Source organism: Acomys minous, assembly GCF_964271855.1.
Source record: "Acomys minous genome assembly, chromosome: 1".
Lineage (NCBI taxonomy): Eukaryota > Metazoa > Chordata > Mammalia > Rodentia > Muridae > Acomys > Acomys minous.
Window position 1 is genome coordinate 36072079 of NC_140483.1, and position 276488 is coordinate 36348566.

At 45.5% G+C, this 276488-nt stretch overlaps 3 protein-coding genes, 2 long non-coding RNA genes and 2 pseudogenes across 15 annotated transcripts; 2 read left to right on the top strand and 5 right to left on the bottom strand.

The window, feature by feature from the left end:
- Window positions 1-69691: 69691 nt before the first annotated feature.
- LOC311602674 lies at window positions 69692-74104 on the bottom strand. Its single transcript, XR_014780816.1, has 3 exons — window positions 74022-74104; window positions 72215-72945; window positions 69692-70941 (listed from the first exon to the last, which is right to left on the bottom strand). It is a non-coding gene; the product is annotated as an uncharacterized lncRNA (long non-coding RNA).
- Window positions 73689-116121, top strand: FAM20B (FAM20B glycosaminoglycan xylosylkinase). 2 transcript variants are annotated; one of them, XM_084790878.1, is made up of 8 exons: window positions 73689-73969; window positions 87448-87943; window positions 93790-93876; window positions 98186-98295; window positions 105038-105209; window positions 108019-108210; window positions 109234-109293; window positions 112510-116121. In XM_084790878.1, exons 2-8 carry the CDS (start codon window positions 87567-87569, stop codon window positions 112739-112741), a joined length of 1230 nt encoding a protein of 409 aa, XP_084647004.1. In that variant the 5' UTR covers window positions 73689-73969; window positions 87448-87566; the 3' UTR covers window positions 112742-116121. The 2 variants fall into 2 exon arrangements, with proteins under 2 accessions (XP_084647004.1, XP_084647003.1); XM_084790877.1 differs by lacking the exon at window positions 73689-73969 and adding an exon at window positions 74282-74437.
- Window positions 89457-93073, bottom strand: LOC311602714. Its single transcript, XR_014780820.1, has 2 exons — window positions 91679-93073; window positions 89457-89980 (listed from the first exon to the last, which is right to left on the bottom strand). It is a non-coding gene; the product is annotated as an uncharacterized lncRNA (long non-coding RNA).
- Window positions 116122-120595: 4474 nt separating the features above from the next.
- Window positions 120596-138202, top strand: TOR3A (torsin family 3 member A). Its single transcript, XM_084772671.1, has 6 exons — window positions 120596-121287; window positions 121750-121863; window positions 122732-122997; window positions 125028-125206; window positions 136672-136796; window positions 137270-138202. Exons 1-6 carry the CDS (start codon window positions 121041-121043, stop codon window positions 137518-137520), a joined length of 1182 nt encoding a protein of 393 aa, XP_084628797.1. The 5' UTR covers window positions 120596-121040; the 3' UTR covers window positions 137521-138202.
- Window positions 138203-143091: 4889 nt separating this feature from the next.
- Window positions 143092-235034, bottom strand: ABL2 (ABL proto-oncogene 2, non-receptor tyrosine kinase). Of its 8 annotated transcripts, none has more exons than XM_084772266.1 (13): window positions 233882-235032; window positions 171589-171651; window positions 170069-170239; window positions 165279-165574; window positions 160954-161226; window positions 159592-159676; window positions 158862-159039; window positions 158270-158454; window positions 157105-157257; window positions 155001-155090; window positions 151385-151558; window positions 150848-151084; window positions 143092-150538 (listed from the first exon to the last, which is right to left on the bottom strand). In XM_084772266.1, exons 1-13 carry the CDS (start codon window positions 234036-234038, stop codon window positions 149364-149366), a joined length of 3237 nt encoding a protein of 1078 aa, XP_084628392.1. In that variant the 5' UTR covers window positions 234039-235032; the 3' UTR covers window positions 143092-149363. The 8 variants fall into 8 exon arrangements, with proteins under 8 accessions (XP_084628392.1, XP_084628393.1, XP_084628395.1 ...); XM_084772267.1 differs by having other exon boundaries at window positions 150848-151081; window positions 233882-235031; XM_084772269.1 differs by lacking the exon at window positions 233882-235032 and adding an exon at window positions 176403-176629 and having other exon boundaries at window positions 150848-151081.
- Window positions 184283-185405, bottom strand: LOC311592371 (large ribosomal subunit protein uL10-like; annotated as a pseudogene). Its single transcript has one exon. The product of its transcript is annotated as a large ribosomal subunit protein uL10-like (transcript).
- A 14890-nt stretch (window positions 235035-249924) lies between the features above and the next one.
- LOC311606355 (large ribosomal subunit protein uL2m-like) lies at window positions 249925-251000 on the bottom strand (annotated as a pseudogene). Its single transcript has 2 exons — window positions 250326-251000; window positions 249925-250078 (listed from the first exon to the last, which is right to left on the bottom strand). The product of its transcript is annotated as a large ribosomal subunit protein uL2m-like (transcript).
- Between the last annotated feature and the right edge of the window lie 25488 nt (window positions 251001-276488).

Consider the following 276488-nt stretch of genomic DNA (forward strand, 5'->3'; position numbering starts at 1 on the left):
CAGTGCCTGGAGCTAGAGCAAAGGGGATAGATAAAGGGGTACAATTCAGAAAGAGACAGCAAAGCGTCCCTGTTTTCAAATATTTGTTCTCAACACTTTCTGCACAGTGACAGATTGACAGGTTCAAATTTAACATACTCAAACCAGTAGATTTTCTATATACAAAGACAAGCATACTGAGAAAGAAACTAGGGAAACTATCCCATTTACAATGGCAAAACAACAAAAACAACAACATAGTAAGCCTAGCCAAAGAAATGAGCTACTTCTTCAATGAAAACACTGAAGGAAAAAAAGTAAGACACCAGAAGATGAAGGGACCCACCCACCCACCCCCATGTTCGCAGACTGATAGAAAATTACAATACTACAATCTACAGATTCAATGCAATTTCCACCAAAACTCCAATGCAATTTTTCACAGAAATGTAAAAAATATCTTAAAATGTACATAGACGCTTAAAGGACTCTAAAGAGCCAAAACAATTCTGATCAATAAAATATGCTGGAGGTTTCTCCAGTCATTATTTCCATGACACCACAAAGCCATCGTAGTAAAACTTGCATGGCTTTGCTAAAAACATCTACCATATGGCCAGCTGCACAGTTCCTGAGCATATCCCAAGGATTCTATATCCTACTACAGGCACATGATCGATGGAATAAAAGTTAGGATCCAGATAAAATCCCATGTGCCTATACCTACCTGAACTTCTACAAAGATGCCAAAAATATATGCTGGAAAAAGAACAACTTTAACAAACGCTTAGAAAACTGTATCCACATGCAGGAGGGTGAATACTTATCTGTTATCCTGCATAAAAATCAATTCCTACTGGGTCAGAGGGTTCAGAGTGTTAAAAGTCTGAAACTTCTGCAGGAAAAAGTGGGATGTACACTTCCAGAGAGAGCTCCAATAAGGGCTTTCTGAATAGGACCAACAATTGAAATAGAGGCCAAGTGTGGTGATGTGCATCTTTAATCACTGTATTTGGGAGGCAGAGAGAGGGAGGGCATTGTGAGTTCAAAGCCAGCCTGGTCTACATAGTGCATAACAGGCCAAAAATAGAAGGAAGAGGAGGAAAAGGAGGAGGAGGAGGAGGAGGAGGAGGAGGAGGAAGAGGAAGAGGAAGAAGAAGAAGAAGAAGAAGAAGAAGAAGAAGAAGAAGAAGAAGAAGAAGAAGAAGAAGAAGAAGAAGAAGAAGAAGAAGAAGAAGAAGAAGAAGAAACAGATCTATCATATGACCAGCTATACGTCTCCTGAGCATTTATCAGAAAGACTATATCCTTCTGCAGAGCTGTATGGATGTCATTGCTTCTCTAGTCACCATAATCAGGTAATGGAAGCAGCCTACATATCTATCAACTGATAAATAGGTGATGAAAATGTGCTACATATACACAGTGAAATTTTATTCAGCTGTAAAGAAAAAGGAAAACATAAACTTTGCAGGTAAAGGATAATACTAGAAAAAATTATACAGTGAGGTAATCCAGACTCAGGAAGACAAAAATACAATGTTCTTATATGTGGATCCTAGCTGTGAATCTTTAGCATTGTGTGTTTAACTTGGAGTATCTGTATAAGTCAGGAAACTGAAAGGGGCCTATTGAAGGGAGGAGGGGTAGCCCTCCAGGGGAAGGATGGTAGAACACATAGCACAAAGGGCTTAAGTGAGGAGAGAGGATGAACGGGGCAGCAGGAGCAGGGGTGTTGTTTTTAACCAAATCTCATTGATTCAATTTTACCAATAAAGACTCGAGACCCAGATGCTAGGATGAAAGCCTGCTAGCTGCACGCAGCTGACCTTCCTCCTCAGCCAGTGTCCCAGAAGGAAAAGGAAAAGGAAACCTTTCCCACAGCCTCAAAAAAACCTTAAACTGAATGTCCCTCTCTCCTATTTCTCGTGCGTCACTCTATCCACCCTCCTGACTTCCTCTCACTCTCTATGGTTTTTTCATACGTTCACTCCCTGTCAACGGGTTGCTTGTTCCGCCTCCTGACCTATGGTTGATTTTATTTAATTCAAGCAGGAAGCTCTTGGGTTAAAGGTGTGTGCTAGGGCTGAGCTACACTACAACTAGAAACAGGTTTTTTTCCAGCAAACAACACAATGTCGGGGTTCACAGTGTGATCAAATATTCTGCAACAGGAGTATGAGAGGGATAACTCTTAAGGACGTTTGAGAAAGCCACATGGAAACATTTTATAGGTTTCCCAAGAGGCAAAATATGTCAGACACATTTATGTCGAGTTAATATATACACATATTTATGTATATCATATATGTGTGCCCAGTACCAGGTGTGAGATATTGTTTTTCAAATTGTTTTTGGTGAGGGAGTTCTTAAAGACCCTCAAAACAAGGATATTGTCTACAAGAACTGGCTGGTAAGGCCCTGTTACTGAAGATACTACACACCTTGATCTTAGGACATGGATAAAGCAAGCCAGTATTGACCAGAAAGTTTCTTCCTACTTGGATAGTACCAGAAGGTGCTATGCTGAGTTCTTAGAGAAAAAAGCTATGAGCCCTGCAAGCTATAATAACCACCAACATGGCCAGAGAGCCCATAGCATCAACAGTGGCACGAATGTTAAAATGGTAACCAGTTGCTCCTCTGTTGGATTTGAAACCCACCCCGCAGAAGGAAACTCATATCTAATACTATAAATCTGGCCAGGAATCTGTGGCCCTGGGGGAGGACCTGCTATTATTATCGTGCTAAATGGACATAGTGCCAATCTGTCTTCTTAATATTCCTCTCTTTACTCATCAATTAGTGTGGCTCTCAGTTCTTGTCAGGATTCTTTCGGCAGTGGATAGGATTTAATACAGAGACTCACAAAGTGCAGAGAATATGTGTCTGTGGACTGTTCAGCCATAAATGAGACATCTGTATCTCATACGTGCATACACATGGAGGGACGGAGGGAGAGAGAGAGAGAGAGAGAGAGAGTATTAAGGAGGTAGAGGAAATATTAGGAATGAAATGTGGGGGGATATGAAAGAATTTGGAGAATAGGTGAATATGATCAAAAACCATTGTAAATATGAAGAGTTAATTTCCAGTTACCTCAGGTGAGCTGAGCTGCTCTAGGCAGGAAAGTTGACTTGACTGATGAAACCTGTGGAGGCTTCTGATAAGGAGATCCACATAACAAACCTCCTGGTATCTACCACTTCTAGACTGGGGGGGGGGGGGTGGTTAGCATGCAGACAGACTCTGCTATCCTGAAAGTTTTTTCTTTTCCCAGTTCTATAAAACCCCAAGAATTCCAGCCACATGTGCAGTCTGATTGAGAGAGCAATTCTGCTTTGGAGATATCTGTCTACTTTCTTTTTCTCCAAGTTGCCTCCATCAATTCCAATCTAACAGTATACATACAGATATGATTATCAAAGACTAAAACAGATTTTTTAGAGTGCCAATCTAATATACACACTGGGGGGTGGGGTGGGGTGATTTTTCATTTGTTAAGATATTCAGCCACCTGGATTAGAATGGGGGCAGGGAGGGGGGCCTGCTTTAGATTTGGAATGTCACCCCACATCAGCTGAAGCAGGAGCTGGGGACTGCCTAGTGTACACAGAAAGCAGTGTCCCTGGATCTGCCCTCAACTCACGTCGAATGACCGCATGGCTGAGTTTTCTCTGTCTCAGCCTAGTTGTGAAAGCCAAGCTCGTCAACCATTTAGTCTCAGAAACCAACATCTGTGTTAAGCCGCTGCAGAAGAAACACAAACAAGTCAGCAGCTATTTTTGGTGCCAGGAACCACTCTGAGATGTTAATGTGAAAACAGGGCCAGTTTACCTTCAGACGTAGAAGAAACGCTCGGACTGGCAAGCAGTGAACTGTAGGTCTAATCAGTGACCCTCTTCCAGGCGTGGTCCTCTGGGGACATGTGTTATGGCTTATGTAACCTGAATCATGTTCAGCCACACAAACATGAGGTTATAATTTCCATTTTAAAAGACAAATAACTACACTTGTGTGATCATGTCTGCTTGAAACTCTTGAGTTCAGAAACAATCTAGAGTGTAGATGAATTGAAGTCCGAATCTAGCCTGCCTTGCATGTCCAAACAAGGTAATTAGATGCATCTGGGACGCATACCTTCTACTCAATTCCTTTCATGTGTGCACACACATGTTCCCATTTCAGGCCTGCACATACACAGGTGCCTTCCTCAATTGCTTCTGCATATTATTTTTATTTGTTCATCTACTTTTATTTATTTTATGGAGGGTGGTGCATGTACCATGGTGCATGCGTGGAGGTCAGGGACTACTTCAAGGAGTTAGTTTTCTCATCCTACACCACATGGGTCCTGGAGCACGCACTTAGGTAGTCAGGCTTGGTGAGAAGCGCCTTTGACAGCTGGGGCAGCTTGCTGAGTCTGCGTCTTACTTTTGAGACACGCCTCTCACTGAATCTGGAGCTCATTGGTTGGCTAGACTAGTAGGCCTCTCAACAGGCATCTGGCTGTGTCCACATCGGCACCTTTGGGATTACGTGGGTACCGGGATGTGAACTCGGGTCCTAATGCTTGCATACCAATCACTTTTTCAACTGAACCGTTTCCCCGTCCCTCCTTGATTTTCCTCTAATTAAAACGTCTTTCTGTCCAGTATTTTGTTTTTCTTCTTTAAAAAAAAAATGAAGCTGATATTCTGTTTTCACGGTTAACTAAAATGGCCCTCGTGTGTTTTTGTTTCTTTAATCTGGTAGCGGGGAGGCCTCTGCGTTCCAGACACTTCCGTAGGACGCATGGGGCTTTTGCCTCACGTGAAGCCCCAAGACAACTCAAGCATTATACCTCCTTCCGGCATCTGAACTCCCAGAAGCCGGGGAGGACCGAGAAAGAGACACACCACTGATGAGGATGTTACATCGCATATCAAAGCAGTGCGGAGGATTTTTTTTTCTCCAGGGGCGACAGCACTAAGAAGTCTAGGTATGTGTTCCCGAAGGAGGCGAAGCAATTTCCAGCTTCCCGTAAATCGTGGGAGGGAAATATTAGCCCCAAAATCTAACCCAAAGAGACTCCTCTGTTTCTATTTTAGAGTGCGCTCTATTAGCATTTTTTTCCCTTTTTCCATTCTGTGTTAGTGTGTTTCTACTTGAGCTTTGATGCTACAGTTCTCTCCCTGAGGATTTATTTAGATTACTGGTTCTCAGCTTCAGCTTTGAATCACCGGAGGAACTGGGTCCTGGGTGCACAGCGGACCACAAGCATCAGAAGCAGGGAGCCGGGACGGGACCTAGGAATTGCTCGGATGTATAAGCTCACTGTACGACTTGAAGGTATATCTGGGAGGAGAACCCTCAACTGTCCGTCTCTAAACATTCTCGCGCTTTGTATAAGACAGAGGTTCCCAACTTCAGATGGCACCAGCAGCCCTGAAGGGCTGCCGGCAGCTGTTCACTGGGTCTCCCACCCAGGCTCTGATTTAGTAGGTTTGTGGTGGAGTCTACCCAGATTAACTTTCCTAACAAGGCTGCAGGTGATGCCACTGAGGAGGGCACTTAGAGAACCACCGGAGATCAGAAATGAGTTAACAAGGGCCTTGCTAAAGTAGCCACCCTGCTGGGAGAATGTAAGGGGGACGGGAGCACCATGGAGAAAATCATCTTATGAGCTGGTCACAAGGACACAATAGGATAAACCCCCACCCAGTTTTTGTTCCACTAGGGACTTGGTGGTGGTGACAGAGCTGAAGGCTGGACAAGGCAAATTGCCCCCCAAAGCAATGGAGACCCAAGAGGAGACCTGACAAACCCTGTACCCTGTTGAACCTCAGCGGGTCACCTCACTTCATGATGGACCCGCATAACCTCTGCAGAACTTAAATGAGAGCAACACCTCAGCTGTTTGCAACCGCAGACGTGAAGGAGCCCTCTCAGAACGGCAGTGAGTGCTGCACGCTGTCCTACAACAATATCTAAACATTCTGAAGCAATGGTGCAGGGGGCGGGGGTAGGGATGGGGGGGGGGACACGGTCTCTATTTGAATGCTTTGCACGGGACCATTCCAGCTCTGCATATTCATTACCACTGTTTCCTCACCAAACGAGGTGCTGAAACGCCATGCCTAGAACCAAGACTCCACTTTACAGACAAGAGGGAAGTCAGCGCATGTGCAGAGCCGGTCCTGTGGCAACAGGAGAAAAAGCTGGAAAGAGCCTCGGTCCTCAAGTACTCCCAAACGCTGCTAAACGAGCCACATGGGAGGGACCTGTATCTGGCTTTTCAGATGTCATGGTGTTCTTTTTCTAAAGAGGGTGAGAAAAAGAAAATGAAGGAAAGGGAAATGGGAAAATGTGAAGAGAAAAAAGAAAGAAAGAGAAAAGGAAGGGAGAAGGGAAAGCTTGAAGAAAAGGAAGAAAAATAGCAGAAAGGCAGGCTGCTGTAAAGAAGTTTACAAATCTGGGGCCTTGCAAGATGGCTCAGTGGGTTAAAGAGACAGAGGTCAGGGAGGGCTGCTGCAAAAACTGCATCTTCCGGAGACAACAGGGAAGTTGCACACGTGAACTCATGGCCCCTGTGACTGCACAAACGAGACCTGCACAAGACCAAGCCAGTTAAAACCTAGCGTGGAGAGGGGAGGAGCTCAAAAAGTCCAGCACCTGGGTGAGGTGCTGATGGCTGCTGGGCATGGAGAGTAGTGGGGGGGGGGGGAGGCGTGGGGAGGGAGCCAGTAATTTTTAGGGATTCAGTTCCTGAGAGGGCATCCACACGTCAATAGATGTGCCTATATCCATGAGCACCAAGTGGACTCGGTAGGGGAAGAGGAGGAGGAGGAAAAGGAAAACAAAATTGGGGAGGCAATCGTTATGGTAAAAACGGGGGAAGAACTGGAGGAGAGGGAATGGGGTTTGAACGTGACCAAAACACACAATGTTATATACATATTAAGTTCTCAATCAATAAAAGAAATCAACAAAAGGAAAAATAACAACCTACAAATGTGAATGCAGGCAAGAATGCTCAGTGGGTGAAAGCACTTCCTATGCAAGCCAGAGGACCTGAGTTTGATCACCGAAACCAACTCCAACAGTGACATGGGAGATGGAGATGGAAATTGCCAGAAGCTTGTAGGCCAGCTAGCCTGCAGAACAGCAGACTGGAGAGAGCCTGCCTCAACTCCTGCCCAACAGTTTCTCATGCAACTTCTACCTTTATATCCCAACTTACTAATTTTGGAAAGCATAACCAATTAACGTTGATTTATTGGACACAAAATAAGGGAAAGAAATATCTATTCCGTATGATGTGTTATCGATATTATTACTTGTTCTTATGCCCACAGGCCGGTGCAGATCTCACTGTTCACCAAAGAAGCCTCCTCGTGCAACATACTGAGACTGCTCCAGAGACCCCCAGCTGGCCAAGCTGCACCCTTGAAATCCCAACAATATGGTGATGCATAATGACAACACCAGGTGACAATCCAGAGTCAACGGGGGAAATTTCACATGGCCACGTCTCCTGATGAAGAAATGCAGGTAATCAGTATCTGGTGGGAAGGGAGAAGCGTCTTCCTCAGGGATGGGTCTTCCTGATAGGTTATCCAATCCCATGTGGTACACACACACACACACATACACACACACACATACACACACACACATACACACACACACACACACACGTATGAGCAACACTAAGTGGACTTACCAAATTTATGTGTGCGTGAGTGTGTTTGTGTATGTATATAGTATGTGTATATATGTATATATGTGCATGTATATTTTATGCAACAATAATTGAAGAAGTCATAAATTTGAGAGTAAGTTGGGGGACATGACAGGACTTTGGAGAGGGGAGATGTGGTAGAAATATGCCTTATTCTGGGTGTCCTTGGGTAGTAGGCATTCATGTTTACATAGGCATACATTTTAGGAAAAATACCCATACACAGTACATACATACATACATACATACATACATACATACATACATACATACGTACATGAATAGATAGATGAAGGATAGATAGATAGATAGATAGATAGATAATAGATAGATAGATGAATGGATGGATGAGAAGGCTGACAAAATGGCTCAGCATGTAAGTGTTTGCCACCAACCCTGACAGCTTGAATCTGATCACCTGGAATCCAAATAGGAGGAGAGAACTGACGCCCACCCATGTGGCATAGTGTGTATACAGCACACAAATAAATAAAATAGAAATATTTTTCAAGGAGAAGAAATACGATTTTTTTTTTTTTGCAGAATACAAGAATGAAATTTTCTAAACCAAACAGATACACTGGAAAAACTACAGGACTCTGGCCAGGCTGTCTCCTCTGCCACCTGCAGTGGAGCTAGGGAGCCTTAATCTACCTTCTCCACCAGCGGGGGCAGTTCAGCTAGAAAAGGAACTCTGTGCTTACTTTGGTCCTTCAGAGCAGGTTCTGCTGGTTTCTGATTCACTTGGGAGACAGACATGCTGCCCCTAGTGGTCAGGCAGGGCAGTGGCCAGCTGCTCTGCTCAGTCCTGTCCTGTTCCTGTGTTCACAGCTCAGCTTGTTCAGCTGTGCTAGGTTCTCCCACAGGGTTAAAGTCCGATTGTTCCTCTCTTCACTTTTGTTTTGGTGTTCTTAACATAATTATGCTTTTGCCACAAAGTATTTCCACTCTCTGCTACAGGCTGAGTGGCACCTCTCCCACAGCACACCAGGGCAAGCCGCTACCAGGGCATCCAGTAAATAGTTCCCAAACAAAGCCAGTCCTGCTTAAGTAGGAGACGGAGCTCTCCTTTGTACTTGTCCTTCTGTCTACACTAGCTATGTAATTGATGTCAAAACTGTGCTCTCTGAGCCTCCCGGTAGGGTTTAAGACAAAGCAGCCCCTCACCCCATTGCCAAGGATTTCTTTCCAACATTTTAATTGTCCCTTTGCTTGTTAGAATGTCTGTCCTAGAGCAGTGGTTCTCAACCTTCCACTTAATACAGTTCCTCATGTTGTGGTGACCCCCAGCCATAAGATTATTTCACTGCTGCTACTTTGTAACTGTAATTTTGCTACTATTATCAATTATAATATACATATCTGATATGCAGGATATATAATTTGTAACCCCTGTGAAAGGATTATTCAATCCCCAAGGGGGTCGTGACCCACAGGTTGAGAACCTTTTCAAGAAAGCCCTGTTTCATATATTCTTAAAAATTATGTACATTGATATATCTGATAAAAATCAAGATATGGAGCTGGGTGCAGTGGTGCTTGCCTATTATCCCAGAAATCAGGAGGTAGGGGCAGGCAGATCTCTGTGAGTTCAAGGCTAGCCTGGCCTATAAAGTGAGTCCAGGATGGCCAGAGCTACACAGAGAAACCCTGTCTCAAAAAACAAAGCAACAACAACAAAAGATGTGGAGCCAGGGAAGATGGCTCGGTGGGTAAAGTGCTTCCTACACAAGTATGAGGACTTGAGTTCAAATCCCCAGCACCCACTCAAAAAAAGAAAAAAAAAAGCAAGCAGCTGAGACTGACAGTGCATGTCTATAACTTCAGGCCTGAGAGAGGACAGAAACAGGAAGACACGTGACCCTCACCTCTGGCCTCTACATTCACACATCGGCATGCACACCCATGAATACACACATGCACAAATGCGCACACACACTGTGATGAATTCTGGCCCTGTGGCAGATTCTAGGGAATTTGAAGTCAGGGTCTCATAGACTTTGGGAAGCAAGACGGTAAAGAAGCAGCACCTAAGGAGTGAGTGGGAGTGACGGAGCTCCCTGCCAGAGCCCACAGGCATAAGAGAGGCATAGTTAAGAATAAGGAAAGGAGGGCTGGAGAGATGGCTCAGTGGTTAAGAGCACTGTCTGCTCTTCCAGTGGTCCTGAGTTCAATTCTCGGTAACCACACGGTGGCTCATAACCATCTATAATGTTATCTGATGCCCTTTTCTGGCATGCAGACATACATGCAAATAGAGTGCTCATGTAAAATAAATAAATAAATTTTTAAAAAAAGAATAGGGAAAGGATAAGTTAGTTTGAAAGCTAGAATAAGATAGGATGGAAATCAGGTGAGAGGTGCAGACAATTAAAGCAGATGTTTATTTAGCAGAACAAAGCAAGCTCTCTAGACAGAAGTGAGAGTGGGCTCCCGCAGAGAGTGGGCACAAAACAATGGGTCCTTTGTTGTGGGTCTTAAAGACATTGTTACGAGTTTTAAAGAGGTGGAAAGCATATTCATTGGGTAAAGTGAGTTTTTTTTTTCACCTCTCAAATCGTGATGGATTGCCCCTTCCCATGATCCTCTAGAAAAGGCCACATTTCACTAGTGCACACATAGGACAAAATGCCTGGGCACCTTAGTTTCTGACAGAGTGGCAACAACCAATCTATAGCCCCAAGGATGTTTAACCACAAAGGTCTGCCCTGGCTGTCGGGAGACACAGCGACACAGCGACCAAGACGCAGCAGAGGTTTTCTTTGTAATCTCATAACTGACCCTTTTTGAGACTGCTCGGGGCCCCGTAGTGATTTCCTGGCTATCAGGTGAGAAACCTGAGACTTTATCATGAAAGCTAGAGCTGGGTTTCACAACCGACCTGTGGGCTGCGCAAACAGGAAGGGGACCCGGACTGTCTGTGGTTCTCCCTTCTCCTAGCTCCAAGGCTCAGCTCCCTCATCTGCTCAAGCTCACTGCAGTGAAGGTGACTAAGAAGTCGGTCACCTGCCCACCTGACCTCTAGGTCCCTCCAGATGCCGTTTAGTGTCCCTGGTGCATTTGATGAAACTTAACCAGTTTAATTCAGTACAGTCAACGAGGCTGTGGCGCTAAGCTTACTCGTCTTATGCGCAATATATTATTTATTCCTTTCAATGACCTTCTGGAGGTATTGTTCCTTCTTATGATACAAGGATTGTAACTTTAAAGCTCAGAGAGTTCACCACTAGCCACCCAGAAAACAGGTAGAGCCAGTAGTCTCTGAACCTCAGAGAACAGCGTCTTTCAGAGTTGTCGCTTGTGGATGAGCCCAGCCTGGTTCCATGTGGCCCTGGGCAAGCAGAGCAAACCAGAGTGGTCACTTCCAGCTTTAGTGCCCAGAGCTAAGTAGTTCACTCCTTGTGATGGATTACAGAACTTAAGGGACAACCCAGATGCCTCCTGTGCTGAGCGCTTGCTAAGGACACTTTCTTACTGAAAGACCATATGGATGCTGTCAACAATGTCTAAGTGACTGTTTTTCTGTCTGTGCTGGGGCACTGCCTCCCTGTGGGCCTCAACCCATGCTGCAGCTGGACCCTGGCATCTGACAAGTTCACTGTCAACACAAAGCACAGAGTGCACACAGCACAAACAGTCCCAAATTGCTGCCCACATCAAGCAAGGAAGGTCCAAGCTTACCCAGGCCACGTGCTGTGGCCTAAAGAGGCGGAGAGGCTGGAAGGAAGAAGGGAGCTTTGAAGCTGGTGAGCAGAGCAGACTGCAGGAAGCGGAAGGGTGTGGTTGAGGTTGAAAAGGATTTACATTGATGTGGCCCAACATGAGGTCGGGAAAGGAATTAGAGCCCAAATTGCTCAGGACTTCATCTGCCAGGGTGAGGACTTGGGGAAAGGGTGCCGCGAAGCAGGCTGAAAGTGACTGAGGTCCAAGGGCCTGTCCCCACATGAGATCAGTAAAGAAAAAGATGACAGCTGTTGGGATTTGGCCTAGAAGCTTCTCAAAGGTCTTTCCTCTCCCTTCATAGCTGCTGGAAAGAAACTGCAGGCCACCTACTGTGGCTATCTGTTTTCCCGTGTAACCCTCACTTCCTCAAAGGACCTTCCCTCAGCTCCCTCAGCAGTTACAGCTCCAGGTGACATGGTCCCTAATCTAGGCACACATGAACCAAAGAGCTGACTCTGTCTTCTTTCCCCCTGCTGTCTGGGATGCACAGGCAGCCTGATTGCAAACCCTGGATGTGGGCTATTCATCAACTGTGTGGTATGGACCACCCCAGCCTCTCTGGAACCTGTAGCGGACATCCCTGCTTTGTTTTGGGGCCCAGACTCTTCAGAACCTCTGTCATGCTGCCTTCTCTGGCCTCAAGATCTCCCTAATAAATCTGTTACCCACAAAAAAGAATTTGCCCCAATGTCCCTGTTGAGCCCCTGATCTGGAAACTTACACAAGGCATTTGAAGGAAGAACATATCTCTGACCCACATGCCCAGGAGCAACTGGTGCTGCTGACTCGCCCATCTGTTGTTAGGATGCCTAGGCCCTTAAAGATTACACAGTGCCCAGCTTGGAGAAAGGGCAGGACAGTCCCACCCACACTCCCAGTAGCCCCTCCTTCGTCACACATGCCATTCAATTCCTCCAGTCTCCATTCCTCACCTCACTGGCCTGTCTCCTCATCTATAGAAACTGCACCAAGCAAGAAAGTTCCTCCTTCCAAAAGTGACAGTGAGGTCGACAGTGGCGCGAGGCCTGCAGCTGCAAGGCCCACAGCAGATGGCAGTGCCAGCCTGAGATGTCTACCCCTGGGTCAGCAGGAACTGACACCCATGGCGCCATCAGCATGTTTATGAGGAGCTGCCATGATTAAACAAACGTGGCTACTCTGCTCGGAAAACAGCTGCAGGAGAAACCCAGCAAGTCTGAAGTGGGGTCATCCTTTGGGGGGGGAGATAAGTGAGAAGTTCCAACAGAAGGGCCAGGAGCTGCTCCGCTGTGACAGCACAGCGTGACTCGTCATCGTCCTTGATGTTATGACTCTGCTGTCACAGACTCCTCCCTCGCTGAGTTCATACTCTGGTGTCCCGCATCCATATTGCAGTGGAGGCCTGGATGGGCATCCCGGGTACCATTGGACTGCTGCAGAAAGAACTGATAACTGGAAACGCTAGGAGGACCACTCGCACAAGCACCCCATCATTCCATCCCCCTGTGCACTGGGCATTGAAAGCAGAAACTTTAGCGTGTCCACATGTGCCAGACAGCTGTGCATTTTGACATATGCTGTGGTATCCAACCCTCACGCCCATCCCATAAAAGAGGAATGGCTGTCTACATACTTACAATGAGAAAATAGTGTCTTGGTTCAAGAGCTTTGCCCAAACTCATGCATTTGGCCAGTGCTTCAGTGGAAAGTGGTACTTGGCTGAAAGCTCCGTTTCCTAGACACCCCCCCTCCTACAGCCTTGAGGTAAGCCCACTCCTGCTCTTACACAGACTGCCAAGATCAGCATTTCTTTTTCCGCAGTGTGATTAAAGGTGCGTAGTTCCATATGGTGATCAGCTATAATACTTGCCTTTAACTATGTAATTGGGAATAAATTTAAGCACTGCAAGCTCTAATCATCCTGAAATGGCATCATAACTAGAGGCAAGTGGAGGACAGTTAAATAAAAACAAAAGACGTAGGTCAAAGCACAGAAAGGTGTGGCCCCTGGTATTTTATGCTTGTTGCTAAAGAAAGTATTATGGGATGGAAAGTCCAAAGTTGTACAGCACAACACAACAAATGGGTTCTGTTTTAGCTTTTTACAGTTTGGAAAGTAAATCAATTTTATTGGCACTTTTCACCCCACAGATATTTTTGTTTACAATGCTATTGCATTCAGTGCATAGCCCTGTGGCCAATAAGCGGCTCAATTAACATATAGAGGGAGGAGAGAGCGCCCTGCAGCAAACTCACCTTCTGGGAGAAGAAAAGGCAGTATATAGGAAAGGCTAAAGATGTGCAAAGTCATTTCTCGGGGGTGGGAACCATGGTGACTGTGAGTGAGGGTGGGGTGGCAGAGGTGACGTTCTTGGCCAGCACTGCCAGATCAAGTGAGTCTCAAAAGGAATCTGTGCTGCCGTGCAGCTCCAGAGCCATGCCCGGCTGTTAACAGTCAAGTTTCAGAAACCCCAAGCAGTCAGTCCTTACAAGATTGACCAGGCTCAGAGTAACAGATTCTTGACCAAACCTGTGCCTCAGGATGCTGGGAAAATGAGCCCTAGAACTAATGGATACGGGGAAGGAGTCTTTCCAATGCTGCTGTCTCGGACTCTCTTTCCAGTGCATTCCAAAGAGGAATCAAGTCACTTGGAAAACTGTTTGTTAGGCAGGAATCAAAGAAAAGGTACTGGGGGCTTAGGGTCACCCCCAGCTCAGCACCAGCTAGCATTAGCCTCCACCTCTCTGATGTCTGCCCAGGGTCGTCCGTGTGCAGCCACTTTAACCCTCCCCGGCTTACACAACTCACACCTCATCTCAGGCACCATCTCTTCATCTCTTCATAAGCTTGGCACCATCTAACCCTGATGGAGTAACCCATGAAATGCATTCCCAAAGCCTCCTCAAGGACGGGGTGTGTCTGCAGGTGGTTGATTTCAAGTCTACTGTGAGGACTCTCTCACCCTCTCCCTCCAAAGACAGACACCCTTCCGCCTCATGCCCAAATGCCAGAGGCGCTGTCAACGGCAACAAATGGTATAGATTGCACAAGTACTGGAAGAACCTGGAAGGAAGAAGAAATCCAATTCCTATTGTGTGAAACAGAATGTGCAGCTGAGCTTGGCCCACGATAGGGATCAAGTGTCCGCAGCTCAGCTGTGTAGGCAACTCGTTCTCTAGCACTGGTGGTAAAGGGGGGGGGGGGGGCAGCCTACTTTACTATGGTCTTAATCACCTAAGGCTGCTAATACAAAATACCAGAGGCTGGATTGCTTAAACAACAAAGGAGGTTCTCATGATTCTGAGTATTGCAACTTCCAAGCTCAAGATAGCGGCCAATCCTGTTCAACTAAGGTCTTGTTTCTTGGCTTGTAAGTGGTCATCTTCTCTGTGTCTTTCCATGATGGGACAGAGAGTTCTAGACACTTCTTTGTCTGAGAAGGACACTAACTGGGGCCATGGAGAGGCCTTGTCTTTGTGACTCCATCTAAACCAAAGACTCCACCTCCAGTACCATTGTGGGCTTCAGCCCTTTAATTGGATGGGTTATAAGTACTCACTCAGTAACAACCACTGACTTTCTTCGTACCTGAGACTCTCTGCTAAGTGGGGGAAGGGTGAGCAGTTTTCCATAGAACTGGTTTGGGATGAAGCCCAGATGGCAGAACCTAGAGAGGTGTGTTTGTTTGTTTGTTTGTTTGTTTTTGTTTTGTTTTCTCAAGACAGAGTTTCTTGTGTGGCTGTCCTGGAACTCACTCTGTAGACCAGGCTGACCTCAAACTTATAGGGATCAGCCTGACTCTGCGTGCTAGATTAAAGATGTGAGCCACCATGCCTGGCCCAGTCAGGAGTATTTGAGCAGTTGGTTATCTGAGCTTCTAGCAAGGAGTAAAGGGGGAGTAACACCCCTCATGCTGGGACACTGTTTTCCTGAGAACTGTACAGGGTCCTTTCAGGCCGCAATTAGACCTAAGACCAGACCTTTCCATCCCTCATCTGCTCTGCTGGCCTCTGAAGCACCGCCCGCCTCCAGAAAGGAAAATTAAAAACAAATTCTCCAGTGGGTTGCTAGTGTGTTTCAGCAAAATTTTACTTTCCATTAAAAGCCAGCAGCTGTCATGCGCTCGGCTCTGAATGGAAACTACTTACTTGCTCTCAAAGAACCTTTCTCGGTTGATGTCACTTAGGGGTTTTATTTTCTTCTAATGAAAAATGGATTTGCATTAGGCTCTCTGGAGTGACAGGAAGCCCCTGGACACAGGCCTGCCTGCCTTGGTGATCTGCCTTGCCCTGAGGAAAACTAATTGCTCTGGCAGCCAGGTTGGAAGATTGACACTGTGGTCAAGACAGGGCATGGCGGGACAGAGGGAGGAAGGCGATAATGGGCCTGTCTTCTCAGTGACAGCCCCACAGAGCTTCTCCCCAGCAAAAAAAAAAAAATGGTTTCTTTCAATAAACACTGCTTTTAAGTGTTGCGGAGGAGGTCTTGGAAAGGGGAATGAATAGTTTAACGTGATTAACGACTTCCAAGGAGGCAGTTTTTCAGAGCCTCAGACACTCGTGTCCACACGGCCTACTGCTAGATCCCCAAACGAGAGCTCTGCTCAAAACAGGCCCCTCAGTGGGCCCACTGTGCGCAGTCTTCCAGGGTCTCTGGTCTCTGGCAACTGGGATGCTCTCTTCATGGCTCTCAGAAACTAAACAAACCATGTGGTGACTGTCATTCCCCCGCTCAGGAGGTTTAAAGAGAAGAACTGAGAGATCAAGGCCAGCTTGAACTAGACAGGACCCCTTCCCCCCCCCCCAAAAAAAAAATCTAAAATAAATCAAAGCCAGAGCAGGAAGACAAAACAACAGCAGAAAGACAAAACAAGCCCCTAGGCTGAATTATGCTGGCCATGTGGCAGGGACTGTGAGCCGGCTGCTGAGCAGTCCTAACGGCAGGGGGGAACCCGGTGCTCCCAGAAGACCAGCTGAGCTCCAGAAACGTGACAACAGACACTGACTCCCACCCTGAGCCCCCAAGCCCAGAGCCTATATATAAACTTGAAACAATACTCAGAAAGGTTCTTGCCCCTCTGGCCCCTCCAGATGAGAGGGGCCTCTTATACACACAACCACTGAGCACCCGTCTCTTAGAGATCTCCGTCTCAAGCTCAGGCTGTACCCAAGCGCCAGGCCGGTCCAGGCAAAAGCTCCCACCCCCCACCCCACCCCATTCCTCTCTCCAGCATGCAGCAAGGCCTTAGACATGTCCAAGACTTTGTGAATAATGTTTCTGACAGACACCACAGCCTTTTCCTCCTCCTGCGGGTGGAGAGCTCAGGCTGCCCCCAGGGAAGACTCCCCTGGCAGCTCCCAGCCAAGCAGCTGGCTCCGGCTCCGGGAACACTAAATTCTGGCTGCGTTTCCAGCCAGGCCTGGTTACTTTAGAATCCCTCTCCTCCCCGACTTTTCAAGCTGGAGCCAGCCAAGGTATTCGTCATATTCCCGAGCTATCTGCTGTTTGATTTATATACACGCAGGGCAGAGGCCAGGAGTGGAGGAGCAGGAGTGATGAACCCTTCAGTCACCCCAGGGGTCACCAAAAGGGTGAGCCTCAGGATCCACCCTTCTCTCAGCTCAGGGCTGAGGATGGCCCAGGGAGCAGACAAGCTCTTGCTTTCATTCTGTGTGTTGAGATGTCTGTTAAAGGCGAATAGCTGTGTGTCTTTTCGCGGGCCTCCACCTAAAGAGCGTTTCTGAAAGGAAAGAAAAAAAAAATCCAGTCTTCTCCTTCAGGACACTGGATGGCGTCTCTTTGGCCATAGAGAAAACGAATAACAGATGAAGTTCCCGTGGACACACAAGGAGGCCAAGACCGAATGTTAATCACCTCCAAATATGTGCTGCTCCCTCCAGCCTCCCTGGCTCTCCTCAGAAGATCTATGATTGGAGACCTTTCCCAGGGGCTGGGGGACTGGCCGCAGATATTCGGGAACTCACCAGAAGGTCTGATGGCACTGACAGCATAATTGCTAGGCAGTGTGTTTAATATGCCTGCGGGTGATTTTTGACTGGCCGGGACACTACCGGCTGCTGCTCTAACTTAGACTTAGCCTTCCGCCCTCCCGAAAGATCGACTGATGTTGTCATCCAAAATGAAAAAGAAAGGGGGGGGAAAAGCCTTTTTATTCCACTGCATATGAAAGCATGAGCTCATTGGAATATATTCGGAGCGAGACTTGGCAGCCTGTGCATGTTTACAATTCCTGGACTCGGGGTCCTGGTGTGGATCAGAAACACTCTGACATCTTTACCTTCTCCATGAAGGTGAACCGGTTCCAAGAATCCAAAGTCCCTTTCTTGGTAGGTAGTACCCAACGTTGACTCTGCTAAGTGACTGACTGCATCCTCAAGGCCAATGGCCAGAGGGAAAGCCCGAGTCTCTGGGTGCCCTGGTACCTGTGTGAACCGTAGCGGGGCTCCCCACCACGCGTCATCAAAGCCGAGGCAGCCGACGGGCCTGAGCAGACATCAGAAGCTCCGAGCTTGCACTGTCCTTCCCTCCACCACCACTCCGAACTTTTGGGTAGAAAATGCCGATGGTCCTTGACTGGTTATCACCAATCTGGGATTCCTTCCAACGCCTTCCAAAACAGTATGGATGCAACATGGGCTGCCTATACTCCGTTCCAGGCACTGTCCCACCTCTACGGTACCTGTTCCCAGAGCCACAAAGAAACTTTAAAACACACTGGTGCCTGGTCTCTGGCCCCAAGGGATTCTGTCTGGACCAAGCGGAGGTCCAGCCAAGCAGTGGAAGCTTCACAAAGAGTTAGACTTTTTTTTTTTTCCTATTTTTAAATTACATTTGCATTTTTTTAATGAGGAGAACATTCACAAATATATTCGTGGACCATCTCCTGTATGTGGCTGCATCCATACCTACTTCCCAAGCACTCAGTCACTGAGTGACGCAGTGAGGCAATAATATTGGTTCTTTATGTATATGTAGCTCTGTATAATTCTCCAAAGTATCTTGTATGTGTGTTTGGGGTTGTATTTTGTACACGCATCCTCCTTACAATTGCTTTCAGAAGCATGCCTGCACCATGTGCATTCTCACTTTGGCCCTAGACAGAGCTGGGAGTCAGAAGAGATGGCGAAGATATGGTCCAAAGTGATTAGGGGACCCTGTTGGCCCTGGCCTCACAGACATGCAGGGAAAGCTCAGTAGGCCTGAACCCTGAGCTCTCTCGCTTCATTCCTCTCACACACTAGCATCCTTAGCACCCTTAGGCTTAACCTAGAGTGTGTGCTGGGCTTTGCCCACATAGAAATGGGGATTGTCAACCCCTTAAATCCTGTCTTCTTCCATTTTTTGGACACATTTTCAAGCCAGGAGATATGACATGGAAGCCATGGCTCTGTGTGGATCAGCTGCTCCAGGCCATACAGGCTTCTACAGGAACATTTTCTAGTGAGGAGGCTGACTTGATATATGTAAGTTTCCAGCCTCTGGAAAGAGCAGAAACCCTTCCATCCTCTCTGCTTTAATCAAGCCTTGGAGGGGAGGGCTGCCAAGGGACCTTTTCCAGAATGTAATGAGCTGAAAACACAAAGCCACCTGCTCTCTGACTCACTGGCCCCCTGATCTTAGACCTTTCACAAGGCAATGACTAAACCTGTGGCTCTTGTCTCTGCTGATGAAGCCATATTAGAGGGACGTTTCTCTTCAGTCAAATGGCACGAAGTGGGTCCTGTCCCTGGTCCATCTGTTGGCCATCCTCATTTATTATTCCACTCCATCTGACTCAAAGAGGACTCCTGCCCACTCAGGAGATAAATCCTTTTTAAAATGTCCTTTATACATCATATTTATTTTTTATTGAAAAATAAAATCATTCATATTACACTTCAGTTGCTATCCCATCCCGTACATCCTCCCATTCCTCCCTCCCTCTCACTTTCACCCCATTCCCCTTCCCTATGACTGTGACTGAGGGGGACCTCCTCCCCCTGAATATGATCCTAGGGTATCAAGTCTCTTCTTGGTAGTCTGCTATCCTCCCTCTGAGTGCCATCGGGCCTCCCCATCAAGGGGACATGGCCAAATATGGGGCACCAGAGTGAGAGATAAATCCTTATCACACCTTTCCAGGATCATGCATGGGGCGGGGCTGTGAAGGTTTGGGAATTTCCTGCCCACCCCACTCAGATTATTCTACAAGCTAGACTGTCAAATACTGGCAGGCGCTGCCCTCCAGGAGGCAGGAAGTCACGGCAGAGTTCAATGGCTTTTAACCAACACCTACACCATGGCCAGTTGCCACGTCAGGTAAACAAACATTAACCATGGCTCCCTGATCATACAGAAGCTTGACTCTGCATGTACACAAACCAAGATGGCTAGAAGAGGATGACAAGGAATACAGAAAAAGGGCTACAGAGATCCAGAAAATATTGTTTCCAGTTGGAAAGCCAGCTGGCTTTTTGGAGAAGGTGGCAGGATTCAAGGTGAAATCTGAGTGTAAGGTTTGGATAGGAAAAACTGCTGATTAGAGTAAGGAAAAAAATGTGACCAAGCCAGGGAAGATCCTCCAAGTAGCTGTGACTACCAGCAGGTTGAGTGCCTGAAGCTGCCGATAGTTTATTGGTTTGGCCCCTGTGATGGCTAGTTTTATGTCAACTTGACACAAACTAAAGTCATCTGAAAGGAGAGGACCTCAATTTAAAAGGTGCCTTCATAAGATCCAGCTGTAGGCAAGCCTGTGGGGCATTTTTCTTAATTAGTGATCCATGGGAGAGAAACCAGCCTATTGTGGGCGGTGCCGCCCCTGGGCTGGTAGCCCTGGGTTCTATAAGAAAGGAGGCTGCATGGTGGCACACGCCTTTAATCCCAGCACTTGGGAGGCAGAGGCAGGTGGATCGATGCAAGTTTGAGGCCAGCCTGGTCTACAAAGTGAGTCCAGGACAGCCAAGGCTACACAGAGAAACCCTGTCTTGGAAAAAAAAAAGAGAAAGAAAGAAAAGAAAAGAAAGCAGGCTGAGCAAGCCGGTAAGCAGCACCCCTCCGCATCAGCTCCTGCCTCCAGGTTCCCACCGAGTTTGAGTTCCTGCCCTCACTGCTTTTGATGATGAACTGTTATTTGGAACTGTGAGTGAAATAAACCCTTTCCTGCCCAAACCCTTTGGTCATGATGTTGCATCACAGCAATAGTAACCCTAACTAAGGCAGCCCATAATAAGTGACTTCAGAGGAGCCAATATAACACTTAGCAGCTACAATGGGGGCCCGTGGAGAAACACAGACAGCAGAGAGAAAACCAGGCAAAGGTGAACCAGCCTGTCAGTAGCGGCTATATGTTACACCAGCCTTATCCTTTGGAATGGATGGATGGATGGATGGATGGATGGATGGATGGATGAAAGAAAGAAATTCCGTAGGAATGGCGCTTCCTACTTTTTTCGGTAAGGAAGGTACTGTGCTGTCTCTTGTCCATAGACAGGCCAAGTTAGACTTTGGGTTTTACAGTCTGACTCAAAGATTGCACTTTTTAATCACAGGAAGGCAGGATCACGCCTGGACTCTGAGAGATGTGTGTTTAAATCTCAGCTCCACCACTTACAAGCTCTGTCACCAGCTCCATAAATCTCCGAGTCTCACTTTCCCATATGAAAGATAATCTTAATGATAATTCCTCAAGTTGGGTATGGTGGCGCATGCCTGTAATCACCAGTACTTGGAAGGCAGAGGCAGGAGGATCACCACACGCTTGAAGCCAGACTCGTCTTCATAGTGAGCGGACTGTGACCTGTTTCAGCACCTACTCCATTCCTGAGTAGAGAAGCAGGGAAAAGCCATGAGAGTGTGGCGCGCAGCTTTCTCCAGCCAGAACAAGGCAAATAGGAAGTGCCGCGTGATCCTCGTAAACCACGGGCTGCTCTCAGCCCTGGCCTGCACCACTAAGGAGTTCCGCATGGGCAGGTCTGGCCTGGCAGCTGGGCCTGGCTGCGAGGTGGATTCTTTCTGCTACCTAGTCAGCCACAGCGAAGCGGTTCCCAGGAAAGCCTTGGTTAATCGGCAGTGGATACCGGAGGTTCAGGAAACACAAGCTCTAGGCTTTCCAGGAATTGACATTTTGGCAAGCCCCGGCAGTCTAAAATCTGAGGTAAGTGCGTCCGCTGATAATGCCAGTCCTAATCCAGAAAGCTCGGCTGCTTCTAGATTCAGGAGGCTAGATTCTACATCGGGGGTTCTCACTCTGTAGGTCACGACCCCTTTGGGACCATCACGGGGGTCAGCTAAGACCATCAGAAAATACAGGTTTTTACATTACGACTCCTAACAGTAGCAAAATTACAGTTATGAAGTAGCAATGAAAATAACTTTATGGTTGAGGGGGTCACCACGACACGAACTGTGTTCAAAGGGTCACAGCATTAGGAAGGTTGAGAGTCACTGTTGTAGAGGACCAAGGCAGCTGAGTTTATTCCTCAGGAAGCACTTTTCCTGCTGGGGTTGGGGACAGTGTCCTACACCACTGTTAGCAAGACCCGCTAAGAAAGTTCAACTGCTATTTAGATTTAAGGAAGGATTTGTGCTGTTGCCTTCTCAGGAGGAATCTACTCAGCCTATAATATATTAAGCCACTTTTGTCTCTTTATCTACTTTCATGGAAGGAACTGAAAGAGGAGGGGGCGGAGCTAAAGGCCGTGGGCCAGCATCAGTTTGAGGAAGGTGAAAGCTTTGAAAAAAATCCTCACTAGCAGCTGTCTTCATTGCTGCCCTAAAAAAAAATGATTCCTCCGGTTTCAACTTTTGGTTCAAGTAGCCATTTCTAGTTCTGCTGACAAGGTGGAAATTGGCCCTGCCTGGGGACAGCATCAGGGACAGCTGGTGGCTGAGGCTTCAGCCTCGCGTGTTGACACCTAGAGACCAGTGCACGCTGTGGGGCTGCGCCTCCCTCCCCACCAGACCTGACACTGGCCAGAGTTCTTGTCATATGGACTGGGACTTCAGGTTTTAGCACACACTCAGGAGTAGGAGGCCTCTTCAGCCCTGTCCTTGTCAGCAGGCTCCTCTCTTGAGTCACCTCCCCTCACCACAGAAGTTCTGCAGTTTTTCCTGACCTCTGATTTGTGATGTCACCACCACTGACCTTGCAACACTAACCCACTCTCCTGCTCTCTAAGCCATTTCCACCACCTCGGCTTTGGGTGCTTGCTTTGAAGCCACTCTCTGTAACCTTGGCTCATCTCCTCTTCCCCTTGACATACCTCTCCTGGGTGCTGGGAAGATAGCTCCTCTGGTAAAGTCCTTGCCGTGCAAGCATGAAGACCTGAGTTCAATACCCAGTACCCACATAAAAAAAAAATTGAGTGAGCTGGGCGTGGTGGCACACGCCTATAATCCCAGCACTCAGGAGGCAGAGGCAGGTGGATTGTTGTGAGTTTGAGGCCAGCCTGGTCTACAAAGTGAGTCTAGGACAGCCAAGGCTACACAGAGAAACCCTGTCTTGAAAAAAAAATTGAGTGTGGCAGTCCAAGGGCACAATTCCAATACTAGAAAGGGAGAGGCAGGTGATTCCTCGGGTTTGCTGGTCAGCCAGCTTAGCTTAATGAGTGGACCTCTCATTAAGAGCCTGTCTCAAATCCAAGATGGACAGCTCCTAAGAAATGACCCTGAGTTTTACCATACATGCACACACACACATCCCATAAATGTGTGTGTACACACGTGCGCGCGCGTGCGTGTGTGTGTGTGTGTGTGTGTGTGTGTGTGTGTGTATGTGTGTGTGTGTGTAGTTTGGGGTTTTGATGAAGAAAGATGGTTGCTTTATGTTTGGTTTTTGAGACAGAGTCTCACAGTGTAGCCCTGACTAGGTTGTGGAGCCCTGAGCTTGCTATGTAGATCAAGCTGGCCTCAGACTTTTAGCAATTTCCCTGCCTCTGCCTTGACTGTGCTGGGATTACAGATTTACACAACTACAACTAACTCCTAATTACTATTTATACCTGGCTTAATCTTTTGACTTTCTACCAATCAACCTTCTTTTTTTTTTTTTTTTTTTTTTTTTTTTTTTTTTTTTTGGTTTTTCGAGACAGGGTTTCTCTGTGTAGCCTTGGCCATCCTGGACTCACTTTGTAGACCAGGCTGGCCTCGAACTCACAGCGATCCACCTGCCTCTGCCTCCCGAGTGCTGGGATTAAAGGCGTGCGCCACCACGCCCGGCTCCCAATCAACCTTCTTAATCAACCTTCCTGTAATAATTATACACATAGCTAAATAAGATAAATTTTTACTCCAACTCACATTTCTAAATATGGACAGAATCTAAACCACCTGGTGGCAACAGAGGTGGAAACAACAAAGACTTGTGGTCATTACTTGAGAAATGCTGAGGGGTACAGCCATTTTGGAACACGGCAGAACTAAATACACATGTACAAAGGACCCAGCAGGCTGGCTCTAAGATTTACCCTAATGAACCGAGAACTTTTATAGACACAAAGACCTGACAGAGAATGTTTATCACCATTTGTACAGACGCGTGCAGAACTGTCAAAACTTAGAAGCAACCACCATGCCCTTTAAGTAAATAAGTAAACACGCATGCTACGGGATATTATGCAGGAAGAAATGAACCATCAAGCCACGAAAGACATATATGGTGCTTTGACTAGGAATGGCCCCCGTAGGCTAATATGTTTGGGTGCTCGTTTCTCGGTTGGTGGAACTGTTTGAGAAGGATTAGGAGGTGTGATCTTGTTGGAGGAGGTGTGTCCTAGGAGTAGGAGTTGAGGTTTGAAAAGCCCACACAATTAGTTCTGTGAGCCTCGTGCCTGTGGATCAAGGTGTAAGCTCTCATGTACCCCTCCAGCTCACGCCTCCTGCCCGGTGCCATGCTCTCCGCCACTGTGGTCATGGACTCCAATCCTCTGGAACCGTAAGCCCAAAATGATCGCTCTTATAGGTCGTGGTATCTTATCACAGCAATAGACAGGCAACTAAGATAACATGGATAAAACTTACATATATTTTCCTAAGAGACAGAATCCAACCTGAAAAGACTTCCTGATGCAGGGATGCAGGATGCAGCTGTGTGTGACATTCTGGGAAAAGCAAATGGTGAGCAAAGTTAAAGGGGGGGGGGGACTAGGGGAGCTGGGTGCGGTGGCGCACACCTTTAATCCCAGCACTTGAGAGGCAGAAGCAGGTGGATCTCTGTGAGTTGGAGGGCAGGCTGGTCTACAGAGTGAGTTCCAGGACAGCCAAGGCTACAGGGGCTGGTAAGGGGAAAGAGTGAGTAGGGGACCTTTCTAAACAGTGTTTTAGGGCACAGAAATAATTTTGTGCGATAGTACGTGGAGAACACATATCATCACACGTTTGTATAAACCCATCGCGTGTACTCCGAGAGTTCACTTCTGTGTGAACTATGGACTCTGGGAAATAAGGATGTTTTGTCTAGGTACCACTGTGGTCAGGAATTGTGGGAGAGGTCATGTGCCTATGAGGGTAGGGGCATTTATAGTAACTCTCCCCATGTCTACTTAGTTTTATTATGAACCTAAAGCTGTTCTACTTAATTGTTTGGAATTTTTTACTTGTTTTGTGTGCTAAGATATAGTTTCGGTGCATAGCTCTAGCTCATCTGGAACTCAGTGCATAGACCAAGCTGGCTTTGAACTTGCAGCGCCTCTGCCTCTGTGTGCTGGGACTAAAGATGTGTGCTACCACATAGGTGCTCTTAAAACCGCTCTACAATATAATCCATACCAGGCCTGGTGGCACATGACCATAATCCCAGCACTCAGGAGCCTAGTGCTGAAGGATCAGAAGTCCATAGCCTGGCCGGGCTACATAAACATAGAGAGATGGAAGAAAAAAAAAAAAAAAGGAGGGGGAGGAATCTATTAAAAATGTCATATATTCAGTAAATTGAATTTTCACAAATATTTAACATTTATTGCCAATTAAACACCTCCAAACATTTAATTAAATTTATAAATAGCCATTTCTCTTAAAGACTTGAAGTACATTAAACATATAAACAAAAATACCATGATTCATCCCAAGCTGTTTAATACCCTTGTGCCATAAAACTCCTAAGGCTGTGTAGATTTCACCCTTTCTTATCCTAAATTCCACACCTTCCCGGGGTGCCAATTTTAACACCTTCCTAGGATTTCAGTGACTTTTACCAAATACTATTTTTTGCCTTCTTAGGGATTTTTAACAACCTTACCAGACCACAAGAAGAAAAAGAGCCACCTCAAACTGTTGGTGCTGCAGAGTCTGGGGCTCTGGGCTTCTGGTTTGGCCTCAGGGTATGAAGCTGGGCTGCAGAGTCCAGGGAGGGGCCACCTGAGGAGGCTTCCTGTATGCAAGCAAACATGGTTGCTTCAGGAAGACTTTTAAAGTCCCTGCCTCTGGGAAGGTCTTGGTAGCCCTGCCTATCCCCCATGGAATGAGGTTAGTAGACTCTGGTTTTGCCGCCATCTCTCACCCATTGCACCGCAGTCATGGTGAACTCGAAGGCTGTTAGCGTAATTACAGCGGAGTCTCTTTTGTGGGGTTGCATGTAACTCACAGGGCTACTGTGAACTAACAGCCTAAGAGAGGAGGCAGGGTATCCATCTGGGTCTCTAGGGTTCCTTGTAGCCCCCTGGAAACTCACGAAGGACCCCTCTTTAGTCAGCAGATCCCCAAGGCTAAAAAGCCAAACTGCTAACTCAGGATTCCTTAAATTAGTTCTCCCCTGCTTTCAGACAGAAACAAGATTCTATCCTTGATTTTTTTTTTAAAATGTATATACTAGGTTTTAATGTATATACTAGGGTATATACTGCTTTAACCAGGTGTGGTGGCACACATCTTTAATCCCAGCACTCAGGAGGCAGAGATAGAGGCAGAGGCATGTGGATCTCTGAGAGTTCGAGGCCAGCCTAGTCTACAGGGTGAGTACCAGGGCAGCCAGGGCTACACAGAGAAACTCTGTCTTGGAAAAGAAAAAAGAAAAGAAAAGAAAAAAAGCAAGTCCTAATTTCTATGAAATGTCCCATGTATCAAAATCAGAACAAATTAATATACCCCATTATATCTGGGCTCCTTTTAGCCTGTCCCCACTTCTCTGTAGAGAGGTTGAGTATTGAAATGAATTCACCATCTTTCTATGGCTCAACCTTGGCCAATTAATGCCCAAACTGTTAAAGTTTGACCTGCAGGCTCTGGTTAGCTCCTCTGTCCTTGCAAGACTGCCCCTGACATTCTCTCCCTGCCCTCACCACCCCACCCCATCTCTCAAAACTGTACGTATTTTATCTTGTTTGTATAAGTGTTTTGTCTGCATGCACATACGTGCACTGTGTGCATGAAGTCAGAAGAAAGCCTCAGATCCCCTGCAACTGGAGCTACGAATGGTTGTAAGCCACCATGCGGGTGCTGGCACAGGGCCTGGCTTCTCTGAAACAGCAACAAGTGCTCTTAGCCTCTCAGCTGCCTCTCTAGCCCCGTTGCCTCTGACAATCTAGAAAGCATCCTGAAGAGCAGTAAGGAACACATCCCAGGCTCATCCTGGGTTTTTTTTTTTCTCCACACTGACACATGCAGTCAGCCATTCTACAAGGAGTCCTGGGAGCTGGGAGAGGGCTCAGTGGTAACAAGCTTGCTATACATGAGCACAGTTCAGACCGCCCAGCAGCCGCGTAAAATGAGGCATGCAAGTGTATAGCTCCTGCGCTGGGGTGAGGGGAGGTAGAAACAGGTAGAAACAGGCAGACCTTGAAGGTTCACTGGCAGCCAGCCAGGCTAACGGAAGCAGCAAGCTCCAGGTTCAATGAGATACCCTGCCTGAAAAAGTAACATGGAGAGCAACAGAGGAAGATACCCAAGGTCTACCTCTGCCTTCATACACGCACACATGGGCATACACATGTATACACACATATGTATATATGTATATATGCCACACACCCCGAAAAACCAAAGCTGGACATTCTGGGTATCTGCTGGTGCTGTGAGCAGGAGAGGATGTGGATGGATGCTGCCAGGCGGGTGACAAGGGCTGTTTGTCAAGGCCATGCATCCTATTTTTATCAATGACTTAACGCCCTGAAGCTCCCACTGCTTTTCTTACCGAATAAGCATCCAGTGACCTCTTGATACTTTGTCTACGCTGACCTATACAATCCACCACAGACCTAAACAGAGCCTGCTTTCCCCATCCTTGGAGCTGTCCAAGTCTGCCTCCTAACCAGAGCAGCACCACCTTTCAGAAGGACACACCCCGCGAGGCTTTAGCTTTCTTTTTTTTTTTTTTATTATTTATTTAGTTAATTTATTCAGATTACACCTCAGTTGTTCTCCTATCCCTTGTATCCTCCCATTCCTCCCTCCATCCCGCTTTCACCCTATTCTTCTCCCCTATGTCTGTGAGGGGGGGGGGCGGGACTTCCTCCCTCACTATATGATCGTAGGCTGTCAAGTCTCATCTTGGTAGAGGCTTTAGCTTTCAACTGTCCCCTCCAGCACACACTGTGAGAGAATGGGAAAAGGGACAATGACCCATGATATATTTAGAGTCTTCTGGTGCAGAGGTTTTGAGGATGGGCAGGGTGTAGGCAGGAAGATCTCGGAAGTCCTTTGTGAGTCTCCTTCTGAACAACAGTTTTGAGCCCAGGAAGTAGAACCAGAGCTAGGGCGGTAGGCTCGGCACTGGGGAGCGCTCTGTATCTGGCACAGAGCCGAGGATGCATGCAGCAGTCGGGTTCTGTTCTGTGTGATTGTCCTGGAAACTCAGATGCACATGGGGCCTGGGGAAAGTTTGCGTTTGACCTGTTGCGCACGAGGTGTTTCCTTTCAGATGGAAACGTCCAGGGCCTGTTGCACGCATCAGTTAGCGTCTCTAACATGAACCACAAGCAGAGGAAACTTCCCAAGGCGCGCAGGTGCCGCGGGCTGCATGCTGCCAGAGGCCGCTCCGGAGGGTTCCGCGTCTCAGGCCGCTGGCTTCTACCACTCGGGAAGGCTCGGAGCCTCTTCTGTTTTCCTACTTCTCATTCTGAGTCGCTGCCAGGTTTCCCCTGATGTTTTCACTTAATACCAGAATTCCAACCAAAATTAGCAAATAGCCCAGGAGGCCGGGCCCCACAGTAGGGGCTGACCACTTCCTCCCGTTGCCAGCCCTAGAGAGCGGGAAAGGGTGGCAGATATCTGGAGCTGAGGCTAAAGGCTGCAGAGGCCCTTAAGAAAGTCCTGGCCATTCCAGAAGATTGTCTTTACCCTTCCCCCCGTCGCCCTCAACTTTTTTCTGGTGGATTCTACAGTCTCTGGACAGACAGCAGAGGCCATGGAAAAAGGAAGCTTCCCAAAGAAAGCCTTCTCTCCCGTCTCCCAGCAGTCCCCTGGGCATCTGTGGGGCATCACTGGCCTGATCATCACTTGCCACAGGGAGCCAACCTCACCTCAGGCAGTGACAAGCCCTGTCCTCAGAGAAGACCACAGCTGCAAAGGTCTGTGCTCATCTGGGATGACACATTTGAGCAAGAGAGCGAGGCCATCTGTTTTTACTCAGGGTTTGGACCCAGCAGCCTGGATCTTGCTTGTTTACCTAATTCAGCGTTAGGTTATTCTTCTTCCTCCTTTCTTGATTGCAAGGGGGTGCCAACTGCAATCAGCCCTGCCACAGCACCACTGTTCCTTCAACGGAGCCAGAGAAAGTAAGCCTGGAAAAAAAAAGTCACTCCCCCAGGCTAAGGCTACGCCAAAGGCCAGGTCTAAAGCTTTATTCCTGTTCTGGACCACGGACCCCACCCGCTGAGTTCAGCCTTCTGACACACTGTGTCCCTTCTCACTTGCAGCTTGAGTTATGCCATCTCTGCCTGGGGGACCGGGGGACTGCCATCATGTCTACCATGTAGCAATGGAGTACTGTTCCTCAATCCTCAAGACACAAGGAAAATGTGACTCGGGTTCTGCAGTCCAGCACCTTGCTTGCACAAATGGAGGCAGAAAGTGCGCGTTAAAAAAAGACAATTGCCTCACCACGAAGAAATGATAGACACTGGATTTAGGACACATTTGCTCTGATCAGAGCTTTACATAATGAACTCGTGTGAGAAAACATCACACTACCCATAAGCATGTACAGTTTTTATGTATCAAATGAAAACAAAAAGAGAACTCCAGTTGGGAGAGGAAAGTTCTTGTGTACAGTAAGGAAATCTTCAAGTGAGGGGGGTCCCTTGGTCCCCTCAATTCTCCCAAGAGCCTGTCACCTCACTATCACCTCACTACTACCTTGCCACCCCAGTGTCCTTCACCCAGGGATGGAGTATGAGTCCAAGTTGACCCCAGTGTGCTAACTGCTTCCTGGCATTGTCCAGAAATGACACTTTTGCTATGTGGCCTCACTCACAAGGGTCAGAGTAAGAGGTTAGTACATTTTCAGCTCCCCATACCTTTTTCTGGAAAGGACATGGGCTGTTGTAACTCCCTGGCAGCGTCATGTTATCCGTTGCCAACAGTGTGGGGGTCCCAGGGTTCTGGGCGTTAGGAGTCTGTCTGTGGTGTTTTTAGGATGGACCATGGAGCTACCTGTTGGCGTTCAGCTCTGGGGAAGAAAGGGTAGGAAGCAAGGCTTGAGGAACTTGTCCTAAAAGGATGGGAGGCATTGAGTTTCTGGGGAGTCCTGCAGGAAGGCTGTGGCAAGAGCAATGGGGTAACTGACTACCTGGTATGTTTGGAGGACCCCCAGAAGCACATCACTGCAAGCTACTGGGCTCTGAGGCCACATGAGGTACAGTACAAAGACACCTCACCATCCAGTGTCCCCGGTCCTTTCCTGGCCTCCAAGGACCTCTGGGCAGTGAGCAGATTTGCAGGGACCGGATACATGTTGACTCTCACGGATGCTGAGAGTTGTAGGAGTTTCTTGGTGGTGGGTGGAGACCCACGGAGAAGTGCTGTCCATCCTGTCGCTGTGACCTTAACTGATCATACTGCAAACTCGCCTGCCTGGAAACTGGATCACCAGGACAAGGCTCAAAGCCCTGAGCATGCCATCAAGGCATGACTGGGTCCTTTTTGTCCTTTCTGGCTACCTCCCCCTCCTGCCACCATCTACAGCTCTGTCTCTTCGCCCAGCCTGCTATTCTGCCTGTGTGCCCCTTCTCACTGCCTTTCTACCTGCCAATCTCCCACACAGACACTTGGTACATAGGAGACACGGCCTTCGAGCCTCAGCATGGGCTCCAGACGCCAGCTTGAGCTCTTCTGCACTGCTTCAATGTGATGTACCCGTCACTGCCTGTGAGGCAACCCACCCCAGCAAGTACAACTAGCTCCTCCAAAGCAGGGACAGCATCCAGTACAGGGCTGGCAGACAGTTTGATGAGTGTCGGTGAGGAGCATGCATCAAGTAAATAAACTAAAGAGAGAATGCCATCTGGCCCAGCTATATCGCCACGGTATATGTCTGAAGAGAGCTAAGACAGCATACCATACCCACGTTTATTTCAGCACTAGTCACAAGAGCCAAGTACAGACTCTGCCTTATGTCCCTTAACAGATGAACAGGCATAGAAAACGTGATGTGCATACACAGTAGAGCTTGATTCAACACGATGAAAGAACAAAATTATGCCATTTGCTGGGAAATGGAGGCAACTGGAACACATCAAATTCAGCGAAATAAGCCAGACTCAGAAAGACAAAAGTCATGTTTTCTCTCATTTGTGGATTCTAGACTTTGTACGGACACATAAAATCATATATATTTGTTTACATACACACACACAAACACACACACACACACACACACACACACACACACACACACACACACCATGCAAGCACAAGACAGACTACGTGCAGGAAGAGGGCTAGTGGTGGGGAGGAGTAAGGAGTAGAAGGGAGAGGCCTGAGAGGGTGAGTGTATTTATGCAAACCATCGCTCACGGTGCACAATGAATATTCACCAATTCACACACTCTTCTCATGTGAATTATAAACTGAGCACAGTGGCTCACACATATGGGACGCTGAGATAAGAGGCTCATTGGAAATTTGAGGTCACAATTGTATGCAGGACTACAATGAAAAAGCAAAAGATGGGCTGGGGTGATGGCTCAGTGGTTAAGAGCACTGGTTGCCCTCCCAGAGGACCAGTGCTCAGCCCCGGCACCCACATGGCAGGTCTCAAATTCCAGTTCCAGTGGATATGGTGCCCTCTTCTGGTCTCCAACAGCACTGCATACACAGACAAACATTTCTGGCACCCATACACACAAAATAAAGTAAATTTTAAAGCAAAATAAAAATTAGAAGTAAGTCCACAAGAGGAGGAGGAGGGACTTCCCCCAGGATTCCTCAGCATCAGAGTCAGCAGATGAGCAAAGTTTCATGCCTTTAGTGTCTCTCTGCTGATGATGACCCAGGCATATGGCCCCACAAAGCTGGCTGCCACTCATTCTGTCTCAGGCTGGCAGGGCAAAGACACTTGGGATGTTTCACTACAGACAGTCCCATCGACTAAATTTAGTAGAGTTTACTTAGCAAAACAAGAATGTGCTAGCTTCAGAACCCCTGTAGGTCCTGAGGACTCCAGGCAACAGTGTCTTCAGGCGGCATCTATAGGAAAATGGCGGGGAGGTATAGAACTACTTACCTTGCTACAGCTTGGCTAGCCAACCAGTTACCAGTGATAGCTACCACACCCTCTCCTTTCTATCCCTTGGCCCTCAGTTCCCCTTCTTCATATAGGGGAACTTCATATAGCCTGTCTTTTGTTTTCATACCATACACACACACACACACACACACACACACACACACACACACACACACACACACACCACCACCACCACCACCACCACCACCACCACCAGCAGCAGCAGCAGCAGCAGTTACACCTTTGCAGTCTACTATATCTCCTGCAGGCACCCAAAGCTTAATCACAATTAAACCCCACACAGGCTTTGCCCGTTAGGCTGAGCATGGCAGTAGCTAGTTCATGCTGATGGCTTCGGCCGTTTATTTCACAGATGACATACATGGAGGCTCCACTTGACCATTCGTTTCACAGTACAGGCCTGTTTAGGCCACAGAATCACCCTTGGCTTCATAGAGCCCTTGATCACCTGTTCCCACATGGCAAGGTCCCTGAGGGAACAGACTTAGTTCCTGTGACGCCGATCACAATACAGATGGGAGCATGATAAAGCACGGACTTGCAAGGGTTAAAATCATAAAGCAAGAATGTTGGGGGGGCAGCTGGGCGTGGTGACCCACACCTTCAGTCTCAGCACTTGGGAGGCAGAGGCAGGCAGATCAATGTGAGTTCAAGGCCAGCCTGGTCTACAGAGTGAGTCCAAGATTACACAGAGAAACTTTGTCTCAAAAAAACAAAACAAAACAAAAAAACAGGAAAGGAATGTTCGGGGCTACACACCCCTTCCAGGACCTGCCCCCTGGGGTTCTTCTGCACACTCCTTCCAGGACCTGTCCTCTAGAGTTCTGCTCCTCTTTTTTTCTTGTCGTGGCAATGGGCTCAAACCCAGGGCCTTGGACATGCTAGGCGGTGCTCTATTGCTGGGCCACATTCCCAGCCCTCTGTGCCCCTTGCCATGATTCGCCCTTTCCATGCCTTCCATCCTGTGCGTCACCGGGGACGCCACGGACTTGGAAAGAGCCCTGCCTGGGTTTCCTCCCAGCCCCACCAAAAAGACAGTGCCTCTTAGATCCTCCACTGCTTCCCATAGTCAGGTGGGAATCACTAAATGTCCATCTGACAGAAGGAAAAATGAAGGCTGGAGAGACCATTGACTTGTTCTGAGACACCTGGCTGGTGTGCCTGCGATCTCCGCTCCTCCTCTGCTGGAGCACGCTGACTCCCAGCCTGGGCCTCACCTCTGTCACTTCTCAACCTTCTGCCTTCTCTCTCCCCTTGCTGTTGTAACCTACACGACAGCTTGGACTGACCCTGCTCCAGGAAATGAGGCATCCAGACTGAAAACCAGGTGCCACAGGCCGTTGGCCCCTGGGATAAGCCTAGGAAAGCATGAGGGTTTGTTTCTTCAGTTGTGTGTCTGGGGTCTGTGAGAAAACGTGACAGGAACTGGTTTGCACCCCCTCAGCCTGCATAAGACCCCATTGCCCGATAGGAGGTCTCACGGGGCTGGAGAGATGGCAAAGCATCTCAGAGCACTAGCTGCTCTTGCAGAGGACCCAAGTGCACTTCCCAGCATCCACAGTCCAGCTCCCAACCCTTCATAACTCCAGTTCCAGGGGATCCAAGGCACACATATGGTGCACATACCTATGTTCAGACAAAGCACATAGGCATAAACTCTTTTTTGAAGGGGGTCCCCTTCCCAGGACGGCTTCCCAGGAGCTGTCTTCCTGACCGAAATAGACAAGCAGGAGAAAGTAACCTGAAGCTGTGACGTACTTGACATGAACTTATTGGAATGAGACAGTTGTGTGTTGCTTTTAATTTTATATGACATTTTTATTGACATGACTTTTACAATAACACTGGAGGAGCTTAAAGGAACAAAGCCAATGTGTAATCCTACCTGTTCCTCTTGCACAACCGTTTTCATTTCTCCCTACCCCTTTGTAATCTTCGGCTGGAAATACACATTTTTTACTTAGTTCTAATCATAGTGTTTATAAGTAATTTTGTATTCTGTTTATTTTACTTAGAACTAGCTTGTAAACATATTTCCACACTCCTGAGAGTTCATGTTGGTCCCTCCTAACATCTGTAGTCTTTTTAATGCCTTGGTTTTGGGATGTGTGTGTGTGTGTGTCTGTCTGTCTGTCTGTCTGTCTGTCTGTCTGTCTCTGTCTCTGAGTGTGAGTGTGTCTGTCTGTCTGTCTGTCTCTCTCTCTCTCTCTCTCTCTCTCTCTCTCTGTGTCTGTCTGTCTGACTGTCTCTGTCTCTGAGAGTGTGTGTGTGTGTGTCTGTCTGTCTGTCTCTGAGTGTATGTGTGTGTGTGTGTGTGTCTGTCTGTCTGTCTGTCTCTCTCTCTCTCTCTCTCTCTCTCTCTCTGTGTGTGTGTGTGTGTGTGTGTGTGTGTGTGTGTGTGTGTAATTGTGCTATGGATGTCTTTGTATAGATATTGTTCTTTTTCTGGAATTATCTTTTTCAGCGGGTCAGACTCCAGGACACTAAGATTTAAGCATCAAATGAGATCACTTCCACAACAGCACTAGTGGCTGTTAGCCTCTTATAGCGTCAGCGACATTGTCTCATGAGACTCGTGACTGTGAGGTAGGCACCACTGTCCCTGGTCACAGATGAGTGGACAGAGGCTCAGACCGATGCAAGCATTAGTCCAGCACATGGATCTAGGACAAAGCATCTGAATCCAAATTTCCTGGTCCACAGAGTATTGGCTACATCCAGCTGCTGACAGCATTTCTAAAACTATGAAGTGCTATACAAAAGCCAGGCATTAATAGTTATTATTACTTCCACCTCCTGGAGCTTGGCTTGGACCCCTGTGCAGGCAACACCTCAGTCCTGCTACACTGCACACTTGGCCTTTATGAAGGGCCTTATTGGGAACGATTGTGAGGCCCCTGGGCCCAATCTCCAGTTTCCAACACAACGTGAGTCTTGATCAGATTCCATTGGCTGCCCCGACGCCGTGAGTGTAAAAAGACAATGGAGCCCCGAAAACTGTTCCCACGCAACCCTCGTAGGGTAAGGCGCTCCGGCTTTTCTGACCTGGTATAGGAATATGGGAGGTGACAGGCTTTAGGAGCCTCTTTGGGCTTGTTGATGGCTCAGAGCCATTCAGGGCTGTCAGGCTATAACCTTAGTGCTGCCCTGGAGGTTTGCTTGAGCCAATGTGAATTCCTGGCTTTAAAGTGTTAGGAGAAAGGAGATGATGCTGGAGACAGAGGGAGGAAAGTAGGGGGGGGTGGAGGGGGAGGGTTGTCTAAACTTTCTGGAAGTCAAATACTCCCCAAGAAACATTTCAGTGTATAAAAGGCTGAGAAACATATGGATTGAATTTTCCCAAAGAATATACATGGATTCAAAAATGTAAGGGTGAGGGTGGGAGTTGGATTCTGGTTTGATGATTGGTTGTTTTTTTTCCCCCAAAGCACATTGTGGGGAATTTTACTTTACTGGCAGCCAAACAGCCAAGACATCCAGAGATGTTAAGCAGACATGGAGTCGTCCAGGTGACCTAGCACCCAGTGTGCCGTGCTAGTGAGCTGCCTAGCCTGTCTCTGTTGCAGAGAGCACATTCTTGCTCACCCTGTGCACTCTGTCCCAAGATAGCACATGTGTCCCGAGAGGATGTCATCAAGGCCTCACATTACTGCACACCTCCACAGTAGCCTCCAGAGGCCGCTTGCCTGGGGTCACCACCGTGAGCTGTAGGTGATGATTAAAGTTAAATGGGGTCCGACTCTGACATTAACCTCTTCGCTTCTTTGGATCATGGCTTCTTCACCTGGAAAATGGGACGGGTCACTGATCTGGGGTTGTATCATGCCCAGAGCTGTGCCTTGCAAACCTCTGAGTACATAGCACTAATCGTACTGGGAGACAGCCAGATGGCTCAGCAGATAAAGGCACTTGATGTGCAAGTCTGGAGACCTTACCTCAATCCCCAGACTCCACGTGGAGGTGGAAGGAAAGAGCCAACTCCACAAGTTGACTCTGACATCCATGGGCATGCAACATCTTACACACACACACACACACACACACACACACACACACACACACACTGGTGCATGCCTACAATCCCAGCACTTTGGAGGCAGAGGCAGGTGTGTCTCTGAGTTTGAGGCCAGCCTGGTCTACATAGTGAAATCCTGTCTCAAAAGACAAAAAGGTAATTATTATATATATGAAGTATACATCAATAATTAGCTTGATTGGCCGGGTGGTGGTAGCATATGCCTTTAATCTCAGCACTGGGGAGGCAGAGGCAGGTGGATCTCTGTGTTTGAGGCCAGCCTGGTCTACAGAACTAGTTCCATGACAGCCAAGGTGACACAGAGAAATATTGTCTCAAAAAAATAGCTTAAGTGGTACTTTTTAAACACAGGAGTTTTAGGTATTAAGGACCTACAGCATCAATTAAGGCAAGCAAGTTATTCCTCAATATCACTGTGACTCAAAGAACTTCTCCTTGCCAATCAGTGCTCCCCATGCATCTCAGGTGCAGGGGCTCTGCTTGACCAGCCTTTACTGAGGGACAAGGGCTGATAAAGCTGCCACCACCCAGGGAGGAGCTGCCAATCACAGTGTGATGATGAAGGAAGGTAGCCTATTGGCGAGTGCCGTACCATCTCCCCAGTGCTCCTTTGGATAGCAGTACACGCTGCTTGTGTGTTTTGTTGGATGCCGTAGATAGTATGCTTGACTTCAACAAAAAATATGGCAGAGAAGGTTGTAGCTATCTCTGAATACAGTATTAACTATGATTTTACAGGAGCATGTGCCACTCTTAGTTACTGTTCCTGGCAAAGGATATAGTAAGTTCAAAGGCATTAAACACATACACACGCACACGCGCACACACACAAACAAAAATCTAGACGTGGTGGCATACACTTTAAAAGAGCATAGTGTACTGCCACAAGCCATTAATCCCAACACTCGGGAGGCAGAAGCAGGCAGATCTCTATTACTTCAAGGCCATCCTGGTCTACATAGTGAGTTCCTGCCCCAGCTATAGTGGCACAGTGAGACCTTGTCCAGATAGATGGATGGATGGATAGATAGATAGAAAGATAGACAGGCAGACATGAAATGAAGGGATGAAGGTACTGTAAGTCAGACTCTATTCTGGAAGTCAAAGCAAGTGACATGAGCTGTGAGCTCTTCTCTTTCCCGTTTCACTGTAACAGGTCAAGCTACACTGCCACAGCCATGCCCCTGTGTAATTCTGCAAATTAATTCAAACATCAAATGGGATAAGAGTCACCCCACATACCTCAGTTTAAGTCCATCCTGATCCTTGCCACCCATGACAGAGTCTAACAACTGCTCCTTAGGAACATCCTTTGAAGCAACGACAGTGCCATCTAACCAGATAGCAACTGGACTTTTTTCTATTTCAACCTCAAGTTGGTGACAGTCATATTAGAGTCCTTGAGTGTAACCGCTCCTGTGTCCTCCAGTCCGATGGCTCTACTATTAAAGGAAATGAGACCATCACCAAGGTTGGCATCTGTCTTTGGACTCTTTTGTTGTTGTTGTTCCCATTTAAAAACACTTGGGTCAACATCTGCAAGGCCCCTGGTTATCTCCTTCCTTCTCCAAGCCTCCTCCCCAAAACAGTGGGAGTTTTAGCGCATATTATTTGTGGGCATTTTACCCATGTGTCTATCTGTGTACTCCAATATCAGAAGATTGTATTGGATCCCCAGGAACTAGAGTTACTGACAGTTGTGAGCTGCCATGTGGGTTCTGGGAACTGAACCCAGGTCATCTGAAGAGCAGCCAGTGCTCTCAGCCTTCTCTCCAGCCCCAGCAAGGTAACTTTATAAAAAATATATTTACCTTTATTTTATGTACGTTGGTGTTTTTCTGCCTGCATATATAGTGCTTATGATAGTGTCAAATCTTAGAGCTACAGACAGTTGTGAACTGCCGTGTGGGTGCTGAGATTTGAACCCAGGTCCCTTAGGAAGAGCAGTTAGTGCCCTTCACCATTGAGCCATCTCTCCAGCCCACAAGGTAACTTCTTAAAACTTGACTGTGAGTGTCCTCGTGCTAAAATGTGCTGCCAATGCCACCAACATGTAGTCACTCATAAGCCATTGGGGGAAACACTTAACCTAGGGCAAGGGAGAGTGCTCAGCAGGTAAAAGCAACACTACTACGTCACCTGATGACCTGAGTTCAGAACCCTGACACCCAAGTCAAAGCCAGACACAGTGACAGTGGAGGGCACCTGCTATTCTAGCACTCGTCCAAGGAGGTGTGGGATGGAGACCAACCCCCTGGAAGTCGAGCACCAGCTCTCCTGGAGTATGTAAACAATATGGGAGACTGCCTCAAACAGGGTACCAAGTGAGGACCAACACCCAAGGCTGTCCTGGCAGTGGCATGAATGTGCTCTCACACACAAGCATGTTAACACACAAAAATGAACACAAAGGCATGCACACGTGCATGTGCACACACACACAGAGTTGTTGTTGTTGTTGTTGTTGTTGTTGTTGTTGTTGTTGTTTTTCAGTTCAACTTAAGATGCTAGGAAAGGGACTGGAGAGATAGATGGCTCAGAGGTTAAGAGCACTGGCTGTTCTCCCAAAGGCCCTGAGTTCAATTCCCAGAACCTACATAGTGGCTCACAACCATCTATAATGAGACCTGGTGCCCTCTTCTGGCATGCAGGCACACATGCAAGCAGAATACTATAAATTTTTTCTTTTTGTAAAAAGTCAGTTTTTTTTATTAATTCATTCATATTACATCTCAATAGTTATCCCATCCCTTCTAACCTCCCATTCCTTCCTCCCTCCCACTTTCTCCCTACTCCCCTCCCCTGTGACTGTGACTGAAGGGGACCTCCTCCCCCTGTATATGCTCATAGGGTATCAAGTCTCTTCTTGGTAGCCTGCTATCCTTCCTCTGAGTGCCACCAGGCCTCCCCATCCAGAGGACCTGGTCAAATATGGGGCACCAGAGTTCATGTAAAAGTCAGTCCCCACTCTCCATTCAACTGTGAAGAATGTCCTGTCCTTTGGCTAGATCTGGGTCAGGGTTTGATGTTTACTGCACGTATTGTCCTTGGCTGGTGCCATAGTTTGAGCAGAACCCCTGGGCCCAGATCTGCCCATCATAATGTTCTTCTTGTAGGTTTCTAGGACCCTCTGGATCCTTCTATTTCCCCATTCTCCCATGCTCTCGCCTAAAGTCCCAATAGAATGTCCTCCCCTCTGTCCCACTTTCCTGATAAGTGATGACTTTCATGGGACATGCCCCTTGGGCTAGTGTGCAGATATAAGTGAATATATACCATTTGACTCTTTCTGCTTCTGGGTTAACTCACTCATTATGATCATTTCTAGTTCAATCCATTTGTCTACAAATTTTGGGAATTCCTTGTTTTTAATAGCTTGAGTAGTATTCCATACTGTAAATATACCACAGTTTCTTTATCCATTCTTCTACTGAGGGACACTTAGGCTGTTTCCATGTCCTGGCTATTATGAATAAGGCTGCTATGAACATGGTTGAGCACATGTTCTTGTTGTGTGCTGGAGCTTCTTCTGGGTATATTCCAAGGAGTGGAATAGCTGGGTCTTGAGGAAGCCCATTTCTCAGCTTTCTGAGATAGCACCAGATAGATTTCCAAAGTGAATACTATAAATTAAAGGGAAAAAAGATAAAAGGAGAGCTAAAAACAACTAGAAATTTGAAAAAAAAATACAACAGAATCAAAAAGAAGAGGAAAGGACATCATGTTGGAGGTAGACAAATAAGAAAAAAAGGAAATAATGAGAAATATGATAGAAAAAAATACACAAGGAAGCCCTGCAGTGGTGCATAGCTGGGTGCCACTCTAGGTTGGTGGTCAGGGAAGAAAGTTGTAACCAGCTGAGACACAACAAAGAGTTTATGCGCCGTGTGAAAGGCTTGGAGAGCCAGGCAAGAGTGGCAGAGGAAAGGTTCAGCTTACTCCTACTGGACAGAGTGTGGGATTCCGGCACAGGGGTGACATAGGTGAAGGGCAGGTAAGAGGGGACCCACGGTGGTCTAGAGTAAGACCATGACGGGAAGTGGGGGGAGAAGAGGCATAAAGAATGTGGACTAGACAGGACTTTGGGTGACAGTAAGTGGCAGAGGAGGAGCAGGGAACAGCAAGGGAGTGTCAGGGAAGAATGGGTTTTGGTTAGGGGAATACACAGTTGTGACATTGTATTCAATATAAAGAAGGCAAGAAAAGGAGAGAGATGCTGCTAACGGAGGATGGGGCGGGGAATACAAACCCTCCTCTAAAGGGTTAGTGCAGCACCCGACTTGGTGGCACCCGACTTGGTGGCACACTGGGGACAGCTGCCTTTACACTTCTTCCCTCACGGTGTACGGAGGCTCCACAGGCTCATAACACCTGTCATTGTCTCCTTCCCTTTCTTATTGCGCTAGGCATCCTTGTAGGTGTGAAGTTGTGTTTTCCTGTGATTTGACTCTGCTCATATGCTTGCTGACCGTTTGTATACTCTCTGGAGCCATGTCTATCCAAGACCCAGATTTCAAATACCCAAAGCCTCACAGCCACACTAAGGCTCATAGGATTGCCACATGCTTCTTGAGGAAGAAGCCGAGGCGGCCTCAGCTTCGATGAGGAAGCACAGTCTGCCTAACCCCCCCCCCCACCTTCATGCCCTCCTCCCAGACTTTCAAGCACACAGGTGCAAATGCCAAGAAGATCCAGGGTGTGGGTATGAAATCTGACTCCCAGGGCTGGAATGGGGAAGAAGTTCCACCTTCATTTGGAGTGACCCAAGGATGCGCAGAGATGGTGAAGACCGTGCCAGCAACAGGAAGCAGAATGGTCCATTGAAGGGGACCCTTTCAGCCAGGCCTGGATCTGCAGCAGGGAAGGATCTAGCTGGTGTGTTCAGCAGGTCCCCAGGGTTGAGGTCATTCAGGTTTTGTGCTCCCGACTCCCTTGTGCCCTAGGAATTCTCCCAACTTGGCCACGCTCTGCTCCAGCTGCTGTTTCTAGGGCAGGACTCAGACAGACCCTGCCTCACCCAGGGTCACACAACTAGCACTGTGCGTCTGTGCCCCATACAAGGAGCCAAACCAACAGCTGCAGGAAACCTAGAGGTGAGGCAGTTTGCCTGTTAGGCTGTCAGTTGCATCAGAAATTGGTTCCAGAAAACGGCCCAAAGCTCAGTGTGTGTGTGTGTGTGTGTTGTGTGTGTGTATGTGCTCTGACACCATCACAGGCTCACCTGAACCCTAAGAGCTGCAAAGCGAGGTTGAGAGGGAGTGGGTGCCAGGAGAAATAGTGCTGATGATCTGAGGCTGAAGGAGAAGTCAGGCACAGAGCTGCCTTCAGGCCTTGGCAAGCAGCCTTCACCTCTGGAAATGAAGCTCAAGTATTTCTGCCTCTCTTCTCCTGGGGTTTCCTGTTTCCTATTTGGTCTCTGGTTTCCAGGCAACAGCGAATACCCCCCAAACTCCTGACATGCATGGGTCCCTCTTTCTGAGGCTTGCATCTCTAATGAGTTTCCCATCTGCCAGGTCTCCCAGGGCAGCCCATCCATTCTGCTGTCCCCGAAGGACAAAGGCAATAGAAGAAGCCTTGTGGTTTAGCACTGTGCACGGTTTTCCTTTTCTAAGTTCCTCCAGTTTAATGACTCTTCCTGCAAAGTCAGTTTGGCCAGTGTGGGGGCCAGGGGTGGAGGAGTTAGTTAGGGGTTCTGCTTTGATTTGGAAAAGCACTGAATCTGGAAGGTACTCCCAGCTCAGAAACAAAGTGAGGGAGTTCACATGGGCTTACCCCACTGCGAAGCTGCTGGCTGGCAGCTTCTCTCTGAGAAGAGGGGAGAAGAATGGCTTTCTGGATGCTTCTGGGAGTCTTAAGGTGACTCTGACGCTGTCTTAGGTGCCTGGTGACCTGGTTTCTGAACACGAAGGGCGTGGTGGGAATGCAACATAAAATTATGGGGAAGCAGAGGTTTTGAATAACTGGCATTCATTTTTATAGTGCTATACAGTTATGCATAATTTCATAGTTTCCGAGGTTAAATGTTACTTCAAAGCATGAAATACAAACAGCAGTCTCGGTGGTGCTGTCCCTCTGTGAGTCAGCTCCAGGGGCAGCAGCCTCCTTTATTTCCTCTACCTATTCTTAAGTTTTTTAACTGCATACTGAAAAAGGCAATTGATCTTGAGCTAGTTTTCATTTTAGACATTCTTCATTGAATGTTATCAAAAAAAGATGAAGATTTATCTCTCTCACATACAACCTTCCTGCTTCCCAGACATAGTAGAGAGTGGAGAACAGGTTTCAAAGCACAGTTGGTTGGGTATGCGGATCTAACGTTCTGTAGCATGACGGAACGATGCAGTCATTAATTATGCATTTCAACAGATTACAATGTGCGTGTGCTTGTGTGTGTGTGTGTGTGTGTGTGTGTGCACCTGAGCATGTGCATGCGTGCAGGTGTGCAGTGCACCTGTGTCTGTCTGCCTGTGGAAGCCAGAGGTCAATGCCTGAAGTCTTCCTCAGTCGTGCCCTCCACCTTATTTTGGTACAGGGTCTGGCACCGGGCCCAGAGCTTGCTGTTCTGGCTGGCTTGGCTACACAGTAAATCCTAGGGGGCTTCCCGTCTCCACCACCAGGTCCAGCACTGGGATTATTGGCATCTACTCTCACGTCTGACTTTCTTTTTCAAGTGAGTGCCTGGGATCCAAACTCAAGCCCTTTTGCTTGCACAAGTACTTTATGGACTAGGCCAGCTCCCAAGCCCCAAATTAAAACATTTCAAAATTAAAAATAGAAAAAAAAAAGTAAAATATTCAGTATACATTGTACTAAAACTAACTATGCCCAAATACATATAATTAGGCCATATCAGTCAAAAAGTAACGCCAAATAAATAAAAACCAGTATTTAGTACTTATTTTGTTTCTAGGTAAATACTACTCCAAGCTAAACCCCGACTCATTTCCTTCCTTGTTGAGTCTCCATCCCTATCCCATCCCCTCATTAAGGATTGCCTTTATGCGACTAGAGAAAGGGCTCAGTGGTTAAGATCACTTACTGCTCTTCCAGAGGACCAGAGTTCAGTCCCCAGCACCCGTGCCAGGCAGCTCACAATCTCCTGTAACCCCAGCTCCAGGACATCTGACCTCTAAGGATGCCCATACCCACAGGGCACACACAGAGAGACACACCACATGAGGAAAGATGAAAAATAAAAATGAACCTTAATCTTTAAAGATTGCCTTTATTGGTCTGCTTTATTCGCCATGTACTCCAGCAGTGATTTCTCCCCATGCCACTGCCCCCGAGACCCAGCTCCCAGTGGGATGCTTTTATTTTTTTCTTACAGACACCTCTCTCCCTAGCTGTCTTATTCACTATTTGTTGATTTCATAAGACACCATTCAAGGCAGCTTACAGAAGGCTTACATTGGCTCTACAGTTCGAGGGCTTATAGTCCATCAAGTAGAGGTGCACGGCAAGAGGCAAGCAGGGCTGCAGGAGGCTGAACCTCACATCCTCAACCACAAACATAAGCTGAGAGGGCAAACTGAACACTTGCAAGGCTTTAAGCTCAAAGCCCGCCCCAAACAGCGCCACCATCTGGGGACCCAGTGCTCAAATGCCCAAGGCTAAACACATTTCTTCTCTTTTCTTTTTTACAGTTTTTTATTAAATATGTTTACATATACATTTATATTATTACACACACATACAATAAACTACCTACAGCAAGAAGAACCATGAAACAATCAGGAATTATATATATGTGTGTGTGTGTTACATTCACAGTTTTAGCTCTTTGTATTTGGCACCCTTGAAGAAAACATCTTTCCAATCTTGGTTAAGTCTAAAATTCTGAATGTAAATAAATATCTATCATTATCTCTTATTCAAACCACTGTGCCAGCTGTCAGCCTCTTGCTCTTATCTGGACCTGCTATGCTTCCCTTCAGCTTTATTCTGGAGAATTCTATGCCTCTCCCACGTTCCTTTTGGTCCTGTTTTTCTCTATCTTGATCTACTCATTTTGGAGTTGCTGTTCACTAGGGCCCCTGAGGAAGAAGGGTGTATAAGGCTAAACCATCAGGTCCCAAAACACCTTCTGTTTTCACAAGGTGCTAAGCTCGGCCCGGCCTGGGACTCAAGACTGGAAGGCATTTCCCTCACTGTAAAGGCACTGTTCTTTCTCTCTCTGTTTCTCTCTGTCTCTCTGTCTCTTTCTGTCTCTCTGTCTCTCTGTCTCTCTGTCTCTTTCTCTGTCTCTTCCTGTGTGTGTGTGTGTGTGTGTGTGTGTGTGTGTGTGTGTGTGTGTCTGTCTGTCTGTCTGTCTGTCTGTCTGTCCTTGCTTCTGTGCTGGGTCTATCCTCACTGCACCCAGCTCATGTCTGTGTTCTGTACTCAGACAACTCAAGATTAAGTACCTGGCTGTGGGTCTCATTTCTCCACACCTTCCGACCAGTGATTTATGCACTTGGCACTGAAAATCTCTTTGGTGCTTAATTGATAGCGTGCTCTCCTTCTCTGGTCTTTCCCACTGAAACTCCTGCAGTGTGCCATTTGACCTTTCTTATTTTTGTTTTACTCCTGGGAGATTTCCACAAATCGGTGTTCACAATCCCCTGTGGGACAGAACTGTTATTAGTTTTCAAGAGTGGCTTCTTATTCAGCCCCACCCCTTTCTTTAAATGGCACCTTTCTCCTCTAAAAAAACAAAAGAAAACAAACAAATAAAAAAGAAAAGCCTGGGCCTTAAGCTGGGCATAGTAAGCAGGTAGATCTCTGTGAGCAGTCTGATCTACACAGTCAGGGCTACATAGTGAGACCCTCTCAAAACACCAACAGAAAAACAGACTGGACGGGTTTGGCACATGCCTTTAATTTCAGCACTCAGAGGCAGATGGATCTTTGTGAGTCCAGCCTGGTCTACAGAGTGAGTTCCAGGACAGCCAGGGCTACACAGAGAAACCCTGTCTCAAAAAACAAAAAACAAACAAACAAAGACAAAGAAAGAGAAAAAAGAAAGAAAAAACTGGCCCTTGATCTTTCTAAGGATCACTGTAATTATTTAGATGAGCTTTTTCGTATCTTACATTTCCTTCATTTCCTGGATTCCTTTCTCTGTTTATTTTTGTTTGTTTTGGTGTCTGTCTTTAACACTGGAAGTTGTGTAACATGGTTTTAAAAAAATAGAAAAGCTGGAGGGGACACACACAACCAAATATAAAAATCCTCTCTTCAGGGAAAAAAAAAGTATATAAGTTCCCCTTTAAGGAAACAAAAATCTGGTCTTTTTTTTTTTTTTCTTAACTCAGTAAAATGCTTTGCTAGGTAAACTCATTATTATTATGTTAAAAACCTCAAATCAGATTGCATTTTGCTGTGTACTGTACTTTCTGGACTATAGTTTAGAAGCTCCTGGTACCCCAAGAATAATAAAGAAATTAGTTTGCATTAAATCTTGTTTTTACTATAAAAATTGCATAGCAGTACTTCCATTTGTAAAACTGATAGCAGTTCATTGAAAGGAAAGAGCCTTTTCCTGCTCTTAGAGTTTAACCTGGTCGCTGGGGTCCCTGACAATCAAAGCCACCCAGAGCCAGTGGATCCCGGGTTCCTTGTCTCATACCCAAGGAGAAAAAGGAAACTCAGGAGTAAGCCCAGTGAATATAGGTTTACTCAGGAAAAGTGAGAAATAACTTGTCATGTTTAGTTTTAAGGTGACACAAACCTAGAGTGACCCAAAAGATCCTCTCAACTGAAGGATTGCCTCTATCAGATTGGCTTGTGGGAAGTTTTCTTAATTGCTGTTTGATGTAAGAAGGCTCAGCCTGCTATGGGTGAATCCATTCCTAAGCAGGTCGGTGTGGGCTGAATAAGTGTGTGTGTGTGTGTGTGTGTGTGTGTGTGTGTGTGTGTGTGTGCGCGCACACGCAAATATATATGATATGGCTGGAGAGATAGCTCAGCAGTTAAATGCACTTGTTGCTCTTGCAGAAGACCCTGGTTCAATTCCCAGCACCCACCTGGCAGCTCATAACCATCTGTAACTCCAGTCCTGGTGGATCTGATGCCCTCTTGGGGGCTCAGTGGGCACCAGACACACAGTGGCAATCCAATACATGCAGACAAAACACACATATACATAGGATAATTTTTAAAACATTTTAAAACCTGATGTACAGTATTACATTCAATATAAACCCACAGCTGTGAATAATCTTAATGGTTTCTCATAAGAATGTTGAATTTAGAGCCCGGCGTGGTGGCACATGCCTTTAATTCCACTACTCGGGAGGCAGAGGCAGGCAGATCGCTGTGAGTTAGAAGCCAGCCTAGTCTACAAAGCGAGTCCAGGACAGCCAAGGCTACACAAAGAAACTCTGTCTTGAAAAACCAAAAAAAAAAAAAAAAAAAAAAAAAAGGAATGTGGAATTTAGAACTCAGTACATAGTCCTGACATCTGTAAATTCTACTTGCTCATTTGTGCTGCAGCAGGGTGGTGGCTGTGTTAAACTTGAACATTTTGGTAAAGCGAAGTTTGGTTTGCTGCTTTGTTATGCTTTTCTCCCACGCTGGAGGCCCCGGGCTGTCTAGGGTGCTGAGTGGGGCTGCTCTAAGCATGGGGACAGGGCATGCTGGACTCCTGTACAGCCTGACCAGTCCTGACGCCTGCTTGTTTTGCTGCCTGAATCCAGATTTCAGTAGCTACAGATCCTTTTCTCTTCAGCTGGCCAGTTTTCCATAAAGAAATCCTACAATAGCTCTCTTAGACAGTAGCAACCAGGCTCCTCCACGTAAAGATGGGAGAGAACCAGGGCAACAAAGCTGTCTTTGACCTGGCACAAGTTGTGGCAGGTACACAGGCGAGTAAGACCAGAGCCCTCCCCAGCTCGTCTGCACCATCGCGCAGGTTCTGTCTGATGCAAATTATGGCCTCCAGGGATGCTTGGCAGTGTGTGGTCCTCCACCCTCTCTATTGCGCCTGCGCCCTGGATGCCAGCTCTATCTGGCCTGTTTCTCCGAAGGACAAACTTCCTGTCTCTTCCACACAAAAAGAGGGGAGGTGGCCTCTGCTGCTCCTAACCCACCCTTGCTCCTCTTGGCCTCTTGACTTCATTGCCTGCCACCTCCGTTCCTCAGTTCTTAATGGCCAGTTCCCTCTCTCTCGCTCCACTCCATCTTCTAAGCCGTGTTGATGTCTCCTGCTTGGTCCTTGGGAGTTTACATCTTTCTTATTTTTTTTAAATTTCTCAGACGGAGTTTGGAGAAGAAGGAGAAAGAGATACACGTTCAATGCACTCTGCTCAACGCAGCCGGCTAGTTTCTCTCTTGTGAAGACTAGCGATGAGGCTCGTGCTGGGCTCTAGTCCCTTTCGAGAGCCTTGCAGAGTGCTCATCCACTCTGCTCCGTTCACTTAACCAGTGTTTCCTTAGTGCCCCACCCTGTTCTCACAGCCTTTGGAAAACTTGTAAACAGACCTGTCAGAGTCTCTCAAGAAGCAAGATAAGGCTTCTAATCAGCAGATCCCAGAACCCAAATCTAGGTTTTAAAATCAAGTCGAGAATCCTTTCTGTAAGAAAAAATTATAGTCTGCAGCAAGCCTCTTGACAGCTGGGGATCAAAAATTCCAACACAAAAAGCATTTTCTTTGAAGGTTACTGACACGGGGATGCTATTTCTTTTATTCAGGGACATTTTCAACTGACAATAATAAGATAGCTGTGAATTGTGACTAAAACCTAAGCCATATATGGCTTTTGTCCTTTCTCACCTGTAAAGCTGGAATTTCCTAGGAATATCACAGGAAAATCCCATTTACTTATAAAACCACGCCTTACCCCTCTTGTAGAACCCTTGTGGCTCACAGTTTTATCTTATCAGATTCTGACCCTAAGGAAGAGACCGGCACAGCCTCCCTAGAATCTCATTTACAAAAAAGGAGGGGGGAAGCAAGTAAAGTGCCTTAGCAACACTTTGGGGTGCAACTTAAGAGCCACCAAGATGGTACCTATGGCTGATAAGATGCTTAAGCTTGATCGCACTTGCCCCAGCAGCCGCACCGCACTATGCTGTCCACTGTGTCTTGTTTCCCGGAAGCTCCGCCTTGGGAGGAGGTGGGAACTGCTGGGGCATCATGGGTAATGGAACATCGACGTGGGTATCTGTCATGGGTGCTCTAGCTGACCCTCGGGATCTTCTCCACTTCCCAGCTCCCTGATTCTGTGATTTGAATCTACCAGTCCAAACTCCAGTACGTACTCAGGCCAGGATATCCTCGGGAACAGTACTTTCCAGGAGACACTGAAGTGGACCAACAAAGCCAGCGTCTTTGTTGCATTAAAAAAAACTGATTTGCTCTGTCTGTGATTCAGAATGGGACCTTCATGGAGGCTGGAGCAAACTTTCCAAATCTCTCACAGATGCCTCCCTCTGGGAATAAGAAATCAGAACTCCTGGGAATTCTAAGAAATTCTCCCAAGTCATATTATTATCAAATACTTCCACTATTCCTCATAAACTTTGCATATATATATATATATATACACATATATATGCACATACATACATGTACATGCACATGTCTTAGTGTGTATGACATGTAATAAATATTAAGCTTAGGGTATTTATATGGAACTGTTCCTGTAAGGAAACACTCAGACACTGGAGGAAGGCAGTGAACTCTGGGAAATACCATTCAGATCTCCAGCAAAGGAAACAGCAGTAGACAGAGTCATAGTTTGGAACTCTCAATCTTGCAACTTTTTCTAAACTACCTTCTTCTTCTTCTTCTTTCGTGTGTATGCATGTGTGTGGGAACACGTGCCGTGGCATGAGTGTGGAGGTCAGAGGTAACTTGCAAGAGTCAGTTCTCTCCTTCCACCACATAGGTCCCCCCAGATTAAACTTGGGTCATCAGACTTGGTAGCAGTTACCTTTACCTATGGGGCCATCTTTTGTTTTCAGCTTTCATTGTTTCTTGGAACTCCATCAGTAGGGTTAAAAAACAAAACAAAACAAACAAACAAAAACAAACAAACAACAACAGCAGCAAAACAAGAAAACTAGGGATGCTAGGCAAGGTCTAGCACTGAACTGTATACCCAGCACATTATTATTTTTAAGACAGGGTCTCATTTAGTAGGCCAGGCTGACTCTGAACTCACTTTCTCCCCGAGGCAGGCCTGCTAATTACCAATCCTGCCTCAGCCATCTGAGCAGCTGGGATTCCGAACCTGCACCATCAGACCCGGACCACCTATGGGACCTGGAGTCAGCAAATATAAACATATGACCATTGATTTCACTCTGACAATAGCCCCCGGTACCAGGAGAGGTCACAAACACTCATACTAGTGCAACAGAGAGGATGCTTGTAGAATGAGCATCTCTCTTCCATGTACCTTTGTCACTGTTCCCAAAAGTGTCAGCATTAGCCTCCAACTCCGAGTTGTCGGCATTTTGTTGCTGCTGAGGACTGAGTGTTGGCAGAATCCTGTCTGGTCTTCACAGAGAACCCCCAGGGTAACCAGGGCTACACAGCAAGACTCTCCCTCAAAACTCCACACAAAACAGAACAGCATCATGGATGAGAACATAGATGAAGTCGCCTGCGCCCCCCCCCCCCCGCGACTCCCCCTCCCGCTCCCTCCCTCCTGCTCCCCCTCCCCCGCCCCCAGGGCCAGGGTATCACATACCCACAGCCACGCACATACCTGGAAGCTGTCACTCTCCCACCCCTGTTCTACTTTTCAAATCCAGCACTCATCAGGTACCGTCTATGTACCAAGAACTGTTGGAGAGATTGGTGACACATAGATCAGTAAGGGACAGCCTCAAAGACCGCTGCGTCAAAGGAGCAGTGAGGGGCACAGCCTGATGGGGCCTAGGGAGGTGGTATCCATGATCCCAGTCTCTCTCCCATCTCTTCCTACTAGAGCTTCAGCCCCACCTACAAGGATAAACGCTGATTTCCTCTGAAAGGTGACGACAGTCTCTAGCCATCCCTCTGTCCAGAGCAAAAGATGCGGCGTCTCCCCCTGTGTGAGCCACTGTCATTCCGTGGTACGCAAAGGAGAAGAAGGTGAGAGCGGGTTAGACAACAGTGTGGTGCTCTGTTCTGCACTGATCTCTGGCTGTGCAGTCTCTTGAAAGCTTCACATCCTGGGAGGAAAAGGCAATGACTTAGAAAGGCTGGGGACTGAGATTTGCTCTGTTTTCTATTTGAAAAGAGAGGAAACTCCTTCCCCCAGAGGCCCTCAGAGTTGGGCAGCAGAGAGCAAAGACGGTGGGTCAGTTGCTGGAGGAGGAAGGAAGGGGAGGGAAGGAGGCGAGACGGTCCTGTGCAATGGTAGACTTTGCACAAAGCTAAGAAGGGTCAAGTAAGCCTGAAGACACCTCACTTGCAAGGGCCCTCCTGAGTTTCCAGAGACCCCAAAACGATTGGTTTTACACTTACAAAATTTGGAAATGAAAAAAAAATTGGAAGTGTAAATACATTATCCACAGTGCATTCTTGTTCCGTTCTGACGTCCCTAGGTCACACTTCTTCAGATTGAATAGATTGGAAAGGCTGTAGGTATTTTTTTTTAGCCTCTGGCTAGAGAGAAAATGAGTTAGAATACATTTATTTATATGATGTACAGTAATTTCTGTCAAGCTAAAATCATTCCTGGTGGTGCCTCTGTATGTAAGTCATTACATAACAAACTGTAACCTAATTTTGTTTGTTATCCCAAAGCTAACTCAGGGGTCCACTGAGTCCTGGTGGCAGCTTTGGTTGGTCACAGGTGGCTTCTGGTTTGAATATGGCAAAATACCAAGTGAAAACAAATAAGCTGTTTTTTGTTTTTGTTTTTTTTACATCACTTCTCTTTCTGTCCATTCGGTGTTATCTGAATATATTATAGACCCAGAATTCTGATCTTGAGGTCCAGCTAAGTATAGAACCAGGAACAAATACTGCCTAAGATCTTTAAATTGACCTGAGTGGCGGTGGCACAAGCTACCAGTCTCAGCACTCGGGAGGCAGAAGCAGGTGGATCTCTGTGAGTTCGAGGCCAGCTTGGTCTACAGAGCAAGTTCTAGGACAGCCAAGGCTACACAGAGAAACTGAAAGACCCTCGAAGGGAGACCCTCACTCAAGCCTCGGGATGGCACGCACCCAAAGACACACAAACGACTGTCTTGCTGTAAACACATGAGGCAGTTTATTGGCAGAACTCCGGGTCGACACGTATCTCACGCAGGAGACAGAGGGGTCGACCCAGAAGCCCAGGGGTTAGGGGTTTATATGGGCAAGGGTCGGGGGGGAGTGGGAAGTTTTGGTGCGACCACACACGATTGGTTGTTTCAAACATTTGAACATCAGCAAATTGCATAGGCAGATCTGGGGTAAGCTCAGACTTAATCACATGGGTACAGTCCTTGGTCCCTGTCTTTCTTGGAACCCGAGGGTAGATGTTTATCTGAGCTAACGACACATCTGGTTAAACTCAAACCTGGAACATTGTGTGCGGGCCTCAAGGGGGGGGGGAATTAAGCAGACACCATAAGATCGGATGAAGGGTCTTGGCTCATTATTCACTCGACCATATCCGGTACCTGTTTCTCTCAGGAATTTGTCCTTGTGTATTCTCCCTATCTTTTATGGCCAGCCGGTCCCTGGAACACTCAGTAGGCCTCTGTCTCCTATCTCCGCATTCTTTGTGACTTATCATCTGGGACCTTGGGCTAGCATACCTGTCGACCTGCACTTATGAGTTAGAGAGCTCTGCTGTTCTGGTTGCTTTAATGCTAATTAAAAATTTTCCCTTTCAAAACCCTGTCTCCAAACAAACAAAGATCTCTAAACTGGTTGTGATTTTTGTCTTTTGACACTCTGTCACAGTAGCCTCCCCCTCTCCCTTCAGCACATGAATGACTTCTAGGCCGGTCCCTATTGGCTACAGCCTATGAAGCCAGCACAGTGTGAATACGACCTTCCACGCCCAGCACCAGAAGTGGATGGGACGTGTGAGAGAAACAAAGCTCAAAGCTGTCCTGAGTCAGAAGCCAGTTTGTGAAAAGTATTTTCATCCACCATGACTGTAAAAGCAAGGTGTGTCCTGCCAAGTTCATCTCTGGTCAGGCACACAGTGTACACAGGTGAGCACAGCACACCTTTTCCCCCCTAGAGCTGACAGAGCACAATGTTCTGGATCTTCTTCATTTGTAATCAAACTGTAAAGCTACAGGTTTAAAACCAACATTACATAAATGTTTTATCATCTTGTAGAAAAGACTGCACTAGTTAGCAATTCTTTTTATCTTTTAAGTAGAAAATGACATTGTTGGCATATGAAGTGATGATCAAAGCCTATACATCCAAAAACAAATGGGAACATACCACAAATGTGTGCCAATTTAAAAATGTTAATTTCTTGATTTTATGGTGTTTGATTTAAAAACCTATAAGTCAATATGAAACGTTCTTTCATCCCAAAAAGTGTTCACTTTTACACCTAAGTTTTTATTTTTAATACGAGGCTTGGGTTCTGTTTTTAAAGATTTATTTATTTTCATTTCTACATCTATGGGCGTTTTGCCTGCGTGTGTATCTGTGCATCATGTGTGTGTAATGATGCCTGAGAAGGACTTAGAACTGCAGTTACTGACTGTTGCCAGCTGCCACGTGGGTGCTGAGAGCCAAACGTGGGTCCTTGGGAACTGCAACAAGTGTTCTAATCCCTGAGCTGTCTCACTAGTCCTGTGTTGGTTTTCTTTCTTTCTTTCTTTCTTTCTTTCTTTCTTTGTTCTTTCTTTTTTTGTTTGTTTGTTGGTTGGTTGGTTGGTGGGTTGGTTGGTTTTTTGTTTTTTGTTTTTCGAGACAGGGTTTCTCTGTGTAACTTTGACTGTCCTGGACTTTCTCTGTAGACCAGGCTGGCCTTGAACTCACAGCGATCTGCCTGCCTCTGCCTCCCGAGTGCTGGGATTAAAGGCGTGCGCCACCATGCCTCCCCTGTGTTATTTTTCTTACAGAGGCCTCCAAACTTCAAACTCAGCAAAATCTAGACCTGTTTCTGGCCCAGGCATTGGCCACAGCTGTATGCCAACAGCCAATCCTGGCCTTCAGTGCTCCACCTGGTCCCTAGCCCACTCCTTCTCACGGCCCCTCCCTACCCTAGTCCTCATCTCCCGGCCCTGGAAACCATCATCATCTAAAGGAAAGCTTGTTCTTGGGCACATGGGCCGGTGAGACATCCATTAGCTTGGTGGACCCCTAGGTGTTTTCCCTCCAAAAAGCTCGATGTGGCAGCGTGGGTGCCATGGTATTGGCACTGCTTGCTAATGGCCTGGCTAAAGCCATGGCACCAGCAGCACTTGGGCTGGGTCTCCTGTACTCATTTAAATCGGGACCAGAATCTTCAAGATGCCTCAGTGGATAAAAGCACTAATGATGAGCTGTACAAGATCCCTGGGAACCACGCAGAAGCGGAAGGAGGGAACCAAGTGTCTTCTCTCACATGCACACAGAGAAGGTGCTAGATGCTAAAAACAATCAGACAAGCCAGACAGTGGTGATGCACACCTTTGACCTAGCACTTGGGAGGCGGAGGCAAGCAGATCTCTGTGAGTTCAAGGCCAGCCTGGTCTACAGAGTGAGTACAGCCAAAGCTACACAGAGAATCCTTGTCTCAAAAACAAACAAACAAACAAACAAACAGGACCAGCAAGAGTGGTCTGAGGTAGATTGGAGCCCCTAGGTGTACCGTAGGGGCAGATGGCTGCATATCTCAGTCTTCCTGTTGTGACAGACCTGATGCCTGCCTAATGGCAGCCCACGTGAGTGTGGATAGAGCCAGCCCATGCGTGCAGCACCTGTATTGCCCCTGTGTCCTCTCAGTTAAGCCACGCTATTTACCACAAGCTGTCCTCCCTCGCTCTCACTACTGGTCCCTCCCACCTAAGGGGGCCACATTGTTCCCAGTCTCAGGGAGGAGTTTGCAGTTATTCCACATATGCAAAAAGACATCAGAGGAAGCTACGGAGCCCAGGACTGTCCCCTTCACAGTTCTCAGGGCCAAGCCTAAAAGGACACTGACCCCATGTGGCCACATGTAGAGGTGCAACGAGGAGAGAAAGAGGCGGGGGAAAGGCCTCAAATAGAGTTCTTCCCCCTTTACCAAAGCCAAGTGGCCCCTTCAGTTTTCCCTAACCCACCCAGCTGTGTTCCTAGTCATGACACGGAAGCCCTGGGGAAAGACCCACCCCCCTCAGGGCCTGCTGACCCCTTCTCTGGTGACGCGTCCCCACCGACACTTTCAAGCCTGAGCTGGTTCGGGGCAGTGATTTGGCAGGGCTCCTGAACTCGTCTAGGTGGGCAGCTTTGAGATGAGTTCTAAGGACACAACAGATTTTGACAGGCTGAAGGGTGACAGTGTCTGTTTCTCACTCACGTTCAGGCCTTCGTGAGAGCCATGTCCCACATTTAGAGAGGTTCTACTAGTAACGTGGAGTGGGCGCGTGTACGTATTCCTGGACCGCAGGTGTTGGCTGGGCCTGCGCAGGGGTAGGATGACAGCGCACAGGAGGGCAGAGAAGACAGCCGCTGCGCAACAAGGGTTTCGCCTGGCGGAGCACTGAATTAAATGTTCTAGAGGTGTGAGTCTCCAGCCCTAATCCTGTGCTCTTTCCCTGACCACAAGAGGCCTACAAGGAAGCTGCTGTGAGTTCTACAATCAGGACTAGGAGTCTGGTGAGAAATAAGCAACTGTCTCCTGTCTGACTCCACTTCATTCCTAGCACATTTTGTCTGTTCGCATTCTAGGCGTTCTGTTTTCTCCAACACTGTGATTAAGCTTCGATAAGAAGATGCCATGCCAGGGACCGATGAGGAAAGCTGGGCCCATGACGTTCTAATAGCTGTGTCTCACATCACAGCCACTTGAGATATAAGAAGCCAAGCTGGGGCTTGAACAATACAATGAAAATACACACTGGGCCACGCCATTGTCCCCAGAGTCTGTCCGCCTGCCTTGGCAAGCCACAGCATCCAGCCAGCTCCAGGATTGCTCCTGTCCTACCTACCTCAATTCCCAACACACCACACACACACACACACACACACACACACACACACACACACACCTCTGCCACCCCTGCTTAAAACTTTCTCCATGACTTAGTGCAATGGCACAAGTCTGTAATCCCAACATTCGGGAGGCAGAGGCAGGTGGACCTCTGTGAGTTCAAGGCCAACCTGGTCTACAAAGCAAATCCATGGCAGCCAAAGGCTACACAGAGAAATCCTGTCTGGAAACAAACAAACAAACACAAAAACAAAACAACCTTTCTCTGGCACCAAAATAAAAACAGCACGATTGTTTTCACCTGAGGCTTCTTGCGAATTTGCCTGGGTTTTTTGTTTGTTTGTTTGTTTGTTTGTTTGTTTTATTGAGGCATGGTCTCGTGTAGCCCAGGCAAACCTTGAACTGTCAATCCTCCTGCTTCAGCCTCTGGAATACTGGGATTGTGTTAGAACACCGGCCTGTATCTTTAGGTCAGATCCCGAAACTTGAAGAGGGCCACACCTCCCTGCAGTTCGCGCTGGGGCAGAGTTAAGAAACAATCTATGCTGTGACTTGACAGCTCCTAATTTATAATACCTGGCCCTTCCACAGACTTTGCCATGTATGTTATGTTGGACTAAATCATGTGATGTGAGGCTTCTTGCCACTTCTAAAAGGCTATAAAGGTCATATTTTGTTTGTTTCATTCTTGGAGTTGGTCCAGAGAAGTCTCCTCAGGGGGCTTTACTCAGGAAAAGAATCTGAAGGCTGCTATCTGAGGAGGCTCTGCCTCTCCCCAGCCCCACCCACCATCCTCCTCAGTGACTCTGTCTCTCGCTCTCTCCCTGTCTCTTTCATTCTCTTTCTTTTTTAAAGATATGTTTCTATTACCTTTAATTATGTGTGTGGGTACGCGCACGGGGCCCTTGGAGGCCTGAGGTGTCCGTTCCACCAGGAGCTGGAGTTACAGGCTGGGACTGGGAACAGAAGCCAGGTTCTCTGTAAGAGCCACGCACGCTCTTGGCCCCTGAGCATCTCTCTCACCTCCTTCTCGGGTTTCACTGTGTAGACCAGGCTGGTAAAACAAGCAGAAATAGAGGAAATGTCATGATGTCTTGGATTTGTTTTTTCAAACTGGAGAAAGAGTGTGGGCAAGAGAAATGAAACACGAATGGCAAAATCCTGGTCATTAGCTGGGAGAATGTTCACTAAATCTCTCTGTACTAAGTAGCCTTCAATATTTGCATATGCATGGACATTTCCCCCCCCCCCAAAAAAAAACTGTTTAAAAGTCTGGGTCAGGTGACTCTTCTGTGCTGCTTGGGTGCCTGTCCCCATGAGTCCCCTTGTCCAAACTCCAGCCTTTATAGCCCTGGCTTTTATCAAATTGTCACAAGGAAGAGCTCACCAGCCTCTAGCACAGTGCTTGGCAAAGAGAAAATTCTAATCATATTTTTTAATTGAAGAAAAATCCCACTAAGCCATGGCCCTGAGGCAGTGGGGGAGTGTGTATGCCCGTGTTAACACCAAAGGCCATGAGGACACCTGGTCTGGGCTGCTGCCTGGGGCCATGTTAATGTCTGAGGGCTGTGCAGAGCTGGCCCTGCCCCTCACCAGCTGTGGCACTCAGAAGAGCTGGCCCCGCCCCTCACCAGCTATAGCACTCAGACGAGCTGGCCCTGCCCCTCACCAGCTGTAGCACTCAGAAGAGCTGGCCCTGCCCCTCACCAGCTGTAGCACTCAGAAGAGCTGGCCCCGCCCCTCACCAGCTGTGGCACTCAGAAGAGCTGGCCCCGCCCCTCACCAGCTGTGGCACTCAGAAGAGCTGGCCCCGCCCCTCACCAGCTGTGGCACTCAGAAGAGCTGGCCCTGCCCCTCACCATCTGTAGCAGTCAGAAGAGCTGGCCCCAGGTTCTCCTGCACTTCAGTGGCCAGGGTATGGGGGAGATGGCCACTCCCCTCACCTGGGCAGCATAGTAGAGCTTGCCCTGGTGGTGTGGGTGCCTGAGAGCTGGCACTGGAGGAATGGGTGCAGAAGAGCTGGTGGGCTGACCAACTCAGCTACCGCCCATGCCTAGATCCAGGGCTTTGAGTTGGCCCACCGCAATATCTACGTCATCTATGAAGTGCTAGAGTGTGTGAAGGGGCCGGTCCTGCAGAACCAAGGCTGCAGGATCTCCAGGACACAGGGCAACACCAGGATATCTGAGAGGAGTCCTGGTGAGGATACAGTGTTGCTGTTGTAGCAGAAGCCAAGGCCTGGAACCAGACAAATGACTCATTGCAATGAACATTTATAAGTAAAACTGTTTGGGCAAAAAGGTATACTGTGTGACACACCATAACACACTATCGGTTCCACAGCAAGATTTTGTTTGTTTGTTTTCTTTGGGGGGGGGAAGGTTGCAAGAGGGAAGGGTGGCTGTGGAAGGATGGGGAGGTGGGTGTGGTTGGGGTACATGATATGAAATTCACAAATAATCAATAACAAGTTTTTTTTAATCTTACTAAGCCATTTTTGTTGGCAGAAAAGCAAATAAAACAAAACATATTGTCTTGACTGGCATACGGCTCCAGGAATCCTCAGCAAAGGTCACTGAGTTTCAATAAACTGGCTCTTGAGGAAGCGCCAATGGCTAATAGGAAAGCAAATTTAGACACTGGGTCTCTGGGTAGGGAGAAGGAGGAATGGGCACGTTGATTTAAAGATGTTAAAACATGAAGCGGAGGCTGGATCATTCACTTACCCAATTGATATCATTTCAGTGTCTCTGTGGGATTTGTCTGCCATATTGAAGATGCCTTTTCTCCAAAGAAGCTGCTAATATGAGCCTGGGGAGTGGAAGCGTCTGCTTGCTGGCCAAGTGAAAGAGACAGCGGTGCTTGTTGAGGCTCCGCACAAAGGAGGAAGAGAGAAGAGGGCAGTAGAGAAAATGGCAGGAGATCTGGCCCTCATCCCAGTGAGGCTTAAGGGTAAGACCTTCTTTTTTCTTCTTTTATTTTTATTGCTTTTATTTTTTTGTGTGCTTATGTTCTGCCTGCATGTTAGTGATGCCTGAAGACTCCAGAAAAGGGCATCAGAAGAAGCTCTGGGTCTGGAGTCACAGAAGGTTGTGAGCAGCCATGTGGGTGCTGGGAATCGAAGCCAGATCCTGCTGAAGATCTTAATCAATGAGCCACCTCTCCAGGTAAGTTCTTAATTCAAACTGGATTCAACCCAAGTGTCCAATTAAATATTACATATATGGAGACATACAATGTAGACCCTTCCATTCTGCAATACAAAAGGCACTACACTGTAGCAGCACACAGCCGCCTGGATACATAGTGTTGATCTATTAGTTCTAAGATAGGGAGCCCTTGGCATTGGCCTAGAGCCAAAAGAGTGCACATAGGAAGTTCTCTGGGCCACTGGAATTGTTTTTATCTGCCTGAACTGACATTTACAGGAATCCATGTGTACAAAACGCATGTCATGCACGCCAGAAGGTTAATTTTCCTATATGTAATATATATATATTTTAAAGATTTATTTATTTATTATGTATACAGTATTCCACCTGCATGTGTGCCTGCCCACCAGAAGAGGGCACCAGATCTCATAGGTGGTTGTGAGCCACCATGTAGTTGCTGGGAATTGAACTCAGAACCTCTGGAAGAGCAGTCAGTACTCTTAACCGCTAAGCCATCTCTCCAGCCTCCTATGTAATATATTTTGATCTTTAGTGTTTCTATACTATTTGAAAGTTGTTTTTTTTTTTTGTAGAAACCTCATATAGCCCAAGCTCATCTCATCCTATGTAGCTGAGGATGACCTTGAACTTTTGACTTCTGATCCACCTGCCTCTACTTCCCAAGGACTGGGGTTACAGGAGTATGCCGCCACACCTGGGATGCAGCCCAGGGTTTTATACATCTTAGGAAGGCAATCTGGCAACTGTGTTACCACCAGAGGCACACTTTTTTTTTTTTTAAAGAAAAACTGCATACAACCCAACAGAAAGCTCTGTGTGTCCCTATGGGATCTGATCTTCACTCTCTGAGCCTCAGTGGGAAAGACAGAGGGTGGCAGAGGCCTCCTAAGAGCTAGGCATGCCCTGTCATGAAGCAGACAGTCATAAACTTAGTTCCTCAGCCTTCTGTCCTTGTGGCTGTAGTGACTGTTGTCCCACGGGACACTCTAAGCTTACCACTCAGTCTTGATCTTTTGCTTTTCAGTCCTTGGACCTCATCACTCAGAAATATTTGGGGTCTGCCATATGACTCCCCAAGGTCATGGCCAAGCTCCTGCCACTCTCCCAACCCTTCCTAGACATGCCCTGATAACCCTATGAACACAGGCCCTCTGCTCTTCCATCCCACTACAACCCGTGGGCCTGGGTCTCCTTCCCACTGCTCTCAGTCAACACTGACTTTCTTTAAGGTCCTACTCCACTGCCACATAATCGGTGAAGCCTTCCCTGACCATCACACCCTCCTTTTATTGGTCCCAAGAGTAGTCATTTGTCTAATAAGTAGTCAGCATCCTTGCTTGAAATCAAGACAGTGAGTGATGGAGGGCTTTGCCCTTTGGGAGCTTCCATCGTCCTGGGAAAGGTGCCACGTAAACGCAGAGGCAGCTTCAGGGTAATTAAGGTGAGAAGCCACAAGACGGACACAGGGGCTCACTGAAGCTGTCACTCTCCTGAGTGCAGCACTGCAGCACCCCCATGCCCTGACGCCCACTTCATACCGCACTGGGCCTAGAACCCAGGGGTTCTGAGTGTTAGGCATGCATTCTACAAACTGAAGCACATCCTTGGCCTCATACTTTTTTTTTTAACCAAAGACTTTTTAAAGAATACATTTTACAAATACACCAGAGAATCACAAAATGCTGCCTGTACTAGATGCAGTCCTGTACCATAAGTCTGCACATCCTGCGTACTTCAAAATAAAGATACCCCATCTTTTCTTTCTTTCTTTTTTTTTTTTTAATTTATTTTTTTTTAAGACAGGGTTTCCTCTGTATAGCCTTAGCTGTCCTGGATTCACTTTGTAGACCAGGCTGACCTTGAACTCACAGCAATCCACCTGCCTCTGCCTGCCTGAGTGCTGGGATTAAAGGCGTGCGCCACCATGCCTGGCTTCCATCTTTTCTTCTAGATGACTTTCATTGTCAAAGGGCCACTACTAGATGTGCCTTCTTTCTTCATTCTCATTTGCCTTTCTTAACTGTGGCCTTTACCATGTTGCCCACACCAATGGCCAGAAGTCTGTCCAGCCATTTCTTGATTCCCTTCACAGAAATGATGTACAAATTTTTGGCTCCTGTATTGTCAGCACAGTGGATCCCAACTCCTACCAAAAGACCCAGGGAAATATGGGATTTCACTCCAGAGGACCCAGCATGCCCTCTCTTCAACATCCTGGATACCTGGAAAGAGTCAGAAAGGACTTGAGGACAAGGGACCCTGGGATATGACTTCCATACTTTGTATCCTTAATGATGCCCTGGGTAGGCTTGCCAGAACTAGCCTATGAAAATTGCAGAGGATATTCCTGTTTAAAAGTACCACGCATGTCTGAAATTCAAGTAGCCTACTATGAGCATACCACTGCCCTGTGAGTTCTGAGAACAGAGACGCAGCGCTTGAGGCCTGCTGTCTACAGGTGCTCAATAGACCCAGAAAGACTGGCAGAGTGAGGGGCTCTCTGGTACTGGCACACCCTACACACGCCAGGCCTATGAGAGGATTCTGTCGTCTGCTACAGCCCCTATCAGGGCCAGTAAGATGGCTCCATGGGCAAAATGCTAGTTGTCCCAGCATGAGAGCCTGAGTTCAGACCTCCAACACCCATGTAAAAAGCTTAGCATGGGAGCAGAGACAGGCAGATACCAGGACTCACTGGCTTGCCTGACCTATGGCCTGTACACGTGCACACATGGGCACATGTCCTCCTCATACATAGCAAAGACAGAAGGATGCAGTGTGGTGAGATATGGAGTAATATGGAAGCTGGCATTTTCTCAGTCATACGTGCAGGACATAGATGAAAGTGTCTTTGGAGAGCACATCCCTGTCTCTAAGAAGGTACCCCTCCCGGATGCCCTACCTGCCCCATTCCCACCTGGCAGGCTCTCCAAACCTGTCCTCTGTTGAAACCATGCAGCTGGCACAAATGGCTGGCCCGTAGGTGTTTGTTCCGTGAGCAGTGAGTGACATGAAACCAGTCATAGTGAAACCAGGAACCCCGTGTCTCTTGCTCGCTCCTGAGGGACTGGGGTCCTGGAAAGTTGGCACCAGCTCAGAAATGAGTTGCAAATGTCTCAGGAGCAGCAACAGAGACTCAGGATCAGCGAGCTCCCATCTCAGCATCCCCCACCCCCACGCCTCACCCCTACCCCGTAGTGGATGCTGGGTTCAGACCCACATTGCTCTCCAGAGGGTGAGCAAGCCCTCAGGGCCCCACCTCTTCCAGGATTGTAGATGGAGCCCTGGAGGGCACCACGTACCACTGTTCCGCAAATCCCATGGATAAACTCAGTCTCCACTCCAGTTCCTGAAAGGAACACTACCCTGGACTGCTCTGGTCCCTGCTGCTCTCAACCCCAAAGACCTTCTTTGAGCTCTGACAAGGACAAGAAAGGCTCTGTATGCAATGTTTGGCTTGTGGGTGGGTTTTTTTTTTTCCACGACTGCAAACTATCGGCCTGTTGAAAAGTTTGCATTTACTTGTGAATTGCCTGTCTGTGTTTGTGAGTGGAGGAGGGTGAAGACTTAAAGGGTCAAATTTGTTTTCAGTTTCTGTGTAAGTTTCTCCAGTGTTTAACATCTCATTGAGTCTCCCATATTTATTTCTGCGCCATTACGTCATTGTTTGGCGCATTTTATAACCAGAGGTGTAGAGAGCTGCCTCCCCTTCCTGTAACAAACTGGAGTCAGAGGGTAAGGCAGCAAGGAACACCCAGCAGACGTTAGAACATGATGCTGGATGAGGCCAGCTCAGCTCTGAGGAGGAACACAGAAGCACTGTGTGGTGTAACTGTGACGAAAACAAGCCCAAGGCAGAAACTCACTTCTACACACTCTTTCCTTGTAAGCAGGAGAAACCTGTAACAGATTTATCTCACAGATCAAAAGCAAAATTTGATGTTAAAGTTCAACAAAGAGAAAAGAGAGGGCTGGCAAGATGGCTCAGTAGGTAAAGGCACTTGCCTAAAGCCTGAGGGTCTGAGTTCGATCCCCAAATCCACTCAAAAGTGAAGCGAGAACAAAGTCCACAAAATCGTCCTCTGATCTCCAGACATGTGTCGTCATGGCATACATGTGTACACACACACACACACACACACACACACACACACACACACACTCACACTGAAATGCTGGACACATTGACGATAATTAGCATTGCATTCCCTCGCGTCCACTGCTGCTTAGCAGGCCTTTCGGGTGCTCTGCCCTTGACAGCTGGGTAGGGAATCAAGACAGATAATTCCAGTTGCTTATGAATTCTTTGGAAGCCCTTGGGAGTGAATTGTGCTCTGTGTGACAAGCTGCCGCTGTGTTACTCCTGGGAGGGCACCTCCGTCTCTAGGCAGGCCTACCCATGACCTTTATAAAATTCTCAACAGCAAGCAAGTGCAATCAACTTAAATGTCCAATAAGAAGGCACCTGTTAAATAAATCCCATCGTAGCCTCAGCAGAAGCTAGCAAAGACCTTTTAAAACGTGGAGGCAATTTAAGAAAACATCATAATAAACTAGGCCTGGTAGGGCACACTTGTAACCCCAGGATTTTAGAGCCTGTGGTTAGAGGATATGAATTTGAGGACAGCATGGGCTACCCAGTAAGACTATCCAGAGAGAGAGAGAGAGAGAGAGAGAGAGAGAGAGAGAGAGGAGGGAGGGAGGGAGGGAGGGAGGGAGAGAGAGAGAGAGAGAGAGGGAGGGAGGGAGAGAGGAGAGGGAGAGATCACGAATATGTATGACTGATATTCTGTTAAATTAAAAAATCAAAAGTAGACTTTTAGGACTGGGGGTATTAGTCAGTGGTAGAACACTTCCCTAGCATGTAGCCTTAGAGCCTATCCCTAGCACTGCAAAATAAAAATAAACAGTAAGTTTCAAAAGAATGCATACAGGACTCCTGGGGAAGCCCCCAGAATAAACACCTGTGTACCTTTGGCTCTTCTCCAAGGCTCACACAGATAATCAAATAAGCCTTTGTTTCTTTGCTTGCTTGTTTTGTAACTGTAGCCCAGGGTGGCCTCAATCCTCCTGCTTCGGCTCCCCACATGCTGGGATTAGAAACATCTGCCAACTATTTCCAGCATCAAAGGATATTTATGAAAGTATACACCTGCAAAAAAACAGATGTTTGGGGTTTTTTGTTTGTTTGTTTGTTTGTTTTGTTTTGATTTTAAATCTTCCTGGTGCCAGGTATGGTGGCACACACCTGTAATCTCTGCACTTGAGAGGCAGAGTCAGGAAGATCAGGAGATTAAAGGCAGTCTGGCCTACACATGACCCTGTCTCAAAGCAAACCAAACAAGACAAGAAAGTTAAAATGTGGGTGTGCATGGGTGAAAGAGCCACACAGAAAGTTCCAGCATGCCACTGGAGGCAGACCCCAGGTGAGGGTCGTGCAGAGTCATAGAGGATGGCAGAGAGCCCCGTAGGCTTGTCAGAAAGTGCCAAGAAAAAGCCTGCTTAAAAAGGTGAAATCGGCAGGCGTGATGGCACGCTCCTATAATCCCAGCACTTGGGAGGCAGAGGCAGGTGGATCTCTGTGAGTTTGAGGCCAGCCTGATCTACAAAGCGAATCCAGAACAGGCAGGGCTCTGCTATGCAAAGAAACAAACAAACAAACAAACCAAAAATAAATAAATAAATAAAAAAGACTCACTGGAGCATGAATTACAGAAAACAACTTCTCAGATACTGGAAACTTTGGTTTGGGGATTCAAGAACACATCGATCTGGGCATCAAATACGACCCAAGCACTGGCATCTCCGGCCTGGACTTCTATGTGGCGCTAGGTAGGCCAGTTTTCAGCATCGCAGACAAGAAGCACAGGACAGGCTGCTTTGGGGCCGAGCACAGGATCAGCAAAGAGGAGGCCATGCACTGGTTCCAACCAAATTACGATGGGATCACCCTTCCTGGCAAATAAATTTTATCCAAACGGCCAATAAAAATTCCTCAGAGGGGAAAAAAAAGACTCAAAATGGCAAAATTGTTAGAATAAGTGATGTTTGAGTTTGTAGGAAGGAGCTATAGTCAATTGGCTCCACCAATCAGATGGAAATGGTAATGACAGAAGCGCCACGAAAAACAATTAACAACTCCCTCTGAAACTAACTGAAAGCATATTAATTAAGCTTCAATTGGAAACTCCAGACCTTCCTCCCACCTGCCCAGGGCTGAGCTGCGCACGTTGGAGGAGGGCCCAATCCTGACAGTCCTAGTTCACTGAGCAGCAGAGAAGCCAAGGTGGGACACGGATGGTTGAGCATGCTGGAAATCTTAAATGTACTTAAAATCCACCCTCCGGGATACCAGAGAAGACCACCGATGAAGAGGTGACTCAGCAGAGGCGTGAGGAGGACGGACACTGGGGAGGTGACGGGACAAACCTGGCACTAGAGCACTGAGTGCGGGCTTGCTGGCTGTCACAAGCCCTCCAGAGCTAAAGATGGTTCTGCGCGTGGTGCCTCTCTAGCGCCCTCTACTGCCAAGACTTAACATGGTGTTACTTAGCATAGCGTTAACCAAGAGTGGGTCAGAAAATTCAGGAAGTTACAATGTGTGCTGAGCATGTGCAGACTTTTTCTCGTCCTTATTCTATAAATAACACAACTACTTACATATTAATTTTATGTATGTATGTGTGTCATATAATTGCATTGTATGACATAAAATACATGTGTAGGCCTTTGAAATTCGATATCCTTTTATAAAAATAATTTGAACATCTGCAGCGTTTGGTATTCACATTCTGGCACATGAGGAACAGAGGGTCTTGCCTACAGACACCAAGTGATGACTCTACTTCTAAGACCCAATATAATTTTTATTTTTTTCTCCCAATATCATTTTCACAGAGCAGATAATACAGGGTACAATTGGAGCTAAAGGGGTAAGAGTAAAAATAGGTGCAAGATCTTCTAGGTAAATAGAAAATGAGATAATAAACATCATATCCTTGGCCCAGGCCTTGTCGAACAAATGAGTTCAGTTTGAGTCACTATACTGGGTGATGACTTGGCCAAGGTCTTTTCTCTTTCTGCCTTTTGGGGCAGCTGAATCGAATTCTTAATGAAGACAACAGCAGTTAACTGTTGGATTTTTCTGGAAGACCACAAAAGTTTGACTGGGATGTACACCTGGCAATTGGTACTGTGGGTGGTCCGAAGGCTGGATGCCAGTGGGGAGGACGTCAGGTGAGACTGTCCATCAGCAGAGTATTGTGCTACTCCGGGAGAGAGTTAGCAAGCCTAGATGAGTGGCAGCAGTGGCAAGTGGGAAGGAGCAAACTATGAGCCACTCCCAAAGAAGTCACCTGGGCCCCACCCACACCCACCATCCTCAGCCGTGGCAGGGAGTCACACACCAGGCTTGAAAGGAGTTAGGCTGCAAAAGCCGATGACTTTCCCTTCTAGAATGCCCCATTAGTTAGGGAACCTCTGCTGCATGTGATAGAAACGCGCTAGCAACCGCCTAAGCACCCAACATGAGTTAGGAGTTCTAGAATCAGTTTTTCAGTAGCTAAGAAGGACCCAGAAGACAAAAACATGAGGCACTGCATGTTGTATGTTAGCAGTGTGTGTCTAAATTGGCATCTCCACTTTGCGAAACTGTCTCAATCCTCTAATGGTGAACAAAGACATACCCCGAGACCCAACGCCTGAGTGCGCCCTAGCATTCCTCATAGCAGAAGTCGCTTACAGCAGCACCAGTTTTAATAGCTGAAATTATGAAACTATCTACATGCCTGTCCAGAATCAACATGTATAAACTACAGCATGTTCTCCAAGTAAAATTGCGTTCCGTGGTGAGAATGTGTGATCTATAGCGATAGAAAACATGGATGAATCTCACAGACATATTAAAAGAAAGATACCAGATACAGAGGAGAACTGTATGCTTAGGAAAGGGCTGTGTCCATCAGGACCAACCAGGTTCCAACCTGTGGGCCATGACCCCCTTGAGGGCCTCATAGCAGACCTTCTGCATATCAGATATTTACGCTATGATTCACATCAGTAGCAAAATTACAGTTACGAAGTAGCAACATACTAATTTTATGATTGGGGATCACCACAACGTGAGGAACTTCAGCAGGAGGGAGGCTGAGAACCACTGGCTCTGTACGAAGTCTCAAAGCAGGAAAAGCTGTCTGCAATGTCGGATGGTAAGACAGAAGCTACTCCTGGGTACAAGCAGGAATGAGAAGGCCACCATGCCTGACCTCAATGTATTCTTTTAGCAATATTGATATATCCGCAATGCTAAGCAGCCACCATCACTGGCCATCTCCACAACCTTTTTTTGCAAAACCAAAACTCTGTATCCATTCACCTTCATTCTTACCTCTCCCCAGCTTCTGGTAACTTCCATTTGACCTTCTAACTCTGAGGTTTGGGTAACTCTAGGTTTTCATATATAAGTGTCATTCTTCTTGTATATAAATATATATTGGGAGCCAGGTGTGGCGGCGCACGCCTTTAATCCCAGCGCTCGGGAGGCAGAGGCAGGCGGATCGCTGTGAGTTTGAGGCCAGCCTGGTCTACAAAACAAGTCCAGGACAGCCAAGGCTAACACAGAGAGACCCTGTCTCGGGGGAAAAAAAAAATATATATATATATATATTGGTCTTTCGAGACAGAGCTTTTCTGTGTAGCCCAGGCTGGCCTTGAACTCAGAGCACTGTACTTGCCTCTATCTCGTGAGTGCTGAGATTAAAGGTGTGCACCACCACCACCTAGCTACTCTTCTCTTTAAAAAAAAAAGATTGATTGATTGATTATTTATACAGTATTCTGCCCACATGCCAGAAGAGAGCACCAGGCCTGTGAGCCACCGTGTGGTTGCTGGGAATTGAACTTAGGACCTTTGGAAGAGCAGGCAGTGCTCTTAACCTCTGAGCCATCTCTCCAGCATAGGCCAAGAGATTTAAAAGTATTCGAGCTTGTTTTCTGACTACAGTGACAGATAACTTGAGATCAATAACAAGAGGGGGAAAAACTGAAATTCACATACATGTGGAAACTAAACAGCACACTCCTACATTAGTGGCGGCTGGAGAATAAATCTCCAGCAAAATTGGAAGCTACTTTGTGGCAAATTAAAACAAAAATCACAAGATACCGAAATGTGCAGGATGTAGATAGCATAGTTCATATAAGAAACTTTGGCAGCTGGAAATGCCTATATTTAGAAAAGGATGAGCCGGATCAATATAAAGGAGAGGGAAACACAGGTTGCTAGGGGAATCGAGAGGCGGGGCACTTAGCTTTTCAGCAAAGATGACATTTTAAAGGATGAGTAAGGCTGGAGGAAAGTGGGAAGGGAATTCCTAGCAGCACCAAGAGCCTTAGCGAAAGCACAGGGACGTGAACTAGCATGCAGTTCGCAGTGCTACACAAAGTTCAGATGCCTGGGGGAGATCAGGTGGATGAAGCCCACCCACACTGTGGAGAGCTACCTGCTCCGCTTGGGTCATTCCTTCCAAGACAGACCCAGAAACAATGCTCCTCTGGGTGTGCTGTGGCTCATCAAGTTGGCACAAATTGAACCATTAGTATAATTCAAGGAGAAGAAAACGGGGTGAACTTAGCACTGGTGGGACGGTGGGGAGGGAGGAGCTGGCTTCAAACACCTTTCAAGTTCTCAAGAGGTCTTCCTCCCCCTTGCTCACTGCTGGCTGTATGTCTCTAAAGAGAAGTGATTGGCTTCTCGTAGAGGTCTTCCAAACGCCAACCCGCTTATCCCGAAAACAGAAACCAGCCACCCATAATTGGCTTGAACTATCTATAAAGTCATCAGTTCAATTTGTCTTTGTCCTATAATGATGCCAGTCTTGCATGGTCAGGCCTGGGAACATGATCCTGACTTAGTCGTTATTAAGACAATGATTATCAGCTTCGGTTACATGGTAGACTAAATTGGGGGAAGAAATCCTTTTAGGATCCAACCCATGATAATTAAATTCTAAGATTTGAATATGAAGACAGGTCTGCCTATGCAGCCTGCTAGAGAAGTGTATCCCTAGAACATTCCAAAGGGTCTATAAGAGAGGCTCAAGGAGCATCTGCTGGACCACGTTACTGTTCATGGAAGATGCTTCCTGGCTTTCAGGACAGATGAAGAACTCAGAACTTCCATGTAACTGCAATAACCTTATGCAGTAAGTTGAGTTCATAAAAAACCAACGCGTTGGCCGGGCGTGGTGGCGCACGCCTTTAATCCCAGCACTTGGGAGGCAGAGGCAGACGGATCGCTGTGAGTTCAAGGCCAGCCTGGTCTACAAAGCGAGTCTAGGACAGCCAAGGCTAACACAGAGAGACCCTATCTCAAAAAACCAAAAAAAAAAAAGAAAAGAAAAGAAACCAACGCGTTTAGGTGGGAGCATAACGGTGCACACCTTTAATCCAAGGGCACAGAGGCAGGCAGATCTCTTGTGAGCTCGAGGCCAGTCTACATGGTGAGTTCCAGGTCAGCCAGGGCTTGTTTCATAGACCTGCTCAGCTTCCTCTGCATAGGCATAGCAGATGTTAAATAGTCAGAGCATGTGGTACCATCCTGGCCATATTACAAAATGGCTGCCTTTGAGAATTGGCAATAGGGATTTGTAGAATTATCTCTGCTCCAACTGCAGAAGAGCCATCTGTGGCACTAGAGAGAGTGTTCAAAGATGTGACCCTGGACATTTACTGAGGCATGCACATCACAGCACAGTATACAACTTGGTCATTAAACTGCTGTTGCCATGCAGGGCAATTAAGGAAATCACAGCTGTGACAGCCATGCTCCTCAGGGTTCTCCCTAACCGGAAGACTGTTTTATTATTGTCTTTCTTTCTTTCTTTCTTTATTTCTTTCTTTTCTTTAATGTACCACTTGCTCCCTATAATATTTTAACTATTTTCTAAACACTGCTTCAGAAACTATTTTCTAAACACTGCTTCTAAAAATAGACCTAAACAAATTTTACAGTGAGAAAACAAAACAAAACAAAACAAAATGGTCCATACTATCTTGGGAGTGATGATAAGACTGTAAAATTCAGATATAATAATGTTGACTCAACTCTGTAAATATTCTAAAAGGCAGAGAATCATGTGGTTTAAGCTGGTGAATGTATGGGGTAAACTAGCGAATGTATGGACTGAGTGTTATATCTCAAACCTTTTTTTTTAAGATTTTATTTATTTATCATAGATATACAGTATTTTGCCTACACGTGTAGCAGAAGAGAGCACCAGATCTCATTATAGATAGTTGTGAGCCACCATGTGGTTGCTGGGAATTGAACTCAGGACCTTTGGAAGAGTAGACAGTGCTCTTAACCTCTGAGCCATCTGTCCAGCCCTGTTATATCTCAATAAAGCAGATCTTCAAAAAAATATTACAAGGCTCGAGCTGTAGAGACGGCTCAATGGTTGAGAGCACTGACTGCTCTTTCAGAGGACCCAGGTTCAATTCTCAGCATCCATTTGGCAGCTCACAACTGTTTGTGACTCCATTTCCAGGGTATCTGACATTCTCATACCAATGCACATAAATTAAATAAATTATTTTTTAAATATTTTATTTAACTTTAATTCATGTGCATTGGTGTGAGGGGGTCAGATCTTGGAGTTAAAGACAGTTGTGAGCTGCCATGTGGGTGCTGGGAATTGAACCTGGGTCCTTTGGAAGAGCAGGCAGTGCTCTTAAGCACTGAGCCATCTCTCCAGCCCATAAATTATTTTTAAAAATATTACAAGGGTAGAAAAAAAGTAACTGGAAGATTTATGCCACTTTCAGAACACATAGGCCAGAATGTCTCAGCAGAGAATCTGCCTGTGTGTGCGTAGGTAGTAGTACATGATGCTGTCTGGGCCATGGATGCCTTGCTCAGACGGTATTGGCAGTGGTGCCCTGCGAAGGGTCAGTTGGGCAGTTCATTGCTCAGGAAGGAGGGGCTGGGAGAAACTCTACAGAGCTGATAGCAAGAGGAAAGGCAGAGCTACTGTCCACAGAGAGCCTCTTGTAGAGGCCGCTGAGAGCAGGCACTTGCTCCTGGCAGGGAATGGCAGAACCGTGTGTACTTCAGCACTCCCTAACCTTCCTTGCCACTCTCTCCCCGGGCTCCTGGAAAGAGTTTTCTGAGGTCTCTCCTCAACCTGTTTGATGTAGAATTCACTTAATCAGTTTCAGGAGGATCCATCATGGTGGGTGTATTACGTAGGTTCAAAGAAATTCTGTGTTGCCTTTGTGTGCAGGTATAGTGAGACTTTTTTGGCATATTTAAAAACGCAGAAATCTTATGGGAATGTGTTTTTGTTTTAATCCCAGGCGTGGGAGATGGATCTGCTTGCGACTGTCCACAGCAGCAGACTGTGGTTTGCCTCGTGCTCTAGCAGGTGCACGATTTTCTGCAGGTGTGTGACATCTGGAATTCTGGGGACATTAAAGAGGGTGTGTAAATGTTTGAGTCCCAAGAGGGGCTGCAGCAGCTCCCGATTCCTCTTTTGCTGCTGCTGCTGCTGCTGGAGGTGGTGGTGGTGGTGGTTGCTGTTGTTGTGGTTTGTTCAGTTGCTGTGCACAAAGAGATAAGAAAAAGAAATTGAATATACTGGTGGTGAAGATCAAACTTGCCCCAAGGAGCTCGACACTCCAAGTCCGCAGGAAGCAGTCCAACAATAACAGCGCCCCCTTTTCCTCTCTCTCCTTCTATCTCTCCTACCTACTGGTGGAGGGCTGGAAGGGGGAATAGGGGTGGAGAAGGGTGGAAGAGAGAAAGAAAAACCCACAAAGCAGCAGGACCTAGGAGAAACTGCTTTCCTAACGCCTAGCATGTGTTGGAGGCCTGGGACTTGACCAATTGACTGAGGCGTGGAGGTTCTGGAGCAGTGTTTAGAAAATAGTTAAAATATCATAGTGAGCGGGCGGCAGGCACCTAGTCCTTCCGGGACCCGCTGTCCTGAAGCTTCTCTTTCAAAGGGCATGTCTACACATCCGTGTACATTGCTGACTCCGCAGAAGACTCAGGAATCAACACAGCAATGCCTTTGACATTGAAAGGCTTTGTACCTGTGGGAACAATGTCAGAGAAATCCCCCAAAGCCTCATTAAGCCATGCCACTGGAGAGGTCCAACCAAAGCACTGGGCTCCCAGGACATTCAGGGAAGGAAACACAGCTCAAAGGCCCATGGAAAACCTCAGGGACAAATGGCATGCAAAGATGTTTAGCACTCCTGAGGCTGGAGAGGGACGATTGTCACTGGCAGGGTAAGTGCACTAGACAGGCATGCTGGGACTGGTAATGCCAAGCAGGAAGGTGGCCTGGTGAACTGTGCAGGCCGCAGGCAAGCCTCTGGTAGAGTTCCACACTTGAGCTAATAATGAATAATTCCCAGCTGAGGGTGCTCTACTGCCCTTCCCGAGAGGGGGCAAACACTTCCAGCTCTGTTTTCAACTCCATGAGCTGCATGTAAGGCATGGATCTGGAGAAAGTGCTCCATTACATACAGTTAAAGTCTGTGGCTTTAAGAAGAGCCTTGCAGTTTGGGGGCAGGAGAGAGAAAAGCCAAGAGGAGATTAGCTAGATACTTACCCACACACAGCACACGCCCCCCCCCTTCCCCCCCCCCCCCCCCCCCCCGTGACTAGGGGAAGGAATATAACCACACAAGCGTTCTGACTTCTGGAGAAGGAACTCCACTGAGCCTGAAAGCTTCAGGGGGATCGGGCCCTCTTCATCTCCAAACGGCTGAGGTTTAGTCTGATGCCTGGCCCTCCATATGCGTTCAGTAGATGAACGGACGTACAAGCGAGCGAGCAAACAAATGAACAAATGGACACATCAACCTGTTCGGAATTCCAGTTGTACCTTCTCACAGTACTGCACAACTTTGGGTTCATGGTGTTATTCTCCGCTCCCCTCCATCCTTCCTCCCAGAGGAGGAAGTTCAGAGTCTGTGCTGCGTATTTCCAGCGCCCTGTCCTCCCTGCGGCTGCCCTCCTGTGTACTAGTGATGTGCGCGCCTTACTGACATGATCGCACCCCTGGCGACACTGAGGATGTCTTGACTGTGGGTGCTGTTACAGGCCTGAGGGGAGCAGAAACTGATGTCATGGAAGGTTAGGCGCAGTGCTGGTGTGGTTCACACAGACACAGGGAGCCCGAAAAATGTAGCCTGGTGACGGGGAAACTGGGAGGCAGGCTAGTTCTGAGTGAACTAGTTCTGAGTGAATCTCTTTGACACAGAGATGCTGAACCCTCTGAGGAAGAAAACTATACAGCAGTGTGTGGGATGGATGTGAAATTAAGCACTTTGACTGGATTGCCTCTATGGACCAAAAGCCCTCCATCTTTTAAAATCCTTAAACACAGAGGGGCATCATTCCCCGGAAGCTGGGCTCCAGGATGAGCAGTGTGACAGGGCCAGGATCCATCCTCAGTGTTGTTAGAATGTTAGAATGACAGAGAAGATGGGACACTTTTGGGCGCAGTGTGTCAGAGGAGCCGTCAACTTCTTCCTTTGTTTCAGGATCTTCTGGTCTGGGAAGAAGAGCTGGCTGCAAGCAGACCCATGCTCCTGTTGGGAAATAAGGCAGCCTCTCATTACCGTCCAGCCAATTTCCGCAAGAATTGTGCACTCCATGGTCAGATAGTGACCCCAGCCCTTTTCAATTGCATCCAGGAAAAGGCTGACACGGGGTGGCCTGTGTACTCCTGGCAGTGAGTAATGCTTCCAGTACTGACTAATGCTGCTTGCTTTCCCTCACTAGGTTATCTGGGGTTGGGTGTCAAGTTCAGCAGTTTCGCTGGGCCTCCTGATTGAAAGCACTCAACACACACACACACACACACACACACATACACACACACACACACACAACTAACAACCAACTTCACACAATAATGTATTTTCTCCACACATTTCCTATTTAAGCCTCCCCACAATCCTGTGAAGTAGGTTCTGTGATTAACTGCCATTTCCCAAGGACTCTCATACTCAGAGGCATTAAATGGCATAGCCAATAGCATACAGCCAGGGAGAAAAAAAAAAAAAGTCAGATCATTTCTTTCCTGCTTAGTCCCCATCCACCCCCATACAAATCGTATCCCATGCAGAATGTACATCATCATCTTTTAGGGTCAGGCAGACTATGTGTAAGTTGACTGTATGGTGAATAATGGATGCATTATACAATGGATGCTGTGTGTGAGAGTGAAAATGACACGCGTTAAGGGGAGGAGCCATCTCATTCACCAGGAGTCTAGTGGGTAGGTACAGGGCACTGGAAACCAGGACGCGTCTGATTTGCCCTCTTCGGGCTTACAGTCCACCGCAAGGGACAAATCTAATACAACTGCTATTACAATAAAATAATCAGGGTTTTGTTAAGTGCTGCTGAAAAGGTTCAGTGGGGAGCTCTGCTCTGGAGCGAAGCTGGAGCGATTCCCAGGCTGGGAAGTCTGGCCTCTTTTGGTCAGGGAAGGACACTTTTAGGCAGCATCTCCAAGGAGAAGTCAAGACAGAAGAGCGAAAGAGAGAAGAAAATCATTTCGTCCGAAGAGAACGTCACCTAGATGACAGCAGGAAAGGAAAAGTAAAGGTAAGAAAGAAGCCAGAAGCTAGTTTATGTAAACGGGCTTGGAGAAACCCACCGACGGTGCCTGTGGAGTTCAGCGCAGCGGGAGTGGGAGTAAAAGGGTTAAAGAGGGCGGGCCGGAGTAGCCCGGTAGTCCCGCCCACCCGCAATGTGGGCGGGGCTGCCCCGAGTGCGCGCTGGGATTGGCCGCGGGGAGGGCGTTCCGCTAGGACCGTACCAACAGCCGGGCTGCGCGGAGGCGGGGGTGGGTGTGGAGCGGCCGGCTCCTCGGGGAGCGGCGGCCGGGGAATGGCCGGGCCGGCGGCGGTGGGCGGGAGCCGCAGTGGCGGCGGCGGCGGCGGCGGCGGCGGCGGCGGCCGGGGGCGGTGAGCGCGGCGTGGGGCTGCCCCTCCCCGGAGGCGGCGGGGGCGGCCGGGGCCGCGCCGCACCGCACCGCGCGGGTGGCTATGGAGCGAGCCTGAGGTCCACCAGGTGAGCGGCGCGGCGGGAGAGGGCGCGCGACCCCCGCCCGGGAGCGGCGGGCTGGAGGGAGGGCGGGAAAGCGCGGGCGGCGGGGGGCGGGGCACCTCCCTCCGGGGCTCTGCGCGGGGCTCCTGGCGTCCCCGCGAGGCTGCGGGTGGCTCGGCCGGTGGAGCCGGCCCTGCTGAGGTGCGGGCGGTCCGTAGTCCTTGCGGTGACCGGGGCTTGCAGAGCACGGTCCCCAGAGGCTCCCAGCCGTGGCGTCGCCCTCCTGTCACGCTAAGCCGGTGTCTGCGGCCCAGGGAGCAGCGCGCTCTCGCTGGGTCCCAACCGGGCCCGCATGGTAGCTGAGGAGCGCGGGTGACCTGCAGGCCCTGGGCCGGAGAGGGCAGCCTTGTCCTGAGGTCGGGCGCTCGGAGCGCGGCGGAGCACAACTTGAACCGACACTGTAGTCCACAGTGGACTGCGCTGGCGGTTTCATTTCCGGGTGTGATGGCCCTTCGATTAAGAGCGAGCCCAGACGTTGTCTTAGTGATGAATGTGAACGTTGTCAAGCTGTGTCCTTGATTGTGGAGTCTGATAAGACATTCTTTTTAATCAGGAACCCCTGATCTTTCAGGCTCCCGATAAAAAGAAGGGGATACAGGGCGTGGATGGTCCTTATACAATTACTTCGTTTAAAGACTGTATCTCCAGTAGGATGGGTAAGGAGTTTAGGGTTTGGGGAAAGGATATGTTTTTACACTGTCGCTTGCTTCTAGAGCGTCATCTCTACTCATCTAGAGGTTTGGTAGCTCACGTTAGAAGGAAGAAATTGCGATTTTTTTCCCCCACTATTGAGGTCTAGGACTTTATAATGCAATCAGCAATCGGGTAAAGTCAAGATTGTCATTTATTAACCAGGCTTATATTGCTTGGCTTGTAATTTCACTGGTCTAGTGATCTGTTTGCTTCCTGTTCCTTGAATTTGTACAAGCCTTTTGCACTAAGCCAAAAGCATTTCTGCGTGGTATTTATCCTCCTGAGAAACAGGTTTGAGTATTAAACTGCTAAATTATTTACATAGGCTCTGAACCAATTTAAGGTAAATTTACATTTAAATTATTACATTAAGTTAATAACTTTCTTGAAGATGTTGCACTGTGTGTCCCTGATCCAACAGTTCCCCATCAACAAGATGCCTGGTCCACGTTTGAAAGTGCTTATCAAAGGAGAACAATGCAAGGGATCAATCCCTGTGCCCCTTTAATCCCAGCACTCGGGAGGCAGAGGCAGGAAGATGTCTGTGAGTTCGCGGCCAGCAAGGGCTACATACTACATAGTAAGACCCTTTCTTAGAAAACAATTAGAGGAAAATAAGAAAGGTACTGGTGGGTAATTCTAGCCCCACTCATTGTAAATAACAAAGATGGAAATGGATGGAGGGAAAGAATAATTTAAAAAGGGGGAAAAAATCTGGCCTGGTGGTGGCAGGGGCAGCTGCAGCAGCCCGTGGGAAGCAGAGGCAGGCTGATCTGAGTTCGAGGCCAGCCTGGTCTGCTAGCGCCATGACAGCCAGGGCTACACAGAGAAATCCTGTCTTGAAAACAAACAAAAATCTGGGATTCATTGCTTTCCTTGTGAAAATGGGGTTGATTTGCTTTGTTTCCTTAGAACTAGTGAGAAAATAAGTGCATTTTATTTTGAAAGCACTTGCTTTGCTTTTTAAAAATATATTTTGAACAAAAGTGTACTTTGGAAAAAGCAAGTCACTGGTGTTTATTTTTCATAATCTTTTGTGTCATAGAATCATTTTATGCTGTTAATGATTATTTACTTTTAGTCACTTTTGGTTTCATAGATTTTTAACGTCCATACATCTTTAAAACTTCTGGGTTTGTTGTTGTTGTTTTTTCAAGACAGGGTTTCTCTCTGTAGCCTTGGGCCATTCTTGACTCACTCCTTAGACCAGGCTGGCCTCGAACTCACAGAGATCTGCCTGCCTCTGCCTCCCAGAGTGCTGGGATTACAGGCGTGCCCCACCATTCCTGGTTTGCTTCTGTTTTTAAAAAAAAATCTTCTGAAATTTTAATTCTTAAATGAAAATTTCTGTTTGCTTTTAGGGCATGAATTAGCTCCTATGACTACCATTTCAGTGCTGTAAGTGTCAAGCCAGGGACTTCAGCCTTCAAATCGATAACTATTTAAGATCTCATAATAGAGACTTCTGATAGATTGCTCACAGTTTTAAACAGTAGAAGGAGCTGTGGATGTCCGGTTAATCTGTGATTGAGTACCAGGGGATTTTTGTGTATTGTGATAGGGCACAATTACCTTGAGACCCTACAATTTTAATTCAAGTAGCATATTGTGGGTGTACATGAATTATTTGTTGGTTGGATTAATAAATGGAAATTAGTGTGAGGGAAGCATCAACATAGTGCAAATACTAGTTTGTTTGGTTTTTTTTTTTTTTAGCTCCCTCCTTCAATCAAAAGGAATAATAAATAAATAAATAAAATAAGGGCCAAGATAATGTGTTTCTGATTTCTGTTGGAAATGTGCTATTAAAGTGGATGTCTGCAAAGGGTCCTGTTTACTGTCTCTGTCTTGAGATTCAGCCCTGTGATTATCTGGTGTGCCAGCCACCTGCAGCCTGTCCGAGCGCTGGTCACAGCGAGCTGCACAGAGTTCCTCCTGCTGCCTGCACTGGCTCACTGAGCAGCTGGGTGGACAGCCAGTGTTTTAGAGTTAATGGAAACCCTCCAGCACCTCACACCTCTCCCTCTTCTGCTTCTTTGAGCCTCTGTGACTAATGAGTTCAATAACGTGGGGCTGCAGAACAGCAGTCTTTCCCTTGCTACTGAAATTCCTGCCTAACTAACTTACAATGCCCACACGACGGCGAGAGCTGCCTAGAGGAGAAGGTAACGCAGAGATCCTCTGCTACGTGCGGTTGGTTACAGAAATTAAACTATTCTGCACATAATGAAAAGATCTTCTGATAGGGTTTTTCCTGCCAAACCAGAAGACGTGCCTGCCTGTAGACCTAGAGAAGCTCGGGGGAGGCGAGAGCTGAGTGTCAGTTGGCGCAGAATGGGGCAGTGTGCTTTGCTATGTCTGAGGTCTGTACTTGGTGGGAAGGTGCTGGCCACGTTGGAGGAGACTTGTTAATTTGGGTACGTTGTAAGAGGAGGCCAGGGAATATGAAATTATGAGTGAGTGCATGAGAAGAAAAGAGCCAGCCGGGCGTGGTGGCACACACCTTTAATCCCAGCACTCCGGAGCCAGAGGGGCAGGTGGATCGCTGTGAGTTTGAGGCCAGCCTGGTTTACAAAGCAAGATCAGGACATCCAAGGCTACACAGAGAAACCCTGTCTCAAATAAAAAAGGAGGAGGAGGAGGAAAGAGCCACATGTGGCATAAGGAAGTCTGTGCTCCCAAATGCTGACTGTGTGCATTGTGTGCATACCTTTGCCTCATTTATGTAATGTTGAGAAATAATTTACTACGTGCTAATTCTTATTTTAGGCATGCTTTTGTAGGTAAGGTCGTACAATATGTAGTGTACTCTGTTTCTTTTTAAACAGTGTAGTCTAATCCTTGTCTCAATTTCAGGATTACTAGCATCCATTACTGACAGTAATTGAACAAGGGTTTGAAGTGATTATGAAATGTAGGCTGCTTGCCCTGGCTTTTTTTTTTTTTTTTGAGACAGGGTTTCTCTGTGTAGCCTTGGCTGTCCTAGACTTGCTTTGTAGACCAGGCTGGCCTCGAACTCACAGCGATCTGCCTGCCTCTGTCTCTCCCTCCCTATTGCTGGGATTAAAGGCGTGCGCCACGGTGCCAGGCACCCTTGCTTTTTTTACTTAGTAGATCTGTTTTTAATAGTCTGCCTGTACAGCTTCTGACCTTCTGTGGAGTAGAAGCCTAGGCCACTCTGTTTCCTCAGGTCAGATTTGAGATGGTTAAGTAAATAGGCTTGTTAACCACTCTTACGGTTGTCCAAAGATCTTTTTAATTCATTTCTTTTTCCTTGGCTTGCATCCTGTATGTGTACTCTAGTCATGTTGTTCTTCCTGGGGACAGAGTAAGACTGGAGAGAAGAAGACTCGGTGAATAAGGTTCTTGCCATGCAAACATGAGCATTTGAGCTCATATCCCCAGCACCCAAGTAAAACCTGAGCACACGGCAGCTTTTAATCCCAGCGCTCCAGAGGCTGAGACAGGGCCCACAGGGCAAGTCAACTAGTCAACAGCGCAGTCAGGGAGCTCTAGGTTCAGTGAGGGACTCTGCCTCAGGGCATAAAGTAGAGACGGATTGAGGCGCTCACACACATATACACCCCACACATATGTGCTTCTACATGTGTGAATACACATATGTGTGAATACCACACATGCATAAAAAGAAAACAAAGAAGTCATAGTGTTGGCTCTTGTTTCAGAACTACTGTAATACTTGAATGTCTGGTTTCAGTCTTATGTATCATTCATATGTCTTTCTTGGGCAATGTCTTCTTCAGTTTTCTTCATTCTTTCTCCTGATATCTCCAGGTTACTCCCAGTTTCAGCCAACGCCAGGAACCAGGTTAGCAATAGTGTGAGACTGGTGTAAGCGTGGTATGCAGATGGTAGTAGCTTAGGCAATTTTAAGTTGAGTGTGTAAAATTGGTAAACATAGTAAATATTTCTACCGTTTTTACTATGTTTCTGAATTCATTATAGATCTTATTTCTCTATGTCCGTTAAAAAAAAAAAAGGCCATCTCTAAACCATGCTTATAGCCATAATAGTCTTTCCCTTGCTGTTCGCTTCTGTTAGGTCCTTGGAAAATACAAAGAAAGAGTGAAACATCTCCTGTACTCAAGGAACTTTCTAGATGGATATGCCAAAAAGGTGTGTGTACATGTGTGCTCGTACACACATATATGCCTCCATACTCTAAAAAGAGATCATACTTGGCGTAACCTAGCCATCATTTCAGCAGCCCCGCTTGAGTTTCTGTTACTTTGGAAAGTGATTTCCTGAGGTTTGAGGGATATATGGGTGAAAACTAAGGTGCTAAGTAGGCCTGGTGGTGTTATTGAAGTCCCAGGTGGGAGGATCATTTGAGCCCAAGAGTTCTAGACCAGCCTGGACTGCAGCAATATACTGAGATTATGTCGATACAGTAAGTAAATGAATAAACATACATTAAGGTATTATTGCAGATACTTACATACCTTTAGGCTAACCTGAGCAGCAGTATATTGAGATTCTGTCTAAACAATACACAAACAAACATTAAAGTGTTATTATTGCAGATATTTACATGCAGTGATTTGCACCTAAAGGCAATTCTAACTTAAAAACATAAACGTTAGAGGAAAATATTTGAAATTCCATATTCCCACAGTATATATGAATAACGTTCTTTAACACAGCCTTAAGTGGTGGTTGTGTACTGATAACTGGAGTAATGAAACACCCAGGACATAGGAAGCCTCGATACACTTTGTACCTTTGAAGCATTTTCCACTGAGTGTCTGGGTCACTGAATAATGCCTGTCTCTGTTGTGTGAAAGGTATAATTGTTTTTCTCCTCCACTTTTTTTTTTTTAAGCAAAAAGACTAGGAAGTTGTCTTGAATTAAGGTTTAAGTGGGAATAGGTTGCAAGGTTTTTTGTTTTATTTTGTTTTGTTTTATGTATTTTTTAAGATAGTTTTTTGTTGCCGTTTTTATTTTAGTCTCACACCTGAGGGCAGTTTCCTTAATGCTTCATTAAAGCCTGGTGGTCATTTTTAGTTGAATTCCTTCACAGGGAGCTGTTAAAAGACCTCACATGGAAGATTCTTGTTTTGGTTTTGTTGTTGTTTTTTGTTTTTTGTTTTTGTTTTTGTTTTTGTTTTTCTTTTCGAGACAGGGTTTCTCTGGTAGCCTTGGCTGTCCTGGACTCACTTTGTAGACCAGGCTGGCCTCGAACTTTCAGCGATCCACCTGCCTCTGCCTCCTGAGTGCTGGGATTAAAGGTGTGCGCCACCACACCTGGCAGATGTTTCTTATTTTATAGATATTGTATGGATGTTTAAATCAAAACAAAAATATTAAGGAAAATATAATAGACCAACTTGGACTGTGTGGGAATTAGGTTTTTTGATTTTTGTTTTTTAAGTTTTAAGACAATTTAGCCTTAAACAGTTAAGAACAGAGGTAGCTTTCTGAGTGAGAGCCCTGTGAAAGGCATGCTGCATTTCTGATTTTTGTGTGAGATAAAATTTAGATCTGTGCTTCCCACCTATTGTAGTTACACTGACCATGGCAGAGTTTTACTTATTGCTAAGGGGCAAAGGATATAAATTCACAGCAGCTAATAATAGTGCAACTCACTGCTGTAATGTCAATGCCAGTTAAAAATCAGAGGGTCAGTACATCAGGGTGAAAGTATTTTTTCCCTCTGTATTAAGGGTTTAGGAGTTCTGCTATTGGCTTTGGCTGAAATACAAAGATTGGACATTATAAGCTTAGCACGTATAGTTGTATGAATATGTGATATTAGCCTTGATTGCACTGCATAATTATATGTAAGGTATGTAGGTAGATTTAGTAAATGATCCATATTAGGGTTGACTAAAAAAACACTCTCCAAAAATTGTATCCTGAAGCTTATGCAGTGCAGTGTTCCTTTCTAGGTGAGGCTCTTAGGAATTGATTGGATTATGAGAGTGCTAATTTTATCCATGGATGAGCTCACAGGCTGGCGGCTATTAGTGGCCTAGCTGGAGGTAGGTCAGTGGGGTGCTTTTGAAGAGTGTGTCTTATCCCTAGACCATGTGGTGAACATCTTTGCTCTGCCATGTGCTTCCTGTCATAATGTTCTGCCTCCCCTTGGGCACAACACCCCTTAGAGGCTGAAACCTCTAAACTCAAGCTAAATGTTTCCTCATTTAAGTTAATTTGTTCAACTATTTATCATAGCATTGAAATTGAGTCACACAGTTAAGATGAGAATCTACTTCCTGTGTTACTTTTAAGAAACTGTTTCTTCTTAAACATCTACAATATATGGCAGGAAAAAAATAAAAGGAGCATCACTTTTACAATAGAAGGCATTAGTAATCATTTATAAATATAGCCTGATATAACTGCTTACCAGTCTGATCTTTATGCTTAGTGATCAATTTAGTGTCACCAGCCCCCATCTCCATGTTGTTTTTATTTTTATATTTATTTATTTGGTTGGTTGGTTGGTTTTTCAAAACAGGGTTTCTCTGTGTAGCCCTGGCTATTCTAGACTCGCTTTGTAGACCAGGCTGGCCTCAAACTCACAATGCTCCGCCTGCCTCTGCCTCCCAAGTGGTGGGACTAAAGGCGTGTGCCACCATACTAGGCCCTCCCAAATTGTTTTTAGCCGTGTGCCTTGCTCTTCTACCCTCCTCCTACCCCTGTATGTTTAACAACACCAAAAGAGCTGATAGGAGACATATTAGAGAAATGATCTATAACTGCTTCAAAGTATATTTGCTTAAGATGGTATCATGTGTTCTCATGTCCTGTGTTCTCAGCTGGTTGGTTACTGCCCACCTGATCCATGCTGGGGTCTCATGGATGGCTCTGTGCATCTCAGAACTCACTGGGACCAGAATGCCTTTGATTGCTCTCCTTACCTTCTGGTATTTGATCTGGGATGGCCAGTCTAGCTGGGTGCATGCTAAGCCTCTTTCCATATAGGTCATCCATGGGACAGTCTAACCAAAGTGTCTTTACGTAGTGCCTAGATCCAAGAAGTGAATGTGGAAGCTGCCAGGTGTCTTAATGCCTAGGCTCAGAAGTGCAGCACAGCCATCTGTATAGCCTTTGATCAAAGCAAGCCGCAAAGAAGCTCAAATCAGGAGGAGAAAAACTAGACCCCACCCTTTGGTGGGAGGAAGTGTTGATGTTTATCTATGGAAATAGTCAACAAGAGAATCCTTAATTAAATTCCAGTCAGGTCTGTCTGAATGTAGACAGCCTCCACAGGGAAAGACACTTGGCTCAAGCCTGATGGCCCGTGAGCTCAGTCCTCAGAACCCACATGGAGGTCCTTTGACTTCCATGCGTGTCTTGGGTATGTTCCCCCATTCATTCATAATAAATATCAAATTAAGGACTTTGCATTGAGATTTTTTTTTCTCCTTATACTTACCAAATTTTCAGTTTTGGTGAAACCAGCACTTTCCAAAGATAACTGGTAAAAAGGGACCTTATAGTGTCTCCTCAGGATGAGAATGTGCTTATAGTGACCCCACACTAGCTACATAAGGTCTCCCCATGCCACACATCCCCTGGTCCTCTGCACAAAATGCCTGTGACTGAATACTTGTTTTGTGGTACTTTACAGTCAGGAGGCTTCCATTTCTGTAGGAAGAGCTTGATTTGACTGGACATTCAAGCAAACAAAACTTATGTTCACTTTTACTAAAACTTTCACTTTTTATTGCTGTGAATAAAAGTTGGGATTATCGTGAAGTTGTCAAATCAGAGGGCCAGTCAAAGGTGCTCAGCTATTAAGGAGGCTCGGAGCCTCCCTGGAGCTGTGACCTAAAGGACCTCCCTGTCCCAAGTAAGTATTGGGCCAGGTGTTCTCAAGGTCCTTAGCTACTGCACATGTGGATTTCAGTTGCAGTTTATAGACCTCTGCATCACTACGATTTTCTGTGTGTCTTCTCTGAAGCATTTCCAGATTCTTGAACAGAGACCTTTATGCTAACATACAACGTTTCCTTCCCTCTGAGTCAGAAGCTCTTGTAGAGCACCTTACAGTGAAAGGTTTGTCCTTCCAAACATACATCAGCACACAGGGTTGTGGTATGTGTGTGTGAAGAACAAAAGTAAATGAGCCTCTGTGACAAGCGCCTCGTGAGCTGCTGAGGAGTGAAATAGGGGTTCCCAGGAAGACTCCCCATAAAGGTCTGCTTTACCAGCTTGGAGCTTGGAGACGTCTGGCAAATGTTCCGCTTGCGCTGCCTCTTTTATATTTAACACTCTCTGAGGTATGTTACCACCCCAAGTCTACTTGTTCTTTGAAGTAGGCTCTGTTCCATATAACAAACGTGAAAATTAATGACTGAGGTGTAACTGGACAGTGTTGCTCTGTGTGAGCATTTACAGCAGGAGGTGGAGACATAAAACAGAACAGGCACACAGTGCTACTTTGGGAATGCTAGGGAGGCTTTCATACCCAGTGACCCTGCTTTTATTTTCTTGTATCTGAAGTGGAGGATCTTAAAACTCCAGCTTGCAGAGTATATAGTTTACTGCTTTCCTCTAATCAAAAAGCATAGTAATATAGCCTGGAAGCTGGGTCTTGGCACCCTTTCTCAAATATAAAGGAACAAGGGGATCCTCCGAGGGAGCCATGTTTCTGATCAGGGAGTTAAGAACCATGTAGGAGGCAGCTTAAGACAGAACGTGGTTATGCACTGGCCAAAAGTCGGGAGCTGCTAGCGGGGTGGGAAGGGGCTAGAAACCCCTTGGAGCTGGGCCCTAAGAGGATTGGGCTGTAAACAAGAGGAGCTAAGGAGAAAAGGTGTTTCAAAGATGTTGCGGGTAAGGAAAGGTGGAAGCAGAGGGCAGCTAGACATCCAAGGGAGAACCAGTGACAGTACCGTAGTTCATTTGGTGGAAGCCAAGGTGGACAGTGAGAGGGCTGCCTCACTCAAAACCACTCAGAGCAGTGCTTCTCAGCCTGCCTAACGCTGAGCCCCCTAAAATAGGGCTCCTCATGCTGTGGTAACCCCACAGCTACTGTTAGAATTGTAATGTAAATGTCTGTGTTTTCCCACGGTCTTAGGCCTCTTGACCCCCACAGCGTCGAGACCCACTACTAGTTGGGCTTTATTGAATCCTGCGGGTCCAGAAAATGTGTTCTTTCCAGGGCTGGGAAGGAGGTAGTGAACACTACAGTGAGCTGGTGCTGGAGTTGTCGAAGTAGAAAAGAGTAGTGAAGGACAGTGCCAAGGCACGGCAGGCACGTAGGCACAGCCTGCAGTCCCACCACTCACCACACTAGGGAGGCAGTGGATCAAGGCCAGCCCAGTGCCACTGCAGTCTTATTTACCTGATGTGGCAACTCATCAGTCACAAACATGAAAACTCACTTCCCTTTTCCCCACATCTGCTCTCTGTAGTTCTTCAAAGATGAATAGTGATAATGTAACAATTGAATTCAGTTCCCCCAACCTAAGTTTCCGCTCTACCTGAATAGATGAATTGTTTGCCGCCCTGAATTGATGAGTATATTCTTCTGAGGCCTTTCCTAAAGGTAATGAGATTTCAAAACTTAAACGCTTACAAACTGGGTTTCGGATTTGAACCTTTTTGTCTTAATTTTGGCACTGCTAAAACTTCTTTTGTGTTGGTGATTAGACAGAAAGACCAGGCTGGGCTGTATAGCTCAGTGTTAGAGCACCTGGGTAGCATTCACAAGGCCCTGGGTGCCATCCCTAGCACAACAAACCAAACAGGCCTGAGCCTGAGGTGATGGGGTGGTCCATGTCTGCAGTCCCTGCAAGCGGGGAGAGGGAAGCCAGAAAGATTGCTTCAGGTTCAAGGTCAGCCAAAGCAAAAACAGGGCTGGAAGTGCTACTTGTGTATAATGAGGGAAGAGTCTCTTTATTCTGCATAAACTGTGCACAACCAGGAGATACGTACTATCAAAGTCTAGTTGACCAGACTGCAGTCCCAGAGTGCATTTTATAGAAGGGAAAAGCCTGTGTAGCTGCCCCCTTTAGCCAGATCTGTCCAGTGTTCATCTGTGACTACTTGGGCTGGATTTCTGTTTCCTGTATCACTGCACCCTGTAATGTGTACTGTTCAACAAATGAATGAAACAACAGTATCATTAGAGCTAATACTGAAATCCACTCTGCTAACACTGCTGTTGTGCGTAATTACCAGGAACTGCTTTTACTGAGTTCCTTGCCAGATCCGATACCGTCACAATTACATTTAGCATAATGAAACCCATTACTTTGTGTGCTAACTTAAAAAATAACTAAATAAAAACAATTACATTTTTAGTTGTGCTCACACAGCTTTTGTTCCAGCTTAACAGTGTGATGAGAAATGGTGCTGAAGCAGAACAGGTGGCTGGGGATAATTGGGACTTGAATTGAACTCTCGCTTTCTGCTTCCTTCATGAAAAGAACAGGAAGGAGTGATTGGCTGTTGAGAGTGAATGGCACATTAGCTGGCTCAGGGCAAGGCATTTTGCTTTTGGGTTGTTTCCATTTGTTAAAGAAAAAAACCTCAAATTTCGATGGAGTGTCTCAGTGCAGTTGTTTGCTCTGTTTTTTGTATTGGTCTTATTTCTTAGATTAATGGTTTGAGTTGTTGAATGAATTGCAGAATGAAGCAACACCCTGTTATCTTCTTGTCATTTATTTTGTTCCATTGCTGTACAGTACAGGCAGTAGGCATATAGCAGAGTAGGCTTGTGCACATTTAAGATGGCTTTGTGGAGCTGGGCAGTGTAGCCCATGTCTATAATCACAGCACTTGGGGGATATTAGCAGGGAGATTATGAGTTCTGCCTTAAACTACAGGAGACCTAGTCTTAAAAGCCCAGTGGAGTGGAAAGCAACTTCTCAGCATACAAATAAAACTGAATTGCATGTTTTGACACCCTCTGTCTTGAGAACTGTCCTGTGTGTGGTGAGCCCACACTGGAAGCAGTACTCATTTTGGTCCATGACATTAGCATCCTTGCTGTTCGCCTCACCATTCAAGACATAGCAGTGTTGCTGTCGTCAGATTGTGAGCTGTCTGATCCTAGTCTATTAGTGGCCAGATGGTTTGGGGAAATGTTTTTCCTTTACTTAATTCATCCAGATTTGATTATCCATATTTTACCAGGAAAAATAATTAGTGGGGGTCTGCTTAAGGTGAGTCCATGTCTGAGTGCTATGCTCAGTCACATGCACACCAGCTGTGGCCTGTCTGCTTGCTGCACACTTGTATTTGAAAGGAGTTATGCCTCTCTCCAGGCATGACAAGGATTCACTTACAGATCTTTTTTTGTTTGTTTGTTTTGTTTTGTTTTTCAAGACAGGGTTTCTCTGTGTAGCCTTGACTATCCTGGGCTCGCTTTGTAGACCAGGCTGGCCTTGAACTCACAGCAATCTGCCTGCCTCTGCCTCCCGGGTGTTGGGATTAAAGGCGTGCGCCACCACACCCAGCTTTTTTTTTTGTTTTTTGTTTTTTGTATTTTGTTTTTGTTTTTCAAGACAGGGTTTCTCTGGGTAGCCTTGGCTGTCCTGGACTCGCTTTGTAGACCAGGCTGGCCTCAAACTCACAGTGATCCACCTGCCTCTGCCTCCTGAGTGCTGGGATTAAATCACTTAACAGATTTTGACCAGTTAAACTTGAGTTAGGAATTTTGCATAGCGGGCTGGAGAGATGGCTCAGAGGTTAAGAGCACTGACTGTTCTTCCGGAGGTCCTGAGTTCAATTCCCAGCACCCACATGGTGGTGTACACGCAGGCAGAACACTGTATCCATAATAATAAATTAATTAATCTTTTAAAAAAAAGAATTGTGCATAGCTCAGAGTTTTGCTTTTCATTTTACCCCCCCACCACCATTTTGATAATTTTTGGAAATACATATAGCAGCCCAAATGGTTCCTGACCATCCTCCTTCCTAATTAAAACAGGAACATGTTTCTTTTTTTTTTTTTGGTTTTTCGAGACAGGGTCTCTCTGTGTAGCCTTGGCTGTCCTGGACTCGCTTTGTAGACCAGGCTGGCCTCGAACTCACAACGATCCGCCTGCCTCTGCCTCCGAAGTGCTGGGATTAAAGGCGTGCGCCACCACGCCCGGCTAGGAACATGTTTCTTATAATTTCCGTGTACCTGGTTCTTCCTTCTTAGGTCTCTCCCACACTGTTTTCAGTTAATGCGCCTTCTCAGGCTCAGTGTTCACAATGAGTCACTAAAAGGGTAAGTAACATATTAGGGGCTTGCAAAACGCAGAGGTAGAAGGACGGGATTCCTGATCAAACTGTGCTTTGACTTTGTCTGCAGGAATTGTGGAGGAATTGCCTGCAGTGAAGAAATATGTAATCATGGATTCGCCTTGCTAACCACCACCACCTGTTCTGATAAGCCAGGAAGTGGGTCGAGGAGAAGGAAAAGGAGCCAACATGAAGCTAAAGCAGCGAGTTGTGCTGTTAGCAATACTCCTCGTCATCTTTATCTTCACCAAAGTTTTCCTGATAGACAACTTAGATACATCAGCTGCCAACCGAGAGGACCAGAGGGCTTTTCACCGAATGATGACTGGCTTGAGGGTGGAGCTGGTGCCTAAATTGGACCACACCCTGCAGTCTCCTTGGGAGATTGCAGCCCAGTGGGTGGTGCCCCGGGAAGTGTACCCTGAAGAGACACCAGAGCTGGGAGCAATCATGCATGCCATGGCCACTAAGAAAATCATTAAAGCTGATGTGGGCTATAAAGGGACACAGCTAAAAGCTTTACTGATACTTGAAGGAGGACAGAAAGTTGTCTTCAAACCTAAGCGGTGAGTCTTCATCTTAGAAGCTGTGCGTGCTGGTTGCTGACTCGTTCAACTTGGGGTTTATATAAGAGCATTCTCCTTGCTGTTCTTTTCAGTAAAGTGACAGAGCTAGACTGGAACACCCCAAAATCCTTCTATTTAAGTCTCTTTAAAAGCCAGGTGTGGGCCGGGCGTGATGGCACACGCCTTTAATCCCAGCACTCGGGAGGCAGAGCCAGGCGGATCGCTGTGAGTTCGAGTCCAGGACAGCCAATGCTACACAGAGAAACCCTGTCTCAAAAAAACAAAAAAAAACAAAAGCCAGGTGTGGTTCAGACCTGTCATCTGCACTCAGGAGAGTGAGGCAGAAGGGTTGTTACAAATTCAAGGGCAGCCTGGACTATAAAGTTACAAACAAACAACTGAACTTTTCAGCAGAGCTAATCTTGATTTCTCTGGGGCTTTGTTTGTTGGGTTGCTTGTTTTGAGACAGTTTCTCTGTATAACCCAGGCTGGCCTCAACTTCTTGATCCTCCTGTATCCATGCCTAGCTGCTCATTTCTAATATACTAAACATCTTCAGTTTGGCAAATATTAGAGATACAAGATGAATAGAGTAGATAAACAATTTAGTGCAACTAAACACTGGATATCCGAAGCTCAGGGATATGGAGTTAGAATGGACTTGGAATGGGGGTGCCTCTCTCAGTGCCGAAGCAGTTTCAGGATCATGGAACAATTAAGGAAGAATACAGATGAGTCCCATTAACTACCTTTCCTTCTAGTTTCCCCCTGTTACTAATGCTGTTCATTAATCCAATTGATGAGCCAATAATACTATGTTAATTAAAGTCCATGGTTTTGGCTGGGCCTAGTGGTGCACACCTTTAATCCCAGCAGTTGGGAGTCAAAGGCAGTCAGATCTCTGAGTTTGAAGCCAGCCTGGTGTACGTCATGTGTTCTAGGACAGCCAGGGCTCCTTGGCAAGACCCTCCTTCAAAAAAACAAAAGACAAACCAAAACAAAAAAGGGGGTTGGGCATGGTTTACATTACAATTCACTCTTTTGGAGGTTATAGTTTGGATTTAGACAAATGTTCCTCACTGTAATATCTTGTGGAATAGTTTCTCCTCCCTAAAAATCATCTGGGCTGCACCCTCTTCCCTCTCTGCTCTTGAACCCTTGACATCTACCAGTTTCTGATGTTTCCATAGTTTTCTGTGAGTGAAATGTGGTATGATGGTTCATATTCATTTGCTGAAGTTAGTCAGCAGTTAATGCTTTCAGAGTGGGACTAGACATTTCTCATCTCTCTGTGAAACGTTTTAGAGAATCATACCTTTTGTTTTCTTGCTAGAGTGGAGGAAATAATATGGGGGCAAGTTGTATAAAATTTAACTCCCCTATTAATGCATTATCCATAGTAAAGCACAGCTGGAGTATGGATCCATTTAGAATCCCAGAAATGGAAGGGGTCGGCGTTTGTCTGGACCTGGAAAACATTGGGCAAGTTAAAAAATGCAATAGAATGCAGGTGTGGTGGTGCACATCTTTAATCCTAGCACTCAGGAGGCAGAGGCAGGAAGATCTTTGAATTTGAGGCCCTCCTGGTCTACATAGTGAGTTCAAGGGCGGCTAACTGTGTAGAGACCCTGTCTCAAAAAGCAAAACAAGGAATGCAGTAGAGCTGTTGTGGTCGTGCAGACCTGTTACCCCAGCACTTCCAAGCCTGAGGTAAGAGTCCCAGTTCAAGACACTGTCTTAAAAAGGAGGAGGAGGAGGAAGAGGAAGAAGAAAAAGTCTGACTGGCTGTTAATGTGGGAAAGTGGCTATGTAGACTTGAGATCTAATTTCTCTTGAGTGCACACCATTTGCCAATACCTTTAATGCATAGTCAGTTCCGTTCCTGTTTCCACAATAAGAAGCTGCTTTGACAGTGGCCTCCTGGTGATTTAGTAGAGCTGGGGCTTGGCACCAGACTGTCAGAATTTTAAACAGCTCCTGTTCTTCCGTACAGTTTGTTTGTTTGCTTCCAGGAAGCTTCATGATGTGGAGGGCCACCTGTGAAAGTCAGACATTATTAGCTTAGGGGTTTTTTTTTAGAGAGAGAGAGAGAGAGAGAGAGTGTGTGTGTGTGTGTGTGTGTGTGTGTGTGTGTGTGTGTGTGTGTGTGTGTGATGCATATGTGCTGTGGTGTGTTTGGAAGTCAAGGACAACTTATAGAAAACAGTTTTTTTCCTTCCACCACGTGGGTCTCAGGGATGGAACAAATGTCGTCAGGCTTGGCGGCAAGGCTTTCACCTGCTGAGCCAGCTCAGTAGCCCACTAATTTAGTTTTGAAGTATAATTCTTGATCTTTTGGGTCATAGCGTAAGGGATTAATAGCATAAGCAGTGTGGGGATGAAAAATTGTATGGAAAGAAATTAGTTCTGACTATCCTGTGTTTAAATGACCCACATCTACTGTTCGTACGCTACAGAACGAACGGCGACCGCGTGTGTTGGAGACAGATATTCCTGGCAGCTGTAGATCATGGGTTTTGCACATGCGCTTGAGATGCTCGAGGAAGGCACAGTGGAGGCTGGAAAGACCAGACTGCTGCGTAGGAGACAGGGCGAGGGACAGCTGCATCAGCCCTACTCACTTTTGCTTCATCTCATAGCTCGTCATCACCCCGCCATTCCTCCACCTTGCTCTCCCAGTTCCTGAATGCCATTCTCTTCCCCTCCCCTCTTTCCTTAGACAGGGTCTCAGCCCTAGCTGACCTGGAACTCATGTAGTCCAGGGTGGCCTTTAACTCATCCCCCTGCCTCAGCCTCAGTGCTGGGACTAAAGGCGTGTGCCACTATGCCTAGCTCCTTCATCTTATCACTGTGCGCCCCAGCTTTAAAACACTCAGAGTCTTCTCACTGTGCCCCAGACAGTCTATCCTCCACAGCCTAACAACAGAGGTCCCCGAGTGTGGCCTTCCTGCCTGTGCTCAGCCTTATTCTTCCACTGCTCTTTGTTTTGTCAGGAAAGATAGCCCAGCTCTTCCCTGCCATCCCCTGAACAGCTCGTTTCTGCTCCTCCCCTCAATGTAGATGTATCCATTCTAGAAATAAATTTATTTTTACAGGCAACAACTGCAGTTATATTGGGAAAAGGACGTAAAGCAGGGAGCTAACACTAGATAAAAATGCGTGGATGATCTTAGTACATGCTGAAAGGGCCCTTGGTGAGGAGAAGGAGACCCAGACTCCTAGCTTTTCATATTTCACATGCTAAAGCATGAGCTAAAGATTCAGACCTTGGGCAGGGCCTGGGGGCCCACGCCTTTAATCCCAGCCCTGGAGGCAGAGGCAGGCAGATCTCTGAGTTAGAGGACGGCCAGGGAGACACAGAGAAACCCTGTCTGGGGGTGGGGGGAAGAGGGGGGTGGGGTAGAGGTTGGAGAATTCAGATCTCAGGGCTGGGAGGATGGCTCATTTGGTAAGTTTGAGCCTCAGAACCCACATAAAACCCAACAGGAATGGGCTGGGGATATGGCTCCGTGTAAACTGGTCTGCAAGCATGAGAACCTGAGCTTGGATCCCTAGCACCTACATGAAAAGCCAGGAGTGGTGACTGCAATCCTGATACTAGGGAGGTAGAGACAGGCGATCCCCAGGGCTTGCTAGGTCACAGTCTACCTGTCTAGTCAGGGTTCTATTGCTGTGAAGACACCATGACCAAGGCAACTCTTAGAAAAGAAAGCATTTAATTGGGGGTGTGCTTACAGTTCAGAGGCTTAGTCTGTTACCATCATGGCAGAGAGCATGGCAGCAGCAGGCGTGGTGCTGGAGCAGTAGCTGAGAGTCACATGCTGATCCACAAGCAAAGAGGGGAGCACGGCTGGCACGGGGCTCTGAAACCTCAAAGCCCACCCTCAGTGGCACATTTCCTCTAACAAGGCCACACCTACTCCAACAAGGCCACACCTCCTAATCCTTATAATCCTTTCAAAGAGTGCCTCTCCCTGGTGATGACTAAGTATTCAAATATTTGAGCCTTTGGGGACTATTTTTATTCAAACTACCACACTGGCTAAAGCAACAAGCTTTGGGTTCAGTAAGAGATACTTCTCAAAAATAATAAGGTAGGAAGCAATAGAAGGAAGACATCTCTGCGTCTGGCTCCCCCAGACACACACACACACACACACACACATATCCATACACATACTTGTGAGAACAAAGACAGGCATGGTGATATATGCATGTAATCTCAGTACTGAGGAGACTGAGTCAGGGAGATCCCTGGGTCCCACTGGTCAACCAGTAAGTTCCATGTCAATGAGAAACTGTTTTAAAAGTTTTTTTTTTTAATGGTTTTTTGAGACAGGGTTTCTCTGTGTTGCCCTGACTGTCCCGGGCTCACTTTGTTAGGTGGTACTTAAGGAATGACACCCTGGTTATCCTCTAGCAAAGCTCCCGCTCTACTAAATCACTAGGAGGCCACTGTCAAATCAGCTTCTTACTGTGGAAACAGGAACTGAACTGACTAAGCATTAAGGGTATTGGCAAATGGCACGTACGCATACATACCCATACAGTTAGTGCACATAGCAACCCTACAGACACATACAGCGCAGAATTCCTCCCTCCTGACGCCCATGCGGTTCTTTCACTTAATTCCCGCTCCTCTTGCTCTCGAGCTCATGCCTTTCCTCTGAGCAGCTGTTAGATGTATTGGAGAGGTGTGTGGTGCTTTAGCAGGAGGGTGGGCTGTGCCTCATCACGTACCTTCTTGTGACTGTGCTGGAGTCCTGAAATGTATTCAAGGGTGTTCCCCAGCTGTATGGCCATCTACACCTGTGGTTGGGAGGAAAGTGCTTGTTATAGTCAGCTTTTGCTGCAGTGCTGTGCCTTGAAAATAAGCTTTAGACGAGGGTAATGACATTGGTGGTCATGACTTGGTGTAGTTCCATTTTCCACTTGGTGATGAGTGTTTTAGCACTGGAAATCCCGTGTTCAGTGGGACTGCTTGCTCTTTCCTGAGTCTCAGCTTCTAGTTCACAGTTTGCCCTATAGGTCCCCGTTGGTTCAGGGATGCAGGTGGGCAGCCACAGGTGAGTTTAATATTTTTTTCCTTCCAATTAGCAGATTTAAATTGTATCTCTAAAAATGAGTTGTTGAAAGAAAGGTGCCGGCTTTCCTTTATGTAATGCATGTGGCATATAAAATCATCAGAACGCTGTTTAAGATGAAAGAGACCTTAGAAGTTCCCTCAGTCCAGTCCCTGCTCTTACAGTTAAGGGATGGCTGACACCAGGAACAGAGGCTTTGCTCGAAGCTCTTCTGCTGCTGCCAGTCCAGGGTAAACTTGAAAAGAGGCCTGGAATGTGGCTATTGAAACTGCTGCTTGCAGAGGCAGCTTTCCCTTTCCATGAACAAAACAGGGGTGTCAGGAGGAGCTTCCCCAAGATATTTAAACTTCTCCTACAGCCTTACAACAGGCATTCTGGTAAGCAACAGCATTCTTTATTTATTTTTCCCAAAATGTTAATAAGCATTTTAAAAGACATTTACTAAGCAGCATGAGCCTGGGTGGAGTACCATGCTGGAAATCCTTCCAGAGACTCACCTTGCGGCTGTACTTAAACTACAGCGAATGACTTTTTTAGGCGTAAACCTAATGTCATCCACGATTTACTCAAAGAGTGATTGTTGAGGTAGAAGCAGTATTCTGGTTTTTGTCTCAGCTCATCTCTTCATCTCCCAGCCATCTGTGTTAACACCCAGTTCTCGGTGTTGACAGAAGAGGAGCGTGTGGACCGGCTCAGGCTTGCTGTCACTCCCAGTGCTGATGTAACTCACGTCTGCATCTGTGTTTCCCATGCCCTTTGCAGGTACAGCAGAGACTACGTGATAGAAGGGGAGCCATACGCTGGTTACGACAGGCACAATGCAGAGGTGGCAGCCTTTCATCTGGACAGGTAGGTATGCGTCATCTCTCAAGGGAACTTGGGGACTTCCTCAAGACATGAATGATGCAGTAATAACATGGGCTTGTTCCCTGTTTATAGCTGATGATATTTGTGCTATTGTAGTTCTGTAAGTGCCTAATATTTGAGTGCTGCCTAAAAATCCACAGTAAATTTTTTAAGACATTTATTTTTCTTTGATATATATGGGTGTTTTGTTTGCATGTATGTCTGTGCATCCCATGTGTGTCTGGTGCCCAAGGAGGCCAGAAGGCAGCGTTGGAGTCCCTGGAGCTAGAGTTCCAGATGTGGGCTTCTGTGGGAATGCTGAGAACCAGACTGAGGTTCTCTGCAAAAACAGCAAGTCCCCTGACCAGAGCCACCTCTCCAGCCCCACTAGGGTTAAACACTTGTGACCCCAGACTTTCACTTCCTATTACTTCACTTCATTTTTGGCATGCCTTATGTTGTCAGAGTTGAAGATATTAATTGGTAAATACAATGCCATAATGAAAACAGAAGTTTGAATTCAAATCTCTGTATTGAATTGGCCATTAGTTGGGCCTTATAGTCCTGTCGTTTTCTTTCTGTTGTAATATGGACTCATTCCAAAGCTGAACATATATAGCATGGAATTGAGAATGGATTTTGTTGTTCTTTTTTTTTTTTTTTTTTGGTTTTTCGAGACAAGGTTTCTCTGTGTAGCCTTGGCTGTCCCAGATTGCTTTGTAGACCAGGCTAGCCTTGAACTCAGAGCGATCCACCTGCCTCTGCCTCCTGAGTGCTGGGATTAAAGGCATGTGCCACCACGCCCAGCGATTTTGTTGTTCTTTATACAACATATACACAGCTTCAAAATCAGAATGATTAACAACAACAAAGTCACCAGGAATTCTGTTATAAAGCCAGTAGCTGGTTGTGGTGGCACACACAGTCTATAACCTTTATGAAGGAGACAAAGGCCCTGGGGACTGGGACTTCAAAGCTGGTTTGTCCTACATAGGGTATCTCAGAAAGCTGGAGGTGTGGGGACCCTCTAGAAATATCGATACTGTTTTTACAGGCACCTCTTAGCCAAGTTGTGGTTCCCAGTTCCTCCTCACATGCACTCAGTCTACAGTGACAAACACTAAAAGACATGATTGTGGGCTAGGGAGAGGGGAGGTGGCTCGGGGGTGCCTATCTATAGGTGACCCCTAGCAGTAAAAAGAGAGCAAGAGAAAGAGAAGCTGTTTTTTTTTTTTTAATGAGAAAAATCAAAAAAAGAAAAGGCAAATTTTTGTCTTTTTCCCAATTAGGAAAGAGAGAGAGAGAGACAGAGAGACAGTAGTAGAATATGGATCAAGAGCACAGAGAACAGGGATTGGAGAGATAGCTTAGTGGTTAAGAACACTTTTTGCTACTCTTCCTGAGGACCTGGGTTCAATTCTTAGCACCTACACAACCATCTGTAACCCCAGTTTCAGGAACTTCAACAGACATGCAAGTAAAACATTCAGACATATACAGTACAATAAATACTTTTTTAAATTTTTATTTTTATTTTATGTGCATTGGTGTTTTGCCTGCATGTATGTCTGTGTGAGGGTGTCAGATCACTTGGAGCTGGGTTACTGACAGTTGTGAGCTGCCATGTGGGGTCTAGGATTTGAACCCAGGTCCTCTGGAAGAACAACCAGTGCGTTTAACTGCTGAACTATCTCTGTAGCCCCAGTAAATACTTTAAAAGAGAACAGAGGGAGGGGAACAGAAGGAGAAAAGCTATTACACAGAGAAACCCTATCTTGAAAAACCAAAAAAGAAGGTCTGGAAAGATGGCTCAGAGGTTAAGAGCACTAAGGTCCTGAGTTCAATTCCCAGCAACCACACGATGGTTCATAACCATCTATAATGAGATCTGGTGTCCACTTCTGGCCTGTTGGCTCCCATGCAGGCAGAATAATATATAAATATAAATAAATATTTTTTAAAATGAAAACCTAAAAAGAAAGAAAGAAGCCAGATGGTAGTAGTGCACACCTTTAATCCCAGCACTTGGGAAGCAGAGGCAAGTGGGTCTCTGTGAGTTCAAGGCCAGCCTGGTCTACAAACTGAGTCCAGGACAGCCAGAGCTATGCAGAGAAACCCTGTCTAAGTAAATAACTAATAAGAAAAGTGAAAGAAACACATATAGAGCTGAGCACATAGTGCTCAGCTGTAATCCCTGGGTTAAACAGCTAAGGAAGGAGAAGCAGTTTTAGGCTAGCCTAGGTTACTATATAAAAAGACAAGTGGATAAATATGGTGAGTAGTTATGAGAATAATAGCAGTTATTAGACAGGCTTCTTGACACTAGAAATGTTTTTAAATCCTTTTAAAACCATGGCTTGCTATTTTCACCCACTGAAATGACAGCTTTTTTTTTTTTAAATGTTTTATTGTCAGAAATATATTGAATTCATATGCTGCTTAAAACATTGTTAATTTTGTTCTTTCTGTTAAGAACTGGTTGTTGTTTTTTTTTGTATCAGAAATCTTACTGTTCATAGCCTTTGAAAAAATATAACTACATTTTAGTGCACATATCTAAGATATTTCTAGGAAGTACTATGAAAATATGAAAGAAAAATAAAAAGTATATACAGACATACCTTACTAGCATTTTGTAGTAGAGAAAACTTGGTAGTAACTTAATATCTCTAGGTAGGGAAAAAGGTACATGAGTATTTATAATACTATGGATGTTTGCAGCCTTTTAAAGGAACTCAGGCAGAGTTGCACAAATCCATCTCATTTAATGGCACACTAGAATTAGACTGTCCCCAACCTAGTCTGTCTACTTTCTCCCTCAAGACCTTCTACTTTCTGTTTACTGGACACCAGCAGATCATGAAGGAGCCTTATTTCCTCATTTCTGGGAATGTATACCCAACATAGTAAATTTCATCAGTCTAATGTATTTAGAGCGATATATCTGTATTATTTTATCTTGTAATTCCCCAATTATTGGCAAAATATATCTTTCCATAATGTTAGTTGGTTAAGTAGTGAATTATCCTCTGTATAGATGTGGTTACTAGTAAGCCGCAGTGGTGGCTCACGCCTGTGACCCCAGCACTTGAGAGGCTGAGGCAAGATAACTGCCATGAATTCACAGGTAACTTGGGCTACAGCGAGAGCCTGTTTAGAAAGAAAAAAGATAAGTCAAATGTATGTTATGTTTATGCATACCTGTGTGTTTTTATAAATTTCAGAGAAAATGCTTATGCCAACATGTAGTTGCTAGGCTTGAGAATTAAGGGTGATCCTAGTTTTCTTCATTATCATTTTTAAAGTTCTGCCCCTCTAAATTTTCTCTAGGTAATGTGTAGTTTTGGGAATGTCATTTTAAAAGAAAGTAATAGTTGTGGTGGTGTACAACTTCTTATCTACTTACTTACTTATTTATTTGTTTGTTTTGAGACAGGGTTTCTCTGTGTAGTCTTGGCTGTCCTGGACTCATTTTGTAGACTAGGCTGGCCTTGAACTCAAAGAAATCCACCTGCCTCTGCCTCCCAAGTGCTGGGATTAAAGGCATGTGCTACCATGCCCAGCCAGTGGTACACAACTTTAATCCAGGCCTTGGGAAGCAAAAGATCTCTGAATTTGGGGTCACATGGTCTACTTAGCAGTTCTAGGACAGTCAAGGCTACATATTAAGACTATCCAAAAAAAGTGGGTCTGTCTCCAGGTGCTGGGATTAAAGGTCTCTTGTATGTAGGAAGCCAGCCTGGTCTACAAAGCAAGTTCCAGGACATCCAGGGCTGTTATACAGAAAAACCCTGTTTAAAAAATGAAAAACAAATAACTACAACAAAACAACAGCAAAGAAAATAAAAACAAATAATTTTCTAGTGCCTATTAGAAAGGCCTTCAAATGTGTCTTTATTTAAACTGTCCTGTGGGTGTATTTTTTAGTCAGTTTCCAGTTTGTCAAAATTTTATCAAAGCTTTTAATCCATGTGAGGCTAAGCACAGTATTTTCTTAGTAGTTATTTCGAGTTTGGTTATGAAACATTTTTAGCAGAAGCAGAGGGTACTGTGACACCATGTTCCCGTCCCCTAAGGCTAACAGTTTCTTATATTTTGCCTGACTTGCCCACTCCTTTTTAGCTGAACTGTTGAATAATCTACATCTTGACAAACTCATGAATATATGTACCTCTAAAAACCAAAATTTACTCACCTACCTACCCACCTCCAGAACCTTGGTATCTTTAGCAGGATTGGCCATGGTTTTTGAGATTTACTTAAAATGTGTCTCCAAAGATTTCTCTCTTCTCTCCTCAACCCTCAAAACTAGGATTTTGGGTTTCCGCCGAGCTCCCTTGGTGGTTGGCAGATACATTAATCTGCGAACAGAGATCAAGCCTGTTGCCACGGAGCAGCTGCTGAGCACCTTCCTCACTGTAGGTAAGAGATCAGAGGGTATTTAAATAGGGGGTGATCAGAAGGTAAACAGGCAGGGCATCATTGAGCAAGTGGATTGATCACATCTCTTTTATTCATAAAGAACTCAAAGGAATATAAAAGCAAATATGCAGCGTGGTCTTGTGTTACTGTGGAACTTAGGTCTAACAGTGGGAGTGGGAAGTGAGAATTTATCCTTAATACACACTTCTTGAAGTAAGAAGTGAAGTCATTTACCAGTGGCGAAAATGGTAACTTTATTTCTGCTTGATCTTCCGGCTAAGTCTCAGATGCAGGATTTGGTCTAAATCAGTTACTGTCTGCATATCATTGTCCTGGTTATTTTTTATCTATGTGTTCTCTTGGGAACTGTCTTCTGAGAAGTCAGGACACCCAGGGCTAAGGACATGGCTCAGTCAGTAAAGTGCTTGCCATGCAAGCATGAGGACCTGAGTTTGGATCCCCATACCCGTGTTTGGAAGTGGGCACCTGTAATGCCCGCGCTGAGCAAACAGAGACAAGCAAATCCTTGGAGCTCACTCTCCTCCCAGTGTAGTCAGCTTGGTGGTAGGCTCCAGGCTCAGTGAGAGGCCCTGTCTCACAGAGTAAGGTGGGGAGCAGTTGAGGAAGGCACCTATCAACTTCTGGTCTGCACGTGCGTACCCCTCCACATAAACATAAATAATAATGAGTGGAGGAAACCTGCAGCAGCGCTGAGACGGTCAGAAGTTCTCCTGTAGGATTGCATTTGGCCCATTGCTCCTCCTTCAAGAGTTAGTCCATAACTCATGGACCTGGGTGTGAGTGCCCTGGCCCTGGTTCCCGCTGTCTTTCTGCAGTGCAGGGCATCTGCTCATGCTGTTCTTGTTGTGTGCATGGTAAACAGGAGGAATATGGAGATCCTGTGCTCTCTTGGCCTCTTGGTGGTGATTCTTTTGGTGATTCAGTGTTCTACTTCATAGTATAAATTTTGGAACAGACATTGAAAAACGAACTTCACCTTGCTTTTTACAAGAATGAATAGATTCATATTTTAAAATGAGGTAAAGCAATGCCTGTCTCAAAAAGTAAAATCTTCAAGAATGGTAATACAATGTGGAAAACTGATTTCTTTTAGTGACAAAGTGACAGGAAATTCTAATGGTATGGTTCCGATTGTCATAGTTGGTTGAAACACTAAATCTCAGATAGACATTAGTGAGAATAAAGTTGTAATTTTCCAGTTTACCCCACCAGTCCTCAAGTTAACATTGATCAAGGCTGAGACCAGACGTGCAGAAAGAGTGCGAGCTCAGGTTGAAGGTGCTCGTGGGTTTAGCCAGTGAGGAGAGGAAGGGTTAGGACAGGGTCACTGAAAGGCCTATGTGTCATGCTTGGGTGCCAACACTCCTTAGGCAACGGGGAGCTGCTGGGAGGGGGTAAACAGGAGGCGAACAGATTGGAATTTAGGAGGTGAGGTGTGGCGGTCCTGTAGAGGGTGACCGGGGACGAGGAGAGTCAGGAGGTGAGCGCCAGTGAAGTAGTTCTGAGAGACAGAACTAAGGGAAGGATGGGACAGAACAATTGAGAGGTGTTTGAGGACTGGTGTAAGCAGTGCGGTGAACATCTTAGCTAGGAAGAGCAGCACGCAGAAAGGAAAACTTAAGACTGACTCTAGATTTCTAGGTTGGCTGGCCAAGTGGCTACAGAGCTGAGGGGGTGCAGGAAAGACTGAAGCGCTACAGAAAGAGAGGATGCATCTGATGCTTCAGGATCATCTAAGAGTTTATGTGTAACAGCTAAAGGAGAAAGGCCGAGATGGGGGCTTAGATTTGATAGTTCACCCACGGGGAATAAGGAGAGCTCTGCAATCACATAAGCGGTTTCCGGAGCTGAGTATGTCCACACAGTGGTCAGAGGCCGGAGGCTGAGGCTCACCAAGCATGTTGGGGATACTGAGTCAGGAGAGCACATTTAGTGTCAGACACACAGTAAGCACTGGCACAGACTTGTTTCCCTTTCACCACCTAGTGGTGGAGGAGTGAGCTGCTTGGAGCGCTGTAATTACATGCTCAGCACCAGCCAGCGGCCCCCCCTCCACCCCCCCCCTACCCCCCCACCCACCCCCCCACCCCGGCTGAGATAGTCTATGTTGTAAGGGCTGGCTGTATAGCATAGGCATGGTGGTAGAATACCCGCTCAGTATGCAGCAGTCTCTGCGTTTGATCTCCAGCCCCAACCCCCACATTTGTATTTTACTCCAGAATCTGAATAAACCACAACCTCTTAAGTAATGCATTATACTTCTTTTCTTAAGAAAGACTCCTATTTAGCAAACCCAAGTGTTTGCATTTTCCCCATAGATTGTTTTAGTTGCTTTGTTTTGTGTGTTTTAATTATTTTTGGGTTTTGTTTGTTTTTTTGAGACAGGGTTTCCCTGTGTAGCCTGGGCTGTCCTGGACTCTCTTTGTAGATCAGGCTGGCCTCGAACTCACAGAGAACCACCTGCCTCTGCCTCCCAGAGTACTGGGATTACAGGTGTGCACCACCACACCTGGCTGTGTTTTAGTTTTTGGAATCGGTAATTCATCAGCTTGTTCACATGCTTACACCATCAAAAGGACCTACAATAACACATTCTGGTTCCCTGTTAGCAGTTTATTTCTTTTTGTACATGCACGCTTGTATTTAACTCTTATTCTACGTACTATGTGGTACACTATAGGTGCTTAGCACCATGCGGTCCCCCGACTGAGATAGTTTTGCATTGTATTCTTTGTACTTAGCCTAGCAATAATCTCTCTTAGTAATTGGTTCCTTTTTGTATGACTATAAACACATATTAATGTTTAGGTCTGCCATTCTACACAATCTACAGCTTACTATTCATACTTCTATATTGCATTCTTTTTTACTTAATTATAAAAACCTTCGCATTGTATATTTGAGAACTTGTTCATCCTTTTCTTGTCTAACTAATGTATTATTCAGAGTTCTCTAAATGAACAGAACTAATAGAATGAGTGTGTGTGTGTGAGTGTGTGTGTGTGAGTGTGTGAGTGTGTGTGTGTGTGTGTGAGTATGTGTGTGTGTGAGTGTGTGTGTGTGTGTGTGTGTGTGTGTGTGTGTGTGTGTGTGTGTGTAGGGGATTTATTTCACTGCCTTACAGGCTGTGGCCTGGGTAGTTGAACAATGGCCTCTCTCGATGGAAATGCCAAAGACCCCAGTGTTGTTCAGTCCATGGCGCTGGATGTCTCAGCGGCCCTAGAGGACCCTGGAGAGCTGCTGGCCTTCAGTCTGCATTGGAATCCCCAAGAAGTCAGCTCCAGTCCCAGGGCAGGATCGCTGCAGCCACAGGAGAGGTGAATTGCCAGCAGGAGAAACACAAGAAGGCAAAGCAAAAGATTTTTTCCATCCGGGTGTGGTGGCACACGTCTTTAATCCCAGCACTTGGGCGGCAGAGGCAGGTGGATCTCTGTGAGTTCGAGGCCAGCCTGGTTAACTGAGTGAATTCCAGGACAGCCAGGGCTACACAGAGAAAACCTGTTTTGAGCAAAAAACAGTTTTCTTCCATGTCCTTTTATTTTAGCTGCCACCAGCAGATGTGGCCCAGATTTAGGCTAGGTCTTTCTGCTTCAAACAATCTGATCAAGAACACCCCTACGGGTGTGCTTTGGACCTTGGCCTTTAGTTTATTCCAGAGTTACTCAGGTTGAAGACCAGATTAGCAACCCCAGCTAGTTAGAAAGTATTCTGTTTTAAGTCCCTATAACCAGTCCTTTATTGGACTTATATTACTCCAGTATTTTGTATGTACAACTATTATTACCCAGAATTACTTTGTACATATGCCACTTCATACATGAGTAGAAATTTCTACAAGTTGAAGTGCCAGGGTCATGTGCACCTAGAGTTTTAGTGGGTGTGGTCACATTACCCCTCATAAACACTTAACTAATTTACTTTACCGACGGCAATATGAGAGTGCCCCTGCCCTAGTGTCATTAATAATGCATCCTGAAACTCTTGGGGTTGTTTGTTTTATATGTAGCATCTTTTCATTTGCTTAAGAGCCATTTGTGTTTTTGTCAGTTACCTGTCTTTTTTGCACGTGTGTGTTGTGCACGAGCCTAGTGGGTACTGTTTCCCAGGTGTGTCTTCATCGCTGTGGTCATTGTTTGAGACAAAGTCTTTCCCTGACGTGAAGCTCCACATCTGAGCTGGCTGCCCAGCAGGGCCCAGAGATCTACCTGTCTCTGCCTATTTGCATTTCCAAGGCCAAGCACAGTTTGTACTGCCCAGGACTTAATCAGCTATAGTGCACAGCACACCCACGAGGCTGTGACTACTCTTTACCTTAAGATTCCCTCCTTTCTCTCTTTTATTTTTCCTTTTTGGTTTTTTGAGACAGGGTTTCTCTGTATTGCGCTGGCTGTTCTGGAACTTGAGCTGTAGACCAGGTTGGCCTTGAACTCAAAGATCAGCATGCCTCTGCCCCCTGAGTGCTGGGACCAATGGTGCCATTGCTAGCAACCTTAAGATTTTTTTTAAAATAATTTCAACTAATTGAAAGTAACATATAGGATACTTATAGTTACAACAAATTTATAAAAATATAAATTTAACTTGATTACATTAGAAATACTGACATATTTTAGAGAGAAAACAGACAAGACTCTTAAAGGTCACAAGAAAAAATAATAAACTGTGAAAATGATTCTGAAATTAGATCAAAGACGAAACCTTTTGATTGTTTGGTTGGTTTTCTTTTGGTTTTTCTGAAACAAGGACTTTCTCTATAGCCCTGGCTATGTTGGTACTCCCTATGTAAGCCAAGCCAGCCTCAAAGTCACAATGATCCTCTATTTACCCCAAGTGCTGCATTTAAAGTCCCAATTGAGAGAAAACTGTTGACTGGCTATCAAAAGGTAAAAGGCCTCAACCTCTCAAGGATACTGATGACATGCACTTGTAATCCCAGAGCTGGAGAGGCGCTCTCTATAGATGGGCACTCCACAACCCTATTGATGTCCAGTTGCTTCCCCAGCCCCAACCCATCTTTCAGTATTGGGGATTAGCTCTAGAACCTTGTGTATGCTGAGCAAAAGCTCCACCACTGAGCATCACATCCCAGGCAAAACTATATAAATACTCCATTTCTTTCTTTTTTTCTTTTTTTTTGTCCAAGACAGGGTTTCTCTGTGTAGCCCTGACTATCCAGGACTCACATTGTAGACCAGGCTGGCCCTGAACTCACAGTGATCCACCTGCCTCTGCCTCCCAAGTGCTGGGATTAAAGGCGTGCGCCACCACCACCCAGCTTCTTTTTTCTTTTTGGTTTTTCGACATGGGGTTTCTGTGTGTACCCCTGGCTGTACTGGACTCGCTCTGTAGACTGGGCTGCCTTCCAACTCACAGAGATCCGCCTGCCTCTGCCTCCCTAGTGCTGGGATTAAAGGCGTGCTCCACCACACCTGGCTTAATACTCCATCTCTTATCAAACTATAATCCACAGTTTTAGCACATTGATCATACCATTTGAATCAGTTGTTACGATAGTTGTAAAATGGTAGTTTATACTTCTGCCATTGCCTTATAGACTTATTGGTAGACATTCTGTTCAGACAAGAACTCCCCTCATACATTTATTCATATAATGATGAATTCATTGACTTAACTTTCTGAGTTGTAATTTCTTAGTATTATTTTTTAATGCTGATGTTCTGACTCTAAAGATGAGTCTGTAAGAACCCTACAGACCAGCTCCATGACCTTTGGGAACAATTGCACTGTTCTCTGAGCACTTCCTTACAGCTGGCAGTGTCCACGTGCTCCAGGCTCAACAGTACCTCCCCTGATCAGTCCTGGAGGCAGCTGCTTATTCCACAAGCTGTCTTGTTTGTTTGTTTGTTTGTTTGTTTGATGTAATATTAAAATGTTCTTTAGAGCCAAGTTAGTGGCACATGCTTTTAATTCCAGTACCTAGGAGAGTTGCAGGCAGATAGCTCTGAATCTGAATCCAACCTGGTCTACAGAGCAAGTTCCAAAACAGTCAGATCTACAGAGAAACCCTGTCTTAAAAAAACAAAAAACATCTGGGCAATGGTGGTGCACGTCTTTAATCCAGCAATCAGGAGGCAGAAGCAGGCGGATCTCTGTGAGTTCGAGGCTAGCCTGGTCTACAAAGAGAGCCCAGGATAGCCAGGGCTGTTACACAGAGAAACCCTGTCTCAAAAAACAAAACGACATATATGTGCAAATACATATACACACGGCCGTGTTTTATCTCTGGGTGTATATTGAAACCAGATTCTCTGATTCTAATTCATGACAGGATGTACTTTAAGCGTCGTACTTTCTCTGTTAATTTCCTTTTTCATCTGTGAGAAGTCTAGCTCTCTTACCCTTGGTCTGTTTACTTACCTGCTCCTGCCTGCCCCATATGTGACCAAACTAAGTATGTGTCTGCTCTGTCTCTTAATTATTGTGAGTTGAGAGCAAGACTGTAATGGTAGTTGACTTCTGAGAGAGAGGCCAGGTGGGAAGGAGACAGGAAGATTTGCTTTCTCTAGCCTTTCATTCATTGCAGATTTTGTTACACTGTCTGCTTTTAGTACCTACAGCGGAAAACACCTGTGTGAAATGGACTAACATCAGGATTTTAATTTTTGTGGTGCCTGTTTATTTAGCTGTTCAGTCTTGTTTGGGGAGAATTGGGTTCTTAATTTTCCTTCTTAAAAATGTCTGGCTCATTTCAATCCTGCAGGGAACAATACCTGTTTCTATGGGAAGTGCTATTATTGCCGAGAAACAGAGCCAGCGTGTGCTGATGGAGACATGATGGAAGGTTCTGTCACACTCTGGCTTCCAGATGTGTGGCCTCTGCAGAAACATCGACACCCCTGGGGCAGGACTTATCGAGAAGGCAAACTGGCCAGGTAAATGCTCCTGTGGGCCATGACTTAGTTCTTCACTGTGTCAGGCCAGTTGTCTTCCTGAGTGGAGCAGCCATCTGTGCCAGAATAAGAACAGTTGTGGATTAGGGCAAACCTGCTCAGGCAGGGCCCTGTTATCAGCAGTGCCGGTGTGTCAGCCATCTTTCTGTCACTAAAAAGAGAGATTTAGCTGGATGGCGGTGGTGCACGCTTTTAATCCCGGCACTCAGGAGGCAGAGGAAGGCAGATCTCTAAGTTCCAGGCCAGCCTGCTCCACAGTGAGTTCCAGGACATCCACGGCTGCACAGAGAAACCTTGGCCTGAAAAAAATAATAAAGGAGAGATTAATTTTGCCTCAGTTTGAGAAGGTCACTCCATAATCAGTCACTTAGCCACACTGCTTTGGGCTTCCGGTGGCACAGTACATGATTGCAGAAGCATGTGGTGGCAGAGGCTGTTTATCTTATTGCTCCTTGAAAGCAAAGATAGAAAAGGCCAGGAGCAAACTAGCTAAACAGGGACTCCCTGAAACATCCTCATAACCTCCTCACAGCACGTTCCCGGTGAGTAAACCTTTATCACACCGTAAAGGTCCAATAGCTCCTGAACGTTTCACAGGTTGAACCAGGCTTTAGTACATGGTCTTTAGGGGACATTAAAATATAAACCATAGAGGAGAGGGAGGGACAGAGAGAGGTGGGGGAGGGAGCGAGAGAGAGCAAGCGAGAGAGCGCACGCACGCTTGATCTTGCAAAGGGCCTAAATTTGATTTCCTGCTCTCACATTTGGGGCTCCAGCTTCAGGAATCCAACAGCCTTTTCAGATCCTCACTGGCAACTCTTTCCATTTGGTGCACTTACACACACACACACATACACACACACACACACACACACACACACACACACACACACACACACAACACACACACCTAGGTATGCACACAAGTACAACACATAAATAAAAATAAACTGTTGTTGTTGTTTTTAAAATATAAGCCATAGCGTGTGCAGGTGACCTCTGCAGGCTCATGTATATCTCATGCCCTTGGCCCACTCCAAGAGTTCTCAAGTCTTAACTGTCTCAGTGTTGCTGAGGCCTACATCTAAAGTCTGAGACATTAGGCAAATCTTAAGCTATGAGCCCTATAAAAATTTTTTAAAAGTTATATGCTTGTAAAATACAGTGGCACTGGAGAAGCATTGCCATTCCAACGAATAGGAAAAGAGCCAGGATGGGGCAAAAGCAAGAACAGACATAGGCAGTGAGCCAGCCACTGGGTAAAGGTGCCTGCTATCCACGCCTCAGCTGTCAAAATTCAATCCCCAGCTCCTGTATAAGAAGAGAGAACCAGCTCTACAGATTTGTCCCCTGATCTACACGTGTTCTGTGCCACTCACACCCAACACATATGTCATGAACCCATGTACACACATAATAATAATTTTATTTTTAAAAACTCTAGCTCCATGTCCAGAGCTAAGGGCTGACACTGGTGTAGCATGAGCTACAAAAAGCTTGGCCAGCCCTCTCTGTCCCTGTGGGTGAATCCCACAAAGCTCCTCTCGAGACAGTTTTGCTCGCTACCCATAGCTTTCCTCAAAGGGCAAACATTCCACGTTCCTGGTATCTCAGGCTTTACTCACAGCTTCCTGCTTCACACTCTTAGGCTGTTGGCAGGAATTTCAATTCTGTCTGTACCCTCTCGAGACCGCTCTGGAATCTGAGTAGAAGTGGGTCCACGATCCTTAAATTACATATGCCTGCAGCACTAGCAGCACGTGGAGTGCCAAGGTCTGGTGCTGTGGTGAGCTCATCCAGGTCCTTTTGGACCATAGTGGCTTCTTCGGTGCCTTGATGGTTGAACACAGAAGTTTAGCCTGGCACGGGCAGGATCTTGCAGGCTCCTGAGATGCCTCAAGGTACCTTTCCTACCTTCCTAGTGTAAAGCTCTTGGCTTTTTGAAAGGGCGTTAGTCTCTCAGCAGTTATCTTGGCTTGAACTTTATATGCGTTTCTTCCCTGGTTCAACTACAAGCTTTTCAGATCTTTTTGCTCTGCATTTTGCTTCCACTTCTCACAGTAAATATGGCTAGAAGCAGAAATTCCCACGCTGGTGCCCTCAGGCTGCCTCTGCTGTGTAAGCCGATCTACAAAGTCTCAGCACGCGTACAAGGCAGACAGGTTCTCTTAAGAATGTGGCATGATTAGCATGCTAGCCCATTTCCCAGATAATCCCAAACCTATCAGCTCAGCTTTTGCTCTGTGTTCCAGCCAGCCTCTGAACCCCCCACCAGAACTTCCCAGCAGTCTCTACTTTCCTTAGCATGCTTCTCTAAAATTTTCTAAATTAGCAAACCAATCCCAAAGGCCTCTGAACCTCCCTGTCAGGGATAGTCACAGCAATGGCCCAACTGTCTGCTTTAGCTTCCTGTCTCTAACAAAATACCTAACATTTTAAATGAAGAGAGGTTCTTTTGGCTCACAGTTTCTGAAATTTCAGCCCAGCCTGGACTATTACTTTGGGGTTTATGGTAAGACGGTATCAAGGCAACGCATGTCTGCTGTGGAGGAAAGCTGCTCTCCTCATGGTGGCCAGGAAGCAAACATGAGAGAAGGAAGGCAAGGCAACCATGTCCACTGTCTAGGCTTGCCCCCAACAACTCATCTTCCTACCGCAAGGCCCCACCTCCTACTCACATCACAGGCTGGCAACCACAGTCAGCACCTGGCCTTTGCAGGGCTCTTAGGAGCTGAACTGCAGTCCGGAGTGGTTGGCACCCAGTAACCCCTGTGATGCTGCTTGCCTCCAGGTGGGAATACGATGAGAGCTACTGCGATGCTGTGAAGAAAACGTCCCCCTACGACTCAGGCCCACGCCTCCTGGACATCATCGATACTGCTGTGTTTGATTACTTGATTGGCAATGCTGACCGGCATCACTACGAAAGCTTTCAAGATGATGAAGGCGCTAGCATGCTTATCCTTCTCGATAATGCCAAAAGGTACGGAGCAGCAGGACCGTGGACCGCCCGCGTCTGTGTGGAAGAGGCGCGGTCTCTAGGGCACTGTGCAGGCAGCTGTCACACACTGACATGAGTCAGCAGTAGGAGTAACATGCTCACTTCGGCTCATGCTTTCAGGAGCTTGTTCGCTTCATTGCTTTGGGGCCTGTGATGAGGCAGAATCATCCTCGCTGGAAACACATTTCCGCATCAAGAGTGTATGCCAGATCTAACTTCCTTCTGCTGGGCCCCACCTCCTTAGGCGTCCTCACTTGTAGGTAGTGCTAAGACTGGCCACTAGTGCCCTAGCAGTGGGGTGAAGGACTGGGGACCAAACTGTCCTAGATGTAGTCTCCCAAAAGCCTCACCTCTCACAGCCTCACAGTGGGGATTAAGTAGCAACAAGAGTTTGTGGGCATGTCCTCCTAATGGGGACTTCAGCATAGTGGCTGTTTTCCATGCGCTGTCCTCAGGACTTGGTGATTCTCCAGTCATTTAGGGGAGCAAAGAGGTGGCTGTTTTTTTTTCCAGAGCCACCATTCCTTTGCTAACGGAATACCATTTTTATATCGTCTCAGCCTCAGCCCTGGGCAGTTCTTCTGGTTTGACGCTGCCATCAGGCTGACTTGCAGGAATAAGGTTTTAGTGCCTTTGGGAGACTCTAGCGAGGAGAACCTGAATTTCCTTCCAGACCTTTAGGAAGTGTTACAGGGTTAGGATTTCTGCCTTCTCTCTCTGAACTGAGAACTCACAGTGCGGCCCCACAGTTATGCTCCAGTGTCTTGTCAGGAAAGGGGTCCTTGTTACCTGAGCGTATTTGCTGCTTGATACTTCAGTTCAGGCTGTTAATGGCCCTGTGTCTCATTAGTCGTGCCTGGCTTATTTTTAATTTAGATGATTTGAGCTGTTGGAGCATGAAATTGTCTAGCATCACAGTTGGGTTTTTGTGAACATGTTCTTGCTTTGATGCTGAGAAGGGAACAAATACTTGCGCCTCATTCACTCTCTTAATTTAATTTTCAGCTTTGGGAACCCCTCGCTGGATGAGAGAAGCATTCTCGCCCCTCTCTATCAGTGTTGCATGTAAGTTATGCACAGCAGGTGTGTCTGCCTGCACTTCCTTCTTCAGTTCAGGTACCGGTACATCACTTTTCTTGACCTTAAAGCATCCCAGTTGCTTTTCCTTCTTCTGTAACACAGAGCCCCGTGAACCCTGACAGAGCAGATGGAAAGACAGAGGCAGGTCACCCAAAGCTCAGAATTTATTTTTAATTTTGCATCAATAAGTTTGTAGTATCTATAGTAATATATGTGTGTTTGGCTTAATATCTCTACTACCTGCTAAAAACAGTCTAGCTAGACTTTAACCCCAGCACCTAGGAGACAAAAGCAGACAGATCTCTGTGAATTTGAGGCTACCCTAGCCTACATTGTGAGTTCTGAGACAGCCAGGATTACATTGTGAGGCAATCTCAAAAAAAATTTTTTTAAGATGTATTTATTTATTAAATATACAGGGTTTTGCTTGCCTGTATGCCTGCACACCAGAAGAAGACACCAGATATCATTATAAATGGTTGTAAGCCACCATGTGGTTGCCGGGAATTGAACTGAGGACCTTTGGAAGAACAGCCAGTGCTTTTAACCTCTGAGCCATCTCTCCAGCCCCTACGAAAAAATATTTTAATAATTTAAAAAAATCTGTTACAGCCTGTATTCTCAGCTGCTATATCTGAAACCTGTGGTTTCAAGTCTTCCCATCTGGAGTTTGAATATTTTACCTTGAAATTATCTAAGCAAAAAATAACTTTCTCGGGCTAGAGAGATGTGTCAGAGGTTAAGAGCACTGGCTGTTACTTCCAAAGGCTGTGGGTTCAATTCCCAGCAGCCATGTTGTGGCTTACACCCATCTGTAATGAGATGTGGTGCCTTCTTATGGCATACAGGCACACATGTGGGAAGGATACTGTATCAATAATAAATAAGTAAATCTTTTCTTTTAAAGTGAGATCAAAACCACCCATGCTGGTCTTGAGCTCATTAACAGAAGATGACTTTAAACTCCTTATATTCTGCTTGTGGTGGTGGCGCACGCCTTTAATCCCAGTGCCTGGGAGGCGGAGGCAGGCAGATCGCTGTGAGTTTGAGGCCAGCCTGGTCTACAAAGTGAGTCTAGGGCAGCCAAGGCTGTTAAACAGAGAAACCCTGTCTGGGGTGGGAGGAAGAAATTGTTAAAACAAAAATAAAAAAATAACTTTAAGTATTTAATAAGTGATTTAAATATATTAGAGAATAAAGAAATTGAGAAGCAGTCAAGAAGATGAAGTAAAGCCTGGCGCTAGGAGCTCCTGTTTCAGGTCCCTGCTCCTGGACTGGCTTTGAAGTTTACATATCAAGAATCAGTGGGACGGGCTAGACAGATGGCTCAGTGGCTAAGAACACTGTCTGCTCTTCCAGAGGACCTGGGTTCAATTCCCAAAAACCACATGGCAGCTCACAACTGTCTGTAACTTCAGTCCCAGGGGATCTGACACCCACACACAGACATACATGTAGGCAAAACACCAATGTGCATAACATATAAGTAAATAATCAGTGGGATTTGCCTCATTTGGCTCCTGGTCAGCCCAGAAACATGGCATCTGTGGCTTTGCCTTCTTTCTCTTTTGTTTGTTTGTTTGTTTTTCCACTGCTAAGACTAAATTCAGGGCCTTGTGCCTACTAGGCAAGTGCTTTACTATCGACCTATACCTTAGCGCCTCTCCCCGCCCCCACTTCTTCTGTTGTGTGAGTGCAGGTGTGCATGAGTGTGCACGTGTGTGTGCATAGGCTGGAGGACAGTCTTGGGTGTCATCTTCAGGAACTGTCCACCTCTCCCCCTTTTTATGAGATGAAGTCTTTCATTGCCCGGGAACTCTCGAGGTTGGCCAGGCTGGCCGGTACGCCCCAGGGGTCGCCATCTGCACCTCCATGACTCTGATGTTGCAAGTGTGGGCCGCAAACCTAAGTGCTTGTGCTTGCAGGGCAAACACTTTACTGAGGTATCTCTTCAGCCCACCTTCTGCATCCGTTCTTTTTACTTCCTTCCTTCCCTAGCTCTTTCCCTGCCCCTCCCTTCCTTCTTTTCTTTCTTTCTTTCTTTCTTTCTTTCTTTCATTTTTTCTTTCACTATATAGCCTAAGCTGGTCTCAAAATCCCAGTACCCTTGCCTCAGTTTCCCAAGTACTGGGATTACAGATCTGTACCCTGACAGTTAGCTTTTTCCTGTTTCTTTTTCCCAGTAGGAAACAGGAGTCTTTAGAAAGTAATATTTATCTTGGTTAGCGCCAATTCTTCTTACTAATATTGGGGACTGAAACAGGTACAGTACAGGCAGTCAGCAGCTGGCATCCTGATTTGCAGAGGACGGGATGACTCTAGAAACCCTCTGACCACCTCCGAGGAGCGTTTGTGGGCCTGCAGAGGGAATCAGAGTGGTCAGATGCCAACACTGGTCCTTATGGACCTGTAACCCCAGCACTGGGGAGATGGTGTAGGAGAAGGAGCTCGGTACCATTCATAGCCGTCCTGGGCTACATGAGACCCTGTCTGAAAAAGGACCTCTCTCTGACCTAGAACTTTCTCTGTAGACCAGGCTGTCCTGGAACTCACAGATATCCATCTGCCTCTGCCTCCCAAGTGCTGGGATTAAAGGCATGTGCCACCATTGCTCAGAAAAAAATAGATATTCTTAAAGTAAATGTTTTTCTATTACGAATGGTAGAATTTTTAAATTCAGAAACATTTGAATCATGAAGTTAAAATCCCCGCCCTGAGTATCCAAGGCTAAGTCCTGTTAACATCACGCACTTCATTCTCGTCCTGTAGTCTCACCACTTTAATCATACACTTTGTTTTCCCACAGACAGGGAAGGAAAGTTTTTCTCCCTAACTTTCTCAAATCTAACATAATAACATGACATTTCCCCATGCTATCAGTTGTCAAACCTTTTTAATGGCTGCATGATGTTTCCTGACAGAGTATCCATAATTTGAAGTATCTCAGTTGTTAGACTTTAGATTGATTCAATTTTCTCCTATAAATATGTATACATCTTTGTATGTGTCTAATTACCCCCCAAAATTCACATCGTGACAGTACAGCTTACTTCTAATACAGAGACAAGTCTGAAATAGAAGTGATTTATTTAAAAAAAAAAAAAGGCAACCAAAACACAGAAACTTTTCTACCATGCAAAGCTTTAAGCTGGATTGGATGGTAAGGTGTTATGTAATTTCTTTTAAAACTTTTTCTTCCAGCATTCGGGTTTCTACCTGGAATAGACTGAACTACCTAAAGAACGGAGTGCTTAAGTCTGCCTTAAAATCCGCCATGGCCCACGACCCCATCTCCCCTGTGCTCTCCGATCCACACTTAGACACTGTGGACCAGCGGCTTCTGACTGTCCTGGCCACTGTCAAGCAGTGCACTGACCAGTTTGGGATGGACACTGTGCTGGTGGAAGACAGGATGCCGCTTTCCCACTTGTAACTCAACACGAAGCAAGTGGAACTGATTTTTACAAAGATAGAGAAACAGCACAATGAATTCCAAATGGTATGTGACGGCCTGGAAGCGGCCAGCAGCGGGCTCTGGTGGTAGAAGACAGTGGCCCTGGCAGTGCTTGGGGTTTTCTGCAGTGGAAGCTGCACACCACAGTTGCAGCGGATCACCTGACGTCCTTCAAGCTGCAGGCACCAGCTCCGCTCAGTCTTTATTCCCACACCCAAGGCCAAGCAGCTGTGACACTGGCTAAGGCATTGGTCCCAGAGTGTGTGTCTGGGGTGAACCTTGCCATCCTTTCTCCACACCCGTGGATTCTGTGCAAACATTTTGCAGTTCCTCGTGTCTTTCAAAAACAAAAAACAGAACTAGTCAGAGTGAAAAATGTCCTGCTCCTCCATTGTGGCGTCAGACAAAATAGCAGTCTGCTGCGGGAGACCCATTTTTAAGGTGGATAGAAGCAAGGGAGAGAGCAGGAAGGTGTTGGGCTCTTAGCTGTTGGGTGGTGTGGATGTGACATCTCAGGGAAGGGAGGAGGGAGGACTCACTCTGGAGAACCAGGAGGACAACTGACCTAGTAGCAAACAGCTTCCCGTGTGATTAGGTTTTTAGATGTGTCCAAGGCAGACAGTCACTTTAAGCAGAATCGCCTCTAGAGGAAGTGCTATTACAACCCACCCACGCACGGCCTCGCTGGGTACGACAAGTTTATCCACCTTTTGCCTGAGATAGCAAAGCAAACTAAACTAGGATGTCAGGTACCCGTGATCGCTGCGTCCTCAGTGCTCTTTCCCCTCTCTCAGCGGCATTGTTTATTTTGAAGCAGACTCTTTCTCTAGCCCGTGCTGATCTAGAAGTTACCATATAACCCAGACTTGCTTTGAGGTGGCAGCCGTGCTCCAGCCTCAGCCTTCCACATGCCAGGATTACAGGTATGAGCCACCCAGCCCAGCTCCCACTGCTCTTCTAAGGTGAACTCATACCCTGCCAGGTGAGTGGCCTGTGACGCTGCTCCTCCTAGGAGGTCGATGGCCTGGTCTGTGCCTTTCTCAGGAGAAAGTGTCCTGCTGGTGTCTGGACTAAGCTGTGGTGTGGCCCGCAGGCAGAAGAGTGAAAGATTTTAACCATCTAAGCCTTGAAACAGAGGAGATTATCACAAAGAGCCTTAATATTTTGGTTCTTATCAAATCCAGATTCTGTCGTGTCTGGTTTGGAGTTCTGAGCCCATAGTGTAGTAGAATTCTTCCATTTCCATGTCTGTATTCTGGCAGGGTAACGTACATGGAAAGAGCTGCGTTAAACTACAGGGCTAGGGAACGTGTCTGGGACGACGTCGGCACTCAGAGCTGTGTGTCCCCTCTGCATCTTGTCCAGTTCAAGACTAGCCTTTCAGCATTGTGCTCGACATTTAATGCCAGCCATGGAGCCTGGCTGGACGCAACTACCTTCTGAGTTTATACCCCAGGTTCCTCACATTGAAACCTAGTAGCCTATAACCACTTTTAAGTGGCTTGAAATTAGGAAAGTTTGCACATTTTGTGTACATTTTGAGGTAGATTAAGAATAGGCTGTGTTTTGGGGTTTTTGTTTTAATTTGGCGTATTGAACTTAAGAAAACAAATATTAACACAAAAGGAGGTATTGGAAACTGATGCTGTATACAGCCAAGGAAAGTCACAGTTGGACGCGAGGTTAGTGTGGTTGGCACTTGTGAAAGTGGGAGCCAGTGGAGCAGACTGCAGTGGCCATCCCCTCGGTGCTGACTAAGCTGTGGATAGGCATTCTGTCAGGCACCTTGACACCTTGGTGACGTGAGGAGGAGCTGTTCCCAGACAAGCAGCCTCACTTGCAATGTTGAAGACACAAGATTCTTCTAGGGAAAAGAACAGACAGAAAGCTGCTTTTTAAAAATGTGTCATCTTCAGAGCAGTTACAGAAAAGTCATTTCCCGCTTCATTTTCACCCTCACGGCATTAGGAGGTACTCGGGTCCACAGTGGACACAGTTAGAGTTGAGCCAATAGAGTCAGCTGTGACATGACAACTAGACTATAATTGTGTTCTAGGTTGGGATTGGATTAAGCTAGGAAAGGTGGATTTGGGTGGATCTCGGCGTGCTGCAGGGGTGGGGGCAGCTGGAAGCTCAAGCCCCAGATTTATAGACACGAAGTTCTGTTGAGGAAACAAAAATAGATAATATTTGAAAAATATTGTAACTCTGGCATCTTTGGGGTCATTTATTAGCACTGTTACAATCAAGGCACTAGGGGCATTTGGCCAGCTCTAAGTTACCTTTGCCAGCTGGACATCCACACAGATGGATGCATTTACTACAAACCTAAGAAGCCAGAACCCACTGCTGTCCCCTCATTTCCTCCCACTCCCTAAATACATGTATTCTGAAGTCGAAATGGGGAGATCTTGGTATAGGATTTTATTCTCAAACTGTTCCTTAATCTAAGGCTGCATTGTGCTTTGGGGAGGGCTATAGGCAATCCCCTTTTAAAACAGTAGGCTTTGATTTGCTGAAGATGTTGGGTTTGTTTTTGTTTTTGTTTTTGTTTTTAAGATATGTCTCCCTGTTTGCACTCAGGGTAAAAGTGTCAGACTAAATTTTAAGAAGAAAATAGAGGAATTCAGGTATACTCATCACAGGTTATTTAGCCAAGTGAATCCTGACAGTTTCAGTTTTTCCTAGTGCTGGAGACAGCATTGCCATCCAAAGAAGTTCATGTTTCCCTGAAGACACTCACACTGGCTTTCTGTCCCCTTCCTTCAGCCTCCCTTCTCCTTCCTCCCTGGGTCTCTTTGGTTATCTTGTGATCATAAACAGCTGCTGTTCGCAAGCTCTCTCAGCAGTCATGTGATCTGGGTTTCAGGGTGGCTGGTGGAGGCGTTTGGGTTAGCGTGCCATGTCTGGATGCCGAGGATAATGGTCCTAGTTTGACACAGGAAATACGCTGAGAAAGGACTAGTAAAGTTAGGATGTGCACCAAGCATTGCCTGAACTGTCTGCTAAGCCAGGTGACCTGTCTGAAGCGCACTCCATGGGGGAGGCTGGCCTTTTTTCCCCCGTTTCTCTAGTCTGGGTGTTGAATGGAGGCTGGGTATTGTCTGAAACAAGTTTTTAGGACCTAAGGTGATCCTTACAAACTCTTGGGGGAAGCTGGGAATAACTTACTGGGAAGCTAATTTATTTGTCTAAAGGGTAGTGTAGGCATCACTACCCTCTTGTCTGATCTGTCTAGGATTTCCTCTTGGCGCTCTTGTGTCAACAGAGGTTGTCCTCGGTAAGACATCAAACACGTTTCTCATGTGTTCTATGGGTTTCAATGCTGAAAAATAAAGATTTTAATATATATTATTGTATTATGTTTTCCTATTAATCCTTTTTTCTCTCCCTGGTGCTTCCTACTCCTTTTTTCTACCTGCTGATTTAAAGGGACAGACATTAATTACATCCTTTGCCTCTACTCGAACTTCCTTAGGGATTGCTTCCAGTAGGGGACAAGTCTTTGAAAGGCCCACACCATTGTAGCTATACCAGAATTATATATATGCATTGTCATAGGACTAGTCTTCAGAGCCTCCTTAACAACTGAACTCTATTAGGAATTTATTAAACAAAGGTATCTTTCTTACAATCCGACTATCCTATCAGGAGGGAAAAAAGATTAAGGAGAACACAAATGAAGCCTCTGGGTATCAGTTCCACAAGGCAAATCCTTTGGCATAATTCTCTGGGTTTCTCCTCTACCTGACAGGATAAGTTTGCACACTCCTCACCCGAACTCCAGCCTCTTCTCTGCTGCTCCCTGCACAGCAAGCTCTGATCTCTCTCACTCCGATTCCCCAAAGTCCTCTTCCTCAAGAGGACTTGGCAGCACAGTGCACCGTAGGCAGGAAGAAAGGGCTGTTTTCCCTGATTTGAATTCTTACGGTACCCAGAATGTTTGTTTTGAAAATGGAAGCCCAGTATCTAAACCCTCAGCCAGACTGGCACAGTTGAGATTGCCTCTTGCTTTGCACGTAGCTGCGCCAGCTCTTGACCAGAGCACACGGAGGCCCAGTTCTGGCACTTGTTTCTCCCCAGCTCACCGCATACAGATCGTTCTAGTTTTCTGTTGCTGTGATAAAACACCATAACCACGGCAAGTTATAGAAGAAAAAGGTTATTTGGGTTTACAGTTCAAGTGGATAAGGGCCCATGATGGTGGCTGGACCAGAAGCCGTGGTCTTCCACCTTCAGCCACAAACATGAAGCGGGGCCGACTTGAAATGTCAAGTTTTGGGGTGTTTGTTTGTTTTGGGGGGGGCAGGTTCCAGACAGGGTTTCTCTGTGTAGCTGGTCTGGACTCACTTTGTAGACCAGGCTGGCCTTGAAGTCAAAGCATCTGCCTGCTTCTGCCTTCCTGAGGGCTGGGATTATAGGCATATGCCACTGCACCGGGCTTAGTCTTGAAACTCCTTAACACCAGTCAGTTCCTCCCACAAGGCCCTACCTCCTAAACCTCTCAGACTTCTGGGGGCCAAGCTTCAGATGCCTGAGACTGAGGGACATTTCTCATTCAAATGATTATTGGGGTTTGAAAATCCAAAACAAGTCAAGCAGGCACAAGAATCCAGCAAAGCAAGATCTCTACTTGAATTGGGCAGCAAAAACTGACCAGCGGAGCAGGGCGTGGTGGCGCACACCTGTAATCCCAGAACTCGGGAGGCAAAGGCAGGTGGATCTCTGAGTTCGAGGCCAGCCTGGTCTACATAGTTACCTGGGTGTGTTCTCTCTTGAAAGAACAGTTGCAGACCATGGGGATTCCACAGGTGCTGTTGGCCACTGAACTTGAACATTTTAACAGGTGGAGTAGGAAACTTTCATCCTCATGATTTCAGAGTTTATCAAGTTTGTTTATGGAGATAAGACACTTGAGTTGTTCCCGAGAGATTGTTTTCAAGGAAAATGGTTCTGGCTACCTTTGGTGGGATTAGGAAGATGTCCTTTGAAAAGTGAGGTCCCATCCAGATAAATTCAGTAAGGTACTGAGTACCCATTTTCTCTTATGTTGCTTTTAACAAAATCTCAATTTTACCAATAAAGACTTAGAAGCCAGATGCTGGGGTGAAAGCCTGCTAGTTCAGTGAGGCAGAGAAAACACCCAGCTGCCCTTCCTCCTTAGCTGTCACAGAAGAAATGCCCTTTCTCCCATACAATTCAAACACCCTACAAATAGTGTCCCTTCCACTTCCTGTGCGTCTCTACCCACCCTCTTTCCTTTTTACTCTCTGTGGGTTTTTTTTTTCCTTAATAATCCTATGTTGACTTCCTGTCAGCTGGCTCCTTGCTCCACCTCTTGACCTATGGTTGACTTTATTTAATCCTGTTTACAATTTTCAAGCAGAAAACCCTTGGATTAAAGGCGTGAGCTAGGGCTGAGCCACATCACAACTAGAAACAGGGTTTTCCAGTAAATAACACAATCTCAGAGTTCACAGTGTGATCAGATACCCCGCAACACTCTTAACGTGTACCTGTCACATACATGTGCTGACTCACATGGGGTCCCATACTTCATGTTCTGCATTTATGACACACACTCAGGCAACGCCAAAGCCTCGGATCTCCTCAAATATGGCTGAGCACTCACAGCTCCCTGTAGTTCCCACAGTAGCCTCTAGGTGTCCCCATCACCCATGAGCCCTTCTGGCCTTTACTAGCCAGGGGCCACTTGTCCCAACCCCTGGTCCAAACACTGATGTGTGATTTCTTGTTTCAAGGTGGTACTGACTTCTTGGTGAACCACCTACCTCCAAGCTTTGTTTTGAAAATGCCTTGGAATCAGCCTAAGGATTTCCCAGCTACTTTTATCTGCAGTGAAATGTTAATTCAAACCCAAGCACCTCAGAGATTGCTAGCACTACCCAAAGGTTGCACAGGTGAACCTTAAAATTTGGGTTGTTTGACAAAATTGCTTTTAGTTTTTCATTTTGGTTGAAGTTAGCACTTAAGCAGGCACTCTGTGGAACTCATTTACAACATGCTTATGAGTAAACACTAGTAACTAAAGCCACCCTCGCTCCTTCCAGAATGCCATTTTACACATTCCATATACGTGCCCATACGTGGAAAAAATGTGACAGCCCCGGGTGAAAGTAATCTTGGGGCCTTTGCCCTGTTAAGACACCACTGACATTAGGGCCCAGGGATTGAGGACAGGACCCTGGACTCCAGCCAGGCTATTGTATTGCAATTCGACCATCAATGGAAGGAGGGAACCAGAGGAGAGACTAGGGGTTCTAGCCAGACTGCGAAGAGGAGGAGAAGGAGGCAGGCGAAGAGAGGGAGAAGGCTGGAAGGTCAGACCATGAGCGGTGCAGATTGCTTCTGTGCAGTAGAGGATCCGTGGGCATGCCCAGAGACGCCAAGGGATTCGCCCCACAGAACTGACACCAGGAAGGATTATTCTCGTTCTCCTTAACCTCCTTGCCATCCTGTTGAGGATAGTCGGGTTGTAAGGAAGATACCTTTGTTTAATATATTCATAATAAAGTCTAATTTTTTTTTTGTTTTTGTTTTTCGAGACAAGGTTTCTCTGTGTAGCCTTGGCTGTCCTGGACTCACTTTGTAGACCAGGCTGGCCTCAAACTCACAGAGATCCACCTGCCTCTGCCTCCCAAGTGCTGGGATTAAAGGTGACCACGCCTGGCCCATAAAGTCTAATTGTTAAGGAACCAGAGTCAACATGCATACTTACTACATGAGGGAATAACACTAACCGTGTACTGAGCATGAAACATGCAATTAACTCTTCTCCCCAGGTTCCCTAGGACATGGGGGGGGGGCGGTCAAAGTGTGGAGCAGTCAGATATCACCCAGTCTGATAATCTCTATGGCCAGTTGGTGGTGGCACATGCCCTTGAATCCTAGCACTCAGAAAGCAGAGGCAGATCTCTGCATTCGAGGCCACCCTGGTCTACAGAGCAAGTTTCAGGATATCCAGGGCTACACAGAGGAAATCTGTCTCCAAAAACAAAACAAAAACCCAAGACATAATCAGTATGTTGGATTGTCGTTCATGCTCAGATACTTATTGAGTGAGTTAGTGGTTTCAAATAAGCATAAAGGTGTGCATCAGTTTCCTGACAGATACCGTAGCAAATACCAGAGAGAATTACCAAGGAAATGGTTTGTTTGGTTTGTAAGCTTAAAGGTTTCACTTTACTACTTCCAGGTCTCTGGAGAAGGGAGAGCAGAGCACACTGTGTTAGGAGCAATAAGAACAAAACTGCTCTCCTACAATTCTCTTTCAGGAACATGCCCTCTCCTCTGCAATACCCCCACACATACACACACACACACACACACACACACACACACACACACACACACATGCACACACACTAGGGCTCACCTCTAACTAATTACATCATCTTTTCCATGATGCCAAGCTGGGGACCAAGCCTGGGTTCTTTGGTGCTTTCTAAACATAGATAGGGTCTCACTATGTAGATGTAGCTGGCTGGAACTCAGTATGTTAACCAGGCTGGCCTTGAACTCATAGAGCCTCTGCCTCCTGGATGCTGGCATTAAAAGCCTGCATCGACATGCGCGCCTGATCAGCTTGGTAAACCTAGCTATGAGTGAGTGGGCAATTACTTAGCCTAACTTATGTAATTCTCTCATGATACAATTTCCCCTTAACTCGGGGGTTTCCAGAACTCAAATACCTCCCCAACCCGACTTCTCCTTGTTTCTGGCGGACTGGCACCCGTGAAAGCCTACTTGTTGCTGTTTGATGCTGTTTCATTTCCCTCTCCAGAGGACCAGGGGCGCCCCTGGCCGCCCAGCTCTCCACTACTCATATTCTTTGGGCTGCCTCTCCACGCGGCTGACTCTCCTGCCAGCAAAAAGCTCCCTGCTTGACCGGCTGATTTCATCACCTTCCTCGTTGGCAGAAAGCTGACCTACGAGGGCAGGACACCAAAGGGAGTCCTTATGTGGGAGGTACAGCTGTATGGTTGGCAGTGGCCATTTTAGAGCCCGCTGACACCTTCCTTGAGGCCACAGGCATGCCCCAGAATAGGCTGCGTCCCGAGGGGTGGGCAGGGACTCAAACCGAGTTCCCTCAGTCTGGGACACCAGCTTGAGTTTCGGTTCTGAGAACAGCCGCTGGCCCGGCCTCCTGGAGGGCGGGCTGGTCACCACAGTGACGCCAATCCTGGGCCGCGCCGGCTCCCGGGTGCGGTGGGTCCTGGGTCCGGGACTCTTAGACGCGGAAGCGCTCAAGCCGGTCATGCTTCGTGGTGCGCTCTGGCTGCTGCTGCTGCTGCTACCTTTACGCACCCCGGGCGTGCAGGGTCACCGCGATGCCACAAGCCGGGGGCAGGAGGCCGATGAGCAGGCCCCTTGGCCCGACATCCAACGCCTGAAGGAGCAGCTGAGGACGGCCGGGGTCCTCTCTAAACGGTACTGGGCGCTCTTGAGCTGCGCCGTGTGGCCCGACCACTGTGAGGACCAGGAGACCCCCGTGCCACCGCTGGGTAAGAGCGGCCCGGCTGCCGACCCCTTGCTCACCCTTCAGCTTCACTTTTCCCGTCACGTGTCGCATACCTAGCCAGAGCCTCGGCTCAGGGGGCTCGGCCACTGCACTCCACCTCCGAGCATCTCCGGGTGCTGCCCCCTGGTGCAATAAGAGATCTGGCTCCTCTGCTCCCCCCGCCCCACCCCCCCACCTGCCCGATTCCTCTAGACATTCACGGCTCCCCATTCTTGCCTGCCTCATTGATGGCTTAGGGAAAGTACTTTGTAGACACACTTGGCGACTGTCCCCAGCCCCAGATACATTCGCTTTCTGTGGCTCATGGAGGCAGCGCATGAGCACCCACCGGAACCTGGCTGGGAGTTGGGGGCCTGAATTCTGGTTTGGGTGCTGTCACTGAGAAACCTCAGGGTTGTCTCCTCTCTCATCACTATCTTGTCATCTTATAGCATCTCCTTTGCAGGCTGGAGCCTTCCTTTGTGGGGCCGGCGGTCGCTGGATATGTTCACTGCGTGGTTCTGCCGCTTTCAGGACTGCTGCACCGGCGGGGATTGCAGGATCTCCAACAACTTGACAGGTCGGAGCTTGCTTAGTTTCCCCGGTCCAGGCGTCTGGGGGAGGGGCTTGGCGGCTGTGGAGAAACTTAGCCCTTCTGCAATAAGGGGGAAGTCGGGTCTGCAATTATTTGAGGATCTTTCTGACAAACCTGAACTCTACGCTTTCCAGAAAGGGCACGCCAACATTGATGGTGTCCTTAGCGGGTATTACAGTCTCTCTGTCATGTAGGAACACGTACTCGGGTACTTGCTGTGTGGGTGTTTTCCTAGAGCCAGTCCTCAGACGTGCTAGGCTCCTCAGACGTGCTAGGCGAGTACGCAGTCCCCAGGCCTCCGGGTTTTTTGTTTTGTTTTGTCTTTAAGATAAGCCTTTATTTAGTCCCAGCACTTTAGTCCCAGGCAGAGGCAGGAGGATCGATGTGAGGTCGCAAACTCCTGAACCAGGGATGGGAGCACCTTGAAATGTGGCACGGTCCCTCCACACTAGCCTGCCCACCCAGTATCCAGAAAGGTCTTGTTGTTGTTGTTGTTGTTATTGTTGTTATTATTATTATTATTATTATGTGCTCTGTCTGCGTGTACACCTGCAGGGCAGAAGAGGGCATCAGATCACATTATAGATGGTTGTGAGCTACCATATGGTTGCTGGGAATTGAACTCAGGACCTCTGGAAGAGCAATCAGTGCTCTTAACCTCTGAGCCATCTCTCCAGCCCCTTTGATTTCTTAAATTCTTCAGAATGACTGTTGCCTATCATCTGCTGTAAGATCTGCATTCTTGCTTCTTGTTCTGAGGTCAGATCAAATGATAGAAATCCTGAGGTGTGGGGGCGGAGGAGGCACACACGCGCCCCGATGCCTCTCACTGTGACCTCTTTCCTTTTTCTAGGCTTAGAATCGGACCTGCATGTGCGACTGCACGGCCAGCATCTCGCTAGCAAGCTGGTCTTAAGAGCAGTTAGGGACTACTTAGAGATGCCCCAAGTAGGCAAGGCCCTGGCTCTGTCATTCCACGGCTGGTCTGGCACAGGCAAGAACTTCGTGGCACGGATGCTGGCGGACAACCTGTATCGGGACGGAATGAGGAGTGACTGTGTCAGGATGTTTATCTCCACGTTCCACTTTCCACACCCCAAGTATGTGGATGCATACAAGGTGAGGCTGCAGCGCTGGGGGAGCCCTGCTGGTTTGGCAGGGGGTAGGCCCCTGCTGAAGGAGGTACTGACCCCACAGCAGGGAGGCTGCAGAGCAGCCTAGCACAGGATGGAGACAGGCAGCTGCAGGGACAGAAGCTGTGACAGACAGCCATCCTCCGCTATTGTGGGGCCTGTGGTTCAATATTAAAGATGTGCACAGAGATAGCTATATGGTTTTTATTTTTCTAGACACATTTTTTCTGTGTTGCAGCCTTGGCTGTCCTGGACTCCCTTTGTAGACCAGGCTGGCCTCGAACTCACAGAGCTCCACCTGCCTCTGCTTCCTCTTCCCGTTGTGCTGGGATTAAAGGTGTGTGCCACCACCACGCCCAGTTTTCTGTCTTGGTTTTCAAGACAGTGTTTCTCTGTGTGTAGCCCTGGCTGTCCTAGAACTCACTCTATAGACCAGGCTGGCCTCGAACTCACAGAGATCTGCTTGCCTTTGCCTCCTGAGTGTTGGGATTAAAGGTGTGCGCCACCACCTCCTGGCTCTGAGGGTTCCTTAAATAGTGGTTCGATCCTTCTGCACCAGCCTCCGGAGTCACAGGCATGCACTATGCTCAGTTTTTAAACATGCAGTGCTAGAAGTTGCACTGAAGGCCTCCAGCCTTCAGCATGGCAAGCAGTCTGCTGCTTAGCTATACTGGCAGCCATTTTTAAAAGGCATAGCATCACATATATCACGTGTGACTCCCCGCTTCTTCCTACTACGCTTGTTACAAGCAAGCAAGCCTACAGATAGAATGCTTCTGCTGTTCGGAGGGTTTTCTCACTTACACATGTAGTAAAATTAGCCTGAAAATGAGCAGCACACAGCTGTGACCACACCCATGTGGAGAGTGTGTAAACTGGGAAGATTACTTCAGCCTTCAGGGCAGAGTTTGCCTGAGTCACCTGGTGGTTTTTGCTATGGCTGTGGAGTAAGGGGCTGGGTGTCCCGAGCCTCTGCTGTGCTGTGCTAGTGTCAGGCAGTCAACAGCTCAGCTTTCCCAGTCCTTGACTGCAGCGACACCGCTTGAGAATGCTAGCTTCTCCACTAGAATACCAACATGTACACACTCTCACACACGCGCGCATGCCTGGGTGTGGAAGGGATGAAGACACCAAGGAGGCGGAGATGGACAGGTAGTGTAGGCTTGCAGAGCTGCCTCTGAGAAGCAGCTGTGCCCAGCTCTGAGGCCCATGGTGGCACACACCTTTAATCCCAGCACTCGGGAGGCAGAGGCAGGTGGGTCACTGTGAGTTCGAGGCCAGCCTGGTCTACAAAGGGAGTCCAGGACAGCCAAGGCTACACAGAGAAACTCTGTCTCCAAAAACGAGAGAGAGAGAGAGAGAGAGAGAGAGAGAGAGACATACACACACACACACAGAGAGAGAGAGAGAGAGAGAGAGAGAGAGAGAGAGAGAGAGAGAGAAAGCAAGCTTATGTTCGGTGGAGGGTTCACTGACTTCTTGTGGCGGGGCACCCCACATGGTAACCCACAAGTTACATATAGCCTGTACACCAAGATAGAGCAGACTGGCTCCCTTGAGATCATGGCCCAGTCTGGGTGCCCGTGGGCTCTCTGCTTCAGAAAGGCCAAGGGAAGGTGGCTGGCAGCCTCTGGGCCCTGGAGCCTATCTGCTATCTCCTGGGTTTCTGAGCCCAACAGCCCAACTCCTCTGCCCCCTGGGGAGGGGAAGGCAGCCCTTAGTTCCAGGATGGGACTTGTTAAGTCCTGGAGAAGGCACCTGGCTGGTGCTTGTTCCCCGGGCAGAGAGGCTTCTCTCACGAACTTCCCAGCAGGTTTTCATCCCAGGTGGGGATGCTGAGCGCAGGTACAGGAGAATCACCTGGGCAGCTTGGCAGCATAGTGGGGGCCAAGCCCGGGGCTTGGGTTTGGTGGTTGCGGTGGGTGGAGCACGGCCTTAGGCCTTACACTGCACCTGGGCTGAGGAAACAGGAGGCTGCTCGCCTTCGAGGTCTGCAGCTCCCTTTGTCCTGTGCAGGAGGAGTTGCTGAGGCAGATGCAGGAGACACAGTGGCGCTGCCACCAGACCATGTTCATCTTCGACGAAGCCGAGAAGCTGCACCCGGGGCTGCTGGAGCTGCTTGGACCGCACCTGGAACCGAGGGCCCCCCAGACACGAGGCGCTGAGCCGCCCAGAGCCATCTTCCTCTTTCTCAGGTGAGGCCTGAGCAGGAGGCCTGGGAGGGCAGTACTGACTGGCAGCGGAGGCAAAGCCCTCGGTTTGGCAAGCGATGCTGAGCCCCCCTCTCTGATTCTCCCTGGTCACTTCCCACAGACTCTGGCAGGAACTAGGAAGGAGGAGCTGCCTCGGAGGCCTTTGCAAAGACCATCCGCAGCTTCTTGGTGGGGGTGGGGGTTGCCTTTGTTTGGTTTTGGAGACAGGGTTTCTCTGTGTAGCCCTGGCTGTCCTTGACTCGCTTTGTAGACCAGGCTGGCCTCGAACTCAAAGAGATGCACCCGCCTTTCTCTGCCTCCCAAGTACTGGGATTACAAGCATGCACCGTGGCCCCCGGCAAGAGGTTTGCCTCTTTTTACGTTTTCCTATAGTGTGTTTTGATCATATTCACACACATCCCAACCTAGTTACTGGACCTCTTCCTCACCTTCCTACTCATCCGACTTTGTTTCCTTTTTTAAAAAAAACCTATCATGTCCAATCTGTAATGCCCAAGTATTCTTGGGCGCGTGATCTTCCATTGCGGTTGATTTAGCCAGGGCTACACGAAGGAAAATGGGACTTCCCCCTCTCCCAGTAGCTAATAACTGCCGATAGCTCCTTAGCTAGGGTGGGATTTGGTGCCCACCCCCCAACCCCCCCCCCTCCCCCCCCGCCGTTGAGATTTAGTTTATTTGGGGGCGTGCACAGATCTTGAGCATGCTGTCACAACTGCTGTGACTTCATATGCGCAGCTGCCCTGCCATGTGCAGAAGACACTGTTTCCTCGTCGTCATCCGTGCTCTTCCACTCTTCCGTCTTCCTCTTCCCAAATGGTTCCTGAGCCCTGGGAGGAGACAGTGAGGTATTTCTGTTCCCTCTGAGGCTGGGCCTTCTCCTCCGGCCACCTTGGCTAGTGTGGATCTCTGTGTCAATTACCATCTACTGAAAATAGGCGCTCCTCTGATGACAGTTGGGAGACACATTCACTGTGGGTGTCGTGGTAAGTCATTAGGGGTCCGGTTAATGCTATAGCCCATAAGCAGAATAATAAGTGGCGATTCTCTTGTAGACCCTAGCCGTAGATGCTTGGCCCAGTAATGGTACAGGTTGTTGTTGTTTGTTTGTTCGTCTTCGAGACCTGGTTTCTCTTGTATTCCTGGCTGTCCTGGACTCGCTTTGTAGACCAGGCTGGCCTCCAACTCACAGAGAGATCTGCCTGCCTCTGCCTCCTGAGTGCTGGCGTTAAAGGCATCCGCCACCACTGCCTGGCTTGTTTTTAAATTTTTATTTACTACGTATACAATGTTCTGCCTGTATGTGTGCCTACCTGCCAGAAGAGGGCACCAGATACCAGATCTCATTATAGATGGTTGTGAGCCACTCTGTTATTGCTGGGTATTGAACTCGGGACCTCCAAAAGAGCAATCAGTGCCCCAAGTTTTTGTGTTTCTGCATGACATTTAAGATTCATTTTCTAATTTTTGTGAAGAACTGCGTCGAAATTTAAATGGGGATTGTGTTAAATCGGTAGATTTCTTTTGGAAGGGTGGTCATTGTCACAGTATTAATCCTACTAATCTATAAACATGGAAGGTCTTTTCATCTTCTGTCTTTTTTTTTAAGCCTCTCAATTTTGTTTTGTTTTTTTTGGTTGTTGTTGTTTGTTTGTTTTTTGTTGTTTTTTGAGACAGGGTTTCTCTTGTAGTCATGGCTGTCCTGGACTCACTTTGTAGACTAGGCTGGCATTGATCTCATAGAGATCCACCCGCCTCTGCCTCTCAAGTGCTGGGATTAAAGGCGTGCGCCACCACTTCCTGGCCCTCTCAGAGTTTTTGCTGTACATGTCTTTCACTTTCTCAGATTTACTGCAGGGTATTTTTTGAGGCCTCTGTGAATACAGTCATTTCCTTCATCTCTATCTTGATGTGTTTGGCATGTGTATATAGGAAGACTACTCTGTTTGTTTGTTTGTTTTTTTATCTTACTACTTTGCAGACCATATCGGCTGCTGTATCCCTTCCAGTGGCGCCTTAGAGTCTTTTAGGTGTAGAATCACATCATTGCCAGTAAAGATGCTCTGCTTTCTCCTGGTCTCCTTCCTTTGTCTTACCCCCCTCACTAAGGCTTCAAGCATCATGTGGAACAGGAGGCCACAGAGTAGGCATTCTTGTCCTGTTCCTGATTTTTGTGTAAAATTCAGTGTTTCTTTCTTTCTTTCTTTCTTTGGTGTCTACATGCATGCACAAAACAATTTTATCAATTTCTCTTTCACTGCTTTCAAACTTCAAAAAAAATATTTATTTATTTATTATATATACAGTGCCCTGTCTGCTTGTATACCTGCAGGCCAGAAGAGGGCATCAGATCACATAATAGATGGTTGTAAGCCACCATGTGGTTGCTGGGAATTGAACTCAGGACCTCTGGAAGAGCAGTCAGTGCTCTTAACCTCTGAGGCATCTCTCCAGCCCTTAAGTTTTTAATTATTTCTGTACTTAAGTTTCTTTAAACGCTGTCGCCTGGGACCTGGCTGCTTCAGCATACGTGATGGGTCTTGGAGTCTTCTCAGGGTTCTGTGGCTCTGGGAAGATGCAGGGGAGGGGGGGGGCGGGCCGGGGCGGGGAGGCGGGCCGGGGCGGGGAGGCGGGCCGGGGCAAGCAGCCGGCAGCAGGGCCTCCTCAGGCCAGTGCTTTGGGATGGTGGTCTGCTCCAGGCCATAGAATGGATGCTTCTCTCGGTCGGTTGGCCTTCTGCCTCGCCACCTCCTCACTTCTTTTCAGTCCAGCTTCCACTCTCATTGGTGGGGCGGGGGGGAGGGGGGGAGTGCTGGAGTGCTCATCAGTCTGCCCAAGTCTCATGTCTTGGAACTTGTCTAGGGCCCTAACCTTGGATCCATGCTTCACCCTGGTACGCCAATTGTTGAACCAAATGTTTTTTTTTCCTATGCCCGTTCTAGCTCCCAAATAATGAAGCAGAGACCTATTATATTTATTAATAAGCTTTAGAGCCTATGAATGGGAAGCCGATGAGCAGCTGGGACTTCTGTTCCCAGTCTGGGGTGGCGAGTGAGGGGGTGGTCCCAGGTAGAGAGAGGAGAAGGAGAAGGTCAAGGGCTGTGAGGTGTTGTCATGGAGACAAAGATGGAGCAGGTACAGGCTGGGGAAAGACTACATGACAAGTAGCATGATGCACATGGCTGGGAAGCAGCCAGGCTAGTGTAGATGAGTTAGAATAGATCAGTATCTGCCGGCTGTAGTGCTCGAGAGCTTATTAATAAATGTAATAGGTCTTCATCTCACTTGGGAGCTAGAACGGGCGTAGAAAAAGCCTTTTTATTTTAACAGTATGCCCTTAAACCCAATAGCCATCTCTTTCCTTAGATAAGGGAGGGTTTTTTAAATTAATATTTATTATTTTTTAAATTGTGAGTATGTGCTTTCATGTGGATATGTGCATGTGAGTTTAGTGCCTGCCAAGGCCAGGGGTGTCAGATCCCCTGGAGCTAGAGTTATAGGAAGTTGTGAGGCCCCTGATGTGGGTCCTGGGAATTGAACTCAGTTACTCTCTAAGGGTAGCAAGCACTTTTAGCCACAGGGCATCTTTCCAACCCCGGGGAAGTTTTCTTTTTCCCCCCTCTAAATTTTTGTTGAAAATATTTTCTATGCCTTAATCTAGGTCTCCTTCTCCTTCTGTGCCTGTTATTTGCAGATTTGATCTTTCTTTTTAAAAAAATATTTATTTATTATTATGTATACAGTGCTCTGCCTGCATGTACACCTGCAGGCCAGACGAGGGCATCAGACCACATTATAGATGATTGTGAACACCATGTAGTTGCTGGGAATTGAACTCAGGACCCTGGAGGAGCAGTCAGTGCTCTTAACCTCTGAGCCATCTTTCCAGCCCAGATCTGATCTTTCTTTAGAGTCCCCAAGTTCCTGCACCTTCTGTTCTTTGGGTTGTCTTGGATTTGACATTTTGAGTGGGTGATTGATTCAATTCCTTATGTAGGCACCTTGTCCTGATTTTTTGTTTGTTTGTTTGTTTTTTGGTTTTTCAAGACAGGGTTTCTCTGTGTAGCCTTGGCTGTCCTGGACTCGCTTTGTAGACCAGGCTGGCCTTGAACTCACAGCGATCCACCTGGCTCTGCCTCCCGAGTGCTGGGATTAAAGGCGTGCGCCACCACGCCCGGCTGTTTGTTTTTGAGATGTGCCTTCATCACATCATTGTTGGTAGTGGCTCTCGGTATGGGACACTTGTCTGCTTTGTGGAGGGGGTGTTTGAAGCGCTGCTTTCTGTAACCCAGCTTGTCAGGTATTTAACCAGCTGAGGCTTAGGTTGGAGTCTTGGGGCAAAGCAGTGTGGAGGTTCCAATGGGGTGTCAGAAGTAGCCCCAGCTCAGCCTGAGCCAAGTGAGGGTTGTAAGGCCAGAAGCAGGCCTCTTGTTGAGTTAAAAGATCCTCACAGCCAGTCTTCCTGACTTTTCCTTAAGCAACAGGTACTGGCGGAGTTGGTCATGCAAATATAGAATCTGTACTGAAGGTGAGGTGGGATGTGGTGGAAGACAGTCACAAGATGTGTGGTCCCTGGGCAGATCGTAGAGGTGGGTAGAGCTCTCACTGTGGGTCTAGTGCCCTTGCCTGGAGAGGGGCAGTCCCTGGGTCACCAGGATGAGTAGGGTTGGCAGGGCTGGATAGAGTTAGCATCAGAAGGTCACAGTCCCTGCATAGAGATGGGGTGGAGTGGGGGTTGCTAACAAGAGTCCAAGAGCACCAGGCATGGTGGTGCACGCCTATAATCCCAACACTCAGGAGGCAGAGGCAGATGGATCTCTGTGAGTTCGAGGCCAGCCTGGACGACATAGCGAGTCCAGGCCAGCCAGTGCCACACAGAGAAACCCTGTCTCGAAAAGCCAAAAAAGAGTCTGAGAGCACTGGTTTTCAAGTCAGCTATTTGTTCCAAAATCAAGTAGAAAAACAGTAAGTTGCTCAGGGTTTCCGCTCTGGAAGGGCAGCCTCTTCTCTGAAGGCCAGCTCTCTCACAGTGGAGTGTGTGAGTCTGCTGAGCGGGAGCAGCCCTCTCCAGCATCGATGTGCTTTTGTTCCAGGTACCCAGATCCCCAAAATGGCTTTGTGGAGAAGAAATTTGTCCAGTACGAATGCTTCTCCAAAGCCTCTGGCAGATTTGGAAACCCGTTGCTTACTCCCTGGCTACAAAGCCAATCTTCCTCCACAGGCTAGTACTGCTCACAGGTGGGGGTGAGCTTTTCTAGGCGGCAGGGTGCCCTGGGGAGGTAGGAGTGACTGTTCTCTGGCTGAACTGTGGAAGGCAGGTTTGAACTTAGGGTGGTTCCCTAAGACAAGATGGGACAGATTTGAGCCTCTGCCGTCGAAAGGCAAGGACGGAGTAGACTAAGGATCTCGGGGGGCGCTTAAGAGAAAAGAGGCATTTGTTAACATATCTAGAATGCCAAGGTGAGGGCCGATCCCAGCTCCCACAGTGTTTACCCCCTTCTGAGGCAGCAGGGCCTCAGCTGTCCATGGCATCCTCACATGCAGAGGCTGCTGAGCGGTCCCCTAAGGCACGGACTCTCCTACCCAGCTGCTTCACAACTTGGCAAAGTCTCAGGTGTTGCAATTGCCCAGTGTGACCCAGTGACCCTATCTCAAGGCAAGCATTTTGGTCACTGACCAGCTGGCAGTAGTCCTGCCCTTTTCCCTAGAGACCTGACCTCAGTGGACTGACTGAGGCCACGTCACTGCACACTAGTTCACACGGGTGAAGGAGACACCACCTGAGGGCAGTCAAGCTTGCCTTCCAGGGAGTTCTCTTACCCAGGGGCTCTCACATAGACAAGGCAGTGGTCTTCGATCAAGGAAAGGCTGTGAGCCAGTCTGCCACAGTCCTTGTCCAGTCATGTAGGACCACAGCCACCTGTGCTGAGGTGCATGGAAAGTAGCTACCTCCAACCCCTTCTCAAGCTTCCCTGGTGCTTGAGACTCAAGTCTCTGTACTTGATTTCTATAATGAACATCAGCTTCCCTTTGTGGTAAAGATTCATGCATGTGGGGGGGGGGTGTTGTGTGTTTGTGCGTGTACACACACGCCACCCTGTGTGGAGGTCAACATTAGGTGTCCTGTATCACGATCTTTCTTGTTCATTTTTTTCTTCTTCTTTTTTAAGACAGGGTCTCTCTGCATAGCCCCAGCTGGCCTAGAACTTGCTATGGGGCAGGCCTGTAATTCAAAGAGATCCATGTACCTCTGTCACCTGAGATAATTAAAGGCGTGTGCTACCACCACACTTGGTTCCACTTTGTTTTTTGAGACAGGGTATTTCACCAAATATCTCTCTCTCTCTCTCTCTCTCTCTCTCTCTCTCTCTCTCTCCCCCTTATAATATTCTGCCCACGTGCCAGAAGAGGGCACCAGATCTCATTGTAGCTGGCTGTGAGCCACGACGTGGTTGCTGGGAATTGAACCCAGGACCTTTGGAGGAACAGCCAGTGCTCTTAACCTCTGAGTCATTTCTCCAGCCCCCGTTTCACTGAATCTTGAGAGACTGGCTGGCCATCCAGCCCCCAGAGCTGAAGTTATAAGTGTGTACAGTCGTGCCCAGCTCCTCACATGGTCGCTAAGGACCTGAACTCGGGTCTCCATGCTCAGGCAGCAAGTGCTTTGTCCACTAAACCATTCCCAGCCCCAACACAGCCAATTTAACCTGCAGTTTGTTTGATATTTTGGGGGTGGGTGGGTGGGAGGCATTTTGAGACCAGGTTTCTCTGTATAGTCCTGACTGTCCTGGACTTGCTTTGTAGACCAGGCTGGCCTCAAACTCAGGAGAAATTCTCCTGCCTCTACCTCCCAAGTGCTGGGATTAAAGGCATGGACCACTGCACCTGGCTCCCTTAATTTGCAATTTAATCCTGAAATACACCGGAGAGAGACCTGCTGTTGAAATGAGGTTTTGGTGGCTTTTCTGCCAGCTCTCTTGTGGCACCTGATGGCACACAGAGTAGGTGAAGCCCAGGAGGGCTTGCCTGCCCAACACGGACAAAAAGCCAATTTTACAGTGCTAAGATTTCACAAGAGTAAGCTGACAGACAGTAAACTAGGAGGCAGCCAGGCCTGGCGCAGGACAGAGTGCAGGACTGACTAGCTGTGATGAGTCCACAGAAGCACCTGAGGCAATGCAGTCCCGAGCAGAGGTGGCCACGATCCTGCCCTGGTCCTTCCTGCATCTGCTGATGGCATTGTCTCCATCTCCTCTAGGGTCCCATTCTTCAGGTTCGGCTCATTGGAGACTTTTGGTCCCACTTGGCTCCAGAGGGTGTTTGAGGTCTGGCCTAGAGTTCCGTAAGTGGGTCCTGAGGAGCAGTACACATAGTTTTCAGGGGCAAGGGCAGTACCATTTATGGCTTGGTTTCAGAGGTGCAGTTGAAGTGATCAGGGACTCAAAGCCCAACCCTTGCCTGGCTGGAAGAATTCAGGCACTTGCTATATGGCGACACCATGACTCGTGCCTCTGTCTGACAGTAGAAGGCCCCAGAGTCACATGGCAAAACTGGAGCTGTTGACCTCGCGGGCATGTGCACCTAGAAGAGGGCTGATAGTGTCTGTTTTCTTTGAGCTGTGGGCAGGGATGAACTGAAAGGGCTCTGAAGAACAACTCTGTGGGTGTGAGTTATCCGTGAGCACTGCGTGTGGACTGCACAGTGGGTATTTGGTGCCCTGCCTCCTGAGTATCTGGGCCCAGTTTCTCATTTTACACATAAAGGAAGTGAGGCCCAAAGAGGTTCTGGATTGAGTCTAGCGTAGTTTACAGTTGGTGACAGCTTGTGATATTGGTCTTTTCAGCACGTAGTCAGCAGGGGCCTGGGGAGGGGAGGAACTCAGCGTCTTATCTACTGTAGCATGATGGTACCAGAGTGCAGCCCTACCGAGCTGAGGACACTGAAGGTAGTGAAGGCTTCCCGGGCTTTGTCCTGTGTGAGGTACAACCTGTAATGTGGTGGGGGAGATGGCACTGGTCACAGGCAACACAGGCTGTCAGTTCAGAAGCAAGCTGCATGTAGAGCTGATAAACGTGCAGAACATGTGGACTAGGGCCCCAGGATCACACAGAGAGCAGGCAGGTAGACTTCTGGGGTGAGATGAGACAGCACTGGGGTCTGAGTTCTTGGGGTTGAGTGAGTCACCTCACTGGCCTGCTGCCTAGCCCAAACTGTGGAAACCAGGCTACTGCGGCAAACCCGGATGGGGCAATCTCTGGTGGTAGGTCCAGGCTTGCCTCTGTTGATGCAACTATGTACACAGAAAGCCTCCTGACAGGTTGCCCAGCAGATGTAAAAATCAGAGAAGTGACGTAAGCAATTTCTGCAGGTCTGGACGGTGTGTCTGATGGGAGCCTTGTGTTCCTCCATTAGTGCCACATGGTCCCAGAATCACACTCATATCTGACTACCTGCAGGTCACACAGAACTTGAGTGTTCCCTGCACTGAGCACAGAGTCACAGTGTGTTGTAGTGACATTTTTCCCCCATACCCGTTCTAGCTCCCAAATAATCGACATGGACACCTGTCACATTTATTAATAAGCTTTAAGCACCATAACTGGGCAGATGTAGTTCTATTCTAACCTATCTATCCTGGCTACTTTTCAGCCATGTGCCCCGAGCCATCTAGTCTTGTCCAGGCCTCTCCTGCTCCATCTTTGTCCTCATGGCCCATAGCTCCTCATGGCCTTGTGACTTCTCCTTTCCGCCTCCCCCATACTGGGAATGGGAAACCCACCCTAACTCTCCTGACCAGCTATTGGCTGTTTAGCTTCTTTATTAACCAATCAGAGATAACTGGGGAGTGATTTTTACACGACCTTGACAATACCAGAATCTGTTAGCATTCATTCAGCTAACTGCCACTTCAGCAATTAGCAACCGTGTTCTAGGAAATAAAAAGTGGCTAATAATGGTTATTATTAAATCCTATAATTATCATGGCTCTTTTGTTTAACCTGCTATCAAGCACTAAAAAGACACAGGCACCTGGTAGAATTTTAAATAAGCCTCATTTCACATGGGGCTGGGCAGATATAACCCCCCTAAGCTACCCTGTTACCTCCCAGCCCCACAGCCCATGCCGTCCGCCTTCATCTCCCTATCTGGGCTACTTCCCAATCCATAACTCCATAACACTTGTGCTTTTCATCTGGGCTGCTCTCTCCCACGCCTCCAGTCCTCAGAGGAAGCCCCTCCCAGCCACGTGGTGCCCGCTGCACTACTCCATGGCGGGGCCGCTTCCTCCTCCTCTCGTACATGTCTCTCTCCTTCCCATGATCCTTCTGCCCTCCAAGCCCTCGAACCGAACCTTAGCTCCGCCTCTCCCAGCTGCCCTGCCCAGATGTGTAGGCCTTTTATTTAGCCAATCAGGGATAATTTTGGAGGCAAGGTTATACAGCAACATTTGGGATACGTAATAGTCTGTTCTTAGTAAGAATCTAGAAGGGGAGGGGAGGGGCAAACAGTTAACATCTGAATACATGGTGGCACTAGACCAACCCTCACAATTCCCCCTTTATGTCTAATTTAAAAAAGCTAACTTTGAAGGTGTCTGTGACCTTTTTATTTGTGCTACGGCTAGTGCTTTCTTCTTTGGTTGCTTTATTTTTCAAAATAATATTTTTAGCTAAATTTCTAAGAATATTTTACAATGCATTTTGATAGTTTTAATTTTCTTTTCTTCCTAGAAAATTTCCTAGGACACATATTGACTATGTGTCTTTTTAAAATATTATTTCTTTTTTTGGGGGGATCATAAAATAATTACATCATTCTCTCTTCCCCTTCCTTCCTCAAAACCTGCTTTCTTCTTCCTATCTTTGAAAATCATGGCCATGTTTTCATTAACTGTTGTTACATGCATATATGGATGTATATATACATATGTATTCCTAAATATAGCCTGTTCAGTTGGTATGTTACTGATATATATGCACAAATAAAAAAAATATATAATGCCAAAAAAGCTATATATACAGTAAGAACAATTATGAAACAACTATATAAACCATTAGGTAAGGCTTAGATGTATAATGTCTACTCATATGTATTTGGCTACCTTGAAGAAAATATTACCTATTCTATCTTGGTGAGTCTGAAGTTCTGTACCTAAATTATCTCTTATCATATCTTGTATGTATCAATCTAAAACATCCTTTTAGACTTTAAACTATCTTCTTAGCTCCTAAATAACTAAGCTTAATTGTAAAACTATAACTATTTGGTCTTCAACCTCATTAGAGATTTGAGAAGAAATAAAATTATTATCTGAGTAAGAAGGAAGTGCAGGTTAGCAGCTTCCAAAATAAAATAAAATGACAGAGACAGTTTGATGCCTGGACAGTCACCCAAAATCTCTATAATGTTGGAGTATCTGGCCCAGTACATCTGATAGATATATTTGTGATGCAGGAAGCTTGTAAAATACACACACACACACACACACACACACACACACACACACACACACACAAGCAAGCTTCTCTTTTTGCTTTTTGTTTTTGTTTTGCAAGACAGGGTCTGTCTATGTTAGCCTTGGCTGTCCTGGACTCGCCTCTTTCCTCTGCCTCCCCAGTGCAGGGATTAAAGGTGTGTGCCACCATGCCCAGCAAGCTTCGCTTAAGGTAGCTGCGCCTCTGAAATGCATACAGCTCCTGTTACCTGCTCTTTGGCTAAGAAACTGCCTTTTACCCAGGATTTCTCAGGCTGTAAACTTAGATTCAAGGCCCACGTTGGACACCATGATACTAATTAATAAAGCAACGGTTTTATTTAACCCCACTAGCTTCCAAAATAAGTGACATAGATGAAGAAATTGACACAAGGGGGAAAAACCTTGACAAGCAAAGAGCTGGGCAGGTATCAAACGTCTAAGCTATTTAGCTACACAACCCAATTACTTGCCAATAAGTCATCCTTTCTGGGCTAGATCTGCTCCATCAGGCCACATCTTCTTCCTCCATCTTCTGTTCCTTTTCCACATCCTCTCCCCATGGCCCCCCCCCCCCAAGTCCCAGGAACCTAAAACTCCACCTACCTGTCATCAGCCAAGTCCCAGGCATCAGCTGTAAATTAGATAGCACAAGCTTTACACAACAAAGACAGGTGTACATGAACTCAATGTGCTCATCTGGGCAGCAACCAGGTCTTGGGGGCCAGTAATTAGCATTAGAATACATAGCACCAGCCCAGCCCAGCCCCCAACACAATCGAATGTACAGAGATACACCTAAATACAGTGTGAATAATGGTCACTACCAGTGTTTACCTGAAAAGACTAGGAAAGCAGTGCCTTCCTGCTCCGGCTCCTGGAGCAGCCTCCCGCCATCCAGGAACTAGTACTGGTGTTAGGTACCACGCATGAAGTGAGGATGAGTCAGCTGTTAACAAGAGCGTGTTTCTTTCAGCAACCTTGGGGGCAGTGTCATCAATGAGGTGGTCCTGGGTTTGCTTATGGCTGGATGGTCCAGGGAGGAAATTACGATGCAGCACTTGGAGACTCCCCTTCAAGCTGAGATCATGGAGTCCGCAGGTAAGTGACCAATTCAGACCCGTGCACAGTCCTTGCCGAGGGCCACAGCTGGAGGTGATTAGTGTGTGCATCAACTGTGAGATAGTGAGGGTGTCTGGACAGTGGAGTGCACAGGGCAATCTCAAATTGCCAACTTCTGCTAGCACAAGTACAAGAAGGCCTAAACTCGTTTCCTGAAAACGCCCTCTGAAAAGGGCCACTGGCCCAGCCCCAGAAACAACTGCGGTCTCTGAGGCCCATAGACCAGCAGCAAATCTCCCCAAGAGAACAGTGCAGGTGGCTCAGCCCCCAGCCGGAGGTAGGATGGCTACACCTGTTTCCTGCACCAACGCATGCCACATCCTGGTGGCCGTGCCCTGCCACACATGCTATAGCCATAACTCACCGTGCTTCTCCGTGTCTAGAGCTGCACGGCTTAAGTCTCCAGTTCAGTCCCAGTTCAGACTCCATGTAACTTTGGGTCTTGATTTCAGACAGCAGCTTCGGCTCCAGCCGTCTCGTGAAGGAAAACCTTATTGACCTGTTTATCCCCTTCCTGCCTCTGGAGTACCGTCATGTGAGGCTGTGTGTCCGGGATGCCTTCCTGGGCCAAGACCTCCCGTACACAGAAGAGGCCCTGGATGAAATTGCTAAGATGGTGACGTACGTCCCCAAGGAGGAGCGGCTTTTTTCCTCCCAGGGCTGCAAATCCATTTCCCAGAGAATCAACCTCATCCTGCCTTGAAAGTGACTCACTGTGTTCGCTGAGCAGAAGAGAGGCCTCGGATCTGCAGGGCACACTGGTGTCAGAGCAACCACTGCTTCTAGCGGTGTGCAGCCGGCAGTCCCTAAGAGGCGGTTCTTCAAACCACGGGGTGCCTTAAATACCTGCATTCTAGACATTCTAGAACGTGAGCCAAGAAGTCAGAAAGCAGGCAGGAGGTACAAGTGCCAAAGGGTCCTCAGAACGGTCCCTACCTATGGTCGCCTCACACCATAGCTCTTCCTGGAAGGTGGACTGAGAACGAGCCTGAGGCTGCTGGTGTCTTGGGCTACAGAACAAGGCAGAAGGAAGACCCTCAGCCCAGCAGGAGTGTACTCCAGGATGCAGGCTTGGCTGGCTTTCGGGTGAGGGTGCTGTTGGCTTTTGTGTGTAAGCAGATCAGCCAAAGGCTAAAGGGTAAACCACGCCCTTTCAAAACATGCCAGAGACAGGTGTGGCACATACCTGTGATGCCAGTACCAGAGAAGAGAGCACTCAAGAAACCTGAGCTGCCTTTGAGTTTGAGGCCAACCAGCCAGGCTTGACAAACAAAAAGACACACGTGTGTAGTTATGACATGTTCTGTTCTACAGACTGATTTCTCTTTTTAGGTGCCTTGCTATGAAATGTCGTATGCGTAGATTAAACTGTATTTTTCCAACTATTTTTCTTACTGAGACCACGTAATTGCACTCAGTACTGACGGGAACTGATGGAGACAAGGTAGGTGCTAGCCCTGGCAGGCTGGCCAAGCATGTGCTGGTGTGCCAACTGGCTTCCTGTCCACTGTGGGGCCACATCAGCCAAGGGCAGAGTTGTACCAGCTTCTTACTAAGAGGCTCCCTTGACTGCTTGCTAGCAACACAAGGTCTCCACTCCAGCTTTGACAAGGGAGGCTGTGGTTCCTGAGGCTGGTGCAGGTCTCCACTGGTCTCCATGGCATCTGTGTTCTGCCCTTTACTCAGCCGGTCCCTCCTTCACTTTTGAAGCACACAGTCCTTCCCCCCTTACTAAAGCCCTCCTCAACACTCTCACCTTTAGCTCCTGTAAAATGGACCATTTAACAGTTGGGTGTACACGAGAACTCGCCAGCCATATTGGGTACTCTGTATTCAAACAAAGTAAGTCAAGGAGTGTAGTTTGGAAGCAGGACCTTGAATTGCAAAAGCAGCTCACAGAGTTCAAGGGTTTAGGTGCTTTGCTGCCACCAACCAGGGATGGAGATTTAACAACTCAGATTTCTTAGAAAGCCAGACCACAAGGTGGTTAGTAAGCATAAAATGCACAGTGAGACTTACATTTCCTGTTTAGCTGGGTGGTGTCTTTCATCCCATATTCAGGAGGACAGAGCAGGCTAGGGACAGACTGGACTACGTAATGAGAACCAAGTGAACGGCAACAAGAAAAGCACGTAAAGACTGGCCCTGTGCATCAGCCAGACACACTCTTCTCCCTCTCAGGACAGGTGAGGTTGGGGTGCTGAACAGGTCTAACCTGATCTAACAGGAATGATCCTAGAAATACCTCGTGGTCACAAGGGCATAAAAGTAGAAAAGCAGAGGAGGAGCTTCAGAAACTTACCAACTCCCCAACAACCAACAGGTCAGTGGAGAGGTTAAGTAAGATGAAAACAATCTCAATTTTCTTGAGATTTATTTAGTTTTCTCATAAAACCTATAAGGAGAGCAGTCTGAGAAACGACACCATCACATACATCTCAGGGTAGTACTGTGCCCTAAAGAACTAGGAAAACACTAAGCTCAAAATTAGTGTAACAATTTTGGCAAGAGGCTGTCAAGCTTTAAAAAACCTGGGCTAGCTGGGCATGGTGGTGCACACCTTTAATCCCAGCACTTAGGAGGCATAGGCAGGAGGATCTCTGTGAGTTCAAGGCCAGCCTAGTCTACAAAGTGAGCCCAGGACAGCCAGGGCTGTTACACAGAGAAACCCTGTCTCGAAAAACAAAAATGAAAAGAAAACAAAAACAAAAAAACACAAAACAACAACAACAACAAAACCTGGGCTGTCTAGTGAGTTTGAGACTGGCTGGGGTTATACAGTAAGACCTTGTCTTACTGTTTCTTGCCTTTTTGAGACAATGTCTCCTATAACCAAAAATGTTTTTGAATTCAGTATGTACTGCCTAAAGGACTGACTGTTTTGCCTTCATCTTCCAAGTGCTGTAAGTACAGGCATGTGCCAGTACACCTGGACTTATTTGCTGCTGGGCGCAGGGCTCCTTGCATGCTGGGCAAGCGCTCTACTGACCCTCAGTCCCAAGACCCTGTTTTTAAATAAAGACGTTGGACTGCACACTAAAGACAAAAACAAGGATCAGTAAGAGGGTTGATAGTTCTTCCTTTTTTTGTAAGATAAACATGACCTTTACTAGCTAAGAAAAAGAGAAGCAGTGGGTGGGAGAAGATACAAATAACAGAAAAGGAGATATTACTACTGGTATCACAAAAACATGAAGGATTCAAAAAACCCATTGTGATTAGACACCAACAAGCTAAGTCTTGAGGAAACAGACAGCCTGAACAGACTTTCAACAATTATTATATGACAATAATTAGGAAAAGTCTTATAGCAAAAAAACCCAACAAAACAAAACAAAACAAAAACCCCCAAAAAACAAAAACGCAAGCTCAGGACCTGATGGCTTCATGCTGAAATCTACTTTAAAAAAAAACTTTTTTTTTAAATTTTATGTACATTGGTGTTTTGCCTGCATGTATTTCTGTGTGAGGGTGTCAGATCTTTGAGTTACAGACAGTTGTGAGCTGCCATGTAGTTGATGGGAATTGAACCCAGGTCCTTTGGGAGAACAGTCAGTGCTCCTACCACTGAGCCATCTCTCCAGCCTCCCCTGAAATCTTTTTAAAAAGCTAAAGTCTGAGATGGACATGGTGGCTTATGCCTTTTAGTCCAGAGGAAGTCAGATTTCTCTAAGTTCAAGTCCAGCCTGGTCTACATAGCGAGTTCCAGGACAGCTAGGACTACAGAGAGAAACCCTGTCTTTATAGTAAGTAAATAAGTAAACAAACATAGTTAGAACCTGGGTGTAGTGAAACTCATTAGTAATCCCTGCACTAAGGAGGCTGAGAAAAAGGGTTTAGAAGCTAAAGGTTGGTTTCATTAGACAAACAAGCACTAAATATCAGTTCTATCTGCCCCCCAAATTGGAGAGGAGTACTTCCAAACTCAATCCATGAGCATTACCTCGACAGCAAAACCAGACAAAGATATAAAATAAATTAAGTCCAATAAAACCAACAATAACCCTCCACCCCAAACCCAAAAACCTACAGCCGATATCCCTGATGAATACAGATACAAAAATCCTTAACAAAACATACAACCAAACCGGGTGTGGTTCAACATCTGTAATTCATTATATGCCATCTATCACACTAGCAAAATGAAAGGTAAAAACCACATGGACAGGTCAATAGATGCAGAAAAACCACTTGACAAAACTCATGATTAAACAAACAAACAAACAAACAAAAACTTACTTGGCAGGTGGTGGTGACATACGCCTTTAATCCCAGCATTGAGGAGGAAGAGGCAGGCAGATCTCTTGAGTACAAGGCCAGCCTGGTCTAGAGTGAGTTCCAGGACAGCCAGAGCTACACAGTGAAACCCTGTCTTGAAAACCCAGAAATAAATAAATAAATAAATAAATAAATAAAGCCCAACAAATCAAGTAAAAAAGCAATGCGCCACATGCCTTTAATCCCAGCAGAGGCAGGCAGATGTCTATGAGTTCTAGGCTAACCTGGTCTATAAGACCCAGGACAGCCAGGACTGTTATACAGAGAAACTCTGTTGGGAAAAAAAACAAAACAAAAAACTCAACAAACAACAGCTGGTATGAATGATGAACACATCTGTTAATTCTAGCACTTAGGAAGTGTGGGCAGGATAATTAAAATCAATACTATGTCTATATACTAAGAGCCAACTCTCTGAAAAGGAAACCAAGAAGACAGTCTTATTTATAATAATAACCAAGGCTATAAAATGGCTGTACACTGAAAACTAAAAGTACACAATGATAAAAATGACCGAAGACACAATCATGTTTAAGAGCTAGAAGATTCAACAGCGTAAAGTTCCATACTATCAATGAAATGCCTATAAAGACATTTTTTACACAAATAGAAAAATGATCCCCAAATTCGTATGAAACTGCAAGATCCTTAAGTAGCCAAAGGAATCTTGGGACAAAAATAATACGGCTGTACTATATTACCTGACGTGAAAGTTATTACAAAGCTGTAGAACCAGAACCAACTTACACACATTAAAATTAGACTTTCAAAAGGACTGCTTTAAATAGGCTATAATGTATAATATCCTAGTGTACACCTAATTTGGGGAATATTGAAAAAATAAACACAAACCTCACTACAGGAAGTGAGAACAGAATGTCAGACAGCTATCTGCACTGATGTTCAGGGCAGCGCTCTGCATGGTAGGCATGCAGTGGAGCCAGCCTGAGATTCCACCAGTAGATGACAGGGCCCAGCATCCGGAAGAGGTACATATGCACAATGGGTGACATTATGCTACTTCAGATGACCCAGGCACAGAAGGACAAACTGCATGACCCCACTCGTGTGGAATGTTAAAAAAACTGATCTCATGGAGGCGTAGGAGAGTATACCAATGCTTGGGTTGACGCTGGGGGACAGAGGAGGGACAATGGTGAAAACATCAGTGGCTACCGTGACGAAGCCACAGCCAGGTGAGAGAACTCAAGTCAGGTGTTTTACTGCAGTGGGTGACGACAGTGGTTAATGGTATTGCTGAGTATTTCAAAAGAGCTAATGAATAAAATTCTGAATATTTCCACCACAAAGAAACCAGGTCATGGGTATTGTAAACACTGGTTGTTGCCGTGTGCACGCTAGAGAGACACACTACTCTCAAGGAATGTGCACAAGTGAGCCATAAAGATACCTGGACCTAGGACTGTGGTTCAAGTGTTAAGAGCTGGCTTACCATGGATGAAGGCCCTGGGTTCGAATGCCAGCACCCATATAAACAGCATGTGGCCCTACACAACAGGAACCCCAGCAGGGGATCCTAAGTTCAAGGTCATCTTTGGTTGCATGGCAAGTTTGGGGCCACTTTGGGAAGGAAAAATGAGACCCTGTCTCAAAAACATGGGGGGGGAAAGTTAATTATGAGTAAGACGGTTATTCTTTGAGGATCTATACTTACTATTTTAATACCTGTTTCAAGGCGCTTTAAAAACCTATTTGCAGTTGTGCTCAGGATGGATTTTCAGAGAATTAAATGTCTCTGTGTAGCCCTTTGCCGTTAGACACATATCACACATTACCTACCTGGTATCTGCCAGCCCAGGCTCAAGAAGGTACCGTATGTGCAACACTCATCACAGAATGAGGATTTGTAGCACAGTGTATACTCCAGAGAGCATGTGCCAGAAGGTGCTTACCAATCCTCTGTTGCATGCCTATGAAAATCTGCTTAGCTCCCTGTCAACTCAGTCCTGGGAGAAATACTCCAACTCAAGCTCACTTTGCCGATAAAATATTTCAACCTTTATTTAAAACAAAACACAACTTGCAAACCTTGTGAGACACAGCAGGAAGCAGTCCCTGCCAGGGCATCATTTATTTACATCAAGTTTAACACTGTTAGCAGTTCACAGTCAGACAACAGAGTGAGAGAATTAAATTAGAAAAACAATTGAAAATATATTACAATAACAATTAAGAACAAATACTCGACAACAGTGGTAGTGTGACCCATGACTGACGTTTTTTAGTTAAATCCCATATGGTCTCACTGGGCACTGTGTCCCTTTAGCAATGCACACAGTGCCTACTGTGGGTGTCACCCTCTGTGCACCACCTACGCCTGCAGTGTAACCTTTGGTATAAACATTAGAGTTTTAAAGAGTCTGAATTAACAAGTTTTAGGACAAAGTTCTATCAACCATCACAAACTGTTCAAATTTATTTTTACCAAGCAAGCACAAAGCTGCTGTTTCTCCACTGATAGTCACTACAGAATCAGATTGCAAAGTGCAGGGTCTACAAAGAAGGGGTTTGTGTGTGCCGTGTGCTCAGGGAGCGGCTCAGGGCTGCTCGCTCCCCAGGCCACCATGTCTGCCCTCAGGGAGAGGAGATAAGGAGCTGCAGGAAGTACCTCACCTTCTCATTTTCTCAGGGTCTCAGGAAATACTTCTGGTGAAGTTCAAGTGCTATCGTGGAAGCTGGCCACGGAGATGATGATGACGTGGCCCTGACACCAACACTCTCGCCATTCACAATGCACGGCATGGGTCTTAGCAACACCAACAGAGTGTGGGAACTAATGGCCCTGGAGCACTGCAGCCCACTGCAGGATCCTCACTCAATAGTGAGCTTGTTATTTTGTAACTGCTGAAAACTAGGAACTTACGTATATGAAAATTTTAAGTTCCACTTGCCCTAAATTGTATGGTCACTAAAAACAAGATGTTAAATCCTATTCAGAGGCTCACAAACAAGCCTAAGCAAGCTCCACTCACCGAATACTTCGTTTTCCTTTGACTACCTTGTCGGCATTTGACAATCCCTCTGCTGTGAGCTAAGGGTTAAGGTCTGTGCTCTAACGCTCAGTCCTTAAGATGATGGCAGATGTGCAGCCACCCACTCAGTGTGCCACTCACCTGTCCTCTCTGGCTAACAGGGTTCTGCTACTGTGTTCAGGCATTCAGCACCAGGGAAATAAGAATATTATTACGTAGGAGGGGTAAACAGTCTCAGATTTACAGGTATACATGGAGAAAAGGAAGTGTGTGAGGAGGGGAGGACAGGTCCAGAAGGGGCCTCCTTCCCTCAGCTCATCACACAGGGCTTGAGAAAGGTGCAGCAGCAATCTGCCAGTTTGCATTTCGTGAAAACCATCTTTGAAGGTACAAACCTCTAAGGATGACGTCTGGCAGCCTCTAATCAAGATAAACTGCCCAGACCATATCCTCCAGGGACACCCAGGGAGCTAGTCCAAAAGGAAAGTTATTATCACAATGGAACAGGAACATGTGGCATACAAAGCAGCAGCCTTACAAAGACAACTGGAGCCAAGATCAGCTGCCCGTGCTCTCGAGCACTGCGAGCCGAGCCAGCCTCCTCAGTAGCAGGACCACAGTGAAGTTGGGCCGCTGTGCTGTGCTGACCCATGCAGGTGACAGGAACCACCACTCCAAGCATTACTGACCGCTACGCTGGAAACTCGATGCACAAGACTCTGGAATAGGCCAAGTTTTAGAGGCGATGGCAGCACAGGAGCCATGGGAACCCTTGGGCTGCCTCTGTGAGTCTGTGCACTGGGTCCCTTGGAGCTGCCTTACTCTAGGATTCTGCATGCCCACAAAACCCAAACAGAAACAAACAATTCCAAAGAACTGGGCTACCGGCTTGATGAAGCTAAGGTAGCTGACAGGAAATATAAAAAGTACTGGCCATAGCAGATGCTGAGGGCATAAAGGTGGATCCCAGACGCAGATGGAGCATGCAAGATGATGAAACAGATCACTAAGTACAGAAATAAAGATGACTCTCAACCCGATACCAACTCCCCTCAAGATACAGCCTACTGACGACAATGATATCACCAGCAGAGGTAGAAAAATGACTATGGAGAGGTCAGAGCAGAATGAAGCTGCATGTAAGCCACCGCCACGTGACTGACTTGCGTATGTGATAGTCTAACAGATAATCTAAGCTCAGCTACTTTTTTTTTTAAAGGAGAGATGACAAATGTGAAAGTAATTTATAACTGATAGAAAAATTCTAGAAAGTCTCCAAGTACATCAGTCTTCTACCCCCAACCCTTCCGAGCCCCCAGGACGTGTTTTTAAAAGATACTGTCAACAGGGACAGGAAATGAGTCTGCTCCCACCACAGCAAGGACACCAGGAGCTGAGCATGTGCTGGACCACTGCTCCAGAGAAAGAGGGCCTTCATTTTCCAGTCAAGGCCCGGAAGAGCTGCTGAGCTCCAAAGGGAGTAACAACTACCCTCATCCCCCCAAGTCTCAGTCTGTGGCCCAGGCTGGTCTGGCCTTAGCATCTTTACTGCTGGGATCACGTGCCGTCACTTGACTACTTCTTAAAGATGAGAATTAAACCAAAAAAACTGGTCCCCAATTTTCTGAAGATCTTCAGCTCTGAAGGTTTAGCAACCATTTGCAGTATCTCTACATATTCATTTAGCAGTTTCAAATACACATCTGCACCAGACTAGAGGGGTGATGCTCCAGCTGCTGGTCCAGGCCAGCTCATCCTCTATAGACATTCAGAACACAACTGTTCAGCTTGATTGCATTTGATTTCTCAAGGTGCCTTCACACACACTATCTCATTAAAATGACACTAGTTTCTTTCTAAACAAAAAGGAATGTGGGATTAGGTTTTTCGTTTCTTGTCTTTAAACAACTGAGGTGGTACTCTTCAACTACAAAGTGCAGGTTCTGTGGCTGAGGTCTAGAAGAATGGTGCTATGTTCGCCTCGTAACTAAAGGCTTGCCGGCCACACTGCTCCAAGGCCCTCTTGGGCAGGGCCTGCCTGGGCCTGTGCTCTCAAGTGTGCAGCACTATGCAGAAGGATTGTCTAGCTGAGCATCTCACAAGGCAGCAAGTGTGGAGAGATGCCACAATGTCAGGACTCCTGAGTTCTAGCCGCAGCTCTACCACTGACGCCCCATGACCAGCAACAGCCATGCTCTCTGGCCCCTCTAGAGGACTACTGTGTGCTCCTGGGTTAACACCCACCATGTGCTCACTGGGCACCTTATACAGACGCCATCTTGAAAACGACCAAATCAGTTTCTTACACGACAATCACACAGCGTTAGCGTGTTCAATTCAGTTAAACTCACCCAAAACACATCTTTTATGAAGGGCCAATGTTAAGGTCTCTCTCTGAATGTCACTGTGGGAATCACCTAAAACTGTGAAATATAATTGTACCCAAAGCTGCTTAAAAAAAGCTTCCTGTAAAGCATAATTAGGATATATTCAATATAGAGCACTCCATGTTTAGGTGGGAAGCCCAGCTGAAATCACAAGACTCGCATATGAAAGCAGTCAAGCTGTGGCAATCCAGAGATGTGCACAGACTAAACAGCTTGAGGAACGGCCAGACACCCCTGAACAGCAGCTTTCTCTCTTGCCATCTGCTTTGTTTTTAGGCAATATATTACATTTTTCAGTTTGCAAAAAGCAGTTTTCTCTGCTTTAGATGCAAACTTTTTAATTTGCTGATATTTTTTCTTTTTTCTAAGCTGGTCCCTTGCTGGTAGATACAAGACAACCCTAAATAAATTCTTTCATAACAAGTTGACAGTGCCTCCATGGCCTGAGGCCTCAATCCCTGACAACTCCACAGTTCCTGGTCATGTGGAGAGAGTGTGCCACAACAGTCAACGCTACTCCTGACAGTGCTGAGAGAAAAATCAGTTCAACTCAGGGATGTGGTGAGGACAGGATGTAGTGGGCAGGACAGGACTCGTGAGAACGGCCTTGACTTGGTGCTTCAGACTGAGGAGAGCAGAGCTGAGACACTCAGCGGTGCTTCTCCAAGCCTGTTTTCACAACTCTGAAGGGAAAACCGACAACAAGCAAACAGAACAAGACCCAATCCTGAAAACGACACCCATCCCCTCAGACATCCACATCCCACAAGGGAAACGCTAAAAAAGCAGCATTGACAATGGCCTCCCACTTTAGCTTTCCACTCATTACCTGTACAGAGCTAAGTGCTTAAATAAATTCAAGTTTATGGGTGCATCCAACGTCGGGGAGAGGTGAGGAAGGCGGGAGAATTCTCTTGCAGCGACTACGGGGGCATTAGCCTGTGGAGCACACTAACCCTGCAGGGGCTGTCTCCTCCATCCCCAGCCTCCTCTTACCATGAGCCTTCTGGAGCAGCAGGGATACGCATCCATGGTTCCTTTCTTTCTAATGAAAACTAAATGTCTCCTTTGGTCAGGGATGCTAAATGCAACTTGAAATAGTTTCCCCTTAGGATTCTGTAAGCACAGCAGTTCTAAAGTTTCTTATTTGTGATTCAGCAAAGAGAATGAAAAGTGACCCAACGTAATAACACTAAGTAAAGAGTTTTCCAGAGAGGCTCTCAAAGGGAGCTATATATCAGCCTGCAAAACACTCTTGAGAACGTGGGCTATTATCTCCAATTAATAGATCAAAAGATGGGGCAGCGACTCGACTTGACAGCCGATCAATGACAGTCAGGAAGAAAACGCTGCTCAGTGCTGAATTCCCATCTTCCCACATTAATACTCCGTTGGAAGAAGAAAAAATCACAACATTTTTGTTTTGGGTTCTCTTTAAAGAACAAAAGAGGTGTTCACAAAATTAAAAAAATAAAATAAAAATAAAATCAATAACCATAATTACGCCCAGCACCAAAACCATCAATAATATGTAACCTACTAATGTTCTGTTCCATATTTCTCCATTTGCTCCCATAACTGTAAGCAGGGGAGGGAAATGCCCATTCTTCAAAGGCAAAACCTATTTGCAGGTTAAACTCTTAAGTTTCTGGGTCTAATTGGTGCTCCCTGAAAATAACCTCCTTCTATTATGCACTATTAAAATAGAGATGAAAGGACAAAATAAATAAGTATATACCCAACACACACTCCAAGTGCAACAAGGGGTTGGGGATATGTGAGCAAAGAAAAGGACCATGCGAATGAAACTCTGGAGGCAAGCCCTTAGTGAAAGCGATGCCCCCTACTGTCCACCCAGAGAAGTTTAAGGTATTAAGGATGGGAAAGGTACAAGTAGCCATGTGGATTAAGCAAGCTCCTCTCAGGCCTCTGGGCCAGCCAGTTTCAAAAAGGTACTGTATCTGCTTGGGATTTTAATTAACAAAAGGATACATATAGCTGCTCAAGTGGCCATTATGTCAGTATTCAGGGACCTAGAAGGTCTCTCCTATGAGGACCTGTAGGGACCACTCTCTTCACCATCACTGCTGGGTAATGCCCTGAATGCTGCCAAAAATAAAGTAAGACAGCCTGCCCAGCAAGGGACAGAGAAGAGCCACAAGGCGGCCCCCATGCCCATGGTTTACAGAGAGCCACCCACTAGCAGCAAGTGGACACTGCCCGCTAGGAAGTAGCATGCTAGAAGAGTGGGAGAACTGACTCCATGGAGTTTTGGAGGTGTCAATCGGACTATACTTCCCTTGCACTCTATACTCCTTGCACCAGCACCCCTGGCAAACAGGACAAAAGCAGACGGAATGGGCCATGTTTCTCAGGAGTAGGCTAGCAATCTAATTTGCAGTTCTTGCTACAGCAGCAATGACCCATGGAAGCAAGACCAACAGCCTTGAGGAAAACATCTGCTATGTCCCTCACATTGCTTTCTTCTGTTCCCCAAATTTGCAGGGCAAACTCAAACACAACCAACCCCAGGACCTGCCAGGTGAAGGCCCATTTTGTGACACAGAACTGTGGACCGCCACAGGCCGTTCCAAATAGGAGGGGCTGCGCTTTCTTATGATGTACACATGATGCTCCCTTCCTCCCAGTGCAGTTTCCAACTCTGTCCACACTGCCCTGATGTACCAAATTGACTTCTTATCTACTTCTGTGACTTCCTTTTTGCCATTTTGAGATGAACCTGTAAACGTGAGCGCGCAGGGATTTGAGGTACTTCACACAAACACACTCAAGTATCAGTCTTTCACTTTCGAAAACAAGAACACAGGAAAACGAGTCCCTTCCCTCTCCCCTCAGAATGTGTGCATTTTCCCACCAGGCTGACATGGCTACCTCTGCACCACATCGCTAATTTCCTGTACACATGACAATAAGTTATTAAGGACAGGGTTTGTCCCAGGCACACCAGCAGATGTGGAAGACACCTGCAGCTCCTGTAGGCTAAGTTCCAGTTTGCTCACAGCCTCTCGGAAGGCAAATTTGTTGCGAGTCTGAGGGATGCAGTCCACATACCCTGAGCAGTAGTCGAGCAGCTGGTGCCCAGTGTCTACCAGTTGGCTATTGGGCACAGGTTCCGTGATCGCACTGGACAGTAGGTCGGCACACTCCAGCAGGGCCTCTTTGCTGATTTTGTCAGCTGACATTTTCTCAGCTGCCTGTTTTGTTTTTCTCAGGGCCACCTTAGTACCTGCTGTGCCATTGGCCATTTTGGCTGGCGAGATGGAAGATGTGGGCAAAGGCACTTGGGGTGGAGGCATCACTGGCCTCCCAGGTTTCCCACTGCTGGGCACTGGCCCTGGAGCTGCCTTTTTTCCTCCCTCCTGGGCTTCTGCAGTGTGCTGTCCTGCAGCCGGGGCAGCCAGCTCCTCCTCGGGGTCTGAGCACGTGGACGGATGCTGCAGTAGTCTCATCACTGGTGGTGGGGGTGGGGCACACTTTGGTTTTACACGACGGGGTCGGTCCTTGTCTCCAGAGGATGGGACCTGATGCTCAGATAAGAGCTTGAATTTGTTCCCCTGAGAGTCTGTGCCAATGAGCTGCACATCAGCTGGAGTGTGTTTCAGAGTGGGTGAGATAAGGACTGGCACTTTGTGGTTGTGAGTGGTTGGGAGGACAGCTACAGCCTTGGCTGGAGAAGACCAGCCTGGCTGCTCTCCATCCTCTGGGACTCCAGCGACTCCAAGTCGCGTCCCACCATTCCTTTCCTTGCCTTTGGGCGCAGCTGCCACCCCAGCCACCCCTACCCCTGGAGAGTCACTCTCTGTGGTGGCTGGATCAGGGCCTCTCAGGGGAAGAGCTGTGGCTCCTCTGGGCAATAGTTTGGCTTTTGGTCTCTCCCTGGCTGGAGCAGCACCTTCCTCAGCCTTTTTTGGAAGCATGTCATTAGCCCTGTCCACATTCTCTTCTGGTTGAGAAGAGGTGGACACTGTCCTTTCCAGCTGGAGCTTGGCCCTCTGGCAGTTCCTGGGAAGGGTCATTGCCATCCTATCCTGCTCTGGAAGCCCTGAGGACATGGAAGATGTAGAGTTTGACCTCGGAAAAGGCTTGGAAGCGTCATCACTGGCTGTGGGTTTACCTGCTCGCAAGCCCAGTGTCTTTTTGATTAAGCGTGGTGTAAAGAAGCCTGTGATCCCAGACCACCCACCCCCAGCAGTGCCACTGCCCCCACCCCCACCACTGTCGTCATTACAGAGGTTCCTCTGGGCAAAGCTCCCCCCATAGCACTTGGCTGGCACCAGATTCGACTCTTGCTGGCCGGGAGCGAAAGAGAACCCATCAGCATGCTGAAGAGAAGCAACAGATGAGAAGTTACCCGTGAGTTCGTATTTCTTGTGGGGCTGATTCTCCATTTCTCGAAAGGAGCTGCTGCGTTTAGGGGGCGTGGGGGCATTTCTCTTCTTCATGAAGGAGCTGAAGAAGCCTCCCTTCCTATCCCTGGTGAAGCATGTCTCTTTGGCGTCTTCTAAGAGGCTGCTGGGGGACTTATCCCTTTGCTTTCGAGGCAGAGCTGGGGACCCGCTGGAAGCCTGTGCACTTCTAATGAACCCTGCTGAGAAACGGCCAATCAGTAACAGGAAAGACAAGAGGCAAGCCAGTTAGCATTGCCAAATTAGAAAGCTCTGTCTGCATTTATTAAATGTCAGATTCAGTGACAGTGTTCCAACTGTGTCATATATGGACATTAGTGGTGACACTTGTTGGTCCCTTCTCTAGAATACAGATGCACTGTGTCCTCTACCCTGGAGCTAGGGGTTGAGAACACAGAGCTGGCGGCAGCTGTGTGGGGCCGAGGCCTACGAGCACCACAGCCTGGTTCTTCAGGGGTGCCTTCCGCTCTGACCCCTCCTACCTGGGGCTGAGCTGGAGGCCAGGCTCTCGCAGGCATCAAGGCCGCCATCTACGTTCTCTTTGTTCTCCCCCTGCTTCTTCAGGGTCCGTGTCTTGGAAGGAAGTAGAGGTAATCGAGGCAGGTGTGGGACCACAGATGAGGAGGAGGCAGCTCTCCCAAGCTCCTCAGCTACCTCTGTAAGAAAGATGAAGGCTGGTGAAAAAGACAACTTTAAGACAGAACAAGGCATACAACTGAAAAATGGAAAATGGAGAGCAGAATACTGAAGGACACAGAACAGCCTGCCATAGCCCCAGCTGCTCAGAGGCTGAGGCTGGGGTGGTCCCTTCAGCCCAAAAAACGACACTAGCCTGAGCAAAATGGCAAGATGTCATCTTGAAAACAACAAAAATAAATTATACAAAACAAACAAACAAATTACATAATACATACACACACACACACATGAAGTCAGAGTATAAAATCTTCGGTGTGCACAAGCATTCATACATGTGGATGCCAAGTGTCTTCCCCAATTGAGAAAGGGTCTCTTACCAGCCTAGAGCCCACTGTTTCAGCTAGACCGACTGGCCAGTAGGCAGAGTGAGCTTCCTTGTTCCATCTCCCACAGGTGTGTGCTGTCACGGCCAGCTGTGCATGTGGGTGCTGGAGGTCTAACTCAGGGCCTCTGGCCTGAAAGCCAGCCACGTCACTAACTGAACTACCTTCCAGCCCCAGCTGTACTCGTACAGACGACCTCTTTTACTCAGCGTCATCCCTACAGTTTTGCATGGTATTGCATGTGGCAGGATCTCTTTCTCATAGCCACAAAGTATTCTCATGCATGAGACTAGCAAAATTCATCCACCGGCCTCTTGATGGCTAGGCTGGATGTTTCCTGTTCAGACACTGGGAATACGCTGCTAGGAGTTTCTCGGGTCACAAGTCCCTGTGCATCTAACTGGGTCCTGGGGCGCACACTGATCTTCATCAGGTTCTGACCAAAAGCAGCCATGATGCCTGTCTCCACATTACCAGGAGTGCCTGCTCTGGTTACTCACTCCGCATGCTTGCAAACCTGGAGGCTGTTACTCCACAGCGCATGGACTTTTTCAGCTTTACTCACTCTGGTGGGCGTGTCATGGACTCTCACGGTTTAATCTGTACCTCCTGCTGCCAAGCGATGTTCTTCATGGCTTCACAGACTCACTGGGCATTTGAATAACCTAACTCACTACATGCTATTCAGATGCTGAATAGAGGGGATGCATGTCTGTCTATAGAAATTTCTATTTTTAGGTTACAGTTTTCACTAAAAAAGGAGAGTAATATAAATTTATTCCACTTCATGCAAGTGAAACAAATCAGTGCTCACTCACTCACTCGCGTGCTCTCTCTCTCCCTCTCACACACACACATATACACAGACACCCCAACTAACCAACTACAACAGGCAGAAAAACAAAAACAAAACCAAAAAAACCCCTCAATCTTTTGAGCTGGGGATGTCACTCAGGTGTTGAAGTGCTTGCCTAACATTCATGAAACCTTGGGTTCAAGCCCAAGTAACAAAATTAAAACTCAAAACAACAACCAACCAACCAACCAAAACCTGATTATCAAAATAATACTCATTCTATTGGTCACCCTTGGCTGATTTAACTTAGTGGGTTTTTTTGAGACAGGGTTTCTCTGTGTAGCCCTGGATGTCCTGGAACTCATTCTGTAGACCAGGCTGGCCTCGAACTCACAGAGATCTGCCTGCCTCTGCCTCCCAAGTGCTGGGATTAAAGGTGTGCACCACCTTGGCAAGCTTTGCAGTTTTTGCTGAGGCAAAAATATACTTTATTCTTTATTCCTAAACAGAAATGAAACAATCAATTACATTGTATAATCTTGTTACCACTCAATAAAAAAAAAATTCCCCCCAGACAGGGTTTCTCTGTGTAGCCCTGGCTGTCCTAGACTTACTTTGTAGACCAGGCTGGACTCAAACTCACAGCGATCCACCTGCCTCTGCCTCCAGAGTGCTGGGATTAAAGGCGTGCGCCACCACACCGGGCTTACCACTCAATAAACTTTAATTATACTTATTTGATGTGTGTGATATGACAACTTGAGAGAAGGATGAAAGTATTTTTATTGAAATGTCAATACTGTACTTCTGTTTCCTCTTTCCTCTTATCTCATGTCACTAATCACTAGAGGATGACAAAATTCAACTCCCAATTTCTTCTAACCTTTTAAAACTTTAAATGATAAGATGAACTCTACTCACTTATGAAAGGAAGGTAAACTATGTACAATACTTTAGAACTGTATCATAGTATCTAATAGGCAGATGAAACTAAGAATTCATATTCTTAGCCGTCCAAGGACAGATCACAAAAAGGCAGGTTATTAACTTTGTTAGTCTCATAACGCAGCTCAGGACAGCCTGGAACTTGAGCTCTTGGTGCTTCAGCCTCCTGACTGCTGAGGTAACTGCTGTGCCTCCACACCCTGCTCATTGTTTGAGTCTGTCAGGAGCACTAGACACGAAAGCAAGCAACTTCCTGCCTGTGCCCATATACTTCCTGTATATATCCATTACTTCCTGCATGTGCCCATGTATTTCCTGCACATGTCCATATATCCATTTCTTGAGTAAGAACAGGCTTATCTCTATTGCTGGTCTGATATACTTAAAGATATAATTTAAGTATTCAGTTAATATGTTTATATAATTAAAAGTCTGCTTAAGTTGTTCCTACTTGTTCATATAATAAAGCTATACTCAGATGTCATATCTGTCTAGATAAATCTTGATTATACTGTATATATTTCTAGAAATGGAATTTTATGTAACGGTTTTGTTTTTTTGTCTTGGTCTTGCCTAAGATGTGGTTTAGAGGTAGAATATATATGTATTTTAAAGATTTATTTTTAAATATTACACACACACACACACACACACACACACACACACACACGAGCACAGGTATCCACAGAGGCTAAAAGAGGGTACTGGAACCTCTAGAGCAGTGGTCCTGAGCCTTCCTGAGCCTTCTTAGTGCTATGACCCTTTAATACAGTTCCTTATGTTGTGGTGACCCCAAAAATGGGTTACAGGTATTTGTGATTTGCCCAGAGTGGGTGCTGAGAACTGAATTCTGGTACCATCTCTCCAACCCCTAGAATATTTTCATACTTTTAATCTTTTTTGTATTATGTTATTTAAGAACTACTAGTTACCATTTTCTTTGTAGAGACTGAGTAAATTTTAAATCAAAATGTAATTTCAGTATCAAATATGAAATAAAAAAACTCAGAACTAAAAAAGTATAAAAAAGCAGTAACATGGTCCGGCATGGTGGTACACGCCTTTAATCCCAGCACTCAGGAGGCAGAGGCAAGTGGATCTCTGTGAGTTCAAGGCCAGCTGGTCTACAGAGTCCAGGTCAGCCAGGACTATTACACAGACAAACCCTGCCTCAAAAAACAAAACAAAAAGCAGTAACACAAGAATAAGAAAGACCAAAGGTCAACTTATTATCTTTAAGTAGTCAGAAACTGTAGGTAAGAGCTTCTCAGTTTTGAAATTACATCAGCACCCTGCCCCTGGTCACCCGTCATCAACCCCTGCCCCAGGACTCACCTTCAGAGATGCTGGAGTCATGGAACATCGTTTCAAAAGCCTGGTGGGTTTCAGCAAAAGAGGGCCTGTCGGCAGGACTCCACTTCCAGCCTGCAGAGAAGAGAACTTAAAGCCTGCTTGGCAGACTGATCCAGTGGCACACCACACAATGGGTCCAGCTCCATGGCGTGCGCCTATCAGTTACTGCATGTGCACGTCAACTGTGGGGTGAGTGCCTGCCTCACAGACCCTGCCTTGGAGGTGTGAGTGCTGGTCCTATTTAGCCTTGGTCCCATTCCCATTACCACAAAAATGAGGTAAAGGTGGGGAGAAAGTTTAAAAAATGCCAAGTTTTACTCTATTAGTAAAGTAACTAAGGGGCTGGTAAGATGTCTCAGTGGATAAAAGTGATCGACACCAAGTCTGACACCCAAGTTCAATCCCTGGGTATCACATGGTGGAATGAGAAAATTTACATACAAATTCTCTCTTGATTTCCACTGCAGCACGCCCACAGACACACAGACACACAGACAGACCCATGACTCATAAACAAACAAACAAACAAACGTAATTTTAAAATGAGTTGGCTGGGCTACTGGTAGCATACACCTTTAATCCCAACAGTCAGGAGGCAGAGACTGGAAGATACTATGAGTTCAAGGCCAGTTTGCTGGACACTGTGTTCCAGGCCAGCTGGGGCTTCATGATGAAACATTGTCTCCTTTCCACTGCCCCCACAAATGCCCAAGTGCTTAAAAATTCAGTGTATTAATTTAGAAGTTTAGCCGGGCATGGTGGTGCACACCTTTAATCCCAGTACCCAGGAGGCAGAGGCTGGTGGATTGCTGTGAGTTCAAGGCCAGACTGGTCTACAAAGCAAGTCCAGGACAGCCAAGACTACACAGAGAAACACTGCCTTGAAAGACAAAAAATAAAATAAAATAAAATAAAGTAAAAAGTAAGAGGGGGGTAGCATGAGACACACGTGCTCAATAAGAACATAACAGTAATGTGTGAGCACAAGTACGCTTTCATTTACTACTCACCTTACTATGTCTGTATCTTTAAGCACTCTGATGCTTTTGTTCTCATTTGTAAGAGACCACTTTTTGATTTTTCTGTGTGTAGTAAAGGCATAGAGTGTGTACTTAGATGCCCACATGTAAAGCATGTAGGAGCCAGGGGAAACTTTTTCTACCGTTCTATTGCCTTGACATAGGTCTCTTACTGAATCAGAAGCTTGCCACTTAGCTAAGTATGGTGGTGGGCCAGTGAGCTCCTGGGATGTTTTGAGAGCCCTGATGCTGAGGTCACAGACATGTGCATCTGAGATGGGCTTTTTATGTGGTTAACGGGGATTTGAACTCAGATCTTGATGCTTGCAGAGCAAGTGTTCTTACCCACCAAGCCATCTCCTAGCCCAGCAGAGGTTACTTTAGCAATCACAGTCTCCAATAACCATTCATATCTAGCTCAAAGCAGACATCACTCAAACATATTATACAAACTCAACACCTCACTGTCTTAAAAACATTTCAAGACAGGGTTTCTCTGTGTAGCCTTGGCTGTCCTGGACTCAACTTTGTAGACCAGGCTGGCCTCAAACTCACAACAATCCACCTGCCTCTGCCTCCCCGAGTGCTGGGATTATAGGCGTATGCCACCACGCCTGGCAAAGTGTTTTTAAAATTTATTTACTTATTATTTTACATACATGAGTGCTCCCTCTTCATGAATACCAGAAGAGGGCATCAGATCCCAGTATAGATGGTTGTGAGCCACCATGTGGTTGCTGGGAATTGAACTCAAGACCTTTGGAAAAACAGCCAGTGCTCTTACCCCGAGCCCTCTCTCTAGCTCCTCTCTTATTATCTTATAAAATATACAAATGTTTTTGAGAAATTGGCACTATATTTGGGCCACAACCAACAACTATTCTCAGGATTCCAGTAAGATTCAATGGTCCATCAAACACTATGCCAGCTGGCCAATCAGTGACAAGCTCTATAGCTGTTAATGACACTGGATCCAGTATGACACGGTGGAGAGCAGAATGGTGCCAATTTCATTAACCATCCTATTGCTGGTTCCTTTTCAAAGCTCACACATGCAGAACACTTACATGCTCTCATGAGTTCATACACTTTAGGGGGGCATCCCTCAGGCTGTTCCATGCGGTATCCTTTTTCCAGGAGGTCATAGACTTGAGATAGGTCAATACCTGGATATGGTGACATTCCATAGGTGGCAATTTCCCACAACAGTACTCCAAAAGCTGTGGAAAGGGATTAAAAAAAAATATTTCTATTGGGCCCAAGTCCAAATTTCTATATGGATCTGGTCTATTGAGTCTCTCTAGTTAATTTCTACTTCTCAGGCAGTAGAAATTAGGTCCAGGACAAGGACAAATTCTAAATGAAACATCATCAGACCTTACTTACATAGTGTGTTCACTATGACAAAACTCTGGAGATTAGGTCTGAAATGGACTCTCCTTCAAGGCATGGGCTTCCCCTCCACACTCCCACTAGTAAAGAGGGCTCTGAAGTAGTCCAGGCTAGCCTAGGACTTACTATATAGCCCAGGATGGCCTCTACACCTTGTGTTCCTATTCCTTTAGTCTCCAGAGTGCTCAGATCAGAGGCCGGAACCACCATGCCACGGTCTTTAGCTGTTTACACAGAGTCTCGTCATATTGTCCAGGCAGGTCTCAAGCTTACGGACTCAAAGCATCTGAGCACGTGAGCATCCAGCATGCTGGAACTACAGGCACCCACTCCCATACCCCAGTGGTGGCCCTAACAGCCTTTTCCTTGTTGCTACACGTAACCTGTGCTGGGGATTGACCCAGCGTCTTGTACTCACTACACAAGCACCCCACCACTAAACTGTATTCCATCCCTACGTGGCTCAAGCTGGCCTTCAACGTGCCAAATAGCCCAGGCTGGCCTCACTCCACACTCCTGAGCCTCCTACTTCGGTCTCCTGAGTAAGTTTCACAGGTATACCCACACTCGTCCCCACCTGCTTCCACTATCCCCTCAACTTACTTTTTCAAAAATTTGAGTACCATAAAAATGCTGAAAAACTAAAGGAATTACTTAGGCATGGTGGCACGTGCCTGTGGTTCTAGCATTCAGGAGGTCGAGGATGAAGAGCTGCCCCAAGCTGTGCCCTAGACTATGTAGTGAACACCAGGCCAGCCACAGCTAATGTTAAAAAAAATTATTTAAGACCATGTACAAAGAAAAGAAAACAATCCATGAGAGAAATTATGTCAGCCTTACCCCAAACGTCAGATTTAATTGAGAAGGTGTTGTAGGCCAGACTCTCGGGCGCGGTCCACTTAATAGGGAACTTGGCTCCAGCATGAGCAGTGTAGGTGTCTCCAGTCATCAGTCTACTGAGACCAAAGTCAGCCACCTTTACCACGTGGTTCTCACCCACCAGGCAGTTCCGGGCCGCAAGATCTCTATGAGAAAGAGACCACTGCATTACTCCAGCTGATGGCGAGGAAGATGGGTGTGAACGCTCCTGCATCTCTGTGCTATAGGCACAGTAGGTTAGGGAATGCTAATCAAGCCTGCAGTACTTTATGACAACCAGAATACAGATATTGGCAAAATGAATCCCTCTTTTAAAGTACAATGGGGTAGCAATAGGGCCCTTCCAGAAGGCTTTAAAACATTTTCCTAAGACAAAAGGTAACTTTCAAAATGTGGCCACTAGGTGGAGCAAAGGACCTGGCAAAACAGCTTCCAGGCTGGTGACTTTAACAGAAGGATTCTCTCTGTGAGAAGTTCTGCCAAGTGTTCCCTTCCCCTTCAGGTCAAGAAAGACAGTGTGTGGCTAGTCAGAGGCACAGCCAGGTTCACACACCTGTGGATGAAATTCTTCTTCTCCAAATACTCCATTGCAGAAGAGATCTGAGTGGCCATGTAGAGCAGCACAACTGCAGTCACCTCCTCGCGGCTGCACTCCCGGAGATAGTCAAGCAGGTTCCCGTACGGCATGTACTCAGTCACAATGTAAAATGGCGGCTCCAGGGTACACACACCTGACCAAGAACAATTGGACAATCTTCACCACATTCTATGAAATAAATACAACAAAAACTTAAAAACAGGTTGTTGATAAGGGTGCCTGTTTCCACCATCCTGTTCTCTGAAGCTTCAGTGAACTTTTTCAGCATGCCTGTGAAGCAGAAACAGTTTCTTGTACTAACCTGACAAGGGGCAAGGCCAACATTTCTACAGTTTGTATGTGCCCACATTCCCCCTCAACTGTGTGTGACCCACATAGATTTAAAGTAACAACACTTAGGCTTATGGTGAAGTGGACCTCCTGACTCTAAAACTGTTTTCATAGGCAATGATTTCACTGATAGATGTTTGTGTGTATGCACGTGTGCGTAGCACTAAGCCTCACTAGGACGTGATGCTTACTAGGCAAGTGCTCTACCACTGGGGTGCATTACTGTAGCTGACTACATCTAGCATCCCACCACGGTGCTAAAACAACACAGAACAATCTGCAAAACCACGACCTGAAGAGAACAAGGGCCTGGGACGGGAGCATGGCCTAGGAAATGTATGGTTTGGCTTCTTACCTAACAGCTGTACTAAGTTAGGATGCTTGATTTCCTTCATCACTGCAGCTTCTTTGAGGAACTCTTCTACCTCCATGGTATCTTCCTGTGAAAAGTAGAAAGTAAGACAGACAGGAGGTCAAACCTGCCTCTTATTCACTTAAGTCAACTCAAAAGCCTGCGTCAGCTATAAAAGTAAAAGGAGGATGGAGAGGCTGCACGGAAGTTATGAGCACCAGATGTTTGTAGAGAGGACCTGGGTTTGGCCCCCAGCACCCACATGGCAGCTTACAATCCCCTGTACTTACAGGACTCTGATGCCCTCCTCTGGCTTAGTTGCAGCAAAAACACTCACATACATGTAATAAAAATATTTTTTAAAAAAAGTAAACAATCATCATTTGAGTATTTTAGCATATTTCCTTTAAAAACTTGCCTACAATTTATTATGCTCTATAGAAGAATAACTAAGAATAACAGAGTAGATGGAAATTCAGTTTTCTGGTAGTTTTGTTTGATCTTCCGATGAAAGAACAAAGCACATTACAAGTGGTGGCGGCAAACCCTTTAATCCCAGCACTCAGGGAGGAAGAGGCAGGTAGATCTCGAAGTTTGAGGCCAGCCTGATCGACAAATAGAGTTCCAGGATAGCTAAGGCTACACAGAGAAACACTGTCTTGACTGCCCCTTGCCCACAAAACAACAAAGCGCATTTGCAAAGCTTCACTGTGTCCATCACATTCAGAATACGCTCAGTAACCAGGGCTGACGACTACCCATGAGGAGAGCTCATAAGAATGCCACACACTCTGTGTGGCAACTCTGTGATTTATACCAGGAGGCTTAAGAAAGAGACAGTAAGATCAGGAAAAGCACTTGTGTGAACTTAAAAACAAGAGGTGATCTAGTTGGGCGTGGCAACGGCACCTGGAAGCCCAGCACTTGGAGGCTGAGGCAGGAGGATTATGACTTGAAGGCTAACCTTGACATCTTAGTGAGACCCTGTCTTTTCTACCTTAACTAAAAAGGGTGTCTCTGCAAGGAGGAACAGGGGGAGGGGCAGGAGGGCAGAGACCAAAATAGGGAGCTCATGATTCGTAGACTGCATGAAGAATTCTGTTTTCAGCACAACTATAATTTACTTCTACGCTGAGCTCTGTATCAACAGCCTCCAGAGACAAGCCTCTCCACACGTGGGCTGCACTGCAGTGAATAATCTGGCGCTGCTCTGTCAGCAACAGTACTAAGTTAATCACCACAATTTGCTGAAGTGCTTGGCACCCGTGGGCGGAAAATGTTCCAAAGTTGAAGAAGGGCACGCCGATCTTTCCGAGTGATTCAGTGCACACAGAGACGCCTGGAGATTAACTCTCAGCAACCCACCTTCAGGGTTTTCACAGCAACTGTGAGGCTGTATTTCTTCCAGACGCCAACATAAACCTCTCCATACTGACCGCCCCCAAGTTTGTGCTTCATGGTAATATCTGTTCGTTCCATTTCCCATTTGTCATGGATAGGAGACACGCCATAGACGGTTGGCTTGTTACACTTGGGAGCTGGGTAGTGCAGTGTGGTCACCAGCCCATCAGCAACAGTAGAGTGGTGGTGAACAAGCTCCGCCAAGGTGCTAAAGCGGCTCTCTGCAGTCACGTACACCTGGTGAGGAGAAGCAAAAATGTGAGGAAAGAGTTACTGTATTTTTAAAAGATTATTTGTATAATTTATTTATTTATTATGTATGCAGTGTTCTACCTGTATGTACACTGACATGCCAGAAGAGGGCACCAGATCTCATTACAGATGGTTATGAGCCACCATGTGGTTGCTGGGAATTGAACTCAGGACCTTTGGAAGAGCAGCCAGTGATCTTAACCCCTGAGCCATCTCTCCAGCCCAGAAGAATTACTTTTAAAAGCATACATTTCACTGGCATGGAGACTTGAAGACACAAGAGTGTTTGTTTTTGGGGCAGGGTCTTAACTATGTAGCCCTAGTTGTCCTTGAACTCGGAGATCCACCTGCCTCTGCCTCCAGAGAGCTCAAATTAGAGATGTGCGCCACCACACCTCGCCTGTTCTGGGTTTTTGTTTTGTTTTTTGTTTGTTTGTTTGTTTGTTTTGAGACAGAGTCTCCATTATGCAGCCCTAGCTGGCCCTGAACTCGGAAGCTTCTCCACCTTCAAGGCACAAGGATTACAGGTGTATACTGTTGCTGCTAGAATCCCAAGAAATGGTCGTAAGTAAGTGGTAATGCTCAGGACAAAGGATATGGCCTCATCTAATGTTAATCATCTTTCCTACTCTTTCTAAACTGGCCTCGAAGGAGATGTTGAACAGCTGCAGGTACATCAAGCATCTAGTCCTCAGAACATCTTTAAGCGGCAAGACTGCAGAATGTGTAAACCAGGACATTTGGAAGCCTCTGGAGGAAGAACACCAGGACTTACAGGTCAGCCTAGGCTAAAGCCAGACCCTGACACAAACAAACAGACTGTGCAACTGAACCTGAGAGAAGGAATTAAACAGGCACTCAGGCTCTGCCTCCTAAGCTAATGCGTAGGCCCTCACAATCTATGCAGAACATAAACTGACAGACACTAATTTATATATTGGGAGGTTAGTATGAGTGTAACTTTTATTTAATATCACATAATTAATTATAAATTGTATTTATTTTTACAACACCCTTTTTAAATGTCTAGGCCATTAAAACAGAGACATAATTGGATTTCAGAGTTATTAACAAGATGCTTGCTAATTTGTGATAATTAGAAAGAAGTGTTATATAAGATAGCGGTCTTTGGCTTTATCCTCTAAGGGAGTATGACTTAATTACTGACTGGTTAATTTACCCGGAGTCCCTCTATATAACCTAGTCTGGTCTCAAACTTACGATTTTCTTGCCTCAGATTCATGAGTACTATGATTGTAAGGCATGCGCCACTGTGCTCAGGCTACTGCTTAAATAAATAAGCAACTGTTTAAAACAAACAAATGAAGTCATTTTATTATATATAAAAATTACATAATTTTTAAGTAGAGAATCTGGTCTTTTACAAAATAAACTCCCCCACAGCATCACTCGCACCCAGAACCCTCACCAGCTGCTTAATGCTACAAAGGTTTCCACTTCCAGCATGTGGGGCTAGTTCTGTCAAAACTGCATGTACAGGAAACCATACAGTATGTGTTGGCTAGTGTCTGCTTTCTGTCAGTTCTCTTTATTAATCTATAATTCACATGCTATAAATTGAGTATTTTAAAGTATACAGTTCAGTAGCTTTCAGTACATTTACAAGGCCCACTAATCAACCACCACTATTTAATTCCAGTGCAATGCTTTTTATCATTCTCAACAGAAAACCCACAGCTGTCGGCAATCACTCCTACGCTCCTCTCCATACAACTTTCTGGCAAATACTAATCTGTCAATCAACTTTATGTGTATGAGACTCATCTATAGGTGAGGCCAGAAAAACTCTCTGTACAGGGATGGAAAACAGGTATCTTAGCCTTGAGGCTATAGAGAGGGCTCTGTAGCAACTGCTCGGGTCTGCTTAGAAATAGAAAGTAGCCTCAGATGCTAAGAAACAAATAGACATGGTGATATGGGCAGCTAGTAGGCCACAGCTTCCTATGGACTTTTGTGTAGAACATTGTGTTCATTTGTTTCTGTAGGAGACTCTATTTTAACAATATACTATAACTTATTAGTCAATCACTCTGCATGGGACTACCAAAATACTGTTGCTGTGAATCAATGTTCTCGAATAAGCCTGGCACATATGCACGCACATTTCTGTTGCATAGGTGTAAAGTGCCCCCAAAGCCCCATGCTAAAGAGCTGGTCTTCAGCTGGAGGCTTCAATCAGTACGCATCTTCTCTCTGTTCCCTTTCTGGTAGCTATGAAGTGAGTGAGCAGCTGTGTTCCACCATGTGCCCACCATGATGTTCTGTCTGACCACAGCCTGAAAGCTGCAGAGTCACTGGCAGTAGACTGAAGTCTTTGAAACCAGGAGTTAAAATGAGTGTTTGGCCAGGCACTCCCAGCACTCAGAAGGCAGAGGCAGGTGGATTGCTATGAGTTCGAGGCCAGTCTGGTCTACAAAGCGAGTCCAGGACAGCCAACGCTAACAGAGAAACCCTGTCTCAAAAAACCAAAAAATAAAATAAATAAATAAATTAATTAATTAATTAAAAAAAAAAAGATGTTTGACTGTTTCTCTCTGAGACAAACAATAGCAAAACAACCAACAACTGCCGGGTCTCTTCTCACATAACAAACTCTGGTCCCATTCACTTGGGCCACAGACAACACATTATGCTTGTACATCAGTACAAAAAGAGAAAGAAAACTAGTAATATATTTCCTATTCTGTAATAGCTATTATACTTTACAAAAATTGTGTCATTTAGTCCTTACAGTAATCCTACAAAACAGAATTTAGTAACAGACAAGGAGGAGACTGAAATCATAATTTAGTGGTTAAGAGTCCAATTCTCCTGAAGAGACTAGAGTTGAGTCTCCAGCACCTATACAAGGAAGTTCACAATTCCAGTTCCAGGGGCATCTGAGGCCCTTTTCTGGCTTGTGTGGGTACTGCACCCACATGCACAAACCCACATTCTATATACACTGTTAATAAAAATCAAAAGTAAATGAAAATAATAGCAGACGATAAATATCATAACCACGGCCCTCTGAAGACAGGCAGGATGGTTGCTACAAGCTCACACTCAGCATGATCTATATGACAAGTTCCCACAGGGGTGTGCAGAGACCCTAAATCTGTCTAAATCAGCACCACCACCACCAAGCCACCACCAGGCAAACTGAGACTTAGGTAAAGTCTCAAGAGTTAATAAACACAGTACAAAGCACAGCAGTTGTGCCTGCTCTAAGGCCCATGTTTCCCTCCTAGTGTGTACATCATATAGAGGGACGAAAGGGGGCTCAACTTAATGGACCACTCAATGCAACAGCTGTCCTTAGTTTCATTTTTGTTTTAAAATTTAATTACTACTATTGTTTTATGTGTGTGGATGTTTGTGCACCACATATATAACCGGTGCCCATGAAGGCCAAAAGAGGGTACTGGACCCCCGAGAACTGGGGTTGCAGATGGTTATGAGTCACTATGTGGGTGCTATAAGTCAAGCTCAGGTCCTCTGCAAGAGAAGTCAGTGCTCTCAACAACTGAGCCATCGCTCCAGCCCTATACACTTCCCATCTAACATTTCAGTCTACTCAGAGGGAGTTTCCTAACATACACGCGTCTAAGAAGCTGGGGGAATCTACTTAGAACTCACACTAGTGACAACCCCCAGTCTCCGAACTCTGCTACTCTGTGAACGTTCTCCTGGAGGCCCATCTCCTTACCAAAGGCTTAGGGCTGACTTGTAACTTCTACCTCTATGTACTTGGTGAGCTGCTGTATGTGCTGATGATTAAACAGCTAACCTGTATACATCTCTCATTCCTCAACTTCAAATATGGTTTAGCCTTAATTATCTCTAATGTTTAACCTGTATTACTGAGTTGTTTTGAAAAAGGCAAGCTCTAACATGCTAGAAACCACAAATTCACAAAGTGAGGTAATACTTTATTTTTACATCAGACTAAGAATGATTTTCTACTTTATTCCTGTCCAGTACATTTCCACTGAGCAGCCAGTCCCTACGTACAGGCGGTTGCTGACAGGTCTTACCTTGCTGTCTGTGGTGGTATTGATCCTGTAGTGATACACACGACCCTCATACCTGAGTGAGATGGACAGCTGCCCAGGGCTGCTCTCACTCTCCCGTACCAGGAAACTGCCATTGATAAGGCTGCTGAGGAGATACTCTGCTGCGCTGCGGGACACAGGCCCATGGTACCAGGAATGCTTCTCCAGGCTGTTCACTGGAGTGATGTAGTTGCTAGGCACCCAGCCCTGTCCATTCTTGGAGCGAACTTCACTCCACTCGCCATTCTGGTTGTAACCAAGGACTCGTAGCTTTTCACCTAGCCATGAAGTCATCACAAAATGAAAGAAAAAAAAAAGTTAAGACTCTTTCAGACTCAAGCAGTATAGTGTTAACCCTGTGTGTGTGTTCCAGAAAAAGGTGTTGGATCCCCTGGAACTGGAGTAACAGGCAGTTTGAATTACCCAATACGGGCACTGGGAACCGAACTCCAGTCTTCTGAAAGAGCAGTAAGTGCTCTTAGCCGCTGAGCCGTCCACCCAGCCCACCTGCCTACCCTTCTTTTGTGGGAGTCTCACTTAGCCTAGACTGGCTAGCCTCAGACTCATGACTTCTTCAGTCTCCCGAATGCTGGATTAAAGACATGTTCTAACACTGGGATAGTACTCACTCCTCAAAAGAAAAGTACAATGTATTTTCACTTAAAATAGATATGACAAGCCGGGCGTGGTGGTGCCCGGCTTTAATCCCAGCACACGGGAGGCAGAGGCAGGTGGATTGCTGTAAATTCGAGGCCAACAAAGAGAGCCCAGGACAGCAAAGGCTGACACAGAGAGACCTTGTCTCGAAAAAACAAAACAAAACAAACAAAAAACCAACCCCCCCCCAAAGAAACCTGAAAAAAAATGACATACATACATACATACATACGATTCAGGTTAATGAACAAGACTTGTTACTTAGATTTTGAGATGATACCAAGGCAACAAAGCTGTCAATGTAAGCAAACACCTCCCACCTCCAAAACTCCCAAGCTCCAACACAAGGAGTTTTCAGGAAGAGAACTCTTAAGAGGAGGCAGCGGGAGGGGCTGGTGAGGACTCTCAAAGCTCAAGTGTTTCCAGGACTCAAGGTTTAAACGTTCCATTTTCTCAGTTTCTTCCTATTTCCCATAAAGAATGAATCACTCTTTTCCATTCCTCTAAAATTAGTCTGCTGAAACAGAAAAGAGCACTAAAATTGGAACCCCAAATCCCAACCACTTGGTAAATCTTTCTATCAGCTTCAATCTCTCTTTCCTTTTTTTCTGAGACAGGGTTTTTCTTGGCTGTCCTGGACTTGCTTTGTAGACCAGGCTGGCCTTGAACTCAGAGGTCTGCCTGCCTCTGCTGGGATTACAGGCATGTGCCACTGCACCCTGCTCCAGCTTCAATCTCTTGATATTGTTATTAAAACTGAAAACATCTAGTGTAGACTTCAATATACACTTTGCCCCATACTTGCAGCACGGACAGTGACATAGAACAGTAACCTAAATGTCCATCTATGGACTCTGTAGTACTAGAGGATCTTCTTTCCAAGAGATATGAACTTTTCTAGAGAGTTCCCAGCTGCTATCAGAGCTGGAGAGCAGAGGGGAGCCACCTGTGTATAGGGCTCAGGAGACACCAGGTGTCTCACCATTTCACCTGAGACACCTAAAGACGAGAGAAAGTACCCAGAGGCCTATGCAGGAGCTCACATATGTATGTATTACATGCTGTGCATACATAGTAAGACGTGAGTATCTGATACTGTGGTGGATATCCACAAATGTGTATAGTAGGTAACTATGTGTACAGAAGAAAGGAACTTGCTAGGAAACTAAAGGTGTGTACAAGGGTAGGAGTTTATGCACATGCATGTGTGCACACACATCCACACTGCTGCTCCCTTACACACTGGAACCGAACTGCTAACACAGGTCATTATAATCAGGAGATCCAAAACCTCTTGAGTTTTGTGCTTTGTGCTTTTTCCCCTTTCTTCTTCTTTCTCCCCCTCCCCTTAAATAGACTCTTCTCTGGAGGTCCTGACTACTATGAAAATGGACAGGGACGCAGACATTGTACATGTCAGCACAGGACAGAGTTTCACTCTGGCCAACAGTGTTTCTGCTTCAGTATCTCAAAATGCGGGGATTGCAAATGTTCAACACAGAACTTTTTTAAAAAACCTATCTTATGTGTACAAGCACTCTGCCTGTGTGTAAGTATGTATACCGTGGTGCCTGAAGAAGCTAGCTGAGTAATGAGATGGAGTGGTCACCACTGGTGGCTGAAAACTGAACCAGCATCCTTTGCAGGAACAGCACATGCTCTTAACCACTGAGGAATCTCTCTAGCCCCAAAACTTTTCTTTATTTAACTCAAGCAAACTATCACCTTCAAAAAAGTAACTAAGTATTATTATCATCATCATCACCATCATTTTTTTTTTTGAGACAGGGTTTCTCCGTGTAGCCTTGGCTGTCTTTGAACTCACAGAGATCCACCTGCCTCTGCCTCCTGAGTGCTGGGATTAAAGGTATGCGCCACCACTGCCTGGCTAGGTGTTATTTTTTTTTAAGGTTTTTTTTTTCCCTTAAAAATGTGAAAAGAAAGGCATGATGTCAAGCACCTCTAATTCTAATACTTGGGATATAAAGATAGGAACATTAGGTGTTCAAGGCCAGCCAGTTTCATATCAAGATCAAGCCTAGCTTACATGAGACCCTGCCCCATTAGCATTAACAACAATAACAACAACACAGCTTTAGCATGACATCTTTTTATTAATAAGAACCTGATATAAAAACCAGGTATTTCATGGCTTTTAGAGGAACCATTGTCAACCATGATATAAAGGCTGGAAGCCCCAGGTCCCTGAGCAGCACACTAATGGCTACTGTAACTAATTAGTAAGGCTTGGTCAATGTTTCCCAGGTGAGTAGACTATCTTGGAAAATAGTGCTGAGGAAATTTTACCTAGCCAATAATGTTCGCCAAACACCCTCCACTGAATTATCATGCTAGATACCAGAGACCCAGCCATGTAAAGAGCTACCACACAACACAACACAGCCAAGAAGTCCTTTGCTTTAGCTTCAAACTCCACATAAAAACTGTTGTTCTGTGCACACCCACGCCCTCCACACGCATTCTTATCCCGACACTGGCACCAATAAACAGCACCCTCCTGGCTGAGCAGAGGAGGGCCTGCATGTCCCCTTTCCCTGCGTCTCTGGTGTACACACTCACCCTCTCTGAACAAACATACCTATACCGCAGCCAGAGAAACTCGGTTTGGGGGCTGGAGAGAACACTGGCTGCTGTCCAGAGGACCTGGGCTAGGTTTCCAGCACCCACACGGTGGCTCACAACCATCTCTAACTCAGCTTCCATGAGATACAGCCGCTCTTGTGATCTTCACGTGTGTATGTACGGTACACATGTATCAAGACAGGCAAAAGGCTCATACACATGGACTAATTGAAAAAAATAGGTTTAAAGAAATTCAGTTTTAAGGAATTCTGCTCTTAGTAAATTTGAAAGCACTTAAAAACGGATGTACTAGGGCTAGGTTTGTAGTTCTTTGGTAGAGTACTTGCTTAGCTTACATGGGGTTCCAAAGTTTGATCCCTAGCACTGGAAAAAAAAATGGATATTTGTAAAAAAAAAAAAAAATTTATATAGAAACATTTACACCCAGTCAGGGAAGATCAGCTGACTTGCCATGGCATCATCATCTCCACTAAACAAATAATCACTTGTAATCATTCCATTAGTTAAGTATCTTGGAATACATTTTCTCATAGTGGAAGGCTTTACAGGTTCAAAAAACAAACAAACAAAACAAAGCAGTGCAGGCAGACTAACCCAACCCAACACACGGGTACAGTAAGGAAATCCCCAGTCTTAGTCCTTCCCATACAAGTCCCACTATTTCATTGGTGTTCAAGAAATTGGTGATTTTTATCTGATCATGTTCTTAAGTGTTTTCTAGAGGCCACTGAAAATAGTCTTGTTTTCTCCCCTGCCTCTTTTTGGTTTTCTGAGACAGGGTTTCTCTGTGTAGCCCTGGCCATGCTGGACTCCATTTGTAGACGAGGCTGGCTTCGAGCTCACTGAGATCCTGGGTGCTAGGATTACAGGCGTGCTCACTGTGTCCGGCTTCTTACTCTATTAAAGATTCTACAGCAGGACAGACCCTTCCTAACTGTTCCTTTCACTGGCCCATAGAAACAAGCTGGCTGTCTAGGCTAGTGCAATTGAGAGTTGGACAACAACAAAGTAAGAACCATGTATCTGATCTAAGCACTGACTACTCTCTCTCTACACAAAGTCTTGCTCCAAACAGTGACAATGTTGCTAAACTAAACAGCAGTGCACTTACCTGCCAGGGGGTTGGCTTACACTTTGGGTCTCACTATGGACTGCTAACAGTCCTCAGAGGGGCAGTCAGCCCACATGCAGTGCCGGGTGGCAGGAGGGTTCTGCACTGCACACTGTTTTGGTCACATTCAATGTAAACAGATGATGCTAGCCGAGATTTAGAGTACATATTCTAACAACATGGACTTTCCCTGAGGTGTTTTTAAGTCAATTTATTCTTAATAAATCCTGGAAATAGAACTGACTGTTTTTAAGGCATTAGTTCAGAAGCACATAAAAGAGAACAAAACAAACATGCCCTGGCACCAATCACCTGGTCAACATCAGTGGCTCGGCCAGCACAGGCTTTTCATTTCTTTGCCACCAAGAAAGCTGTAAGGCAGAATTCAAAGAAGTCTCACCTTTAGTGATACTGAGTGTGTTGTCACCACTTGCCACAAAGTCATAAAGTGCAACAAAGAGGTTAGGGTCGCTCTCAGTGGCTCCCAGCAAGTTCTCCTTGGAGCTCCACCTGATGGCTTCATTCAGTGCCTGAGACTCAGCATCGCAGCCGTAAGGGCGGTGCAGCACCTCTGCAAGACACAACAAGGGAACGGAGGCAGGTGAGTCAAGCCAGTGCAAGGGCAGCGTGTGAAGCGCTGCTCATACTGGGAACTGTCAGTTACAAATAAGCCAGGAGTGAGCTCCAGGTCACCCTCCACTGACCAGTGAATTCAAGGCAGGCCTGCGCTAAATCAGAACTAAACGAAGAGCAAAGGTGCGGTCCTCTAAAGCTGAGAAACAACACTTACAAACAAGTGCTAACTAGCTTTATAGAGCATGCGTGCTGCTTTGCTGTACTAATGACTTGCAGGTTTTTGAAGGTGGGTTGAGTCAGGATCTCAAATAGCCCAGGCTCAGAGATGCTAAGAAGTGGAGGGCGGCCTTGCACTTCTAATCCTTCTGCCATCTACACTGCAAGTGCTAGGATTACAGGAGTCTTCTTCACACCCAGCTAGTGTGGTTAATGGCCTGAAATATGGATGTTAAGAAAACCTTTTAAGCTAGGTGCTTGTATATGTCTTCACATAAAACAAACCAGGGGAAGTAAGTTTCTTAAGAAGAAGTATCATATAAATCAAGATCCTCTATTTACAAATAACAAACACAGACACAATGCTTCTAGCAAGATAAATCCTGACACTCTGTGCTGAACAAAGCGAGGCATTACTGAGCCGGGCATGGCAGCTCACACCTATAACCCACCACTCAGGAGGCTGAGGCCAGGAATTTGAGGCCAGCCTAGACTACACTTTGAGATAAGTGAGACCTTATCTCAAAAACAGTAAAGAAAGAAAAAGAAATACATTTTAATTTAGCACAAAATACTGTTAGCATCCAAAATATCCTTTTATGTTATAATAGTTTACAACTGTTCACTTCTTTAATTTTTTAAAAACTCAAATCTCCTTTCCTGGGCAGTAGATTTTTGTAAACTATTAGTAACTTAATCAAGGTTCTAGAAAATGCCACCAATGCACTCCTGAGTTTCAATTATGCACACCAGCCTTGTGAGATCTGTTTCTTCCCCAAGGCTTTATAGTTTCTGAATCTAATCCTGTACTATATTTGTTTAAAATTACCTGATTCTCATAGCCTAGTTTGGTTACACAAAACAAACAAACAAAAAGAAACCCCAGTGTTCTTTCAATAGCAACTTTCTTGGTGCAAGGGACTGTGTTCCGTGGCTGTTTGCCAAGGCAGATGGCCCATCTACGTCAGGTAACGTTTCTCTCATGTCTCTTTCCCGGTTTATTAAACATTCATTTAGCCATATTTGAAAGGGGAAACAGCTTTGCATCTGTGGTTCCATTTTGTTTCAAGTCATTCCCTCTTCTCCATCTCCATCAAAGCCTTTGTTCAGATCCCCAACAGATCTCACCTGGACTACTGCCTCCAGTCTTGTCTCCCTCAAATCCATCCTCCACACAGCTGGCAAAACGATCTATTTAAGACAAAAATTGGACCACATCACTCTTAAGCCCCTTTAAGAGTTCATCATCAAACTCCTGTCTCCGCATCCTGGCTTCCGACCTTCTTCGCTGCGCCACGGCTCCCCACACCATGCCCCCCTCATCTGAGCAGCTCTTCCTGCAGCCCATTACACTTCCGCTGTAATGGCTTTTCCCACTCCTCTTCTGTGTGCATGTGCACAGTAGGTATACATCTTTGTGTGTAGAGGATAGAAGACAGTTTTGTTGTTATTCGTTAGGAGCCACCCACCTTCTTTTTAAAATAGGTGTCTAACTGGCTGAGGACTCAAGTAGGTTAGTAGGCTGCCTCCCAGCACTGGAATTACAAGTGTTGTTATGCCCAGCTTTTCAAAACATGGGTTCTGCGGGTCAAACTCAGGTCTTCATGCTTGAAGGCAAGCACTTCACTGAAAGAGCCATTTCCCCAGCCCCCCTTCCTATTTTCTCTTGACTAGCTGACTCCTCACTTTTCAGCACTGTGAATCTGCAGTCTCCCCGAGAAACCACACAGGCATTTCCTCTGTGTGCTCTTGAAAAAGCAGTGCATTAATCCCTCCTCTCTAGATTTCTTTCCCAACCTCAAAATGTATTTAAGGATAACAATCACTTTCCCCCAAAGGTTCCATAATCTGAACTCAATAGCTGTTAGTTGCATGATAGCCAACTTACACAAAAATGTAAGCGACGGGACAACGAAATGTATCTTCATCTTAAAATACACTAACCAGATGAGTGTGGTGCTGCACACTTTTAATCTCAGCATTGGGGAGGCAGAGCAGGCAGATCTGTGAGTTGCAAGTTCCTGGCTATTCAGAACTCTAATGAGTACATAGTGAGAGACCCACCCCTCCACCCATCCCAGTCTCAAACAAACAAACAAAAAACCACCAAACCAAACTACCCATTAACTAACATTTAGAACTTGGTTTTCTATAGTGTTCAGAAGATGCTGAAACCAACACAAACCCAACAAAGACGAAAGTAGCATATGTGTGTGTGTCTACCAAATTTTGTGAAACCCAGCACCTTCAAAGTTAAGATCCACAGAGCTAATATGAGCAAGCACACAAGTGGTACTCTGCATGGATTCTAAACACAAAGGCCAGAAATCACCAGTGAGCACAGCTGCTCTCCAGTGCATATCTCACTTCCAGCCTGCACCTCATTCCAGAACTCTCCATCTCATTCAATGGTAATTATATCTTTTCAGGTGCTATGGCCACAACCTTTGTGACCATTCATGACTCCACTCTCACTCTCAGAAAGGAAAACATCTATGGGGAGGAGTAGTAAAGGAGGCTCTGCAGAGCTTGACAACCTTGCTTCCATCTTCCGTCCTCAGAGCCTGCATGGCAGAAGAACCTACTGTTGCCAACTGTCCTTAGACCTCACATGTGAATGCACACACACATATGAATTGCCATAAACATTTTTTACAGGATTTCTCTATGAAGCCTAGATGGTCTTTAACTCAGAGATCCGAATGCCTCTGCCTTTGAGAGCTGGGATTAAAGGCGTGCACCCACTGCCACCACCATCACCATCACCACTAACTTACAGAAACTTTTAAAACATGCCAAGCCCATCAATTTCTCACTCATGGTTTTTCACTTCTACCAACACTCTTTCACTAAACTACTGATTTCTATGTCTATATGTGTTCCTTTTAAAGCTTAAAAAAAAAGTCCTATTTTGTAACTCTGTTTAAAATTCTTGATCAGTCCCAATTTTTGAGTGAAAATCAAATCCTTAAAGAGCATTTCAGGTCCCTCACAGTTTAATTTGCTGAATTTATCATCACCATCACCATGATGATCATCATCTTTTCTTCTTCTTCATTTTCCTCCTCTTCTTTTTTTTTTAAGACAGGGTCTTACTATGTAGCCCTGGATGGTCTTGAACTCTCAGAGGCCCACCTCCGTCTCCTTTTCCCACTCCTGGATTAGAGGTGTACAACATCACACTCAGATGTTCCCCCCCCCTCTCTAAGATTAAAAAAACCAAAACTGTGTGTATGTGTTGTTTGTATGTCTGCATTCGTGTATGGGTGACCACGGAGGCGAGAGGAGGGTGTCAGATCCGCTGGAGCTGAAGTTACAGGCTGTAGCCACCTGGCACTGGGTCTGAACAACAGTCCTTAGCTAGAGTAGGGTGTGCTCTTAAACACTGAGCCCCCTCCAACCTTAGTGTACCTTCTCCCCGAGCCTTGCTTCACGCTGACCACTACCTTCCTCCTACTGCTTAAACGGGACAGGTATATACCCTGCCTTTTCCCTACTGGCCTTTTCTTCTGCCTAAAATACTTGTCCCAATTACATTTCACTCAAATGTAACCCTCTGAGGATGACATTTTCTGATGATCTTATTCTAAAGAGAATCACCCCTAACAATATCTCCCAGGTTTCCTTTCCTGATTTAGTTCCCAGTTTGTTGCACAAAACATATCACACAATTGGCTTAAACATTATATCTATGCACCTGTGCTACCTAACTCTCCTGGGTGCAATGTTTTATGAGGACAGGAATTCTCTTATTTGTTCACTGAATAGTGAACAGTAGCTGGTGCGCTGCTGCTAATGCACCACCACCCGAGCTCATGCGTGAGAGGCATGGTGGCCCACAGCTGTAACACTAGTATTGCCAAGGCTAAGGAAGCAGGGTCTTAAGTCCCACATCACATAAGTTTGCACAACACAGGAAGACCCCATGTCCAAACCAACCAAGCAATACACAGCAAAAGGCAGCTTACAAACTCACAGCAGGTGCTACTGGCAGAAGCAGCAAACCTTCTGGAGCCCTGTGCAGCTCAGTTTACACTGGACGCTCCTTTAAATGCGATGAACAAAATTTCTGCATTGCCAACTGCCAATACACAGGGAAATATCTGCTCTGCAGAGGAACTCCAGGACCAAAGGAGGGCTATTAAAGGTAAGCTATTACCTTCAAACCCATATTGTTTGACAAAAGAGAAAAGAATGGAGTTCACAGAACAACTTTGTGTAAAATTTAAATCTACAGGAAGTTGCAGGAGATTAAATATAATCAACACACACAAAAATGTTTTTAACTTTTTAAAATTTTTAATAAATTTAATAAAAGCCAACCAATGGTGCACAGCTCTTAAATGAAGTAATAAAGTGCAGGGTAAATGCAACGCCTAAGGAAAAAGGCCTAGAAGAGCCCAGGCCAAGCAGACAGCCTTTCTGTTCCCAGGCGCCCTTCCAGTCTCCGGCTGTTACAGATCTCCCTCCCTCCCTTCCTTCCTTCTTCCCACTCACTCTTTTGTTCTTGTAGAACAAGTTCCTGTCTAATCTGTCTGCACAGGATGTCCACAGAAAAAACCATCCTACCCACTAGCAAACAAAATAAAAATATCTTCTTTCTGAGGCCAAGACTAAGGGGAGAGTTAAGGGACCTTAGCAGGAAGGCTGGGGAACAGTGAGTTAAAGAAATGAGAGCAAAGGAAGGAACAAAGTAGAAGGGAAGGGAACTCCCGGTCTGTGCCTTGTGCTACTAGTTAAGACAGGCGAGACCCGTGAGTCAGCCGTGCTGCACCCACTCCCATGTCAGTGTGTGGGCTAGAATTTTAATTTCTGAACAATGCAAGTTGGTTAACTTAGATAGCAAGTTAACTAATTCTTTCAGTTAACCTCCTGCTAGAGAAGCGGACTGTGGAAAGAAGGCCCCAAACTCTACTTACATGTGAAAAGGTCTTAGGGAACAGAAATATTTTGACAACCAAAAAAGAAGAATTTGTTATCTTTTCTATTGATACACTTGTAGGACAAAACACACACACACACACACCAGCAACATACTTAAAATCTAGAATAGTGAAACAGAAACAAATTCAAATTTGTAGGGAATTTGGATATTTAATGCTTAGCTTATAAAACACATTTTCAATATTTATTCAGTCAGGGTTTTTTAAAAAAATCATTTTCATTATAAATTTGTCAGGCAGTAATTATTTCCTCAAAATGTTTTCATTACTTTATATGATTTAAGATTACTCAATGTATATAATAATTTTCATACCTCTTTTAAAAATTATTTTAGCTGGATATATTATTTATAGTTTTTAATTTAGCTTAATTTTTTCAATCAAGACATTGCATCTAACAACATTTTACATATTATTCATATTCTTCCATTCATTAAGTATTTATTAAAATCTAGTAAGCTGGGTGTGGTAGTGCACACCTGTAATCCCAGCACTTGGGAGGCAGAGGCAGAAGCAGGCAGATCTCTGTGAGTTCGAGGCCAGCCTGGTCCACAAAGTGGACAGCCAGGACAACAAGAGAAATCCTGTCTTAGGAAAAAAAAAAAGTCTAGGAGGCTGGATATGGTGGCACACACCTTTACTCTCAGTTCTCAGGAGGCAGAGACAGGCTAACCTGTGTTTGAGGCCAGCCTGGTCTACATCAACAAGCTCCAGGCCAGCCAGTAAGACTGAGACTCTATCTCAAACAAAACAAGGCTGAGCATGGTGGCACACATCTTAACTCCCAGTGCTGGCAGAAGTAGGCATATCTCTCTCAGTTCCAGGACAGCTAAGGTTACATTGTGAGATCTTGCCCCCTAAAACCCAAAAAGGCAAACAAACAAGCCATATAAACCTCCCCAACCACAAATGCAGGGAGCAGGAACAGATTAAGCCATATTTCATTACTTTGTTCTCTATACCCAATCCCACCGGCCTTGTCTTCATCTCTAAACGTACCTGTCACGTGGGCCACAGGCAACTCTGAGGCATCCCTGCTTGGGCAGGAGAGCAAGGGGTCCTGGTCTCTGCAGTAACTGGTTAGTGGCAGCTGAACAGGCCCCAGGACCATGCCTTTGGCCAAGCAGCTTGAAAGGTAAACTGTTCTAATGAGGAAGCTTTAAAACTTCACTCAGGCAGGAATATCCACGTGGGGCATTACTCAAGTACTCAGTGGCCAGAAGGAACAAAGGACAAGTTCAACCCACAGAGGCGGAGACCTGAGTAAGGGTGGAGTTACTCCAAAGCTCAGGGCTCGGGGTGGGGGTGGTACAACGGCTATTTCAGTCACACAACAGTAACTGTTCAATAATCAGCTACTATTGGTAGGTATAGAAGGTTCCAGTTCCAAGGAGACAATGAGGTGAGACTACTCAGCGTTTCCTTGGAGAAAACCTGTTTACAGTTCAACACCAAACACTATGAAAAGACAGGAAACGCCTAACAAGACTCATCTTTTACATCACTCCAGTTAGCTCAAGAAACCACAAATCCAAAGTCAAAGAAATAGTTAGAGCATGACTCACAAGCACAGGCAGAAGCAGACAGCAGCTAACCGCCTTCCTAAGGAACGGCCTGTGTGGCTCAACGCAAGAAACAAGCATGGCACACAGTGCTGAAAATGGAATGTTGAAATGTAGAAAGGCAAAAGCCTAATTTAAGGATAGTGGGAACAGTTACATAAAAGTTAAGCCTTTAACAATCAGAATGATAGCAAGGCGTGGTGGCGCACGCCTTTAATCCCAGCACTCGGGAGGCAGAGGCAGGCAGAGTGCCCTGAGTTCGAGGCCAGCCTGGTCTACAGCGTGAGTCCAGGACAACCAAGGCTACACAGAGAAATCCTGCCTTGAAAAACAAAAAGCAAACCCCAAACAGAACAGTATATTATGTGATAGACTACGTATGAGCAGAACAAACAAAAAGAGTCAGAATGATTAATGAAACATAAACTAGTAAAGTAAATAATGAATAACTAAGCAGTTCAGCCTACAAAATAATTCAGAGAACATGGTAGCACACATCTGTAACAGAGAGTGGCTAGGCGAAGGCAGGAGGATTGCAAGTTCAAAGCCAGCCTGTACTACAGATCATATCTCAAAAACCTTCAACCACAGCACCAATCATATTAATAATAACACAAGACAGAACTTGTAACTGTACAGCTGGGAAGACTCACTGCATAGACTACTAACTACCTACTATGTACCATTTATTTTTTTTGTTTTGTTTTGTTTTTGTTTTTTGGTTTTTCGAGACAGGGTTTCTCTGTGTAGCCTTGGCTGTCCTGGACTCACTTTGTAGTCCAGGCTGGCCTCGAACTCACAGCGATCCACCTGCCTCTGCCTCCCGAGTGCTGGGATTAAAGGCGTGCGCCACCACGCCCGGCTCATTTATTTAGGGTAATAGAAGTAACAGAAAAATTACAGGAAAGTGGAACCTAAATACCTGCATTAAAATAAAATTATAAAAATAAAAATTGTGGGGCTGGGCATGGTGGTCCATACTTTTAATCCCAGCATTTGGGAAGCAGAGGCAGGTGGATCACTGTGAGTTTGAGGCCAGCCTGGTCTACAAAGCGACCCACGACAGCCAAGGCTAACAAGAGAGACACTGTCTCGAAAAAATAAATAAATAAGAAATAAAAATTGTAACTAACATTGCAAGAGAAAGACTGACTTTGATGTATATGATCAATAACATTTTAAAAACCAAAACCTATGTTTTCAATGAAACTAATTTTTATAAACTTACTGTAGCCACATCATGGGAAAACAAGAATTAAGTGACTAAGGGCTACTTCAATAATGTCTCAGAAGTTCAAAGCCCAGGTGGGATCTCTCTGTAGGAGGGCTATAAACTGTTCTGACAGCACATCTCCATAATCCATGTTCTGCTCATACGTAGTCTATCACATAATATACTGTTCTTGTGGAGTTTGTTTTTTGTTTTTCGAGACAGGGTTTCTCTGTGTAGCCTTGGCTGTCCTAGACTCACTTTGTAGACCAGGTTGGCCTTGAACTCACAGCAATCCACCTGCCTCTGTCTCTCAAGTGCTGGGATTAGAGGTGAGTACCACCATGCCCAGCCAATATACTGCTCAATCAGTAAATCTACTCAAGCCATCTATAATTTTATAGCATGGCCTGGCACTATAGAAGAAGTAAATGCATAAGCAAATGTGGTTATGTATATATAGTGGAATACTATTCAGGCATAAAAGGAATAAAATTTGATATATGTTCAACATATTTAGGCTTTGAAAGCATCACAAGAAGCCAAGACACAAAGGGGCAAATATTTTGTAATTCTATTTATATAAAGTACATTGACTTTTTATATAAATGGAATAAACTTAAATGTTATAGAAAGATACTTTTAACATATGAATCAACAACAGTTTAAAAACCCAAACCTATGTTTTCAATGAAACTAACTGTATAACTTTGTAACTTTACAAAGCTACCTCTGTATCCTTATCATGAGAAAACAAGAAGTGGCACAAAAATGTGAATAAACTTAATGTTACAGTGAAAATGGCTATAAGGCAAATTTTATGTTATTTACATTTAATGATTGGGCTTCAATAATCATTTACTGTATTAAAACCAAGAAATTTTAACAATGAGTACTAATTCTAAAATATCAGATCCATTATCATTGTTCACCAATGTTTTAAGCAACACCCTAAAGCAAGGAATGACCGGGTATGGTGACACATGCCTTTAGCCTTTTATCCCAGAACTTGGAAGGCAGAAGCTGATGAATTCTTGTGAGCTTGAGGTCAATTTGGTCTACAAAGATAGTTCCAGGACAGCTAGGGGCTATTACATAGAGAAGCCCTGCCTTGAGAAGCCAAAACAAAGGACAAACAAAACAAAACAAAACAAAAAGAACAAAAACGGAGCCGGGCATGGTGGCACACGCCTTTAATCCCAGCACTCGGGAGGCAGAGGCAGGCGGATCGCTGTGAGTTCGAGGCCAGCCTGGTCTACAAAGCGAGTCTAGGACAGCCAAGACTACACAGAGAGACCCTGTCTCGAAAAAACAAAACAAAACAAAACAACAACAACAAAAAAAAAAAAAAAAACAGAAAGTGACAACCCGGACCAGGAGTAAGAATCTTAGCAGGCATCCTTGGGGGTGGGGGGAAGGAGCTCCTCAGAGGCAAAGCCACTGTCGCAGAAAGGGCAGAAGAGCCTGGTGTACAGAGAATGAAGTGTGTGGCCACTGCTGAGGGCCCTGAGGCTGCCAGGGTAAAAGCACTTGAGGATTTGGAACTTTATTCCATTACAAAAGGAAACCCGGTGAACTGCCCTAAGCAGGGAAGTCACAAGGCTTGACTTCTTCAAGAGAAAGAGGCTTGGGAAGAGGGGCTGATTATACAGAGAGGAAAATGAGAAACTGCTGGGACTCGCCAGCAGGGTCATGCTGGCTTGCAGTGCAGCGACAGCAGTGCAGACAAAGAAAGAGCAGATGTATTAAAAGACGTGGTTCACAGATGGAAGCCACAGGGCTCAAGACTGCTTAGATATATAGCAGAAGGAGAAAACAAAAGTTTTAAGCTTGAGAGCGTGGGTACGTGCCATGCATACTCAGAAGCAAGTTTGATGAATAAATAAATTTAGAAAGTAGAAAAAACACTTTGAAGCATAAATCTAAAGCTCAGAGACATCTTGGGCTGAAGGTACCACCCAACACCCATGTGGCAATTAACGTCAAGACTCAAGGGGTGCCAGTGAGATAGCTCAGCTGGTAGAAGCACTTGTTACCAAGTCTGATGAGCCAAGTTTAATCCTAAACTCCTACACAATAGGAGAGAGCCAACTCCCACATGTTGTCCTCTGACCACCACATGCACAACAGGATATACACATATACACACAAGTACACCACACCATACATACCCAAAGAAATAACAGATATAAAATTTAAAATAAAATAAATCAAGAAAGGAGCTGAGGAGCTGGCTCAGTTGGTAAGTCACTTGCTACACAAGCAGCAGGATCTGAGTTTAATGCCTAGAACCCACTTAAAAGGGCTAGACTGGTGGCACTCACTTGTTAATCCCAACACTAGGGAGGCAGAGGTAGGTGAAGGAATCCCTGGGCCAGCATAGGCTACTGAGTGAGTCCCAGGCAAAGAGAGACCCCCAGAGAGGGCAGGGGAGGGGGCTGGGGTGAGAGAGGAAAGGAGGGAGGGAGGGAGGGAGAGAAGGAGGGAGGGAGAGACATGGCTCCTCAGCAATAGTACTCAAGGTTAACCTCTGCTTCCATGCACACATGGATGCATACACACATATGAACACACCCATGCATACACACATATGCACACATACACGCTCTAACCATAGGTATGAGATAGTTAAGATACTAGACAGAAAGCATAAGCTCACACTTAATGGACAATGACACAAGTCACTGAAGATTCAAAAATAATGGTAAAAAAGACACATCATCAGCCAGAAGCCAATGCCAGAAGGCAGGCTCTAGAAGAATTATTAAAGGAAGATATTTAGGTGGAATGGGAAATGTGGAATTCTGGAACACCGAGTCTGAAAATCTAGAGTCTGGAGAGATGGCTCAGTGGTAAATAAAGTCTGGTTTCCAGCACCCAGGTTTATAGGCTTATCACCTGTAATTTCAGTATCCAATGCCCTTTTGTCCTTAAGGCACTGCATACATGTACACAAACTCACAGATTCACCAACGCTGGTTGTCTGAATGAGAATGTCCCCCAAATATTGAGAGGGTTAGTCACCAGGGAGTAGAACTGTCTGAGAAGGGTTACAAGGCTGAGGAGGGGTGGCCTTGTTGGAGGAGGTGTGTCACTGGGGTGGACTTGTGGGCCAGGTTGTAAAACTTCTAGCGACTGATGCAACATCATGACTGCCTGCTGCCACACTCTCCCTCCTGATGATAATGGGCTAATCCTTTGAAATTCTGAGCAAGGCCCAAATTAAGTTGTTTTGTAAGAGTTGCCATGGTCAGGGTGTCTCTTCAGAGTAATAGAACATCCACATACTTTTGTTAAAGTTTAGAAACATAAAATTGAAGGGATAGGAAAGCTGAAGATTTAGCTCATTGAGAGCACTCACTAGTAAGCCCTAGGCCCACACTCAGTGACAGGCAAAGATGCAACTGAAGCCATGCACATCTACACAAAACCTTTCACACAGTGGATCCCAGCATCATCCCTAAGAATTAAATAGTGAAGCTACCCAACCTCCAGGTCAGTTCCTGTATGCACACTTAAGACTTAGGGGCTGGAGAGATGGGTCAACAGTTAAGAGCACTGTCTGCTTTTCCAGAGGTCCTGAGTTCAATTCCCAGCAACCACATGGTGGCTCATAACCACCTATAATGAGATCTGATGCCCTCTTCTGGTATGCAGGTGCACATTCAGATACCTGCAGATAGAGCATTCATATAAATAAAATAAATCTAAAAAAAAGACTTATGAAGTAATAAAGAACAAAATACATGATATGATAAACAACCATTCATAGCATTACACCATGGGAAAAAAAGGTCAAAATTTAATGCATGTTATATGCTTCCATTTAGATCACAGGGGTTGCCTAAGACCATCTAAAACACTAGGAAGGTGGAGAACCAGTGACCAAGAGTCTCTTACCGATCTTTCTGCTTACCAGGGCCTACTTCCTCTCGGTAAAGTTTGATGTCAAAATGTGACAGATTTTCAGCACAACTTTACACATATTTATGACTCCATGAAGTAATTATCATTTGCTTTCCTGTGTTGTACATAGCTGTACATTCAAGAGTCTAGCTATCTGAATAGCAGATCTGAAAACAGGATAGAAGTCAGTAAATTTTTTGTCTTTTTGTTTTTACAGTAGTCACAGTTTTTCAACCACCAACACAGTCTAATCTTAAGACTTTAAAAAAAAAAGAAAAGAAAAGAAAAAACCCTCCCCAAATAAGGAGCCTTGTGTAGACATCAGCACCCACTCTGTGCTCCTCTACTGAAGCTCAAAGCTCCCACTAACCTGCTTTCTGTTTCTGTGGACTGCCTGTTCCAAATGTTTTGTCTAAAGCAGTGGCTCTCATCTTCCTAACACTGTCAGCCTTTCACACAGCCCTTCATGCTGTGGTGACCCTCAACCATAGAATTATTTTCAATGCTACTTCATAACTGTAATTTAGTTACTGTTATGAATCATAATGTAAATATCTGATATGCGACCCCATGGGAGTCACGATTCACAGGTCGGGAACCACGGCTCAAGGTAGATTCCTGTACTTTCCACTCAAGTCTCTTGATTGTCTCCCGTCTCCACAGAACTGTTCCGTGGAGAAGGGGGTGTTGGTGTCCTGTGGTGGGAACCAGCCAGCTTCCCTTTCTTTGTTTGCACTTATTTAATAATCTCCCCTAGCCCAAACCAGCCTGTTCTCAGGGAGAATGGGTGTTCACCCCACCCGCTTAAAAACTTTGGCTCTACCACTGTGTGTGTGTGTGTGTGTGTGTGTGTGTGTGTGTGTGTTGTGCAATGTGGATGGTGTGTGTGTATGTGTGATCTGTGGGGATGGAGGAGAGGGGTATGTGTTTTCAATAAATCTTCACTGAGTGGGCAAACCTTGCTTTTCCTGTTTTTTTTTTATTATGTAAAACAGATAAAAAGTGGTCCTTCAACCTTAGATGATCTCACCATGCCATCATCACTTGGAATCTCAGCCCCGGGAGCAAAGACTAGGGGATCACTGGGGCTTGCTGGCCAGTTGCTTAGTCTAAAACAAGCTATACACGTCCTGAGGGATAATACCAGAAGTTGACCACATACACACCATTTATGTACATTCAACTCAATTCCTTCTTAGCATTATGAACTAAATGCTAAAGTGATAAGTTCAGGATCAGACCAAGACACACGGGAACGTGGATAAGCTATTACTATTTCTAGCTGAGCATGGTGATGCAAGCCTGTAGTCCATGTTTCCCAAGACCGAGGCCAATGAAGTGAAGGGCAAGGGCCTACACTTGAGATTGTCCTGACTTGTACACATGGGAACGCGGGGGAGTGGGGGGGGGGGGGCGCGCACACACACACACGCACACACACGGTTTTTTAAAAAAGAACATGAAATATTTCTAGAACTAATGGAAAGCTGAACATTTGGTTCTTTGTATCTGCGGTTCTGTATCCTTAGACCCAACCATTGATAAGGGTGTGTGAGTACGGGGCACCAGGAGGAGTCTACATGTTCACAATCTCCTCCGCTGCATGGGATCACAGGCTCTACACTCCTCACAACAGTTGGCATTCACTTACATAGCAACATTGACCTCTGACCTAAAGCTAGAAATGGATAATTACAATAATGTCTTTCCCATGAGTGAAGGGATGATAGAAAATGAATTTTAAGCAAGAGTAAAGCAAAACAGACATTATAAGAAAAGCACAGATCAATATTCCTATGATTACTAATTTAAAAACCTTTAATAAATTTATAACAAGCCAGGTTCAAAGAACCTAAAAATCAATGTAACATATGTTAACATAAATTAAGGAAAACAATGTCACCTCAATAGTTCTTATTGTGTAGGACAATTTTAAAACAAGCACCCCCCGACTTAAATATTATCATAACTGTTTTTAAAGTGATGCTTAAAAGACATGACTTGCAGAATTAGTGCTAGTTATGTTTAGGATATATAATGCAGCTCCATTTTACTGAGTACCTATCATACATAAAGTACAAGGCACAAGAAGTTTAACTGGAAACACCCCTGTAAGGCAGTCACGGTGAGCACAGGTGAGTGGTAGTACTAGGGGACTAAGTGCATATACTCAAGCATCATTCCCTAAGTCTGAGTCCAGGTTTTGTTTTTGTTTTTTGTTTTTTTAAGAGAAGTATGCCTTTATTCCCGCGTTTCTCAAATTAAGCTGGCTGAATTGGTTGCTTTGAGAAGTGATTTAGTCAAAGAGACCAAATCCCAGATCCCCATCTGATTCCTCAGACTCTTCTTTGGCTTCAGCCTTGGCTGGGGCTGCAGCAGCAGGAGCAGCAGTGGTGGCTGCAGCCACAGGGGCAGCGACCACAAATGCAGATGGATCCGCCAAAAAGGCCTTGACCTTCTCAGCAAGAGGGAAGGTGTAGTCAGTCTCCACAGACAAAGCCGGGACCCTCTTGTACCCGCTGATGATAGAGTGTGGCACCAAGGCAACAGTTGAGTAACCAATCTGCAGACAGACACTGGCAACATTTCGGACACCCTCTAGGAAACGAGAGTGCAGAGTCAGCTCAGTGATGTCAAGCACTTCCGGGTTATAAATGCTGCCATTGTCAAACACCTGTTGGACAATCAGCCCAAAGGAGAAGGGCGAGATGTTGAGCTTGTTCAACAGTGTGGCCTCGCTGGCTCCTACTTTGTTTACAGTTTTTACCAGCTGCACACCGCTCAGAACTTCAATGGTGCCTCTGGAGATTGTAGTGGTGATGCCCAAAGCCTGGAAGAATGAGGTCTTCTCAAGCCCCAGACCTGTGTTCTGGGCTGGCACAGTGACCTCACAGGGGGCGGTGGCACCAGCACAGGCAGCCATAGGCACCTTATTGGCCAGCAGCATGCTCCTAATCTCAGTGAGGTCCTCCTTGGTGAAACAAAGCCCACATTCCCCCAGATGTGAGCCAGCAGCTTCTCCAGAGTGGGGTTGTTTTCCAGGTGGCCCCTGATGGCCTTGCACATCACAGTGTCCTTGCCCATCAGCACCACGGCCTTCCCTCACAGGGACATGCAGATCTGCTGCATCTGTTTGGAGCCCACACTGTCTGCTCCCACAATGAAACATTTTGGGTAATCATCCAAAAGTTGGATGATATTAAGGAGGTAGTTGGACTTCCAGGTCACCCTGTCTTCCCTGGGCATCACAGCGGTGCGTCAGGGATTGCTACACGGGGTTTAAAGACGACATCAACTTTAATGAGGACCCCTGGAGAGAGCCTGAGTCCAAGTTTTACCACTTACCATATCTTTTGACCTTCATCAAGTTCGCATCACTGTCCTTTGCATTACAATGTTTAGCAACCCTGCCCTCTACCCAATGAAGGCCAGTAGCTCCCTTTCTCAGATGTGAAATCAAAACTGTCCCCAGACAGTCTCAAGCATACTCTGGAGGGCCAACTGCTCTCTGATTTAATCTCTGCTGTACTCCTGCAGGAGGCAGGGCTTTGACAAAAGGTGTAACTGAGTAGCACTCAGACCCAATCCCTCACACTTTGAAGCCAATGCAAAGGAAGATTCACACAACAGCTTTTTGCGAGGGGGATGCATTCTTACATTTCTTTTTATCCCTCTCTTCATCCACCAGCTTTCCCATTTAAGCAGATTTTTACAATTTGTAATTGGAAAGCTGACCTAGTGTTCTAATATAGTTTATAAAAATGTTCAAGATCAACAGATGGTCCAAAAAGGATATTCTGGTTAATACTGGTCGGCACCAACTATTACAATCTTCTTCTAGTTTTGTTGAGTTAATAAAACCAAAAAGAAGGATTCTGTAGGGTAGGTTCCCTGATTTCAATGCACAGCATAACCATCTGGGGACCTAGCAGAAAATTAGTATTACCACATCTCACTTTGTATTTCCAACTTGTGGCCTAGAGCAGGACGAAAAGATTTCAGTAACACATTTCTAGTACAGCTCCAGGGTGGTCCCAAACTTTCAAATCAATGCCTAGAATGTAATGGGTTATAAAGTCATCAATAGACACTGAAGACCTGGCTCACAGGTTAAGAGCATGAACTTCTCTTGCAGAGGACAGAGTTCAGTTCCCAGCACCATGTTAAGTGGCTCACAAGCACTTGTAACTCCAGCTCCAGGGGATCTGACACCTCTACATGACACAGAACAACAACACGGTAACAAGGAAGAGCCAATGTTGATGGTGTCACAGAAGCCAGAGACCTTGAACAAGATCAATGACTTGTAATGGATGTTTGCAAGTGAAGATGAGTGGACAGAGGGACATACTGTAGGACACACTGACACGCTGCACTTCCACAATGAGATGTTTTCTATGTTTTTATTTATTTTTGTTTGTGTTTTTCACTTTGGGGGAGAAGCTGCAAGGTTAGAGGGGATATGAGGTAACTGAAAGATGAGTGGGACTGGGGTGTATGATGTGAAACAAAGAATCAATAGAAAGCTTTTTAAAAAGTCACAAAGGGGGTCTGGAGAGATGGCTCAGAGGTTAAGAGCGCTGACCGCTCTTCCAAAGGACCTGAGTTCAATTCTCAGCATCTACATGGCAGCTCACAACTGTCTGTGACTCTAGATCATATACCCTTACACATACATGAAGACAAAACACCAATGCACATAAAAGAAAAAATTTTTAAAAAGTCACAAAAGAGTCAGGTGTGGTGGCACACGCCTTTAATCCCAGCACTCAGGAGACAGAGGCAGGTGGATCACTGTGAGTTCAAGGCCAGCTTGGTCTACAAAGTGAGTCCAGGACAGCCAAGGCTACACAGGGAAACCCTCAAAAAACAATATAACAAAAACAAAAAACAAACAAAATGCCTTGCACCTTCATGTTTCATGTATCTACTGCATGCCATACTACATCCATTAGTACTTCCCAGTCAAACAGGACCAGAGTAGATGAGGATGAATCTAGAACTTCCTATGTTTATGTGACCTTGGAGAATGAGGAACAGTACAGCTAACATGAAAAGCAGCTGGACAGTTGCTTGTAATGTAAAATACCTGACTATTCCCATTACTAAGTACTGACACTGGAGAAATGGAACTTTAAATTTATCTTTAAAAAACTGGATGCAAATGATGTTTTAAACCTCTTTCCAAAAATTTCCCAAACTGGGGCTGGAGAGACGGCACAGGAGTTAACCAAGAGCAACTACCTGCAACTCCAGCTCCCGAGGATCTGGGGCTCTCTTCTAGCCTCTCCAGGTACCTGCACACATACAACACGCATACACCCAGACACACATACAGAAAATAAAAATCTTTTCCAAAAAAATCACCGCAAAGTGGACAAATCTAAATGCCCTCCACTGGGTCACAGCCTGTAAGCAACATCTGATGGCCATCTGATGGAAAGCCACTGGACAATAAGAGAGTACATCACGGACATGCTCATGTTGCCTGACTCCAAAGGCACTATGCTGAGACCCCCAAAGAAGCTGCCCACAAAGGTCACACAGTCTATGTTCTCATTTATGTGACATCGCTGGAAAGGCAAGACTGCAGTGCTAAGAATAACCAATGGTTGCCAGGGGTTACAGACAGGAACTGTGATGACAAAGGAATATTACATGATGACTGGCTCAAAGGGAATTTTCCAATTCCCCAAAATTTTAACAATGACATCTTGTTGGGTGAGAATGGTTGTATTACTTGTGGGACAACATAAACTTGCAAATGTTAAAACTGACAGAACTGGCCAGGTATTGTAGTGCATTCCTGCAATCCTAGTCCTGGGAAGTCTGATGCAGGAGATTTAAGAGTTTAAAGTGAGAAAAGGCTGTATAATGAGACCTTTCTCAAAAAACTAAATAAGCAAATAAATTCATAGAATTATACACAGACTTCTACACCAAATTTTTTAAATGTTACAGTTGTTGAATGGTTTTCATGCCAGTCCCACGAAAACTGAAAATACTGTAACCAGCACATCACAAAACACAAATGTTATATCTACAGACAAAAATGTACAACTAACCTGGAGTTTCAAACTTATTTTTGATATAAATAGCTTCTGCTCATAAGTGTAGTAAAGGGTTAGTAAGGGCCTTTCTAAACACAAGAAATACATGGAATTCAGCACGCCAGGTTCTTTTCATCTTAGCAGAAGTACATCACTGCCTTGTAGTCAGGGCATGAGCAATGAACTATCTAAGGGATGACAGGAATGTGCCAATCCTCTTTCCCCCACGGAATTCCCAAGTCCACACAGCTAGCACCTGGTACAGTGACTTCAATGCAAGCTTGGAGCTGACATTCCTTGGGGGGGACTCACAATAAAACTACATCATTCCTAAAGATCTATAATACAATCCTTTGTAACATAAGCAGTCAGCTGTTTCAATGAAACTATGGAAGCATGCAACAACTGTGCCTGCTCTCTCCCTCTCCCTCCCCCCCCCCCACAGCTTTTGTACATAGAATGCACATGTCTCCACAGATATAAAAACCAAGTCAATCCAGTGTCTTAGTTTCTTTTCCTGTTGTGATAAAATACCATGATATGGGGGCTGGAGAGATGCCTCAGAGGTTAAGGGCATTGGCTGCTCTTCCAAAGGTCCTGAGTTCAATTTCCAGCAACCACATGGTGGCTCACACTCATGTATAGTTAGATCTGATACCTTCTTCTGGCATGTGGGTGCATATGCAGATAGAGCATTAATATGCATTTAAAAAGATATTTTAAAAACACCCTAACATATATAAGTTAAGGGAGAAAGGGCTTGTTCTGGCTCACAGTTCCGTGCTCAGTCCATCATAAGGAAAACCATAGTGGCAGGAGCTCAGGGAGCTGGTCCCTCCCATCACATCCATAATTATGGAATAGAGAACAAGGCATGAAAGCATCTTTACTGGAACTCAGCATACTTTCTCCACCCAAGGGTCTCCTGACAACACTAACTGACATGCTAACTTGAATAGTGGAAATCTCACAAAGCCCACCCCTAGGTTAAAAAAAAAAACAAAAAACAAACTATAGGCAACCAGTGGATGCTGAGAAGAGGAGAATCTGTTTTCTCCAAGGAGGAATCCCTTCAAGGCTACCCAGTCTCAAGCAGTCAGCTCTAAACACATGTGCACAAGAGCAACACTAAATGGGCTTAGTGGGCTATATGCACATAAATGTGTGTGTGTGTGTGTGTGTGTGTGTGTGTGTGTGTACCTATGTAATAATAACAACTAAGAGGAGGAGGTTATGAATTAGAGAGGGAGTGGAGGAACATGAAAGAGCTCCTTTCAGGAAGGAGGTAGTGATGGTCTAACTACATTACTCATGTACAAATCCCCAACAAATTACAAAAGATTGATCTTCTCACATCAACTACAAATACAATCTCTTACAGGCATTCTCAGAGTCTAACTTTAACGCAGACGTCCCTCAGAGGTATGCCAGAGGCTTGCCTTTTCTAGGCATCAAGTTGATAATATTAACCATCACATGGTGATGTGCAAAATGCGGACCTATCAGAAATTTTAGTCTACTGATTATTAAAGTACTTATTAAGTATCTACTTTTGCTAATTACTAAAACATGGCTAGAGATACACGAGTAAGCTAGAAAGATGTGATCTGCGCACAGGGCCGGTCAGGTTCCAAACAGCCGTCTAAAAGTGGTTGTTCCAAGTGTTCTTTGGAGAGTTGAACATCCCGTTCACAGGGCCACATACCAGATACCCTGCCTATCAGATATTTACACTTACTTACAATAGAAAAAGTACAGTTATAATGTAGCAACAAAAACAATTTTATGGATGGGGTCACCACAACACGAGGCTCTGTATTAAAGGGTTGCAGCATTAGGAAGGCTGAGAACTGCTGATTTAAGTAAAGTAAATGAAGCATGGCAGTATGCAGCCAGACATGGCGCTGGAGAAGCCGAGAGTTCTATACCTGGCTCCTCAGGCAACAGAAATGATACCACACTAGGCCTAGCTTGAGCACACGAGACCTCAGAGCCTGCCCCACAGTGACGTTCTCCCTCCATATCTGAACGCATACCGCCATGCTTCCCACTGTGATAATAACTGACTAAAGCTCTAGAACTGTAAGCGGGGCCCAATGAAATGTTGTCCATTATGAGAGTTGTTGTTCCATGGTGTCTCTGCATAGCAATAAACCCTAAATAAGACACAGGTCAAATTAATTTTCTCTGGCCCTGACTCTATGACTGCAGTTTAGATTCTATTAATTCATTGTGGAGGAATGCTGAGTGAATGTATCAAGCGGCAATAAAGCGCTGTTTGGCCAATCAGCTGGGCAGAAGGACAGGAAGTGGGAGGCGGGGCTTCCTGGAGGAGAGGAGAAAGTTTGACGGTTGGGGGGGGGCGTTGATGGTTGGAGGAGGATGGTGGGGACTTGACGAGGACCGGCCCAGGGGTCACAGTGGCAAGAGCTTCGAGTAAATGTATGTTATAAGGTTTAGAGTAGTTTGTTTAGTTTACAAGTAGATTAGATCAGTTCAGACTCTGCCTGTCGAAGTGCTGGCAGCTTTAAAGTACGTTTCAGTCCCCCTCCACACACACACACAAAATACTGTAACAATTCACCATTTTTTTTTTGTTTTGTTTTTGAGACATGGTTCCTCTGTGTAGCTTTGGCTGTCTTGGAACTCACTCTGTAGACCAGGCTGGCCTCAAACTTATAGAGATCCACTTGTCTCCACCTCCCAAGTGCTGGGATTAAAGGTGTGCACACCACCACCGGCTATCATCTGAGTTTTTGATGGTCTGCTGACTGTCCTCTCAGCTTCTGGTCTTATCTAACACCAATGGGATATGCATAAATAGCCAAAACTAACTGACTGACTGACTGACTACCTACCTATCTACCTTCCTTCCTATAGACACATGCTTCCTCCAACAAAGCCCCACCTCCCGTTAGTGCCACAGGGGATGAGCCTAAAATAGCCATCTTCATTCAAACCAGCACCGTAGTATACAACTTGTGCATATATGCCACGTTTTCTTTACCCACATATGGCTGACAGATGCTTCCTAGGCTGCCCCCATAGGTTGCCTATGGTGAACAGTGTTTTTAACCAGTTTGTCTTTCTTGAAACACTTGGTATACCACACCACTAAGAAAAGCACAAAACTCAACAGTAGTAAGACCTGAGAATTATCAGAAGAACAAGGGGAAATCAAACACACTTCAAGAAGTAATCTGGAACAGTCCTTGTTAGGAACATCATCTTAATGCTACCCACCTCTACAGAAGAAATCTGATAGCAATAGTAATAGTCAATAGTCCAAATAGTCAGTAGACCAAATAGTAAATACCTTTCTCTAAAAAACTGCAAACCTCTAAGTGTTAAATCTGAGAATAGTCATGAATTAAATGGGCAGTAGGAAATTAAATAATTTGTATTAGCATTATTTTTTCAATTTAATTGTTTTTGAGAAGTTAGTCTGCTCTGGACTAAAGTTCTGACTGAGTGGTTATCAGTCGCCCCTGTACCTAATGATCACAGATGCATCATGACACTGACACGGTCACCACCTCTCAATAGTGCACTGCATGTTCATGTCCTACTTACAGCAAGTTGGTACTACACCCCCAGTAGCATGCTTTCCACAAAGAGAAACCCTGGCTGAAGAACAAAACAAAACAATCCAACTCTGATGTTCACTGTCACAGGTGCTCCTTATTAATTACTGTAATAGTTCTCAAGAGCCAGGTATGGTGGCAAACATCTGCAATCCTAGCACCGAGGAGTCTGAGGCACGAGGACCGTGGATTCAAGACCATCCTGAATAGACAACATGACAAGATCCTGTTCAAAAAACAATCCCAAGAGAAAAAACAGGAAGGGCCAAATCTAGTCTATATTAATAAACAAACACCTTTAACCCACTAAAACTAATTGAAGAATTAATATCCAAAATAATTTAGGTGGAAATTATCTGTACAAAAAAATTAAAACACACACAAAACCAAATACTGAAAATTAATATTTTCAAACAGAAAGATTACAATTAAAAGATGACAGAAGGGCCTGAAATGATGGTACATGCCTTTAATGGCAGCAGAGACTGGTGTACCTGTGAGTGAGAGGCCCCTGCTCTAGGCATCACATTCCAGCCCAGCCAGGGCAACATACAACAGACAAACAAGAAAATGGAAGGCATTGGGCATGGTAGTGCACTGCACACCTTAAATCCTAGCACCTGGGAGGCAGAAGCAGGTGGATCTCTGTGAGTTCAAGACCAGCCTGTTCTACCAAGCTAGTCTAGGACAGCCAAGGCAATCTTGTCTCTGAAAAATGACAAACAACAACAAAGGAAAGGAAAGCCCTAGGGGCTGAAGAAAGAGCTCAGCAGTTAAGAGCTGTTCTTCCAGAGGAAGAAGTTTAATAACCAGCACCCATATGTGGATCGCTGTGAGTTCAGGGCCAACCCGGTCTACAAAGGGAGTCCAGGACAGCCAAGGCTACCCAGAGAAACCCTAGCTTGGAAAAACAAACAAACAAAAATATCCCCTCATTGGTACACCCATCACTTGGGTTTTAGTTAATTCCAGATGGAATCAAGTTGACAACCAAGAATAGCTGTCACACCTAGCTTAAGGAAATTCAAGTAGTTTAGTTTATTTAGGAACAAAAGTCTGCTTCTGATGTACAGACCTTAGGCGGGAATGAATCAATAGAAAAAGCATTTTTTAAAAATCAGGGTTTGATATATCCTAGGCCAGCCTGAATTTACCATGTAGATGAGGGCAACCCTGAACTTGTAAGCCTCCTCAGTGCTGGGGTTCCAGCCATGCCCCACCACACCTCGTTTGGAGAAAAAGTCCCTATTTCTGGTGAGCAAGCAAAGAATACATATACTGTGAGCTGAGTATGGTGGAGGTAGAGGCAGGAGAAAAACATTAAATTCAACTTCAAAGTCATCCTTGGTTATATAGCAAGTTTGAGGCCAGCCTGAGCTATATAACGTCCTGTCTCAAAAAAGAAAATGACAAAGAGTAACGTTCTTGCCTTGTCTGGTGCCCTGAGTTCAGTCACTGGAGCCCATACAAATGTGGAAAGACTAGTCTACAGTTGTGCTCTGACCTCCACACTTACACCGTGGAACACATGCGCACTCATACACACCTCCCACAAATAAAGCCGTTTAAAGAAAATCACTAAACAAAGCAAAAACCACTATAACCACACAAATAAACATTACTGGTGGAGCCCTGGGCCTTGGTTACAAGCCCGGTTGCTATACAAAACATCCTGATTATTTCAAAGATGCACTGAGATCTAACCCAACGCTGAGGCTTCTGCCAAAATGGCACAAGTCAAGCTCCAAGAATAGTCCTAGAAGACCCAACTACAAGCATCCTGGGAGAGACTGTAAAAAGCACCCTACTCTAGGACTGAAGAAATCACAATGGTAGTCAGGTATTGCTACCAATTTCCACTATATGCACAGAGATCCCAATAAACATTCAGTAAAGAAATGTGGGACTTAACAGCAACTGCTTGACTTCATTTAACCATTAATCCATTTAATTCCAGGGAGTGGGGTGGGCAGCTAATGCTCACTTCTTTGCAAATCTCATTCAGGTAGTATAGAGAAAATCAAAAGTATTGGAAGGAACTTTTAAGTTTTTTGAGAGAGAGAGAGTGTGTGTGTGTGTGTGTATGTGTGTGTGTGTGTTTCTGAGTGCAGGTTAAAGGACGACTTGCAAGAGTCAGCTCTTTTTTTCAACCATGTGGATCCTGGGGATTGAATACAGGCTGTCAAGCTTGGTGGCAAACACATTTACCTGCTTAGCCATCTTGCTGGCTTCTAAGCCACTTTTGAAGTTCTGATTTTTAAAATGGGCTGGGATTTTTAGAATGCCTTGGGCTGGAAAGATGGCTCAGCAGTTAAGAGCATTGACTGCTCTTCCAGAGGTCCTGAGTTCAATTCCCATAACCACATGGTGGCTCACAACCATCTGTACTTCTGTAATGGAATATGATTACCTCTTCTGGTATGCATGAAAGCAGAGCACTCAAATAAATATATTAAATCTTTTTTTTTTTAATGGAGGCCTTTCCCCCTAACAAAGTGAGGAAGGTTATATATTAACAGAGTATGTTAGCAGTTAAACAGTGGCTTTTGAGTCATGCATTTTATAAGAACTGGTCACAGTCTTCTCAGTCATCAGTAACCAAGGGGAAAACAGCTACTAAAAATGGTACTCCTGAGTAGCTACAGGTACACTGCAGTAAAGCCGCTTTCTCACACAGTGTCCATGTGATGGCCTCGTGACTCAGGGATTCTACTCATTACAAGTACAGTATGTTCTGCATGCACTTGCTCCCAACAAATATACTTACTAATGCATCTGTAGAGATATCATTACATACAGAATAATATACAAATTGCAGAACAAAAGGTTCAAGTTCCAACGTGTCAAAATCTCACTGACATTACAACTGCATCAAGGCACACACTCATTTTAGCTGTTAAATCTTTTTTAAAACTTTTTTTAAAAAACATTTATTTCTAAGAATGTTCTATTTGCATGTATGACAGAAGGCATCAAATTCCACTACAGATGCTCATGAGCCACCATGTGCTTGCTGGGAATTGAACTCAGGACCATTGAAAGAACAGACAGTGCTCTTAACTGCTGAGCCATCTCTCCAGCCCTTAGCTGTTAATCTTATATCCTATTTTGACCGCCCCCTCCTTTATGAGAACTATTCACTTAGGTTTGAAATTTAAAATCACCCTTGATTCCTTTGCCTTAAAGTCTCACTAAGTATCTACACCTAATGCCTTTAAGCATCACAAGCAGGACTGCAGCCCAGGTTGTGCTGTTCTGTGCCTCTACCTCAGAATGCTAAGAGTACAGAATCCCAATTCTCTAAAACTTCTTACAAATACCAAGCATTTATTATGTTACTTTATATATTACTCTTGTTGCTAGCAAGACTTTTGGATGTAAATTGTACAAAGAGTAAATTTCTGAACAGATTATGACTTTTAGAGCCATAAAACACACATTTATAAATTTTGATATTTCAACACAAATGTACTTGAAAAGTCTTTTATTTAAAAAAAAGAATGTAAAGAGTCAAATAAAACAAAAAATAGTACTCAAAATATTTGAAAGGGCTGTTATTGATAAGCATATAACATTTCTGTGCTGTTATATAATTAACTTGCTCTTTAAGGCAAGCTAAAGAAAGGGAGACTAGATATGGTGGTTTATGCTTGTAAATCCTGCACCTGGGAGATAGAAACAGGATCAGAAGTTCAAGGCTAGTCTGGAATACATAAGTTGTTGTCTTAAAACAGCAGCAATGCCAGGAACTGTGCCACATGCCTGTAATCCCAGCACTCTGGGAGGCAGAGGCAGGTGGATCTCTGTGAGTTCAAGGCCAGTCTGGTCTACAAAGTGAGTTCAGGATAGCCAGGGCTCTGTTACAGAGAAATCTGTCTCAAAGGCCAAAAAACCAAAAACAAACAAACAAAAATGGGACATGTCAGCGTAAGCCTTTAATCCCAGCCAAAGGGAGCCAAAGAGTTCAAGGAGAGCCAGGACTACACAGGAAAATCCTGTCTTTAAAAAAAAAAAAAAAAAAAAGAGTTGTTCATAGTGTCTCTTCACAGTCATAAAACTCTAAGACAAATTGCACACATAAAATTAGTGAGATGAAAAAAACTGTATATACACTTTACAACAGTTTTTTAAAACTTTAAAAACTGAATCTAAAAAAGCCAATCAGCTGGTATGGTGGTATAAGCTTTTAATCCCGAGGCAGAGGCAAATGAATCTCCAGGAGTTTAAGGCCAGCCTGATCTACAGAGCCAGTTCCAAGGCTACACAAAGAAACCGTGTCTTGAAAAACCAAAGTAACCAAATAAACAAAAGATTAAAAAAAATATTAAGCCAACCTTCCATAGGCAAATAACTGGCATGGAAGAGTTGGCCTAATGAACCAAGCAAAGGAGGAATCAGGCTTTGGGGGTTTGGTTGGTTGGTTGGTTTCTGTTTTGTTTGTTTGACAGAGTTTCTCTGTGTCGTCCTGGCTGTCCTGGAACTGGCCCTATAGACCAAGGCAACTTGAACTCAGAGATCTGTGTGCCCTTGCCTCCTGAGCCCCAGGATTAAAAGTGAGTGCTACTGCATCCAGGTTAATTCTAATTTGTTAATTTAACATGTTTAGCTAAATAAATACATTTTAATTTCCAACCAATTATTTGCATATTAAACTTTCTTCCTTCCCCTCCACTCAAACCCAGGGCCCATACAATATTCAGCAAACACTCTACCATTAGGTTAAATCCTTGACTGGCTATAAAAAAAGTGTTCAAGCCAAAAAGGGTAAAAAAAAAAAAAAGAAACCAAGACATTTTTAATATGCTTATAAGTTCTTTGACTGTTTTACAAAATCGCTCTCACAATTGAGAAAACACACAGGAAACATAAAACTGTATGGTAAAATTATTTAAGATTTATCTCTTTCAAAAGGAAGAACATCTTTAAAACACTTCCTGTGAGAACAACTTATCAAGTCATTGATTCTAAGGAAAACACTGTACCAACTGACATTAGGACACAAAAGAAAAGCTATACTAAGGAGAAAGGGGAAATTGGGAAACAACTGCACTTACACACTTACATCTAAGCAAGAGTATAATTCAGTGAGTCACCAGTTTAAAATGTTCAGAACTCAGCTATACTTATCTAGAAGGGTCTGGCTTACATAATTCAGTACAATTATTTAGAGTGCACAGATAACTCCTCCACACGAAGGTGAAGGCTGTAATTCTAAGCTTCCTATCTCAAATCCCAGTCCTGTAATAAGCAACCACATTACACTAATTATGACTGTTACAATAACTACTCATTGGGATTATTTATAACTGATTATTTCACAAGTCAGGTATCTAAGCAATTTTCACCTTGAAAGGGCGAGGAAAGTCTAGCTCTGAGGTAAAGCACTGCCTAGTGTGTCAACGCTCAGCTCAGTCTCTAGCACAACAGAAAAGAGCTAATGAAATAAACTTTAATACCCAGGAATAACACCACAAATTATAAATACTAGAAACAGGATTTCTTTTTTTTTAATTTTTATTTATTTATTTTACTAATGCAAAGCACTTGTTTCTCAAGATGGCTCAGTGAGTAAAACAACCTGCCACCAAGACTCAACCTCAGGACCCACGTGGTAGAACAAGGGAACCAACGGGCTCAAGCTGCTCTGACCTCCACACACACTCTGTGACGTGCAAACACACACACACACACACACACACACACACACACACACACACACACACACATTCACATGAAACAAACGGTGGGGTAGAGCCAGGCGAGACTAAGGTAATAATGAGCCCTGGTCTTCAGTTCTCAAGAACCTCACATACTGGAGCCAGAAAGATGGTCCAGCAGGTAAAGGCACTTGTGGCCAAGCTCTTTAACCTGAGTTTGACCTCTGGGGCCCACATGGTGTATGTACGGAGAGACCCAACTCCCATAAGTTACCCTCTAACCTTCATTCATGCACTGTGCCTTCTTGGTGCATGTACACACACACACAATGAATATAGTTTTAAACTTTTTAAAAATAATGTCAGGAGGCTGGAGAAAAGGCTCCGTGGTTATAAGCACTTACTGCTCCTGCAGAGGAGCAAGGTACAGTTCTGAGCACCCACAAAACAGCTCATAGCTGCCTGAAACTCCAGCTACAGGGGATTCAGCACCCTCTTCTGACCTCCATGGGCTCTTGCACATACGTGTGTGTACATACAAAAACACAAAATAAATAAAAATTTAAAAGTATCTCACATACTAATAGGAGAATCAGCCATTATAAAATAAAGACATAACCATATGTTTTGGAGACCATAGAGCAAGAATATCTACTAGTTAAACTAGATGTGGTAGTCCATGCCTATAATCCCAGCAATTTAAAGATTTATTTATTTATTATGCATACAATGTTGTGTTCACATGTACACCTGCACACCAGAAGAGGGCACCAGATCTCATTATAGATGGTTGTGAGCCACCATGTGGTTGCTGGGAATTGAACTCAGGACCTTGGGAAGAACAGCCAGTGCTTTTAACCTCTGAGCCATCTCTCTAGCCCCCTAACCCCAGCACTTTAGAAATGGAGGCAGAAGAATCAGGAATTCATGGGCAGCATCAACTAGGTAGCAAGCTGGATGTCAGCCTGGACTATATGAGATGCTGTCACAAAACATAAACCAAAATATAAAAAAGAAAAAGTGTATCTACTAGTACAGACAAAAGCAAAGGCCTCTTGCAAGAACTCTAAGAGCCAGGAGAGCTCAACTGGTCAGATGCCTGATGTGTAAACATGAGGACCCGAGTGAGAACCTCAAGTACACGTAAAAGGCAGGCAGTGCAGCAGCCCACCCTGCAGCTCCTGCACCTGAGAAGCGAAGGCAGAAGGATGCTTGGGGCGCGCCAGCCAGTCAGGCTAGCTCAACCACAGAGTTCAGTAAGCAAACTTGACTCAAATAAGGTAGATAAACAGGGAGAAAGACCCCACACCACCCTCAAACTCTGGCCTCCACATGCGTTCTTACACCTCCATCATATCTCTCTCTCTCTCTCTCTCTCTCTCTCTCTCTCTCTCTCTCTCTCTTCCCTCTCTCTCTCTCTCTTCCCTCTCTCTCTCAGCTTGAGTCCATGAAAGCTGACCACACACTCACCTTGGAGTAGCTGTCAGGAAGGCTGGAGGGAGGAAAGTGTGAGCTGCTGTGCTCTATGCTTCTACTACAGCAGGCACTACACAGGAGCAGCATCTAAGTCTACCCTCTCTCTCCCCTCTTGCTCCATCACAGGACTACTCCAGGAGAGAGCTGCAAGGTTTCAGACCAGGAGCAGGTGGGAGACAAGGGACCAGAGCAAAGGGGAGCTTAAGGATCTCTTCCAGGCTGGGCACTGTTTCAGGGGATATAGCAATACCTAAGATAAAACCAGAGCCTACTAAAACATCTGATAAGATGGCAACTTGTATATCACATATATTTTACCATACTTTGAAATAACTATATTTTAAAAGAAAAAATTTTAATTTTATATAGACTTTAACCAACTTAATATAAATAAAAATTATCTGAAACTTAGGAGTACTACTTTTATATTTCAGCAAACATTAAAGATGATGTTGGTTCACATCATATTTAATAATCTCCTTATTCTTTTTTCCAATTTACAGGACTCTTCAAAGTCTTCTCTCTACCACAACAACAACAACAACAACAAAAAGTAAAACAATACAATTAAAAAGCACGGTTTTGTCTCACGAGGGAACGGGGCAGGGAAGTCACATATCAAGTAGACAACTCAATACCTAACTATCTTTGCAACTTGTAATGATGCAAACTGCCACCATAAAGAATACACATGCATTGGACAGAAGTGCTCTAACCACACAGCTGCCTGCCCAAGCACACTGCTGAAAGACTATAACATTCCCACACGGTCTGTCTTCCACCAGCCTAAAAGGGAGTTTAAAGAAAACGGACACATTTTCTGATATGATAGATATTGATTTACATTCAGAATTTTAGACTCACCAAGATAGAAAGGATGTTTTCATCAAGGTTGCAAAATACGAACAGCCAAAACACTATCAATGTAACATTTATATAATTCCTGATTGTTTTGTCATTCTTCTTGCTGTATGTAGTTTATTGTATATATGTGTAATAATATAAATGCATGTGTAAAAATTAATTAATTAAAAATAAAGAAAATGGTCATATTTAAGCCTTTGGTGTGGTATGCATATATTCATAAGAAGGTCAAGCTAGATCAACACTCCCAGTCAAAGCCTCATCACCCTCGGAATCCTCAAGAAGATGCGCTGACAAATGGGCTCAGCAGGTAAAGGCACCTGCTGCCAAGTCTGATAGCCTGACTTCAAATCCTAGAACCCATAGAGCAGAAGAAGAGAATCAATTCCCCAATTTGTCTTCTAAGCTACACACACACACACACACACACACACACACACACACACACACACACACACACGCCCACTTTTTTTTTTTTTTTAAGAATCTTGAAGAAAAAAATAATTTTACTCCGGATCATTCCTGATCATATTTCAACCTCAGGCTTGGGTTACAATCAGTGCAATCATGTACAAGACCTGGGTTCAGTCCCTCAGTGTGTGTGTAAGAGTGCGGGGGGGGGGGGGGGGGGGGGAGGAGGGGGGCCTGTCCTGATTTGAGATTACCATTCAGGTACAAAACTAGAGAAATTATTATATTTTGGTAAAGGAACGCTGACAATCAGATTAATGAATTCTGAGCCCTGGAAAAATCCCCTAACTTCTCCAGCCTCCATCCACAAAACACACAAAAAAACAATTCTTCCGCCATCTGTCTCCAGACCACAATGCAACGGCCACCAAGACAGAAGCTGTGAAAACATCATTACTTAATCCCAGTATCAATATGGTTCTGATAGATGCTTAACAAGTGCTGAGTAAATAAACTTAAAATGTCTGACTCCAAGGTCAGGTGTAGTGGCATATGTCTTTAATCCCAGCACTCGGAGACAGAGGCAGGAGGATCACTGTGAGTTCGAGGCCAGCCTGGTCTACAAAGCGAGTCCAGGACAGCCAAGGCTACACAGACAAACCTGTCTGGGGGATTCAGAAGGGGGAGAGAGTCATGTTCCATTTAACCTGCCTCTTAGGGAAAAGGAAGAAGTGACAGGGAGATTAAATGTGTATTTCTGCAATCTTTAGTTAGTAATGTGTTAACTTTTCAAAACTAAATAAAATTTAAATTTTTAACAGTAGTAACAATGCCTGAATTAAGTTAATTCTCTAGTTCATTCTTCACTGTCAAGGTACAGGACACTTAATGGGGATGCAGCTCACTGTCTCTAGTGCAAGGCCCCAGGTTAGCTCCTTATCGAGGGAGAAATGAAACAGTTCAAAGATGGACAGCACTAATGACAAAAACATTACTATTTCTTACTCTGAGGTGTTTTAATACTATCCTTAACAAATCTCAAAAGCACGGAAGAATCTAAAATGTTCCCCTTACTCTCTAACTAGCACCTACACTGTCACTAGGAAGTTACTTACATTCATTAGCTCATCCATAGAGCTTAAACATGTCTGCTGGTTACAAAGCCTGACGACAAGAGCACAGAGCTGTGACTTTGGATCACGCTGAGTACCCTTCCTTTAATCAACTCAATTCTGACACTGTTACCTACAGATGGCATCGGACTGCATTGGTTGAGGCCTCAGTCCCATGTAACTGTTCCCCACTTCTAATGCTAGTACACCAGGGTTCCTACAACATCTTCCTTTGGGGTTTTTGCTCAGGGAATCCTTTTTTTAAAAATACAGAATATCACTGGAATAGAAATCAACAGATGAAAGATGAGAGAAAGAGAGAGAAAAAAAAAGACATAAACCCCAAGCCCTGCAGGAGCTACTGTTTCTACACACTCAGCTACCAGCAATCTGCAGGAACCTAATCCTCTTGGGTCTCGTAGAGGGTTCATTATATAGGTCACTGATAAATAAACAGCTACTGACCATAAACCCATCTTTCATCTCTTCTTCCCTTCCCAAAACTTGGAGTAGGGCTCAAAGCAAAACAAGCACTTATAAAAAGTTGAACTGTTAAAAAAAAAAAAAAGAGTTGAACTGTTATTAGAAATTACACTGCCAAAGAAGAGAGCAAAGAATATTCCAGAATATATGCCAGTCTATGCAGACTGTAAAGTTATAGGTCTGGTAATTAACAAGATGGGATGAGAAAGGAATTGAGAAAGGAAAACACGTAGAGTCCACGTCTCTTTATGTGTTCCTACAGACACTTGGCTCTCTTGGGAACAGTGCTTCTCTCAACTGCCATGAAGCACAAGGCAGAAGTCACTACAGAAAAGGAGATCCCAAATGATGATAGGTAAAAATTATAAAATCTTGAGCTGGGAGCGGCGCGCCCGTTTTAATTCCAGCACTCATGAGGCAAAGACAGATGAATTTCTGTGAGTTCAAGGCCAGCCTGGTGGACAAACCAAGTCTAGGACAGCCAAGGCTATGCAGAGGAACCCTGTCTTGGAAAAAAAAAGAAAAAGAACATTATAAAATCATAATCTAAAAAGCAAGTACTGATTCGCCAGCTTCAAGAAAAAAAAAGACTATGGGACAATGAGACTTAGGACTTAAATGTTCTTTTCTTTGTTCCTTCCTTCCTTCCTGTCTGTCTTTCTTTCCTTCCTTTCTTTCTCTCATGTATGTATAGGGGAGTTACTGAGTACCAGAAGGAGCAACAGGCTGTGCCATTACAAAAGTACTGCCTAAAGCCTTATATTCAAATTCAGATAATGTTATATACCTGTCCCTTTCTTCAAAATTACATTAATATGATAATAACTATAGTATAACAATCTTGTTCTCCGCATATAAAATTATTCTATATGTGTATTCTCGTATCACTTAATCTGTGTTGTTCCAATTTTAGTTGCAGACTGCCACTAATCTACATTCAGTTCAGATGTTTTAATTAATTTACTTTACATCCCAACTGCAATTTCCCCTCTCTCCTTTCCTCCCAGTCCTTCTCTGTTTTCCCCCTACCCCATCCACTCCTCCCTTTCTCTTCAGAAAAGGCAAGGCCTCCCATGGACATTAATCAGGCCTGGCATATCAAGTTTCAGTAAGACCAGACACATCTTCTCCACTGAGCCTAGATGAGGCAGCACATTAGGGGGGAAGGGGTCCCAAAAGTAGGCAACAGAGTCAGAGACAGCCCCTGATCCTGCTGTTAGGAGTCCCACATGAAAACCAAGCTATAAACTGTTACACATGTGAAGAGGGCCTAGGTCAGTGCCATGCAGGCTCCCTGATTGGCAGGTCACTCTCTGCGAGCCCCTATGAGGCCAGGTTAGTTGATTCTGTAGGGTTTTTGTTTGTTTATTTGTTTGGTGGAGTCCTTGACCCCTCTGGCTCTTACAATCCTTCCTCCCCATCTTCTGCAGGAGTTCCCAAATTCTGTCTAATGTTTAGCTGTGGTCTCTGCATCTGCTCCCATCAGTTGCTGGGTGGCGCCTCTCTGATGATGGTTATGCTAGGCTCCTGTCTACAAGTACGGCACAGTATCATGAAGAGTGTCAAGGGCAGGGTCCTCTCATGGCATGGGCCTCAAACTGAACCAGTCATTGGTTGCCCATTCCCTCAATTTCTGATTTTTAAAGGCTCATTAAAAAGTAAGATATTTGGGGCTGGAGATATGGTTCAGAGGTTAAGAGCACTGGCTGCTCTTCTAGAGGTCCTGAGTTCAATTCCCAGCAGCCACATGGTGGCTCACACCCATCTATAGTTAAATGTGATGCCCTCTTCTGGCATGCAGGTTTCTTGCAGATAGAGCACCTGTATACATAAAGTAAAATAAGTAAATATTTTTAAAAGTAAGACATCCTCATTTAAAAGGCTAAGGTGTAGCTTAGTGGTAGAACACCTGCCTGCATATGTAAAGACTGAGTTCAATTCTCAGGACTGCAGATAGAAAAGGTTGAACTAGGTTTAGTCCCAAGTACCAGGAGGTCTGAGGCAAGAGGACAGCTTAAGCCACAATATTTAGTGACTAGCCTGCGCAACATAGCAAGGCTTGTCTTTTGAAAGGGGTGTCCTAATAAGTAAAATTTGATTGAGCAAAATATTTTCTGAAACGTTAAGCTTGGTAACTTTTTCCTTTTGGGTGGGGGGATCAAAAACATGAAGTTTGTTTCAAATGGGAAGTTACAGAGCCTAACAGGCTGCGTTAACTCTAAGGCACATGCTGGGATCTGGGTGGGACTTGAGTGTGTACTCCGTCCATGTTTTTAAATTTAATCTCCATTATGAAGTCAGAACTTCAATCTGTGATGTTTACAGGTGAGTTCTGTAGGAAGTGGTTGGGACTAAACAGAAATGAGGCTTCCATGAATGAATCCTGGTGGCCTGTAGGAAGGTGCAGGAACCAGGAGGCGGATGGGAACAGACACACACACACATTCTTGAAAATTTGCTGTATTAAGTATGGAACTCAGTTCAAGGCCATCCTCAGCTTATTCCTAAATTCAAGGCCAACTTGGACTACAAGACATGCTGGAGAAGTGGGAGGCAGAAAAGGATCAAGAACACACTCTTGTGCTCTGCTTTATGTTTTTCTTTAAATCACACTTTTCTATAAATCACACTGCATTGTATTTTCTTATGTAACTAGAAAGAAATGGAGACAATAACAAACCGTTAAACCTTTAGCTAGTTGTTCATGTTTGTTTTAGTACCAGGGTCTTGTAGCCCAAGCTAGGCCTCCACTTAGATCCTCCTGCTTCTGGCTCCCTTGGGAGTCCCAGTGCTGAGACCACAAGCACACACCACCTATCTACCTGTTAATACTCCTGAAAGTAACATGAGCATCCTTCCAGTTACCTGTCTCTATAGCTAAAAACAATTATTTTCTCAGTGTTTAAAAGAACACATATAATGAATGTTAAAAAGAAATGATAACTCTAACCAAATACCAGCTTTCCTGATTTTCCACAGAGAGGTATAATATTAAAAAAAAAAAACCAAAAACAAAAACCATAAGAAACATGTTCTGTACCAAAGAAGAAAACTATAACTTTTCCCCAAGTGATCAAAGAAGTCAGTTTGAGGTAGCACCATCAGAAGAAGTGGCCAATAAAATTTTATATTTTATGTTTTTGGTTGTGAGCCTAGCTTTCAATGGCTGAGCCATCTCTCCAGCCCGAATTTTTACCTTTTAAAGACAAAGCAGGTCCAGTAAGATGGCTCAGTGAACAAGGGGCCTTGCTGCCGTGCCTGATGATGCAACCACACTCTGCCCTGGACTCCACAAGGGAGGAGAGAACAGACTCCTGCAGGTTGTCTCTGACTTCTTCACATACATCAGACCAGTAAGTGCAAAATAAAATTGCAGCAAATTCTTACAAAAGATATACAGTGCTGTCAAAATTAATAGGCCAAACCATCCCTAAAAGTCTACTTTCTTCCAAATGAATGAGATAATGTCAGTTACACTAGAAGGAAGGTGGTCTTTAAGCTGCAGTGGTAACTGGGTATTCTGCCTAGATAGTGGAGTAGCCCCTAGTGGCCTGGTGAGGAACAGTTTTTAATTTAATAAAACACAATAAATTCACTTACGAAAACCCTCCTTTTTCACAAAGTGAAAGCAGTATTCACACTGGTCTTTGTAAATGTCATAATTTTGAGGTCAATAAAATTCTTACAAAACAGAAACCTATTTGTTTTTCCTAAAGCACTATTTCTAATATAATCTCTTCAAAGGATTTTTTGGGGGGTTCTCTATGTAGCCTTAGCTGTCCTAGAACTCACTTGTACACCAGGCTGGCCTCGACTCAGAGATCTGCCTGTCTCTGCCTCCAGAGTGCTAGGTTTAAAGGGGTGCACCAACACCACCATGCCAAAGGACTTTTATATAAAAATAAAATTTGAAAGTAAAGTCAATTTACTTTAATATTTTCCTAGTAATACAATTTAAACAAAGGAATTTATTATGAAAGTTAAAATACCTCACTGATCTAAGAGTCAACAACCTTACTATGAATATTAGGCAGGATACTTTTCAAAAACAACAGCTGACAAAACTACTCACTCATAGGGGCATAGAATTTGTTTACATATCATAGTATTTCTGTTAGTGTAGAATAAGAAGAAATAACTGAAAAAGAATTGTGTTTGTTTTTACTGAGACAAAGTTTCCCTATGTTGCCTCAGATTTACAACGATTCTCCTCACTCTGCCACCTCCTCAACCTTGGGACTGCAAGCCTGCACCAACCACTCTGACCATGGGTGAAAACAAGGCACTAGTAACAATTTTATTGGAAAGAAAAAAATGCCTACTTGTGATAGCTTTGGCAGTCAGCTTGACTACATCCCGACTTAATTAAACCCCCAAGCAGCTGAGCACACCTGTGAGGGTTTTGGATTGTTTAAGGTGGGAAGGCCCATCCTAACCTTCCTGTGGCAGCCAATATAAAGGACATGGAAGAAAGAAGCTCTCACTGGCAGGCACACAGGACCTGCTGCTGAGGCACTCCTTCACCGGCATTAGCGCCTACTTCTTTGGGATTCCATGTGTTCTGAAGACCAGCTGAGACACCCAGCCTCCTGCACTGAACGACTTCTGGATTCTTGGACTTTCCATCAGAAGACAGCCATTGTTTGAGTAGCTAGACCACAACCTGTAAGCCACTCCAATAAATCTGCTTTATATACGTATTCATTTTATCCGTTCTGTTTCTCTAGAAAACCCTAACTAACCCACTACTTCCTATTTTTTTGTAAATAAGCGATGTGCTGACCATGCAGGACCAAGCTTTCCTCCGAGGAAAGGAATGTCGCCTTTCACCATCCAAGTGCTGCTCCTTTTGTCTACAGCACTTCCACCCTCTTCCTGTGGCCTAGCTTAGCTCTTGCCTTCAAATCTCACCTAAAATCACCAATCTCCCAAAGTAAAATCCCTATATTATTGTCTCTCATATAGCCATGTGGCCTCTCTCCTTGATTTATTTATATAATGACTGTCACGGGGCTATTCTATCTTCCATGTTATTATAAAGATAAAAAAAAGCCATTTGGTCTAGAATAATGACAGATACCACATTATTAACATTAGCTCCATCAAATCTACCAGATTATAAAATGCGTTTCTGCCTCTTTATTTATATATATATATATATATATATTTTTTTTTTTTTTTTTTTTTTTTTTTTTTGGGAGACAGGGTTTCTCTGTGTAGCCTTGGCTGTCCTGGACTCGCTTTGTAGACCAGGCTGGCTTCAAATTCACAGTGATCTGCCTGCCTCTGGCTCCCGAGTGCTGGGATTAAAAGACATGCACCACCATGCCCCGCCAGGCCAAATTTTTTTAAATTAGACTTTTCTTTAAAGAACTATCTTAGCAGAGTATGGTTGGATACACCTATCACCCCAGCACTTGAGAAGCAGAAAGAAGATCCAAGTTCCAGGTCATCTTGGCTACTCAGTAAGTATGAAACCACACTGGGCTGCTTAAGATTTTATCTCCAAAAAGAAAAAAGGTTGTTTGTGTTTTCCCCCAGTACTGGTCATTAAACCTGTGGTCTCACACACACCAGACAAGCAAGCACTCTACCACAGAACTACATCCCCTCAGCCAAACTCTCTGATATTTCTTTCAAAAAGGGAAGGTTAATTCCCTTGCTGGGTAGACTTAGAAACTTGTTTCTAACACACAGAGTACAATGGGAATAAAGCTGTGTGTCTCAGTAACTAGCTCATAAAAGGCTGTGTGGTAGTCTATTATCTCTGGGGAAAGCTGCCATTAATGTGAGGACACTCCAGAAGTCTGTGGAACAAACCTGAGGCTTCCCAATGCTGAAGACTTGTGTGAGACACCTTAGAATAGACAAACCTTCAGATGACTGAAGACAGCAGGCAGTTTAACAGCCAAAACAGCCACATTAACTTGCTCTCATGTTTCTGACACTCAGAGAATTTGTGAGATAATAAATGTTGGTTGTTTTAAAGGCAGATACATTTGGGGTAATTGGATATTCAGGGACAAATATAATTAATACATTGCATTTAGCCAAGGCTACACAGAGAAACCCAGTTTGGGTTTCAAGAAAAATTTATGTGCTTCAAGAAAAAAGGAGAATGATGGTGAAGCAAACAAAAGGACACCAGCATCCAGGTCCAACAACTCAAGAACAAAAAGCAAACAGCTTGATCCAAAACCAGGCAAAACACTTGTAAATTTCCCCCCAAGAAAGTTATGCAAACTGTCAACATCATTAGTCATCAAGAAATGCACATCAAAGCCATACTGAGACACTGCTCATAGGCCCGAGCACGGTTACTGTTGTTTAAGTATAAGCATAATAAGAATATGTGGCGAAATTAAAGTCTCTATATGCTTACTGTTGGACGTATGGTGGTTTGAACAAGACGTGTCCCCCACAGGCACTTGTGTTTGAACACTTGGTCCCCAGCTGGTGGCTGCGGAAACTGTGTCACTGGAGTGGTCTCTGAAGCATTCATAGCCTCACTTCCGTTTTCTGCTTCATGCTGGTGGCTGAGAATGTGACATTCCAGCTTCCTGATCCTGCCACCTGCTGCCAGGCCTCCCTGCCATGAGGGACTCTAATCTCCCTGGAACTGGAAGCCAAAATAAAACTCTTTCTTCCATAAGTCATGTTGGTCATGGTGTTTTATTAGTGTGTCAGTTTCCTTTCTCTTGTGATACAACAGTCTGACCTAAAGCTCTTTGAGGAGGAAAAGCTCTATTCCTGCTTACAGTTTATACCAGTTACTTTTCTGTTGCTGGGATAAACACCATGACCAGGCAACTTACATATGGAAGGATTTCCTTGGGCTACAGGTCCAATGGGACATGAGACCATCATGGCAGGGAGTCAGGCAGCAGGCATGGTAGAAGTCACACCTTGAGCCACAAGAACTCTTTCAACTCTCAAACCCATCCAGTGACATACTTCCTCCAACAAGGCTGTACCCGCTAAGCTTTGCCAACAGCACCACCACCTGGGGACCAAAGGGTCAGACATCTGAATCAACGGGGCACATTTCCATTCCTACCAGCACACAGTGGGAATGTAAAATGGTGTAGTCAGCACAGAAAACACGATGGTGGGTCTTTAAACAGAGAATTACCATATGATCCAACAATTTCACAGCTGGATATAAGCCAAGTAAACCGAAAGGTACTTAGAGGCATCTCAGTTGGGTATAGTGGTCCACACCTCTACACCCGATGATGCAGACAGGAGGATAAGGAGCTCAAGGTCATTCTCAGCTACAGAGTTCAAGCCTAACTGGGAAGAAGAGGCCGTCTCAGGGAAAAGAGACAAAAAGAGGTATCTGTACCTCACGTACATAAGAGCATTATTTACATGAAACTCAAAAGGTGAAAGCAACTCAAGTGGTCCATAGACAGAAGGCTGGACAAACCGAATGTGATACCCGCTTACAATGAAGTACCATTCAGACTTAAATATAAGATCTCTGTAGGGCCGGTGGGATGCTCAGTGGGTAAAGGTGAATGCCACCAAACCTAACAACCCAAGTTCAACCCGTGGGTCTTACAGGGTAGAAGGAGAGAACCAACTCTTCCAGGCTGTCCTCTTATCTCCACATGTGTGCCATGTATAAGTGGGCATCTACATATACACATAATAAATAAAATGTATCAAGAAAAATCCGAAAAGACACCTGGTGAATAGTAAATTCATAGAGACAGAAAGAAAAATAGTGGTTGCTAGGGGCTTGAGAGATGGGGAAATGAGGTAATGTTTAATAGATTCAAGCTTGGTCTGGGAAGATAAAGAGGTCTGGAGAAGCTGGGCATGGTGGCTCACACCTTTAATCCCAGCACTTGGGAGGCAGAGGCAGGTGGATCAATATGAGTCTGGTCTACAGAGAGCTGGACACGTAGGGCTCCACAGAAAAACCCTGTCTCCAAAAAACAAAACAAAAAAGAGTTCTGGAGAGCCAGGCGTGGTGGTGTACACCTTTAATCCCAGCACTCAGGCAGGCAGAGGTAGGAGGATTGATTTGAGTTTGAGGCCTGCCTGGTCTACAAAGCGAGTCCAGGACACAGAGAGACCCTGTCTCAAAAACAAAGAACAAAAACAAAAAACAGAAAACAAAACAAAACAAAAGAGTTCTGGAAAGAAATGGTAGTATCATCCAATCAAAATATACTCAAAGCCAATGATCTGTGTACTTAAAAGTTGTTAAATATACATTTTATGTGATTTGTGCAATACTTTACCACAAAAACAACAACAACAAAATGAAAGAGTTTTTTTTTTAAAAGTAAAAGAAAACTTCAAGAAATGAAAAATAGAAACTGAAATGAGGTTCAATAGATTAAACTGTAGATCAGGCCAGTAAAAGAAACTTTGAAGAAATAAAACATTGCATGGTAGTACAAAATACACACACACAAACTGAAGAGAAGTTAAGTGACACAAGGACAAAAGAAAAAGTCCAAGATATGCCAAGATAACAGGAGGAGAAAATAGCTGTAGCGGACGGGCTACATGGCCAATGTTCAGCCATCTTGTCAGAGCCTAGGTTCTTATTTCTCCAGAAACCAGCTGACCTTGCCGTGGGTCGGCAGTTAGACACCTGTTGTGGTTTATTGGGGGGCTGGTCATTCTAGACCCCCGAGCTACTCCTTTTCCGGTAAGACTACTGATAAAATCAGATTAAAGGCCAGCTGCCTGAGAGCAGTAGTTCCGGGAACTTTTTCCCGACTAACCAGATCTTTCACAATTTCCCTTTCTCTCTGGAATTTCTCCCTCTTCTGTGATTATAGTAGCTGTTAAGGTAGACACCTGCTGGAGCATTCCAGAGTTAGGTATCCACAGCAACCTTTGCTTACACAAATACCCATGCCTCTGTGCCTATATAAACTCTGTGAATTTTTTCAATAAACGGAGTTTGATCAGAATGCAGACTTGCCCCCTTCTTCGTGTCTAGTGTTCTGTCCCTATACAGGAAAATTCTCCTCCTGAGCGTTAGTACAACCCCGGCCAGCCGGGGCAAATAGCAAAATGAGAAGACAATATTTGAGGATATAATTGCTCAGACTTTTCTAATACTGTTGTTGTTTCAGAAAGCACAAAGGATAGCAGGACAAATAATTAAAAAGCTAGCTAAACTGCAGTGAAAATGCAAGACACCAAAAACAAAGAGACTTATAAAGCCTCCAGATGGAAACGACAGCTGTCTTCAAGAAGTCAATTACTTTCTCAGTAGCAACAATAGAATCCAGGAGATAGTAAAACTAAATGTATTTCAAAGCTAGCCAACTAAGCGCACTTCAGTTCTGAGGGTCTCCCTGGGATGGTGGTCCTGCCTGCAAGCCCAGCACGCTGTAGAGACCAAGGGAGAGAGAATCACTTGAGCTTGGGAACTCAAGAGCAGACTGGACAATATGACAAGCAGCCTTCTTAAAACATTCACACAGCGCTGCAGAGCGGTAAGACCACTACTTGCTGCTCTTGCAGCACATCTGACTTCAGTTCCCAGAACCTGTGTCAGGCAACCCACAGCTGCCTCTAATTCCAGCACAAGGGATCCAACGCCCTCTTCTGGTTTCTATGAGCACCTACATACACATGTACCTACACAGAATCCCACCTACTCACCCACTCTTCATGGCACTAAACTCTTCATGTTCTGTGCTGCAGATCAAACCAAGGATATTATACGTGCTAGGCCTTCCAGCTCTAGAGTGAAGTCTTTGTTTTTGAAACAAGGTGTCACTATGTAGTCCAGGCTGGCATAGAACTCTCTTAAGTTAGACCAGGCTGGCCACAAATTCATAAAGCTCACCTGCCTCTGCCTCCCAAGTACTAGAATTAAAGTTGTGCACTTCTATGCCCAGCTTACTATAGTATTTTTTTAAAGATTTATCTATTTATTATTTATACAGTGTTCTGCTTGCATGTACCCCTGCAGGCCAGAAGAGGGCACCAGCTCTCATTAGAGATGGTTGTGAGCCACCATGTGGTCTCTGGGAAATGAACTCAGGACCTCTGGAAGAGCAGACAGTGCTCTTAACCTCTGAGCCATCTCTCCATCCCATGAAGTTTGTTTTTTTTTTTTTTTAATAATTTTTTAAAAGAATTGCAAAGAACACTTACTTTTTTTTAAAGATTTGCTTGTTCGTTTGTTCATTATGTATAGTATTCTTCTGCAAGTACACCTGTATACCAGAAGAAGGCACCAGATCTCATTATAGATGGTTGTGAGCCACCATGTGATTGAGGGAAATTGAACTCAGGACCTTTGGAAGAGCAGCCAATGCTCTTAACCTCTGAGCCATCTCTCCAGCCCCTTAATAAGTTATTTTTAACTTCACATGCATTGGTGTTTTGCCTGCATGTCTATCTGTATGAGAGCGTTGGAACTGGAACTCTCTTGAACTAGAGTTACAGACAGTTGTGAACTGCCATGTGGACGCTGGGACTTGAACTCAGGTCCTCTGGAAGAGCAGCCATCTTAACCACTCAGCTATTTCTCCAGACCTACAGCAAAGTCTTAACTGGATATATTACATCTAAATCACCAGGGAGAAGAATTTTCATCTAGAATGTACCTGCTTGGTTCAATACATATTTATTCATTCATTTTAGGTGAGTTTGATACATTCTAATTAAGGAAGAAAAAAAAGGCTGAGAATGAATATAAAACAAAATACCAACAACTAGAGTCTGGGCTGCTCCTACAAGCTTTCTCCACTCTTCAGCAGTCTCTGAGGCTTGTTAACACACACGTATCAACCCATGTCCAGCACATTCATAACTCAGTGCCTTCTACATTTCAGTGCTCTGAGTCACTTAGAGGCTCCCAATTCTCCTTCTACAGCTTCGTGTTTCTATGAATTACAGAGTCTTAGCAAAACACCAAGAGACTCAGAATCCATAAGGCAGGTATGCTAGCTCAGTCTTGTAACCCAATACTCAGGAAGCTGAAGCAGGAGAATTGCCTGAGTCTGAGGCTAGCTTGTTCTACAAGGCTGGCTTGTAGGTTTTTTGTTTGTTTGTTTTGTTTTGTTAATTTATGTTTGGAGACAAGGTCTCACTATGTAGCTTTGGCTATCCTGAACTCACTATATAGATCAGGCTAGCCTCGAACTCACAGAGATCCACCTGCCTCTGTCTCTCAAGCCCAGCTTCCATGTGAGCTCTAATGAAGCCTAGCCAATGCAGGACCTTATCTCAAAAAGAAAAAGGCAAATATTGACCCTTTAAAAGGAATTTCATATCCACAAATCAAAGGGAGTATTTGTGGGGTGTGCTGTTTTTGTCCCCACACCCCACTGTGGACCCCGAACTTACTTTTAGCTTACTTTACCTACTACCGTATTTGGTGACAAGGAGAAACAAGTGGCAACTATTCACTGGGTACTTGCATACAGAGGCTTTATAGAACCAGGCTACGTTCCAGGTGTAACTATGCAGCCACTGCTGCATCAGAGCCCCCACAGCGCCTCTGGTTTCCTGACTCAGGCAGACCTAGTGAACTCAGACACACCATGTCACACTGTGACTTATTAGCATCGAGTCTGACCAGCCAGGTGGAGGGCTAGAAAGCACAATGAACAGAGGTACCAAGCATACTAACAGTCTACAAGAAAGCAGGCCCTCTTCCAAAAGCAGCTAGTGGAGAGGCAGCTGATCAAACGCTGCCTCCAAGGCAAGCTCTCTACATCTATCTACTTGGAAGGGGTAACATAAAAGCCTCGGCCTCCTCTCATTCAAAATTTCAGATTCTGAAAAAGAATAGAGCTGTCCAGTATCAACCACTTTGTACGGTTTAGCAGACTGAGTCACTCTTTTCAGACCTGAGAAAGGAGGGAAGCTTGCAAAGACCCAAGCTCCCAGAGAGCAAAGTGCCAACCTCCCAAGCAGCTCTTTCTAAAACTGTATGTCTCAAGTCTATTATGTGACCCTTTTTTTTTTTTTTTTTTGGTCTAACTGAGGTATTCCCTCATTTTACCTCCATTTAAACTAATTTCCTTTACTGAGATTTTCATAATTTATCTATTTATGCTCAATCTTAAAATTTACAAACTGCAAATGCGCTAGATACACTATAAAATTATAATAATCTCCATCTATAATGAAGTAGGAAATCTTTAATAATTTAAGATGGTAAAAATTTAATCTTCACTCATTAGGAGACATCATTTGATTTAGTAAATATCATCTACATCAAAAAAGTAACGATAACCTACTGTACTTCTTAAAGAGAAAAGCTGTGCCATGTCTCCAGGTTTCTACTTCTTGCTGGTTGACATGTACACTGGCAAATTATAGACTAACACTGTGGGAGCGCTATCCTTCATCAATCACCGCCTGAGAACTAGACAGGAAGCCCACGCTTCCTTCTTGAAAGAAATTAAATTCATGACATTTTCAAGGAATAGAAATTAAACTCATGACTTTTATTTTTTTGGGGGTTTTGTTTTTTTTTGTTTTTGTTTTTTGGTTTTTCAAGACAGGGTTTCCCTGTGTAACCTTGGCTGTCCTGGACTCGCTTTGTAGACCAGGTTGGCCTTGAACTCACAGAGATCACCTGCCTCTGCCTCCCTGAGTGCTGGGATTAAAGGCGTGCACCACCATGCCCAGCTTTTTTTTGGCTTTTCAAGACAGGGTTTCTCTGTTACACAGAGCCCTGGCTGTCCTGGTCTCTCTTAGTAGACCAGGCTGGCCTCAAACTCAGAGGCCAAGTGCTAGGATTAAAGGTGTGCGCCACCACACTTGGCAAACTCATAACATTTTAAGGAATAGAACATTACCTTGCAGTATTCCTCCACATGTTCTCAATAGTTAACAATGGCTTACTTAGACTATGTTCTGTTCAAAGGGTCACATAAGAAAACTAGTATCAGCCGGGTACAATGGCACACACCTGTAATCCCAGCACTCAGGGAGGCAGAGGCAGGTGGATCTCTGTGAGTTCAAGGCCAGCCTGGTATACAAAGCAAGTCCAGGACAGCCAAGGCTCTGTGTAACAGAGAAACCCTATCTTGACGCCCCCCACCCCCAACAAAAGAAAGAAAGAAAGAAAAAGAAAGAAAGAAAACTAACATCACATGGATACTTCCTTTAAATAAGATCAGACCATGGAAGATGTCTTAGAAGTTAAGAACATGTGAGGGCCTGAGTTCAGCTCCCAGCATTTAGGTTGGGCAGCTTACAATTGCTTGTAAGTCCCGCTCCTGGGAACTGACACGTTCTCCTGGCCTCTAAGGGCACACATACACAAAATCTAAAAGAGGAGACAGAACTAACTATCAGATCTGGGTATGAAGTTCATAATCCCAGCACTTGGGAAGTGAGGTAGGAGGCTCTCCACAAGTTCCAGGCCAACCTGGGTAACAGCTCCAGGCCAGACACAGTGGCACCTACTTACAACGCCGGCACTTGGGAAATGGAGGCAGAACCATCAGGACCTCAGGGTTATCTTTGGTTATATAGCAAGTTCAAGATCAAAGCCAGCCTGGGTCTCAACAGTAATAATAATAGTAATAATAACAACGGGGGACTACTAGACTAGGCTTTGGCTATTTTATCAGTCAGGCAACTCTGACCCCCATGCGTCAGTCACTGAAGCGCACCCTGGGAGTGACTGCTGAAATGGTCACTACTTTGCTTCTGTCATCACTGCTGCTGCTGTGTTCTGTTCCTCAATAAACTGCTGAGCAGGACCTAACGACCTAAGGGGACAGAAATAATAAGCGTTTTTGCTGATGGTGGTTTTTGTTCATTTCTTTGTTTGAGACAGAGTTTCTCTGTCTAACAGCCCTGGCTGTCCTGGAACTCTCTTTGTAGACCAGGCTGGGCTCGAACTCACAGAGATCCACCTGCCTCTGCCTCTCAAGTGCTGGGATTAAAGACATGTGCTACCACCGCCCGGCAATAACAAGCATTTTTTAAATAAAAGTATCAGCATTAGTAGTGTGAGGAATATAAACTTGGGGTGGGCTCTATGAAGAGGTCAAGCCTGTCACCCCAACAGTCAGGAGAACAGGCTCAGATACAAGGCCTACAGTGTGATGCTCTGTCACAAAACAGGTCACAAATGTTTTGTGTTTAAGATCTCTAGTTTACCTGGGCATGGTGGCACATGCCTTAATCCCAGCACTCGGGAGGCTGAGGCAAGTGGATCTCTTTGAGTTCAAGGCTAGCCTGGTCTACAAAGTGAATCCAGGACAGCCAAGACTACACAAAAGAAACCCTGTCTCAAAAAACCAAGAAAAAGTAAAATACCTTTTGCAGGCTACAGATACAGCTCAGTAGTAGAGAGTTTACAACGACTGGTAAGAGCCCCAGCAAGGAGAGGTTCTCTTCCACTACCTGCTCACTGCAAAAAACAAACAAAATCTAGTAATATAGTCCAGAATTAAAAAGTATTACTTTCACTATTCCACTCTCATCACCCGCTCAGGAACCTAAAAAATACTGATAGCATGGGCTTCATCTATAGCTGCCTGGACTAAAAGGGATCCCCTCAGAACCCAATTAGCACCCGAACAGCACTCAGACCTTCCAGAGTTTCAGCTCGAACCCTACTAGACAGAAGCATGTTTTCTCCCTAAGGGGAGGAGTTATTGTTATGTACAAGTAAAGGATGACCCAAGTATTTCGAAGCCAGCAGACCAAACAATGGCAGGCTTTTTAGCTTTGCACTAAGTATTTTCAGCTACCTAATGAACAGAACAAAACTGTACCTTCCCTATACCTTTGACATTATTATTTTTGTGTCTAATTTAAAATGTTTCATTATGACACTTTCACATTTATACACAGTGTACTTCAATCATGAGTACACACACACACACACACAAACACACACAGACACAAACTTGCACATCTTGACATTGAAGCCAGATTATTTTGTTTTTGCCAATGAAATCGAAGAGGAAGTGATGTATTGTCCCTTATGGTTTCAGAGTTTCTACTAATTTCTCATGCTGCCTCTACAACGGTGACACCCAGGTTTCTAGAATAAAGATTATCAGCTTGGGTCTCTAGATGGCAAAGGAAAAAATGGACATAATGGGCATAATTCACCTCCTACCCAATGCCTGTTCACTGGCCACAGTGGACAATGATGTGAGTGCTGAACTTCTGACAGGTCAATCTACCAGTGAGAGAGGAGAGGGAGATTATGAGTATTAACTCATCACCTATTCTATTCTTCTTTTTTTTTAAAAAGATTTATTTACTTATTTATTATACAGTGTTCTGCCTCCATGTACACCTGCACACTAGAAGAGGACATCAGATCACATTATAGATGGTTGTGAGCCACCATGTGGTTGCTGGGAATTGAACTCAAAACCTTTGGAAGAGCAGGCGATGCTCCTAACTGCTAAGCCATCTCTCCAGCCCCCCCCCATTCTATTCTTTTTGTTTGTTTGTTTGTTTTTGTTTTTTTGTTTTTCAAGACAGGGTTTCTCTGTGTAGCCTTGACTGTCCTGGACTCACTTTGTAGACCAGGCTGGCCTCGAACTCACAGTGATCCACCTACCTCTGCCTCCCGAGTGCTGGGATTAAAGGCGTGCGCCACCACGCCCGGTTTCCCCATTCTATTCTTATTGGAACATCTGCTTATAATGGTAACATATAAAAATAAGTAAGAACAGACAGTAATAGTCTCAAATCCAAGAGGAAGGAATACGTGCTAGCTCTGCTGAAGAAGCAGTAACGTGTTAGCTTACACAGCACTAGCTGCAGTACGACTTGAGCATTTTATATAAAGTAACTCATTTGAACTGCAAGGCAACACCAGGGATTAGATATCGTAGGTACCTAGCAGCACATCAGCGACACTTACCAGGATGAGTAGCTAAGAAATGCGAGGGACGAAGAGTCAAGGACAGGCAATTCAGCTCTTCTGGATCCTAAGGATCACGCTATGCTGCATATTGCAAAAGGACAGTAACTAAAGCACTGTGATCCTGGTGCATAATTAAACAGGCAAATCAATATAACAAGAACAGAAAGACTAGACTAGACTCAGAAGCACACAGAATGGTGGACAGGGTATGCATGCTTACTATGAAATACTCCACAACAAATGCTCCTAAATAAAAAATGACTCAAATTCCCAAACAAGCAAACAAAGTTTCAGACTTTGGACCATTTCAGAATTCTAGATTATGGATATTCAATCTGAAGAAAACTATGCAAAGCCTAAAAACTCCCAAATCTGATGCATCTATCCAGCAGCAAGCATCTCAGATAAGGATACTCACTGTATTCACAACATGATAATAAAAAGTATTCAATTGTGATTGTACTGAAATACCTATACCCTTTCTGTCAGGAAATCCAATTCCATAAAGCTAATCCAGAGCTGCAGTAGGTGTCTAAAGTGACATATTCCACGTTTGCCATTGCAGCACTATACACAACCTAATTATAAAATTCACACATACAGTGAAATGACGTATATCATTAAAATAAAAAGGCTTAGGAGATGGCTCAAGCCTTGTTCTGAGAATCTCCTGTCTTAATGTTGTATAAACACTGCTCCCCAATTGTCCTCTTGTATGCCAATAAAGCAGTTTACAGCCAATCGCTGAGCAGGGGAGGAAATAGGGCTGGACTTCCTGCCAGCCAGGGAAGAAGGAATTAGAAGAGGAAGTAGAGGATTGAGCTGGGGGATTCAGCCAGAGGCGGAGGTGCAGGAGAGATGAAGATTGAGCTGGAGCAAAGAAAGAACTAAAAAGCAAGGGGATTTTGGCAAAGATGGGAGTTGGAATAACAAAGGGCTAAGAATAGACTTAAACTGCTCAAGATTGTATTGTACAGCTTTAAAAACAGATATAAAAGAGTCTCAATTATTTGTGTGATAGCCAAGTTAAGAACTAAACTAAGAAAAGCATAGTTTTATAAAAATACATTAAGAAAGGAGCCAAGTGCGGTGACCTTGGCTGAAGTAGGAGGAGCAGTGTGAGCCTGAGGCCAGCCTGAGGCATGGTAAGAGACCCTGTCTCCGGAAAGAAAAGGCCAGAGAGTGGCTCGGCAGCTAATGGCGCTTGCTGCCCCTAGTCTGGCAACCTAAGTCACAGTTAGCTTTAGTCTGAGGAAGTGAATCCATGGGATTGGCCTCTAGGCATGTCATGAGGCATCTTCTTAATTACTAATTGATCAAAGAGGCTCCAGCCCACTATGGGTGGAACCATCCCTAAGCAGGTGGAGCTGTACTGTATAAAAAGGGAGCTGAGCCGGGCGTGGTGGCGCACGCCTTTAATCCCAGCACTTGGGAGGCAGAGGCAGGTGGATCGATTTGAGTTCGAGGCCAGCCTGGTCTACAAAGCGAGTCCAGGACAGCCAAGGCTACACAGAGACACCCTGTCTCGAAAAACCAAAAAAAAAAAGGGGGGGGGGCTGAATGAGACTTCTCACAAGCAAGCCAGACCAGCACTCCTCCATGGTCCCTGTTACACCTCCTACCTCATGTTTTTGTCCTGGCTTCCCCTGACATGGACAATGGCCTGTAAACCAAACATCTTTTCCCTCCCCAAGTTGTTTTGGTTAGTGTTTCATCGTAACAGAAAGAAAACTAGAACATCGCATAAAGGTAGAAGACAACCAACTCCACACATGTATTGGACAACACATCATGCGTACAATATTAATAAATTGCTAAGTTCTATATTTACTGATGTGGAAGAATCAACCAATACCAATTAAGGGTAGTGGGTAGGGAACAAGTCGAAAAACAGTATATATTGTTCAACTGGTCTAAAGTGGGGGAAGAAGAGGGCACAACACAAGTGAGGTGACACAAGAGAAAGGCACTCGCCACCAAGCTTGATGACCAGTGTGTGATCTCCAGAATCTACTTAGGAGAGAATCTGCTCCCTCAAGTCATCCATACTCTAACCTGCACACATACAGCATGGCACACATGTGCCCACACATTTACATATATCCACTAACACAACAGGTATCGAAATATAAAGGTTTTACAAATTAATAAGGCAGAGGGGGTCAATGGCTACATATATGCATATATAGATATGCATGTGTGTAAATATAATGTACCTCCAGACACACAAGAAACTACTGATGCATGCTGCCACACTCACACAGCTGGGAGAAGAGTCAGGGAGACTGCTACACCTGCTGAACTCAGATAACTGAAACCACTGACCCTTCAACAGATAAATCACTACAGCTTACGAGAAAGACCAGCCATTCTGCAGCAGGGATAATTGCCAAAAGAATATCCTAAGAGTTATGCTAAAAAAGAGCCAAGTAGTCATTATACACTACAGACAAGCCAAAACTAAGAAGGCCAGCTGGAGAGAAAGTACACCAGACAGATGCACAGAGCAGAGGAGACACCAAACCCCTGCAGCCTGCAATGGGAAAAGCAAGTACGCCTTGATTTCTCATAGCGTGCCAGCGCCAGGGTTTCCACCAGGCCCCGCAGTAGTGACTCCTGCCCACCGCGGGCCATCATTCTGAGCACACCACCTAAAACGTTTCTTCCCAGCACCTCCATACTTACCTCCGCTAGCTCTCCATTTCCTTCTAGCCTAGCTACATGAGAAAAGTATTTTTAGGATCATTTTAAAATATGCTTTGTCCCTTTTGAGAGGGGGTTGGGGAGAAGGCAGGAACTCCTGTAACCAAGGATGGCCGTGAATTCACTATGTATCAAAGGATAACAAACCTTAAACTGCTCTACCTCCCAAGTTCTAGGACCCAGGTTCTTTGTAAAAGAGGAATAACTGATTCCCTAAGTGAAGTGCTGAACAAACACAGCCTATCAGAAAGTTGGTTTGTGGGACTAGAGAGATGGCTCAGAGGTTAAGAGCACTGGCTGCTCTTCCAGAGGACCCAGGTTAGTTCCCAGCACCCATGTGGCAGCTCACAACCATCTGTAACTCCAGTTCCAAGGGATATGACAGCCTCATACCTATGCACATAAAATAAAATTAAATAATTTTTTAAAGAAAATTGGTTTGTAATAAGACTAAAGATATATACATATATATAAATGGTTAGGCATACATCCAGAAACACTGGAATTAAGCCAAGGCACAGAATATACCTAAATATGATACCTTATGTTAATATCTCAAAATCATCTTAGCCTTAACATTTTCAGACTGCTTTTAGAAATGCATTTGGAGCTATCTGAAAGTGCTTCAACAAAACCAAACAAAAAACAACAGAGAGCTGATGGCAGTGGTGCAGGCCTTTAATCCCAGCACTAAGGGAGGCAGAGGCAGGCCGACCTCTGTGAGTTCAAAGTCAGCCTGGTCTACAAAAAGAGTTCCAGGACAGCCAAGGCAACACAGAGAAACTCTGTCATGAAACAAACAAACAAAACAAACAGAGGAGAAACTGGGAAACTAGGACTATATATAATTCAGGTAGAACACTTGCCTAGTATATGAGAGGTCCCATTTCTATACACACCCAAATAAAATAAATGTAATTTTTCAAAAGTTTTAAGTACTAATAACCATCACCTTCTGGGTACTTACCATGTACCATGCATTCCGGGAATTTTACACATAACAATAATTTAATTCTCACATCAACTCTGTCAGGTAGATACTTCCAACACTATTATTTTATTGATGAGGAAAAATAGACAAAGAAAAAATAACTTGCCCACAAACACATGACTTCTAAGGTCTCATAAGATTCTAAATTTGCTTACATTTAAGCAAAATCATTAATTTATTTGAGGACCTTAAACTCACACAGTCTAACCGAAAGTCTGTGCTATTAATAACATACATTACAAACTGTTTCAGCCAGCTGTGGTGGTGCATGCCTTTAATACTAGCACTTGGGAGGCAGAGACAGGTGGATCTCTGTGAGTTCGAGACCAGCCCAGGGCAACCAGGGCTACACAGTGAGACTCTAAGTCTAAAAATAAACAGTTTAAAGCTCTATGCTGTAATTGCAAGGATTCACCAAGAAAACACAAAAGTCTCAAGAATATAATATAAACATAGGCCTCTAATCCCAACACTTGGGAGGCAGAGGCAAGGGAATTAGGAATTCAGGCCAGCTGTGGGTATACAGATGATGCCCTGTTTCAAAGAAACAAAGGCGCCAGGGAGATCATTCAGCCAATCAAGTGCTTCCCAAGCAAGAAGACGCGAGTTCTGACTCCAGCATCCACGTGACGTGTCAGAGCAGGCAGCATACACCTGTAATGGAGCACTGGAAGGCAGAAACAGAAGGATCCCTGGGATATGCTGTCCAGCAAGTCTAGTCAACTCTATGAGCTCCAGGGTTAGTGAGAGACGCCATCTCAAAAATAATGTGGAGGAATTGCGGGCTTAGCCCAGTGGTAGAACACTTACTTGGCTAGCGAGCATACGTATGTATGCACACACACACACATACCAAAACTAGACAAATGCATGCAAAAGCAAACAACAATGAAAAGAATCTTAAGTTTAAAAAAAATGTTTCTAAAGTTAGGAAGGTTACTTTGCTCAGCGCGCCACCATCACCCCCTCCTTCACTGGGCACTGGATGTGAGGATTTCCACAGACTAAGCAAGAGCTCTACCTTCAGCCCAGGCCGGTCTCAGCGTCCACGCTGCTTGGAGACTCACCCTGTAGCCCAGACAGGATTTAACTTTGGTTTCTTCTGCTTAAGCCTCCAAAGCAGAGGGGATTACAGGTCTGTATCACCTATTTTTATTTCAAACTGTTTTTTTAAATATATTTCCTGATAGTAATGATCTACACTTTTATTAAGTCTAAAACAAGAGAGAGGTACAGCACAATTTCTACAAACTAGTATCAAATGAACTAACCCACTGTATTTGTTAACTGTTAATAAAGGATACACTACAGCTCCCCGCTTCTGTATTATGCTTTTGGAACATAAGGGAAAAGTGGGTACAACAGAGAACTGAAAAATACAAAAAAAATTTAAGATCAGGTTGCTGGGGGCTGGGACTGCAGCTCAGCTGGTGGAGTAGCTGCAGATGCTAAGAGCCCGTGTCTACCCACCACAGCCCATGCAGCTGTACAAACTGGTGAGGAGGACCAGAAGTTCAAGGTCACTCCCAGCTGCAGGCTGAGTTCTAGGTTGGTCTGGGCTACAGGAAGAGTCTATCTAAAGGGTGGGAGAGTGGGAACCCCCCAATGGCAGGAAGCAATCTAAGTAAGACATCCTTGTGTGTAGAACCAGAGGATGTACGGGTCTGTCTTTTGTTACACAGACTTCAGTCAAGAACACAGTGGAGTGAGGGTGAGTGCACTTCCTTCCTCCACACAGGCTCTGGAGCAGCGTCAACTGCTTCAACTCGCCAAGCGTCATCTGCCTGTCAGCAAACCAACTTCACTGAAACCACTATTCTTCAGGTGTCTTCCCATTCTAAATCTTACACCTCTAAGAACCAAAATCACAAATTTCTCCTTAAAAACTACCAATTACTTTCATATATATACTACTTGCTCTCAGGAAAAAGAAAAGCAAACCAGGGCTGGAGAGATGGCCCAGAGGTTAAAAGAACTAACTGTCTGTTCTTCCTAAGGTCCTGAGTTCAATTCCTAGCAACCACACGGTGGCTAGCAACCATCTATAATGACACCTGGTGCCCTCTTCTGGTATGCAGGCATACATGCAGGCAGAATAATGTATAAATAATAAAAATGTTAAAAAGAAAGAAAAGAAGAAAAAACCAGAGGAAAATTTGGAGAAATCCAGAAATTCAAAGAAATGACCCAAGTGACAAGCTCTGTAACTCTAGTCAAAGTTTTTGTTGTTGTTGTTGTTCTTGGTTTTGTTTTGGTTTGGTTTGGTTTTGTTTTTTTTGAGACAGGGTTTCTCTGTGTAGCCTTGGCTGTCCTGGACTCACTTTGTAGACTAGGCTGGCCTCGAACTCACAGTGATCCGCCTGCCTCTGCCTCCCAAGTGCTGAGATTAAAGGCGTGCGCCACCACGCCCAGCTTGGTTTTGGTTTTGGGTTTTTTAGTTTTTTGTTTTTTGAGACAGGGTTTCTCTGTGTAGCCTTGGCTATCCTGGACTCGCTTTGTAGACCAGGCTGGCCTCAAACTCGCTGTGATCCGCCTGCCTCTGCCTCCCAAGTGCTGGAATTACAGGTGTGCACCACTACACTGCCCGGCCAAAGATTTTTAAAAATATTTATTTATTATTTTATATATATAGTTGTCTGCCTGCATGTATACGTGAAGGCCAGAAGAGGGCATCATATCACATTATAGATGGTTGTGAGCCACCACGTGGTTGCTGGGACCTTTGGAAGAGCAGTTGGTGCACTTAAACTCTGAGTCATCTCTCCAGCCCCTAGTCAAAGATTTTAAGTAATAAAAAGGCATATTAGGGCCGATGAGCTGGGTTAGGAGGTTTTACAACTGGGTTCAGTACCTGAAATAAAAGAACTATTGTCCTCTGATCTCCACACATGCCCTCAAATAAATGAGTCAATGTAGTAAAAGTAATAAATGTCAGCTGACTACTGGTCTCCCAAAACACTTTTAAAAGATATGGTGGCATGAGCCAGGCGTGGAGGCGCACGCCTTTAATCCCAGCACACTCGGAGGCAGAGGCAGGCCGATCGCTGTGAGTTCAAGGCCAGCCTGGTCTACAAAGCAAGCCAGGACAGCCAAGGCTACACAGGGAGACCCTGTCTCAAAAAACAAAAAAAAAAAAAAAGAAAGAAAAAAGATGTGGTGACAAAGCTGGACGTAGTGGCGCACACCTTTAATCCCAGAATTTGGGAGGCAGAGGCAGGCTGAGCACAGTGAGTGCCAGGGCAGCCTGGTCTACAAAGCATATCCAGGACAGCTATGTCTACACAGAGAAACCCTGTGTCTGGGGGCAAGGTGGGGAGGGTAAATACCTTTAATCCTAGAACTTGGGAGGCAAAGGCAGACAAATCTCTGAGTTCATGGCCAACCTAGTCTACAGAGAGAATTCCAAGCAGGGCCACACAGAGAAACTTGCCCTAAAAATAAACAAACAAATAAATAAATAACATAATAAATATATGAAAAATGTTTAAAAAGTAATGCCTAGACACATTTTGGATGTCACAATAGGAAGTAGAGCACTACTGGCAATAATTTAGTAGAGAAAAGGAGGCTACATCCCATAATACAAGTTCAGCCCCCAATACAATTTATCATTTAGCTCAAAATATTACAGAAGTTGAAAAACTTTAACAGCTTCTGTGATCATAGTGACAGTCCTGGAAACAGCACTGTGACCAAGAAGTGAGCACTATATGCACTGTCCTACTCCTCAGAGCAGAAGTGAGCACTATATGCACTGTCCTACTCCTCAGAGCAGAAGTGAGCACTATATGCACTGTCCTACTCCTCAGAGCAGAAGTGAGCACTATATGGACTGCGCGACTCATCAGGGCAGAAGGGTAAACAATAGCAAGAGTAACATGAACTCAACTAGAAAGGAGAATAAAATGAGCAAACAAAAGCCAAACAAGAAACAAAATAAATACTAGCTGCGTTTTTAGCAGCCTTCCACTTCCTGTTTCTGGACAGGCCTTGCTGCATTCCTGCCCTTGAGTCTCTACATGGCCAGTGAGCTATCTATGGACTGCATGAGCTGACCTCTGTTTCTTAAACCTACAGAGCCCTGCCAACACACACCACCCACAGAAACTGCTGAAGCAGAGAAGCACCAACTCTGCAGAGCAGGAAGGGCTGAGTGCAAGCAAAGCAACAAAGAATTTGATGAAATTTGCTAACTAAACAGCTATTTGTCAAAACGTCAATGTGAACTAATCTATAATATAAAGACATAAGAAAAGACAAAAACTATGGAAAATAGAGAAATAATCAAAATATTTCAAGCTTGAAAGACATCGAACTCCAAAAATGATATCTGTAAAGATTCCTCCTTAAAACAAACTTCCCTCTAGTACGGTGGTGCACGCCTGTAATCCCGGCACTCAGGAGGCAGAGGCACGTGGATCTCTGTTAGTCCGAGGCCAGCCTGGTATACAAAACAAATGCAGGATAGCCAAGGCTATCTTGCAAACACAAAACAAAACCTATAATAGCATTAGAATTTTTGTAAATAACAGGTCTAATTATAAAGCATAATAAAAAAATTAATGAAACAAAATGATAGATTAAATTTCACAAAGTTTTACTTAAAGACTTAAAAAGCTAAGAATGGCTGATCACTCTGGAAGCCACCGTAGAAAGGCTGGCTAGAGTTCGAGGCCACCCTGGACTACGTATGAGCTCCAGGCCAGCTAGGGCTACTGTGTGAGACTGTTTCAAATAAACAAATAAATACGGTAAAACACACTTGAGCTAAAAATCAGGCAATTAAGGCGGGGTCGCATATTAAGATAGAGGCAGATTTGAAGTACTTTTTAAACCCACCAACAACTACAAAGAACACCCAGGTTGCCAGGCAGTGGTGGCACATAGCTTTCATCCCAGCACTCGGGAGGCAGAGGCAGGCAGATCACTGTGAGTTCAAGGCCAGCCTGGTCTTAAAGTGCGTTCAGGACAGCCAAGGCTACACAGAGAAACTCTACCTTAAAACAAAAACAAAACAGAACACCCAGGTTTGCTCAAAGCACTGTCACTGACTATAAACTATACTATATATGACAGACATCATGTATCACTATTGTTAAATACCAAACCCAGGACAAATGGCTGAGGTGCCTGTTTAACATATCAAAGTGGACCTGGCCTCCCGGTTCTCCCAGCATCCCCTCAGTCCCTACCTGTTACAGGATATGGCTGGCATACCCCCACACTCACCCAGAACTCTCCATCCTAGGGTCTGAGTTGCCCTTCCCCCAGAGCTCTTCCCTATTAACCCAGACATTCTGGTTACCTGCCCTTTTGGTACCTTTGGCCTCCTGGCCGCTGCACCTGGCTCCTTCTCTTCCCTCTTTCCCTACCCTACTCCCCTCAAAGCCCAGCTCAGGCTCATGGCTGGACTCTCTCCCACGTCTCTGCCTCTGGCTATGCGCTCCTACATCTCCTAATAAACTTTCTCCTCTACTGTACCTAGAAGCAGTCTTGTCCTTTCCTTTCTATTTCTTTTCTTCTATTCAGCTATTTGCATAATGAAGATGTATATGCATGAAAATGTCAGGGTAAAAACCATGTGCATGGTGGCACAATCCTTTAATCCCAGCACTCGGGAGGCAGAGGCTGGCAGATCTCTGTGAGTTTGAGGCTAGCCTGGTCTACAAAGGGAGTTCACGACAGCCAAGGCTACACAAAGAAAGCCTGTCTCGAAAGACCAAAAAAACAAAACAAAAAACAAAAAAAACCACATTTGTTTATATGCTAAACAAAACATTAATTAAAGGGGGGAAATAGTTGTCTACTGTGTGTCCACAGATCTGGGATGGAGAGAGAGTTCAGTAGTTAAAAGCACCAGTTGCTCTTCCAGAGGAATAGGTTCAATTACCAGCACCCAAATGGTGCCTCACGCCTTTCTGTCACTACAGTGCCCCCTTCTGGTCACTGCAGGCACTGCACACACGTAGTGCACAGACAAGCAGTCAAAATACCCATATACATAAAACTAATGTTTCTTAAAATAAACCTTAAACTTCTTTTTTTTAAGACAGGGTCTCTTGCTGGGCAGCGGTGGCACACGCCCTTAATCCCAGCACTCGGGAGGCAGAGGCAGGCAGATCGCTGTGAGTTCAAAGCCAGCTTGGTCTACATGGTGAGTCCAGGACAGTCAAGGCTACACAGAGAAACCCTGTCTCGAAAAACCAAAACAAACAAACAAACAAACAAGAAAGGGTCTCTCTACATAGCCCTAGCACCTGGAGCTCACTATGTAGACCTACTTGGCCTCTTCCTTCCTAAGCTGGGATTAAAGGCGTGCGCCACCATGCCAGCTACTTATTGGCTACTATATAAATTCCTCTGTGGTACATTTGTGTCCTACATTTAGTTATCTTTGTTCATTAATGCATTCTTCAAAGCAATGGAAGAACTACTACAACACAAAGTTTCAGGCACCAACCTTTTTAAAATAAAGAGCAGATGGGTATTATAAACGATATTTGTTAGTTTTCAAAGAATATTTTCTTCATAATTATCTGGAACCACAAAATACTAAGTGGCAATTTTGGTTTTTATCTCAGTAGTGTTTTATATTTTTTATTAGTTTTTTTATAATTAGCATAGACGGCATAGAGGAAAGAGTAGATTACAAAAATATAAGTATACACTATTAAGCTATAGAGCATACCTTTGACCTTGACCACATCCACTGAAAGACGTCTAGGCCTCTAGGACAGCAGACCAGGGAACACAAATGGTCTGAGCCTGCTGAGTACTGTTACACTGACCAACACCTAACACTGGCAGGAGAAGCCAGAGACTCACCTCACACTCACACAATGAACCGAGAGCCCTGTGTAGCTGTTTCCTTAAGGAATTCAGACTAAATCTGGGATACTGCTATATTAAGTATGTATTCATCCATGCTTTTATTTGATTGGAAGTTTGACTGAAAGCAATACAGAAACAGTGTTCCAATTTGTATGCTAGCCTCAGAGTATACATGCAACCCAAAAAGGCAGTGATTAATAACAAAAAGATTGTTGCACAAAACATCTCACTTTCACAAGCAAGCGTCTTTAACATTTGAAAATACGAGACGTGAAGACTGGTGTTAGGGCTAGAGAACCGGCTGGGTGCTCAGGGGCAGACGCTGAACGCCTGAGCTCGGCTTCCACCAGGTGACCCATGGTACCTGCAGCTCCAGCTCAGCGGAGCCAAAGCCTCTGGTCTCTACAGACACCTGCACTAATGTGCACACAACCACGCACCGACGCACACATAATTTAAAATGATACGAATCAATCTTTTTGCTGGGTATGGTGGTGCGTTCCCTCAATTCCAGCACTCAGAGGGACAAGGGGATCTCTTAGCTGGAGGCCAAGGCTAGGGTAGTATCCTCTAACCTCTGAAATGAAGATGTTCATTAATAGCTATCTGAGCAGCAAGTTTTTGGAAAGCATTTGTCTAAATTATACCTAAAAATTCTCTTAAGAGTCATTAACATGTATAATTAGAAAATATAGTCTAGACATAACACAGAAAGAGAGAAAATGCTCTGGGCTAGCACTCTACAGCTAAAAATCTCCTGCAGCACAGGCCTGGAAATAAAATGGTTCTTAGATGTTCATGGCGTAGTAATAAACTAGAGAGAACACTTTAGGCAGTTAATATAAACTCCCCAAGATCGCTGCAGTACTTCACCTATATATTCTGTTATGAGATGATGCCTCTCCCCACACGTATTTATGTTTATGCTCAAGACAAAAATCCTATCAGATGACCTTCCATATGTGGAAATCTTGATGTCAAAGAAAAAAACAGCTACCTACAGTTTTGTTTGTTCTTGTCTTCTTTTTCAATATGTCCGTGTGTGTGTGTGTGTGTGTGTATGTGTGTGTGTGTGTGTGTGTTACATGCATGTGTAGGAGGGTGAGTTCACTCACATGGGCCCAGGTAGAGGCCAGACACTGACATGAGGATATCTTTCTCAATCTTTCTCCACCTTATTTGAGAATTCAAAAGACTAGAGCCGTTCCTAATATGCCCTCTCTGCCTGATGGCTGTGGATGGAGAAGTGAGCTCTCAGCTGTCCCTTCTGTTCAGGAGCTCTGAATCATCTATCTAGTGTCACCCATGACTAATAGAGAACCTGGGTAGTAGGGATTTTATATTCACGACTTTCAATCCTCCTGCCTCAGCCACCTGACTGCTGGAATTACAGGCATGTTCCACTGTGCCTAGATAGACAGACAGACAGACAGATACATACATACATATTTTTCTGGCCTACATGGTAAATTTCTTGCCAGCTTGTGGTATAGAGTAAGATGCTATCTAAAAAAGAACAACAAAAGTTTAATTCTCATAACAATTAGTGACCACTGCCAGACATGACAGTTCTACAAGTCCAGCACTTTAGAGGTGGAGGTACACTAGAAAGTTCAAAACAGCCTACAAGCCCCACATGGGGGCGCACATCTGTAATCTCAACATTTGGGAAGTAGAGGCAGGAGGGCAGGGAATTCAAGGCCATCCTCGGTTATCAAGTTCCCCGCCAACCTGGGCTACAGATTCTGTCTGAAATAAAGAACACCAGCCGGAGCTACACAGAGCCCATTTCAATGAACAAAAATGCAGTAACTGGGTGCTACAGCAGATCACAGTATCTTCCTGAAGCATCACTTCACTCTAGGGGTGTGCTCACTGCAGCAGATCGTACTATCTTCCTGGAACGGCACTTCATTTGGGGTGTCCACAAGTTATTCTGTAAAGACTTAAAAATGCTCCACAGATACAAAAGTGAAAATTCCAATGATTTAAAATAGTGAGTTTAAGGAAAATTATTCAAAACTTATAGTTTGTGGTTAAATTTTAATACGACTTTTAGAAAGTAGATAAGGAAGCACTGCTGACTCGGAATCTTTTAACTGTTAAAGGTATGCCAGATACTAAAAGAAGAGTAAGCAGCTAGGCAAGCACACGGGAGGCTAAGGCAGGAAGAGCTTATCTCAAAACAAACAACAAAAAGGCCAAGTATACATTCAACCCTAGGTTACTAGCCCAAAACCTCAGCTCCCCAACAAAGCTTCATCTACAAACTGACAAGTCATACAGCACCCCATTCTTTCATACCGAAAAACGGACTGCTAGCTCATTCACTCTAATTACATTTCTAAAAACATTCTGGCAAAGTGAGTTATTGTACCTACTTACTGACAGTATCAACAGTTTTTTTAAATGCCACTCTTGGCTAAAGGAAAAAAACATGGACTCACATAAACTTTTCTAAGATATATATAGGATCAAACTTACATTAAAACCTGTATGTAAGCTAGTGAGACAGTTCAGCAAGCAAAAGCAATTGCTGTGCAAGTCTTGATGATGTGAGTTCAACTCCAAGAACCCACGACAAAAAGGAGAGAACTGCCAAAAACTGTTCTCTGACTTCCATGCACACCTGCATTCAAATGCACACGCACACACACTGCTCATACAAATATACACAGAGAATAATAATAATTTTTTAAATTTAAATCTACAAGTAAGGGCCGGGCGTGGTGGCGCACGCCTTTAATCCCAGCACTCGGGAGGCAGAGGTAGGCGGATCGCTGTGAGTTCGAGGCCAGCCTGGTCTGCAAAGTGAGTCCAGGACAGCCAAGGCTACACAGAGAAACCCTATCTCAAAAAACCAAAAAAAAAAAAAAAAAAAGAAAAAAGAAAAAAAAAATCTACAAGTAAACTCAAGTGCCTGTCACACTTTATTTTTAGTGTGCGTGTGCATGCATAAGCGGGGTGTGTGTGTGTGTGTGTGTGTGTGTGTGTGTGTGTGTGTGTGTGTGTGTGTGTGTGTGTGTGTGTTCCAGTTCTTTGAGACGAGGCCTTGCCACACAGCCCTATACCCCAAGCTAACCTCAGCAGTCCATCTGTCGCAGCGTCCCAGGGCTGGGATAGTGATATATGCTAGTTCCATGACCTAGAGTGACAAATTTGTTCTTGCTATGTAGACCTCATACTCACAGAGCAGCTAAGCCTCAGGTGTGTGTCTGTCTGTTTTTAAAAACACTACAGGGGGTTAAAGGCAGGGCTTTTGCTGTGCTAAGCAAGCGCCTGACCACTGAGCAAGTTCCCTAACCCTTAGCAGCACCCACTTTTCTCTCCTTAAGCACAAGCAAATGTCTTCACATTACTAACCCCAGCTTCCCGAGGCCAGGCTACTCTTCATGGGTTACTACTGTTAGAAGCATGGAAGTTCTGAATTAAATAGGTACATTAATTAAATCAAAAAGTTCTTCCTTGCGCTAGCTGCATGGCTCAGTGGTAAGAACTTACCTAGCTTGTAGAAGGCCCTCAGTTTAACTCCCAGGACCACCCACTCCACCAAAATTGAAAAGGAACTTACTTTTCCTTTATTTCTTCTACTATGTCTTAATTCTTTTCATACTAGTCTTTGGCTATCATATTCACATCCTATCCATCAGCTTTTAATTTTTAACCTTGCCAATAAAATAATTATTATCCCAGTAATCCAGGTTCAAACCCTTGATGTTAACTTTGATACGTTCTGTTTTGTTTTGTTTTTCAAGACAGGGTTTCTCTGTGTAGCCTTAGGTATCCTGGGATTTGTAGACCAGGCTGGCCTCGAACTCAGTGATAAGCCTGTCTCTGCCTCCCTCAGAGCTGTCATCCTCATTTTTAATAATAACATTGATGAAAACAGGTAAGACCAAGCTATCCTTGAACTCAAAGAGATCCATCTGCCTCCGCCTCCCAGGTCCTGATAGTAAAGTTGTGCACTACCATGCTTAGCCCACCCTGAACTCATAAGATGCACAAGGGTGCTCTTAACTACTGCTCTCTCTCAGGGCCTGGGTTCAGTTACCAGCACCCATAAGGCAGCTCACAATTGTCTAGTTCCAGAAGGAGACTTGATGGCCGCCTTCTTGCCTCAATGGCATCAGGTATACACACACACACACACACACACACACACACACACACACACACAGCAAAACACCCATATGCACAAAAATTCATTTTAGTTGATTTTTTTTTTTTTTAATGGAAACAGCTCCACTTATTCAGAAGTCCAAATGGCTACCCATCCCTGGGATCACCTCTGTGCGTGCTACCGTCCATCATCACTTCCTTTGAAACCCCTTCCTCTTGACAAGTTTACAAGTCTCCTGCCCTTCCCCCAAGCTATGTGGGGTGGTACACTGTTTACCCTTTACTTTGCTTTTATATGTATTATCAGTGAAACTCTAGTTTGCTATCTCTCATCCAATTTCTACTAGCCAGTCCTTTCTATGAAAGTCACGTCTACACCATCAGCCCCTCGGGTCTTAGGCTGTCTTATGGGTCTTCCACCCTCGTCTCTATTCTGCCCTCCTCTAGAACAGCGCTCTCAAAAATGGTCAACAACACTCCAGAAGAACAAAAGAATCCACTTGGCTTCGGGGGAAGGAATTAATACTCATTCATCCATTCTTTCTTTCTTTTAACTGCTGCTGGGGCTTGAACTCAGGCCTCAGTTATGCTCTGTGTACTCTGTCGCTGATTTACCGCACTCTATACTTAATTTTCCCCACTCTACCCTTTCTTACACTCTTATTTCTGTTTGTTAATCACATTACTAGAACAGTAGCTCGTGTACATCATTAATAAAGGCACACAAATTAACAAAGCATATGCTCAAAATTTGCATTTATCAAGAGTTTAGGCACCTGCCTCCAAGTCTTCAATATCTGGAACCCACATAGTTAAGGAAAGAAGTGATTTCCCCAAGTTGTCTTCCGACCTCTGCATATATGTGTGCACACATACAAAATAAATGTTATTTTCAAGTTTAAAAATAGCTCTTCTGAAAAATATGTGACCGACTACGTGGAGCACCTATGCACACACACACATATGGCTCAAAGAAAAACTGATGTCCATATCCACACGGAAGCCCTACCCATGCCCACCTATCTACAGCCCCGCCAGCCATCTCAGAATCCTATGAATCCTACTCAGCTTCGCAGAACAGAGTGGTCCGTCAAAGCCCTTCATTTTTAGTTTGGAGAAAATTCACTGTTGAAAGTAAAGAGACACTAAAAGGGGTCCACAGTTCACCATTCTGACACTGCTCACTGCCTGATTAATAAAACACCGAATATGCCACGATCTCTTAAGATTCAGTACCTATTTCCCGGTTCCTCGGGGCACGACTCGTTCCCGTCGTTAATAACCGGTTTATCCTCCCACCTCCTGAACCTGACTGAGCTCCTACCTGCCTTCATCCTTCTGTCCCTAGGGATAACATCCTCTGTTCCACAGTCGCTCCGTCCTGTCCCAGGGCAGCCGACGGTCCAGCCAGGGTCCCCAAGACCCCCCTGCCCCCTTCTCTCCGCCGCCGCCCCCAGACGCTGCCAGCCAGGCTGGAAGAGCCCAGCCGGGCGGGGGGAGGGGTGTGCCTCGCCTCCCGTGACTGGCCCAGATGGCAGCCGATTCCGCCCCCACTCGCGGGCACCCCTCCAGCCCTCGCCCCCCGGGGGGCTGCCCGTCCGCCACGCACCTCGCCCCGACCCCACCCCACCCCCGGCCTCCCTCACACCCACCCTCCGTCGGCTCCGGACACACTCACCGTGCTGGGTGAAGACATTGAAGCCGGTGTCTGCGGTACGCCCCGCCGGGTCCCGCCTGCGGCCCGAGGGCCTGGCTGCGCTGCTGCCCCGGATCCCGCGCGGCTGCGGCTGCTGGAGCCCCGGCGCCTCCCCGACGCGGCCCACCTGCTGCCCCATCCCGCCGCTCGCGTACTCCCGCGCCCCCGCCGACCCCTGCTCACATTCCTCCTCTGCTCCGGCCTCGGAGCTCCTGGAGCCGCTCCGGCCTCTCCGACCCAAGCCCAGGGCCCCCCGGGCCGAGTCGCCGGTGGCTCCGCACGCGGACTTCCTCACAGCAGCCGCCGCGCTGCTTCCCAGCGACTCACAGACTCTCCTTCTCCCTCCCTCTCCGGCGGCTCCGCGCCCCAGCCGCCGCCGCCATCTTTAAACCACCGAGCTCCGGGCGAGCGTGGGACAGAGCGTCTCCCGCCCCCCTCTCGCCCAAGCACCTCCGCTACTCGGAGGGCGGAGCTCCATATGGCACCGCCCCGCGCCGCGCCCCGCTGGGTGGAGACCCGGGCCCACCGGTCCACGGAAGCTTTTAGGGGTGAGGGGGAGTCTCCCCGGGGGTGGGGTGTCCCTCGAGTACTTCACCGCAGCCGGCCTCCGGGTCTGAACCTGCCGGTGCCGACGTTCGCCCCCGTTCGGCTCCGCAACTCTACCTCAGGTGGGGGAGTGTGGGCGTCCAGCCTTTCCTGTCCCACCTCCACCTGTCAAGTCAGAGGAGGCTGAGAACCCACCACGTGCGCAGCTCAACAGCAAACAGCTGAGGCTCCTGAATCCCCGGGGTCGCTGCCATCCAGTTGAGGAGCCCTTCGCACACACTTAGCAGCAGGCCTAGAGTGAGGTTTGACATGGTACAAAATTAACGGGGACATGTGTGCGGGGTTAACTTCATTTTAATTTGGGCAAATATTTCCCAAGTTGCATTTGTTTAGATTGTGTGCGCTTTGCAGTCTTACTGGTGTAGCCCACCCAGCTCCTCGGGCTACCATGGATTTCTCTTGAACTCGTCTGTCATCTACCTGACCGCGTGTGTTTCTGTTTGCTTTGAAAACGCCTGACTGTAAAGCAAATCTTCCCACAGACATGTTTTCCTCATCGTGCACGAGGTCAGGCCCTCCTTTGTTGACAAGGAAAAGAAATCACTTTGACTTTGTTTCTGAGTCAGAACTTACTCATCTTTAGCTTCTGATGTCTAAATAAAGACACGTGCAGAAGAGAAGTGATTTTTGTAGACGTACACCGTGTGCCATTGTCTCGACATTCTACCCCACTACGAGCTCTTTCATCTTAATGTTGAGCCAGTTGTTTTTGTTTGTTTTGTTTTGTTTTGTTTTGTTTTTGGTGGTTTTTTTTTCTCTCCTGAAAGACTTGGTGATGCTTATTTCCTGCTATTCCTTTGACTTCCTTGTTAGTTTTATTCTTAAAAGGATCAGTTCCTGGACATTGCTCTTGAAATTTTGCTTTCAAATGAGGAAGAGAAGAGTTGGCAAAACCCATACAGTTCTCCCTTATGCATCTTTTGTAGAAGCATGCTAGATCACAAGTAAGTGTGGGTGAGACTCAAACTCAGTGCTTTGATTCCCGGCAAGTGTTCTACCCCTGAGCCACATACCCAACCTCCAGCTGGTTTTGATATCGATACTCGCTATTATAAGAGCCTTGGGGGCTGGCGAAAGATGGGCTAGCGTCAAAAGTACGCGTACTTCAAGCCTGACCTCCTGACCTTGGAGTCCTAGAACTCACACCAAAACCTCTACTAGTCAAAGTGAAAAGCCAGGTGTGCTAGCCCAAGCTCTGTGATCCCAGCTGATCCACCGGAAGGTGAGAAGCAGAGACCGGAGGGTCTCTAGAAGCTCACATGCCAGCAGGCCTGGCTCACAGGTGCAGTGGCTAAGGGACCCTAAAAAAGGTACAAAGGTGAGAACTAACAATGAAAGTAGTCCTGTGACCAGCACGATTGCACACACACATGCACACTAAGAAACTATTAAGCTATTCCATTGTTAGATCAGGCATGATGACACATGCCTTTAATCTCAGTATATCTTTGTGAGTTCAAGGCCACCTTGTCTACAAAGGAAGTCCAGGGCAGCCAGGGCTATGACAGAGAGAAACCCTGTCTCAACAAAGAAACAAAAAATTCCATTGCCACCCAGGGTGCGGCCAGATACAACTGAATTTAACTCCCATAGGAAAAGAAACACTACACTTTAGCACTGGATAGAATGTGAATTTTCACTTATATAGAAGTTTTCCTGTGTTTAAACACTTTTTCCCCCCTGGGAGTCATGTTGTACCTCTGACATTCTAACAGTCCAGAGGCAGAAGGATCACAGGTTCAAGGCTACACTAACAACATCATAAGACCCTGCCTCAGACAAACAAAAATGACATCACACCTCCATGCAGTGGTGTCCTCTTGGATTCCCAGAATGTAGTTCCAACTACTAGGTGAGCTGACACAGGAAGATCCCTTGAGTCCATGAATTTGAGGGAGACCAGCCTATGTGACACAGCAAGATGCTCTCTCAAAATACTAATTTTTTTTAAGTCACAAAATGGTCACAGATACTGAAACAACTAGTTCACAAAACATAAAGGGATCGTAGAAGTAGAATTTGGTTTTATTGTTTGGTTTTTATTTACCGGAGAATTTCAATTTGGTAACAACAGTTTGGTTTCTCTGCTAATTCATGAATGAAGGGCGGTAATTGCTGTGTAGGACAGTGCTGTGGTTAAGGGCAGGGACTCTGAAATTAGAAGGCTTACACTCAAAACTTGGCTCTGGCAGGACAGAGAAAGTTGTATGCCTGTAACCCCGGAAACTCTGGAGTCTGAGACTAGAAGTCAAGCCAGCTCAGGCTAGAGAGTGAAACCACTGGTTTAAAAAAAAAAAAAAGCCAGCTGTAGTGGCACAGCACTCAAAGGCAGACAGATCTCTGTGAGTTCAAGGCCAGCCTGGTCTACATAGTGAGTTCCAAGATAGCCAGAGCTATATAGAAAGACCCGTCTTAAGAAAACAAGCCGGGCGGTGGTGGTGCACACTTGTAATCCCAGCACTTGGGAGGCAGAGGCAGGAGTTTGAGGCTAACCTGGTCAACAGAGTTAAGTCCAGGATAGTCATGGCTTACACAAAGAATCTCTGTCTAGAAAAACCAAAAAAGAAAAAAAAAAGAAAAGAAAAAGAAAACAAACAAAGTCTTCATTTAAATATATACTATTAGCACAAAAAAAAAAATAGGGCATTAAAAAGATTCAGAAGTTCAAGGCCAGGCTTGTCTCACACAAAGAAAAAATAATAATGCAACAACAATAGTAATACAATGCTTGTGGAATCTATTTACATATAGATTCTCCAAACACTAATTCTGGGTTTGTTTGTTTTTCCCCTTTTTGGTTGTTTTCTAATGTAATTAATTTCTTTGTTACTTAAGAATTTCATATGTATATACAATGTATTTGCTCATGTCTTCCCATTCCCCTCCCCTTCATCTCACTGAGCACGGACAGCCAACCTACCAGTGGGCGTATCCCCAAAGACCACTCTCCCTCCCCAGCAGCCACCACCTCCTAGTAACATCCCAGCCAGGAGCGGGGCCTGATGGGTATCTCCTCTACTCATGCTGGAATTTGACTGCCTTGGTCTTCCTCAGGACTCATGGAGATAGTAAAGCTGCCCTGAGCTCATGAGTGCAGCGGCCATGTCCTGTCCAGACAGGGCCAGGGTTAAGAGCAGCCCAAATCTGTGGTGTAAATGTAAATGTGTAGAAGGTGATTTGACAATCTATAGCCATTTAGCAAAGCCATAGTAATTCCCATTAGGGCCTGTGAACCTCTCAGCCTTGGGATTTTGACAAGATTAACAGTACCAAGGATGAATTCCCTGCTGTGGAACAGGACTCAAATGCAATTTTTGTTGTTGTTTTGTTCTGTTCTGTTTTGTTTTGGGCGGGGAGTTATTTTGTTTTTGTTTGTTTGTTTTGTTTTTCGAGACAGGGTCTCTCTGTATAGCTGTCCTTGGCTGCCCTGGACTTGCTTCGTAGATCAGGCTGGCCTCAAACTCACAGAGATCCTCCTGCCTCTGCCACCCTAATATTTTGCATGTGTCACCACACCTGGCTTCAGATCCAATTTTTTTACAAGATCATTTGGCCTGGGAGGAAAGGAGGAGGGAAACTGTGTTCAGCATGTAATATATGATAGAAGAATGCTTTTTTTAAAAATCCCTTGACCCCATAGCAGTTATGCCACTATTGCACCAGGGGGCGCATCTTGCCTGGCAAGTCAGTGTTGTCACATTCAGGGTCCAGCACTGGTAAGACCACTGATGTCTTTCCTAGTGGCCTACATTTTAGTACTATGAAAGCTAGACAGCAGGGAGGAAGCTTCCCAGCCAATTCCAGATTGAATTATCTCTGTTCCACAACTGAAGGACACGGCGTCTTCAGCGGCATACTTCTAGTTATGGTAGGTAATTAAGAGCAATAGCAATTGGTGAGGTGGCTGAGCAGGTAAAGGCATTTGCTACCAAGCTTAATAGTCTGAGTTTGATCCCTGGTACTCACATGGAAAGAGAGACAATTGGACTCAAATTGCCCTTTGACCTCTACATGTACCCATGACTTGTTCACACACACAATAAAGAAATAAATGAATAAAATTTTCTAAAAAGCTGCTGCTCAAGAATGCTAATTAAGGGGGGACAAGAGCAAAAGAGCCTGTTTTGGGGGGAGTTTCAAGGAGCCCCAAGACCAATTACTTGTAGGGAGGTGTGTCAATACCCAGCCCTGAGATTTTCACTTACTAGCCCATGTCTTATGGAAGAAGCATTGTTCAGACTCTTAACTATTTATTTATTTGGAGAGGCTTTCACTATGCTATAGAGGAATTTTAATGCAACAACATGGCTGCTCTGGCAAAGGATCACATCCTTTGGCCTAGGTCTGTATGATCCTGATGGAAAAACAGACACACCCTTAGCAGGCACCTTAATCTCTCTGGCTAGAATACAAACACGCCTTTAGAACATCTTTAATCCCAGTGATGTTTAAGTGAGGGACAAAGTGACTGAAAGGTCTGACATAATGAGTCAGAGATCGGATATGCCCAACTCTCATGAGAACAGACAGGAAAGAGAAGCTACTTAAGAGGAGCACAGGGAGAGAGAAGAGTTCAGACAAGAGTTCGTGCAGTTGGTACAAGCAGTTCATTGCAGGTGAGTTCATGGATTTCAGAGGCAGTTTCCTCAAGCAGAGCAATTCAGTGAGAAGTCAAGAGAAGGAAGTTTGAAACAGTCAGTTTGGAGAGGAGTTTGAGCCAGAACAGCTGAGTTGAACCAGCCAGCCAGAGTTCAGAAAGAACTAGAAAGGGTGAGCTTATTCAGCAGTAAGTCTCAGAGGCTGAAAACATTGTGAACCTAGCTTAGGAGAGGCTGGAAGCTGAAGCCTTCATGGTCTGAGGTTGCAGAAGATTAGATGGTACAGAAGATGTAAGCTTCCAGGCCTAGGCCTAGGGATAGTTAGCTAGACACACTCTGGGATCAGCCCAAGCCATGAATTCATAAAGTTCTCATCTCATCCCCTCATCTGAGGAAATAAAAACATTTAAACTATGTAGCCTTGGCTATCCTGGAACTCACTATATAGATCGAGCTGGACTCAAACTCCCAGAGTTGGGCCTCTGCCTCCCAAGTATTGAGGATTAAAGGCATGCAAACCACACCCAGCTTTATTATATTTGTTGATTAGCTTACAAAGCAGTTGGTTTCATAAGGATTTTTCATACGTCTTTAGTTTTTTTTAATCCACCCTCTTCTACCTTTTCTTCCCAGCTCAACTCCCTTGCCCCATGACCTCTTTAACTTTTTTTTTTTTAAGACAGGATTTCTCTGTATAACGTTGGCTTTCCTGGGCTCACTTTGTAGACCAGGCTAGCCTTGTATTCATGGAGATCTACCTGCCTCTGCCTCTAGTGCTAGAATTAAAGGTGTGGGCCCCCGAACCTGGCTCATCCCTTTAAGTTTTAATTTCCCATGTTCCCCTCCCCATTTCTTCTATATCTTGTGTTCTACTACGCCCTCCTCCCATTAAGGCCTCTTCCTCTTCCCCTCTCTCATGGGCTCTTTCTGGCTTCCTGCCTCCTTTTTTGGGTTTTGAAACATGGTCTCTCTCTGTAGCCCAGGCTGACCTCAAGGCTATGATTACAGTCGTAGGCTGCCACTGCTGTTTTGTTTGTTTGTTTGTTTGTTTGTTTTGGTGGGGTCAAGACAGGGCTTCTCTGTGTAGCAGTGGCTGTCCTGGACTTGATTTGTAGAACAAACTGGCCTCAAACTCAAAGAGATCTACCTACCTCTGTCTCCCCAAGTACTGGGATTAAAGGTGTGCATTACCACGCCCATCCGTTTTTGTTGTTTGGGGTTTTTCTGTTTTGTTTGCTTTTGGTTTTGGATTTTTGAGACAAGGTTTCTCTGTGTATCCCTGGCTGTCCTAAGATCCCTTTGTACACCAGGCTGGCCTCGAACTTACAGCAATCCACTTGCCTCTGCCTCCCGAGTGCTGGGATCAAAGGCTCACACCACTGTGCCTGGCTTGTTTTTTGTTTTGGTTTTTGGTTTTTTTTTAAAGGCAGAGCCTTGTATGAAGCTTTGGTTGGCCTGGGACTCTCCATCCTTCTGCTTGCCTCACTTTTTCAGGGGCTGGGATTTACAGATGTGCACGCTGTTAGGCCTGTATACACTGATCCCTACGATCCTATTTGGACCAACATAAATAAGTACAGACTTAGGACACATCCACAGTCTTGCAGCGTTTTCTACTCCCCTGTTTTCAGAGCAAGAAGAGAACTGAGAATTCAGAATGGAAGGCAGAGGATTGACTATGGAGGGACTGGTTAACCAAGTATAAAAATACATCACCCTGGGCTAGAGAGATGACTCAGAGGTTAAAAGCACTGACTACACTTCCAGAGGTCCTGAGTTCAATCCCCAACAACCACATGGTGACTAACAACCATCTATAATGATATCTGATGCCCTCTTCTGGTGTGCAGGTGTACATGCAGGCAAAGAACTGTATTCATAATAATAAATAAATCTTTTTTAAAAAATACACACACCCCATTCCTTATGCTAGTCAGCAGATACATCAGAGTTCCATGCTCAAAATGATTCCTAGTACTATCTTTACCTGAACTGAAGGTAGCTGGGAGCTGTAGGCAGTAACTGGGTAAAGAAAGCAATAGGAGTTAGAGGAATGTGTAGTCCCATAGTCCAGTAGAGTGCTCGCCTATTATGAGCAAGACTCTGGATATGATCATTGGAGAGGTGCAGGGACAGGAGGAAGAGATGAAGGTGAATGAGAAAGGAGGTAGAAGAGGAGAGGCAGGCAGGCATAGTGCACAGAGGCCCCTAGCTGAGAGGCTCACTGCTCAGCATCTTTACTGTCCTCACCACGGAGCCTTACCACATTTGCAAAAGCAAGGAATTGCTGAGCAATGCCTCCCTGACCCTGCACCTCAGGGGCCTAATTTCCAAGTGCTTGTCATATTTAAGAGTTTTCTTTTTCCTTCCTTTCTTCCTTTCTTTCTTTTTTATTTATTTTTTATTTTATTTATTTATTTTTTGACACAGGGTTTCTTTGTGTTGCCCTGGCTGTCCTAGACTCGCTTTGTAGACCAGGCTGGCCTTGAACTCACAGCGATCCGCCTGCCTCTGCCTCTCGAGTGCTGGGATTAAAGGCGTGCGCCACCACGCCCGGCCCATATTTCAGAGTTTTCATAGGAGCTCCCATGGCCTCCTCTTCTCTACGTCTAGATGGACAGACAGGATTGTCAATGCAACCCACAGCTCTCACTTCAAAAGGAAACCAGGATGAGTGACTGTGGCCCAGCAACACAGATCCAGGGTGCCCCAAATAACATGTTTAATGTGGAAATGGTTTCATGAAGTTTTCCTAGTTGCAGAACACAGAAAATCATAGTTGGAGGCATTTTTAACGTATATTGACAGAGCACTGTGTAGGCAGGTTATAGCCACATGGGAAAATGTCTGCTACAGATCTCAGATGCTACCTGATGATATTCCTAGCTAGAGGGGGTGCAGATTACACACACTGGCGAAGAGGGGCAAGACTAGTGGTCAGCTAAGTTGACTCATTCCAAAGGTTTTGCCTGACAGTGACAAGGAGGGAGGTCAGGGGGCAGGAGAGATGGCTCAGTAGTTAAGAGCACTGACTGATCTGCCAGAGGACTTAATTCCCAGCACCCAGTGGCTCACATGCATGTAGGGAAGATAAACCTGTTTTTGTTTTGATCCCAAGTGTGGGATGGGAAGAGAGGATTATATTTACCACGTAGATGTGAGAGGGCAGGATGTTTACCACTTAGATGTGAGAAAGCAGGATGTTTTTCCACTTAAAAGTCAAACCACTTAGTGGAGGACTTGGTTGTTGCCGACTGAAAAACATCCTTGAACAGACTGAGAGGATGTGTGTGTGTGTGTGCGCATACACACACACACACACACACACACACACACACACACGCCAGAAATAGGAGGAGAGTCTTTTCTTGGGACTTGGTTTTTAAGGCTATTCACCCCTGTACATCTGAAACTCCTAGAAAGAACTGCTCCAGGGAAAGCTTCAAGGCTTTGGACTCCAGCTGAGGCTTCAGGTTCCAGTTTTTCCAGATGCCAGCAGCAACTTTGGTAGAGTTGCTGGTCTGCTGAAATCCTGCTGACTACTACAGGAGAATCGTTCCTAGGAACTGACACCCAGAAGGTCATTCATTCTTAATTTCCTTCATCTCCTTTCCCTCTAATTTAGGGTAATCGGGTTATAAGGGAGGTAGGCTCATTTAATAAGTTCATAATAAGGTATAATTGTTAAGAAATTTGAGCCTACATATGCACACAAAATAAAATAGCCATACACATGAAAAACACTGTAAAGATGTAAGGTCAGACACAGAGGTGGGCAATGGATGGCTATTAAGGCTGTAAAGATAGCACAGGATAACTTGGCTCGCCTCAGTATCTGTCACATTCCAGCTTGCTATAATCTTGACGTTTTCATCAGCCACCGGCTTTGCAAAATCTTTAACATAGGTGTGACTTCTGGGAACTTCAATTGATCTTGTCAAATTGAAACACTGTTAGGATCAGGATTTCTCTGCTGGATTTCGCTACTACTTAGCCTCCTCCTGCTGCCCCCAGTTCCTTGCCTTTAGCACCAACCAGTTCCCTAAACAGAAACTATTTATGGACCAGCAAGATGGCTCAGTGTTGTAAAGGTGCTTGCTGCCAAGCCTTAAGACCTGAGTGTGATAACCATGAGTCACGTGGTAGAATAAGAGAACCAACTCCCAAAAGTTGTCCTTTGACCTCCACACATGGCTTGATTGCTCACATTCTTACACACACACACACACACACACACACACACACACACACACAAATAAATACACTTTTTAAAAGATTAATTAATTAATTAATCAATTATGTATACAAGTACTCTGCCTCTATGTACACCTACAGGCCAGAAGAGGACATCAGATCACATTATAGATGGTTGTGAGCCACCATGTGGTTGCTGGGAATCAAACTCAGGTCCTCTGGAAGATCAGCCAGTGCTCTTAACCTCAGAGCCATCTCTCCAGCCTAAATAAAAAAAACTTTAAATAAACTTTATTTCTCTTTTGTTAGCCTATACTCTTCCTCCCCTTTGTGATATAAAAAGTCTAAAATTTCATGCACTGTTTCAAAGTTATTTTCCAGGATACCTTGGTTTATAATCACCTAAGAAGGTGTTAGAGAGAGCGTCTTCAGGCCCTGCTCCTCCTGCCTCTAGCTCGCCTGCAGTAGGCACACATGCTTTATCCAGTCAGCCTAATCCTGGCATGTCTTCCCTGTGCTATGGCTTCATATGACCCTGAGTGCTTCTCCCCTTTACAGTACTCAGGAGCCTGCTCAGGTCCTTCCTCCACCATAAGAGGGCCTCGGACTTCAACAGAGAGGGACCTAAGAGTCTCCTGTGAAACAGAACTGTTAACGATTCTTTGCCCATAAAATTAACTTGCTTTCATCTACATCTTCCAAATGTGATTAGTTTCTTATTTTTTATTATTTGAAAACTTCATATGTGTACACTGTGTGTCTTGGTCAAACCCATCCCCCAATAGTTTAATCTTTGGTGCATAGCTCGGTGTCGTAGGCTTAGAGAGAGTGATAGAGATAATCCAGGTTAGTCTTGACTCTCCGCTATAGCTAGTCATTGCAGTGAGGGAATCCATCTATGTTGAATGTCCGTCACTGTCAGATGGTCTCCCCACAGAGAAGATAGCGCACGCTCACTGGAGGTCTGGACTTGTAATTCATCTGGAAGCATAGAGGGGAGGAGAGAGGAGGGGAGGGGAGGGGAGAGGAGAGGAGGGGAGGGGAGGGGAGAGGAGAGGAGGGGAGAGTAGGGTAGGGGAGAGGAGAGGAGAGGAGGGGAGGGGAGGGGAGAGGAGAGGAGGGGAGGAGAGGAGAACCCACTTGCAGCTTCTATCTGTTCACTCCTGGTCCTGGTCCTACCCTCCAGCTGCACAGAGCAAATCTTGGTCTTTCTTCTACATGACAGTCCTTGAAATACTGGGAAGCCATCTTGAATCTCCCAGTATCTTTTTCATTGCATCCTTGCATCTGCTAGAATGTTTAGCTGTTGATTATATGTTTTTTGTGTGTTTCTTCTTAAAAAGATATTTTTTTTTACTTTTGTTTATGCATACGTGTGTATCTGTTGGGGTACATGTGCATGAATATAGTACTGACAGAAGCTGGCAGAAAGCTCCAGGCCCCCAGAAGCTGGAATTACAGGCAGTGTAAGCCAGCTGATGTGGGTGCTGGGAAGTGAACTCCTGTGCCCTGGAAGAGCAGTTTGTACTCTTAATTGCTGAGCCAGCTCTCCAGCCTCTGCTTATATTTATCTACCTGTTCTGAAAACATTTGTGTAGACAAATGGAAATGGAAAAAGAACGCTGTCATTGTAACCACAGCATTTCTCTGAAATGGTCTGCCCATGTTGGGTTTTAACGGCTTTTTTTTTTCTCTGCGTTGTCGTATTAAATCTTTAAAGGCCTCTAGACTGCCAAATGCAGTCGTGCTTATAGATCAATACTTTAAAAGTTGTTTTGACAATAATGAGGGAGAGGCAGGGAAGGAAGAAGATGAAGAATTTTGTCTGGCTGAGATGGAATAAGGCATTCTCTTTGAAGGTGAAGAGACAGAGTAAGGGACCTCCTGTTGCTCCTTTTAGCCCCCAAGAGTCTAACATTCAATATTTCTTTGATTAAAAAACCTTATAAATTATTAACAGACTGTTTCAAACAATTGGCAAAGTGCTACACAGATGTTACCAGTAGCACCGTCTATTCATTTTAAATTAATAAATTAGTACTCACTTCCTTTTCAATGGTAATAATGAAAGAGCTGCCTAACCAATCCATTTTACACGTAACCTATCATCAAGCGCAGTATAATGGGCTCAGGCCTGGACTGGAGACTGTGGGAAGCGGAGTTGTTTTAGTAACCCACTGTCACATAACAAACCATTTGTTGGGAATGGTTCCCGCAACCAAAATCCCCCCAAAGCATTTGGCAGGTAGAGATAGGAGGATCAGCAGTTCAAGGTCATCCTCAACGCTCTAGTGAGTTCAAAGCCAGCCTGAACTACATGAAACTGCTTTCTTTTTTTTTTTTAATGTAGTAAGTAACTTTTACCTTTCTTAAAGATTTATTTATTTATTTTATTATGTATATAGTGCTCTGCCTGCCAGCACAGCTGCAGACCAGAAGAGGGCACTGGACCTCATTATAGATGGTTGTGAGCCACCATGCCATTGCTGGGAATTGAACTCAGGACCTCTGCGGGAGGAGTCAGTGCTCTTAACCTCTGAGCCATCTCTCCAGCCCCATTTTTTTGGGGGGGGGCAAGGTTTCTCTGTGTAGCCTTGGCTATCCTAGACTCCCTTTGTAGACCAGGCTGGCCTCGAACTCACAGCAGTCTACCTGCCTCTGCCTCCCGAGTGCTGGGATTAAAGGTGTGCCCCACCACGCCCGGCTAAATTCTGCTTTAAAAAAATAAAAATAAAAACAAAAACAAAAACAAAAACCACTGACTTACTGCTTTGTCTTTCCCTGTGGATTGGCTATTCAGCTCAGGTAGTTTAAGCTTGGTTATTTCTGGATAATTTTGCTGGAGTGGTCAGCTGAGCAAGAATGCACACGATGGCCCCATTCATGTGTGTGGCAACCAATGCTGCTGCCAGTTGGAGAATCTTCTTTTTTCTTTTGGCTTTTTGCGGCAACGTTTTTCTGTGTGGCCTTGGCTGTCCTGGAACTCACCCTGTAGACCAGGCTGACCTCGAACTCAGGGGTCCGCCTGGCTCTGCCTTCTGAGTGAGCCCCCACCGCGTGGCTCAGTCGGAGACTCTTGGCTCTCTCCTCTGTAAGGCTTCTTGCTACGAACCACACCCCTCTCTCTCTCCATATAGCACAGTCCCCACATCCCAGTACTCCATACTGGTTTAGAAGTCACTATATAGTCCAGACTGGCTGAGAGTTGACTCCTATTCTCTTGCCTCAGTCTTCCTGGTACTAGGTGCTTTGTCCTGCACAGCTTGATCCTGGAAATCTGACTGCAGTGACACAGGAGCAAAGAAATGACTGACATTGAGGAAATGAGAGATGCCCATACAGAAAAGCTGAGTTTGCTAGGATGGATGGCTCCTGGGAACCAGGGCATTTATTATAGACAGCACAAGAGAAGAATTAGCTAGTCTCAGTAGAAGGTGTCTGGAAGGGAATGGTCTTAGGTTGTGGATATCCAGGAGAGAAAAGCTGTGGTTGATAATTTTTTTCATATACTGGTCAATTGTACTTGGGCCAGAAGAAAGCTTTGCTAGCCTCACCCCCGGCCCCAACCCCTGCAGCCTCCTCCAGCCTCACTTAAGAGAGCTTTTGCCATTTCCAAGGGTTCTGAGGAATTGACATTCTTGACACGGCTATGCCGTGCCAACAGAACACATTCACTCATGGTTTTATTCATGCCCCATAGCTGGGATTGTAGGCATGTGCCCAAAGGACCGGTTTATTATGTCTTTGCAAATCCTTTAAGTCTGAATGAATGTCTCTTGTCATTACTAGCACCACTTGTAAACTCAAGGTACTAGATTCTCACATTGGGGCCCAAGGTACAGAATTATAGACATCTCAAACACACACACACACACACACACACACACACACACACACACACACACAATATTTGAATATTTGTCTGGATAGATGGCCCAGTGGTTAAGAGCACTGGCTGCTCATCCATAGGACCCAAGTTTGGTTCCCAGCACTAACCTGGTGGCTCCCCAGTATCCCTAATTCCAGATTAAGGGATCTAGCATTCTTATGGCCTCTGGGGATGATGCACATACATATACACACAAAGCAAAGCAGTCATAAAAATAAACAATCTATTTTAAAAAAAGGCTGAAGGCAACACTATTTTTAGTGTCAATTGGTCCCAACATAAATGATCTACCTGCTGTCATGGATGCTTGCTACCCTCCCTCCATTGTCTCAGGCTGATGTCTCCACCTCAGTTAGCACTCTCTCATTGTCGCATTACTGTGGGTCCTGTAACTTTAGGGCAGCTTGTAACGCTCCGTCTTTGACTTTGCCTGCGGGTTAGCCGTTGTGCTTGTATGAGTATGCTGCTAGTTTACTGTTGACTATTGTGGCCCTCTGTGCTATGCTAATGATAGGAGAACCCACATAGGTTAAAAAGGTGAGCAACCAAAATACAGTGCACTGCACAACTTGTGGGAAAGAACTTGGCATTAGAGGGCAAGAACAGTGACTTCAAGAACGACTCTCCACTTGGGGATGGTGGTCGAGCAAGAGAATCACCACAGTTAGAGGCGACAGAGCTGGAGCTGTAGATGGAGACTCTTGTAAGGAAAAATGAAATCCTGCAAACTTGGCCAAAAGCCCAGGGCTCAGGAAGTCACGGGCCCTAGGGAAGAAACTACTATTGTTTCGCCAAATGGAATGTTGTCAAACTGTCTTCTAAATACTTGCCTTTTTTTTTTTTAAAAAACCTATAGACTAGTGCTGTTCTCAAACCTTGGCCAGAGGAGTTTCTGCAGTGGACAGCAGTTAGAGAAGAGATTTATAAGTAGTCAGAGGACTGAGAATAAGTGACTAAGAGTACTCAGCTTTAAGTGGGATGTCTATATCAATTCTCCCTAGCCTCAAGGCACAAGGAATGTGACAAAAGAGAAGGTAAGAAAGAGTCCAAGAGGCAGATGAAGGGCAGGAGTGCTAGAAGAGCCCAGGGCTGTCGCCTCCACATGGTGTGGCCACTGTACTCACCAACTCAGTGCTATTAGAGTTACCAGCACAAGACCAAGACAGCAAGGCCAGCCAGCGTTCCAGCCAGTGTTCCAGCCAGTGGGCAGCGCTAACCGGACTCAGTAGGTTACAAAACAAAAGGAGATGAGAGGAGGATGAGAAGGGAGGGGTTGGGTGGGTGTCAGAGGAGGATGGGAGAGGGAAGTTGGAGGCAGATAGGATCGAGATACACTGTATATATGTATGACATTGTCAAAGAATAACTAAAAGATTAAAAATAGATGGAATCTCAAAAGTACAGGATGAGAAAGGCAAATACTGCTGTGAGGTGCGAACATTGCTGGATGTCAGTCAACCCAGGAATGACTCCTTCTGGTGAGAAAAAGAAGAGAGAGAGAGAGAGAGAGAGAGAGAGAGAGAGAGAGAGAGAGGAGCAAATACTTGTTCAGTATCTTTTTTGTTTGCTTGCTTGTTTGTTTTTCAACACAGGGTTTCTCTGTGTAGCAGCCCTGGCTGTCCTGGACTTGCTTTGTAGACCAGGCTGGCCTCGGACTTACAGTGATCCACCTGCCTCTGCCTCTGGAGTGCTGGGATTAAAGGTGTGCGCCACCACACACGGTGACCTTCAGTTGTCAGGAGGACCTCATAAGGCTGGCTCATGCTTTGTGAGACGAGGCTTGGAGCTGGCCTAGGTGGCTAGAGTAAAATCCATCTGAAAACTTAATTCCAGCACTGGTGTGGTCCCTCAAGTGCCTTTCCCATCATTAGAAAGGAGACACATGGTCTCTCGTTCTCCACATGCAGGCTCATCCAGGCTGACGCTGATAAAGCCCCTTGCTCAGATGAAATAGGAACATCTCTGTGGATTCCAAAGGCAATTGGGTGTCATTGTGAAAGCCATTGTTCTAGATAAGGTAATAAAATAGGGGGGAAATGGGTGGCATAATTGTTGGAGAAACACTGCCACAACTTGAAATACTATTTACAAGAAAAGTCACATACTGCTGATGTGACTGCCTTGCAGGAGCGATAAGCTGCAGATGGAATTGTACACGGCTGCGCAGGTGATGTTTGCCACCAAGCCTGATAACTAGTCTGATTCTCAGAGTCCACATAGTAGGAGAGAACCAGTTTCCACAAGTTGTCCTCCACTCTGCACATACACTGTGGCACACACCCCTTTCACGCAAAATAATAACAACTAGGGCTGGAGAGATGGCTCAGAGGCTACCCAGCAACCACATGGTGGCTCACAACCATCTATAATGAGATCTGGTGCCCTCTTCTGGTGGGCAGACACACATACAAGCAGAACATTGAATACATATTAGATAAATAAATCTTTAAAAAATAATAATAACAACTACAATTATGAGTCTTTTAAATTGTTTTAATTTTGGGTTTTCGAGACAGTGTTTCTCTGTGTTAGCCTTGGCTGTCCTGGACTCACTTTGTAGACCAGGCTGGCCTCGAACTCACTGTGATCCACCTGCCTCTGCCCAAGTGCTGGGATTAAAGGCATGCACTACCACGCCCAGTTTAAGGGTTTAAAAGTAGTTCAATGAGTAAAGAGCATTTTTTTTTAAACAAGGGGCATTTTAATAGAGTCCAGGGATATCAGCTCTGGGCAGCCCCTCAGGGCAACTTCTCAAAACTCTTCATGGTGGGCAGTGGCTGAATTTTTTGGCCAGCCCAGTTTCCTTTATGTTGCCACAGCCCACTGTTAGGCCTCCTGCCCAGCCAGAGGTTCCATCCTGCCTTGCTGATAACCTGCTGGTTAAGATTAACGCTGGAGGGGGCTGGAGCGATGGCTCAGAGGTTAAGAGCAGTGACTGCTCTTCCAGAAGTCCTGAGTTCAGTTCCTAGCAACCACATGGTGCTCACAACCATCTATAATGTGATCTGATGCTCTCTTCTGGCCTGCAGGCATACATGCAGGCAGAGCACTGTATACATAATAAATAAATATTCTTTAAAAAAAAAAAAAGATTAACGTTGGAAACTCAGCCTACAGTGGCAGTACACGTCTCCAGCACCTAGAGGGTAGCTGGATAACGGCTGTTCCATTCACTTTCCGAAGCAGCATGCCATACGTCCCTGCAGCTCGGATATACTGGGCTCCTCTGCCAGGCTCACTTTCTTCATTGTTGATGAGGGTCCCCACAGGCAACGCCCCAAGAGGATATGCATCTCCTTCATGAACAGCCACTGCCATCCTGCCTACACAGTTAGAGTTGAGAGTCGTATCTCCTACCTTCGTGTTTTCTGTGGCAATGATCCAACATTTCCGGCTGCCCCCAGCAGTCAGAGCTATGTCTACAGACCTGCAAGGATCATGGGGGACCATGACAATCTTCTCCTCAAAGGGTCCTGACTTGGTTTCCTTCCCGTAGAAAGTTGATCATTCGATAGTTCTGCTTGTGGCCCCCACCAATACCCTGTCCGCGGATGCGGCCTGTATGGTCTCGACTCCCAGATTTCCTCATCTTCACTGGTTTAACTGCGTACTTAGTACGGCTCTTCCAGGAAATAGACTTGGCACTAAGGTTCACAGACATATGCACCGGTTGGTGAGAAGGCGACACCAAGGTGGAGGGCAGTTGAAAGAGGGTGTTGTATCTGGGCAGCAGGGAGTAGAGTCGGAACCCGGGTGGGGGATGACAGACTCAGAGAGGCAGAATGCTAGTGCTAGTCAACGCACACAGGGCCATGGGGTGACCTGAATCCTCTGGACTCTGCTTGTTTTTCCAGTAAAGAGCACTTTTGAAGAGAACTTAATTTTATAAAATGTAATTTCTAAGAATTTGCATCATAATTCTAATTAAAATCCGTTTGGTATGAGGCACCCATTTTCATATGTATGCTAAATTATGACATGCATATATATATATATATTTAGAGTCTCCTAGGACAGCTGGCTGCATTCCATCTTGATGCTCCAAAAAGTTGCTCGGGGAGCTCAAAAGATGGCTCAGAGGTTAGAGCACTGCTTGCTCTTCCAAAGGTCCTGAGTTCAATTCCCACCACATGGTGGCTCACAACCATCTTTAATGAGATCTTGTACCCTCTTCTGGTGTACATGCAGGCAAACACTGTATACTTAATAAATAAATAAATAAATCTTAAAAAAAGAAAAAAGTCGGTAGGTCTGGTGTTGGCTGTTCCCACACCCCGTGGTCTCAGGCTCTTTGCACAGGCGCTGTGCCAGGGACTCAAGTTGCAGCTGTAAAAAGGCAGAGTTCTCATCTCTTCCAGGAAACTGTAGACTTGGAGAGATATCAGTCAAGAAGCTGATAATTAGAGTAGACTGGGCTAGGTGCTGAGGTAAGGGAAGTGACCTAGCCGCAGAGAAGTAGGGAGCAAGGCTTCCACCAGCACAGGAATCCAGAGGACCAGCAGGAGTCAACCTGGGAAACTGGGGACCGGGAAGGGAGGAAGACAGCATCCATCCAGCCCATGCTAGACCTGAGAGAGCAGAGGAGTGCTGGGAAGTGATCCGAAGCACAGCAGATAAGGCTGTGAGTGGTCACAGCATTGTGAGACTGCAAGGCATGAAACATTACATTTCCACACAAGCAAGCCAGCATAAGGCTTGTCACATTTGAGGTGCAAGTTCGATTTTCAGTGTTGTCATTTTGATATGAGGTCCCACATAAGGTAAGAGGTCTTCAAGGTAAGACCCCTCTGCCTCAGCCTCCTCACCTGGGGTTACAGGCAAATACCACAATTCAGCTCAAGTTTTTGTTTTTTCTGTTTTTTGAAACAGGGTTTCTTTGTGTAGTCTTGGCTGTCCTAGACTGCCTTTGTAGACTAGGCTGGCCTTAAACTCACAGAGATCTGCCTGCCTCTGCCTTCTGAGTGCTATAATTAAAGGCCACCAAGCTCGACCCACTTTTTTATGCATCCCTGGCTGGTCTGGAACTCTCTCTGTGTAGACCAGGCTAACCTTGAACTCATGGTTATCTACCCGGCCCTGGCTCCCAAGTGCTGTGATTAAAGGACAGCACCACATGACCAGTATAGTTTTGATTTTGAATAAAGTTTCCTTTCCACTTTGAAAAAAAATAGTATAGTAGTTATTTATTTACTCACATTCTACACACACACATGATTTTACAATTATTGACATTTTGCTCTCTGCGGATCTCTGCATACTTACCCTTTCCCAAAATAGCTTACAGGTATCTGCATCTTTATCCTGGAAGACCTGGGCCTGCATCTCCAAGAACAGAAGCATTCTCCTACCATGAGCAATGCCCTACCCACACCTAAGAAGAACAACTTTGAGCCAGATGCGGTAGTGAGCGCCCATAGTCCCAGTCACCTGGGAGCCTAGGGCCAGAAGATTGTGTGAGTCTGCAGGTTGCTAGCTGGGCAGCAAAGCAAGACCTCGCCACAAAAAGAAGAGAAGAAGGTGCAAGAGGGAAATTAAAGAAAATAGACATCAACCCAGTCAGCATCAGCCGGAATTTGGTCAACACTCAGGTTTCCTCAGGTGTCCCCCAGATGTCCTTTATAACTGTCCTCTCCTCCCATTGTAGCTCAATGCTTGCTGTCTGGACTGCTCCTCTGCTGTGCCCAGGAAATGACAGAGCCTCCTCAGGCTTGCCTCTTCTCCTTCAAATTAGCCAAAGTTTCGTAGCATTCTAGTTGGGTTGTATCCACTGGCATCAGTGATTGGATCGGTAAGGAAACCAGCTGGAGAAGCCACTCACGACAGACAGCACAGAACCGGCCAGCAGCCTCTAGATGTCTCCCTCAGACAGAGAAATCCATGGGAGTAGCTACCAAGATCTTTCCAGGGCAAGTTGAGTTAAAAAGATACTTCTTGTCCCCCTCCCAATGTTAACCTGCCCCTTTCTACATTTGTTTCCTCCTAAAAACTAAAATACCACACGATTTACCTTCATTGCAAATTTCTGAAACCCAGAAAAATCTAACTACCTCGCTTAATTCTTGACATCCTAAGTAAACAGCCTGACTGCACCCCATCGAGCTGCGTCTTTTTTCTTTTCCTGAAGATTGACTTGCTGTTATTTATGTGTATGTTTGCGAGCCTGCATTAGCTTCTGTGAGCCATTTACAGTGCAGAGACCAGCAGAGGGCAGAAGACAGCTTCCGATCCCACGGAACTGGAGTTACCCGACTGTTAGATGCAGGCAAGTTGGGAACTGTCTCTTAGTGTAAGACTCAGGCCTAGCCCGGTGGTAGTGGTGCACACCTTTTATTGCAGCACTTAGGAGGTAGGCTGATGGATCTCTGAATTCCAGGCCCAACTGATCAACAGAGCCAGTTCTAGGACAGACAGGGCTACACAGAGAAACCCTGTCTCAACAAAACAAAACAAAAACAACAAAGACTCAGGCCTAAACCGTGTCTGTCATGTTTCCTCTCTGCTCTAGCATGCTCAGAAGCATTCCGTTTGAGACATGCACCGACACTGCAGGTCTGTTGAGGGCACGCTTTAAGAGCAGCGCTTCTCAGTTCTCTTTGTTCAAGCCAGGGTTCTACTAGAGCATATCTTGCCCCTGCCTGCCTTTCTCTTTGTTCGGATAATAATGTCGAGACTCATTTCCACTGGGAGGGAAGAACTCTTCTGGTCTCCCACCAGACACTTGTGCTTCTGTCCTGGGCCTAGGGTGTGACCTTCTGGTGGAGGGGAAAGGACCTGGGTACTGCAGTTGAAGGTCAAGTTGTAAAGGTCCTTTACTAACATTTCTGACTGTGAGCCTGCTGAGTTTGCAGAGGCAATTTCTTTACAGGACATCTGAAAGACCTTTGGGGTCACAGCTGGGGTAAAGTATTTGTATGGCTCCACTGAGCATCTGCTGAAGCCTCAAAAACAAGCTCCAAATTAGCCAAGAAAAAAACTTGCTTAGTACTAGCCTGGCGTGGCAGCACACGCCTTTTATCCCAACACTGGGGAGGCAGAGGAAGATGCATCTCTGTGTTTGGGACCTGCCTGGTCTATATGGTAAGTTCCAGGCCAGCCAGGGTACACACTAAAACCCTGTCTCAAAGAATAAAAAGCTTAGCCTTGGAAGAGACTAAAGACGAACACTCTTTTTTTTAAAAGATTTATTTATTTATTATTATGTATACAGTGCTCTGCCTGCATGTACACCTGCAGGTCAGAAGAGGGCAACCGATCTCATTATACATGGTTGTGAGCCACCATGTGGTTGCTGGGAATTGAACTCAGGACCTCTGGAAGAGCAGTCAGTGTTCTTAACCTCTGAGCCATCTCTCCAGCCCCCTAACTCTTCTTCTTCCCCCTCTTCCTCCTCCTTTTTCTTCTTCTTCCTCCTCCTCTTTCTCTGCTTCCTCCTCCTCCTCTTCTTCTTTTGTTTGGTTTTTCAAGACAGGGTTTCTCTGTGTAGCCTTGGCTGTCCTGGACTCACTTTGCAGACCAGGCTGTCCTCGAACTCACAGAGATCCATCTGCCTTTGCCTCCCAAGTGCTGGGATTACAGGCGTGCGCCACCACACCCAACTCCCCCAAACTCTTCTTAATGCCAGGCATGATGGTGCATGCCTTGAGGCCCAGCTCACAGCCAGTCTGAAATAAGTAAATCTTTTTTATTGTTTGACATTTTCCCTTTTTTGTATTTAGATAAGCAGAGAGTAGAGAAGTAACATGGGATAAATCTAAATAGGAATCCACCAGAAGCCGGAGGGGATAAGGATAATGGGGGAAAGAAAATGGCCAAAATACCTTACATAAATATGTGATATTTATCAAGAGTAATAAATAAATACTTTTTTGAAAAAGAATTCATGCAGAGGTACGTGGCAGTCTGAAGGAAAATGGCCTGATAGACTCATAGGGACTGGCATTATTAAGAGGTGTGGAAGGAAAGAGGGTACTGGGAGTGTTAGGAGAGAGTTAGGCAGTGTAAACGGGAGTGTGGACAATGGTGTGAGAGGGTGAATCCAGAAAACATGGCAGCCTTGGAGGCGTGGGTAAGGGAGACTGGCATCTGCCTGCTGCAGGTCAACCGGCAAAAGAAGTATGGCAGGCCACCCCCAGGCTGGGTGGGCAGCCTGCCACCTTCAGGGTCCGAGGTGTTTATTAGAAGGCTACCGCAGGATGTGTACAAACAGCAGCTGATCCCACTGTCAGCGCGTGGGCTGCCTCTCTGAGTTCCGCCTGACGATGACCTCCAGTGGCCTCAACTGCGGCTTTGCCTATGCGCGCTACAGCTCATGGCCTGGTGCCCAAGCTGTTATTGCTACACTGCACAGCCACCACACTGCACAGCCACCACACTGCACAGCCACCACACTGCACAGCCACCAGCTGCGTCCTTCTTGCCAGTCCTAGTGTGCCGAAGCACGGAGAAGCGCGAGCAGACAGTGGACAGGCTGCCTGCGAGCTTGAACCGCGTGCGCTACTGCTCGCCTGGCCCGTGACCGGCTGGGCTCTGCCTGCAGGAGGCGCTGCTGCTACCCAGCCAAGTTCAGCACAACCCCAAGCTGCAGCCATGGCCAAAAGGGGCTCAGGCTGCTCTACAGCTCCTGTGTCAGCGAATGAAGCTGGGCAGCCCAATGTTCCTTCCTGTTTAGCAACAGGGCCCGCGGGCTGGCATCGCTTTTGGTACCAGGTTGTGATCCCCGGGCATTCAATGCCTTTCAGTGGCCTCATTTAGGTTTGTGCTGCCTTCTGATTGGCAGGATGGACGTGACATGGCCAAGGATGCTGTGTCTGCCCAGCTGCTGGAGACACTGAGTGAGTCTAGGAGCAGCTTATGGTCTCCTGGGCCTGAAGCAGGTCCTAGGGTTAAGTGACACACACACACACACACACACACACACACACACACACACACACACACACACACCCTTCTCGCTAAAGGCACTCTAAAAGAGTAGGATTGTATGGTCTCCTGGGCCTGAAGCAGGTCCTAGGGTTAAGTGACACACACACACACACACACACACACACACACACACACACACACACACACACACACACACCCTTCTCGCTAAAGGCACTCTAAAAGAGTAGGATTGTGGGAAGCCGTGCTAAATTCTGCCACGTCAGAAAGCCTGTGCTTAGGCTGCACGCTGTGACCTTCCAGCTGCTGAGCTCTGCCAGAGGAGGTCTTTGTGTTCCAGGCCATGCTTGGACTATTTTACCTTTGAAAGAAGTAGGAAAGTCCCTACTGAGAAACACCTGGAGGGTTAAGGAAATCCTTTCAGAGAGCTACTCAGTAATAGGAAGTTCTTACAGAGAGCTGTTCAGGCTATTGTGTTCTTCTTGTCTTGGGAGCTTGGGAGAGAGGGATCAGAACAGATCCTATTGACCTTACTATGTATAAGACTTTATGTCTTACTTGTCCGCATTAAAGGAATCTTGATCAGAAATTTCCTAACTTGATTCGTTATTTCTCTCGTCTCTGTGTCCTACTTTCAATCTCCACTCCCTCTTTCAGGTGAACCCTGATTCGATATTTTCCCCCGGCTGGGACACGACATAGGATGAACCTGTGCCAATCCCCAGCCCAGCAAGCCTGGGTAGCCACAATTTGATCCCAGAGGGACAGAGACCTGGTGACAAGTTTCCCTGCTGGAACAGGACCCTGTCACATCTAAGTGCTACTTTAGCTGGGAGGAACCTTGTTCTCCCCCCTCAATGAGCCCAGGGTCTGGTTTGACCTCTGAGCTAGAACCCTTGCTCAATTCCCAGCTTGACAAATCAAATATTCACCATACCCACACAAGAGCTTGCAATAAATCTTTGTTATTATTTGGAAAGCTAGCTGAACCAAAGGGCCCTTCCTCCCACCACTTGTCACTGGTTTAGGTTTATACGGTTTGTTTGTCTGTTTTGTTTTGAGTTTTATTTATATTAAAAATCCTGGTTGGTATTTTAAAAAAGAGGTGTGGCCATGTTGAAGGAAGTGTGTCACTAGGGGGTAGGCTTTGAGGTCTCAGAAGCTCAAGCCAGGTCTAATGTTTGAGTCTCTCTTCCTGCTGCCTGCAGATCCAGATGTAGAACTCTTCAGCTCCTTTTCCAGCACCATGTCTGCCTGCATGCCACCATGCTTCCCACCATGACAATAAAGGACTACACATCTGAAACTGTAAGCCAGCCCCAATTAAATGTTCTCCTTTTTTAAGAGTTGCCATGGTCAGTGTCTCTTCACAGCAATAGAAACTTTAACCAAGACAGGGTACTCGTATGTGCTCCAGGAGAGGAAAAGCCATCCAGAAGGGTTGGAGGTTGCTAAGTAAGAGAAACTTTGATGAATGGGACTTTGGGAATCCGTTTATAGGGGAGGGGGGTCTCATCTTCCCTCACATTTGTACCAGTTAAGATAATAATAGTTATTTCCTGGGTGCTGGTCACTGTGCTTCAGATAATATGCTAAGCACTTTGCACACATTTCTTGGTTTTCATTTTCGAGACAAGGTTTCTCTGTGTAACAGCCACAGCTGTCCTAGGACTCGCTTTGTACACCAGGCTGGCCTTGAACTCACAGAGATCTGCCTGTCCTCTGCCTCCTTGAGTGCTGGGATTAGAGGTGTGATGGTACCTGGCTTCTTGTGTACCCCTTTTAAAAGCCTAATAATGAACCCATATGCCATAACTGTCCCAATTCTCAGACAGGAAACTCAAGGCAACCAAAATACTCAGACCCTGGACCTGGCTGCTTGAAGCCTATGATTGTTTGTTTTTGTTTTGTTTTGTTTGGTTTGGTTTGGTTTGGTTTGGTTTGTTGGTTTTGATTTTGGTTTTGGTTTTTTGAGACGGGGCCTCCCTGTGTAGCCCTGGCTGTCTTGGAACTCATTCTGTATGTCGATCAGGCTGGCCTCAAACTCACAGAGGTCACCTGCCTCTGCTTCCTGAGTTATGGGATTCCAGGTGTGCACCGCTGCTGCCCATAGAAATCTTGTTTTTATGAGTCCTACTGTAGCACAAGTATTTGTCACTCTGTCCTGTGCGATCTTGCAAGTGTCAGCAAACTCTTAAGATTGTAGCTTTTGGGTTTTTTTTGTTTGTTTGTTTTTTGTTTTTTGATTTCCAAGGGAGGCAAGGATTCTACTGTTGAGTCATATGCCAGCTCTCATGTTGCCACTTTATTTTCTGTTTGTTTATTTTAGTGTGTAGACACAGGTGCTGTGGCACTTGTGGAGGTCAAAGAACAACTCCCAGAAATTGGTTCCAGCCAGATCATCAGGCCTGGCTGCAGGTACCTTTAGCCGCCGAGTCACCTTGCCTGCTCTGCTGTAGAGGTTTAAATAGTCACCCTTTCCTCTTCCCCACGCCTCTCCTCATCGCCATCATTACCTGCTTCTTCCCTTTTGCTGTTCCTTTCTTTTTAGATTTTTAAAAGTATGTTTCAAATACTCTTTGACAATTGCATGCATATGTACCGTGGATGCTGTTCCATTTGGGTGTTTTGCTTGGCAGGTTGGATGGGACGTTTGTCAGCGGCCACTGCTATTAGGGCATGATATCTTAGCACAGAGGAAACCCTCACAAGTACAGGACCTGCCACTTGTCCAGGGGACCACACTTAGGGATATGTCTGACCCAGCAGCCTTCATGGATAAGCTGCTTCTCAGCTACCATGTCTTCAAATCCGTCTGCAGTAACACTTTGTGATGCCCCACTGGTCTGAGCTGTAGATCTTCTGATAGTCAGGGACCTTGAACTTGGTCCTTCGCGGCCCTCAGCCACACATTCCTCATTCTACAGCTTGGTGTGGATGGAATGGTGCTGGGACAGCAGGATGCTGGCCACCGTGCTCAGGAGCGTCCCATAGACATCCAACACTCCTGCCTGGAGCCTGTGGTCCCCAGCACATGTCAGCGTCTTGATGTGGACACGGGAAGGGGCAGAGCCTTGCCCGAATAAGAAAGCCATCTTGCCACAACCGTACCATGTACTTGTTGGCACAGACATGTGGTCTCCAGGGCTCCAGAGGAGAGGCACTCTACCTCATCTGACACCTCAGGCCACAGAGAGGGAAGCCATCCACTTTTGCCTTCTTCCACCCCAGATCAAAGATGCGGGAGTTTTGTGTATGGCTTGTTTGTTCCCTCCTTTTTCTTTTCTTTCTTTTTTTCCCCTTTTGGTTTTTTGAGACAGGATTTCTCTGCATAGCCCTGGTTGTCCTGGAACTCACTCTGTAGATCAGGTCAGGCTGGCCTCGAACTCACAGAGATCCCTCTGCCTCCCAAGTGCTGGGATTAGAGATATGTGCCACCACTTCCTAGCTTCTACTTAGGGCAGAGTTCCAGTGCAGCCCAGGCTACACAGGGAAACCCTGTCTCAAAAAAACAAAACAAAAACAATCTATGCCTTTGTAGAAGCTATATATGATTTCATAAATGCTAATGATGTTTCTGAGTACCTGTCATTCAAACAGGCACTTTTTGGTTCTTTAAGTATAAGAGGAGGGCTAGCTAAATGGCTAAGTTTGATTCCCCAGGACCACATGGTGGAAAGAGAGAAGTGATTCCCATAAGTTGTTCTCTGACCTCCAGATACACACTATGGTAAACACATACACACGAGGATGTAATACAAATTTAGCATGAAAATGGAAAAGCATGTTGTCTGTAAAAGCCTTTTTGTAGAGTACATGTTTAGTGAAATGCCGTTGAGTTGTACTTGGTTTTATTTTTTATCAATGGACTTCATCAACCACATCCAACTTGGACCTGATGAAGTGCCCACTGAAAATGACTTACATCCCACACAGGGCTGCCAGATTTAGCAAATAAAGACACAGGTGTCAGCTTGGACCTCAGATAGACCTCAGGGAGACTCCTTTAGTATAGCTGTGCCCTCCATATGTCAGGTAGGCTACATACTTAGCATTTCTTGCATGCCTGCCTCCGGGTCTTGCAACATCTTGACACATTTTTGTTGTTGTAACTGGGGTAGGGTGTTAGTAGCATCTAGTAGGTAAACAGTGGAGATGCCCAAGTATTGTATATACACAGGGCAGATCTCACAACGAAGAGTTATCAGACATGGGAAGTGCTAGGGTTGAGAACCCTTATCCTATCCCATGGCCGACAAAATAAAAAGGTGGCTCAAGGGGCTGGAGAGATGGCTCAGCAGTTAAGAGCACCGACTGCTCTTCCGGAGGTCCTGAGTTCAATTCCCAGCAACCACATGGTGGCTCACAACCATCTATAATATGATCTGATGTGCACTGTATACATAATAATAATAAATAACAAAGGTGACTCATTGTCTCAGCGGCTCGGAGCACTTGCAGAGGACTTTAGCTTGATGTCCAGAACCCACATTGGGTGGCTCACAACTACCTGGAACTCCAGCCTCAAGGAGAGTCAACACCAACCCTCTTCTTACTTCTTCAGACACCTGCACACACACACACACACACACACACACACACACACACACACAAGTAAAAATAAATGTTTCACAGGCTGGAGATGGCTCAGTAGTTAAGAACATTCATGACATGTTCATATCTGTTATTGTCTCTCACACACTTCATCTCGGTTTGAACTAGCTACATTTAAGTGTCTCTATTAGGCCCATTGTTTATGAAGCTGGTGCCTCTGGATCAGACAGTTAGCAAAACAGCTGTTTCAAATTGATGGCATTTACCTTCTGGCCTAGCATACAGCCAACTTTATATGAACTAGAAAATAATTGTATTTTTTTCCCAAAACTTGTATCCATTTACACCAAGAATCTAAAATACTTATGTCAACTTTTTTGTTGTTTTGTTTTGTTTTTTGTTTTCTTCAAGACAGGGTTTCTCTGTGTATCCTTGGCTCTCCTGGACTCATTCTGTAGACCAGGTTGGCCTCAAATTCACAGAGATCTGCCTGCTTCTGCCTTACAGAATGTTGGGATCACAGGCGTGTGTCACTGTACCTGGCACTTATGTCAACTTTTAAAGGTTATATATAAATTTTTAAAAACTTTATTGCAAAAGTGTAGCTAGTAAAAAGAAAATTAATGAGCCTGGCCACCCCCCACCCCCAAAACTATGCAACTCAATGAACTTCTTCCATACAGTTAGGTAGCCATTTGGAATGTATACTAAAACTGTTAAATATATTTTTGTGCACTTATCCATCACCAAAAATGTCTCTCTCTTCCTGCTGCCTGTGGGTCTGGATGTAGTACGCTCTGCTATTTCTCCAGCACCATGTCTGCCTGTGTACTGCCATGCTTCCCACCATGATGACAACGGACCGAGTGTCTGAAACTGTGAGCCAGCCCCAGTAAAATGCTTTCTTTTATAAGAGTTGTTGTGGTCATGGTGTCTCTTCACAGCAATAGAACACTAAGAAAACTTTTACTATTTTTCTCTGTGGCCCTGAGATTCACAGGACCACATGTTCTGAGATACTTTTTTTGGGGGGGGGTTCCTATCCTTCATGGACACATCTGCACTAAATGTGAAGAACATACTATCTTGGGAGGCTTTCTGTCAATAGTTAGCTCTAAGCGTCAACATGACACTCAGTCACCTGAGAAGCTCAATTGAGGTATTGCCCAGATCGGATTGGCCTCTGGGCACATCTGTGGGAGGACTATCTTGACTGCTAACTAGTGTAGGAGGAACTGCCCATGGTAGGGGGCACCATTGCCTGAGCAGGTCGTCCTGGGCTGTATAAGAAAACTAGCTAGCTGGGCGTGGTGGTGCACAGCTGTAATTCCAGCACTCGGGAGGCAGAGGCAGGTTGATCTCTATGGGTTCGAGGCCAACCTGGTCTACAAAGCGAGTCCAGGACAGCCAAGGCTACACAAAGAAACCCTGTCTCGAAAAACCAAAAAGAAAAAAGAGCTGGGCGTGGTGGCGCACGCCTTTAATCCCAGCACTCGGGAGGCAGAGGCAGGCGGATCGCTGTGAGTTCGAAGCCAGCCTGGTCTACAAAGTGAGTCCAGGACAGTCAAGGCTGCACAGAGAAACCCTGTCTCGAAAAACAAAAGAAAAAAAAAAGAAAAAAGAAAACTAGCTAAACATGAGACAGCAAGTGAGCCAGGAAGCAGTGTCTCTCTGCGTTCTTTCCAAGGGGGGAGAATTGTTTATATATGTGTGTGTATCCGTGTGAATGAATGCCTGGAGTGAGTGAACATGCCTGTGGAGACCAGAAGACAGCAACAGGATCCCGTGGAGATGTAGTTACAGGTGGTTGTGAACTACCTGAGGTGGCCCTGGGTGGGACAGGAACTCGGATCCTTTGGCAGGAAGTGCTCTTAGCAGCGCCATCTCTCCAGTCTCTTCTTCCACGGTTTCTGCTGCCAGGTTCCTGCTGAACTCCTGCTCTGGCTTCTCTCAATAGTGGGTGGTGACCCGGAAGATGACACAAACCCTTTCCTCACTGTGCTGCCTTTAGTCAGAACATTTTATCATGGCAACTGAGAGAAAACGCAGACACTTTCTTGGAGAACTTTGTACGTGTACACATGTGGAGGCCTGACGTGGTTAAGTGGCCTGGCCAAAGCCTTCCCAGTCAGTCCATGGCTTCCCATCAAGTCCCCCTTCTGCTCCCTTCCTTTTAGCTGAAGAGCAAATCTATGGTTCAAGCATGCTGAGCTCAACTTCTGCCCATGGACTACATCCCAGCCCAGACTGATGATTTCATTAGACAGTCCTCTCAAAAATTTGGTGTTTTTACAGTTTATTTCATTTCAGGTACCAGTAACTAGTCTCAAAGTTATTTTCTAAACCTAAGGTTGCCAGATCAAATATTGAATGTCTTGTATTCTTGCTAAATTTGGCAACTGTGTCTATATGTCACTCTCAAGATCACCTCCTTTTTGAAAAAAAAATATATTTTTGAGACAGGGTTTCTCTGTGTAATCCTGGCCACCCTGGAACTTGCTCAGTAGACCAGGCTGGGCTCAAACTCAAGAGTTCCACCTGCCTCTGCTTCCCAAGTGCTGGGATTAAAGGCATGGGCCACCACCACCTAGGGACCACCTCCATTTTTTTCTTCTTCACCTCCTTCTCTTCTTCATCTTTTTAAAATTAATTCATTCATTCATTCATTCATTCATTCATTCATATTACATCTCAATTGTTATCCCATCCCTTCTATCCTCCCATTCCTCCCTTCCTCCCACTTTCACCCTATTCCCCTCTCCTATGACTATGACTGAGGGGGACTTCCTCCCCCTGTATATGCTCATAGGGTATCAAGTCTCTTCTTGGTAGCCTGCTATCCTTCCTCTGAGTGCCACCAGGTCTCCTCATCAAGGGGACGTGGTCAAATTGGGGCACCAGAGTTCGTGTGAAAGTCAGTCCCCACTCCTCACTCATCTGTGGAGAATGTCCTGCCCATTGGCTAGATCTGGGTAGGGGTTTGATGTTTACTACATATATTGTTAGTTGTGCCATAGTTTGAGCAGAACCCCTGGGCCCGGATCCGCCCATCATAGTGTTCTTCTTGTAGGTTTCTAGGACCCTCTGGATCCTTCTATTTCCCCATCCTCCCATAGTTCTTCTTCATCTTAATGCTTTATAATGGACCCAGTTTCTTCAGTCTAATAGCTATATAGGTGTGTCATTTGTATTACTTGAATATTTTATTGATTCTATCACTGAAATTCTTTTCTGCCTTACCCTGCAATGTTTGGGGTGCAGAAGTAATGACATATTCTTACCCTGTTCTTCTGTGACAGCTTTTTTCCAAGATTGTAACTTTCCATTCTGCAGAGAATCTCTTTAAGCAGGAAAGTAAGTAATTCAAAGTAGATTCAGGAAGTCCCAGAAACTGACCAGATTCACTAGGTGCCTCTCCCCAGCCATGCGCCACCCCCACCTACCCCCCCCACAGCCACCCCCTCTCCTTACTAGGATAAATAATAAAAGCCCAGAGTCCCTCTCAGAAGGAGTTGAGCTTCTGAGAAGACTCTCAGACAAGCCAAGCTGCAAAGAAGAATCCAAGGCCTGAAAAGCTTCCTGGAAGAAGCAGGGACCAGCAGTGCTGCCTGGAAGAGGTGTAGACCAACTGAGTCACTTGGAAAGGACCCTCCAGCCTGTTGAGCAGCCTGCAGGCTGTGCACTGTGCTCCAGGTTTCTAGTTTTTATGAGCTGTCACCATTACTGGGGTGGGCTTTGGTGATGCGGCCATCTTTGAGTCATTTCTGCTTCTGTAAGTAGCCCTTCATCCATATTTCTGTAAGTAACCCCACTAAAACTCATGGAGTCACCAAGTTGGACTTTGGTGGCTGTCATGACCCCTACAGTGGAGTCTGTGTGACAAATGTTACTGCACATTTGTGTGATGACCCCTGCTCAGGGAGAGCCTCCTGGAATGGGCCTGATGTTCCTGCCAGGGGTAACTGAACGCAGCCCTCCTTTTTTTTCTTACTCATTTGTGTTGGAGCATTCTACCTTTATTTTTTTCTTCTAACCTTCTCTCATATCAGAACTTTCCAAACATGACTCTGTTGCTATGAAACTCCCTAACTTGAGACTGCATCCAAGGGCCATTCAGGCTTGGAGTTTACCACCAAGTTTCTGCTTGTTAAAGAAAACATGGCTAAGAATTAAGCATCAGTTAATAGTTTATATTATGACTTACAAATAAAGCGTCTAAGAAAGCTCCAGATAGTGATGCTCGGATAAAAAGAAGAACTAAGAAAAAACTGTCTTGACACACAGATGTTTGGCATAATGAGAGAACATTGACCTTTGATAAAGAGGGCACATGCATACTGATACCAAGCTAAAGACTTAAGAATGGTGACTCAAGAAATAATGACATTATTACTTTGCATCTTGTATTTTGAATTGTGTATAAAAAAAATGTAACCACAAAAACATTCCCCGTTTCAAAAAATGTGTATAAAAATCTACCTCGCTTGCCTGCAAAATACACTCAGATCAAGCTCCCCTGTGTTTGACTCTGTCACTTCACCTATCTTTGTCTACCGATGCTTCAAGAACTCCTGTTCCCAAGGACCTATATTCGACCAAGACAGTCCGTGGCAGGTGGTGTCCATACTTTAGCTTGTGGTGAGCATACATGTATGTGGCATCTCCCCAGGAAAAGTTCTGTCGTACAGCACTGGTAAAATCCATGACGTATGTGTTTTCTTCATGCTCTTTAATCTGCTTGAATTAAGCTGAGCTTGATCTAGACTAGGCTCACCTCTCTCACGATTTAGATCCCAAACACAATCGCTCAAACTTTTTCAACCATTAGCCTTCATGTAATGGCACTGGTCCTGCCTCAGAATACAGAGTAAAATCAGGGAGCTGGTTGCATAGCTCAACTTCCCCAGCATTCCTGAGGTTCTTGGTTTGATGCCAAACCACATAAACCAGACAGGGTGGCACACACCTGTGAGGAGACGGAGGAAGAAGGAGCAGGGGCTCAAGGCCATCCTCAGCTACAGTAGGAAATTTATGATCAGCTCAGGCTACGAGAGAACCTGTCTCAAAAGGAAAACGAGGACTGGAGAAGTGGCTTCGTGGGTAAGAGCACATATTCCTCTTGCAGAGGACTCAAGTTTGATTCCCAGCACCCACATCAAGTCACTTACAAATGCCTGGAACTCCAGCTTCAGGAAGCCAATATTTCTCTGACCTCCTTGGGCAGAGACACAGACACACATATATACACATAAATAGATGATAAAACTTTTAAAAACCACAAAAACCTCAAACAATAATAGTAAAACAGAAACAAACAAATGAAGAAACCCCACAAGCTTAGTCATTTTAAAGTCACCATTTTGCTGGACAGGATAGCTGTGGTGGCTTGAATGAAAATGGACCCCCATAAACTGGGTGCACACCTTTAATACCAACACTCAGAAAGGCAGAGGCAGGTGGATCTCGGTGAGTCTGAAGCCAACCTGGTCTACAAAGTGAGTCCAGAACTTCCAGGGCTACACAGAAAAATCCTGTCTTGAACAAGAAGAAGAAGAAGAAGAAGAAGAAGAAGGAGGAGGAGGAGGAGGAGGAGGAAAAGAAGAAAGAAAGAAAAAGAGAATTGCCCCCATAGACTCATAGGGAGTGACATTACAGGAGGTGTGGTCTTGTTGGAAGAAGTGTGTCACTGGGAGAGGGCTTTGAGGTTTCAGATGGTCAAACCAAACCAGTGTCTCTCTCTCTCTTCCTGTGACTCCAGATATAGAACCCCCAGCACCATGTCTGCCAGCATGTCACCATGCTTCCCACCATGACAGTAATAAGCCTCTGAACTATAAACCAGCCCCAGTTAAATGTTTCCTTATAAGAGTTGCCCTTTTTCACAGTGTCTCTTCACAGTGAGAGAGACCTTAACTAACAAAGTAATATACTCTGTAATCTAGTAATTGGGTGGCGGAAGATCAGGAGGTCAGGCCAGCTTAGGCTACACTGTGAGATCATTTCTCAGGAAATAGTAAATAAACAAACCAAGTTATTATTTTGGTGAAATAGATATGGAAGAGGAACAATGGAAAAATAACGACTTAATGTCAGGGGTTTTATGTGTGAGAATCAAGCCAGTTGATTTTGTTCATTTTGGCTTTGATGCTGGGGATGGAACCCAGGGCCCCTTCTTGGGAAGCAGGCACTCTGGCTCTGAGTTCATCTGCAGCTGCCTGCCCTGCCATTAATCCAGCCTGTTCTGGGAATTAGGCTGTCAATACTCCCTTTATTGATTTCTTGGAGTGTCAGATAGCTCGGTTTCAGTTTAATGACCTAGAACTGTGGCATGGTCTACAAAGAGAGTCCAAGACAGCCAAGGCTACACAGGGAAACCCTGTCTCGGAAAAAAAAAGTGTCTTTCATCTGGTACAGAGCTGATGTGACAAAAGAACCAGTCACTGCTTGTGTTTCTTCCCCATTTTCCATCTTACATAAAGGAATAAATGGAATTTTACATCTCAAAAAGGGGAATGAAGGTGTCTATCGTATTTCTGGTAAGGGATGTGTTTTGACTAACTGCATCACTCAAACTAGTCAGGACACCTTTATGTTGCTGAAGCAACACCCCCATGCTATGCTGCCTATGAACATCACTGGGTCTTGGTTTAACAATCCTGGAATTGAGGCACTACATAGAGCTACTTTATCTTTAAAGCAAACAAGAAGATTTGTGGCTTCTCTTATTTTAGGAATTTCAGCACTGATAGCCACTATCTCCAGCTTTGCGGTTTCCACCACATCACTTATTAAAGAAGCCCAGCCGGGCGTGGTGGCGCACGCCTTTAATCCCAGCACTCAGGAGGCAGAGGCAGGTGGATCGATGTGAGTTCAAGGTCAGCCTGGTCTACAAAGTGAGTCCAGGACAGTCAAGGCTACACAGAGAAACCCTGTCTCAAAAAAAACAAACAAAGAAGAAGGAGGAGGAGAAGGAGGAGGAAGTAGAAGAGGAAGAAGAAGAAGAAAGAAGAAGAGGAAGAAGAGGAGGAGGAGAAGGAGGAAGAAGAGGAGGAGGAGGAAGAAGAGGAGGAAGGGGAAGAGGAGGAGGAGGAGGAGGAAGAAGTCCATATAGCTCATTATGTGCATCAGTTGCCTCTCTGACATTATTTTATCAGGAAAACATTGATAGAGGACTTCAGGATACAGTTAATGCTCTTGAGGAAGCAGTTTTATATATGGGAAATCAGATTCAGAACATCAAAGTTAGATTAGCAGTTCCGTGCTGTTTAGTGTTTAAATGGATTTGCATAACTCCATTACAATATAACGAATCAGAACACGAATGGGTACGTATGCAGAGCCATAGTAAAGGACTCTGGAATCATTCTGACTTGGGAGTTAATCTTGATCTACTTCATGGAAAGATAATTGACATTGGTAGCTCACATTTAGGCTCTGCCTCTCTTGAAGAAGTGGCTACTGCAGTTTCTCTGCATTGGGTAACCTTCTTTAAACATCCTCATACACTTTGGTGTTAATCAATGGTGCTTTTGCACTCGGGCTATTCTTACTCTTGGTCATCTGTCTCCCAGTCATCATTCGCCAGCTCCAAAAAGCCATAGACGCCTTGACAGTGGACCCGAAGACCATTGAATTATTACAGAAAGGGGGGAGATGTCGCAGACATGAGGATAAGTCGTAGAGGCTTTGCTTGACAAAGTTCCAGGGACCTCTGACTGTCCAGCATGATCACTAGACATCCAGAGCAGCTGCTGAGGCTTTGCTTGACAACATTCCAAACATCTCCGGCTAATCACCACTGCCCCCAAATAATACTAAGAATCTGAATACACATGCTCCGTTCCTTAGATTCATTTTGACCCATGATTACCCTCTCCTGATCTGATGGCTCCCTTGTCAGACGAGTCTGCAGTACTCTACGAGTGGAAGCCTAGCTCAAAATGCAAAGAAGTAATTATAAACGAATGATAATTAATTACACTACTGTCTGCCCCACGAAGACGCGCCAAAGAGTGCCACTCCCCAAAGACCAGCTCCAGGAATGGCGAAGAAGAGAGAAGAGACGTGGATCCGCAGCAGGGAGAGTTGAGCAGGCGGTGAACGGCTGGTTAAGGGAGCACCGGCATGTTGTAGCTGAGTGCTAGTGGAAGTGCTATAGGAGTAGACAGGGGAGGAAGAGCCTAGAGCCTGGTTCCCAGCTTAGTCTTCTGGAAGAGCAGCCAGTGCTTTTAACTGCTGATCCATCATTCTAAGCCAAGGATTACTTATTTTCAGGGTCTTTATATATGTTAGGCTGTCCTAGAACTTTCTGTGTAGACCAGGCTGGCCTCAAACTTACAGACATCCTCCTGCCTCTGCCTCTGCCTCTGCCTCTGAGTGCTGGGATCAAAGGTGTGACCACTACGCCTGACATGGGTTAAATTCTTAAAGATTATAGTTTACAAGGTTTAAAGATCAAGCAAAGCAGCCTGCTGGTGGTGGTGCACACCTTTAATCCTAGCACTCAGGAGGCAGAGGCAGGCAGATTGCTGTGAGTTCGAGGCCAGCCTGGTCTACAAAGCAAGTCCAGGACAGTCAAGGCTACACAGAGAAACCGTGTCTTAAAAAACAAAAACAAAAACAAAAAAAGAAAACTCTGGCCCTCTAGCCCCTGGACCAACAGGTAATTGAAGTGGCCCCCAAATAAAGTAAGTGTGTAAAAAATCAAAGCCTACACCCTCCTCTTGTATGCAGGTGCACGTGCGGATAGAGTACTCATATATAAAGTAAATAAGTAAATCTTTTTTTAAAAAAAGCCAGATGTGGTAGTGCATGCCTATAATCCCAGCACTTACGGAGGCAGAGGATCTTTGTGATTTTGAGGCCAGCCTGGTATACAAAGTGAATCCAGGTTAGCCAAGACTACACAGGGAAACTCTGTCTTGAAAAAAACAAAAACAAAAAACAGATTTTCCTTTTGTAAAAATGGGGACAGACCAATGAGATAACTTAGTAGATAAAGACATTTGCATCCAAGCCTAATGACCTGAGTTCACCACTCAGAACCCACACAGTGGAAGGAAAGAACTGACTCTGAAAACTTGTCCTCTGATCTCCACATGTGTTCCATGGCACAAGTACATGTATACATGCACACTACTGTAGTGGAAGTTTTGGTGTCTTTAACAACGCAGTTATGTTATGTAAATATGTTTTTGTTTTAGTCCTAAGTGTGGGATGTGGGACTGCCTTATGTCATCCACAGCTGATAATTGCCTCCAGAGACTCTGAGAGCGGTGTAGTCTTTGCTAGCTGGAGATAGTTTAATCCTGAGGACTCGGAGAAGGCATAAATCTGAGAGCCCAGGGAGAGAAGGCAGGAGAACTTCCAGGAGATAGCTGGAGGAGGAAAAAGGCTGCCTGTTCTGAATAGATCGCTCAGCAGCTCAGCAGTTAAGAGTACTTGCCGCTCTTGGAGAGGACCTACATTCGATTCCCAGCACACACCTGGCAGCTCACCACCTTATGTAACTCTAACTCTAGCCCCCGGGGATCTGATGACCTCGTCTGACCTCCTTAGGCACCAGGCACACACATGGTACACAGACATGCGTTTGAACAAAATACTCATGCATATAAAATGAAATAAATACATCTAAAAATAAAAATGAAACAAAAACAAGACCTCACTATATACCATTAGCATCCAACACAGCAAGATTTACCAGGGATTTAAAGAAACAGGTACACAATTATTCCTTGTTCCTTGTTAGCACAAACTTTTAGAAATTGATGTAGCAATGCCAAATAAATTTAAAACATGCTTTCTTTCTGGGCAGTGGAGGCTCATGCCTTAATTCCAGCACTCTGGAAGCAGAGGCAGATGGATTTCTGAGTTCAGGGCCAGCCCGGTCTACAGAGTGAGTTCCAGGACAGTTGAGGCTCAAAGAAACCCTGTCTCTGAAACAAAACAAAACAAAACAAAACAAAAGAAAATAAAACATACCTTCTCTTTAAGCTAGGAATTCAAATTCTAATTGTCACAGTCTTACATTCATAGAAACATGTTGCAACTTCAGAAAACGAAAATGTGAAGGCAGTATACTTTGTTTTGGGGATTGACAAATGGCATTATGTAACTGAAAAGTTTGTTCTTGTGAGTGAGACTGTAAGGTCCAGGGAGCTCTCGGGAGACAGAGGCATTAGTATCACTACGAGTTCAAGGCCAGGCTAAGAATTCTAGTATACTCAGAGAGACCTTGTTCCCCTCCTCTCCCCTGCCAAAAAAAAGGAGGGGTAGTGTCAATGCATGCATTTAATCCCAGCACTCAGGAGGCAGAGGCAGGTAGATCGCTGTGAGTTTGAGGCCAGCCTGGTCTACAAAGTGATTCCAGGACAGCCAAGGCTACACAGAGAAACTCTGTCTCAAAAAAACGAGAGAGAGAGAGAGAGAGAGAGAGAGAGAGAGAGAGAGAGAGAGGCTGTAAGGTGTCATGTGAGCCATATTGTTTGGACTTAGGAATGAGAGAGCAAGCAATGCTAACATGGTAAAGCTCAAAATTATAAACATAGTAGTCCTAATTAAACACTACTTGTTGTTTTTAATATCCTTATTTGAAATGTCAGGGCTGGCTAGATGGCTCAAGGTTAAGGTGCTTGCTGCCAAGCCTGACAACCTGAGTTTAATTTTTGGAACTCTCATGGTAGAACAAAACTGACTCTGATCTCACACACATGTCACTATACTCCCACCCATCATATACATAAATATGTATGTATTATAATTTTTCTAAGACCCACCCACGCCTTATCTCTGTAGGCAATTTTGGCTTTATCAATTGTGCTAAAGTTTCTTGTCCCTAGAGTAGAGGACGTCTTTCACTTTTCACATCCCCTTAGTTATTTTCCCTGTCTTTTTATCCTGCTTCAGATACATACATATATACATACATACATATATACATACATACATACATACATACATACATATGTTAGAGGAGGGTCCAACTGTTTCAGTGCCCTGAAATCTGGTTACTGCCCCACCCTGCGTATTGTTATAAATGTTGAGCTATCTCCTGTAACCAGGTGCTGATAAAAAGTGTTCCCCAATTATCCCTGATTGGCTAAATAAAGATGCTGAAGCCTATGACTGGGCAGAAGAGAGGGAAGTGGAGATTGACACAGAGAGACCCTGTCTCAAAAAACAAAAGAAAGAAAGAAAGAAAGAAAGAAAGAAAGAAAGAAAGGCTCCTGAGTGATCTTTGGGGAACTTGAGATCTGGGCATAACAACTGGGGACAGGGATGAGACTCACCAAAACAGAGCCACAGAGGCCTGTCACCTTGCATGGAACAGTGTGTGGCTTGCCAATCTTGTTCCCCCAAGTAGCCGCTCCACACAAGGGACGATGGAAAGCTTGGCCAAGATGATGGCCCCTTGGATAGCAGTGGATGCCTCCTTGGAGCACTTAACACCAAGACCAAGGTGATCACTGTAGTCCCCAATAGTGACAAAAGCCTTGAACCTGGTCCGCTGGCCAGCCCATGTCTGCTTCTGCACTGGCATGATCTTGAGAACCTCATCCTTTAGGGATGCGCCCAGGAAAAAGTCAATAATCTCGGATTCCTTAATGGGCGGGGGAGAACAGATAAATCTCCTCCAAGGACTTGATCTTCATGTCCTTAACCAGGCGGCCCAGCTTGGTGACAGGGATCCACTGCTTGTCTTCGGCTTTACATCCATGAGCCCTGTGGCCTTGACCATGGCCATGGCCTCGGCGGCCCCTAAGATCCCTAACGTTGACCGTGGAAGCCAGTGCGGCCTCCTAATCCTGGGCCCCTGGGTCCTCCGGGCCCTTCTACTGCACTGGCATCATCTGTCATTTGGTGTTTTCCCGAGGAAGAAGAAGCCATTTTTACTTTTTTAACACAGTGGCTTCGTTCCCAAAGACTGATGGCAGGAGCTGCTGAAAGCCTAAAGGCCTCGGCTCTGGAACTCGCAGAGTATCACTTCTGCTGCCTTCTATTGGTTACCTGAACTCATACCCTAATGCCACACAACAGGCGCTTTACCTAGTTAGTCTCTTATCTCCTCAGCCCCTACATAAGCATTTTATCAACTAAAGGCAGTATCCAGAAATTAGACTTCTTAATTTTTTTATTTATTTTCAGATTTATTTTGTCTTACGGATATGAGTGTTTTGCTTGCATGTATGTACGTTGAACCATGTACGTGCCTGGTGCCCAAGGAGATCAGAAGGCATCACATTGCCTGGAGCTGGAGTTACGAGCGGTTGTAAGCTGTTCGATGTGGGTGCTGGGAATTTAATTCAGGTCCTTGGCGAGAGTAGCAGGTGTCATTAACCATGGAACAATCTCTCTAGCTCCAAGAAAATGTTTTTAATAAACATAATAAATTGTTAATTAGCAAAAAAAAAAAAAGGATATGCCTAGGGGTTGGAGAGCTATCTTAGTCTGTAAAGCACTTGCAGTGCCAGAATGAGGCCTGGAGTGAGCCCCAGAAAACATGTATAAAGTTGGGTGTGATGGTGCAAACTTGGAATTCTGGAGCTGTGGAGGGAGAGACAGAAATCCCTGGGGCTTACCTAGCCAGCCTGGCCTAATTAGTGAGCACCAGGTCCCAGAGATAAACCCTGTTTCAAAATCAAGGGAGATAGCTGCCTTGTCCTTTACACAGGGGCACACAGACTCTCTCTCTCTCTCTCTCTCTCTCTCTCTCTCTCTCTCTCTCTCTCTGAACTGTTTTCACTGTGTGTGGAAAGAAAGGCCTCTGAGCCGGGCGTGGTGGTGCACGCCTTTAATCCCAGCACTCGGGAGGCAGAGGCAGGTGGATCACTGTGAGTTCGAGGCCAGCCTGGACTACAAAATGAGTCCAGGACAGTCAAGGCTACACAGAGAAACCCTGTCTCGAAAAAAACCAAAAAAAAAAAAAAAAAAAAAAAAAAAAGAAAGGCCTCTGGAAATTCTCCCAGAGACAGACAGAAAAAGAGTTTTGTGGCTGGAGTGCGGGAACACTTGGTATTAAACTCTCAATGTATCATCAGTGCGTTAAGGTTAATTAAAGGGAGCATTTAAGAGGAGAGAAATGGAGCAAATTTTAGTCTTTATGAGGAAAAAAACAGTATGAATCTTAAGCTCAGAGAGTTTTCTTCACATCTGTTCTTTTGTACTTTTTATTGACTGTGTTGGCTCATCCTATACTTTAAGGTTTCGTAGGGAACAATCAGGGCATCTGTTTAGGGTTTCAGTGTGACTAATATTTATAGCTTCACTTCAGAAGGCTCTAGCACCTGCAGATGCCCTGTTATTATTTTCTGTATTTATATGCCCCTGAAGGCACCACGGGGCAGGGATAACTGCTGTGAAGTAAATTCAGTAGTAAGGGTTCTTGAGTCAGACAAAGTCAAGTTTAAGAAAAGAATAGAAACATAAGAGCAAAAAGAATCAAAAGGCTGGTGCGATGGCTCTGTGGTCAAGGGGCTCGCTGACAAGCTAGATCCCCTGGGTATGTACGGTGGAAGGAGAACTGATTTCCCCTCATTGTCATCTGACCGCCACGTGTATCATAGGTCGTACATGCAGAGAATATATAAGTGTGATTCAAAATAGAAACTGTCTTTATATCTGTGGTGTTTGAATGCTTGGCCCATAGGGAGTGACACTATTAGGAGGTGTGGCCTTGTCGGAGGAGGCGTGGTCTTGTTGAAGGAAGTGTGTCACTGAGGGTGGGCTTTGGCGTTTCAGAAACCCAAGCAAGGCCCAGTGTCACCTCTTCTTCCTGTTGCCCGCCCATCTGCATGTAGAACTCTCTGCTGATTCTCCAGCGCCACGTCTACCTGGATGCTGCCACGCTTCCCACCATGGTGATCATGAGCTAAACCTGTGAAACTGTAAGCCAGCCCCAATTAACTGTTTTGTTTTATAAGCGTTGCCTTGGTCATAGAATCTCTTCACAGTAATAGAAACTAAGACAACATCCATGGTTATGATGTCGTCTGGGAACTGGCTGCTCTTGCAGAGGACTCAAGCTTGATTCCCATCGTCTAGACGGAGACTCACAACCGTCACTAACTCCAGTTCCCAGCCCTCTTCTGGCCTCCAAGGGCACTGCAGTCTATGATGCACAGACTTGCTTGCGAGCAACACACACACACACACACACACACACACACACACACACACAATTAAAAAGGGGGGATTTTCTTTTTTTTTTAATTTTTTTATTTTTTGAGACAAGGTTTTATCTGTGTTGCCTTGGCTGTCCTGGACTCACTTTGTAGACAAGACTGGCCTTGAACTCACAGAGATCCACCTGCCTCTGTCTCCCTGAGTGATGGGATTACAGGTGTGCACCATAATGTCAGGCTGGAAATTATATTTTTCATTAATCTGGTAACTGAAGAGATGCAAAGGGTCTGATGTGGGGATTTGTTCTCCTGGAAGTCAGGGTCTGGATTGCAGTGGCTCTGGCCTCTTCCTTCAGGGCTTCCAAACAGATGTTGCTTTTTCTTTCCTCCTGTTAATGTTTGATGTTAAATACACGCGGCATAAGGAATGTTTGATTACCCAACAAGGTATGGGCTTTCATTAAGTCATCTCTTTATTCTAGTATTCATTTGCGCCAACAGGGGGACATCTGTGACTCATCCAGACGACTTTGACTCTAATATTGACACCAAAGGCTAGTTTTTGTTTGTTTGTTTTTTCAAGACAGGGTTTCTCTGTGTAGCCTTAGTTGTCCTAGACTCACTTTGTAGACCATGCTGGCCTCGAACTCACAGCCATCTGCCTGCCTCTGCCTCCCGAGTCCTGGGATTAAAGGTATGCACCACCATGCCCAGCCACCAAAGGATGTTTTATGAACAGTTTTCTTTCCTAACCTCAAATATAAGAAGGTTATGAGACCTTTATTATGAGATTCTAATCTTTGAACTAGGAAGTGTTGTTTCTCAGGGGTAAAGTGCGTGCTTAGCATGAGAGTGACGCCAGAAAGGAGGGGAAGGCAGGCAGGAAGGGAGGGAGGGAGTAAGAGAGAGAGGGGGGGGAGAGAGCAAAGAGTTAATCTTGGTATTTTTCTATTAAAGATGTGTTCTTGCCAGGTGTGGTAGTGCATGCTTTTAATCCCAGCACTCAAGAGGCAGAGGCAGGCAGATCTTTGTGAGTTCGAGGCCAGCCTGGTCCATAAAGTGAGTCCAGGACAGCCAAGGCTACACAGAGAAACCCTGTCTCAAACTGCCCCTTCCCCCAAAAAAGATGTGTTCTTACTTTGTAGCTTGGAGTGGCCTGGAATTAGCTCCTTATGTAGGCCAAGCTAGCCTTGAACTTGCTGCAATTTTCCATCTTTGGCACCCTGAGCAGGGGTTATATAGGTGTGTGCCACCACCATACCTTGGGGTAGGAGGTGGGGAGAGCAAGTGAGCAATTCTTTTAAGAACTCCTTAAGGATGTGACCTACAAAGCTCAGTGTGGTGGGATGTGTCCCTAACCCCAGCACTTAGAAGACAGAAGCAGAAGGTCCCATGGTTCCAGGCCAGCCTGGGCTACATAACCAGATGCTATAGAAAAAGCTCTCGGAAAAAAAGGCAATCATACTGATCTTGACGGTGAAGAGATGGCTCAGTAGTTAAGAGCACTGGCTGTTCTTCCAGAGGACCCTGGTTCAATTCCCCGGCACTCATATGGCAGCTCACAACTGTCAGTAACTACAGTTCCAGGGAATCTGATGCCCTCTTCTGATCTCCTCTAGCACTAGGCGTGCACATAGTGTAGAGACACATATGCAGGAAAGCACTCGCACACATGAAGTAGGAATAAATCTCTTGGAAAGATGGGGCTGGGTGTGGTGGCTCATGTCTTTCACTCCAGCACTCAG

Coding starts and splice junctions, on each gene's coding strand:
- FAM20B (XM_084790878.1), top strand. CDS start 87,567: ATGAAGCTAAAGCAGCGAGTTGTGCTGTTAGCAATACTCCTCGTCATC. Junction 93,877..98,185: donor GCAGCCTTTCATCTGGACAG/GTAGGTATGCGT, acceptor CCTCAAAACTAG/GATTTTGGGTTTCCGCCGAG. Junction 108,211..109,233: donor CTTCTCGATAATGCCAAAAG/GTACGGAGCAGC, acceptor TTTAATTTTCAG/CTTTGGGAACCCCTCGCTGG.
- TOR3A (XM_084772671.1), top strand. CDS start 121,041: ATGCTTCGTGGTGCGCTCTGGCTGCTGCTGCTGCTGCTACCTTTACGC. Junction 121,864..122,731: donor GATCTCCAACAACTTGACAG/GTCGGAGCTTGC, acceptor TCCTTTTTCTAG/GCTTAGAATCGGACCTGCAT. Junction 136,797..137,269: donor TGAGATCATGGAGTCCGCAG/GTAAGTGACCAA, acceptor TCTTGATTTCAG/ACAGCAGCTTCGGCTCCAGC.
- ABL2 (XM_084772262.1), bottom strand. CDS start 234,038: ATGGGGCAGCAGGTGGGCCGCGTCGGGGAGGCGCCGGGGCTCCAGCAG. Junction 151,559..155,000: donor TGACTCCAGCATCTCTGAAG/GTGAGTCCTGGG, acceptor TCTTTCTTACAG/AGGTAGCTGAGGAGCTTGGG. Junction 151,085..151,384: donor GGCCTCCAGCTCAGCCCCAG/GTAGGAGGGGTC, acceptor GCCGTTTCTCAG/CAGGGTTCATTAGAAGTGCA.